Source organism: Dromiciops gliroides, chromosome 5 (assembly GCF_019393635.1).
Source record: "Dromiciops gliroides isolate mDroGli1 chromosome 5, mDroGli1.pri, whole genome shotgun sequence".
NCBI classification, from domain to species: domain Eukaryota; kingdom Metazoa; phylum Chordata; class Mammalia; order Microbiotheria; family Microbiotheriidae; genus Dromiciops; species Dromiciops gliroides.
Window position 1 is genome coordinate 40,476,441 of NC_057865.1, and position 288,358 is coordinate 40,764,798.

The 288,358-nt window shown below is 39.6% G+C and overlaps 5 protein-coding genes across 7 annotated transcripts; 2 read left to right on the forward strand and 3 right to left on the reverse strand.

Moving 5' to 3' along the window:
- Positions 1–9,745: 9,745 nt before the first annotated feature.
- On the reverse strand, positions 9,746–103,873 carry ACAD11 (acyl-CoA dehydrogenase family member 11). The gene is made up of 20 exons (XM_043966461.1): positions 103,625–103,873; positions 90,004–90,103; positions 86,503–86,628; positions 84,813–84,974; positions 78,395–78,559; positions 75,738–75,879; positions 75,214–75,335; positions 71,431–71,537; positions 71,097–71,223; positions 63,981–64,058; positions 61,660–61,798; positions 57,423–57,530; positions 55,016–55,114; positions 23,829–23,895; positions 23,137–23,222; positions 21,351–21,422; positions 18,884–19,038; positions 12,611–12,727; positions 11,719–11,828; positions 9,746–11,240 (listed from the first exon to the last, which is right to left on the reverse strand). The coding sequence occupies exons 1-20, from the start codon at positions 103,771–103,773 to the stop codon at positions 11,126–11,128; spliced, it is 2,346 nt and encodes a 781-aa protein (XP_043822396.1). The 5' UTR covers positions 103,774–103,873; the 3' UTR covers positions 9,746–11,125.
- ACKR4 (atypical chemokine receptor 4) lies at positions 40,180–43,434 on the forward strand. Its single transcript, XM_043966462.1, has 2 exons — positions 40,180–40,211; positions 41,775–43,434. Exon 2 carries the CDS (start codon positions 41,778–41,780, stop codon positions 42,834–42,836), a length of 1,059 nt encoding a protein of 352 aa, XP_043822397.1. The 5' UTR covers positions 40,180–40,211; positions 41,775–41,777; the 3' UTR covers positions 42,837–43,434.
- Positions 103,874–104,426: 553 nt separating the features above from the next.
- On the forward strand, positions 104,427–118,237 carry UBA5 (ubiquitin like modifier activating enzyme 5). The gene is made up of 12 exons (XM_043968222.1): positions 104,427–104,796; positions 107,154–107,199; positions 107,304–107,393; positions 108,165–108,274; positions 108,803–108,889; positions 111,269–111,353; positions 112,498–112,602; positions 112,789–112,916; positions 115,109–115,244; positions 115,579–115,657; positions 116,724–116,830; positions 117,494–118,237. The coding sequence occupies exons 1-12, from the start codon at positions 104,606–104,608 to the stop codon at positions 117,578–117,580; spliced, it is 1,251 nt and encodes a 416-aa protein (XP_043824157.1). The 5' UTR covers positions 104,427–104,605; the 3' UTR covers positions 117,581–118,237.
- Positions 118,238–123,334: 5,097 nt separating this feature from the next.
- On the reverse strand, positions 123,335–123,776 carry LOC122728690 (60S ribosomal protein L34-like). Its single transcript, XM_043967492.1, has one exon. It carries the CDS (start codon positions 123,680–123,682, stop codon positions 123,335–123,337), a length of 348 nt encoding a protein of 115 aa, XP_043823427.1. The 5' UTR covers positions 123,683–123,776.
- Positions 123,777–127,187: 3,411 nt separating this feature from the next.
- Positions 127,188–173,985, reverse strand: NPHP3 (nephrocystin 3). 3 transcript variants are annotated; one of them, XM_043969247.1, is made up of 27 exons: positions 173,568–173,985; positions 169,026–169,151; positions 167,833–167,983; positions 166,037–166,189; positions 163,761–163,894; positions 161,973–162,133; positions 157,773–157,929; positions 155,563–155,637; positions 154,040–154,219; positions 151,787–151,890; positions 150,672–150,786; positions 150,210–150,353; positions 149,160–149,257; positions 147,819–147,921; positions 147,305–147,387; positions 146,506–146,644; positions 145,301–145,465; positions 143,796–143,890; positions 142,783–142,905; positions 140,396–140,585; positions 139,792–140,033; positions 138,789–138,864; positions 137,600–137,727; positions 133,305–133,545; positions 130,712–130,837; positions 128,752–128,867; positions 127,188–127,851 (listed from the first exon to the last, which is right to left on the reverse strand). In XM_043969247.1, exons 1-27 carry the CDS (start codon positions 173,967–173,969, stop codon positions 127,671–127,673), a joined length of 4,008 nt encoding a protein of 1,335 aa, XP_043825182.1. In that variant the 5' UTR covers positions 173,970–173,985; the 3' UTR covers positions 127,188–127,670. The 3 variants fall into 3 exon arrangements, with proteins under 3 accessions (XP_043825182.1, XP_043825183.1, XP_043825181.1); XM_043969248.1 differs by having other exon boundaries at positions 139,792–140,015; positions 146,506–146,647; XM_043969246.1 differs by having other exon boundaries at positions 146,506–146,647.
- Between the last annotated feature and the right edge of the window lie 114,373 nt (positions 173,986–288,358).

Below are 288,358 nucleotides of genomic sequence, written 5' to 3' on the forward strand. Positions count from 1 at the left end.
GTCAGTCAGTGTCAGAGCTCTTAACAAAGCCTGGCAGGTCTCTTGGCATTGTGCTGCAGGTGTCAGTTGTGAACAACTGTATGTAATGCTTCCCAGAAAGCATAGGATTTTTCTTCTTTTCTTTCTTTCTTTCTTTCTTTCTTTCTTTCTTTCTTTCTTTCTTTCTTTCTTTCTTTCTTTCTTTCTTTCTTTCTTTCTTTCTTTCTTTCTTTCTTTCTTTCTTTCTTTCTTCTTTTCTTTCTTCCTTCCTTCCTTCCTTCCTTCCTTCCTTCCTTCCTTCCTTCCTTCCTTCCTTCCTTCCTTCCTTCCTTCCTTCCTTTCTCTTTCTCTCTCTCTCTCTCTCTCTCTCTCTCTCTCTCTCTTTATTTCTTTCTTTCTTTTTTTTCCAGGGCAATAAGGGTTAAGTGACTTACCCAAGGGTCACACAGCTAGTAAGTGTCAAGTGTCTGAGGCCTGATTTGAACTCAGGTCCTCCTGAATCCAGGGCCGGTGCTTTATCCACTGCACCACCTACCTGCCCCTCAGCATAGGATTTTTCAAGGAGCAAATCCTATGCCTGACTCCCATTGTGAATGGGAATAAAGTGCACTCTAATTATTAGCAAGATAGTCAGGTGGCACAGTGGATAAAGCACCATCCCTGGACTCAGGAAGACCTGAGTTCAAATCCAGCCTCAGACACTTGACACTAGCCTGTGACCCTGAGCAAGTCACTTAACCCTCAGTGCCCTGCCCCCCCAAAAAAAATAGTCTAAGGGAGAAGTGTTTGATGAGCAAAGGAGAGAAGGCACATCACCTTACATTGCACCCCACAGAAGGGTGTTTGCCAGGGGCAAACACCCTGCCCTTCATGTATATAACTTGCTCTCAGTTAATTGTCAATCTTTCCTTTCTATGTCCTATCTGGTAATGATTCAAGCTATTACCTTTTTGAGTTTTTTGCATTGCAAAGAACACTTTTTGTACTTTCTGGCAGAATGAGCCAGGCCACAGTATCCCTGTCATAGTCCTAGGGTACCCCTGACGAGATGGGATGTCTCTTTCTCTAATGCTATCAGCTTGAGCCTCCATTCCATGCATGTTCCTGCCACTGTTAACCATCAGTGACTGGTAACTCAGTTCTATTTAACCCACTGACATCAATTAGCTTTTATAAATGGATATTTACTTCAGAAACATAGCATGAACAGAAGTGCAAACATTTGCCCCTAACACCACAGGAGTACTTTACCCCCTATACTACCTTCATTCCTGGGGAGAGTGGGCTCAGACTTAACACTGACATAACATTGGTTCCACCAAGTTCAGCATCACTACTGGGTCAGCTCTTGTCTCAGAAATACCTGGGCTGAGTCCCGTTGGGCCCGGTGCTGAAGATCTCTCTTTGATCCTCAGAGCTGGACCAGCTGGGTGCAAGTCCTGGCACGGATTTCCCTCCTGGAGCTCAGGGGCCTCACCCTCCTGACCTCTATAAGCTCTCCTCCACCTCGCCATCATCTCCATCACCCAAAATGAAAGAATAAATGCCAAGGCAGAGAGCCACGGCCCACATTCCCAGGCCAAACACTAGTCTCTCCGATGGGCCTCAGCATCGTCTTGCTGGGACGCTGCCAGACTGCAAAGAAGGCAAACCCACAGAAGGGGACAAAGTTCACTGGTGCCTTTTGAACAGGGCTCCAGTTCTGCTGCATGACGGTCACCCATCACATGATTAGTGGACTGGAACCAGTTACACACACAATGTCTGAGCTCAAAAGTCCACCTTAGAATTGCACGACTGTTATACTCTCCCCGTACTCTCAGCTTCATGCCAGCTCAGGGCAAGAGTGTACCAGTGCCCCAGTGCCGCAATTTTTTTTTTTTTTTTAGTGAGGCAGTTGGGGTTAAGTGACTTGCCCAGGGTCACACAGCTAGTAAGTGTTAAGTGTCTGAGGCCAGATTTGAACCCAGGTACTCCTGACTCCAGGGCCGGTGCTCTATCCACTGCGCCACCTAGCTGCCCCCCAGTGCCGCAATTTAATAGGACCAGTAGACTTTCATGATTCATAGGAATAATTCCCTGTGACCAAATTTCAAGCTCTATCAGACCAGACTCATACCAGGAGAGGAAGCCTTCTTCATCATTCCACTTAGTTCCCTACCTAGACATGGAACATAGCCCCTGTGAAGGTGGTATGTGCTGGGGACCACTGGGGGTAAAAATGAATAGCCCTTAAGAAGTTTAAAATCTCATAGGAAGGATAAGAGATATAGAGGCAGCTAGCTAAGTGGCCCGATGGAGATCAAACTGAATGTAAAGAAATGTAAAGGAAGACCAGAGTTTAAATTCTGCCTCAGGCACTAGCTTTATGATCCCAGACAAGTTTTGCCTAACCTCTGTCTGCCTCAGTTTCCTTATCTGTGAAATGGGGATGGTACCAACTGCCCAGTATTGTTGTTAGGCAAAAAATGAGATGGTATTTGTAAAGCCCTTTGTAAACCTTAAAGTGTGATGTAAATGCTAGTTCTAATAATAATGCTTATTATTATTTGTGCATATTCTGCTTTGTAGCCTTATAATTTTTGCTGTAAGAGAGGGGTCTAGGGGCAGATGGGTGTCTATTTATCTTGGGGCTGCATGATAATTAAGCATTAATAGAAAGCAGTTGAAAAAATGATTGGTCCCACACTCACAGAGATCTTATCTTTGCTTTTCTTCCCTTGCCCCCTACATCCAATTAGTTACTAGGTCCAGTCCTTTCCACCTCTCTAGTATCTCACATCTATTCTCTCCATCTTTGCATCCCCTTCCCTAGTTCAGACTCCTCCTCAGACTAATGGGAATAGATATAAAGAAAAAAAATGTTTCTGCTCAGGGTCTCCCTCCTGCCAACCACATGGAGTCCCAGCTCCTTGGTCTGTCATTAATTCCTTGGCACACTCCTGGTAGAAAAATTCTTTCCCAGGGAAATTTTTTCTCCACCCTGATTCTTTTGTTTTGTTTTGGGTTTTTTGAGGGGCAATGAGGGTTAAGTGACTTGCCCAAGGTCACACAGCTAGCAAGTGTCAAGTGTCTGAGGCTAGATTTGAACTCAAGTCCTCTTGAATCCAAGGCCAGTGCTTTATCCACTGCGCCACCTAGCTGCCCCCTCCACCCTGATTCTTTACAGAAATTAATTAAAGATTCCCTCTATACTTCCAGTAGAGTTTACATTTTATTTAATATCTCAAGAATGATTACTAAGGAATTGAGGCAGTAGGGGTGGAATCGAACATATAATAGATTATGAGTAAACACAAGAGAGAAACACCAGTAAAGCCCTGCATATTTTTAGAACTGTTACCTGGGTCCTGGGAACAGAGAAGGTACCAGTCTTTACAAATGTAAGGGGTGTTTTGTAGAGGTGCTATTTGACCCATGTAGGTTATGGGTCTGTCTAGAGGTGGTTTATAAAGAGACAAGAATAAACATTCCCTCTCCCCCGCCCCCAATCCATTCTCCAAGGGAGACTTTAATTTCTGTCTGGAAGAGGAAGCAGGAAGTTGGGGTCAGGGGCTGGTCACTCTGCTTTCCCCAGAGAGTACCAGGGTAGAATTATATGTATCTGCTCTCTTAAATATTAGTGGTCTGGGAGAAATAGTTTTTAGGTTCACTCTAAGCACATGATCACTGTTCCTTAATAGTGAAGGTAGGGGGGCAGCTAGGTGGCACAATGGATTAAAGCACCAGCCCTGGATTCAGGAGGACCTGAGTTCAAATCTGGCCTCAGACACTTGACACTTACTAGCTGTATGACCCTGGGCAAGTCACTTAACCCCCATTGCCCTGCAAAAAAAATTGTGAAGGTAGGGCCCCAAGTTCTGTATTTAAGGCTTGCTTAATCCCTTTCCACCAGATTCCAGTTCCACAATGAATACACATGGTAAATAAATTCATTTATCCTAGTCAAGCAAAGGAGAATTCAGAGAAAGTATATATAGAAGAATATACACTAGATGATATATAGAGTAAATGATCTCTTCTACTGGGAGTGAGATCACTCAGTTCAATCAAGAGAACCCCACATCTTACCGAAGGGGAAATCCCCCGAGATCTCTAGTGTAGCAACCTGTGGCTGACAGGATAGAGACTGCCGGCTTTTCTCATGTCAGCTTCTTCCCAGAGTCTTTCTCCCATAACGAACCTGAAGAGAGGTTGGAATCAAGCATTTTCTCTCTCAAAGTCAGGAGCCAGAGGAGCCTGAAAAAGAGGCCAGAGCTCTCCTCCTCATTCTCACACAGGTGCAGAGCAACAAGTAATCACTCTCCACCAATGAGGCAGCCCCTCCCCACCTCACGGCCCACCTATTGCTCTAGCCTGTGGGCCAGCCTGTCTCCTCTATCTCCACTCCAATCTATTCTTTTTTTTTTTTTTTTTTTTTTTTTTGGTGAGGCAATCGGGTTAAGTGACTTGCCCAGGGTCACACAGCTAGTACTTGTTAAGTGTCTGAGGCCGGATTTGAACTCCGGTCCTCCTGAATCCAGGACCCACACGTGCTCTATCCACTGCACCACCTAGCTGCCCTAATCTATTCTTTATTTAGCCACCAAGTGACATTCCTAAAGCACAAGTCTGACCACCCTCCCCCAACTCAATAAACTCCAAGATCAAATACAAACTCCTGTTTGGCAATGACATGTCCCCTCCCCGCTTACCTTTCCAGCCTTTTCCCACCTTCCTCCACTCCAGCTTCTCCTGATTTCAGTGACCCTGGTCTTCTTGCTGCTTCATGAATAGAACACTCCATCCATCAACTCTGGGCATTTTCTCTGGTTGGGCCCAAGCCTGGAGCGCTCTCTCTCCTCATCTCTGCCTCCTGACTTCCCGGGCTGCCTCTAAGTCTTAGCTAAAATCCCACCTTCTCCAGGAAGCCTTTCCCAACCTCTTTTGATTCTAGTGCCTTCCCTTTGTTAATTATTTCCTCTTTATAGCTTGTATATAACTCGTCTGTATACGTTGATTTGCTTCTTGTCTCCCTCATTCAATTGTGAGCTCCTGGAGGCCAATGACTGGCTTTTGCCCTAATTTTGTATCCCTGGTGCTTAGCACAGTTCCTGGCACATAGTAGGTGCTTATGCTTTTTGACTGCCCGACTCCCTAGGAAAACATACTCAGTTCCAATAATGATGAACTCTATGTTAATCAGTGATACGGACTCCTTGTCTGATCTGTCCAGCAAAGACTCGCACTGGCAGTTAAGATTTCTTTGGGGTTTTCTGAATTAGAAACGGGAACAATTAGGGGCAGCTAGGTGGCGCAGTGGATTAAGCACCGGCCTTGGATTCAGGAGTACTTGAGTTCAAATTCGACCTCAGACACTTGACACTTACTAGCTGTGTGACCCTGGGCAAGTCACTCAACCCTCACTAAAAATAAATAAATAAATAAATAGAAACGGGAACAATTAGGCGAGTCTCTGTAGCGGGTGTAACACAAAACTGGATATTTGCATGGGACTGCTTGCACCACTCAATCATAGTAGGTAATCTCAGCAGGAGGGACAAGGATAGAGACAGGACCTGGGACACGGCTGGCCTAGCGAAGTTCCAGATGAGGAAATTCCCTCCACCATGACAGGAGTCAGTCTGTCCCTAAACACATACGGAGGACTTCCTGTGTGACAGACACTGGGCTGCACACTAGGGACAGAGAGAAAGGAAAAACCAGGAACAAAACATCTCTGTTCTCAAGGAGCTTCTAGTCTTACAGGGAGACAAGTGCCCCAAAGTTGTGTACGGGATGTATACAGAGTAGATGGGGGGTCATCTCAGAGGGAAGGGTGGGGGGACTGGGAAAGGCCTCAAGCAGAAGGTGCGATTTGAGCCAAGAGGTGGAGGGGAGGAGCGAGAGCCTTTCAGGCATGGTCAGGAGATGGAGAGTCTTGGGCAGGACTGGCAAGGTGACCATTTGGAAGGGGCCAGATAGTGGAGGCTTTAACAGCAGAATTTTACATTTGGTCCTAGAGGTAACAGGGAGCCACTGACATTTGTAGAAGAAGGAGATGACAGGGCCACATCAGTTCTTTAGGGAAATCTCTTCAGCTGTTAAGAAGGGGAGGGATGGGGCAGCTAGGTGGCGCAGTGGATAGAGAACCAGCCCTGGAGTCAGGAGTACCTGAGTTCAAATCTGACCTCAGACACTTAACACTTACTAGCTGTGTGACCCTGGGCAAGTCACTTAACCCCAATTGCCTCACTAAAAAAAAAGAAAAAAAAAAAGAAGAGGAGGGATGGGCAGCTAGGTGGCGCAGTGGATAGAGCACTGGCCCTGCATTCAGAGGGACCTGAGTTCAAATCCGACCTCAGACACTTGACACTTACTAGCTGTGTGACCCTGGGCAAGTCACTTAACCCCAATTGCCTCACCAAAAAAGAAAAAAAAAAAGAAATAGAAAAAAGGAAAAAAAAAAGAAGAGGAGGGATTAGGTCAGGGAAGAAACTCGGGGCAGGGAAAATCACCAGATTATTTTAGGAACTCTTTTGATGTCCTTTCTAGGTTCTTTAGGATAAATAGCCACCCTTCTTTTTGTTGAAAAAAAAAATGATAGGAACACCAACAACATATTCCTTTCTCAGCTCTATAAAACATGATAAAGGAACATGCAGGCTTTATGCATCTAGAATTAACTGTGGGGTATAGAGAATTTAAGATCTCACTATGTCTTTTGATTTTTAAAAAATTTAAATAATTTTTTGTCCTTTGTTTTCACATTGCCTAAATCATCCCCTATAACCCACCTTGCCATCTTCCCAGAGAACCATCCTTTATTAGAAAGATTTTTTCTCACAAAGAAAAAAAGAGGAAGAAAAAAATCGGCTAAACTGATCATTAAAAATAACTAACAATACACATATACAGTGTTCAACACCTTGGACCTCCCCTACATCCTCTTGTGAAAGAGTGGAGGAATCTCCTCATGTCTCTTCTTTGAAGATAAGCTTGTTCTTTGCACTTTTGTAAGATTAAAAAAAAGTGTGGTAGTTGTCCTTTCCATTTGCAGTTGTAGACATATAGTATGTTTTCTTGGCTCTACTTACTTCACTTTGGATCAATTCATGTAAGTCTTTTCATGTTTCTCTGTATTCATCATGTTTATTGTTTCTTACAACGCAACATTCTATAGTGTTTGTGTGCTACAATTCAATTAGCCAATCCTCAGTCAGTGGGCATTTTCTTTGTTTGAGTTTCCTGCTACAATAAAAGGTGTTGCTATGAATACCTTTGTGTATATGAGGCCTTTCTTCTCCTTAATGACCTTCTTGGGGTATATGCTTAGCAACTGAATCTCTGGGTTGTGCAGGGGCACATGCCTGGGCATTTTAGTCATTTGATTTGCATAACTCCAGATTGCTTTCCAAAATGGTTGTACTAATCTATAGTTCCAAAAACAGTGTATTAGCAGGTCAATCTTTGCACAACCCCTCCAATACTGTCTTTTCCCGTCTTTCAGTCATTTTTGCCAATTTGCAGGCTAGCCTTCCTTTTAATCTTTGGTCATTGATCCCCTTATAGTGAGGCTATACCCCAATACTTAAGGCTCTACAACTTCATCAGCACAGGTATTCTCCCAGTGATGGAGATCACAGATCCATTGACTTAGGTGACAGACTCTATGAATTATGTCCCTCCAAAAGTCTTCATCTGGTGACAAGTCTTTGGGTGATAAGTCTCAGTAAATTTAGCAGTGCTGACCACAGGTGACAGATGTTGATGGCTTACATTAAGAACCTTTGCATCTTTAAAGGACTGGCCAGGACTTGCACTCTCCTGGCTTTGCCTTCAAGAACCCCAGGTCACCTTCCTGGCACAGTGAGGCACATACACTACGTGTAAGGGGACAACAGTGAGGCTACAACATATCAGAAAAAGACACAATTTCTCCAGTTTTTCACAACTTAGCAGTCGAGTATTGTACTATTTTATCTTAGTGAAAAAGAGAGATAACCAGCATGCACACACAACAGGAACTAAAGGCTGGAAAGAGGCTGAAATGAAAGTTATAAAAAGGATCCTAATGATCTTTTCTTTCTGTCCTGTATTAAGTGGGGACTATTTCCCAGAAACGGTTCCCTTTGGAAAATCCTAACAATGACCAGAAGTGGTCTTGTTCCTGTTCAGGTGTCCTGACTTCCCCCTGAACCAAGACACTCATTTGGCCCTCTTCTTAACTCAACTCAGTTAGAGACGATCTTCCAGTCTCTTGCCTTTTGGCATGTGTGAAGTAAGGAAAATAACTAGTTGACAGAATTATGAGATACTTTTAATAAATACTTGCCAAATTGAAGAAAGTTGAGGATGCTGTCTCCTGCTTTGGAACAAAAACATTTTCTCAGACAGTGTTTTTGAGGGCAGTTTGCTCCAACATTTCTCACTCGTCAATGTTTTATTTAGAGTCACTTCCTGACCTGTTTGGAAGCAGGGATGGAGGATCCTCAGCCTTCATTCTGTTTACTTACAAACCTAGAGTTAACTACTCCTTAATCTATTTGAAGAGATCCTTCTCACTATTACACGCATTCCCTCCTCAATTATCTATACACATAAGAGACCAGGAGAAGATGGAACTAGACAACTTTAAACCTTTTAACACAAGTGCTAACAAGGAACAACTCTGCCTTGAGTTTCCTTATTCTGCCTTGCATAATCAGGCTAATAAAACAAAAAAAAGAATGAAAAAGCATTTAAAAACAATTTGTTATGTGCAAAATGACCTGGATAAGAGGGCCTTTGCCTAATCAAATTTCACTTTTAAATTAAATTTAAATGTCAACAGACATTTTCTTAATTTGTCTGCAATGTTCTTCTATTTATAGTGTTCATACTTAATTACCTAACACCTGTTTGGAAGACATGGCAAAATATACACACACTTTATGAATAGAACTTCTGAGAAATGCTATTTAATGAGAAAGCTGCTTTTGTAGGCATCTTCTAAAGGGTTTATGGTTCACAGTGGTGTCCTCTCCTGTTACTCAGGTTCCTTGCCTGAGAAACAGAAGCCAAGGGGACAGCTACCATCGTGTTGGGTTTGGGCTGTGTGACACCTGGCAGAGAGACAGCTGGTCTATCACCCCTTCCACCAATACCAAGGCAACATGGTACAAACTGATCCTTTTCCTTCTCCACCCCTTTCTGTCATTTTTGTCACTCTACAAGCCTACCTTCAATGTTCACTTGAGCCCAATTTCACTGGGATAAAGATGTTGAGGGAGGGAAGAGACCACATTGCAGGATTTGCCCCACTTGTCTCTCATTCAGAGCGGCGCCTCCATATACTCTACTTTTTGTTCTGAAAATACATTGATCTAAGAAGACACCAACACCTAAATCAGCTAGCGGTATTTCCCTGTGGCAAAGAGGAAAAGGCAAAAACAAAACAAAACAAAACAAAAAACCACCTTAGGCTGAACAGACAGATGTAAGCTTTAGGCATGATTCTTCACAAGTAATTCTAGCTTCCCTCATTCCTCCAGAGCACAATCGGGCTGCGGAGTTTGAGTTACGGCATTGGGTCCACTTTCAACATTTGTTTTTATAAGATTTTGAGTTCCAGATTTTTCTCCCTCCCTCCCTCCCTTCCCTCTCCCCTCCCCAAGACATATGGGTTATATATGTATAATTACATTAAACATATTTCTGCATTAGTCATGTACTTTAATGGCCCAAGAATCATCTCACTACCTTCACTTGCCCTGGGAAGAAATTAAGATGCAAGCTGACTTAAAAACCTTGTTAGAATCGAAAAATACTTTATTTGGCATTTTGATATAATTCACAGTAACTCATTCCAGCAACAGACAAAGACCTGATTTCTCAACAACAATGTTGGCCTATGGAAGAGGTGTGTGGCTAAGGCATGCAAGAGAATAATCATAAAAGCTCCAAGCATCTCAGTGCATCACTGAAAGGTTCCCATCTGACAAGGCTCTGTTTCACCGTGGCCCAGTAAGTCAGGTCTGGTGTGGAGGTGCAGCAAAAGGACAAGACTCTATCATGGTCTGACAATCCATCTACCAATCCGATAAAGTTGCTCTGGATCGTTTTCTTGCAACATCTGGCGTTTGAGTGACAGATCTGAAATACTTTTTGGAATCTAGATGCACTAGAAGTTTATTACAATTTGTAACCACAGTTAATTCTATGTAGTTTATGGCAAACCATAATGATGCTGTATGATTGTAATGTACAACCTATATCAGATTGTGTGCTGGCTTTGGGATAGGGGAGGGAAGGGAGGATGGGAGAAAAATTTGGAACTCAAAAAAAAAATCTTTATATGTAACTGGGAAAAAATTTTTAAAAATAAAATAAATTTTTTTTAAAAAGAAAGCAAAAAAAAGCATGATGTTGTGAAGGCTTTCCCTTGTGTTACTACAAACAGTCAAATACATATTTAAAGAGGACTTCTGACCTTCCCTGGGTGCCATGGGCCCATGGGGCACAGTCTGGGGAATCTCTGGAGACCTTCTCTGAATCTTAGTTTTAAATGCATAAAATTAAACATAGAAGATCACAAAGTTAATCAATCACAGTGAAATATGATTATCAAAATATAAAACAACAACAACAACAACGGCAAATAAGTTTACAAACACCAGGTTCAGAATCTCTGCTTTAAATCTTTCTTCAAAAAAACAAAAACCCCAAACAGTGCTTGGGGCCTCAGAGCTAATATTACAGCTTTCTGTACCCCTCTCATTATGCTTTTGCTTCTTTGCCATCAATTTACTCAAATTAGAAGTTTAAAAAGCCAAAGTCCAATCAAAGATCCTACTACCAGTCTGGGTGACTGATGGTTAATGAATTAGCTATTTGGAATACATCTTCAGTGGGAATACATCTTCAGTTAACCAGATAGATATTAGAATTAATATCGGTGGTAGGCAAGGTAATAGTTAATGATTTGGAAACAATGAAAAATTTTGATCTAGATATTTCCTATGCTTTGATTCATTATGGGGCTATCAAAGAATCTTTCAATTTCCTGCAAAAACATGAAATTCAACAGGAAGGGACAATTATCCATCATGATTCTTGTACTGCTCAAACAGGTGTGGCTGTCTCCCGGCCCCCTTAAACACTCAGTGACCCCCTAAGCTGCCCAGCCCTAGATCCTAGCAGTCAGCTTTCGGGCTTGTTCTTGCAACTCCATTTTTGCAACTGCTGAGAGATGCACTTCATCGGGCCCATCTGCTATACGTAAGGTTCGAATCATGGCATACCTGGAGAAGAGAGAATTGAGGGAAAGTTTACTCAAAGGTAAACTGACTTCAGCATCAGCCTCAGGGAAGGGCAACAGTGGTACTGAGTTGAGCAAGCCTGCCATGAGGGAGCTTAGCAAGGCCACCAGTTAAAAAGGAAGGGAAATAAGTTCTGTGGGAGCCAGGGCCCAGGCAGGAACAACCCACAAACTTGCTGAGGCAGCTTTCTGTCTATTCAGCCTTGAGAGGAGGCCTTCCAGAGATCCATGGGCCCAATGCCCAACATCTGCCTCCGCACGAAGCCCAGGGAGGAGGGGACGGTGCCACATATGCCTCAGCTATGTCCATAGGCCAGGGTGGGGGAAAAGGCTTTCTGGCTTCTAGAAAGTTCCATTCCTAAGCAGATTTCTGTGATTCACATTGCTTACAGGCTGTGCTCATCAAACGAAGTTGCCCCAGGCAGCACGTACAAGCCCCGATGGCAATGATTTCTACTCACATATTGGCTAAAGGAAAATCCTGAGAGACTCCAGCTCCCCCACAAACTTGAATTGCCTGGTCAACAATTTTGCAGACAGCCCGTGGGGCGGCCACCTTGATCATGGCAATCTGTAAACACAAGAAGCAAAAGCAGAAAGATAAAGCACTTGGGAGAATTTGATATGATCTACGTAGATGTGTGAAATGGGACTGGAGGATTCTCCTACAGGGTTCTCTCAGGAAACAGTATTTTGACTCAGACAGCTATAAAGATGTCCCTGTGACCCAGTACGTAGGCACCATTTGTTATTTTGGTCAGATCTGCGGTTTCCTTTTTGTAGGGAGCCCAGTAAAGAGAAGTTCCTCACTGACCATCACTGGCAAGTAGTTGATGTTCTTAGAAGAGTTATATCAAGAAGCTGTGTGACTTGTCCAAGGTCACACAACTAGAAAATGCCCTCTATCTATCTATCTCATTAGGAAAAGGAAAGGGTCACATCAGAGACAAACACAAGTTGGCTGCTGAAAACAAACTCCCAGAAAACAGCACTTGTGCAAACAGTTCCTCCAAATCATTTCATTAGATGGAAATATGAAAATGAGTCACTTGAAGCTTTGAAGTCAAACCCACATGCAGGCCATCAGACATCCTAATTATGCTCGTTGCCATCTGGAATTCTTAGGCTACTAATAGCTAACATTTGCATGGCACTTGTTCATGCTCAGTGCTTTACAATGATTATCTCATTGGATCTTCACAACCACCCTGGGAGGTAGGTGCTATCATAACCTCCACTTTGCAGATAAGAAAGCTGAGGAAGACTAGGTGACTTGCCCAGGGCCCCACAACCAGCAAGTGTCTGAGGATGTGCTACCTAGCCTGAAGGCACAGAGTCCCCAATTCAGTTTACCTCCTTCCTGGCCTGGGCACTGCCCACAGTGTCAATGCTGTGGGCCGCTTTCAGGGTCAGCAGGCGCACCTCCTCGATAGCAATGCGACTTTCGGCTATCCAGTGGGCCACCACCTCCTGCAGGAGAAGAAAAGGGTAAGCAGAGCATCAGTTTTTATCACATGAATTGAATCCTTTTTTTTGGGGGGGGCAATGAGGGTTAAGTGACTTTCCCAGGGTCACACAGCTAGTAAATGTCAAGTGTCTGAGGCCACATTTGAACTCGAGTCCTCCTGAATCCAGGGTCCGTGCTTTAACCACTGTGCCACCTAGCTGCCCCCTACATGAACCGACTCCTAACACAGCCTTGCAGCCTGCCTCAAATCAAGCCGACAGAACATAAAAAAGCTTTAAGCCAGAAAATCACTAGCAAGAGGTTGGAAATCTTCCACAAGGCTGAGCCTGTTAAAAAAGAGTAGCCGACATGATGCTACGGCTGTGAGCCTGACAGATACCACAAGATGCTGGATGTTGCATTTTCAATTTTAACTCAAGTTGCACATGATTGTAGACTGAACGCTGAAAGGGTGGAGACCTGAGAAGGCTGTCACATTCAAACTCTTTATGTTACAGATGAGAAAGCTGTACCTGGAAAGATTAAGTGATTGGCTGAAAGTCCCACCAGGACTTGAACCCAGGGCCTCTTCAAGCAAATCCAGGGCTTCTCTTTGAAAGTCCATCCCCATCATCTTCGGGGTCTGAGAAGGCATTGCTCACTGCATCCCTGTTTAAATCAGTGTCCTTTGTGGACGCTTGTGCGGATAGAATGACCACAGACCCCAATCCTCCTAGAGTGATGTCTGGTCCTGGAGTCGTGCTAACCCTGGGCCCTAAAGCAAAGCTTCTTCAACTGTGGGTCTTTTACCCATGAAAAATTTGGCAACAGTCAAAGGTCATGTATACCTATTTTATATACTCATATACCCGGGGTTGTATAAAAATTTCTCAGGTGAAAAGGGGTAGTGAGTGGAAAAAGTTTAAGAAGCCATGGCCTAAAGAAGAGAGGCAAGATAGGTGGGATTTCACTGGAACTCACTACACATTCCCTTACAGAATTTCTCTTATAGAATTTTTCTTACAGAGTTTCCTAAGCAGAAAACATTCAGATGTGCCACTGCGACAGTCGGTCTTGGACCAGTTAAGCTGTGTGAGATCCTCTTCAGAATGCAGCCCTGAGGAGCACCCGTGAGCAAAGGAAGGTTCCGTTTTCAGCAGAAATCAAAGGCTTGGCTTCATGGGAAGACGTTTCTTGTTGGATCCCTCTCAATGCCCAATGCTGATTAAGAGGATGATGTGTAAATGTAACCAGGTGAGCGGCTCATAATCACAGGGCCTTGGTTTTCTTCACTAGGAACAAAATGTTCAAATGTGATGTTGGCTCTGCTGCTCAATCTGACACTTGACAGAGAAATGAACAATCCCCAGCAAACCTACAGTCACATCTTTCTGCTGTGAAATTGTATGATAACCATTTCCCCTTCCCCTCCCCCAGAATCAGAATGAATTTAATGCTAGGAAGAGGAGCCAGATTTATAATTTCATAAGGAAAGTTGTTTCTCTGGAGGAAAAAAAAATCCCATAGAAACCACTACCTATGTTCTCTCCTCCCCACTAAAATGTATGTTAGCTTCGGGAAAAAGAGTCATCGTATTCCAAATATCTTCTTTGGGGATGAATACGGCCCTCGGAGAGTCCTCCCTAGTTACTTGCTGCGGATTGACTAGTACGGACCTCTGATCTCAAGTCGTTTTGCATTCCCCTCCTGATTGGGAGCTAGGTACCATTGCCAGACATCTAGAGGGAGGCTCCAGCGCTCTCAGGGAGATGGAATGTTACTGTTTACCACATGCTCATGGCTTCTCTCCTGGGGCTCTGGCAGATTTTTCTGGTTGGTGCCAGATGTAAGGAATTTCCAGTGAGGGGAGGGAGGCAGATTTTTGGAAAGTACATTAGCTCAGAAACAAGTGGGAATATTGTTTAACAACCTGTCACCCCAGGTAGCCCTAAAGCATCCCTGGTGCCACTAGATATGTTCATGCCATAGAGATGCCGGCCTGCCCCTCCATCCCTGTTGTGCCCCTCTGCCATCCTGTACCAAATGCTAACAGATACACTTCAAGGGCACAGGAGGGCATGGGGTCAGACAGCCAATGAACATCTTATTAGGCATCTACTATGTGCCAGGCACTAGGCTAACTTTTGGGGATACAAAAAGGACAAAAGACAATCCCTGCGGCCAAATGAGGGAAACATGTGAATGAATGACTGTGTTGTCTAGATAATTTGCAGACAGTCTGCAGAGGGAGGGCACTAGCATGAACAGGGACTCGAAAGGCTTCCTGTAGAAAGTGGGGATCCGGATAGGATTTGAAGGAAGCCGGGAAGTGGAGACCATTCCGGGCACGGGGGCCATCCATGAAAATGCACAGATTGGAAAACAGAGTCTCTTCCCGGCGTGAGGGAGAGCTTGTGCCGAGGCAAGGAGTCAGGACGGGGAGGCCAGTCTGGGCCACGATGCAGAGGGCATCCGAAGGGGCGACATGAAGTACAGACGCCAGCCGCAGCCACACAAAAGACCTTTCTAGGCCCAGTCTTATCCTAGAGGCGACAGGAAGCCACCCAAGGTCCTCTGGGCTTTAGGCATTGAATCTGGCAGAGTGAGGAGGCCCAGAAGGAGACGGGATTGTTTCGGGAAGGGGCGAAGAAAGCCTGACCCAGGTGGTTGTGGTGTGAGGGCCTTCTGAGCCGTGCCCTGGAGCTGAGAGCTGCTTGGTGTGGCCAGAGGGCAGTGCCGAGAAAGGGGGAAAGGGAGGATGTTATCAGTGCTATTCAAAACACATGAGCTCCACCGGGCAGGTGGGGAGGGGGCTGCCGGGGGCTTCCAAACAGAGCAACACGATCAGAAGGTGCCTGAGAAATGTTTGCCTGGGTTAGGGCAAATGGGGGAGGATGGGGCGGGGGCCAAAGACCAGAAGGGAGGCGACTGCAATAGTCCAGGCAGGTGGGAAGGGGGGCTTGTACTTGAGTGAGAGCAAGGGAAGAGAGAAGAAGGAGCTAAGAGCCAACTGGATGGGATACATTCCTGGCTATGAGGGAGGAGTCCAAGATGATGCCAAGACTGTGAACATGGAGCAGCAGCGGAGTGACATCCTACCCAACAGATCGGAGATGCCGATGCTGTGAGGAAGAAGCAGCTCGGGAGAAAGATCAGCAGGGCTCCCCCAGGTGGGCCTGTCCTGTAGGGAAGCTGGAGACACGGTTCTGGAGCTCAGAAAAAGGTCTGGACTAGAGAGAGGGATTTGTGAGTCATCCCCCGAGTGACTGAGAGGAAAGTGACCCCTGCTCAATCATTCTCTGGAACTCAGCCGCGATGCGTCAAAGGCGTGGTCATTTATTTTCATTCTCACGAGAACGGACACGTGCAAATAAGTGCCACGGCCAGCCCGTGTGACGGCCTCAGTACTCAGTGAAATGGGAGTCCTGGCCTCGTGCTGTGAGCAGAGTGGGAGAGAGTGGCTGGTAGTGAAGAGAAGAGGTCAGCAACAGCTCCTGCGGGGGATGAGATGGGGCAGGGCAGGGCCGCTGAGCCGCAGCGCCGCTCGGCCCACCACGTACCATCCATCTGTAGTGGAGGAAATCACTTCAGCTCTGTTACTTTTCCAAGCTGGGTCGAGGAGCCCTGGCACAGCAGGGAGAAACCAAGGCACAATATTGACCCAGGGAGGGTGGGAGCAGCAGGACCAGAAGTCCCAGGACAGCAGCTAGGGAAACATGCAAGTGTCAGGCTCAGGGGCTTTCAGATGCAGCTGGAGCAAAGGACAGTGAGAGTGAAGGAAACGAATCAAAAAGGGACTGAAGACCACATTGGGGAGGGGGAACAGACCTTCGATTTCAGGGACTAGGGCATGGCCCCTCCCGGGACTGACACCTTCTCTGCACCTTGGAGTCTCAGACATCTGCTGTCTGCAGCAACGAGAGGTTAAGTGACTTTCTCAGAGTCACACAATCAGGTAGTGTCAGAGGTGGGACATGAACTCAAGTCTTCCTAGCTCTCTGACCAGCTCTCAGGCCAGGAGCCTGATGTACACATACGTGTACACACCTTTACTGACATATACTTAAATATCTCATTGAACAAGTAAGGAAACTGAGCCTCAGAGAGGTTCATGACTGGCTCAGTTAAGTGTTAGGATTAGAATTCACATCTTCCTTGAGAAGGAAACACAGCTAAGAAGGACACCTTTAAAAGTAACATGATGACTTTATTATATTCTTTGAAAAGCCAAGTTGTACACAATAAAGATTCACATTTTCACACAATCCCCTTTTCTGTTCTATTTTCCATATGGAAATGTTCTCTCTCTCTCTCTCTCTCTCTTTCTCTCTTTGGTGTTTGTTAAGTCCAGAAAAAAAAGTTACAACTGTGAAAATGGCTCCCTTGATTTGCTTGAGTGCCCCAATTATCCAGGTAATCAGAACAACTTAGGACTGGCTACATTGGCTAACTTACCAACCATCCTTTGCAGGGGCCAAAGTCAACCTAGCTGGAGAATGAGTCACTCTGAAGCCAATGAAGCTCCTACGAGCACTGAAGCAGATCCTGAACTATTGGTGATGGTGGTTTATGGACCTTCCAGGGACATCCCTATCCGACCTGACTGCAAGTTATAAGGCTATGAACTTTTTATTGTCTCCAGCTCTCCCCATCTCTGGTCATGAGACTCTCAGGATTATCCTGTTTTTGAGAAATCTCCTTATCAAGACATCTCCTCATCAAGCCTTAGACTGTGAACTGCTTCTCAACAAGGATGCTTCCTGATTTGTGTGTCAAAGGCCACCTCTTGGACCCTGGAATTCCTCAGTCCCCCTCCTCTTGAGAATGGAACCCACTGGGGCAGCTAGGTGGAGCAGTGGATAAAGCACCGGCCCTGAATTCAGGAGGACCTGAGTTCAAATTCAGCCTCAGGCACTTACTAGCTGTGTGACCCTGGGCAAGTCACTTAAACCCCATTGCCCCGCAAAACGAAAACAAAAACAAAAAAAAGAGAGAATGGAACCCACTGACTAAGCCCACCTCTCCCTCCAAAATTCCTTAACTGTCTTTGTTTAAAATGTATATAAACCCACACAATCTACTACCTGGTGTCCTATTCAGCATAGGCTGGATAGTACCCATTTTCTTCCCTGCTTAATAAAAATCTTTCTTTAATTTTACAAGCATTGTCTTTCTCTGGTTTTCCTTCCCTTTTGGGAAGAAGGGGATTTAAATCTCAAGAACTGGCCTTTGCATTCTCTGGAGAACTGGCTTGTTCGGTTCTCAGTTCTTCCCCTTTGGGGAATGAGAAATCTAAATTCCTTTTTTTTTTTTTTAGTGAGGCAATTGGGGTTAAGTGACTTGACTAGGGTCACACAGCTAGTAAGTGTTAAGCATCTGAGGCCAGATTCGAACTTAGGCACTCCCGACTCCAGGGCCGGTGCTCTATCCACTGCGCCACCTAGCTGTCCCTCTAAATTCCATTTAAGAGAGGTTTGCCTCAGTTTACAAAATAAAACAAAACTGAATGTAATCTCCTTGAGGGCAGGAACTGGGGTATTTTTGTCTCTGTATATTCAGAATTTAGTCCAGTGCCTTATACACAGTATGTGCTTAATAATTGCTTCCTGGTTATTGAGAGAGAGAGAGAGTGAGCGAGGGAGAACCCTGGGTCTTTTGAATTTTAAGTGCCATCCCTCAAGGAAGCCTGGCACACCCAAGTCCCAATCCCCTCTCTAAGCTCCCCAGCTCTCTGAAGCTGTTTCTTCATCTGTGAAATGGGGAAAATAATATCTGCATAGGATTTTCATGAAGCTCAAATGAGATAATGCATGCAAAACCTTCTGTAAACCTGAAAAAAAGCAATTTTTTACTCTGTCAGAGAGACAGAAAGTCTGAGGTAAGAATTCTCTCTCCCACTTTAGCCATGCTTTGGCATGGTGACCTTACACTTCATCGGACGTACAGTTATATTCCTATACTTACTACTCAGGAATACTGAATCCATCTATGTTTTCAGAGAATTAGGATGTAGCACAACCCAAGTCACTTAACCTTCCCCAAAGTTCTGACACCTGTAAGTATACACAAACTTATTTTACTTCAGTGAAAAAAAATCCTGTTTCTAAGAGGAATTAGTGGCATGAATGCTCAGTGGAAAGAGAACCAAAATGAAGTGCATCTATTTAAAACATGCTTACGTGTGTGTATAATTTCTTCTGAAAGGCCACTCTCTGGGCTGCTCGCTCACACATGATCTGTAAAGCCTTTTCAGCCATACCAATCGATCGCATACAGTGGTGAATGCGGCCAGCTCCAAGTCGTCCTTGGGCAATCTCAAAGCCCCTTCCTTCCCCTGTGTAAAATCAAGGGAGAAGCAGAGAAAAAGGCAGGCCATGATACACAAAACACCTCAATGAATCAATAATCCATGCAGGTGTCCCTCCCTCAATCAGCACAAACCACAACCCATTCCTGCCTCTGGTGTGTTTCTCTAGTGCACTGCCTCCCATGTTATTTGTCCTTCATTCTCAAAGAGGACCACGGCATGGAAGGTGATGCCATGCCCTGCACTGAACTGAATTTAAGTGAGGGAGTCCTGTGCAGAGTCACCAGCCTTACTCTCTTCCAGAACTCTTTGGGTCCAGTGGCAAAATATACATCAGGACGACTGGCGATGGCCCCAATGCAGCGGGAGACCTTGGCCTTTTAAGCTAAGGCCTTTTCCAGGTCTCAGTTTGCCTGAGGCAATGCCCACTCAGTGATTAAAGCTAGGGAAGAAGTGAGGCAAAGAAATTACCTAGTCAAAAAAAAAATAGACAAAAGGGGTGTGGAGGGGGGAGAAAACTTTCAGGGTTTCTGGCCAAAAGAGAGCCAATTGCTATTTAGGCCCACCCTGAGCCATCGAAACGTCAAAACAAAGGCAAAATGAGGCCTGGGCTGGGACCCAGGGCTGTCACAGGAAATGGGTGGGGGTCCTTAGGTATCCCTCTTTAGAGAATTCTACTTCTCCCACACAATCCAATTAGAATAAAACAGTCTTTTATTTGGGTGCTTAGAGAAAGTGACCAAGAGGGAAGTCAAAGCCTTTACCTGGAGGGGAGGAGACCAGAAGAAAGGCCAAAGCTTTTATAGAGAGGAGACGGGTCGACCACCTGACAGTGAGAAGCTCCTTTTCAGAGTGGCATGGGAAAGGCCTGGATGAGGGGTGGTGGTCCTGACCGCTGAGTCATCGCTGTCCCCTGCCACCGCTCAGGCAGTAGTCAGTCACACCTAATGGGCTTATTATCCCCTTTATTTCTTAGGTGTGTCCATCCTTTAGTTTAGCTTCTCAAGGAGAAAACCTTTGAGTTAGGCCAGGCCTCTGTCATTGGCCAATCAATGAGGGCCAGAGTTAGTTAGGTTTATAACTCCTCCATGAAGCATCTGCCCATCACAGCGGCAGGCTCCCTCAAGGTCTTCTAAGTCAGAACACGGGTGGTCTACCTCAGGAGAAAATGGGGCAGATAGAAGTTAGGTGACTTGCCCAGAGACACAGCATTTTTGTTGTGCAAGTCACCTAACTTCTATCTGCCTCCATTTTCTCATCTGTGAAATGGAGAGAATAATAACAGCACCTACTTCCCAAAGTAGTTGTGAGGATCAAAGGAGATAATGTTTTTAAAGCATGATTTGAACTCAGGACTTTCTGACTCCAGGCCTAGCACTCTGTTTTTTTTGTTTTGTTTTGTTTTTTAGTGGGCAATGGGGGTTAAGTGACTTGCCCAGGGTCACACAGCTAGTAAGCGTCAAGTGTCTGAGGCCAGATTTGAACTCAGGTACTCCTGAATCCAGGGCCCGTGCTTTATCCACTACGTCACCTAGCTGCCCCAGGCCCAGCACTCTGTCTGCTGTACCTCTGCATTCCCCATCAGGTCCATGCTTCTGGACTTCTCTGAGCCCTCTAACCAGCTCTGCCTTCCCTCAAGCTTTTCAGCTTCTTTTCGGGTGGTGTCTTCCTCTATTAGATTGGAAGCTCCTTGGGGGTAGGGACTGTCTTTGTTTTTATTTGCATTTGTATCCCTTCCTGGCACATGGTAGGTACATGATAAATGTCTACTGAAAAATTGTACCACCAGCTGCCCAGGTGAAAATGCAAATGCCAGGGATGGTCAGTGCTGCTTACAATTCCACCTCACATATAAGAAGCAAATCAAGAATGTAATGGAGTTGTTCAGGAACAAGTAGGGGGCAGCTAGGTGGCATAATGGATAAAGCACCAGCCCTGGATTCAGGAGGACCTGAGTTCAAATCCGACCTCAGACACTTGACACTTACCAGCTGTGTGACCCTGGGCAAGTCAGTTAACCCTCACTGCCCTGCCCCCCCCCCCAAAAAAAAGAATAAGTAGGAAGTTTTAAATTTCAGTGAGACCATTATTTTAGGAGAAACAAGGCATCTTTATGATTTTGTTTTATTTTCAAGTTTGCCCTATACATTTATGTATTTAAGTAGAGTACAAATAGATATTCAGCACTTTACTAATATTTTATCATTCCATTTTCCTACTGATCTCTCTGAACTGACAATTTCCCTAATAACGAGTCAGAGTTTTAATAATCATTTCCTGAGAAGTTATTCTCTAAAATGGACACTATTCTTAGGAAATATTTTCTGAGTATATCTTACCTAGTATTAAATTGGAAACGGGCACTCGTACTTTGTTAAAATGTATCTCAAAATGTCCTCCATGGAAATTATCTACAAAAGAGAAAGTATACTTAAAATTTTAAAACTTGTAAGAACAGTCGCTTCATATTACTCACTCAGTAGCTTATTGAATTAAATTGAAGAACAGGGAAAGAATTCACAGGATTTGTTTAAATCAAGGGATTAAAATAATCCTCCATTGTACCAAGCTAATTCTAAACTTGTCCGAATTTAATATGCTAACTTTTCCACAAAGAGTGGAAGAACTTAAGGGAGAATTTCAGGTGGCTAAGCTTCAGAAAAATGTCTGGAATTGCTTCAAAAAATTGCTGGCTAATGCACCTCATGCTCTTGTGGTGACTTGCAACAGCTAACCTGATGACCAGAGCAGGCCTTTGCTGCTCTTCCTGGGCAGTGATACTGGTGGGTTTTTATCATTGCATTGATAAAGGGAGGTTCTGTTGATGCTGTTTGGTAGCCAGGGGCATCATGCCGCAGAAGCTATGGGCCACACTTTCAGGTTCTGGAACCCTGGGTCCTGAGATCTTAACGACTATTACACAAAAATATATCTTATGCAAATGTACATGTTACATGTTATGGTAGTTCTAGTTCAGCAACTAACACGTGGTCTCTGGGAAAATCAGTCTCTTATCTTAACACAGTTCTACTCTGTGATGTGCTGGTAGGTGTCTCACAACCAGCTCTCCAGGAAAAAAACAAGTATGGGCCATACACTTTTAATTTTAATCTGTGATACTAACATTTTGGTCACTTTCTTAAGTCTAGATAACCCCCAAAACAATAAATCAAGCCCAGATTTGTAGCATTTACCAAATGTCCAGGTATAACTACTCACTCTAAAATTTAACAATCAGCTTGTGTGAGCTGGTTTGAGCTGGTTCCAGCACATCCCTTTTTCTAAGTGATAAGTTTACTTATTAATGACAACGTCCAAGATTTTGGAACACTGCAAGGCAATGTTCCACTTAGTATGTAGCTGACCCTCCCTTCTGAGTAAGTTCATCAGCCATAACATTATACTGAATAGCTGGGTTAGTAACAAATTCTTGGAAGGCAATCCACCAGCAAGTGCCAAATGGAATGCCCACAATTCTACCAGCATGGACAAGCCTGGCTGGAGGAGGTAGTTATAAAAACTAGATCACTTGTTCATCAAGAATGTATCAGATGCCTACGAGGTGTCACGCAATGGGTGGACCCTGCTAACCCCTGGAAACGACGGTCTACACTCCTTGCTGCCCTGCAGTCTAGCTCCTGTCATCCCCACTCTACCGAAACCAGTGACCTCTCAGTGGCCAGATCACATGGCCTTTCTCCAGTCTTCCTCCTCCAGATGTTTCTGGAATAGAAGTCACTGTTGACCATGCTCTACTGAAGACTCTCCTCTGGCTTCCATGACACTCCCCATCATTCCCTTCTTTGTCTCCTCCAGCCCCCTAAGTAGGGGTATAGCTATCAGAACTCAGAGCGCTCAAGATTTCCTTTTCTCTTAAAACCCTGCCTGACAAAGATTTTCTGCCCCTCCCAGAAGAAAATGCTCTACCCATAACACATTCTATTCTGTGCCAGATCCTTATTTATGCATATCATGTAGTTCCCTCAATCACATTTTAAGGTCTTGAAGGGCAGGGGCTGTATTTTTTTCAGCTTGGTATTATACACAGGACTCTATATACAGAAGATATTTAATAAATATTTTACAAATTAAATTAATCTGTTTGAGTAGATATTTCTCACTTACCTAAATACCCAAAGACTGACAGTGGCCTTACCAATTCCACTCCTGGTGTGTTGATTGGAACTAGTATCATGCTGTGTCGCTTGTGTCTATTCCAGTAAAAAAGAAGTGATGTCAGGATGACTTGCAATAATAGCTCTTTTTAATTTTTATACCATGAAAGCAATAATGTCTGAAATGGTAAAAATGCAAATAGCCCCAAGAGACAGGCTTTGATTCTAAATAATTCAGAAGGCTAATCACATGATGACTTCAAAGATACATAGAAATTACTACTTTGTAAAAAATTAAATTGATTTTTATCAAGGTTTTTTTGTACCTAGTGGATAATTTTAAAAGACGCCCAGGAGAAGTCAACATTCCAAGAGGGCTGCATTTGATTGAAAAAGAAATGACAACTGAAATGACAGAAGGTTAAATGGTACATTCCATAATCTTTATCTACATACCTCTGAAGATTAGGAGAAATTTTATAAATGCAGGAAATTCCACAGTGAAGCACACACAGAAAGAACACTTTCCAAAATCTTTTCCAAATACATACTTTGGCAAAATGATTGTGAATGATGATTGAATCAAATCTACTTTCACAACATACTTTAAATTCTAGTCTGCTTTCTGGAAATTAGGTTTCATTTCTATGAAACCATCTTTGGCTTCTAAACAGGTTGTAAAATCAAAACTTATTTTATTACCTGGGTGCAGAAGAACTTTTACTTCGACCCAAGACAATCGCAATCTTACATTGTGGATTCCCAGCTCCTAAAAGAGAAAAGAAAATGAGCAGGAAGCTTCCTAAAAGATCATTTGACTTTAAAACTCCTAATTTTGTTTTCCCCTCTAAGTTACTCATGTATTTGTTCTTGGCAAAACAATAGAAGCAGCAAATCTTTGACTGATGGAAAATGTGCTTAAGCACAACCTTGTCATTCCAAGAAAAAAAGGCAGGATTCCATCAGCATGAGAAACTGTAGGAAATGCCACAAGGGAAAGAAATAAGGATCCATCTGCTGTCCTTAGGACCAGAGAAGTGTCTCCACCCAAATCAGCCCCAGATGGACATACTCATGCTAGGCTTGTGAAATTCTGGTATCACCTGCTTAGAATTTATATGTTCTGCCAAAATGAAGTACTGTGTTACCGAACAATTAGACGACATGTGATACCCACTACCAATAGGAGACCAAGAAGGGCCTAGGGGTAAGGGCAGAGATGTTTCTAGGACTTTGTTCCCTAAAGTGAAGAGCCAAGCTATGGGTAGGCCTCTTTACTGGGCCTCATTCCGCAGAACACCTTGCTCCATATCAACTCTCCTGCGCTATGAGGCAGTTGGAGTGGGCCCAACCTGGGGCTATTCAAACTCCTAAGAGCCTAGGGTATGTTAAGTCACATTAAGGTCTTATTTGTGTGTTTATTAAAGTATAATGGCTTACAAATTTTTTTCCCCAAATGAAGATTCACTCTTCCACTTCTTTCCCCTCACTTAGAAAGCAAGAACAAAACTCCTGTTATAGGCATGTATAGTTAAGTGAAACAGCATTTTGGACATTGACGATAGATAGATAGATAGATAGATAGATAGATAGATAGATAGATAGATAGATAGATAGATAGATAGATAGATAGATAGATGGATAGATAGATAGATAGATAGAAAGATAGATAGATAGATAGATAGATAGATAGATAGATAGATAGATAGATAGATAGATAGATAGATAGATAGATGGATGGATGGAAGGATGGATAATAGAGAGTTCTACATTTTGGTCCATCACCTCTCAAAGTGGGTTGTGTATTTCATCATGAACTGTTTGGAATCATGATTGGTCATTGTGTAGAATGGATTTCCTAAGTCTTTCAAAGTTATTCGTCTTTATAATATTGTTTATTATTGTATAAACTGTTCTCTTGGTCTTGCTGACTTCAGTCTGCATCAGTTGCTACAAGTCTTCCCAGATTTCCTTCTCATGTTTCTCTTTATCATTTCTTACAGCATTCTATCACATCCATACCACGACTCAGTAAGCTATTCCCTACCTCATGGGCACTCCCTCAATTTCCAACTCTTGGCCACTATAAACAGAGCTGCTATAAATATTTTTGTCCATATGAGTCCTTTTCCTCTTTCTTTAATCTCCCTGGGGTATAGACCAAGTAGTGCATATGACTAGGCTAAAGGGTATGCAGTTTAATTGCTTTTTGGGCAGAGTTCCAAATTACTTTTCAGAATGGCTAGATGAATGCACAATTCTAAAAATAGTATATTAATATACCTGTTTTCTCAAAGCTCCTCCAAAATGACATTTTCCCTTTTTGTCAACTTTGCCAATCTGATAGATACAAGGTGGAGCCTCAGGGTTGTTTTATTCACATTTCTCTAATTATGAATCAGTTAGAACATTTTTTTTCATGTGGCTATTAATAGCCTGGATTTTCTCCTCTGAAAACTGCCTGTTCATATCTTTTGACCACTTATCATTTGGGCAATGGCTCCCTATTCATACACATTTAACCGAGTTCCCTTAACAGAGAAACTTGTTGCAAGTGTTTTCTCTCAATTTACCTGCTTCTCCTCTAATTTTAGCTCTATTGGTTTTGTTTGTGCAAAAACTTTTTAAGTAATCAAAATTACTCATTTTACTTTCCGTGTCTGGCCATGAAGGTGCTTAATAAATCCTCCTGCTTTCCCTTCTTCCCTTCTCCATAGATTTGCCTAGTAATTTTTTCCTTGCTCCTCTAATTTGCTTATAAATGCCACCCTTTATGTTTAAATCTTATTAAATCTTGATTTAGGAGCTTATTTTGGTAGGGCATGTTAATTTGGCTCTAGTTCCTGCCAGACTACTTTACAATTTTCTTAGAATTTTTGTCCAAAGCTGAGTCCTTGCCCTAATGGTGGGATTTTTAGGTTGATTAAACATGAGGTTACTGTGCTCATTTGTTTCTTTATGTTGTGTAAGGTGATTCACTGACCAACTTCTCTATTTCTTAAGTAGTACCAATTTTATTTGTTTATAACTGCTTTGTAGTATAGTATAAGATCTGATAGGTCCCTTTCTTCCCCAATTTCTTCATTAGTTCTCTGGAGATTCTTGGACTTTTATTTGTTTCAAATGATTAAAAATATTTTTATAGCTCTACAAACTAATCTTTTGGTAGTTAGATTCATATGACACTGAAAAAGTAAATCACTTTAGATAGTACTGTCTTTATATTAAATTGGCTTGGCCTATCCATGTGCAATTATATATTTCTCCATTTATTTGGATCTATCTTTGTGTAAAATACTTTGTAGTTGTATTCATATCGTTCCCATGTGTGTCTTGGCAGGAAGATTCCCATGTATTTTGTATTTTCTGCAGTTATTTTAAGGGGAATTTCTCCAGCTCTTTAAGTACAATCACCTTTTTAAAAATTAATTTTATAGACTTCATATTTTTGTTTTCCCCAGCTAGAAATCTCCAGCAGCAACTAAGAGCCCTAATAAACACATACTCTATGTCTTTCCTTTTTGATCAATAGCTCTATAGTCATCTAGTTCCCGAGGGGAAAAAGCATGCTATAGATATTAAATCTGCCAAAGATATTTTATCAGTTGAATTTGCAACAATGATGCCTGCCCAAGTTTCAAAACAGGTCTGTACAAGATCCTACAGCAATTAAAATTCTTTAATTTTTTTGTAAAGTGTGGTTTTAAGTAATTAAAATAATCCAAAGACTTGATAAGATTTGCCAGGAATTGTTCCCTGAAACAACAGCAGCATTATAGAAGATAAGAACCCCTCATTAAGAAACAAGCTAGTCTCATTGCCAGCAGTTAGGAGGGCAACTAGGTGGCTAGCGTGTCAGGCATAGGGTCAGGAAGACTTGTCTTCCTGGCCTCAGACACTAACTAGTTGTGTGACCCTGGGCAAGTCACTTAACCTTGTTTGTCTCAGTTTCCTCATCTGTAAAGTGAGCTGTAGAAGAAAATGGAAAACTGCTCCAGTATCTTGGCCAAGAAAACCCCAAGTAGGGTCATGAAGAGTCAGACGCAACTGAAATGACTGACCCCCACCACCTCCCTGGCGGAGAATTTCCGGAATCAGTTTCCACTCTTGCTGTTAGCATCTATCTAATGGTGCTTTTTGGGCACATCTGCTGATGACAGTGCCTTTCAGCTAGTACGGGGAAAGGGTGGAGGGGGCCTGTGTATCATCAGTTTTGTGAACTCTGATGGGGAATTTCCTCCAGTTAGGGAGCTCAGTACCTTCTATGTGTCTCAGTTTTAGGGTTGCCTGGAGCCTAGCTTCTCAGATGAGAGGTCGTGACCCCATATGGGGTCTTGAAAAATCTGGCTACAAAGGTTCTGTATACCTATTTTATATACCTATATACCAGGGGTCACATAAAAACTTATTGGTCAAAAAGGGATCACGAGTAGAAAAGGTTTAAGAAGTCCTAGCCGCAAGCTCTGACAGGTTAGTTGACTTGCTCAAACATAGCATGTGGCAAAGGTAGGATTTGAACCAAGGTATGAATTCGTAGTTTTCTATCATCAGTGTTTCTCACCCAGCTTAATGTTGCGGAAAGAATGCTGAATTTGGCATTGTAGTACGTGGGTTAAAATGCTAGCCCTGCCACTGGATAGCCAGTCCCTTAAGTTCTGCAAAGTGATCATCTCTAAGGTGAGTCCAATTCTGAAATTCTACAACACTGAACATCACTGGCAGAAGTGGTCTAGGCTCAGGTGATAAGAGGACTGCTATACCATGGTCCAAAGAGGGATAACTCAGTATAATGACAAGACAGGAAGGGTTGTATTTCTTTCTTTCTTTCTTTTTTTTAAGTAATAAAGGTTTTTTTTATACTTTGGGTTTCCAATTTTTATCCCTCCTTTCCTCCCTCCCCCTTCAAGAAGGGTAGTATTTCAAGGAATGTCTTGGAAGAATTATTTGGAGAAAAGCTATTAAAGAAGATTGGTGGTAGTGGTGAACTTAGCCATGGAACCTGTCCAGGAAAAAGTAAACAGCAGCAAGAGGAGAGAAGCAGGGTCAAAATAAGCATTCATTCTCCAGGTTGTATAGGAAATGAGAAGAAGTCACAGAGAAAAGGCTGACAGAGCTAGGGAGAAGGAGATTTGGCCAGAGCCAGTGACAAAGGAAAGCAGAGGTAAAAGACACATGGGAAAAAGGAGCAAGCATTTATTAAGCACCTACTGTAGTGTTTTATAAATATTATTTCAGCTGATCAGAGGAAGAAAGGTTATAGGGGCCTGCTGGTTTCCACTTTAATCACCAGAATGCTACTTCCCTTAATTCATTCATCTGACTCATTAAGCCCTTGTGTATGTCTATCAGTGAAGGGGAAGCCAGGAGTTCTGCTTTTGTGGAGGACACATTCCATCCAAGGAGAAGACAGGCACACGGGACCTTGGCAATAATATTCTAAAATTCAGAGTGGAATCTACCAATTTTAAAAGTGCAAACCATTCCAATGGCCCCATGGATCCTACAGAAGCCTCTGCTTCTGTGGGTAGGTTCAATGAATACTGAGATGAGAAAGCAGTGAGGAGGCTCTCTGCTGACAGGGGCTGGAGAAGGCCCCCACAATGGACTTCCTAGTCCACCTTTTCTGACTGCCCCTCTAAAGATGGAGGATCCAAGTGTTGCACAAAGTCAGCCATATATTTTGTCTTCTACATGGTTACATATGACTCTATGGGACCTGCGTTTTCTTCCAACTTGGAATTCAATCATTCAAAAAAAAAATGATTCTAAGGGTGTGGGTTCCCATCCATTAACATAGTTTACGACTTCTGCATATTTTTGGATGGAATTGATGATTTTCCATGGCCAAAAAATTTACCATTGGACAGCCTCTGAAAACTCAGCCAAACTTGGAAGACAAAGGCCAGAATTTGCCACAAAGTTTGCATCTGAAGCCAAAAATGGGCTGGAAGGACCTTCCAGATTGTATGCTTTTTTTTTTCTTTTGTGAGGCAATTTAATTGGGGTTCAGTGACTTGCCAAGGGTCACACAGCTAGTAAGTGTCAAGTGTCTGAGGCCAGATTTGAACTCAGGTCCTCCTGAATCCAGGTCTAGTACTCTATCCACTGCATCACCTAGCTGCCCCTAGATTGTATGCTTTACTGGCATAACCTTTAAGAACCGTGGCAACCTCCATCTGATGAGAGAGAATGGAGAAGGACTTTGGTGGAGTCACTGGGCAAAGTACTTATAAACAAATTACAGTGAAGGACTTGGGAAGCCCAGGGGTGTGACAGATGGAAGATTCTCTGCCTGTCTTAAGCTTGCATAGGAACAAGGAAATCCCTCAAATGGACATAAAACAGTTGTGGCTGCATAGTTTCTCTCTAAAACTATGGTGATTAGGGTTTCCAGAAAACAAATTCCTATTGATTTAATTTCTGTGTCTTAGAAGATTTATGGAAGGAGGTGAAGGGAAAGGTCTTTTCACTGACTAGACAAGAAAACCAAAAAGACAAAATATTTTATTGAGCATTATAAATCAAATCATATAACTATACATAGCTGCTGAAAATGTGCGTACAACTTGTTTTCTTTCCCTGATGTGAAATTTTCCATTTTTGTGGAAACGCAGCTTCTTCTGCCACACTTCTGGGTTTCTGCAACAAAACTCTCTTAACTACAGTCCATTAAAAAATATGAGTCAAATAGGAAGCTATTGGCAAGAAGTCTGTTCTCAATTAAAAGAGTTCCATTAACTTTAGCAATAAAAAGACAATAGAATAAAAGTGATGTCCTTACTAGTACTTCAGAAATTTCTCCATAGCTAGACATTTGTACTAGAAAATAAAGGTCTGTGATTTTGGCTGAATGTATAGCCATGTTCCCTTGAACCAATGAAAGATATGCACTTTAAAACTTCTGGACTTCCATCTATTAAATAAAAAAAACCAAAATAACCATTATCATTCATTTATTAAAATTGTTATTGTCCCATTTAGAGATAAAAGCAAATTGTGATAGTTGAGATTCAATCCAGTGTAATGGGGGGGACTGGCCAAGGAGAGCCTAGTCCTTAGAACATGCATCATATGCTCTGCCTGGCACTAACCCTGTGGTGCTTGGGTGAATCCCTTCTGGGCATGTGTGATGGAAGGGCCCTTCTCCCTACTTCAGAGGATGCACAAGATCACTGGATTGTTTCCTGGTGGCTTACTAAGCTGTGATTGGTTTTTTTTTTTTTGCAGGGCTATGGGGGTTAAGTGACTTTTTTGCATGGCTATGGGGGTTAAGTGACTTGCCCAGGGTCACACAGCTAGTAAGTGTCAAGTGTCTGAGGCCAGATTTGAACTCAGGTCCTCCTGAATCCAGGGCCAGTGCTTTATCCACTGTGCCACCTAGCTGCCCCCCTGTGATTTTTTAAAAGCCTTTTAATTGGCTGCTGAGACTAAATTAAGTATCCATATAAAATGTTCAAGAAAAGAAAAAAATCTCTTGTTCTCTTTCCTGGCATTTTTGTGTGACAAGGAAGAATGGCTTTAAACCTTGGGGTGGGGGAGAGGAACAGCAGCATCAACTTTGCCTGCCTTACCACCCCCATCTAATGTTCTGTCCATGAACAAATGATGCCTTTGATCTGGTTGTTTCTCCTTTTCCTAGCCTCAGGTGTTTTGGGTATTTTGAAGTAGGAGCACCAGGAGATTGGTGAGACCAGATAGATGAAAGCTATCCAAGGTCCTAATGACAACCACAATCCTGGAATCTGGGGTAGGAGGAATAGAGTCCAGTGAGAGCCGCAACAGTGACCTGCTAAGCCTTCTCAGTAAATATCCATTTATAAAAGCTAATTGATATTAATTGGTTAAGTTACTGGGGAGTTATTAAGTGCTTAAATGATATTGGGAAACACCCGAGGGGTTCATAAATGATATTAGGGTTAGCCCTAGGAAGAAGCACCAGCTGGTCCTAATGCAAACTGGGAGAGAGCCCAGAGCCTGTTGTACACTAGGAATAACACGATGGCTAATCAGCAAGGGGAAATGGCTAGAGTCATGGTGGGTATGAGTTGGATGCTCATCTGCCAGTTCTGGGCCAAGGAAGTTTTCAACACTGAAGTACCTGATTTTGTAACTGAACCTTCCTTGATGACTAGAAACTACAGAGAAGTCTATCTTTTACTACTTATCTCTACTAACACCAAGTGGCTTTGATTTCTCGTCTAGCTTTTTCTTCCACCAAAGCCCTACTCCTATGCTTCATCATGGTGTGGATGTAATTCTGGTTTCCCAGAAGCTGCCAGCAGATTCCAAGCTGTGGCAAGTCCTAGCAGGGAAGGATCACAGGTCCATTATCTGAGGATCAGCGGAGCTAAATCTGCAAAGGCTCATGATCAATCTGGCCTAAGGATTGGTTTTTGGCAACAGCAACTTTCAAAGATCAGGTCTTGGCTAGAGGAAAGTTTTGCTCTCTGTCAGTGCCCATGGAATATAAGTTAGAGCTCTCTGAAGGAGCCTACCTTTTAGACTGGATAATTCTTCAATTCAAGTTTCTTTTCTGGTTTGGTCTTAAGAACTAACTTCATTTAGTGTAAAAAACAAGCCTGGATGTGGAAAGACACTGTCCATATGAAGAACATGTTTTCGTCCTTGACATTTACCTACTTCTGAAGAGATTATTATTAAGAGATGTAAGGTTTGGGAAGCCATTCCTATGGAGAGTACTTCTCTCCTACAGAGCAATCTGGCAATGCAGAACGCAGTCCTCTGGTTTCATCAGAGAGGGAGACAGAGGATGGATGCTTTGGACGGACATGGATTTTCTCCAGAATTCCCTTCCCTTTCCTGGTCTGACAGCCCATGTTTTTCAAATATTCAAGGCATGGTGCAAGATGTCATCTTTTTTTCCACATGACATTTTCTGTAGACTTTCGTGACTAGCTTTCTCTTTTGGGGGTAAATAACAGTTGGGCCCATTGATTAACTTTGAAAATGTGCTCCCAGGGAACTCTGGAAAGTAAATACGTTTTCAACAAATTTAAGAAATAAGCAATACTATATAATTCAATCTTGCCTTACACAATCTAGCAAAATAACACTATATAGGCTAAAGTCTAATCTTTTCAACTTTATTCTCTTCCCTTTTGGTTCAGTTAAGGTAAGGAAGGTGAGCGTGGATCTCAAATGGAAAAATCAGCACGTGATCAGATTTTTTTCTTGCTTTTTCAGAAAATGGAAAACCCCTTCACAAATATTTCATCTCTTCATTTAGCCACAGACAAAATTTGGCAGATAACAGCCATTGATACAACCCCTATAAAATATAGTCTCTGCTCCTCTGTGTCCTGTACATCACTTTAGTCAAGAACACAGGATACAAATGCAGATTAAATAAATTCAGGGAAAATCTGGGTGGGAGGCCAGGAGATATTCTCCTGCTCTCACTGAACCAGATGGAATAGATAATAGAATTGTTGTTGTCTTTAATCCAAACACTGCACAATTTCAAGGATGTTGACGTGATAGAGCTGAATCAGCCTGAAAAATGTTTCTCTGGCATTTGGCTTGTGTGCATTCCTTATCTCCTCCACCGCCACACTGAGGGGCACTGATAAGCTGGAGCCTACTGGGAGGAGGGCAGCTAGGATGGCCAAGGAATTGGGACTGTCTAGGCTGGACAAGACTCAGGGGGCACGGTCTCTGTCTGCAAACAGGAAGACTTAGACTTGTCATGCCCAGCCCTAAATGACAGGACTAGAGGCAACAGACATGACAAAGAGGCGAATTTAGGTTTGACAGTAGGAAAAAATTCTTAACAATTAGGTGTGTTCAAGGGTGGAATGGCATTCACTGGGACGCTGTGGGTTCCCCTTCACTGTTATTCAAGCATATGCCAGGCAGAATGACTTGCTAGGTTTCTTGCAATGAGGATTCTTGTTCTGGTGTGGGTTGGACTACATGGACTCCATGCTTTATTCTGAATCTGAGATTGTGCTTATCAAGTAAAATCATCCTCAAAGAGAAAAGAGGGCAAAAACAGTTGGTAGATGGGATACAGATACAATCTGAGAGTCGTGTGAAGCACAGAATATGTATTCAAATTCCCTAGAGTTTTCCTGTCACTGGATTTCTAATGTAGGAAAAATTTGTTATAAAACTATTTAGTTTTCACCTGAAAAAGGAGCAATGGGGAAAAAATAATAAAGTACATCCATTTGGGGCATCAAGGTGGCACAGTAGATAGAGTACTGGACCTGAAGTTGGAAGGACTGGAGTTCAAATGTGACCTCAGACACTTATTAGCTGTGTGACCCTGGGCAAGCCACTTAACCCCAACTGCCTTAAACATCCAGAGCCATCTTCAGTCATCTTGATGTATCTGGTGTATATACTGCCATTGGACCCAGATGGCTCTGGAGGAAGAGAGTGAGGTTAGTGACCTTGCACAGCCCTCCCTCACTTAAATTCAATTCACTGCAAATCATGACATCACCATGATGTCATGGCCGTCTTCAAGAATGAAGGACAAACAACTATATCTATTTAATTTAAATGTTTTCTTAAGAAAACATCATTTGGGTATCTTTTAAAAATAAAACTTCCAACTTGTAAAAATGGAGTATCATAGACTCTTTTTTTTTTTCTTTAGTAAGGCAATTGGGGTTAAGTGACTTGCCCAGGGTCACATAGCTAGTAAGTGTTAAATGTCTGAGGCCGGATTTGAACTCAGGTTCTCCTGAATACAGGGCCAGTGCTCTATCCACTGCACCACCTAGCTGCCCCTATCATAGATTCTTAAGAGTTTAAAGGTCTCTCCAAAGGCCACTTAGCACAGATGTCTGCCCTTAAGCAGGATCACATCTATATTATACCAAAGATATATCAATGTGTGTCCTAGTCTTAAGATTCTTAAAGAGATTCAGAAAATATAGCCAAGATACCTTTCTTAATAGCTCATTCTAATGATTCATAGCTCATCAAGAACATTTCAATTAAATTTTTATTACTACAATTTTAGCTCATTTTCTCTAGGATTGTTCATTCTCATAATAATGTTTCTCATACTAGAAAGGAAATAATTAAGGTATGAATGAATGAATGAATGAATATTTATTAAGTACTTCCTATGTGGAAATTGAATAAAAAGCTGGCCTGGGAGCCGACTTATACCTGAACTCAAGAAGACCTGAGTTCAAATCTCATCTCCTGGCTGTATCCCTTAATCTCTCAGTGCTCTCAGCTACTCTCCAAGCCTTTGGGTTTCAGAGAAGGTTCTGATTTGCATTGGTAGAGAGAGTTTCCTATCAAGGAATTCCCTATAACAATGAAAACAGGTCTAGTCCCCATACCTATTACTCGCTCTGTGCCAAGCACTGGGTTAAGCTCTGGGGACACAAATATAAAAGGAAAGATGGTCCCTGCCCTCTAGGGACTTCCATTCTAATAAGGAAGGCTCCACATAGATAAGGAAGGTGAACAGTGGCCAGAGAAGGGTATTTTGGCTTGGAAAATTACAGGGATAATGAGTGGACCCATAGGGGAGGAGACTGGTCCACCTTTGCCAGAAATAGAGTTGATCTGATGATGAACTAGAACTAGAAAGGGTATGTGGATGGGGCGGGGGTGGGGGGGGTGGGGTGGGGTGTCGATGACAGGGAGTGGTGAGAAATCCAGGAGAAGCCTGCCTGGAGCCCAGTCCAGGATGTAATGAGCAATGAAGACAAGCACCTGTCAGGACTGGGGGGAAGGGGGGGGACCCTGGAGTCAACTCTGAAATTAACTCATCCGTTCATGTAAGCTTCCTCCCATGAAGGGTAGTTGGGGGGAATAGGCAGGACTGCCCTTAGGAAACGGATTCTTTCTGCTAAGTGGCTCTAAGCAACAATGCTCCCCCTATGAGGCTGTACTGCTGTAAACTAGAGAAAACCACTATCTCATTCACATTGTGACAAAAGATTTCCATTGGAATTTAAGGGGGAAAAAACATCTCCAAAATTCTGAGAAGTTATCTTTCCACCAAAATGCATTTTATAGGTGGGGGAAATTCTCTGGTAAGGGTGGAGCGTTTGATTTATTCAACCTCATTATCACCAGATAAGACAACTATTTTCCTACACACCTAAGTGAAAGGCAGTGTGGTATATCAGGCTGGCCTAGGATGCCAACCCTGTGGCCTTTATCCTGTCTGTCTGAGGCAACTCTAAGACTATCCATTGTGAATGGTGCTGACCTGCATTAGTGGAGGAGTAAGCTCCCCACCTGAGAAAGAGAAGACTCAGCCTTTGGAGATATTCCAGCCCAGATAAGAAACATCTGGGAGAAGTCAGATCTTAAGCCTAGAATCTTTGTCTCTCGGGATCCTTACCCAGGGCTCCTTTCCTTATGCCATGTGATCTGTTCAAAGTTTAATGGGTGCATGTAGCCAGAGGTCAAGAGTGCAAAAGAGGTGATAGGGAGGTGAATTCATTCTAAGTAATGTGCTTACCAGCTATCACTGAAGGAAGAGAGCACTGTGGAGAGGGTGCCCTCTTGCCTCATCACCACCACCGCTGGCCAATTGCTACCAATGGGCGAATAAGGCCAGGGGCAGAGGGGCAGCACCCACACCATACCCCCACTAGCCTATGGGTGCTGCTTCTGGCCCAGTTCTCAAAACTGTCATCTGGGGAGGCAGCTCCTGCAGAGAAGGGGCAGCCATCCTGACCAATGACTAGCACTTGTGGGACAGGCTAGCCCCCCTGCCTGAAGCAGCCAGGCACCACAAGGGAGAAACAGGAGAGGAGAGACATGCTGCTGCATATGCTCCCAGACAGGTCAAACCATCATCGCCACCTTTACTACCATTTCCCCTGTCTCTGATGGAAATAACATCCCAGTGTCAAATGGATTAGCAGCAGAAACAGATAGAATTTTATCAATGGAAATGATGGGAAAGAAGATGCAGGACCATCTGCTTTGCAGCGGAACCCTGAGGCCCATGAGACCTTTCCCTCTGGCTTGTACCTGAAATCTTCCATAGGGATTGTATCTCCCACTAGAGAGTGAGCTCCTTGAGGGCAGGGACTGTCTTACTTTTCTATTTGTACCTCTACTTTTTCTATTGCTTTAGCACAGTGCTTTATACATTTATTGAATGTTGGACACTTCAGGTAACATAATAATGAATAAGAGAATCAAGTCAAGTCAACTAGCACTTATTGAGTACCTACTAGGTGCTAGAGGCAACTAGGTGGCTTAATGGATAGAGTGCTGGGCCTGGAGTCAGGAAAACCTGGGTTCAAATCCAGCTTCTGACACAATCCGTATACCGCACCCCCCCCCCAAGTGACTTAATCCCTGTTTCCCTGTTTCACTTAATCCACAGGAAAAGGAAATGACAAACAACTAAAGCATCTTTGTCAAGAAAAGCCCACGGAAATAGGGGGAAAATCCCCAATGGCCCATGGGAGCATGAAAAGCCAGACATGGTATAGGGTACCATGGCTTTAGCTGCATGGCCAGGTCTCACAAGGGAAAATCTGACCTCCCTTTCACCCGTTATATATAAGTGTATATGAGCATCTTTTAGGCACACTACCACATTGTTAGCCAGTCCCTGACAGTCTTGAGACACTTTCTTATCAATAGTTTCCCAGGGAAGAATAGGTGGAGTGTGGGATCCAAGACATGAAGGATGGAATATCCAAGTAAAGAAGAACCCTACCAGCTGCCCTTACAGTACACTCTGTGTATCCTAGCCAAGCATGAGAAAGTCATACAACCTTTTGACCAATCAACCCCCTGCACGTGCCCCTATACCTCTGATTTGCACTTGCACCACTAAGAAGGCTTTCTGCCAGGTATACTCATATGTATAAATATCAGGGAAGGTTGGGGAGGAGCAAGACAGGAATTCACATACTGTGCATTGGCTGTACTGGACACTGACCCCCCCCCCCCCCCCCCCCCGTAAGTAAGTCTCCTTTAAAGAAATTCTATCTCTTTAACCCTGGAGCTACCAGTGGTTTTCCTCAGTACCAAGTTGTTATCTCAGGGTTACGGGGGAAGTATACATCTGAGCCCCTGCTTGTACCCAACAACTGGCATGGTGGGCAGGATACCATACCCAACACGTGGCTAAACTGAACAACAACTAGGAGCCAGGTACTGTGCTAAGTGCTGGAAATACTAAGAAAGGCAAAAACCACTCTCTGCTCTCAAGGAACTCATGCTCTAACTGGGGAGACAACATGCAAACAAGTGAGTACAAACACAATAATCAACAGGTACCCAACTAGTCTGAACAAGGAATTCTACAAAGCAGTTGTGTTCTTCAAATTCACTGTTTGAAATTATAATTGTACATAAAATATAATTTCTAAGCCAATGGAAACATGCGGTTAAAATTTGTGAAAATTATATATATATATATATATATATATATATATATTTTTTTTTTTTTTTTGCAGGGCAATGAGGGTTAAGTTACTTGCCCAGCGTCACACAGCTAGTAAGTGTCAAGTGTCTGAGGGTGGATTTGAACTCAGGTCCTCCTGAATCCAGGGCCAGTGCTTTATCCACTGTACTACCTAGCTGCCCTGAAAAAAAACTTTTTAATCTATTTACTGAACATCAATGGATAAGGAAAATGAATTTTTGATTCATGTTTATTATAAACAATAGAGTAGTTATAGAAAGCAAAATTTAAAAAAAATTTAAAATACTGAGTATCATATCTACACTGAAGATATAATGAAAATGTCATTGTTATTCCTAGAAATATTTTAGCAGCGGAACCATCTTTTATTTTTTAAAAATCTGCATGAGTATCCTGGTCAGTACAGAGAGCCTCATCTACCTTTCCCTGAATGTCAATGGTCATGTTCTCTCACAATGATCCAAGTACAGCTGCATGAAATGGAGCATCAGCTAAAACCAGTAAGGCCTGCAATAATACTATTCTGGCAATATTTTTCAACAACTGAAAAAAATCTGAAAACCAGGCGTTAGTGCCCCATGCTTTCTTACTTGACTGCCAAAGCAATGGAAGCAATCAATGGCAGCAGCCTCTCAAAGCATGAGGATTTTGAAACTGACAACCAAGCATTGTTTTTCATTAGAAACCACTTCGCGTGATCAACTGGTAAGCACTGGGCCATCTTGAGATACTTTAAACCCAGGCTGAGTGTTTTCTTTCTTAGAAATCTAAGTTCCAGAAGCCATATGCTGATTTCCAGAATAAGCCCATTTCATCCACATTAAAGATGTGTTCACCAGCATCTCTACCTTCTTCAGTTGTTTTCTTCAAAACGTCAGGATATTCAGCTGCCACGTTCTCATTTGCACTATCTGCCTCTCCAGTCATTTTCATATTATATCAATTTTTAAAGCAAATGACCCATTCATTCTCCCTGCCCCAAGTCCCTCTCCATACTAGTCCATGGTACACATGGTGGCCAAAGTGATTTTCCCTAAGTGTAGGTCAGACCAGGTCACTACTTTACTAAGTAAACTTCAGTGGCTCTGTACTTACCCTAGTGTTCAAACTCTTTTGCTTAGCTTTTTTTTTTTTTTTGGGCGGGGCAACAAGGGTTAAGTGACTTGCCCAGGGTCACACAGCTAGTGTCAAGTGTCTGAAGCCACATTTGAACTCAGGCCCTCCAGAATCCAGGGCCAGTGCTCTATCCACTGTACCACCTAGCTGCCTGCCCCCTTTTGCTTAGCTTTTGTTTTGTTTTTTGTTTTTTGTTTTTTGTTTTGCAGGGCAATGGGGGTTAAGTGACTTGCCCAGGGTCACACAGCTAGTAAGTGTCAAGTGTCTGAGGCCGGATTTGAGCTCAGGTCCTCCTGAATCCAGGGCTGGTGCTTTATCCACTGCGCCACCTAGCTGCCCCTTTTGCTTAGCTTTTAAAACTCTACACCACCTTTTATTTTTAGGTTCCTAAGACATTACTTCCTCTCCCATACTCTGGGATCCAGCCAAACTAGCCTTCCCTCTGCCATGCAACACATTCAGTGCCCTGCACTAGCTATACCTATCCTGCTATGCTTAGAATTCACTCCCTCCTCCCTCTCACTTTTCTTTCTTTAAGAGATAGCTCATACACCACCTCTTTAGGGGTCAACAAACTATGGTCTTCAAACACATTTTTTCAAATAAAGTTTTATTCTTTTTAAACCTTAAAAATCATTCTTTGCTCCCCAGCTACAAAAACAGGATTTGCCTGGAATCAGTTTGCCAACCTGTTCTTTATGAAACCCTTTTTGATCCCTTCCCAAGTGCTGGTATCCTCCCTTCTAAGCTCCCTTGTATTTATCTCCTCTGTATTTAATTGTATTATTTTTTTAATATTTATTCTGAATATACTTTTGTTTGCACATGTCTCCTACAGAAAGCCTTGTTTCAGTTCTTTGAACTGGTATCCCCAGTGCCTAGCACTGTGCCTGGGAAATGGTAGGTATTTTATAAATGCTCCCTGACTTGTGCAGCCAGAAAGAGGCAAAGAGTCTGAAGGATACGAATACATATGCAATGCAAACCCAAAATACTAAATGCTACTGTATAAGATTGAACATTAGATACAAAATAGCCTTTCTGAGAGTTTACTCTCAATTGCAATGATTTCCTTTTATCAGGCATCAGACAACTAACCGCAGATGTAAAGACAGACATTTCCTTGTAAAAGAGAAAAATACCATTGGATGTTACAAGGGTATGTAATTTCATCTGCACCGATACCCTTGAGTGAATTTCTATTTTGGTCTTTCAGTTACATCTGCAGCTACTTTCTTGTATTTTTGGCAACAAGGAGCATATTTGCAAGCAAAAAAAAAAAGTTTGTATTCTTTTCAAATGAGATGGTATTATTTCAAATTCATTTCCCAGAAAACGTAGGCACTTGGGATATATATTAGCATGTAACATTAAAACAAAAAGTGCTGCAAATTCTTCTGACGGTAGTTTACGGGAAGATAATTAGGAAAAAAAATCAAATGTAAATGAAAGCTCTCTTGGCTAGGAAACCTAGAGGCGTGGCATCAAACAGAACAAAAGTGGAATGAATTAGACTTCGATGACATTAGACTTCATTCCCTCTGGACAAGCCCCTGCTCTGCAGCTCTCTGGAACAGGTCAGTTATGTCTTACTCATTCTGAATCAGGAGATGCACTTTTAAAGCCTACAGATATTTTTTATTTACATATTTAAAGGGAATGACTTTGCCGAGGGATTTAAAGGGACACAGTCAAAACAGTGTCATTTGTAAAAACAATTCTTTCTTTAACTTTAAAGTTTCAAAAAGATCAGTGGCATCATAAAAATATCATTCTTCTTGTTTTACAGTTAAGTAGTATGACATAGAAAGAATTCTCAAAATATACAATTCTCTTTTATTTTATTAGCAAGGCAAAAGACACGCCACTTTTAAATTACTTTATTCTACAGTTGTAGAATTTTTTAAAGCAACATATACCACCGAATATCCTTCTCTTTATACTTTGATGCTTTTAGGAATACTGATAACTGCAACTTGAAACTTTTTGAAGATTGTGTTCCCTGTGTGATGTATCTGTGTTTCTTTTGACTTCTTTGAACTGAAGCAATTAATATTCATTTTTTATGCTGTGTTGCTAAATGATGCACTAGGAAAATATTAATAACCATACAAGTAATTTTTTCAATAAATTGAAAGGTAAAATAGTTAAATTCATTAATACCTGGGTATTGCATAATGAAAATATTTATATAGCACCTCTTTCTAAGAGCTCTATTGTACCCCCACTTTCTCTATTTAAAATAGGACCAATGAAAGACTTTCTTTTGAAAGAAAAAGGTCAGATATCTGTGCCCCTTATTTTAGAATTATGCTTTCATCGTTGATTACATAGAGTTATTACCTGAAAATCTCCAAGGAAAAAATACATGGGACAATTTGATCATTTTTTTTTAAAGTCAAAACTTTGAAAGCTACTCTGATTTTTGTCAAGGACAGCATAGGTGCTAATGGCCAAACATGTTTATAATAGCTTGTCATTGGGAGAGAAGTATTCAGCCAAATACTGTGTCTAATGGGTGCTAATACCTCTTGATCAGTCACCAAAACATGAGACAGATGTAATTCTGCAAAAATGATTCGTGTGCTTTTTTTAGTCTGGCTGGTGAGAGGTGAATTTAACTAAACTTTTAGCTCATTTTCCACAGTTACTCTGACTTCGTCTGTCAAAACTACTAACTTAGTGGTGGTAGATTTTATAATAGTTTTTGGATGTTTCTTAATTTGTGTGGGTGAATGGAGTCAACCACGGCTGGCTCAATTTTCAAAAAGTGCTTACTTTTCTTAAATAAAATTCTCTCATACTTTTGCTTAATGTTTGAACAGTAAGAAAAATCAACAACATATTTATTCCATCTCCCCACTGCAAATTAAGACATTTTTTCCAATCCCTGTGATAGTCATGCATCCAGCATGAGTTTGACTTAAGTTAATTAAGGCTACCAAAAAAAGTAATTTCATTCCAAGGAACGTTACATAGTCAAGTTCTGGCAAATCATAGACAGCATCTGTGCACTGATTATTGACTGTGAAATGAACAAAAGTCTATTTTCTCACAAGGAATGAAAGTTATGTGAAATAAAAACAGACTTTCTTTTGTATAGACTAGTAATATACCCCACTATTATATCTGTCTTCTAGATTATGGCCATGGATCTGGAACACAATCAGCCCACAGATTACTATTATGAGGAAAATGAAGTAAACGGCACTCAGGATTATAGTCAGTATGAAATACTCTGTGTCAAAGAGGAGGTCAGAAATTTTGCCAAGGTGTTCCTGCCTGCTTTTTACGCAGTGGCTTTTATTGCTGGAATTGCAGGAAATTCCACAGTGGTGGCTATCTACGCCTACTACAAGAAACAGAAAACCAAGACTGATGTGTATATCATGAATCTGGCAGTGGCCGATTTGCTTTTGCTCCTCACCTTGCCGTTCTGGGCAGTGAACGCAGTGCAAGGATGGGTACTAGGGATACCAATGTGCAAACTAACTTCAGCCTTATTCACCATAAACTTTGTCTCCGGAATGCAGTTTCTGGCCTGCATCAGCATAGACAGATACTCTGCGATAACTAAACTCCCAGGTCATCAAAGAGTTGGAAGACCTTGTTGGATTATTTGTGTCAGTGTCTGGCTCACAGCAATTCTGCTGAGCGTACCTCAACTCGTTTTTAATACGGTGAACGACCACCAGAGATGCCTCCCTATATTCTCACACCACCTAGGAACAACAATGAAGGCATCGATTCACATCATGGAAATTTGCCTAGGGTTTGTCTTCCCCTTTCTCATAATGGCAGTTTGCTATTCTATGACTGCCAGGACACTCCTCAAGATGCCCAACGTGAAGAAATCTCGGCCCCTCCAGGTTCTCCTGGCCGTAGTGGTGGTTTTCATTGTCACTCAGCTGCCGTACAACATAGTCAAGTTCTGGCAAGCCATCGACATCATCTATTCGCTGATTATTGACTGTGAAATGAGCAAGCGCATGGATGTGGCCATACAAATCACAAAAAGCTTGGCCCTTTTTCACAGCTGTCTCAACCCAATCCTATATGCTTTTATGGGCTCCTCTTTTAAAATGCACATTACCAAAATGGTGAAGCAATATGGCTACTGGAGGAGACAGAGACAAAATCCGGAAGACATTCCCTTTGATTCTGAAGGCCATACAGAGCCAACAAGTACTTTTAGTATCTAGCAGACAGACCGATTTCTTTGTTCACTGGGGTGCATGATGCTGCTTCAATGTGTATGGGAGAACACATCTGTATTTATCAGAAACTCAAATTTCAGTATGGGACACTAAGGCATATATCTAGATAAGACAGTTTTATATCTTGCTGTAAAAAGTAGCATAAACTTATAAGCCAAGCTCCCCCTTGTGATCTCAAAAAATCCAGCAGTGCACTAAATGATTTAAAACAATAATAACTACCAGAGGAGGAAAGGAAGAAATCCCTACAGAAAAACCAGCAAAGACCTAGGAAATGAACAAGCAAAGAAAACTCCTAAGGCAATAAAAGACAGTATAGGGTAAGAGAATGTTAAGCGAAATCTCTGAAGGTAGAGAATAATTCTGTAATAACTAGAATCACAGAAAGGGGGTATAACATACATCAAAAACCCTAACAATTGCTAGAAGGGCTAGTAAAAGAATAAAGGGAAGAGATCAAGAGGGAAATTAGAGCTCTCAATGAAAAACTCAAATGTGAATGGGTGGCTTGGAACAGAAGTTGGGCAACCTTAGCCAAGCAGGAGACACATAGAAAAAGAACAGAGGAGATAGAGGTTTTGTTTTGTTTTTTTTTGGCGGGGCAATGGGGGTAAAGTGACTTGCCCAGGGTCACACAGCTAGTAAGTGTCAAGTATCTGAGACCGGATTTGAACTCAGGTACTCCTGAATTCAGGGCCGGTGCTTTATCCACTGCGTCACCTAGCCGCCCCCGGAGATAGAGTTTTAAAAAATCAGAGATGTAATATGGTTATTGCAGCAATGCCTAAAGAAAGCAATGATGGAAAAACATATGAGATTTCTTCAGTCAAAACCAAAAATTCTACATGTGTACTCCAGAAAAGACAAAAGAGCACTGATTATAAAATAAAGAGAAAAACTACAATACTTACATCTAGACACTGAATCAAAAAGGTGAATTTACTCATTACAAAAAACAACCAACCAAAAAAAAAGCCCTTAAGAAAATGAAAATGAGAAAACACTAATTTATCCAGCAGCAAAAATCAAGACTAGCAGGTAGCACAATTAAAGGTAAAACCCCAAGGTTGTCCCAAGCGGACACTGGGAAGGGTGTGAACACTGAGGGGAACCTAGCCAGAGGACCCAAGGTAAGGCGAGCACAGAGCTGGGAAGCCTCCCAGCTCCCATGGCCTCAGACAGCTCTAGTCGGGAAGACACAGGGTAGTCAATCATGGCCTGACCCACAGGACCAGAAGGCTTCAGAAGTACAGTGAGGAAACCAGTCAGGGTGGTTAAGTACCCAAGGAGCATGGACTCCAAAGAGCCAGAAAAAGAGGCATGCCTCCTATTTAGAGGATGTGTCCACTTTATACTAGGCACTGGAAATTTATAGGTACAGAAATTACCTCCTCCTGACAGCCTGAAAACACTCAGCATTCTGTACAAACAGGATGCAGGTGAACCTGGGACCTGTTGCACTTCACATATGAGTGTGAGAGAGGGCCAATGACAATGCAAATCAGTAGGCAGGGAGTCTACCATCCAGTCCAAGTGTACAGGAGCAGTTAGACTCTAGCCATGACAAAAAGTCCTAATTTAGGAAGGAAAGCTTGAAATACAAATAAACAAAAACATTTATGACCAAAAAAAAAAAAAAGTATCTAGGGGCATTCACTGTAACAAACCTAGAGGAAGAGTCTAAGTCTATAGTGACTATAGGCAGAACCTCAGATAGAGATATAATTGCCCACAAAATCAATTAAAATTTCTGGAAGGGGGGCAGCTAGGTGTTGCAGTGGATAGAGCACCGGCCCTGGAGTCAGGAGAACCTGAGTTCAAATCCGGCCTCAGACACTTAACACTTACTAGCTGTGTGACCCTGGGCAAGTCACTTAACCCCAACTGCCTCACTAAAAAAAAAAAAAATTCTGGAAGGGATGAAATGAGATATAAGCAGAATGTTATAAATTAAATTAGAACTCTAAAGAATTGGAAGAAGAATGAACAGTTTAGTACAGGAGATATGAATTCTTATATAAGTAATATGCCCATTGCAAATGAGGATAGACCAAACATAAATAAATGACTCTAGGAAACAACAAGAAATATTAATACAAAGTGAAAAGAATTAAAAAAGAGGAAAATATTAGGTATCTCCTAATTAAAAACAACTCACCTAGAAAACAGATCACAGAGAGTTAATCTAAGAATAATCAGACTAAAAACCATGACAAAAAATCTGAATCTTTTGTTCTGAGAATTGATAAGTGAAAACTTCTCAGATCCATTAGAACCAGTCACCTCTTGAAAGAAACCCCAAAACGAAAACTCCCAGGAACATTATGGACCAAATCCCGAGCCTGTAGGTTAAAAGTAAAAAAAAAAAAAAAAAATACTGTGTACAGCCAGAAACAAAAAAAATTCAAATACCAAGGAACCACGATAAGGATCATCCAAGATTTGGCAGCTACCAAAGTAAAGGACAGAAAAGCTAAGAAGATGATATTCCAAAAGGCAAAAGATAAAGACTTAAAAGAACAATTTATCTGGCAAAACTGAATCTAATCCTAAGTGTAAAAAGGGATTTTTATTTTATTTTAATTTTTTTTTTGTAAAAAAGGATTTTTAATGAATTAGAGGACTTCCAAGCATTCCTGAAGAAAAGACAAAATCTGAAGCAAATCTTTGAAAACATAGAAGTTAAGAGAAACTAGGGAAGGCAAATATTTGGGGCAATCGGAAAGGAATATACAGTTAAGAAATGTTTGCATCATAGAGAGAGGAGAAAACAAATATTGACTTAGAATCCTAATGCCTTAAAAAAAATAAAGAGAGCTAAATAAGACAGAGGACCTAGCTGTAATTTTGTTCTGTTCTGATGACTTCAAATGAAGAAAAGGGAAGCACATGGGAAAGGAATATATTAAAGAAGGCAAGGGGGAGAAAAGAGGGCATATAAGACTGTACTTTCATGAAGGAAGGGGAGGGGGAAGCATCGTCACATGAACCTCACTTTCAGTTGAATGGACAAAGGGTGATTGAAAATACACACATGCCCACCTCTGTCTGGTATAGAAACATCAAACCCAACAAGAACAAAAAATAAGAACAGAGAGGCTAGAGTAGAGGAGGGATGCAAGAGGAAGGGTAGAATAAGAGAGGTAAGAAGAGTTATAATCAAAACATGCTACAATTTTAAAAGTTCGATTGGGAAGTGAGGATTAAAGGAAAGAGAAAGGGCAGAAATCTACTAGTGGGGTCTGGGCACAGAGAAGACAAGGGGGCAGTGGAGTGACATATTTACTAGTACTTAGGACACTTTTTTCTCACTACTTTCTTCTTCATAAAGAGGGAGATGGAATAAGGAGAAGAAAACAGGAGATCAAAGAATACAGAGAAATATATGATTAGTAATCATTACAAAAACATGGGTAGGATCAACTTGCCTACAAAACAGGAAAGGAATGCAGAATAGATTAGAAAGCAGAATTCAACAGTATGCTATTTATAAGAAACATGCCTGAAATATAAAGATTCACACAGTATTAAAATTAGGGGCTATGGTATAATTTATTATGTTTCAGTAGAACTCAAAAAAGAGGAGACCGCAATCATTATCTTAGGCAGGGCAACAGTGAAAAGAGCTGTGGTTAAAGGGGTAAAAAGGAAATTACATTTTACTCAGAGACACCATCAACTATGGATAAGTATCCAGTCTTAAGTATGTAGAAATACTGAGTAACAGTATGAAACTGCTAGAGGAAAAGCTAATTGATTTATAGGAAGAAAGAGACAGTAAAAATAGAATAATTGGGGACCTCGATGTACCTATTTCAGATTTAGACAAAGCTCATAAGTAAGTTAAAGACCTAATGTGAACTTAGAAAAATGAGATATTACACACATCTGGTTTACTTAAAGGAAAAGGAATATATATATATATATATATACACACACACACACATACACACACACACACACACCCCCAGCAAAACCAAATTAAGTCATATGTAACTACCTAAGGAACCCTGCTCCAAATAGATTTAGAAATGATTTGTTATTAAGCATTTAATCAAACTAATAATTTCTACATTATATAAACTGTTCATAAGTACAGAAAGAAGGTATCTTACCAATTTCTTTCTATGAGGCAAATGTGGTCCTGATATCCACCAGGAAGAGATTAAGCAGAGAAAGATAATATAGACAAATATAATTAATAAAATTTTTGTAAATCTATGAACTTTATTAATAAACTAGTTAATAAAGAGGCTATAGTAATATCTCCACAAAATTATTCATTATGATTAGGTTGAAGTTTTACCAAGAATGCAAGGATAGTTAAAATTAGTTAGGAAAGCTGAAATTATAATAACAGAAATTATAAAATCACATGCTGATCACAACACTGGAAACATAAAAGGCCTTTCACAAAATGCAGTATTATTTTATATTAAAAAACACTCAGAAGAATGGAACTAAAAGGACCTTTCCTTAATGTTATCAAAGGTACCTATCTAAAATCCAGAGCTAGTTTGTCCCGTAGAAACGTGAGAAGCTTTCCCAATAAAATAAAGGCTAACAAAGGAATGCCCAATGTTTCCAGGATAATTTGATAAAGTCCTAAAAATGCTTTAAGACAGGACACTGAAAGAATAAGTGCAGGCAAAGAAACAAAGAAACAAAAACATCTGAAGTACCTGATATGATGGTTTTCTGGTAGGGGAGGGGTTAGATGATGAGCAATAAGCATTTACACAGATCGTACCAACGATGTGCCAGGCTTTGTGCTAAGCATTTGTTTTTTCAGAAAGTATCTAATTTGATCCTTGCAACAATCCTAGGAAGGAGATGCTATTATTATCCCTCTTTTACAGTTGAGGAAATTGAGGCAAACAGAGGTTAAGTTGGTCCAGAGTTACACAGGAAATGTCTGAGGCTGGATTTGAACTCAGGTCTTTTTTTTTCCCCAAGGGGCAATGAGGGTTAAGTGACTTGCCCAGGGTCACACAGCTAGTAAATGTCAAGTGTCTGAGGCCGGATTTGAACTCAGGTACTCCTGAATCCAGGGCCGGTGCTTTATCCACTACGCCACCTAGCTGCCCCCTGAACTCAGGTCTCTTTGACTTCAACCCCAATACTCTATCCACCCTAGAGAATTACTGAAAAAAATTTACCAGGACAATACCTTCAATAAAATAGTAAAAAAAAAAAAATCCAGAAAAACCATTGTACACACACACACACACACACATATATATATACATATGTAAACTCATATATATATACACACATGTATATGGTTAGTACAGCTATACTTAGTACATATAATTATACTATATAGTATAGTTATACTTAATATATACTTAGTTACACTAACTATATATATTTGTATATGTTTTTTCAGGTACACTAACCATTTTTAATTTTTAAAACTAAAGCAAATTAGCTTGGTTTTGATGTTATTGAAAATGCACTTTAGGAAAGAACTGTAGCAAACTGACTTAGGGGAACATTTTCTGCCCTGTTCACACAAGGAATCAATTTATTGGTTCAGCGATATAATCTTCCAGAGTTCCAATTGTTCTATACTTTCATAAACAAAGAACTGAGGAGAAAGTAGCTTCAACTGGACCGACAATAAGCTTAATTTTGCTATCTCTGAGTTTCTCTAGATCATTTAGGGAAAATCCAAAAATGACCGTAAGCTTCACATGTAATGTCCAAATGTCTGAATATATACACACACATTACAAATTATAGATTTAGTATTATAACAACCAAATTACCTAAGGGGTAGTATATATTATGACATAAAATGATAATAAAATTCATTTGGAGTAAAAATAACTATGCATTAAGTACCTGAGAACTCCTAAGACACATACAGTAGACATAGAAGCACAACCACAAAACAATTATTACAAAAATGAATGAAGAACTAAGTGCTAACAGGTATAATCAACAATCATGGTTTGGCTGTAGATAACACCTACATGCATATGTACATGTATACGTACACATAAATTCACATATATGTATATACACATATACAAATATATATTCCAAATTACAGATTTAGTGTTATAGCAATCAAATTACCATAAGGAAACTCTATGGAATGACAAAAAAATGATTTAAAAAAATTCATTTGGAGTAATAAAAGGTTAAGACTATCAAAGGACATAATGAAAAAATAGCACAGAGGAACTTGGTGCTACTTGATATTATTATACTAAACAGTATTAATTATCAAAACTATTTGGTACTGGATAAATATAGAAAAATAGGTTGATGGATCTTATTCAGAATGACTACAAAATACATAAAATATCTAGGAGTCAATGTACACCTAATGCAATGTAATAACCATTGTGGAAATTTATTTTGATTTGGGGACCCTACCTTTGGGCTGAGATTAGAAAGCCTTAGGCCCTCAGGGTCTCTTCTGTGTGGGAGGGGCTGGTGCCCCTCCCCCTCTGCTTCAGCTCAGCCCAAAAGCCCAGTGGGCTGTACAAGAAGCCAGGTCAGACAGCTGGGGGGAACAAAAGCCCCCAGCTCCCTCCCACCTGAGCGGAGCTATCCAAAAGATCCCCCGAGAGCCTGTGCTGAGGCACATGAAGCTGGAGCACACCGCCCCCCACCACCAGCCGCAGCTCTGGCTGGAGGATTAGCTTGGTCTGTGGGGGCGCAGGAAGCCCCAAGGTTTGAGTGGAGAGAAGAAAAGGTATATATAGACCTGGGAGTTAGACTGGGGTGGGGGGGGGGGCTAAAGAGATTAGAGAGGTTCGGGAGGAGAGGAGGCGGATAAGAGGTCAAGCAGCAGCGGCTCATGAGATTAGAAAGGTTGGAGCTCAGCAGAGTAGAGACAGGGCTACAAGGACGCAGGAGAAGATGAGAAGGACTAGGAGCAGGGAAAAGAGAGGCCGAAGGGCAGACTGACGGAGCAGACAGACAGAAGGTTGGTGAGAGAGAAACACAGGAGTTCAGCAGTGGCAGTGAGAGGAAAGTTAGAAGCAGGGGGATTTACAAAGTGAAAGGGGCTCGAAGTTAGAATAAAGGACCTGAGTGCCCTAAGGCCTCTTGTGGCTAAAGCCCTTATTGGATTAAAAAGTTCAAAGCCCAGCAGGTGGGAAAAAGACACAGTGGAAAGAGACACACTGCAATGCAGTCAGGTTGTACATCTTATTTCCCTGTATTCTTAATTTTAAATAGTATCTCATAAATAAACTCTGCTTTGATTATTTGGTTAAGAGCCTTCTTAATATTTTGTTTATCAATTTTGGGTGTGGTGGAACTTTATAAACGGCCCACATTCAATTAACGAAGCGAGATAGCCAGTTAGTCAACAGTCTCCAGATTAATCCTCCAGTCAGATTAGCCCCCAAATTAGGCTAGTCAGTAAAAATATTTTTACATTTGAATGGCAACTGTGGCAGGATTTACGGCCCAATTATAATTTCTCTAAATTTATCATTTTTCATATAATCATAATTTTTCATAAGTCCAAAATTAGAAATTTTCCCAGATTAGATATAATTATTAGTAATTATTTTTTTAACACAATGTAATGTAATAACATAAAATGCCTACAATATTATGTAACAATATAAAAAATGACAAAATATATAAAATATCTAGGAATCAATACACCAAACCAATGTACTCTATAGATACAACTTCAATGCTTTTTTTTTTAGTGAGGCAATTGGGGTTAAGTGACTTGCCCAGGGTCACACAGCTAGTAAGTGTTAAGTGTCTGAGGCCGGATTTGAACTCAGGTACTCCTGACTCCAGGGCCAGTGCTCTATCCACTGCGCCACCTAGCTGCCCCCTTCAATGCTTTTTAAAAGAAATTAAAAATAGCTTAATGAAGTTAAAATAACTGGAGGGATATTTTGTGTTCATGGCTGAACTATGTCAGTATAATAAAAATAAAATTTAAAAAACCTAAATTAATTTATAGATTAGTGCTATATCTATCAAACTACCAGGGGATTACTTCATGATGCTAGACAAAATAATAAGATACATTTGTAGGAGCAAAACATCTATTCTGTCAACAGGAAATGCTGTAAAAGGTAGGAATAAAGAGGGAATAGCACTTCCAGACTTCAAATTACATTATAAGGTGGTAGGGAGAGGGGGGAAATATAATCATCAAAATTATTTGGTACTGGTCATTGACAAATGTCCCATCTTCACAATATTCATATCAGCACTTTTTGGAATAATAAAGACTAGAAACAAATCAGATGCACACTGATTGGGGAACAGCTAAACAAGTTGTGGTGATGAACACAGTTCTTATGTTAAAAGGAATGAAAATTATGAAGACTGCAACATAAATATATAAAATGAAGTAAGCAGAACCAGGAGAACAACATACACAATGACTATAACAATGAAAATGAATAAAATCCAGTAAACTAATTGAAATAATGCTAGGAAACTATGAGCACCAAGACTGGCCCAAAGAAAGACCTATGAGAAGGAGCATCCCTTCCTTTTTTTTTTTTTTAATAGTGAGGCAATTGGGGTTAAGTGACTTGCCCAGGGTCACACAGCTAGTAAGTGTTAAGTGTCTCAGGCCAGATTTGAACTCAGGTACTCCTGACTCCAGGGCTGGTGCTCTATCCACTGCGCCACCTAGCTGCCCCACATCCCTTCCTTTTTGCCAAGCTAGGGGACCATGGGTATAGAACACTCCTGATAATATCAGCATTTTCCTGTGTGTTAGTTTTGCTGACTATTTTTTTTTCAATCTTTTATTTTTATTCTAGGGAAGAGGAAAGGATAATATTGGAAGGAGCATTTTTTGTTGTTGTTGTTGAGGCAGTTGGGGTTAAGTGACTTGCCCAGGGTCACACAGCTAGTAAGTGTTAAGTGTCTGAGGCCAGATTTGAACTCAGGTCCTCCTGAATCCAGGGCTGGTGCTCTATCCACTGCACCATCTAGCTGCCCCGAAAAGATAATATTGGGAAATGAAGTGATATAAAAAACAAAAGATGACAACAAAAATTCATTTAAAAATTAGACTAAAGAAGTAAGATTAGAAATAGACCAAAGAAGTAAGATAGAAATAAAATGTGCGAAGAAATCTAGTGTTTAATAAACCTCCCCCCAAAAAACTGTTTAGGAAGGGTCTCTTTAATAACTGTTGAGAAAACTGGAAAGATTAAATCAATATCTTATAGCTTGAATCACAATAAATCCCAAGTGGAAAAATAATCTAAATATAAAACTCACACCACTGAAAAACGGATTCAAGCAGTTAAGTTATAATTTTCTCAATTATAAAAAGAGGGGAAATCTGTAACACAAGAGAAAGAAGAGAACACAAAAGACAAAAGAGTCTATTTCAATTATATAGAATTAAAGGGCTTTTTTTTCCTTTTTGCACAAATAAGATCAATATAAAAAGAATGAAAAGATATGGGTTAGGAAAGATATTTGTGTTAAATATATCTAAAAATAGCCTAATATCAAAATTTATAGAGCACTGATACAAATATGTAAGATTAAAAGCTATTTTTTCAAAAGACAAGTGGTCAAAAATACATTTTCAAAAGAACTACAAGCTATGCATAACTGTATAAAAAATGTTTAAACTAACTAATAAGCAGGGAAATGTCAATTAAAATATCTGTGAGGAATTCATTACCTCATACCCACCAAGCTAGCAAAGAGGCTAAATAACGGTATGAGAGGCTGTGGGAAGGGAGGCATATTCATTGACTGCCAGTGGAACTGTGAATTGGTTTAACCAATCGGGAAAACAATTTCGATTCATCCAAAAAAAATTTAATGTATTTTTCACTCCCTCTGACATAATAGGAAAATAGCTATTCCACTACTGGGGCTATCACCCAAGCAGGTCATTAATCACAAGACAAGACCTATCATACTTAGAAAAAATATTTACAGGAAGAGTATTTTTTTTTTTTTTTAGTGAGGCAATTGGGGTTAAGTGACTTGCCCAGGGTCACACAGCTAGTAAGTGTTAAGTGTCTGAGGCCAGATTTGAACTCAGGTACTCCTGACTCCAAGGCCAGTGCTCTATCCACTGCGCCATCTAGCTGCCCCAGGAAGAGTATTTTTGATAACAAAAAGCCAGAAACAAAATTTGTGTCCAATGGACTGGAAAATGAGTGAACAAATTAACGTGATAAAATCTAAGAATGTAATAGAATATTCACTGAGGAATGATGATTATGAAGAATTTGAAAAAAAGACTGAAAATTTTATGAAGCAATATGAAGTGAAGAAGGCAAGCCCAAAATGACAATATTTATGATAACTATAACAATGTAAATAAAAACGAGGATAAACAACAGAATTCTGGTCAAGCACAGTGGTCAATGTTAGTACTATACCATCCAGGTTAAAGGGCATATCCTTCCTTTCTGTCAACAATAAACTAACTGTTCTGGGGGATTGTTGAGAGGTTGTTGGTAGTGCCACAGGAAAATAGATAAGGAGCTGAAAGGGACTTAAGAAATCCTCCTGTCCCACCACTCATTTTTTTTTTGTTGTTGTTGGGCCATGAGGGTTAAGTGACTTGCCCAAGGTCACACAGCTAGTAGTGTCAAGTGTCTGAGGCTGGATTTGAACTCAGGTCCTCCTGAATCCAGGGCCAGTGCTCTATCCACTGTGCCACCTACCTGCCCCACCCCCACCACTCATTTTAAAAATGAGGGAGTTGAGGCCCAGAGAGGGTCAGAGACTTGCCCAAGGTTACACAGTTTACTGAGTAGACAGTCAGAATTTGAATGCCAGTGCTGTGACTCTATATTCCTTGTGCTTTTGACTGCATCAGAGTCTCAAAAATTGTGTCAACACTTTATTTTTTAAAAAATACAAAATGGTATAAAAGATTTCATATCATTAAAAAATAATATAAAATACACTGGCAACATTAACAAGGCCTCAGGCTATAATGGGACATAATATCAAGATATATTTATAAAAATAAACAGATACATTTATAAGATACTTTTAGCTTTTCTGGAATTTAACATATCTTTTTTTTTTTAAAGTGAGGCAATTGGGGTTAAGTGACTTGCCCAGGGTCACACAGCTAGTAAGTGTTAAGTGTCTGAGGCCGGATTTGAACTCAGGTACTCCTGACTTCAGGGCTGGTGCTCTATCCACTGCGCCACCTAGCTGCCCCTTAACATATCTTTTTTAAAATTAGGTGAAAATATACTTAAATAATAATAATCTTAAATGGCTCTGGGACCAAAATGTCTACCAATTTATAAGTTTTTTTTAAAAATATAATCTCAGCAAAGATAATGCCTAACCAAAAAAAGTACAAATATGTTATTCAGGCTTTAAAACCCTTATTTTGTCAGCTTTCAGAACGCACTTTTTCCTCCTGGTACAGCCTTCTGATGATCCTTTAGCTCTCTTAGTAAATGTTAAATTTATCATTACAAACAGGAGAATGTTCCCAGATTCTAATGAACACAATTTTTGTTTTTATCACTTCCTAGAAGGCTCATTAGTTTAGCCAAGATCAGTATTAACTGCTGACTACAATTTCTTATCATTGCCTAATGTTTCTTACCTCACATACAGACTAGCCTTTTAAAGGAAGAAACACATGTACAAAAATAAATCATTTTAATCAGGTCCGTTTACACACTGTACGTCATCTTGAAAAACCACACCCAGTGATTCATATAAATCATGTGAGCAACAACTTTCATGTAGTACAAATATTCCAGAAATACAAAGATATGGTAACCATTCTACATTCTGAATAAAACTAAACTATTGTGAGTATGGATTGGTTCTCTGACTACAAGCATTAACCATGTGATTTGAAAACTGGGTTTTTCTAATGGGAAAATGAATATCATGTAATTAAGATATTTCTTGTTAAATTTCAACTCATACTTAAAAATTATAAGAGGAAAAAAACCCTTAAGAATTGTCCACAAATAATTTGTTTTGAAAATTATGAAAAAACTTCAAAAGTAGAGTTAAAGTAACAAATTCTTCTGTTTTTTATGTTTTTTACATTGAATTTCATTTTTTTCAACAAAGATCTGCCTTATTTCCCTCTCAATCCTCCCTACTCCCCAAACTGAAAAAGTAAGAAAAATAGAACTGTTGAAAGCCTTCCAATCCTGATGTCCAACAGTTCTGTCAGAGCTGCAATTGGGTGTACTCACCGCTGCTCCACCATTTCTTGCCATTAATGACATAATTATCACCATCTCGTTCAATAGTACATTCAATATTAGTAGCATCACTAGAGGCGACATCAGGCTCTATAAGGAACCAAAAGAAAAACATAAATAAGCATATAAAACTATCACATCGGGGAGAAAAGGGAAAGTTCAATATTCCAGTCCCCTGTAACTGAACAGTCCTAAGTTTTATTTTAAGTGTCTTCATTAATTAAGTGACTTGGCCAGAAGCTTTTTAACTTGTCAAAACAGGACAAAAAACCTTGCTATCTATCATCTTTCACTGAAGAGATGGAAGCAATATGGACCCAGAGTCCCTTAGGAACTATAAGTCATTTCCTTTTCATTCCCTTCATCTGTAATACTGAATCCTTTCACACTTATCCTTTCCTGTAAAATTTGCCCAAACTCAATGCCTTTAGGGTGTCTTCTCTGACTGACTCTCAGCTGTAGACTACCTGCCCTAACTCAGTATCACCTCAGTACTTGTGATATATACAATCAGCTTGGATTACATTAGCCAACCTTATCTGTAAGGGTTATTCAATTACATTATAAGAAGATGGTATAAATGTTAGTGAATTAAGTGGAAAACTGGTTTTTCTAAGAAAAAAGGCTTATGTAATTTATATATAAGATGAAAATCTGAACTTTGTAAAAATGATAAAAATAATTTATATATCTAAAACTGTACAACTATATGCAAACATGTGAAACTATATGTGAAACATAAGTGAAATTATATGTAAAACATATAGCCAAAATAGATTTGAAATTTAATTCTAAATTCAAATATGAAACTATAAAAGTGTTTTTGGAGAGCTTTTAAAAATTATTTCCTTCTATGCATAAATGAGGTCAAATGTTCTTAGATAAAATATTTCATTAGGCATTTTTTAAACATACCATTATAATTTAGACCATCTGGTCTAATTTAGCATTGACCAAAATTCCATTTTATTGGCTCATGAAAAAGCTAAACATTTTGAGAACTGTATTATGAACTTAACATCAAGATGATTAATTCACCCAAGAGAAAACAGCGTGAAACGTCCATAAAGAACAATGTGAGTAATGGAAACCAGTCACAATTTTTTTCAATTCAATTCAGTTCAATGAAAAAATATCTACTATGTGCAAGGGGGCTACAAATAAGAAAAAGAAAGAAACAAGAAAGCAAATGTCATCCCTTAGTTTTCCTACTACAGAGAATCACTCCTTGCACCACTGACTTAGGAATCCACTAGGAAATACAATTTTATGAGAGAATCAGTTCACTGAAGGAGAGTCTTTAAAAGAACAAAATGTACCTATTAATTCCCTGTTAACTAGATGGGCAAAGTGTGTAAGGAAGCCTTGGATTCATACATTTTCCATCTATGCCATATATTATCTTTCTAGTCATCCATAACAATGTCCTCAACACTTTTCTAGAGGGTAGAATTCATGAGCTGCAGAAAGGCCAGTCAGTCAGCAAACATTCAGGAAAGACCAAGTTTACGCAAGGCACCATGTGCTACGTGCTGAGGACACCGCGAACAGCCAAAGCCAGTCTACTATCAGAAAGCAAATCACCTGATGGGGGAGACAACAAGCCAACAACTATGTGCAAGCAAGCACTTTATGGGATCAGGAAAGGAATCCTGTAGAAGGTGAGATTTTAGCTGGGACCTGAAAGAAGGCAGGAAGCTGAGACGAGGAGAGCATTCCAGTAACTGGGGGCAGTCATTGAAAATTCCTGGAGTTAGGAAATGGAGGATCTTGTGCAAGGAACAGCAAGGACACCAGCAGCACTGGGTCTTAGAGTACATGGGGAGTGTTCACTGGAAAGGTGGAAAGGGACCAAGGTATGAAAGACTCTGAATGCCAACAGAGGGTTTTATATTTGAGTTTGGCATTTACTGAGTATGGGGGTGACATGATCAGACCTGTGTTTTTAGGATAATAGCGTTGACAGTTGAGTAGAGGATGGATCAGAGCAGGAGAAAAGTGAGGCAGGGATATGATGAAGCAAGAGGCTGCTGCAATAGTCCATGAGGGCCTTTACCATGGGTTGGCAGAATCAGAGGAGAAAAGAGGGCATGTCTGAGAGGTATCATGAAGGCACACTGACAGTCTTTGGCGAGAGACTGGGCATGGGGGAGAAGTGAGACTGAGGAGTCAATGGTGACACCGAAGTTGCGAGCCGACGTGATTGGGAAGGTGGTGGTACCCTTAACAGTTGTAACAGGGAAGTCAGGAAGAGGGGGACGTTTTGAGGGAAAGGCAACAAATTGAGTTTTGGACATGGTGAGTTCAAGATTTCTATAGAACATCCCATTGGAGATGTCTAGCAAGCAGCTGGAGAGAAGAGACTGGAGGTCAGAGAGGCGAGGAATGGACGGGTTACCTGTCATGCAGAAGCAAGATTTAATTCTTCCTTGAAGAAGAGGTTCAAGCCACTGCTTCTTCTGCTCCTCATTTCCATATAAATGAAGTACCTCCATATTCCCTGTATCTGTGAATTGATAAGTATATTTTTGCACCAGAATTTTACCCAGTTTGAAGTTGGTAGCTTTATATAATTATTTAAAACCACATTAATTCACAAATAATGATCTTAGACCAAAAGGTAACAATAGTTTGAGCTTACAAGACGATCGTGCTGATTGGAATCCTAATGCTTACACACACACACACACGTATCTTTATCCTTGTTAATATAAGTCAGTCTTAGACAGTTTAGAGCTCGGCGCTCATGAAGCCCAAGCCACAAGGACTGTCTCTGCTGCAGGTGGCTACACGCTCATGGAGGAAAACAAGTCCCCTGGGCAAAGATTGTACCCTTCTATCTAAATCACCCTACTGTGAATACATTCTTTGGGTCAGGCAGAAGCCCAGAAAAGAGGGTACGAGCCTAGTATCACTATGGAAAAAAGAACTTGGAGCACACCGAGGCACACGCAGATCCTCCGCCCCAACAAATGCCACTGTTTAAATGTGCCTTCTATCTTGGGGCCTTGGTTTATGCTCTTTCCTACACCTGGAATGCCTGCCCTGCCCTCTCAGCACACCACTCTCTAACCTACCCACTGACTCCCCCGGAAACACACTTGTACACACACAGACACTCGCAGTCATTCACACATGGACTCACACACACAGACACACACACACACTCACACACACTCTCTCTCACACACACACACTGACACACAAACCACTCTCTATCCTACCCACTGACTCCCCCAGAAACACACTTGTACACACACAGACACTCGAAGTCATTCACACATGGACTCAGACACACACACACTGACACACACACTCTCTCTCTCTCACACACACACTGACACACAAACCACTCTCTATCTGTTCATACCTATCAAAACCATACCTACAAGGCCCAGTTCAAGGGCCGCCTCATCCCGTGGAGCCTTCCCCAGTCGCCCCAAGCAGAAGGGATTTCTCCTTCAAATGCGCTCCTGTGGCACTTACCATGGGCGCCATGCACAGGGCACCCACTTTATGTCTTTTTAAAACTGATTCCCTTCTGCTGCATCTGGGCCAGGATTTTGCCTCTCTCTCAACCTTAGAGGGCAGTTGCCTTCAGGAGGCCCGTGCGAGGGATTCCTTCATGAAGCAAAAAGGCTGGTATAGACAGCCTACTCTAAAACACCATATGATTCTATTAGGCACTCAATAAAGATATTTTTTAATTAATGAAGTCTCATCTTTATATAAAAATCTACTTCATTAACTAATTCATGTTACAAAACAAAATGTTATAAGGCTTTGTTATGATCCTCAATGATGTAATGTTTCAAAAACACTAATTCTTTACTCCTGATTCAGATTTGGGCCTAAGGATTTGGGGTGTAATTTCTTACTAACAAGACCATAAAGACTGTTACCAAATGACTTAAATCATTTAGATAAGCATCCATTCTTTCATTATTTTTTTTTTGGGGGGGGGGTCGGGGCAATGAGGGTTAAGTGACTTGCCCAGGGTCACATGGCCACTAAGTGTCAAGTGTTTGAGGCCGGATTTGAACTCAGGTCTTCCTGAAGCATCCATTCTTTCAATGCATGAATGTTACAATTCAATCAGTGACACCATTAATCAGATCAAAGCTAAGGGCATTACTTAAGGATATTAATACGTACAGAATTTCTATCACGTTCAAACATTTGTCTAAAATATTGCTTTGCTAAAGGGGAACACACAATCTAGGACAAATGATAAAGCTGCTTAGACTAGGTTTTCTATTAAAGATACTCCGCTATGGTTCAAAAGTGCAGGATTAGATGAGGTGAAGCAAAAATGCCCTCATTCGTGGATTAGGGTATTTAAGGCAGAATAATAAAAACAATAAGGAGGAGATAGAAGGAATACAGAAGGCGAGACAAGGCAGCTCTACAAGCCTCCAGGCTATAGGGCCTCAGACTAACAAGGCTGGCCTTGATCAGGTCACTTTACTTATTCTAGGCCCATCTCCTCCAACATGAAAGAGGAGGCTTGCACCTGGCTCAGTTCCAAGGTCTCTTCCAGGTGTAAGAGTCTGTGATCTAGAGAAAATTGTCCACACTGTCAACAACCAGTAAAGACAGGAAATAATAATTCATGCTTTGCACAGCGTAGGCCCTTAATGCTTACTGCATGAATGTAAAGGTGAAGAACAATTTTTCAAAGACATGTGATCTCTATTACTACTTTTGAAACGTTTAGGAACTATTTAGGCATTCAGAGTTTGAGTTAATTACCCTTAAACATTTTTTAAAAATCTCTCCAAACACTCAATAATGGAGTACATTCACTTCTGTATCTCACTTGTAAATACTTCAAGCACTTTGGTCTAAAAATACACTGTGCCAAAGCTGAAGGCCAAGGGAACTTTTAGATAAAGAAAACATCTCACTTCCTCCTGAGGATATCTGGTGTTGTTAATCTACTGGGGAAGTTTTCAGCTGCTTTCAAAAGCTGCTGACTATACTTAAGTGCCGTCTAGTACACCCCCTGGACTAATTTTGGAACATTGTTGTTGAGTCGCTTTAGACCGGTCTGACTGTCCATGACCCCATTTAGAGTTTTCTGGGCAGAGATACCGGAGTGGTTTGCCATTTCCTTCTCCACCTCATTTTAGAGATGAGGAAACCAAGGCAAAGAGGGTTAAGTGGCTTGCCTGGGGTCATACAGCTAGTAAGTATCTGAAGTCAAATTTGAACTCAGGAAGATGAGTCTTCCTGATTCCACCCAAACCCAGTGCTCCATCTGCTGTGCCACCTTGCTGGCTTTCAGAACACCAGGAATTTGTTATTTAGAAAAACTGTCATAAAAAAGGAAAAAAAATCAGAAATTAGAACTGAGAGGGGCCTTAAGAGATTATCTGACTCTCATTTTGTACATTAGGAAACGGATGTCCCAAAAGCTTTCATACCGTGTCTGAGGTCACACCCCTTTTATGGCAGAACCACATGAGGATTCAGGTCTCTTGTATGAGTCAGTGCCTTTTCGCCTCTATTTTGCTACTTGGCTAAGTCTATAGAAATCAGCTTTAATCTCAGAAACTCTAGAGATAGGCCTTATTTAAAGCAGTTATGACCAATTACCAGCACTCTCACTTTGCAACAACTCCATTAAATGGGTAGGAATATGGTATGTGTCAGTTAAACATCGCTGACAGCTGCCCAGGACATGTCTACATGTAGCACACTCCCATAGCTTGAGTCCCAGCAAGCTCAAATCCACGCTGGAGCTATTTTGTCAAGCCTGGATCACACTTGCTCCGATAAACGTAGCACCCCTAGTACAGCTATCATTGGCTCCAACACATCAGCGGTTCCCAGAGAGCCCGATACGGGAGCCAAACACAGATCTTGTGACCTAGTATGGGCACAAAGGGCCCTAGTGACCCCCTGACATTTATATGAAGAGCACCATCTTCAGGTTGCCACAAAATCACATATGCATAGTAGACTGAAGCAGGACAAGAGAGCCCTCCATCGAGGTCCCTGCAAATTCACCTCATTAGCACATCCCATGGGGCCTCCATTCATGCTGGAACATGAACAACGAAGTGTGGTCTGGGAACCCCGAGGAGTCTCCATGGTCAAAACTATTTTCATAATAATCCTGAGGTGTTTTACTTCCTAATACTGGAAAGTAGTAGTAGAAACACCCACCTAGAAGCTCTTTAAGGGCATCCTTGGTAATTTTAAGAGTAAAAGGGGATCCTGAGACTGAAGTTTGAGAATCAATCACTGCTGTAAAGGAGCACTTGCGCAATGACAGGAACTCTTTGGACTTCCCACCTTACCACAGACATACCTGCCCAACCCTTCAACCACAACCCAGTGTTCTTCACAGACTCTTGGTGGTTACTCCCCTTCACCTCCACATTCTGGGTGGGTATGACAGTTTTTAGCTACAGAATGATAAAATAGGAATTGGCTGTCTTTATCATTACCGAAGACCAGTCACTAGATGACTACAATCACAGGCAGGTTTGGGAGTTCATTTATGGCCCTAAAAAGGGAAAATTCTCACGTTCCCAAGACTCTGAAAAATGATCTCTCACTTAAAGCATCATTTTAAAACAGTGCTGAGAAAATTAGGTAACGCTACAGGTATGAAATAATTGTCTAACCTGGTGCTTGGCAGTTGAAAACATCTGGAGCAAAAAAACATTTTCCTGTTTCTTCAGCAATCAGTGCGTAATCCACCTGGCTGAGGCCGCTGACAGCTGGCAGAAAGAGGTTCCAGAGCCCCTCGGCTTTGGCCCTTTCCTGTCAAAGCGGTGAACAGACAAGGAGATTACAAATCTGCCCTGACCCTGCATTTTCCATCTCCATACCCCAAGAAATGTCATGTGGGAAAGATCTTTTATTGATGCAACTTTAAAAATCTTCTGGGTACTAATGAATGTATTCATTATGGCCTGCAGTATTCCCAGGCGACTGCTCGGACTTTCTGCAAAATGGAGGCTGTTTGTCAACTTCTAGAGGAATCTTCTCTTGTCATCTCGTCTGCTGAGCTCATGAGCTCCTCTCTAATTGCTCTGGATGTAGTTTTAAAAACTTAATTTGCTGATTTTAGCACTTCCTATTGAATCATAATTAAAAAAAAAAAACAAACAGACCTTACACATCAGTGCACAATTATGCAAAGCACTGTGAATTATTCGGCCCCAATTCTTATTTTGTTGAAAATACAAAGGAGGAAATTCAAGTTATGACAGTTTGCAACAACCCACAAACGGCCATACTTCCACCTGATGTGCTTTATTCATAATTTCGGTACACCTGGCAAAGCAAGGGCTGCTGCTGATGTTATTACTATGTTGTTATGTTTTTTTTTCAGGAGCTACTAAGACTGTTTATCACACACTAAAAACTGGTCACTGTATACCTGGATCTGTGTATCAGAGAATTCATTTTTTAGTCTTCTTTTCAAGAAACTAATTGTAGATCTTACTAACATACATGTGTGTAAATATGTATACACACATACATGGTGATATGCAAGTATGTGGATGCATGTGCATGTGTGTGTGTACATATTGTTCATTCTTTTCAGTAGCATCAGACTCTTGCTGACCCCAATTGGACCCCAAAGATACTGGAAGGGTTTGCCATTTCCTTCTCAAGGTCATTTTACAGATGAGGAAACTGAGGCAAACAGGGTGAAGTGATTTACCCATGGTCACACAGCTAGGAAATATCTGAAGACAAATTTGAACTCAGGTCTTCCTGACTCCAAGCCCAGGGCTCTATTCACTCTGCCATCTAGCTGCCCTATGTATGCATACACACATATATAATTCATTTTATATACGCACACATCCTCTTTCCCTCCCCCATATATATGTGGAGTGAGATTTTAGTGGAGAATATAAAATAGGAAGGTCTGTTTGACTTATTGAAATTCATTTGATTTTCAGGTAATGTATCAACTCTTTCTTTTTCCTTTGTTTAGTTACTCAGCAGAGCTGTGATCACTGGATAATTTGTTTCACAATCAGGTTGAGAGCTGTATTGCTTATGTTTGTGCCAGCACTTGCTTCCAAGTATGGTGCCCATGTTTAACTTCAAATTCTATGGGTTGTTCTTCTTAAAAGACTGTTAAGAAATTCTCTCTGACCTTCTAGATTTCATCAAGCAACAAAAATGTGCTATATCTGGGTTTTCACTGTATGGGCATTTACATTTACATTTGCAGTTGGTTTATGAAATTTTCGATGTAACAGAAACTTTGCTCATTTGTCAAATCAAAATGAAGAAAACCCAGAGGAACTCTGAAGGCTACAGTTGTCCAGCGACAATTTTGTCTTCTCTGCTCTGCCCTGTGACTATAGCTGGATCCTCTATCTCCTGGTACCTTCTCCATCTAGCTCAATGATTCTCTACAATGGTTTTCCCTTTCTTACTGAAATCAATCAACATCTGAAATCAATGTCTTTTTGCTAATGTGGAAGTCTCCCTTCCATGAAAGACTGAATCTGATGCCTCAGTGTGACATGGTCATTGGGCTAGGCCCTCGATGGCTATGCCAGCAGAGTATAAAGTCTTCAGGTGCAACCAAGCAGGAAGACTTTGGGGAAGACCCAGGGATGCATCAGAGGCAACTTAGGAAGAAGGTCTACTAAGATGCAGAAAAGCTGTTCATCTGCAGCAGAGGATAATATTTACAGTGAGGAAATAACTGATTCTTCAAGTATTCATTTTTGTGTTATGTGTATATATTTTACACACACACACACACACACACACACACACACACACATATATACATACATATACACACATATGTAATGAGAAAGCTTGTCTAAATGCAAATGTATTTAAAGTTATATTTGGTTAAGATCACCATCACTATTATTTTTATATTTATAAAGTTAAAAAATTGTAATAATTTTTTAATTAAAAATTTTATAATCTTTATAAAGTTAAAATTTTTTATTTTTAATACCTTAAGTTTTTCTACCATTACAGGCGTTTTCCACTTGTCCAGTGAATTTTCATTGTGAATATAGAACTCTATCACCTCCTTAAAATAAAAATAAGTAGTTAATTCACTAAAATATTGAACAACATCATCATTAGTGGTATATTACTACTTATACAATGCACAAACTATATCAAATTTCCAAAGTATACAGTTTTAGATCAAGAATACAGATGTATATCAATTTAATAACATTTCCCTTAATCAACCAGTATTTAATAAGTGCCTGCTGTGTGAGAGGTACTATGCTATACACTGGAGATATAAAAACAGGGAATGAACCAATCCCTATTTGCAGTTCCCTGACATTCTAACAGAGAGACAGTAAGTGTATCCAGAATAAACAGGAAGTCGTTTAAGACAAGGCAGTCTGTGGGGGCATCAGGAAAGGCTGCGTGTTATAGGTAGTGTTGAGCTGAGTCTTGAATGCAGAGGAATTATGTGAGGCCGGGGTGAGGAGGGCACACATTAGGCGTGGTGAATGGTCAGTCTTCTGCATGGAGGTGGGGTATTTACTGTTTTTTAAGATTATGTTCATCAAAAGCAGACAGAGGATCTTCTAAAGTCTCAAACCAAAATCAGAGACCAAGTGCTCATTTTGTCGTAACAATCTTAGTGAGGAGCAAAAATGGAACATTTCACATTTACATTTTAAGACAGAACCTATTCTATTTAGTTCTTACTCTGTTGTTATCTTAATTGCTTTTTTTTATGCAGGAAGAAGCTATCTCAATCTCAAACACTTAACTTCCGTCTCCTGTTCCAAGAAAGGTTTGAGACCCGGAACCTTGAGTCAGCCTAGAGGTTTGTTGGCGGGGAGATCTATTTCCAGCATGAAATGGATGTGGAGGGGGTTGGAAGAATGCAGGAAGATACAATGGAAAAACTAAAAGCTTGCCTTTTAGCTTCTCTTGAGTTTGGTATCCATAATGGGGCTCCTTATTTGATTTAAAGACATGATATGGAACATCATTTGGTGAACCCCACGTGCTTTGTGACCAGTATCTTCGAGTGGTCCCTTGGTCAGAGGTGTGGTGGGGTGCTGTGAAAAGATAACCGGCAACTGAGCCAAGAAGTGCCACCCACTCTGTGGGTTGTAAGGAGAAATGGCTTCTGGTTTCTTTCAGGGTAGCCTCTGTTAGAACAAAGCCAATACCAGCTTTCCCTTGAATTTCCACTGAGGTCTGGGAGAGAAGAGTTCTCTTTCCTCTTTCCTTCTGCTCCCTTCTATTTCACTCCTCCTTCCCCCCCTCCCCCCGAAAAAATTAGTGCCTGTGGGCACATAGCAGCAGGAACATGTGCTTCCTTGGTGTGAGAAATGGGTAGTTGTTTCCTCTCAATGTGGCTATAACAGTCAGTCATACTCCCCCTGTACCAACCAGGGTGCCAGACGGGTAAAATCCATAGGTGCCAGGTGTGCCAACCAGGCCAAGCAGTGTGCCAAGAGATTGGAGTCTATAAGCACCAGGTGTGTCAAGCAATGTGCCAGGAGATGCCAAGCAGTGTGCCAGGCAGGGGTGGTCCCCAAGAATTTAAAGGGTTCATTAAAGATAAGGAATGCCATCTCTAGTGATACAGAAAAGGAAGAAAGTATACCTCCCCAAAATTCCCAAAGACAGCCCTTTGGGAGACAAATTAGAAATGTGGGATAAACTTGAGAAGTATAGAGGAAAATGCAAGAAGAGAATGATAAAATATTGTTGCCTAATAAGGGCTGGGGTTCCCCTCAAAGGAGGTTCAGTCCTTTTGCCTAAATTTGGGTCTAATGAAAATCAGGTATGCCAAGCCTTAAATGTATGTGATCCTTGCTTGGGAAGGGAAACAGAGTTCCCAATAATAGAAATGAAAAGCATGTTTCTCAGATATTTCTGGCCTCTCTGCCTCTGTTTCTTTACTCTGACAGAAGGGACTTCTGGCCCAGACTCCTCGAGTTTCCAGCTCACCAATTTAAGCCTGGAGACTGGGTTTTGATAAGTGCCTGGAAGAGCAACAAGTTGTAATGTAATGAGAGGAAGGGCCGTTCCTGGTGTTACTTTTTACTGACACTGCAATGAGGACTGAGGAGCAAAACTGGACTCACTACTCTCAAAGGGACACCTTTTCCAGAAGAAAAACCAGAGCCAAAACATGAGCAGTGGACTGTTAATAAGGAATCTGATCGACTGAGGGTGAAGTTTGAAAAGACTTTAATGTACAATATACCAAGCCTGGTACAAAAAGGGGGAAGGGAGGTAACATTTTGGGGTAGTGGGAGCTGCTCAGGCAAACAAGTAGTGGAGGAGCAAAAAGGATTTGGTATATGGGCATCTGAAGGAAGAACTGATCCCGTAGGAAGAATAGGAATATCCTTTGAAAATCTCATGGATCCTACATCCCCCTATCCTTTTAAGACTCCAGAAATAACCTCTCCAAGTCCAGAAGGGAAATTAGGAAACCCTGAAACTCCTGAGTTACAGGCCAGTGAAGTTAAGGATGTGAGACAGACAGTGGAGACAGAGACTGGGTTTGGAGATTCAAATGCTCAGATGAAATGAGTCAGTGCTTTGGGAAGACCAGCTGCCCATACTCTAAGTCCAGATTAGCCTGGAGGGGTTCTGGGGTCTCCTTCAATTATACCAGAACGGGTTGGCAAAGGGTGAGAGTTGCAGGGATTTGGAGCTACTCTTCCCTGTGATAAAAAGGACAGCAGAAAAGATCATACCCGCTTTTGTTGTAGTCCCAGGAAACCATCGCGCCTGTCTCTCCAGATGGGTGAGAGAAGGTTTTCTGGTCTTGGGTAATATGAGTTGTGTCCAAACATGGGAAGTAACCGAGAACAACTCAGTAGATTTTTCATCCCTGATCCTCCCCTGAGCCGACCTATGGTGGTATTGTGGTGGAAGATCAACCTTACCCCCTAACTGGGCTGGGACTCATGGGTTGGTGCAGCTGGCCACCCCCTTTACCATAGCATTTGAGCATTTCTCCAAATCTGAGTCTAAATCAAGAAAGAAAGGGTCATCTGATGCTCTAATCTGCCTAGATAGCATAGGATTCACAGATTTAGACCAAAAGGCAGAGGAGATATTCAATAAATGTAATGAGAGGAGCCAAATAGTCAAAAATAAAGAGGAGGGATTGTGAGAAATGGGTAGTTGTCTCCTCTCAATGTGGATATAACAGTCAGTCATACTTCTCCTGACCTGTTTGTAGGACAAAGGTCTCAGATCCCCTCCTCCCCCTCAGGTTAGCAAGGTTGCATGGTTCAAGGAGCCCTGGTCTCAATAAGGTCCGCTCCAGAGTTGTGTCCATATAAGGAAGTATAAGGTCCACTCCTGAGTCATGCCCATACAAGGAAGAGGGGTGGGAATGCTGCGTTCTGATTAGCTACTTTTCCCACGTAGATTGTAACCCCACCAGTGATGAAAAAGGGGAAGGTCCATTCGAGTTAGGAACTAGGGTATAAAACAGGGCCTGCGAGCCCTCTTTCTGGGCACCCACTAGCTGCACACTAGGGTGCCTCCTTCTCATGAGAAGAAAATAAAGCCTTTGTCACTTCACTGCTGAGTTCCTGCAAATTATTGAGAAGAGGATGGATTTTTCCCTCACACTTGGCAAGTCTGAGACTCGGCCTCAAGGTCCTGGCTTTTAACAGTGATCCTGAGAAAGAGCTATGGTTCACCTTGGGAGTTTGAGTGGTTGGGTGTTCCTCCAGTTGGCAGCTAAGGCCCAAGAGAAGGTGAGCCAAGTAAGAAGTAACTTCTCAGAGGGGAAATGCTACCACCAGGCAGATTATGCAGCCAGAGTGCTAAAGCTGAAGACATAAACAGCTAGCCAGAGGGTTTGGACATACACAGCAAGCTGCTCAGTCATGCTGATAGGAGGCAAAAATACGGTATCTGTCCAGCAATCCTACAAAATGATTCGTGTTTTAAATGCTTGTTAACATGCAATTATGAGTCTTTTGTATATTTTAAAGAATTTTTGTGATGGAGGAAATAGTCATCTTACATAAGACAGTTACTCCTTTGTATTGTTGTTGTTCAGTCATTTCAGTTGCAGGGGGATGCGGGGGTGGGGCAGCAAAGACACTGGAGTGGTTTGTCATTTTCTTCTCCAGCTCATTTTACAGATGAGGAAACTGAGGCAAACAGGGTTGAGTGACTTGCCCAGGGTCACACAGTTAGTAAGTGTCTGAGCCAGATTTGAACTGGGAAGGTAAGTCTTCCTGACTCTAGGCCCAGTGCTCTATACACTGTGCCACCTCACTACCTTGCTTCTTTGGACAGTGAATATCTTTCTAGAAGAGAGCCTGTTAATTGCTTTTGGGGAGGCTTCCTCAGTTTTGTTTAAGGGGTTTTTTTGCCAGAACTCTGGGGTAAAGGCACTGAGCTAGAGAGTGGATGGGGAAAAGCCTGATTTCCTTCCTCTCTTTTAGGAGTCAGGCTCCCTCCAGACCAATCTGCGCTCTACCTAACTCCAGAGTGGTGGTGGGAGAAGACGCTCCACTCCACAGTCAGTAGTGAGGGAGTTAAAGCAGATAACACAAATCTACGTGTAAATGGAAATGTAAAGAGCTGTTTTCAAAGTCAAGCATAAGTGATCTGGAGATTTGAGGTCTGTCTACTGGTTCAAATGATCTTATACATGTTTTCTCTTGATGATGATGAAACATTGATTATATATCTTCTCTGACTGCTTTGCTAATTTTTGGTTCTTCCAGAAGGTTCTATCCTCATTATTTTTTCCTATTTTATCTTCTCTTGGGACAGCTAAAATCCCTTACAGCTTCAACTGGTACGTCTAGGTAGATTAATCTTAAATATACATCTTTAAGACTTGACCTTTTTCCCAAGCTCTAGGACATTTCCAGTGGCATACTGGATATTTTGACCTACTTGTCTTGATGTATCATATATAAAACCAACTTATCACTTTCCCATCCAAGTTAGCTACTCCTCTTGACTCTACTTCCTTTAATGGTACATGACTATGACCCTCCCATTCATTCAAGCTCAAAATTTGGGAATCATCTTTCACATGACCTCTTTCTAACCCTAGATCAAATTAGCTTCCAAACCCTTTACCACAAATTTTGCTTTAGGGTTCAAATTGGGCACTGACAGATCTGTCTATACACACACATGTGTATGTCTATATTGACTATGACATTCATATCATGTCAAAAGATGAAATTTTCAATTTTTGCTTTGTGATTTCAGTGGAACGATCTTTAGAGAGAGGATTTACTAATGAAAATAATATCAGCGGTTTTTATTTTGGAAAATGTAGATAACTGGTCCCACTACTCAACATCTCAATTCTGCCTTGCCATCAAAGATATAGTCAAAGAGTAAGAAAAATGTATTTATTACAAAATATCTTTCTTTACAGACATAACAGGCTTAAAGCAGTGTTCATTTCTGAAAAACAATAATAGTAAAAAGTCTAAAATAGGAAATCTTAAATAGAGCTAACTTCCTGACAGAAAAAAAGCAAGCTACAGTTGTACTCTGGTCTAAACTGCCTGGTTAAAAGTTACAAGTTTAGACATGTGTGAATTCTTTCAGATCATGAAAGAAAGAGTTGACAAGATTCCCTAAATACCTTTTAGCCAAAGTGATTAATCTTTTCTGGAGGTAAACACAATATACTGTTAATAATATAAACCTTATAAGAATGGTGACAGTTGTAGTATTTTATTATTGACACTAATGAAGTACTAGGAAATAAATGTTAGGCACTTTCTACTAAATAAAGGACAATTCTGTCAGTTCAATTATAAAATTGAGGACCAAAAGCTCTAAGGTAAATATAGCAATGAAAAAAAAATGGTAGCACATATCATCAAGGTTAATTGGTATTACAATCTTAATTCAATTAGAACTTATTTAAACACCCATGAGGTGTGCCAGGCAAACTGCTAGGTGCTGGACTCTCTGCCTGTGAGGAATTTACCTTTTATTGGAAGGAAATGATGCACACACAAATAAGGCAGTTTCAGGGAAGAGGAGAGCACTTACTCCCTTCTATCATTCTAGGGTTCCAATAGTGGCAAATTTAAGTCCAAACATACTCATTTCTGTACCCCTCCAGAAGAGACCCCTAACAAACCCCAAACCACTCAGTCGTTGGAATGTTTCAAATGAAAAAGAGGCAATTGTTTTAATTCTCTACTTTCACTTTATTAGTTTGAATCTATACCCTTAAGATGAACAACATTTTAAGATTTTGGAAGGACTGGTAGAAATGATCTGCCTACTCATTTTGTGGATTTGAAAAATGAGGCCCAGAAGGTTAAAGCCTATCTAAAATTCCATAGTTAGTTGGTGAAAGACTGGTCTTGGAAGCCAGATGTCTTGATTCCACTCCAATGTTCTTCACTCTCTCTATTCCTCAATGAGGTTCTTGAAACTTGTAAAGGCTAAAATTCTAGCTAAACTCTCTAAAATATCTAATGAGTGGTCGTCAATAAATTATAAGCTTTAGCAAGAGTTAGACTTTTAAGCATTTATTAAGGAGAATAAGAATTTGGTAAAGAGAGAAAGGCCTACATTCATCTATCTATTAAAGGGAGAGCGCATTTCTAGCTCCCTTCTCCACCGGAGTCCTCAGCAAAGAGCGAATCAGAGCACCAGGCTCCCCCTTCTTCCTCCCACAAGCAAACATCACTTCCTGATGCCAAAGAAAAGACCTTCACCTCATGGTGGAGCTTTTCTACAGTAAGTCTCCAGCAGGTGGCGTCATTCCAATCGTTACATAGCGTTAATATCCAGACAGGCCCCTGAACAAAGAAACAGGCCACCTAGCTTCCAGACACCTACTGCAGCAAAATTCTAGAGTTCATATCAGAGCAAATAATGATCAGAAAAGTCCAATGAGAAACAAAAGTGACGTCTTCCACCCGCACAAAATGCAGTGTCTGGGCAGCAGGAAAGCAGATCCCAGCAGAGACACACACCTAGGTAGCCTCTCTCTGACACTGAGCACAGAAGGGCTTGAGACCAGTGAAGGCTGGGAGCATGGCCACAGCTCTTTAATATTCTTTTGGCAAAATGTATATTCCATTTCATTAAAAAAAAGTATTTGGGACACAATTACCTTCTCTGCTGGCAGTATGTATTCCTGCATAAAACGCTTCACCCTCAGCAGAACTTCTTGGCCTGTCCTAGTCTGGAGGAACAATCTTCCTGTAGGATCAGGCTGTGAGACTGTAGCACTCAGAGTTCTTTACCAAAGGTAAAACAGGTCAGTTAGTGTAAAATTCCAAATGATCCCCATGAAACATTACTGAATACCCCATTATGACTGGTGGGGTGCTTGGCTACGGTAAAGAAATCGTCCCTGCCCACCAAACATTTAAAAATTGGGGCATAAATGGTACACATTCATTAAAAGCTATAATCTGCTTTCTACAGTTTTATATTTTTCTTACCTCTTTGTGAGTTGCAGTCCAATCTCTGCTAGGGGTTTGACAACATCAGCAAACAGAACACTTGTTTCAGATGCAGAATTTCCCTGAAGATATCTGGCATATACTCCCTTAAATGCAAAACAACATAAGCACTCAGCTTTGTCAACAGGTATTCATTCACCTCAAACTCCAGTCTCACATCTCTGCAGACCACCCAGCTCTGATGTGGTTCTATCACATCACTGACCTAGACTAACCACACTCAAAGGACACTAACTTTTCAACCAGCAGGCCAATTCCACTAACTTATGGCAACGGCCTTAGCTGTCTAAACCAGAGCGCCATGTTCCTATCACCTACACAAAACACTTTCTTAGCAGAGAGGACAAACTGTACATTTTAAATGGACGTTAGATAGCTATCAAAGGAACCGTACTTGCCAATTTCAGTGACTGGAGAAATCATTTAGGAAACCAAATAAACATCAAAGCTGTGGAGCCAAAGAAAAGGTCATTGTGCAACCTCTAAAAATGTTTGCTCTGGGTTAAGTTCTAAGCTGACTGAATCACCCTTTCCTGTTCTAACAATTATACATGAAAATGGAGTCTCCCCATTCCAACTGATCCAAGGGATCCCTTCTCCTAACAGGGCTAAATGGATACTATTAGTTTATCCTCGATTCTCCTTGTTCTTCCTCCAATTTGACAGACAAAAAATGTCAATTATTTAATTTGTGTTATAAATGATATTGCTATAGATTTTCCATCTTTTCTAATTCCATGATGGTAATATGGGTGAAATTAGTTTTTAAAAAACCTAAATACAGTTAATATACAAATTTTAATCATTCATCTTTGATGTTTTTATTTTGATCTAGCTTTTCTTTTTTAAACCAAGTGGGGTGAGTCACTGAAACTCCTTAATGAAATGAAAAACTGTTTCACGTTAAAATTCTATTTGCTGCCCCCTTGTAGAAATGGAAAGATTGAGAAAGATTTTCTAAGATCTGTTTTGAGGAACTCACTATTCAAGGCATTCAATCTCTGTAAAGTAATAGGATAAGAGGACACGTAATGGAGATTATTGGTAGAAGAGGCAGTTTGATGGAGAATGCACGAACTTATAAAAGTAGGAAAAAACGCCTACTTCTCTCCAACCTTTTTTGACTTCTTTTTGGTTCCTGACCTGCTTCTTGCCCTCCTGATTCCTTTTGTCCCATACCTGGATCTCTGTCGTAATGACATGTCACCAGAAATCCAATATCTTATTTTTGAGTTACAGAATCTTTGACTTAGAAAAGATGTTAGATGTTTTCTAAATGAGCCATTTACTATACAGTCCATCCTGATGTCTCCTCTATTAATTACTTAGCTAGTAATAATAATAATGATACCTGAAATTTGCATATGATTAAAAAGTTTACATAGGACTTTACACACACTATCTCATCTATACCTCCCAACAATCTTGCTATTATTGTTCCTGTTTTTAGGTGACAATACTGAGGCTCGCTGGAGCCATTTTTCCATTGCATTCCATTTGTAAGTGCCTTCTATGCACCAGGCACTGTGGGGGTACAAAGACCAAGGTGGAAAAGTCACTGTTGTCAAGGAGCCTTCCATCATGGGGAAACAACATGTACACACATACACACGTACAGATAAGCATATGCAAAATGAACAGTGCGCTCCCTGTAGTAGCTGCTGTTTTAGATGAGCCTGGGAAGACACCAGGGCTCACAGAAGTGAGCAGCTTGCCCAGGGGCACAGAACTTCCACATCTGGCAGTGGTGTTTGAATGTAGATCTCCCTGACTCGAAGCCTACCCCTCTACAAGTGTTTTTAGCCTCTCCTTGAAGACCGCCAGTGACAGAGAACTCATAACCTTACGAGGTGGCTCATTTTATCTTTGGACAGCTTTCTTTGTTGAGACATTTTTCTTTTCCTTGAGCCAAAATTTGCCTCCCTTTTCTTTCCCATGTTAGCCTTAGTTCTGGGCTCTGGGCAAAACAGAATAGCCTGATTTGCCTTTACAAAGGAAAACCAACACTGTCTTCCCCAGTGTTGCAAGTTTGAGCTTATCTATGCCAAAGCTCCCCAATTATTTCAAGCTTCTTCCATATGGCCTAATTTCACCTCCCCTCATTTTCCTGGATGCCCTATGCAGTCACCCATATTCCCTACAATTTGGACAACAGACTGGTCACAATCTGCTAGATGTGAATTGAGGAGGAAAGAGAACTGTTGGGACCAGAACCTCTGACTCCTTTATTCTGCACACAATTCTTTCATATTCAAAGTCTCTATTATCATTTCTAGCGGCCACACCACATGGCTAACTCATACTGAATCTGGAGTACACTAAAACCACAGAGTCTTTTTCATATTAGCTGGTATACAGTCATCTCTCTCCCATTCTACATGGGGATAGTTGATTTTTTAAAACCCAAGTGTAAGACTTAACATTTACTCTAATTAGAGTTCACCCGATTATGTTGGCTTAGTCAGACTGTTCGGATCTTCCTAAATTCTGATTCTGTCAGCCAACACATTATCTTGCTAGCTTTATATAACCTGAACATTGGGTAAGCGGGCCATCTATGTAAAAAGTATAAATGCGAAAATCTGGTGTGCTTAATTGCTAAGATAAAATGTAAACACTTTCAAATCAAAAGGTAAGCTGGCAATGACCACAATAATAGAGAATTTTTCCTACTGGGGTCACAGTGTGGGTTATTCTTGCCGATCCACCAGCACCTATAGCTGGAGCCCTGTAAGAAAGGGCCAAGCAAGAGTTTAACCCTTTTCCATTTAGGACACAAAACCAACTGAAGTCTAATTAAGAATCTGCTTTGTAACAGGTACCGTGAGATGAAAGGTGACAGTCTTTGCCCTTATTTTGGAGCTTACTCTCTTAATAGAGAAGCAGGGAAAGCCCAGACATTTACTGAGCACCTACTACATGTAAGGCAGATGCTGTGGAGTCTTAGATCCTTTCTCTTTTCCTGTTCTCCTTTACACGCGAGCCACTGAACATCTCTCACCGTTCCAGGCCACGTCACTTTTTTTTTTTTTTTGGCCTTCTTGTTCTTATTCTGATGCTTCAGTGGCCATGTGTGGAGATCATAGGGTTTGAGCTAGAAGGAACTTTGAAGACCATCTAATCCAGCCCTTCCCTGTAATCATTTTTCTTCTTTTTCTACCATGTAACAGGTCTGCGGGTTCTCTACTCCTGGACATCTCTTTCAAGTCAATAAAAAATATTTATTCATCAACAACAGTAGGTAAAGCATTCAACAAAGAAAAACAAACTCCAACACAGCAGAATCACCCATCTAAGGAGAAAAGAGCCTATAGAATATTGAAATCTACTCATATGTTGCTGTTTGCTCCATATATAGATATATATATCTATATATATGTCAATGGGTTAAATGAATATACTTATACACATACTGTCTTTAATGCTAGTAACAGTGCTTTCTTCATTCTTCAATAAGACAAATCATAACAATAGCTAGAATTAACTTAGTGTTTTAAGGTTTGCGAATCATTTTTTCAAATGGTATCTCATTTGATCCTCACAACCACCCTGGGAGGTGGGTGCTATGAGGAAATGGAGGCAGACAAAGATTTAGTGCCTTGCCCAGGGTTATACTGCTACTAAATGTCTGAGGCCACATTTGAATTCAGGTCTTCCTAACTCCAGGTCCAGTACTCTATCCATGGCACCAGTTACATCCATAAAATCGGAATTTTAAAAACTGTGAAATATTAATATCTGTGTTCTAACCTAAATAATTACCTGCATTATTCCCGCTAATTTGAAATATGAAAGAGCAAGAAAGAAGTTCCAGTTGGGAAGTGTAGTGCTAATTCCTCTGCAGTGGCAATAAATTAAAGCCAGTTCTTCCGCTGATGGTATCCCTATAAAAACAATACATTATTTTTATCTAGAAAGTTACAGTAAGCATAAAATACTATCACATACGTACCTTTGTTTTAAACTAAATAAATCAAATCATTTAACAATAGTTTTTCTAAGCTCTGGTTCTTTAAATGCACTAGATCAAAATGTGCAATTATTAAAATGGAATTAAAAAAAACTTTTGAAAATTAGTTCTTTATTCATCTTCTTAAGCTAAAATTTAGACCTCTTACTATAAGTTCAGTGAAATCTATGAATAAAAACTTTGCAAATTAGTCATAGTTCTAAGACTTTAAGAAAATTATTTAAAAGTCTAAATCTGGTTTATTATTGAGACATTAGTTATGGAAAATGAAACAAATCTTAAATTAAGTCATCTGTGCAAAGCTTCAGTTTCATACCTGCACTATGTTGCAAGTTATTGATTTGATTTAACACTGGTAAGTTCCTAGGCCAAAAGAAGAAGGAGCAAAGATATGCTAAGTCTGATAAAGGGTGGCCGATGGTTGAAAGCTCCCAGTCCAGAACTGCTATTACACGAGCCTTTAATGAAAAACCCAAAACAAAACAAGAGTTTTAATAAGTTAGAACTTCAAAATAGCTTTTTAAAAAGTTAACTAAATTGAATCAATTATGTCCACACCCATCGTTGCTTTGCTAAAAAAAAAAAAAAAGCAAAAAAACCAGTTGTTTTGATAATTGCAATTATGCATTGCCATCTCTCAAATAATATAGGATGGACTACCCTACCCTAGTTTGTAGATTATCCAAACCTGTTTAAATATTTCTTCAGATATAAAAAGGTTTAGTGAAATGAGAAAAAACATTATTGACTAAAAATATGATTATGTATTAATTGTGCATTTTAATGCTGGGCCTGGAATCATGAAGACCTGAGTTCAAATGAGACCTCAGATACTTCCTAGCTGTGTGATTCTGGCCAAGTCACTCAACCTCTGTCTGCCTTGATTGCCTCATCTATAAAAGAGGGATAATAACAGCACCTAGCTTGAAGGGTTGTTGTGAGGATCAAATGAGATAATAATTGTAAAGTGCTTGGCACAGTACCTGGTACACAGTAGGTGCTATAGAAATGTTAGCTATTATTATTATAATCCACTAGTTATATTTAAATCATTAAAATATTGATACATACAGAAGAGCATGACTTTTGTGTAAATTATCCAAATCTCTATCAACTTGGAACTTATGAGATGGCCATGAGGTCAAAAGATCTGATAATAACAGCTAACACACAGAAACGTGATTGTTTACACTTGATATACATTTTTATTTGATCCTTACAACTACCCAGTGAAAACAGGTAGTTTTACAGAAAAAAACGAGTCTCAAAGTTCTGATTTGCCTAAGATCAAAGAATAAATGGCAAAGTCTACATCTGAATGGAGCTTCTCTGACTCCCCAATTAGTACTCTTTCCACTTTTCTATAGCTGCTCTAAGGTGCCAGATGGGGATAGGGCAGTCAAAGTGGGAGATAGCAAAGATAAAATCCCTGTTTTCATGAAGTTTACAATTAAATTATCTATAAAAACATATGTGGAAACACACACACACACACATACACACACAAACACACACACACACAGAGTCAATTCTTGAATTTGGGATCCATTTATCCTGTTTCTGAAATACATTCTCTTTGTCTTTCTCTTGCCCTCCTCTAATTCTCATGTTCTGATCATTTCATTTTTAAACACATAATAACTGACACTAAGACCACCAGACAAAGAGCAGACCAAAGATGAGAGAAGATAGCAGACAGTATATTTAGTTATTCTTAGGTCCCTAAAAAGGACCAAAAAACTCTTGAAATTTGTGCAAAATGAAGTTTAAGATGCTGAATAAAATTATGTTAGGAGGCCCTGTGGCTATACTCCTGTAACAAATACCAATGAAGAACATCCCTTTCTTGGGATTCCTATAGCACTAATCTCTGCTACTCATTCTAGCCATCATATGCTGCCACATAGGGCTTTATGGTATTCAACAGAAATGTTTTCTTCTTCCCAACTAGATTTTAAGCTTTCTGGAGGCAAATATTCCATTTTTCTATCACTCAAAATGTCTTTTGAAATGCTAAATACAAAATAGATGGCTGAAAAAATACTAGCAAACTTTATTTCTGCCATCTTTGTTTCACTGCCATGGATAAGTAAGGATATGTTTAGGGATAGGGGTGGGGTGGAGAGAAACATGCTTATGTCAATAACCATACTCAATATAATGAATAATAACTGGTAGTCTATAGGGCTTAAGACAATATATAGCATTAATGAAGTCTCACCTTTTTTTCACACTTAAACTAAACATCACTCGTTCCTTGAGTTCATCCTCTTAAAGCATCCTCCCCAATTCCATCACCATCCTGATCAACATGTGCATAAAGCCATTTTGTTGCCCTTCTTCATTCTGTCCTTCCTTTCTTCCATCTATTCTTCATTCCATCCATTCATCCATCCATCTATCCATCCATCCATCCATTCATCCATCCTTCCTTTCTTCCAATCAGGGTTAAGTGACTTGGTCAGAGTCACAAAGCTAATAAGTATTTGAGGTCAGATTTGAACTCAGATCATCTTTTTTGGGGGGGGCAGGGCAATGAGGATTAAGTGACTTGCCCAGGGTCACACAGCTAGTTAACTGCTAAGTGTTTGAGGCTGGATTTGAATTCAGGCCCTCCTGAATCCAGGGTCAGTGCTTTATCCACTATGCCACCTAGCTGACCCCAAACTCAGATCATCTTGACTCCGGGACTGATGCTCCTTCCACTGTACCACTTAGCTGCCTTCCTTTTATACATTTCTAATTATGTCACAGACATCACTCGGTACCAGGTTTTGACCCTACATAGAAGAATACACCAATGCCACGACATTTTTGCTCCCTTGCAATAATAAATATTCTGATTGGTGGTGATTCTGGAAGCCTCAGCGAAATGAGAGGAGAAGTTCTGACATTTCGGGTGGAGAGAACAGCTATTTCAGATTTTGCCCAGCGCTAACCTCAGCTCCCAGTTTAATTTACATTTTGGAATACCTCTTTTGGATGGAAAATCAAGTTATCTAATTTAAAATCGCCATGAATCAAACTTTTCTCCTGGTCCTTTTCGGGCAAGTTTTCCATTAACCAGGCAGAGAGTTGGTTCATGGCAGGAATGGTCTGATGAGCAGCAGCTTGATATTGCCTTGTCCATGTTGACACCTGCAGATGGAGATGTTGCCTTTAGAATTTAAAAGTAAATTAAAAACAGATATTCTAATACGTAAATAAATTTGAATTATATTACATTTTATTTCGCTATTAAAATGTTGCAGCATTTATATGGCCAGGTAACACCAGACACCCTCTTAGGCCTTAGCACTGTATTAGGTCTTCATGTGATTGGTGCTAAATATACGCTGACTCATTGACTGAAGGCAAATAGGAGCCATGAAATAATTAATTCCTAGAAACACTTCATAAGTATTATTTGTCTTTGTAGGATGCTTGTGAGATATATATCATACATGATCAGGTTTTTTTACATTTCAAAAACAAATTTTACTCTTATCTTTTGAAAATATTTTTCTAAGACAGTCTTACAGACTAACTACCACGTCACCTAAGATGTAAGATAGTGGACAATGACATAACTTCAAGATGACTAAGTTTTCAGAAAGTTTATAATTAAATAAACCCAACACAAAAGTTTATTTTTTAAGCCATTCACTAAAACATCAACAGGATAACTTCTGAGTTAACAATGTTCAATTACTGTATAAATGTGCTGTCAGATTAATAATTAACTTTTTTTTTCAGGGCAATGAGGGTTAAATGACTTGCCCAGAGTCACACAGCTAGTAAGTGTCAAGTGTCTGAGGCCAAATTAATAATTAACTTTTATTTAATTTTTATTTATTTATTTTTTTAGTGAGGCAATTGGGGTTAAGTGACTTGCCCAGGGTCACACAGCTAGTAAGTATTAAGTGTCTGAGGCCGAATTTGAACCCAGGTACTCCTGACTCCAGGGCTGGTGCTCTATCCACTGCGCCACCTAGCTGCCCCAGTAATTAACTTTTAAAGAACACTGACAGCAATGACCATTTAGTGAAAATGTAAAATAAGGAAAGAATGACCAAGTATGTAAATTATTTTACTATTTTAGCTACAAGACAGTCACTGTCTTTGGTTCTAAACTTTTAAATTTCTTCACTTAAAAAATTTGGATATTGAAAAACAATTTCATTAATTAAAAATAAATGTTTGTTTTACTGATTGGTTATTGCTACAATGATACAAGAAAGGAAGGAAAATTACTGCTAGCAAGTATTCAGACTTTGCAGATCTGAATTCTCATTATCTCAACCTTTGTACTTTCTGAATGGTCTCCCTGTATATAATCTTCTTCCTTCTCAAATTTATCCTATCAATCTTGCCCAGTGACACTTTTAAAAAAAATTTTTTTTATTTAGAATTTTCCCCAAGTTACATGAAAAAAACCACATTTTTTTACATTGATTTTTAAAAATTTTGTGTTCCAAATTTTCTTCCTCCCTCTCTTTAACCCTCCCTATGCAATGAAGCAATTCAGTATAAGCCATACATGTGCAGTCATGCAAAACATCTTCACATTAGTCAGGTTGTAAAAGAAAATAGATAAAATAACTTTAGAAAGAGGAACTAACAAATAAAATTATACTTCAATCTGTATTCATATACCATCAGTTCTTTCTCTGTTGATGGTTTGCATTTTTCATATATCCTTCTTTTTTTTTTTTTTTTTTAGTGAGGCAATTGGGTTTAAGTGACTTGCCCAGGGTCACACAGCTAGTAAGTGTTAAGTGTCTGAGGCCGGATTTGAACTCAGGTACTCCTGACTCTGGGGCCAGTGCTCTATCCATTTCATATATCCTTCTAATAGCATCCTGTTCATCATTTCTTTCACAGTTACTATTGCTAACTGTATTACCTTCCATTCTATTCCCTCCCCATGACATTTACTCTATTTTCTATCTTCTTTCACCCTATCCCTCCTTGAAAGTGCTTTGCTTTTTACTGTCCCTGCCCCCAGTCTGCCCTCCCTTCCTTTGCCTCCCCCCACCCCCATCCCCTTTCCCTCCCACTTTCCCTCAGGGAAAAATATGTTACTATACATACTTGAGTGTGTATATTATTCCCTCTTTGAACCAATTCTGATGATAGTAAGGCTTACTCCCCTGCTCCTTCCCCATCTTCCCCTCCACTCCATAAGCTTTTTCTTGTTTCTTTTATGTGAACTATTTTACCACCTTCCATCTCTCCCTTTCCCTTTCTTCCAGTGAATTCCTCTTACCCCTTAACTTTATTTTAAAGATGTCATTATGGGTCAGCTAGGTGGCACAGTGGACAAAGCACTAGCCCTATACCCAGGAGGCCCTGAGCCCAAATCCGGTCCCAGACATAAGTCACCCCCACCCTGCCTGCCCCACAAAAAACAAGGATAAACAAAAAATAAATGCTTTACAGATATCATCTCTTCATATTCAATTCACACCTGTGCCAAGTATATTCCTTTCAGCTGCCCTAATACTGAGAAAGTTCTTATGAGTTGGAAGTATTATTTTCCCATGTAGGAATGTAAATAGTTTAACCTTTTAATATCCCTCATGATTTCTTTTTCCTGTTTAACTTTTTATGCTTCTCTAGGGTCTTGTATTTGAAAGTCAAATTTTCTATTCAGTTCAGGTCTTTTCATCATGAATGCCTGAAAGTCCTCGTTTTCATTGGAATCCCATTTTTCCCCCTGAAAGATTATACTCAGTTTTGCTGGGTAGGTGATTTTTGGTTGTAATCCCAGTTCCTTTGCCCTCCGGAATATCATATTCCATGCCCTCCAATCCTTTAAAGTAAAAACTGCTAAATCTTGTGTTATCCTGACTGCAGCTCCACAGTATTTGAATTCTTTTTTTCTAGCTGCTTGCAATATTTTTTCCTTGACCTGGGATCTCAGGAATTTGGCTATAATATTTCTGGAAGTTTTCTTTTGGGGCTCTCTTTCTGGAGGTGATCAGTAGATTCTTTCAATTTCTATTTTACCTTCTGCTTCTAGAATATCAGGGAAATTTTCCATGACAATTTCTTAGAAGATGATGTGTAAGCCCTTTTTTTTTTTTTTTTTTAGTGAGGCAGTTGGGATTAAGTGACTTGCCCAGGGTCATACAGCTAGTAAGTGTTAAGTGTCTGAGGCCGGATTTGAACTCAGGTACTCCTGACTCCAGGGCCGGTGTTCTATCCACTGCGCCACCTAGCTGCCCTAAGCCCTTATTTTGATCATGGTTTTCAGGTAGTCCAATGATTTTCAAATTGTCTCTCCTAGATCTATTTTCCAGGTCAGCTGTTTTTCCAAGGAGATATATCATATTGCCCTCTATTTTTTTTTTATTAATTTGGATTTGCTTTATTGTGTCTTGATTTCTCATAAAGTCATTAGCTTTTATTTGCTCTATCCTAATTCTTAAGCAATGATTTTCTTCAGAGAGTTTATGTACCTCCTTTTCCATTTGGCTAATTTGGCCAATTTGGCTTTTCAAGCTGTTGACATTGTTAAGGGCTAAAATTCTAGCTAGTCTGTCTAAAATATCTAATAAGTGGTCACCAATAAATTATAAGCTTTAGCAAGAGTTAGGCTTTTAAGCATTTATTAAGGAGAATAAGAATTTGGTAAAGAGAGAGAGAAAGGCCTAGATTCCTATCTATTAAAGGGAGAGCACATTTCTAGCTCCCTTCTCCGCTAGAGTCCCTAGGAAAGAGAGTGAGACCGAGCGCCAGTTTCTTCCTTCTTCCTCCCACTAGCCCGCATCACTTCCTGATGCCAAAAAAAAGGACTCCTGGTCTTGCCCTCAAAGACCTTCGCTTCATGGGCGGAACTCTTCTACAGTAAGTCTCCAGTAGGTGGCGTCATTCCAATTGTTACAACATTTTTTTTCATGACCTTCCTGCATCACTCTCATTTCTCTTTCCATTTTTTTCCCTACCTCTCTGACTTTTCCCTCTAACTCTCTCACTTTATCTTCAAAGTCATTTTTGAGCACTTCCATGGCCTGAGACCAATTTATATTTTTCTTGGAAGCTTTGGATGGTGGAGCTTTGACTTTGTTATTATCTTCATCTGAGGGTATATTTTGATCAAGCTTTTGATGGTCATCTGCTTTCTCTGCCTGCTAACTTGACCACCTATTTCTTGGCCTTTAACTCCTTAACATGTAGCGCTGCTTCCAGCATACACTGATCCAAGCCACAGTAGGTCCCAGGGGGTATGATTAGGCTCGTTATCAGCCTGACTGGCCTGTAAGTAACCATGGACTGCTTTCTCTTTAAACCGGAAGCAGAAGTCTGATTGAAATGTGATTCTCTATGGTCAAAAGCTTGGTGTGCCTGTGCCCCTCCCCCACGGGGCTGCTGCTACTCTGCTCTAGCAGAGACTGCAGCTATTTCCCCCCAGCCAACCACTGCACCCCCTCACTGGTCCATGACCACAGTTTCAGAAGGAACTTCTGAAGATTCCGAGGCTCTGGAGGCACGGCCTGCCTGGGGCTGGCTCGGCACCAGGTGCTGAGCTCCTCTTACCTGAACAGCAGATGATCTCAGTCGCCTAATTAAGCCATCCATGGCTGGAAAATAGTCTCACTCTGTTCTTTTGTGGGTTATGCTGCTCCAGGAGTTGTCTTATGGCATTATTTTTGGAGGTATGTGGACGGATTTGTTGGGAGCACAGGTCATAGCCTTTCCTCCTCCATCTTGGCTCGCCCCCCTCCCTGCCCGTGACACTTCTTAAAATACAACTTAAATCATGCAATATCCCTGCTCTTGTAATGATCAAAAATTTCTCCTTATATCACTTGATCACATCAACACTCCATTCTACGGCTTAGCTTTTAATCTCCTCTATAAATCGGTGCCATTTTAGCTATAAGACCCTACCTCTCATTCCTTCTTAGTTTCTGCTCTCTTTAAGCCACACTAACAGGCTTCCACATCTCTGCTCATGCCCTTCCTCTCACCTTCCTCTCCATCCCTCTAAATTCCATCTATCCTAAAAGAATCAGCTCCACTTTCACTTTCTCCATGAAACTATCTTCTGTATGTTAGCTTATACTGATCTTTCCATTCCCAGATCATTTCTGGGACAGTCTACAAAATTTAACACGCAATTATATACTCTCTTGTCTGATTTTCTAGTCATTCCATGTATGTTCACAGGATCAGAGTATTAAGATCTCAAAGAAGCCTCAAACTTCAGTTAATCTAATCACCTCAATGGCCTAGAGACTGGGACATTATTTACTCAAGGACAAAAAACTAGGAAGTAGCAGGTTTACTTACCTATCCATGTGAATAGTAATCACCCTCAAAAGGGAAGAGGGGGCTAGAGCATTGATTTTAAAAAAAGGATAGGGGGCAGCTAGGTGGCGCAATGGAAAGAGCACCAGCCCTGGAGTCAGGAGTACCTGAGTTCAAATCCGGTCTCAGACACTTAACACTTACTAGCTGTGTGACCCTGGGAAAGTCACTTAACCCCAATTGCCTCACTAAAATGAAAATTTACAAAAAAGGATAGAGTTCAGTTGTGTTCCCCTAGCACTGTAATCAGAGGTCATTCACTGAGTATACACATACTTCCTGCATACAATTCTTACCAAAAATGCCAGCCAAAACATCTCTGTTGAGTAACAGCCTAAGAAGGACAGCCTAGAAGTGGTGGGGGGTGGGTGGGGGGCAGGCAGCAGTATTCTGACTTGCTCACTTGGACCAGTAAGTCATGGGGTATGAAAGAAGGTACGTCTAGTCCTGGCAGGAATGACCAGGAATGCAGTGTCCTCCAGGAGAAGCCAAGCCTCAGTTAGTGCCAGAAGACGGAAGGAGAAAGAGAGGGAAAGGACCAAAAAGATGTTTATTAATTACAGAGGAGGAGCACCAGAGGGTACAATGAAAGGGTGGGCAGATCTGAAGGACACTGGAGGGGTATAGCTGAGCTGGGTAGGAATAAGGGATTGGATAGCAGCATTCATGAAGGGCAAGGTCTGTTCTTAAGCAATTGAAAGGTTCAGTATCACTGGAATGTAAGTATCCATGGAAGTAAGAAAGGAATGCTGGGAGGAGCTCCACTGGGGAAGTCGATGATTAGGATGTCCAAGGACTTCTCCCTGCCAAATCTCATTTACAATACCACTTCCAACCTGACTTTGGCTATGAGGAGTCAGTTGCAGGAATTTTTTGGAATTATAGCCTGATTTGAAATTATAAAATGATCTCTTTATGCTGAAGGGGGGGCATCTTTTTAAGGTTTAACCTTAGAACTCATAATATAATTTTTTTTTCAAAAACCCTCTTACCTGGGTTCATATTTTTAGAATAACAATATGCATTATTTACAAATACATCAAATATTTTGATCTGTGGTATAACTAAGAAAATGACAAGAAGAGGTGTCTATTACCTGTCTCTTGCAGTACTCTTCTCCTTTACCATATACTTCCAGACCCAAGGTCTGTATATTCAGCGAATGCAACCGGGCCAGGGTTTCTACTGCAGCCACATATAAGGCAGACCGTTCTGCTGGGCTAATTTCCGAAAGACTGAAATCACGAAAGATCCGACCCTACAAAATCAATACATCAGAGAGATTTTTAAAAAATTTTACAGCTCACTGTTACCATGTTATTTCACTAATGATCACCATCATTCCTCAACATTTGGAAGAATGTTACAAACAAGGTTTGTAATCAAACCTTGGATTCTTTTCAAAATTTATTCTGGAAATATTCATTTCAAATATTGGGCTTAAAAAGAAGATTCTGTTGTTATTCAGAAAGAAAATGATAACAAGGGGGAAGACAAGTTAGGACAGATAAAAATCCCCAAATGCAATCTTCATTGCTTTAACACTATCTCAACACTTTTATTTTACCGCTCATAAAATTTTGGTTCCTGATTTGGAAATTAATTAAAAACCAACAATATCAACAACAACAAAAAAACTTCCAAGAAACCCACTATCATCTGAGTAAATTCTCCCTTCCCACCCCCATTGTCATCTCATAGATGTGTACTGACATCTAGAGGATAAAGAAAGACTTAGGCAATTTGCTCTAACAACTGACTTTGGACCCAGTATTTTTTAGCTAAGATTAAAGAGAAAATTAGAAATAAAAGTTGGTTGCATGACAGATAAAAGTTTAAAACTATGGAAAAAATAACCTTTATTCAATAGGTAATGAATCAAAGGAAAATAAGCCATTTTTAACTGGAAAAAATAGTCAACTGTAAATAACCATATGAAAAAATGATCCACAATCACCAATAAGAGGAATGCAAGTTAAAACAACTCTGAGATTTCATCTTCTACCTCCCAGACTGGCAAAATAAGAAACTGCTAAATGTTGAGGCTGTGGGAAGACAGGCACACTCATGCACTGTTGATGGAGCTGTGCAATGGTCTGAACATTCTGTATAAACATTTGGAATTATACCAGAAAAACCACTCAACTGTGACTTGACAGAGAGATGCCCTTTGCCCTATGGATGGCTGAGATAGAAAAGCTGCACTTTTTTTTAGGGAAGCAAAGGACTGGAAACAAAGTGGATATTTATGGCTTGAGGATTGGCTGAACAAATCATGGCATGTTAATATAGTAGAATATTGTTGCACCACAAGAAACAACAAATATAAAGAATTCAGAGAAACCTGGGAAGACTTGTCTCAAATGATCCAAAGTAAAGCAAATAGAACCATGAGAACAATTTACATATTGGCCGCAAGAAAGTGAATGAAAAATACCATGAAAATAGCTCAGAATTCTAATTACTGTAGTGATCAATCATAACTTCAAGGGTGAAGAGAGGCAGTGGATGAAAGATGTGGAAAGGCAGATGTAGTTGGACCTGACCCGCAGGTTTTGTTTTGCTTCCATGTACTTCTTTGTGACAAGGAAGAATTCAATTGGGGAGTCAGTAGGAAGTGATGTGGATATTAAAAAACAATAAAGTATTTTTGAAAAAAGAAAAATAAGCACTTGAATTACTTAACATTTTAGGAAATATTTTCCCACTTAGCAGCTAAAATAAATCCATTCATTTGATCCTCATCATAAATAGCAACAATACAATAACCTTATGCATTCATTTACCTGTACATGCTCCATCACATAAAATTCGGTTCCAATCACAGAGACATCGCTGCAGTATAGTAGAGGCTTAGGGACTGGAAATCCATTAGTAAACAAGGCTTTCTGCACATTGAATTCTCTATCAATCTAAACAGAATAACAGATTATTCAACTTTCAAAATCCCAGTTCTCCTGATGTGTAGTTCAGCATTCTTTTCATAACAGAAGCATATATAACAATGTTTAAATACCCTAGCCTCTGAAATATGAGGCAGAAAGGTACAGTGTGGGGTGGGGGATTGGGGTGGGGAGGGAGAGACAGGGAAAGACAAAGAGAGACAAAGAGTATGAGAGCACTGGATCTGGGGTCAGAGAACTTGGGTTCAAGTTTTGACTATCTGTGTGACCTTAGGCAAGTCTCTTTCACCACCCTGGGAACCTGTTTCCTCCCTTATAAAATAAAAGCTAGCATTAGCTTACCATGAAATCCCTCTCCAGTCTAAATCCAAGATCCTAATAATTTATTTTTATGTATCTATTTATTCATTTATTTATTTAATTCATTCATTCATTTATTTTGGTGAGGCAATTGGGTCTTACCCAGCGTCACACAGCTAATAAGTGTTAAGTGCCTGAGGTGGGATTTGAACTCAGGTCCTCCTGACTTCAGGGCTGGTGCTCTATCCACTTGTGCCACCTAGCTGCCCCAGATCCTAATAATTTTAAGTGTATTTTTATTTTTAATTTGTCTGCTACAAGAGAAAATGTTTATAGGACTAGATTAGTAAGATTACTTATGACAATAAAAATCATTTTCCAAGAATATTACAGTACTTAATTTTCCTTTGAAAAGTACTATTAGTTCCCAAATTACTAAAACTCCTATAAATTATGAAACTGGTTCTTAATTAGATGTACAAGTAGAACCCTATTTTAATAAATACCACATAATGTCTAAGCCAATTTAAATCAATTGCAGAGACGGGGGTGGAGGGATGTGGGGGTGGTGGTATTGGTAGAGGGGGTAAGGAAGCTGTCTAATCCTGTGATGTCAGTGCAGGGAACTCCTGAGGCACATACTCCCTCCGCCAATAGAGATCAACAACTCTTTATGTAATTTATCATCTCAGTGCCTGGGGCTGTCTCGAAGTCCTTTGCAGGCTCTAAATCCAACTTTCCTATGTTGTGTTCTGTCTGTCCTCCCAGCACTTCTGAGTCAACAAGCACGGAACCTGCTGCTCCTCCTGCCTTCAACTTCCTGTGACTACTACTTCTAGTTAGTCATTAATCAATGAGCAGTTATTAACTGGTACTAACACTAGTGCACGTTGGCCGCCATTTTATAGTTGACAAAGTTCTGTCCTCGCCAGTCCCATGCAACAGGAGCAGTATTATTGTCTCCAGTGCCTTAGGCCACATAGCTAGAGCTGGGAACTGAGCTGGCTCCGATTCTGATTTCAGTGCTTATTATTTCCAGGGTTTATATCACCAGTTCTTCTTTCACCCAGAGTGGAAATACTGGTTTCACCTCTGACTCCCCCCACATCTATCCTGTCACTAAGTACTCCCCATTCTGCTTCTGAAACACTTATGAAATCCGTCCCTTCTCTTCCTCTGCCATGGCCACCAGCACCCTCATTCACAAACTGTTGTCTTCTGTTGCCTGTTAGTTTACTAAATGGTATCTCTGCCTCAGCTGTCCAAATTATACACTACTGCTAGAATGATTTGGCAAGAGCACAGCTCAAAAAAGCTCCCCCCCAAAAAATCCCCAAAGCTTCAAAGGCTCCTTATTATTTGTTAAATAAAATCTGATCTTCTAAACCTGGCATTCGAAGTCATTTGTGATTTGGCTGCCATCCCTCTTCCCAGCCTTACCTCCTACCTGTCCTTGTGCACACACCCCATACATACCACAGCTAAACTCAGCCACTCTATAGTCTTCCACCTTCTTGTATTCATGCACACTCTTCTTCCTCTCCAGCTCTGACTAACTTAGCATTCTTTGACAGTGCCACTCAACTTCCACTCTCTAAAAAATGTGCCCAAAGATTTTCCTGATTCTCATGGATGGAAGAAATGTCTTTCTCCTCCGACCTCCCATAGCATTTTGTACTTTTTTAAAAAAATTGGGGCAGCTAGGTGGCGCAGTGGATAAAGCACTGGCCTTGGATTCAGGAGGACCTGAGTTCAAATCCGGCCTCAGACACTTGACACTTACTAGCTGTGTGACCCTGGGCAAGTCACTTAACCCCCATTGCCCTACCAAAAAAAAGCATATAATAAAAAAAATGATACTTTCATACCACAGTTACTTACATACATGCTTCATTTTCTCTACTAGACTAGAGACTAAGTGAGAGCAGAGAATTCTCCATTTTGGTGCTCCCAACAATGGACACAGTAAGAACACGATCATTATGTTTTGAGTAAGTGAATGGCTAAATAGATCCTTGACAAGTCTGTCAATTTAATAGTCAATGTCTTTAATGTACATGTTGTCATTTAGTAAACTCTTTAAATATCATTCCGGCATTTGAATGTCTCTATGCTTTTCAAGGCGCTTTCACATTCCTTGTCCCATTTTCTCCTCTTTTGAAAACCTCATGTATCACTTTTGCAAAGTAATTTTTTTAACCATTAAAATTAGGTATAAGTCCAACACCTGAAGAACTACTACAGAAGTCTTTGTCAACAGCTAGGTAGCACAGTGGATAAAGCACTGGCCCTGGATTCAGGAGGACCTGAGTTCAAATCTGGCCTCAGACACTTGACACTTACTAGCTGTGTGACCCTGAGCAAGTCACTTAACCCTCTTTGCCCCGCAAAACAAAGAAAACAAAACAAACATAAGAAATCTTTGTCAAAGCTTATGTGACATTGCTAATAAATTAGATGAAAATCCTATTCAACAGCTTCTTTTAATTTTTTTTCTTCCATAAGTACAACATAAAGTCCCATCTGTTTTACTCCTTCAACTTCAATGGAGGTAAATCTGTCACGTAAAGGATGTGCAATTCCCTCTGTCAGTAGAGATCAGGACCTCTCCCTGCATCTGCATCCTCAGCCCCTCTTTAGCACATACTATTTCAACTCTTCCACAAAGAATCTGCATGGAATGGAGGCCTTTTCCCAGGTGGTTCTGTTTTGTTTGTTTCTTTACATTTTGTGGGGCTCTTCGCATCCCGATGTCATTTTACACACGACTTGAACAAATGACCAGAAGTCAAACCTACATAAATTGACTAGAACTAAGAACAAAGCTGTTGAATGAGTGTTCTCCCAGACAAAATTACACAGGGTTAGCCCATGGTTTGTGACTAGGGGTTTAAAGATGACTCTATTTTTGAGGTTCTACCTCTGAATTATATTTTTAGTAGAAGAGAGAAGCATACTTTCAACAAACCCGAGAAATTAAATACATTTTATTGGCTTTCTTAAAGAAAAAAAAAGCTTTAAATTGTATTTCATGAGTTTAAGATGTTCTATTCTTCAACAAATTTAACATCCTATCCGTCATACCTTGTGTGCTTTAGGAAGGAGAAAGCCAGGTGGTTTTTTCCTGAGTACATAAGCTCGATGTCCCTTCTGAAGGTAAAAGGTTGGATTGGACTGTCCTGATCTAGATGAGAGAAATAATCAGTTACAAAGATAGAAACGCAGAATTATAGAATTTTAAGAGTAGGCCTTAGATCCCTTTTTTTTATTATATGCTTTCAAAAACAGTATAGAGCAAACCTACAGTAGGGAGGCTTAAAAAGCCAAAGGTATGTCTTGACAGCCTTCCTTCTCCTCCTGGCCCTGCTCCTGACTTTCTAGATCTCAGAACCACACCCCTACGTGCCAGGTCCCTTCATTCTCCCATCCTCTGGATACACACCTTTGCAGCTCCCTTGAGTATTGACCTCCTCTTCTTCCTCTCTCTGCCCCCCACCCCACCCCATTAGACTTTCTCAGATTGTAAAGAACTCAGTAATACAAAGTCTCATCTTCTTGAGAACAGCGACAATCTTTTTTTCTTTCTTTCTTTCCTTCTTCTTCTTCTTCTTCTTCTTCTTCTTCTTCTTCTTCTTCTTCTTCTTCTTCTTCTTCTTCTTCTTCTTGTGAGGCAATTGGGGTTAAGTGACTTGCCCAGGGTCACACAGCTAGTAAGTGTTAAGTGCCTGAGGCTGGATTTGAACTCAGGTCTTACTGACTCCAGGGCCAGTGCTCTATCCACTTCGCCACCTAGCTGCCCCAAGAATAGTGACAATCTTGCATTTGTATCCCAGGAACCAGAACATACATAGTGAATACTTAATAAATGCTTGTTCATTCGTTCGTTCGTTCATTCATTTGTTCCTTCCTTCCTTCTAGATGCTCCAGTGACTTCTTGTTAGGGTAAAATACAACCCTCCCATTTGGCATTTTAAGCTCTTCATAATTGGGCTCCTGCCTATCTTTTGTAAAAAAATTATTATTAATAACTATATCTAATTTGGAAAAATTATAATAATTGGATTTACATGAAAATTATTATTATTATTTGAAAAATGATAAGTTTAGAAAAATTATAATTGGGCCGTAAGTCCTGTCGCGGTCACCATTCAAGTGAGAGAATATTTTTAATGACTAGCTGGGCCTAATTTTGGGCTAAATCTGACTGGAGGACTAATTTGAGGACTTTTGACTATTTGGCTATCTGACTGCTATTAATTTAATATGGGCCATTTATAAAGTTCCACCACACTGCTCCCAAAGTGATAAGCAAAATATTAAGAAGCCTCTTAACTAAATAATCAAAGCAGAGTTTACTTATGAGATACTATTTAAAATTAAGAATACAGGGAAATAAAATGTACAACCTGACTGCTTTGTGGCCCTTCTCTTTCCACTGTGGCTCTTTGGAACTTCTTGAATACAATAAGGACCTTAGCCGCCACTTGCCTTAGGGCACTCAGGTACTTTATTCTAACTGGAGCCCCTTTCACTTTGTAAATCCCTCTGCTTCTAACTTTCCTCTCACTGCCACTGCTGAACTCTTGTGTTTCTCTCTCACCAACCTTCCGTCTGTCTGCTCCGTCAGTCTGCCCTTCGGCCTCTTTTTTCCCTGCTCCTAGTCCTTCTTGTCTTCTGAGTCCTTGTAGCCCCCTCTCTCATCTGCTGCGCTCCAACCTTTCTAATCTCGTCAGCTGCCGCTTGACCTCTTCTCCACCTCATCTTGTCCATCCAAACCCCTTCAATCTTGTCTATCTAGTCCACCCTTGTCCTCCTCCATGAGACTAACCCCCAGGTCTATATATACCTTTTCTTCTCTCCACTCAAATCTTGGGGCTTCTTGTGCGCATACACCAAGCTAATCCTCCAGCCAGGGCTGCAGCTGGTGGGGGGGGGGGGGCTTTGCTTGAGCCTCACGTGCCCCAGCACAGGCCCCAGCACAGGTCACACCAGAGCCCAGCATCTCTCAGATACTTCCGCTCAGGGCGGAGGGAGCTGGGGGCTTCTTCCCCCCTGCTGTCTGACCCAGCGTCTTGTACAGCCCACGGGGCTTTCTGGCTCAGCTGAAGCAGAGGGGGAGGGGTACCAGCTCCTCCCACACAGAAGAGACCCTGAGGGCCTAAGGCTTTCCAATCTCAGCCCAAAGGTAGGGTCCCTAAATCAAAATAAATTTCTACACTTTCCAGGCTAATCAGTCCTCCTAACACAGTCTACATTTAAGCCAAACTGGACTAATTGCTAGACCCTACAAATGACAATCTATCAATTGGGATTCCCATTCCTGAATGCCTCTCATCCCTCTTTACCTCCATAGACTCTCAAGCCTTCAAAACTCAGCTGAGGGGGCAGCTAGGTGGTGCAGTGCGATAAAGCACCTGCCCTGGATTCAGGAGGACCTGAGTTCAAATTTGACCTCAGACACTTGACATATACCAGCTGTGTGACCCTGGGCAAGTCACTTAACCCTTATTTCCACCCCCCCAACCCCCCAAAAAAGACTCAGCTGAGATGACATTTGTTCCATGAAGCCTACCTTGATCCCTCTAGGTGCTACTGGCCTCTACTCTTACCCAGAAATTACTTTGTATTTAGTATACATTTTTGTATTTAGTTTATATACATGTATTCTTGGTGTTCATTGATTTCCCCCTAGTTTGGGAAGGCAGGTACTGACAGTTAGGGGAGATAAAGAAAGGCTCCATGCAGAAGGTAGTGCTTGGGCTATGCCTTGAAGAAAGAGAAGAATTCTAGGAAGCAGAAGTGAGGAGGGAATGCATGGTGGTCACAGGAGATAGCGAGGACAAAGGCATGGAGCTGGGAGATGGAATTTAGGAGTGTTTATTGGCTTACTGGATGGGGGCTGAGGGGCAGCTGTGCGGAATGTAAGGAAGGCCAACTTGTTAGGTCACAGGGTGCAAAAAGAGGAATAATATCCAATGAGGATGCAAAGCTCGGTTGAGGTCAGGTAGCATGAATGGCTTTAAAAGCTAAACTAAAGCATTTATATTTGATCCCAGAAGTGACACACAGCTGTATGAGTTTAGTGAATAGGTGAGTCAAGCAGTCAGAGCAGTGCTTAAGGAAAATAATTTTGGCAGTGGTGTGTGGAATAAACTGGAGTGACAAGAGACTTGAGATAGGGAGATCAAGTATATGACTTATAATCATTTAGGAAAGGGTCTGAACTAAGACGGTAGTTTTGTGAGCAGAGAGAAGGGTTTAGATGTGAAGGATGCAATGAAGGTAAAAAGAGGAAAATTTGGTAACTGATTAGATAGATGGGATAAAGGAGAATGATGAGTTCAGGATAGTTTGTTTTTGGTAAAGAGCACTGGACTAGAAAGTCAGCCCAATCTGGGTTCTAGACAAAGACCCATGCCCTAGAGAACATGGCCCTTCTGGACTGGGGCACTGCCTCCCCAATCCCCCTCCACCCCCAACTATCAACCTCCCCACCCTTACTAGTGAGTGTCTTATATAAGCCAGGTCCAATCATGTTTTACTTGACTACTTAGCTATCTTCTCCTCAGACCCACTTCTTCTGCTCTGGAACCATACTAAAATCAGTAATGCCATTGCAATTAGAAAAGATGTGTCAATTTGCTCCCTCATGGCTTTGCTTACCATGCCTGTAACTTTTTTAATGGAAAAAAAACCCTCAGCAACAACCAAAGCTAGGTTATTTTTCAATTTACAAATATTTCTTTTCTCTCTCCCATCTCCCAATTAAAAAAAGAAAACCCAAAACCTATAAAGGTTCATTTGCTAATGAGTGTTGCATAATTAATCTGTTCCACTGACTGACCTCTTTATTTTTTAATCAATACCAAACTGTTTTGATGATTACTTCATTATAATATCATTTGAGATCTGGTATTGCAAGGGCCCCTTCTTTCCCACTTTTTCCCCGCTATTTCTCTTAAAATTCTTGCCCATGGTTCCTTCTGATGAATTCTATTTTTTTAATTCTCTGGTAATTTTATAGGTTTGGCACTGAATAAGCAAATCAGTTTAGATAGTATTGTTATTTTTAGTATATTAGCCCACTTTATTCATGAGCAATTAATAATACTGCAAATATTTAGGTCTGGATATATTTCTAAAAAAGTTTTGTTATATTAATATAGTTCCTGTGTGTCTTGGTAAGTAGACTCCCAAGTGTTTTACATATTCTATAATTATACTACTAATAATAACAGTAATAATTATTATTTTGGTAAAGGATTTGGGGGCAATAAGGAGTCACTAAAAATTCTTGATAGAGAAGAGTTATGGTTATAGCAGACCATTGGGAACATTAGTCAGGCAAGTGGGCCTGGAAGATGGATTGAAAATGTAGTTGACTATATTCATTCCTGTGGTACTACAAGGGGCAGCTAGGTGGTGCAGTGGGTAGACCACTGGCCCTTAAGTTGGGAGGACTTGAGTTCAAATCTCATTTCAGACACTTACTGTGGGACCCTGGGCAAGTCATTTAACCCCAATTGCCTTAAACATTCAGGGCCATCTCTAATTGTCCTGATGTGTATCTCGACACTGGACCCACATGGCTGTGGAGGAGGGAGTGAGGTTGGTGACCTTGCACAGCCCTCCCTCACTTAAATCCAATTCAGTACAAGTCATGACATCAGCCCAATGTCATGGTCCTCTTTGAAAATGAAGGACAAACAACAACTACCACCATCTTAATAAAGATCATTTTGATGCTATAACATTTATATACTACTTTTAGGGATTGTAAAGGGTTTTGCATATGTTACCTCATTTGATCCATATCACAACTCTGTGAGGTAGGAGTTGTTATTATTCTCAGTTTATGTATAATAAAACAAATCCTTTACATTGTGATGTTTAAAATCTATATTGTGTTGTCTAAAAATTATAATGTGTGGTTGCCTTAAATTAGAAGCTTTAGCACAAGTCTTTGGGCATTAAGCATTTATTAAAACATACCAGGTATTCACGTGGAGTTCAGAAAGTTAAGAAAAGGCCTATCTAGCCTAGAGTTCCAGCCTGATCTGGTTCTTCCTCAAGTCCTCCTGCCACAAGCCTGCTTCAACAAGTTTTTTTATAGGTCCAGAGCATAGGAGGTCCTTACACACTGCTTCAAGCTGATTGGTTAGTGTCACCCAAATCCATTGGTTCACTGGACTTAAAGGTGGTCTTGAGTTAAGTTCAAAGTCTTTAGCTTCTGAGAACAATGCTTTCTTAAGGGCTAGCCAGGTGTGGTTACAATCTAATTAACTTGAAGTAGGCTAATCAGCAGTCACTCTCACTTAATTCAATCAGTTTAGATTAATCTCCAGGTGGGCCTTTGAGTATCTGCTAAATCCCATTATTTTATCACAACGTTCTTCCTCATTTTTCTCCTTACTGCCAATTATCTTCCTTTCCGCATACATATGGTCAGTGACCTCTCTTCACTAGGTCCCTATTGCTCATTGAATCAAGTTCAGAATAATTGGCCTGGCATTCAAGGCCCTCCACAATCCAGAAAGCAGATTCCCTTTCTAGTCTTATCTTATACTATGACCTTCCACTCTTCCTTCTAGATGAATCTCTCTTCCTGACACACATTGCTTCTATGCCTTTGCTTATGCTGTTTATTAGCTATGGAATTTTCGCTCATTCACACTTCCTGAATGCCTTTCCATTTTTTTAGACTAAGTCCAATCATACCAAATACCACTGTCCATTTTACCTTCTATGTTCTGCTCTATCTCTTATTTGATCATGAATTTCTTCTTTGTTCCTCCAATTTCTTTATGTCACCCTTTATGTCTAAGTCATGCAGCCATTTGGAAATGATCTTAGTATATGGGGTGAGATAATGGTCTATAACTAGTTTCCAGATTACTTTCCAGTTTTCCAAGTTTTGTTCAAATGAAAGGCTACTAGGCTTTTTCTTTCTGTATGTTGTGTACCTAATCTGTTCTTTGATCTTGTCATCACCCACAAATGCACACTTCCATGTTCATGAACTTTGACGTATCTTTATTTAGTCAGGATCTGTTATCTCACCTCTCCATCTACCTTGCAAACCCAAAGCCTAATTGTAAAATTTATTTTTAAAAAATTATTTAACATTCATTTTTTTTCAAAAAAGTATTTATTTTAAACATTCATTTTTTAAAATGTAGAGTTTCAAATTCTATCCTTATCTTCTACCCCTCCACCACTCCACTGAGAAGGCAAGCACTATGCTATCAATTATACATGTAAAATCACACAAAATATATTTCTATATTTAGCCACATTGCAAAAACAAAGCAAGAAAAATACAGAAAGTGTGAAAGTCAGACACCACTTCAGGGTTTATCAGTTCTCTCTGTGGAGGTAGATAGCATTTTTTCATCATGAATCCTTTGGAATTGTCTTTATTAATCAGAGTAACCACGTTTCACAGTTGATCATCATGACAATATTGCTGTTACTGTGAACAATGATCTCCTGGTACTTCTCACTTCACTTTACGTCAGTTCATATAGGTCTTTCCATGTTTTGTTCTTTTTATTTTATTGAAACCTCACCACTCATCATTTCCCATAGCACAACAGTACTTCATCACAATCACATGCCACAACTCCTTTGGTTATTCCCCAATCGATGAGCATCCCCTCAATATCCAGTCCTTTGCAGAACTGCTATAAATATTTTTGCATATTTAGGTCCTTTCATTTTTTTTCTTTGATCTCTTTGAGGTACGTTGATGGTTCAAAGGGTTTACACAGTTTTATAGCCGTTTGGATATAGTTCCAAATTGTTCTCCAGAATAGTTGGGCCAGTTTACAACTGTACCAATGGTACATTAATGTGTCTGTTTTCCCCTCCCCTCCAGTCATTTCTGACAGGTGTGAAGCTGTACTTCAGAGCTGTTTTAATTTTCATTTCTCTAATCAATCGTGACTTAGAACATTTTTTATGACTATAAGCAGCTTAGATTTCTTCTTCTGAAACTGCCTATTAATATCCTTTGAGTCTCAGTCTTATATCAACTGAGAAATGGCTCTTTTTAAAATAAATTTGACTTAGTTCTCTATATATTTGAAAAATGAAGCATTTATTAGAGAAATCTACTATAAAATTTTTGATATTACTCCATTGTCTATGGTACTATTTATCAAATTCTAGTTTATAGTTTTCCTGATTATCTCTTTTAATTAGATCTAATTGTGCTTTTGCTTTGTCTGAGATCATGCTTGCTACCCCTGTCTTTTTTTACTTTAGCTGAAGCATATTAAATTCTGCTCCAGCCCTTTATTTTAACTGCATATTTCTATTTCAAGTAAGTCTCTTGTAAACAACATATTGTTGAGTTCTCATTTCTAATCCATTCTACAAACCGTTTCTGTTTTATGGGTGACCTCATCCCATTCACATTCACAGGCAAGATTACTGTGTTTTTCCTTCCATCCTTTCCTCTGTTTAGACTTTTCTCTTTTTACTGTCCCTTCTGACCAGTGGCTCTTTTGTTCTGCCCTCCCTTTAATCATCCTCTGCCTTTCTTTTATCCCCTTCTCCTATTTCTCGATTGAGTAAAAGATTTTTATAACCAACTAAATTTGTACATGTATCTTTTCCTCTTTGAACCAATTTTGATGAGACTGAGGTTGAAGCATGGCCTACTCTCTCCCCCATTTTTTCCTCCACTATAAAAGCTCTTTCCCGTGCACCTCTTTTATGTGAAAAAAAGTTCCCCATTCTACCTTTTCCTTCCCCCTTCTCTCAGTACATACCTCTTTCTTAGGACTTCATTTTTAAAGATCATTTCAATATAATCAATGCACCCCTATGCTCTCTGTCTGTGTAAACTCCTAACTGCCTAAAAATGATAACATTCTTAGGTGTTCCATGCATCATCTTCTCAAAGAGGAATAAAGGCAGTTTAATTTTATCGAGTCAATTTCGATTACTCTTTCATGTTTACCCTTTTATGCTTCTCTTGAGTCTTCTGTTTGAATATGAAATTTTCTCTTCAGTTCTGGACTTTTCAACCGGAAAACCTGAAAGTCCTCTGTTTCATTAAATATCCATTTTACCTCCTGAAGGATTATATTCAGTTTTACTGGATAGGTGATTCTTGGTTGTAATTCTAACTCCTTTATTTTCTGGCATATCATATTCCAAGCCCTCTGCTCCTTTAATTTGAAAGTTGCTAAATCTTGTGTGATCCTGACTGTGGCTCTACAATGTTTGAATTCTTTCTTTCTGCTTGCTTGCAATATTTTGTCCTGGACCTGGGAGCTCTGGAACTTGTCTATAATATTCCTGGGGTTTTAATTTTGGGATCTCTTTCAGGAAGTAACCAGTGGATTCTTTGTATTTTCACTTTACTCCTGAGTTAAATTAGATATTAGCAATTTTCCTTTATGATTTCTTGAAATACTATATCCAGGGGGCAGCTAGGTGGCACAGTGGATAAAGCACTGGCCCTGGATTCAGGAGGACCTGAGTTCAAACCTCGGCCTCAAGACACTTTACACTTACTAGCTGTGTGACCCTGGGCAAGTCACTTAACCCTCATTGCCCCACCAAAAAAAAAAAAAAAGAAAGAAAGAAAGAAAGAAAGAAAGAAAGAAAGAAAGAAAGAAATACTATATCCAGGCAGGTAGTTCAGTGATTCTTAAATGATCTCTTCTTGGCCTCTTTGTCATGTCATCTGTTTTAGCTTTGATACCTTACATTTTCTTCTATTTTTTCATTTTTTGGATTGATCAATAATCAATACTTAATAAACATTTATTAAAGGCATATTATGTACAAGGCACTTTGTTGAATGTTGGGGATAGAAGGAAAGAAAAAAGACAGTCCCTGCACTCTCAAAGTTTACAATCTAATGAGGGAAGACAACACACACAAAAGCTGAAAAGCACGAGGGGCAAGAATAGAAAGGAAGGAGGTTAGCTAGTAAAGCGGGCCATGATGAAGGTAGGTAGGAAATGACAGAGGGGCTGCCCTAGCTGCTCTTCTTAACTGGAGGATCTGGAAGGGACTCTCTGATGTCTTCCCTCTACCTTCTTACTGGGTAAGACCCAAGGAGTACTGGGTATGAAGAGGTATGAGTTTCAGATTAAAAAACACATCAAACTATTTCTTGTCTCATGAAGTCATTAACTTATGTTTCATCCCTTCTAACTTTTTTGTTTGTTTGTTTTATTTTTTGGTGAGGCAATTGGGGTTAAGTGACTTGCCTGGAGTCACACAGCTAGTAAGTGTCAAGGGTCTGAGGCCGAATTTGAACTCAGGTCCTCCTGAATCCAGGGCCAGTGCTCTATCCACTGTGCCACCTAGCTTCCCCCTAACTTTTGATAAGTCTATTATTTCGGTATGGTTTTTTATATCTTGTCCTAAGCTCTTAATTCTCCTTCCAAATCTTTCCTTCAATTGTCATTCCTTTTACATTTCTTTCCTCTAGAGCTCTCATTCCATTTATAATTTTAACTCAAAAATAGTTCTCCTCAGTGGAGCTTCAGTAGAAAGCTGATGGCCTCCGTCAGTTGGTAAAAAAGGCTTTGGTGTTGTCATTGTTTATCCTTCCTTCCCAAATAGGACCATGACATTGGGGTGATGTCATGATTTGCACTGAATTGGATTTAAGTGAAGAGGGCTGTGCAAGATTACCAACCTCAATCTCCCCTCCAGAGCCATCTGAGTCCAGTAGCAAGATGCACATCAGGACAATTGGAGACGGCCCTGGATTTTAAGGCAATTGGGGTTAAGTGACTTGACCAAATCACATAGTAAGTGTCTGAGGTGAGATTTGAACTCAGGCCCTCCCAATTTAAGGGCCAGTGCTCTATCCACTGCACCATCTAGCTGCCCCTAGCAAGGTTCTGCACGTTCAGAGTGATAGAGCCACAGGGCTAGCCCCCATCTAAAGCTCTTGCTCATATTATTCACCTGTGGGAGTTCATGATCCTCTCTTCCACAGTTCCTGACTAGTTATCTAAATGCGCAATTCATGATTGTGGACTGGAAAACTGATCCACTGTTGTTTCTTCTTGGATTTTCCAATCACTACTTGGTCTGCTACCTTCTAGATCTTTTTTGGAGTAGTCATGGGAGAGCTGGTCTGCACTGTTTCCTCCTATACTGCCATGTGAGTACCCAGAGAGCATTTCCTTGAAATGTTCCAAACCAAAATACTCCTTCCTGGCCACTGCTCCTCTGGAAGTGCTTCAAATAAGCATTCCTCAGGGACAGACTCTCTTCTCTCAGTTGTTTGGATCTCCAGAGTTCAGCATATAGAAAATCTTGAATAGTTTTCATTCATTCACTCCTTCCTTTGTTCATTTATTCTAGTCTAGGTTCTGCCACTTTCTCATTGAGTAACTTTAGGAAAGTCACCTAACCTCTTTGGTTCCTCAGTTCTAACTGTAAAATTAAGTGGTTGAACAAGAATTATTCATTTTATACATTCAAATTAGGTAGAAAGAATTTGGCAACTCATTGAATCAGGAGTAAGATGGGAGAATCAAATATGACTAGCAATGATAGTGGAATAAAAAAAAGATCTGGGAGTTTTGGAAGACTGCAAACTTAATTTGCAATCAGGCAATAGTGAAGTCTGGTTGAAAGAATTGGGGAAGCTTACTTAACATGAAGCATGAAAATACAAGGGGGTGACTTGATATCTGTCTTCAAGTATTTGAAGGACTTTGGTTTGGGTTTGTTCTGTTTATCCCCAGAAGAGAGAACTAAGAGGACAGGAGGAAATTGGGAGAATTTCTTATAAAAAACTTTGTAACAATTAGAGCAATCTAAGGCAGTACTTGAGGTCTTTAAGTAGAAGCAGCATGACAGGTATGGAAGATGAAGGCAAGGATGGTTGGATACACCCCTTACAAATAGATTGTTTAGTTACTCTCATGTCTGAGACTTGGTAGAGTCCTTTTATACCTGATTCTACCCCACTTGGCTACAAGCTTCTGCCAAGTTTGTGATCATGGAGTTCCTTTGCCTTCTTTTCCTGCGTGAAGGCAATGAAACTGATTTATCTATCTAAAGTGGTTTCTGTCCTTCTGATGCTCTTGAATATACAGAGGGAGATGAGATTCCTGATTGATAGAGATAATTCGAAGCATGACACTGTGTACTTGTATATTACTAGAGCTGGTTCCAGATTTGGGGGGAAGATACATGTGGACAGAAGAAACTCCAGAAAGTAAAGAAAGAAACTCCATGGCAGGGATGCATGGGAAGTATAAAAAGGGAGCCTGCTATATCTCTGAACTTGTTTGAGATTCTAGAATTGGGGTTCTTTTTTGTTCTTTTGTTTTTGTTTTTGCAGTGCAATGAGGATTAAGTGACTTGCCCAGGGTCACACAGCTAGTAAGTGTCAAGTGTCTGAGGCTGGATTTGAACTCAGGTCCTCCTGAATCCAGGGCCAGTGCTTTATCCACTGTGCCACCTAGCTGCCCCTCCTAAAACTGGGGTTCTTAATCCTCTTTGTGTCATAGATCACTTTGGCTGCCTGGTGAAACCTATGAACCCCTTCTTGAAATAATACTTTTAAATGTATAAAATAAAATACGAAGGATTACACAGGAAACCAGGTAGATTGAAATAAAGATGTAATTTTTCCCCATCCAAGTCTAAAGAACCCCTGAAATCTATTCATGGACTCCTGGAGAGGGCCCAAGGACCTCCCTCACATTAAGAACCCCTCTTTCAGAGACCATCAGGATGGACTTCATCAGGGTGAGATTGTTCTTTCTTGTCTAGTTTGACCTGAACTCTTATTTCCCTCCCAGTTTAAGAGCTTAGTCACTCTTTTGTGTCCTCTGCTATATTCTTATCTATGTAACTTCTCCAATTTCTGTTTACTATTTTCTTAGGTAAACGGGTTAACTAGTGATTTGATATTTGTGCTGTTCTTTTGTGTGAAAATGTAAGCTAAGAGGGGCAGCTAGGTGGCCCAGTGGATAAAGCACCGGCCCTGCATTCAGGAGTACCTGAGTTCAAATCCAGCCTCAGACACTTGACACTTACTAGCTGTGTGACCCTGGGCAAGTCACTTAACCCCCATTGTCCCGAAAAAAAGAAAAAAAAAGAAGAAAATGTAAGCTAAGGGCTACCTTCCCTCTTAGAAGTGACCAGCAAAGCAGCTTTACTGCTCAACTCAGACTTGTACTCAGAGCAAAGATATCTGGGAGATGAAAGATAGATATCATTCTAGTTTGGATAGCCTTCCTGGAAATTGAAGAATAGACTGGCTGGGCTCAGATGCCCTGGACTTTGCTTGTCCCTCCCACTATTTAGTGAGTATGCTGAAGGTGCAGGAATAACTCTTGCCTCTCCTCTACTCTATAAAGGTGGGGAAGACTTCAGATTATATTTATCCATGCCGCCTAGCTACTGTGTATAGAGGTGACCTACATACATATGTGTGTGTGTGTCTACAATCAAAATGTTTAAAGTGGGCCCCTCCTCCCTAATGTCCCAAACACAGGCTACACTTCTGCTATGCCTAGGGATTCCTATTTCACATGTATAAACTTGTTTTTGTTATCAGTGGTAGTGGGAAGAATTAGCACTATTATGCAATTTGCATAGAGCCCACATGAATTCATTACCCAAAACATGATTGGAATTAAACATCAGAACTTAAAGATGACCTCTGCCCTCATTAATGTAATTTGGACTATGTGGCTTAGATGCCCGGGTTATATACAGATTTCAGAAAATGACTGCACAATTTTCTTGCACAAAACTTTGAAAAGGACCTACTTATTTCCCAGAAAGATTTTAGTTTGAACTATTTGGCATGCACTTGCATGATAACAGGTTCCTTAGAGATCACACAGTCCAGTTCCCAAATCCTGCAGTTTAGGAAACGGAGGCTCAGGTTACATACATAGTCTGTAAATAACAGAACAGAGACTTGAGTCCGGGTCTTATTCTTCCCACTAACACAGCTGCCTGCTCAGTAGTTTGAGCTACTACTCCACTCTTCTCCATCTTTTAGCTCAACCTACTAGGGTATACACAACTGAGGGAATATGTAAAAGAAGCCTGTCAACAGCGTATATTTGGTATGTAACCATATTATCCTGTTTTGGTATTCCAAGAGCAGTAGCATTAGTGGAAAAAAAAAATCTGTGGATTGGAAATTGCCCAATTGTTGAAATAACCCCAAACTCTGAATTGATTCCCAATAAATGAAATTACAAAAATTCTACCGTATCCCTCAGGAAGCATATCCCTCTCTTCCTAACTGCGTCCCTAAGGCTGCAATTACAACATTTTATCTGTGTGAATGGGGATTCTCAGACCTGTTCTCAATCAAAGCAAGAAAAAGGCTGAAATGCCAGGATTTCCTTCAAAAACGATGTCCAGAATAAAGCAGAACGCAGCCTATGTTCTGACAAGCATTTAACAGCTGTCCGCTACTCAAGTTACGTAGTAAAATCTGACCTATTTCGTTTCCTTTTGAGGAACGGAGCGGGTGTGGGGAGGCTGACCGACAGCCCAGAGACATAGGGACTAACGAGGGGCTCTCGGAGCACCGGCTCGCTCAGAACTTTTCACGCGGCCGAACCTCGGTTTCCCCCCTGCTGGGGGCGGGGGCTGTGCAGGGTCTCAGCACTACGTCCCGGGTCGGGTCTTAGGGGGCGCAGCGGGGATCACAGGCGAAGGGAAGCTCCATCCAGCCGCGCCCCGTTACCTGTACTGGGCGATCCTCAGCGCCGCTGTGGGCTGGGCTCCGAAGCCGGCCAAGTGCCGGCTCAGGTAGTCCTCCAGCGACCTCTGGTCCAGCGTGTGCTGGGGCAGGACTTCGCCTGTGTCGGGCTCTCCGAACGCTTCGGGCGCCATGTCCAGCTGCCGATGCCGCTGCCGCCACCGCCGACGCTGGGACGCCACGAAACCGAGAACCAAAATCGCCTGCCCAAAGCTATCTGGACCGACCTCTGTTCGGGGCGGGGCGGGGGGAGAGGGAGGGCGGAGCCGGGGGCGTGGGAGGCCGAGGGCGGGGCCCAGGCCGGGTCATCCTATCCTCGCTGTGTGGGACTTGGCGCAGCCCCCAGGGGCGGGGCTGGGCGGGATTCGGGGACGGCCCTCCGATCACTTCCGCCCAGTACGCTGCCCTTGGGGGCGGGGCTCGTTCTCTCGTCCGCGATTGGCTCACATTGTGGTTGCCTAGCAACGGCGGCGCCACCGCTTTCGGTCTGTCTCTGGTGGCTTAAGAAGAGCTTCCACTTTCCTCTGGCCCCAGAGGACGAGGTTCGTTCTTCTAAAGGAAGGGCAGCTGCTGGAGTGAAGCGAAAGAAGCCACACCATCCCTCCTTTCAAACAATTCATTGGAAACCGGAAAGCCAATTGGTCCCTCGCAAAAGGACCCTCCGGGAACGTAGGTGCTGAGAATAGACGGTTCCGGCCCTGGCTGCCTATCGCGCCCGGGGAGGGAGAGGCGTGGGGCCAGGAAGGAAGCGTGGCCGAGGGAATGCGATGGCTGTAGCACACCGGAAGCGGCCCCGGGGAACTGAGGCGACGTGTCTGTCTGGCGCGGAGTGGGCGCTCCCTGGCTCGACTTTGGTGTCCGCCGGCAGGTCCTGGCTCGCGGAGCAGCAGCGTGGGGCGGCGGCGGCGGCGGGGGAAGCGGAGGCCCGGGCGAGGGGCGGCAGAGGCCCAGGACCAGGCCCAGGCCATGGCTTCCTCCTCGGCTGAGACGGCGGAGCGGCTGCGGCGGCGGATCCAGGAGCTGGAGCAGGAGCTGGCGCTGGAGCGGAGCCGGCGAACCCCGGGGGGCTGCGCCGGGGGAGATGTGGGAGGGGGCGGAGGAGGCCGGGCTCGCATCGACAAGATGAGCCCCGAGGTGGTGGATTCCAACCCCTACAGGTGAGTCCGGGCCGGCCCCGGGTCACCCAGCTGGCCAGCGGCGGAGCCGGGACCCGAACCCGCCGGTGCCGGGCTCTTCCCCGGCCTTAGGCGCCCGCGGAGGCAGAGCCGCAGGGCTGGTCGGGCCGCGTGTTTCCCCCTTTTCAAACCCCAAACGCGCGACGTCCATAAGGCCAGCCAGGGTCAAGGGTCCCCTTCCCCCAAACTTCCCCCCGCCCAGGCCAGGATCCAGCTCAGGAAGCGCTTCCCAGATCTGAGACGAAGTCGGTGTCCTCACAGATGGAGAGTTGGCGGGGCATCTTGAGCCCCGAGTACGCCTGTAACATTCATCCGTTAGAATGTTGTGTCAGCTTCTTTCCCTCCCTCCAGCCCCTTCTGTGCACTTGGAGAAGGCAGGCAACATTGTATCCCTTATACACACGGAGTCACGGAGAACGTTCCCGTATTTGGCTCTTCCTTTTTAATTTAACTGGAATCAACTCTGCCACGAAAGGCCTTCCCCTCCTCCCCGGTCCCTGCCCCTTGCATTGCTCCCCTCCTCTTTTGGCTTCTTGTCTGCTTGCCATTCATTGCCCAGGGAAGTTTATCTGCAAGTACTGTTTCTTCTCTGAGCCCAGTCTCAGACTGTCCCTGAGAAGGCTTGGTCTTTTCTAAAATGGACTAACGTAGTTTAGAGAAAAGCCAGAGCAGTGCCTCCACGCTAGGCAGAACAGAAAAGACAAGGGTTTACCTCCTCCCAACAACAGTAGTTGTTGACAGTGGGTTTTGGTGTGGAATGCTGTTTTTAGGGCCTTTGATAGGAAGTAAAAGGAGTAATGGCTTCTTGTGACTTTGGATAGTGGAAACCACACCGGGTGCTCGTCTTACCTCTTATCCCCAGTGGGACCTTGGACAAGTCCTGCATCTCTCCTGCTGTAAAACGAAGAGTTGCACTTGATCAACAACCAATTTATTAATGGCCTACTATTTGTACTATCCTCAGGGACTAAAAGATAAAAAAATAAGACTGAGAGCCACTGCCTTCCAGGAGTATTCAAGGTAGCTTTTGAGATTAGAGCCCAATATCATGCTTCTTCAATAAATAATTTAATGATTAGCATTCAAATGAATCTTTAGTTTTTTGAAGACTGAACCTCCCCCCTTAAATGACAACTTTTTAATTTGTTTCCGTTTACTGTAATCTTGTGTTCCTCTCTGTATATATATAAAAAATAACCCTTTAATTTTAGCAACGCTTTTGTCACTAAAAAGTTCAGAACACAAATCTGACTGCTTCTTACAATTTTTGTTTTACTTCTAAATCAGGAAGACCTGGTTGTTCAAGTCCCATATAGGTTGACTTCTTAGTACCTTAAGGACAGAAAGAAAAGCCTAGTTCAAATCTTGCCTCTGACTCTTCTGTGATGCTGGCAAATTAGTAAATCTGTATTCTCCTCAGGCTACTCTCCAGGACTTCTCTTTGAAATTAGACCTTTGTAGTATGTGTTAGTGTACAATTCCAGCCCTGTGCTATGCAATTCAGGGGTACAGAAAAGCTATGAGATGTAGGACCTGCTCTCAAAAACTTAAGAAGACCATATTTTACATTGAGGGCTAACCTACATCCTCTGGACCAAAATGGCTTTGTGAATTGCAAATGGGAAGATGGGAGAGAGCTGGAGGTGCAGACTGTACAGAAAAAGGAGGACATTGTGACCTGACTAACTGTGATTTGTAATTTTGGTCATCTTACTAAGTGTTAAAAACTTTGATAAAAAAATTAAACATAGAAGAAGAGTAATGAAATGAAATTCACTTTTGTACCTAAAGATTCAGAACTTGTAACTTCCTCTTGCCCTAAAGAGGGCAAAAGGCAGATATAAAAATCTGCTTGATCTCATTAGTGGGGGGTGGCGGGTGGGGGGGGGGGGTTATATTCCATCTTCTAGTGGAGATCATAGGATTATCCTGGCTTTAAATCCTTAGGGTTAGAGGTGAAATGAACTTCAAGAGACCTAGAGGTCCAACCCTCTAGTTTGAACAATGAGGAAATTGAGTCTCAGAGTAGGTAGCATGACTTGCCCAAGATCACAAAGTTAGTAAAGCTCAAAATTGAACCAAGGTCTCCTGACTCCACACCCAACACTTTCCCCATGACATACATCCTGTTTAGTGTTTTTTGTTGTTGTTTTTAAATGTTTTCTGGGCACCAGAGTAGTACTCAAGACTGTTCATCTGTAGTCTTTACTTTCCCAGTTAAGACTAGCCTGCAGACTTGTTAGTTTTCTGTGTCTAGCACCTAGTACTATGCAAAAAAACCTAAAATGTTTAAAACGTTTTTGATAATTTTTAAAACCTTTTTTCTTTTTCTTTTTAAGTCGTCTGATGGCATTGAAACGAATGGGAATTGTAAAGGATTATGAGGTATGGTATTTATTTGACATTTTTGAGGATTTCAACTCCAAAATAATTTTTGGCAACTTTTATGAAGTTTATCAATTAGAGTATTTTTACTGTGCTTTCCACAGAAAATCCGAACCTTTGCTGTAGCAATCGTTGGTGTCGGTGGAGTTGGTAGTGTAACTGCTGAAATGCTAACAAGATGTGGCATTGGTAAGGTAAAAGACACTTTTCTGTCTATCATTTGATGAACCATTTACTCCTGGAGGAACACAGGTACTGGCCGTATTATGTTATTTACACGTAACATACACATGCATACGTGTACCCCCTGTACTTGAAATAAGTTGAAGCTATTGAAATAAACATATTCAAGTTCTAGTCTAATGTTAGATTGTGGTATGAAGTGAGCCTTTGTTTTCAGATGCTCTGCCAGTACAGTGTAAAAATTGAGCAGGTCCAGTGAAGCTATCTGCTTCTCTGTGTTAGTATAGTGAAATACTCATCATCACAAGATTGGCCACCAAGGATTACTATTTTTGACCAGTGTCCTCTAAATAAAGTAGAGCTCTTTGTTAGAACTTGGTCGTTATGTTCTTACTTCCTGAGAGGACTAAGTGGTACACATAATAGAAAAGGCCTCCAGTATAAAACTGATTGCACTTGTGACAAAGTCCTGCTGAAAATTCTTATGGACTTGCAATGAATTTTGAACCAATTTTCTTTGTGTTTCTTGATTTGTCTTTTTAGTGCCATTATTTGGGGTTGAAACGTTTGTTTTGTTTTTACCTACAATATCTGTTTGTTTGTTTGTATCTACAATATCTTACACAAAATGGGCCAATAAATGCTTTTTGAGTGAGAACTGATAGTCATTTCTGTTGTTTACATCTCATGAAACTTAGTGGTTTTTTTAACCTTATGAATTGCTTTAGTATTTGAATTACCAGTGAGGTGTTATTCATAAAAATATTATTTATTATCTCTAGTTGTTACTATTTGATTACGACAAAGTGGAACTGGCCAACATGAACAGACTTTTCTTCCAGCCCCATCAAGCAGGATTAAGCAAAGTTCAAGCAGCAGAGCATACTTTACGGTCAGTGGAATAGAGATTAAATATCCATTATTAAGTGACTCCTTACAGTGTCTTGCATAAAAAGTTCACCTGCTGTCTAGGTGGAGCTCTAGTATTTTATTTGAGTCAGACTGTAGTTTGACTCATATTCAGCAGGTGTTGCTGCTTCTTAACAAGTTCAGTAGATACCCAGGATGTCCTTGCAGAGTTTCATTGAATTAGCAGCATTGTTTAATAAACTTTTCTGCAGACTGAAAGGGAGGCCTCACTCCTGCCATATGAGTTGATCCTAGTTTTGAAGTTTGTCTTTTTAAAAAAAACCTTTACAAGCTCTATTTTTCACTTTAACCACTATCTGAGGTGAGAGAGAAAAGGAAAATAGCAAGAATGATTCTTTTTTTAAGATGACTCTAAGTAAACAATTACAATTCTGAATTAGTACAAAATGTTCTGAAGTTCTTCTGACTCTTGTTCTTTTTCTTTTAATTGTTATTTTGTTCTCTGCCCCTACCAGTTTTATTGTAATTATTTCCCTTTTGTCTCCTTAAGGAATATTAATCCTGATGTTCACTTTGAAGTATATAATTATAATATCACCACAGTGGACAACTTTCAACATTTCATGGATAGAATAAGGTAAAATATGCTTATTTAGAAATGTTCTATTGATGCTTCCCCCTTAATTTAGTTTTGTGCTTGCTCTCAAAATACCTTCTTTTGAGTTATTTATAGTCAGATAGGATCTCAATAAATAATATGCGTTTTTTAAAAAAGCTTGCATAATTTTTGGCCTGTCTTACAAAGATCCTTAAAAGAAAGATCCAATTCATGTATCGCCTGTTTAAGTTCTTGTTTGTAGTTACATTCAGAAATTATTTTTTAAAGCTATAACATGGAACATTATAATATGCTATGACAAGAGTCTACTAAGTGTATTTAGTTTTAATTATAGTATTTTCTGGTGCTTAAAGATTCGCCATAGTCTGGGTTATATTCTCATTTGACAAGTGTGTTTGTGTGTATCTGTTTATGTTGCGGGATAATGCTAAAAAACTCTTTTCCATTTTGAGAGAAAGAAGGACACAGGAAAGTGGGTTTGTTGTAATCCTCGTTCTGTCTCTTACCAGGACTATTGGGATAGTGGTCCCTTATCCTCTCTGAAACTGACTTTTCTCATATGTAGAATGCAGAAAGTAATTCCTGCTTCTCTCACAACGTTTTGTGAGGTTCAAATGAAAGCATGTATGTAAAAATGCTTTTCAGCTAGAAAGTGCTGTGCAGTGAAAAGTATTGAGTAATTTCAGTCAGTTAACAATTAGCAGTAAGTGCTTGCTATGTGTCAGCACTAGAGTATGTAGAGAGAAAAACAATCTTTGTCCTCAAGGGGCAGTCTATAATTAAAGAGATTGGGACCTACTATGTCCCTAGTCAGTAACTAGATACCTACAAGATACAAAGGAGAGGAGGGGACTAGGAATTAGGGGCCCTGGGAAGGTAGGCCTAAAGCTGATCTTTGAAGGAAGCCAGAGAAACTGAGGTAGAGATGAGGAGGTGGAACATTTCAGGCAATGGGGCAGCCACTGCAAAGACCTGGATGTGTGGGAGATGAAGTATTGTTGTGTTAGGGGAATTGCAAGTCAGCCATTGTAGCTGGATTGTAGAGTGTGGGGAGGGGAGCCAGGTCTAAATATTGGTAAGGTTGGGAGGGGCTGGGTTAGGAAGACCTTTCAGTGCCAAACAGGAGTTTATATTTGATCCTGAGGGAATAGGGAGCCACTGTGACTGGAGGGTTGGTGGTGGCTAGGCCTGTGCCTTAGAAAAATCACTTGGGCACCTGAGAGGAGCATGAGTTGGAGCAGAGGGAGAGACCTGAGACAGACCAGTGAGAAGCTTCTTCAGGAATTGAGCCTTGAGGTGAAGAGGCATGAACAAGGGTTGTGGTGTAGGAGTGGAGGAGGTGTTAGGAAGGCAGAAACAGGATTTAGCCATCGATTGGGCATGGTGGGTGAATGTTGGCACCGAGCTTGTAAACCTGGGTGTTGCCCTTGACAGGGATATTGGAGTTTAGAAGGGAGGCAGTGTTTGGGGAAATAGGCAATGAGTTCTGTTTGGGGTATGTTGATTTTGAGATGGCTCGGTGACCTCCAGTCTGAGATGTTTAAGAAGAAATTGGAAATTCATGACTAGCTCAGGCTGGATATAGAGATCTTTAGAGATGATAATTGAACCCATAGAAGCAGATGAGATCACTGGGTGACATAATGTAGAGCACTGGGTCAAAGCTACATGGAGATGTTTCCCTTAGAAAACCACAAATGATAATTATCTATGTTGTATTTTATTGATTTTTAAAAATATATTTCTGATACAGTTTATTCTGGTTTGGGCCTACTTAGGAGTATTGTGGGCTACTACACAATATATGGTTGGTATAGAGTGAAAGGAGAAGGGCCCCAGCACAGAGCCTTGGTTAGCTGGTGTGGCACGGAAGAGGAAACAGCAGAGGAGCCTGAGAGGAATGGTTGGATGGATAGGAGAACAGGAGAGAGAGAGAGGACAGGAAGAGAAGGTGATCTCTAGGGTCAGATGCTGCAGAAAGGTCGAGAAGGGTAAGGATGGAGAAAAAACCATTTGGAAATGTATAGCTAAATTTACATAGAAGAAGACAAGGTAAGAACATGTTAAAAGACTTAATATTGGGGGCAGCTATGGTGCAGTAGATAAAGCACCAGCCCTGGATTCAGGAGGACCTGAGTTCAAATTTGGCCTCAGACACTTGACACTTACAGTCTGTGTCCCTCATTGCCCTGGCGCGCCCCCCCCCCCCCCCCCCCCCCCCCGCCAAAAAGACTTAATATTTTATTACCTTCAACTTAATGAAATATGAATAATTGTCTCTGCTGAAGAAATTGCAAATTTTATGAACAAATGCCCTCTATGTATATGGTGTCTATCAGAATGTTGCATTCTATATCCAGTTCAAAATATTTTTTCTTATTTTTTTCTTTTGATTAGTAATGGTGGCTTGGAAAGTGGGAAACCTGTTGACCTAGTTCTGAGCTGTGTGGACAACTTTGAAGCTCGAATGGCAATTAATACAGTGAGTACTTTATTTTGTCTATGTAAGATATGATAATGCATGTATTAGATTTAATATGTCTTAATTCTCATCTGAGCAATAAATGATTTTTATGAGCCCTAAATCTGAAGTGTTCTAAAATTTTTATCTCTAAACTGATTTATTAGATTATTTTTGAAATTTTTTTCAAATACTCACATCTATGGATATTTTTGTAGCTTTTGGCTATATATAGCACATTCAGCAATAGTACTTTATAGCTCAAGCAAAAATATCCAATGCAGTCGAAGACTCCTTGTTTCTGAGAAGGGTGTGTGTATGTGTACGTGTCCATGCATGCATGTGTGCAATTGTGCATCCACACACATACTTCTCAGATGTATTATTTTTTTTTTTTTCAGTGTATGGAATAAAACAAGGATTTCCATATAACATAGTACACTACAAAAAGATGGTTACACATTCAAGGGCAAATCTACTGCAAATCAACTGCAAATCTGCAAAACTTTAAAATATATTTCAGTTGTATTATTTTTAAAAGATATTTTGATAGAGCTGTTTTACAGTAGTACTTATTTGTATTTGAATTTTCTTGACATATTAAAATGTGTAAAATGCTATGAAGATGGTGTTTCTTTTCTTTTTTTTTTAGTGAGGCAATTGGGGTTAAGTGACTTGCCCAGGGTCACACAGCTAGTAAATGTTAAGTGGCTGAGGCCAGATTTGAACTCAGGAACTCCTGACTCCAGGGCCGGTGCTCTATCCACTGCGCCACCTAGCTGCCCCTGATGGTGTTTCTTAATATCATGTAAACATTTCTGTTGAATTAGTAGAGTATTTTTTTCCTTATCAAAGTACATTATCATTTTCTTAATTGCTGTTAGGATTCTTTTGGAAAGGATTTTTACATGTACTGATAATTTCAGAAGTGTTGATAATTCAGTAAACCAGATTTTGCTCTATACTAATATTTTTAATAGAGAGGAAAAACCAAATCTAGTAATCAATCCAAATCATAATTTTTTTGCTTCTATTATGATACAAATTGAATTAATTTTAAATATGTATATCTATGGCATGTGTATATAGATCCTCATTTTTCATGAAACAACATATGTGGTAAATTCTAGCCTTTTATTCACAGCTGTGACTTCATTCTACTTAGGCTTGTAATGAACTTGGGCAAACATGGATGGAATCTGGGGTTAGTGAAAATGCGGTCTCAGGGCACATACAACTTATCATTCCTGGGGAATCTGCTTGTTTTGCGGTATGTACTACTGTTGTTTGGTGTCCATTTTTTGGTTCCAGAATTTTTAAAATGTAAAATTTAAACTGGAGAGAGATGGGAGTGAAATTATAACCCTAAGTTTATGTTTTTCTCTTTGGGCATCTCTTTTACTTTTTTTATTCCTTTAAAATAAACTTAACTTTTTTGTTTTCCTTTTCCTTAAAGTGTGCTCCTCCACTGGTAGTTGCTGCAAATATCGATGAAAAGACACTGAAAAGAGAAGGAGTTTGTGCGGCTAGTCTTCCCACTACTATGGGAGTGGTAGCTGGAATTCTTGTACAAAATGTGTTAAAGTGAGTGCTAGAAAAAAAATGTCTTAATTGTCCTGTGTATATATAGTATAAAAGTAGTATCTATGAAAAGTTGAACTGGATGGGAAAATCATCTGGAGACTGGTTTTCTTAAGTCTATAGTTTGGAGTACCTTTTGGACATTGGGGTCTTTATGGACCACTGATTTACTTTTTTTTTTGCGGGGCAATGAGGGTTAAGTGACTTACCCAGGGTCACACAGCTCTCATTTACTTGTCAAGTGTCTGAGGGCACATTTGAAGTCAGGTCCTCCTGAATCCAGGACCAGTGCTTTATCCACTGTGCCACCTAGCTGCCCCCTGATTTACTTCTTTAAGTGTGACTAGGTATCCCAATTTTCCTTAAATAAGAATTATTTTTAAAATAAACTATTAATTATGGTAAGGCCTTTACTTTTTCTTTTTTTTTCTTCTTTTTTTTCTTTTAGTGAGGCAGTTGGGGTTAAGTGACTTGCCCTGGGTCACACAGCTAGTGTTAGGTGTCTGAGGCCAGATCTGAACTCAGGTACTCCTGACTCCAGGGCCAGTGCTCTATCCACTGTGCCACCTAGCTGCCCCAAGGCCTTTACTTTTTGACAGCAAAACTTAGCCAAGGACCAAGAAATAAGCCATCAGGGTTTCTGAGCAGTAATTGGTCACAGAGTTCATAAGGCACATGTGCTTTACTTGTGATCAGATTTTTCAGGCCCTGCTCAGAGCTCCTTTGTTCTTTATTTTACACATAATTCTATTAGTAGTGGATTTCAGGACTCCTAAGCCCACAATAAATTAGAAGTACCAATTTTTGGAAGAATTGCAGCAACCGGTGTGCTGCTAGTAATAACAGACTAAAGGAAGCAAGCCAGAAAAAATAGAAACATGCCATACACTGTGATCCAGAACAGCACCTGAGGCTTTGAGGCTAGGAGCACATAGCCCTTTATGCCTCAGTAAAAATATGGAATAGCTGGTGCACATAACATGACCCTGAATGATCACAAAAAGCAGAAAAAATGTTTAGTTGCCTCTGGCTAAGAGGTATCAGAAAAGATGCTTAAAGTAGTAACCATCCAGAGCCCTTTGGAAAATTTAAGCAGTGTATTTTCCTGAAGGGACTTGCATGTTTAAAGGGCCCTGAAGCCGCTGGTAGTTTGGCATTAGAAAGTCTTTGTCTACTTAGGCTCTGAAAGGTTTCATTGCATACCTTTGGGACTTACTCTTTACTCTGCTAAAGAGTCCCTGCCTTCTTCTGCTGTTTCCTAGTATTAGATGAACCTCATAGCTTAATGACACGCCAAGTTCTTTCTTTAGGCATTAAGCATTGAGTTGTCAACTTATTTTAACATTCTAGGTCAGGCCAGAAAGGGGACTGTTTCATTGTTGAAGTTTCCTTCCAAGTTCCCTCCTGTTGCTTTTAAAAAAGAATTGTGTCCGGCTCCAGCTTAAGGAGACACTTCACTTCACAGGGCATTGCTGTTGGCCCTCTTCCTGGGACCTTAAATTTCTATTAAGATAGATCCAAAATATGCCCCATTCTGGGCTATGCTGTTTTTGTGCTGTGCCTGCTCACTGCAGTCGGGGGCCATTCAATGTTTTGTGGCTTTCCCCCACCCTGTTAGTTTTCTTCTTTACCTAAGTCCTTTTACATTTTATATATATTAAAAAACTACTTTGGCTATGACAGCATGAACTATTAGATGGGACTCTCCAGTACCCCAAACTATGGTCCTCTAGGGCTGAGAGGATGTGCCATTGTGCCAGTTTTCATTGGTAAGGGAAATTTTTCATGACTAAATTTTTCCACCATTGAAGTCACAGATCTGTTTATGGTGTAAAAATAATGCCTTGAGTATAATTTAAACAATTTGCTATTTCATCATGCTAATACACTAAGGTGAATTATTTCCTGTATGAAAACTTTAATAATCTGCTTTAATTAATATACAAGAATAATTTGTAACTTTGCCAGTCTATTATGTCTGAATGAATGCTTGAAAAGTTAATGTTTTCAAACTCATAGTTATAAATTTTGTTGTTAGAGACCTCTTATCCTCCCTGGGACTCGAGATTTAGGTTCCTATGAACTCAGCCTAGTCAGAATGTGTATATGTGTATGCATGCTTAGCCTTTTTTCAACCCAGCTGTATTTTTTTTTCAAATTTCTAATTTTTCTAATTTTCTAATTTCAAAAATTAGGTTTCTGTTAAATTTTGGGACTGTGAGTTTTTACCTGGGTTATAATGCAATGCAAGATTTCTTTCCTACTATGTCCATGAAGCCAAATCCTCAGTGTGATGACAGAAACTGCAGGAAACAACAGGAAGAATACAAGGTAAGCTTTTGTTCCTTAGGATTATTAGAGGGGCATTTATTCATAGGAATGGAATGAATGCTTTAAACTTATGATAAACCAAGGGCTTATTTAGGTTTGGAATCCCGGGAGGAAAGAAGAGTTTGCCATTGAGTGAAAGCAATTTTTAAAAAATCAAATGAAGTTAATCACATTCATGTCACATTTTTGTTAAAATTGTTTTAGTGGCTTTTAAACCTTTTTTGTAAAGAAGCCTGTGTAAGCTGATCAGTTTCTGTGACAGAATTTAAAACTCTTTAGTTCTAGAGTTCATGTTTGATGATCTCAGAAATATATTGATATTTAATTTCTGCAGAAAAAAGTTGCAGCTCTACCCAAACAAGAGGTTGTTGAACATCAAGAGGAAGAAATCCTGCATGAGGACAATGATTGGGGTAGGTGTTCAATTAGGAACTGAACAGCAGCAGCAACCCTAACACCATCCATAATAAGGATCTTTATTTATTTATTTAAACCTACTTGTGATGAGGAACTCACTATCACTTCTGAGTGACCATTCCATTTTTATTGATTTTTTTGGTGAGGCAATTGGGGTTAAGTGACTTGCCCAGGGTCACACAGTTAGTAAGTGTTAAGCGTTTGAGGCTGGATTTGAACTCAGATCCTCCTGAATCCAGGGCCGGTGCTCTATCCATTTCACCACCTAGCTGCCCCAACAAGGATCTTCATTGCAAAAATGTCTAAGTCGCAGGGTTAGATGAAGACAAACCAAAGTCTTCAAGCCAAGGAAAACAGGTTCATTGAGAGAGGGATCCTGTCTTACAATAAAGCCAGTTTCAGGTCTAGGACCCAAAGACCCAAGCCTCAGGATCTAAGGGTATTTATACACAATAAGCTCCTCCCACAATTTTAACACAATCCAAGTGGTCCATGTATAATGAGTATGAAGTAGAGAGAAAGAAACAAATCAGTTTTTCATCATTCAGTTGGCTAGGCCATTGGATTCATTTTGCCACCATAAATGATGACAATCTGATGGCATTCCACTGAGTTGATTGCCAATGTCTGACTTTCTGACTGTGCACCATACTAATATTCCAACCTTTCTCTTACTCTGAGTGGTCCCTTTCAGCTCAGAAATTACTCTTTTTGGCATTTTACCTTTAAGCTGATTGGTAGACACCTAACCACAATTGGAATTGAGTTGATGGATATCAGTTATGTGGTTTCCAGACCAGTTTACAATATAGCATTTGTATTAACTCTACCAGTATCTGTCTTATTCCATGATTATTTGCTTAAGCTACTGAAGAATACATAAACATGTTAAATCACAGTTTGTAGTCTATAAACTGATTATTTAATTAAATCAGTTATATCTAAGGGGTGGGGAAAATCTCACTCACACCTCGCATAAACCTTTTAGGATTGTAGGAGTGCTAAACTAATCCCTACTTTTCCAAGCTACTTAGAAATCTAGAATTAAATTTAATTCTCCAGGTATCGAGTTAGTATCTGAGATTTCAGAAGAGGAGCTAAAAGATGCTTCTGGTCCTGTTCCTGACTTGCCTAAAGGAATTACAGTGGCATACACAGTTCCAAAAAAGGTACTTCTAAAAAATGAGCATGATTTAGGAAATAAAGTCACAACAACAAACATCATGTGGAAATGTTTTGCATGTATAGTTTTTCTTGTCATCTCAGTGGGTGGGGGAGGGAGTAAAGGGAGGGAGAGAATTTGAAACTGAACATTTAAAAAAAGAAATAAATATTTTTTAAAAATCTGCAAGCATGTGAAACTTTTATCTGTCAAAAGACATGTTTTTGCTTTCTAATAATCTTTCACACTAAAAAAAAAAATCTCCTTAACACTTTTTTGGCTATATTCATTGAGAGGTAGGAGTTGTTAATACTGGTTTAAATAGCTTTGTTCTATATGTAGTATATTTTACATTTTATCGATTTTGAGAAATGATTTTGTATGTTTCCTTTATATCAAGTATTATCTAATAAATTAAAATAAGTGATTGTTTTTGTTTACTACTGATGTTTTAACTGGTGAACCATTTAAGATTTCTGAATTTTGTAATTCAGAAGATTGATGGGACAGTAATGGAATTTGGGGTTTTTTTTGGTAACTCCTTTAAAAGTCAGGTATTTTTTTAGTCAGTGGGGTTTAAATAATTTGAGGTGAGAACTGATGGTCATGTATTCCTGAAAGCAAGAAATGTGTGATGTTTTCATTAAGTTTTTTTTTCATCTGGTAACAGGCAGAAGATCCTTTGCCTGGGGGTGAGTCAGTGGAAGATTCTGGGGAAAGTTTGGAAGAACTTATGGCCAAGATGAAGAACATGTAGCCAGGAGCCATCTTGTTTCATCTTTTCCCTTCTGGAGAAACTGAAGAAATAAACTTTCAAAGAGTCGAGAATTCCTGCACTGTTAGTAAAGCGTAAGGTGGTGTCATTTGATATGTGGTCTTTATTGGTACTGTGTCTTACTCTTGGAAATTAAGAGTACCTTGATTTGATTTCTTTTATTCACCTGAAGAGTCCTCAGACTATGAAGAAGAAACTGTAAGAGGCTGTGATATGTCCTCAGGTCTAGCCACTGAGATAGAAGGCTTTAGGCTCCAAATAAGAAGGTCAGTGCAAATAAGTGTCACCCTCTATAATAGAAGCTGTGGAACCAGATTAGTTGTGCCCAGAAACCCTTTGACTCCATTGGGATTTGGAGGCCAATTACGGTTCAGATTAAGGAGTTGTCTTTGCTGTACCTTGATAGCATACATGCTACAATACTGAAATTGAAAATACATTTTGTAAACTTTAAAAATATTAGTATATGATGTTGAAGTAAAGGTAGTGATCAGTGAAATCAATGTTTAAAGTTACGTCTGATGGGACACGAATATTTGGTCACTAAGAAGGTAAACCATACAAGCTGATGCTTTATCATATCCTGGATGTACTCTTTCAAGATGATTGGTTATTCTGATTAAATTTACATTTACCAGCCTTCTGAATATTTTTCAACTTAGTTTAATATCTTACTTTTATCTAGGTATCTAGATAGTTTAATGTTTCACTTTTATCTAGGTATCTAAGATTATGTAGATACTAGGAAAAAGAAGCCCTTGATAATCACTGCGTGGCCCCTAATGTTAAATTAGCTTTTTATTTGGGCATTGTGACTTAATTATCTTAGATTCCAATCTTTCCTGGATGAGTTGAAAATTGACGTTTCAGACTTACACAGCTTAGAGAAAAAAGCCCTTTTGTTGGGATCAGACTGAGAGGGATGCTCAACTGGAAATAGCTTCCTGTTTTTCCCCATTACAACAGTCCTATTCACAAATGTCTCTTTTTAATGGTGTAGCATACATAGATGAAACAGACCAGTAACGGCCTGGTTGAAAGAAATGTGTTTTGTTTTTTAAACAAATGACATAGTTATAAGTTATTCATGTACTTTTGCTGTATTGTTTCCTTTGCAATCACGTTTTAAAAATATAGTTTTCCTTCTAATGCTCTAATGAAAGTAATATTTTCCACTTTTTTTTGCTTTGAAGACCATAGCCGTCTTTGAACTCTAGTGAAAGAAGATGCTGATAATTTACTAAGTAAGGACTTTATATGAATAAAGTAGAAAAAGCTTAAACACCTCAGTAAAATTTGCAAAAAAGATAAACCTCATGTAATGTGACTGTCTTCTGATTTTCCAAGGCTGTATTGGTGATTATCATCATTTAATAGTGAAGGGAGGAAAACTGGGACACTGTAGCTTTGTTTTCTGGGGTACTTCAATTCTGTACCTCAGCTTATTGCAGTCTCCTGTAGTTCATAGGAATTTTGTGAGAATCAACCTCTGTGAAATGTTTATTTCCTTGGAAATGACTACATTGCCATCGTAAGGTTTTACTTACTTGTTTTTAAAAGAGGAACTCTGATCTGATACATGTGTTCTGACAGTGGAAAAATAATTAACAATGTTGAATATACACTTTCTTAATGCTTTTTGTGTGGCATTGTGATTTCATTCCTGGAAGGATTTCTCAGTATGGAAGCTTCCTTCCACCAATGAAGATGGGCATCTGATCTGTAAATCAGTCTTAGCTGTGTGTGAGAACTGAGAGGATAAGATTTGTTCCCTGTCACACTGCTGATAATGTGTCTAAAGCAGGCTTTGAACCCAGGTCTTCCTTACTTCACCATACTGCCTCTCAGTTGTTTATTGCATAAAGTTTCTGCAAATTAAGAAAAAGAGTTAATGCATCATTACAGTTTATTCAAAGATTGGTTAGACATAACAACTGAGGAACCATACTGTCTCTTTTTTAAAAAGAATCTTAAGCATTGAAACTGACTTTCCCCATCATCATTTTCCAGTATGTTGTAAATGTGCCTTTTTTTAATTTAAAAGCTCACAATCAACAAATACAGATAATATGGAATATAATTTGCAATAATCATAAAATCAAAACTATTTGAATATTAAATACTAAACCTTGTGTCTCTTGAATATCAATCTTAATCACTGATCCGCTAAATTGTAGGAAATAAAGTTGAAGCACTTCCATAATTTGTGCCCCTTCCTAGCTTTTTTCATATGTATGAAATAATGGGCTTCATGTATATGTATCCATATACAATTCAGATAATATATGCACACATACATATTTAGAAAACATATATGTTTAATGTACACGTGCACAACAAATGCTAGGTTATAATAGGTTATCCATGACATGGAGGGCCGGTGCTCTAAATTTCAATTCAGTTGTATCTTTTTTAGCTCATTCTATCCTAATGAGAAACCATGATCTTTAGTTTGAAATAAAGTAGAAGGTAGCCAGTTCTGCCGCTGAGTATCCCTCTCACTCAGGCTGCCCTTCTTTGTATTGGCAAAAGACAGAGCAATCAATATTAGATTTGAGATGAAATAATGTTAAAATGGGAGGTTTGGAAAAAAAAATTTATTCATTTTGAACTTACATACAAAAAGACAGAAACATTTCTATGTTCATAGTAAAACAGAAAAAGGATTCAGTAAGAAACCACGAGTCTCCATTTCACACTGTTGACTTTTTTTTGGAAAAACTGTAATAAATGCTACAGATAGTTTTCAAAACTACCCTGCTTTTCTGTGCTTCCTTCAGAGGCTGGATTTGAACTCAGGTCTCCCTGAATCCAGGGCCCATGCTTTATCTAGTGTGCCACCTAGCTGCACCATTCCGTGTTTTTCTTTTTTTTTTTTTCCCTTTTTGCGGGGCAATGGGGGTTAAGTGACTTGCCCAGGGTCACACAGCTAGTAAGTGTCAAGTGTCTGAGGCTGGATTTGAACTCAGGTCCTCCTGAATCCAGGGCCAGTGCTCTATCCACTGTGTCACCTAGCTGCCCCCATTCCATGTTTTTCTAAAACCATTATAGTGCAGTAGTATTCCATCAGAATCATATACCACAGTTTAGCCATCCCCCAATTGATGGACATCTTCTCAATTTCCAGCTTTTTGTACAAAGAGAGCTGCTATAAATATTTTAAGACACATAAGTTATTTTTCTTTTTTCCTTACCACCTTGGGAAACAGAGTAGTGGTATTGCTGGGTCATAGGGGATGCACGGTTTTATAACTCTGGCCATGATTCCAGATTGCTTTCAAAAATTGTTGAATCAATTCACAGTTCTACCAACAGTGTATTAGTGTCCCAGTTTTTCCATGTCCCTTCCAACATTTATCATTTTTCCCTTCTGTCATTTTAGTCAATCTGATAGTTGTGAGATTATACCTCAGAGTTGTTTTAATGTGCATTTCTCTAATCAATAATGATTCAGAGCATTTTTTCATATGACTATGTATAGCTTTGATTACATCTTTAGGTTTTTCCAGGTATATCACATTGTCGGCACTAGGGGGTAATTTTATTACCTCATTGCCCATTCGGAGTCCTTCAATTTCTTTGTCTTCTCTTATTGTTATTGCTAGCATTTATAATACAATATTTTTTATAATAAATATTTTTATTTATAATTTTGAATTCTAAATTTTATCCCTCTTCTCCTTTCCCTCAACTGTCCCTGAGGTGGTAAGCAATCAGATGTGGGCTATAAATGTGCAATTATGTAAAACATGACCATATTAGTCATTTTGTCTAAGAAAACTTGAATAAAAGAAAAAAATGAAAGTCTGTGTTCAATCAATTAGTTCTTTCTTTGGAGGTAGATAGTATGCTTTATCATTAGTCCGGGATCATTTTATTGCTAAAAATAGTTGTCATTCATAATTCTTCAAACAATATTGTCACTGTGCACAATGTTCTCATGGTTCTACTCATTTCACTATACATCAGTTCATACAAGTCTTTCCAGGCCTTTCTAAAATCATCCTGCTTTTTATTTCTTATAGCACAATAATATTCCATCACTATCATATACCAGAACTTGTTTAGCCATTCCCCAATTGATGGGCATTCCTTTGATTTCCAATTCTTAGCCAACACAAAAAGAGCTGCTATAAATGTTTTTGTACAAACGGGTATTCTTCCCTCCTCTTTTTGGGGATGTTTTTGGGATATAACCCTAGCAGCGGTATTGATGGACCAAAGGGTACGCACAATTCTATAGCCCTTTGGGCATAGTTCCAAATCGCTCTCCAGAATGGTTGGATCTTTTCACAACTCCACAACAGTGGGTTAGCATCCCAGTTTTCCCATATCCCCTCCAACATCCAATGTTTCCCTTTTTTGTTATATTTGCCATTCAGAGTTGTTTTAATTTGCATTTCTCTGATCATTAGTGATCTAGAACATTTTTTCATATGATTATAGATAGCTTTGATTTCTTTGTCTGAAAACTTCCTGTTCATATCCTTTGACCATTTATCAATTGAGGAATGATTTGCATTTGACTCAGTTCTCTATATAATGAGAAATGAGGCCTTTATCAGAGAGATACTTGTTTCAAAAATTCTTTCTCAGTTTTCTGCTTCCTTTGTATTCTTGGTTATATTGCTTTTGTTTGTACTAAACCTTTTTAATTTTATATAATAAAAATGATCTATTAAAAAATTTTTTTTGCACTCTATTCTTTGGTCCTAAATTCTTCCTTTGTTCATAAAGCTGACAGATAAATGATTCCATGCTCTCTTATCTAATATTGGATAACGGTGGTAATGAACATTCTTGTCTGACTCCTGATCATATTGGGAAGGCTTCTAGCTTATCCCCATTACAAATAATGCTTGTTGATGCTTTTTTAGGTAGATATTTCTTACCATTTTAAGGAAAAATCCATTTATACCCATGCTTTCAAACATTTTTAATAAGGAATAAGTGTTGTATATTGTCAAAAGTTTTTCTGCATCTATTGATATGATTTTTACCTTTGTTATTGATATAATCAATTATGTTAATAGTTTTCCTTATGTTAAACCATCCCAGCATTCCTGGTATAAATCCCATTTGGTAACGATGTATTGTCTTTATGATATATTGTGTTCTCCTAGCTAGTATTTTTTTTTTTTTGCGGGGCAATGGGGGTTAAATGACTTGCCCAGGGTCACACAGCTAGTAAGTGTCAAGTGTCTGAGGCCGGATTTGAATTCAGGTCCTCCTGAATCCAGGGCCAGTGCTTTATCCACTGTGCCACCTAGCTGCCCCACCTCTGGCTAGTATTTTATTAAGGATTTTTTTGCTCCATATTCATTAGTGAAATTGGTTTATAATTTTTTTCTCTGTTTTTTGCTCTTCCTGGTTTAGGTATCAGGACCATATTTGTCTCATAAAAGGAGTTTGGCAGGACTCTTTCATTGCCTTTAATTCCAATTAATTTATTTAATATTTGAATTGTTTGATCTTTTAATGTTTGGTAGAATTCACTTGTAAATCCATCTGGCGCTGATACTTTTTTCTTGTTTGTTTATTTTTGGCGGGGCAATGGGGGTTAAGTGACTTGCCCAGGGTCACACAGCTAGTAAGTGTCAAGTGTCTGAGGTCAGATTTGAACTCAGGTACTCCTGACTCCAGGGCCAGTGCTTTATCCACTGCGCCACCTAGCCGCGCCCCCCCTTTTTTTTTTACATTTTAATTTTCTTTATTATTCAAAAAACCATATCCTTTTTATTTACTTTTTTGACTCTGTGCCTTCAACACCTTCACAACAATTTTCTGTTCCTCAATCAGGAAAGCACACTTGATCTTGTCACAGACACATTTAGCACACATGGAGCCACCATAAGCCCTGCTGACATGCTTTTTGGTCTTTGATAGCCTCATAAGAACTTTAGGTCTCACTGCACGAACACCTCGAAGTCTTCCTAGGCACACACCACAGGCTGATTTTGGTGCTTTTCCAAGTTTCTTAGGATAAAGGTAAACAATTCTGTTACCTGGGGTTCGTGACACCTGAGTTTTGTTGGAAGCTGTGTTGTAGGACAACCTACGGCGATATGTCAGATGCTGAACCATGTTTAATTTCTGTCGAGTCCGTTCCCCCCTTTTTCTTAAGAAGCTTATTTATAGCCTGTTTAATATTTTTCTAAAATAGGTTTATACTATTTATTTCCTTTTCTGTTAATATAGGCAGTTTATTTTTTTGAGTGTTTTTTTCCCCATTTCACTTAAATTTATTGGCATATAATTGAGCTAACTCCTTATAATTGCTTTGATTTCATCTCCATTAGTGCTATAGTCACTCTTTTCATTTTTGATATTAATGATTTGGTTTCTTCTCTCTTTTTGATCACATTAACCAATGATTTATTGTTTTTTTCTTAAAACCAACTCCTAGTTTTATTTATTAATTCAGTGGTTCTCTTACTTCATGTTTTCCTTCAATTTCAGAAAGCTATGTGTGGGGCAGCTAGGTGGCGCAGTGGATAAAGCACCGGCCCTGGATTCAGGAGTACCTGAGTTCAAATCCGGCCTCAGACACTTGACACTTACTAGCTGTGTGACCCTGGGCAAGTCACTTAACCCTCATTGCCCTGAAAAAAAAAAAAAAGCAGAAAGCTATGTGTTTTATAGGTACTACAAGATTTAGGCCAACACTAAAAGAATTTGAGTTACAGTTCTCTAGAAAAGCCTCAGAACTTTAGGGTTCTTTTTTTTTTTTAAATTGATACCACCTGTTTTGACAAAAATCAGTCACTTCCCAAAAAATTCCTCCCTGTTATCCCACATATTACACCACTACAGTACCTTCCTCTGGAAAACAGGTGAGCAACTTGTTCCATCATTTCCCTGAGATTGTTGGGCACTGTTTCTATCTAGCATTTTGCTGTTAACAAACAGTGCTGCTATGTATATTTTGGTACCGATGACTCCTTTTATAAACATACCTGTGGGGTTCCTGATTGGAGCAGAGGGATATAAAACTACTTTGATATTTTTCCCACCATTGCACCTTGGTCCTTCATGATCTCAAGGTCCCTGATCATTCCGGTTGACCTGGATGCTCTTTTACTTACTGATATCCTTCCTAAAATGTGGTACCTAGAACTGAATATGAAATTTCACGTGTGGTTTGATCAGCAGACAGTACAGTGTTAAGACTTCTCTTGTCCCTCCCACACATCAGCTACTCCTTTGATGGTATCAACTTTTCATGTTGTGCAGATGACTTCTATTGACCCACAGGACATGAAGGCCCGCAACTTGTTCAGAGAAATCACCATTCGGTCAAGCTTCCTCTATTTTGGACTGGTGGAATTTGAGTTTTTAGAATTTGAAAGCACTTGTCCTTGTTAAATTGTATTCTTAATAATGTCAACACAATGGATGTTTTTGTATTCTGTCATCAACATGCCGTCTGTGGCCTTGGAGGTTGTTTAGTCACATCTGACTCTTCGGGACCCCTTTTGGGGTTTTCTTGGCAAAGATACTGGAGTGATTTGCCATTTCCTTCTCCGGCTCATTTGATGGAGGAGGAAACTGAGGCAGATAAGGCTAAATGACTTCTCGCCCAGGGTCGCACAGTATCTAAGGCTGGATTCGTACTCAGGTCTTCCTGACTCCAGACCTAGGGCTCTATCCACTGTGACACCTAGCTGCCACCATCACCATTACCACAAAGAAAAAGGATGTTTTCTAACAGCGGAATCATTTTTTTCTTTAAAAAGGTCTACAGAACATCTGGACTTATAGACAGTCACAACAGAAGGATTACAAATATTCTAGAAACTCTTTTAATGGGAGGTTCAGAAAAAAGATGTTTACCCTGAATTACCTCTCATGTGGCATCTTGCTTCTGAACCTCCCATTAAAAGGGCTTCTAGAATATTTGAAGAACCTGCTTTGTTCCTTTTGGGTTATGGGTAATGATAAATATGTCAATAGAAGCTTGACTGACAGCTCATTTAGCTCCTCAAATAGAACTAGTTCTCAAGCATTTACAATTTCACCATTTTAATTAAATAATTTTGCTTACTACAAAAACTCTAATAAAAACAATTCTCTTTTCAAAATAAACTGCTGCATAATGGAGCCAGCACTCACTGCAGTATACCTAGATGAGTCAAGACCCCCTAAGGAACATTTATAAAGCACTTCCCATTTGCCTGGCACTGTACTAAGTGCTAAAAGGACAAACACCAGAATGCAACAGTCTGCCCTCAAGGAGCTTCTGTTCAAAGGAGACGTGTACAAAAAGTCGTTTGGGGTGGGGAGGAGCGGCCAGGTGCAGGAAACAGGAAAGGCCTTGTTATTGCAGAGCGTGTTTAAGGAAATGAGGGATTTTGTAAAAGGCAGAAGTGGGGAAGCAGAACCCTGTGCACAGGTAGGAAGGCTGCACTGTTGTGTGACACAGAGCAAGGCCAGCATGGCTGGACTCCAGCATGTGTAACAAAGGATCATCTATAACAATGCCAGAAAGAAAGGCTAGTGGCAGACTGAAGAGCTCTACCAGTGCTAAGCAGAAATTTTTGTTTTTAATTCTAGAGGTGATAGGGAGCCACCGATTTTTTTTTTTTTAGTGAGGCAATTGGGGTTAAGTGACTTGCCCAGGGTCACACAGCTAGTAAGTGTTAAGTGTCTGAGGCCAGATTTGAACTCAGGTACTCCTGACTCCAGGGCCGGTGCTCTATCCTCTGCACCACCTAGCTGCCGAGACCGAATTTTACTGAGCATGTGTGATAGCATCAGAACCTTGCTTCAGGATAGCAGCAAGGCAGATAAATAATTTGGCATTCTAGTAAAAACCAGGAGATGAGGAAGACAGTTTTCGATTTTTATTTTAAAAGTGGAATATAGTTATGTCATCTTCACCTTTGCAATTAAGGCATGTTACACATTAAAAAGAACAGACATAAGATAAAACAAAAACTTTACATGACAATACAAAATGCCATTCGAGGTGGGAGGTAGCAATCTCCTTTATATGGTGTGGTCACCTTCATTTTCAGTACAAGAAATGGCAGAGAAGTGTTTCAAATATAAATGATGAATGGACTGAGTTTCCGTAAGGGAGAAAATGTCAAAGTTACATTTTGACAAGTCAAAACTTTGTTCAGAGAGGTTTGGGATGATGAGGTTTAATACCTTTTATTACCTCAAATACCAAAGTATTATGATGAACAATAGAGAAATGTAGGAGTCATTTATGAAGTTGATTTTTTTTAAAAAGGTGATTATATATTAACATGGTTTTCTTAAGAAAAATGACAGTGGGGGCAGCTAGGTGGCGCAGTGGATAAAGCACCGGCCCTGGATTCAGGAAGACCTGAGTTCAAATGTGACCTCAGACACTTAACATTTACTAGCTGTGTAACCCCGGGCAAGTCACTTAACCCTCATTGCCCTACTGCTACCCCCCTCCCCCCGCCCAAAAAAAAAAGAAAAGAAAAGAAAAATGACGGCAGAAGAAGTCACGATAATATAGCAGCCAATGTTTAACACCAATAGTTTACGTTCATATAGTCAAATCAAGATAAATTATCTCTTTAATCCTCAAAATCTCTACGAGGTAGGTAGGGAGGTAGGGCTGCTGCTTAAAGGAACAAATCTTTGAAAAAGAGAGGATGCTGTCAATTCTAGAAGAGCAAAGACGATGAGAATCCTTGAATTCCTGACATGAAAAGTGACTGACCTCATGGCAAGAGATGAGAGAGCATCTTGTTCTACGTATCTTGGAAACTGTCATACCCCAGAAGTGAATTTAGAGGAAAACCATAAAAATATTTTTAAACCTGGCACAAGGTATCCACATTTAACTCCATCTCTCCTGACCCTTTTTCATCCCCAGAGTCACTCTGTCCCATACAAATACCACAAAACACTAGATCAGCACGAGGCAGCCAGAGACAAATAAGTTAAAAAAGAAAAGCAAAAAACCACCTTGTTTTAGCCTGAAATAATACTGTCCCAAGCCTTGAATAAATCATTGTAAAGTGCATTGATGTTGGCTTTAGTCTGGGTAGTCTGTGCCTTTCATTAGCACATGTTCCTAAGGAGGACGCTGCTACCTTTGTCCGTGGAGAAGGAAGACATTGGGGGAAAGGGTTGTTTTTAGACTAAATGTGTCTCCGCTTGAAGAGTGCCTCGACAGCGCATTTCCCCCGACGAGAGACGTCTCTGCTTCCTTTATCTCCATAGCTCTTTTGTAGAGCTCAGCAGCCTTCTCAAAATCTCCTCCTTCATAGCTTAAAGAAAAGGAGCAGAAGTTTAAAAAGCGGTGATTCTAGTACCACGACCATTCGCAGAGTTCACAGGAGACAATGCACCTGGGAACAAGACGCCATTTGATGCGGAGCTTCTGATCAAGTGAATTTAATCACTCAGAAGGATAAAAGAAAACAAGCCTCCAATCCAGTCCTGAAGCCTCCACTCTCCTGCCTCCGGGGCCCTTCCCTGGGGTTAGGCTGGCTAGTCCAGCAGCACAAATGGAAGAAATACACGGAGGATGGGCAACCAGGTTTTTAACAAACGAGTTTTACTGCTGCCTTTTGTGTTCACGTCAGTCACTTCAGGATCAGTTCCCCACTCCTCCATCCCTGACAAAGAAAGTAAAGCTGTTCTAAAAATGAGAGATCTGTTGTTGGACACATGTAATACACCATTCTCAAAAACAAGCAGATGTTTCACTCAAGGCATTTAGCCTGATGCATGCACATCAAAGGGCCTGTGTTCTCTATCCTAAGACCAGTTACAATTTTAGGGTGGAAAATAATAAATACCAGTGACTTGATTTCCATTACTATCAATGTGTGGAGTTACATCACCTAGGGAAGCAGGAATAATTCTTTTCCCCAACCACCCACCAATGTACTTGTCAATACATTTTCTATCTTCATTTGTAATGTGTAAAAAAAAAATTGTTTTGTTTTGGCGAGGCAATTGGGGTTAAGTGACTTGCCCAGGGTCACACAGCTAGTAAGTGTTAAGTGTCTGAGGCTGAATTCGAACTCAGGTCCTCCTGAATCCAGGGCCAGTGCTTTATCCACTGTGCTACCTAGCTGCCCCGCAAAAAAAAAAAAAAAATTAAAAACATCTTTTTTTCCACAAGAGTCCAACTACATGAGGGAAAAGAATAACAATCTTACCTCAGCACAGCCAGATTTTTTAGTGTTTCACCCACTCGTGGGTGCATCCGACCCAAACTGTCTTCATAAATCTTTAATGCTCGTTCATACAGTGGCAAGGCTTCAATAGGCTTTTTCTTAAAGTAAAGAAATAATCATATTGCTTGCTAATATATGATAAATATACTGAATTGCTAAAATTAATATTCACACATCAAGACAAGTTGAGTTATTTTCATATGCACAAAGAATACCTTTATTAAGCGAATAAAGAAATAGTTTATTAATCAGGAATATTATAAGGCTACTGGATGAGAAATCCTGGGTTCCAATCCTTAATTCAGTTACTGATCTGACCTTAAATCAAACATTTAAATTTTCAAAAATGAATTTGCCCTGTCTGCAAAATGAGGATAATTCCTGCCCCTTCCCTTAATTTTTCTTCCTTACTTCAATTATCTTTGATTTCATCATTAACACAGAGGGCAAAAGCTCTATGACTTGACAGAGAGTCTTTGAGAGTGGCTATGGGCAGGAAAATTCAAACAGGTCAGGGCTGTGCTGAGATGATGAGCCTCTATGCACTCTGACCAAGGCTGGTCCTTCAATGATGGATTTTCAACCCAGCACTGGCTCAGTTCTCCAAGTCTTCCCAACTTTACAGGAGGTGCTAACACCTTGTGCTCTGCTGGCATTTCCTTCAAGAACCCACTGGGAATCAGCATTAGATAAAGGCTTTAGGGCAGCATTCTCTCACGACTTCTTAGGAATATGGAGATGGATATAGGACAATATCGCAGGCATTAAACTCATCCATTCTACAGTTACTTAGTTTAACTAATCTGGGGGGGGTCAGTCGACTCTATATTCTCACAAAACTTGATAATTATTTTTTAAAGTGTGTAAATGAAAGGTTGAGCAACTAGGTAGCACAACGGATAGAGCTTCAGGTCTGGAGTCAGGAAAACTTGAGTTCAAATCTGGCCTCAGACCCTTCCAACCTGTGTGACCGTGGGCAAGTCACTTAACCTGTTTGCCTCAGTTTCCTCATCTGTCAAAGGGCTGGAGAAGGAATTGGCAAAGCATTCCAGTATCACTTAAAGAAAACCCAAGGGGGGATCACAGAGAGTTGGACACTGCTGAAATGACTCAACAACAAGCAGAAGGTAGCATTAGTGTATTACAGTGAAGAGAAAAGAGGACTAGACTTGAAGTCAGAAGTTCTGGGTTTGGCTCCAGTATCTTTCTGGATCCAGGCTCTCATGTGCCTTTAATGACTCTGAGCCTCAGTTTCCTGGTGTGTAAAATGAGAATGCTATTACTTGTACAAGTGCCTGCTCTCTCAGGATTATTGTAGGAATCAAATGAAATAAAGCGTGTGAGGCTTTTTAAGCAAGAAAGTGTTACGTAAGTTACTACTACTATAATTATTTTGAAAGGCCATTAAACTAAAAGGTTTCTTACTGCTATTTTTTCAAATTCGGGGAAGGTACACTTTATTGTGAGGGGCTGGGGAGGCAATCAGAGTTAATTGACTTGCCCAGGGTCACACAGCTAGAAAGTGTCTGAGGCCCAATTTGAACTTAGGTCCTCCTGACTCTAGGGCCATGCTTGATCCACTGAACCATGTGGCTGCTCCTCTTAATGCTATTCCAAAGGACATATCAAGAAACTGTAGTTCTCTTCAAATTATTTAGACTTTAAAGTGACTCTGCTTAAGTAAAATTTCTTTTAAATGTACTCTATCAGATTGGAAAGGCTTAAGGTAAACAGCTCACAGCTGCCATATTTAAGGATCAAATGAGCTGAGTTTGAAGAGACTTGCCAAAAGGAGATTGTTGACCAGATGATGAGGTTTTTTTGGCTTTAGCAGCTCATGGGTCGCATCAGAGGAGAGCACATACACTGAGGGCAGCATGGATCTTTTGACATACACTACAAAAGAGGGGATCTATAGAAGCTAAAAAGTCATGGAGCTTACCATTTGGCTATAAAGAACCGCGAGGTTCACCAAGGCAGTAGCGACGCTAGGATGTTTTGGACCAAAAGATTTCTGACGTATTTCTACAGCCAATTCATACAACGGCACGGCCTTGTCAAGTTTCCCCTATAAAATAAGAAATATCAAGGAAGTAAATTACATTATGTAATGAAAAATCTGCTTTTTTTAAAAAGGAAGGACATTATAGGGGAAAAAAACAGCACACCATTAGTTCCTGGCTCACTGCCCAAGGTTAATTATGCACATTTAATAAATTTACTAATTTCCCTCAACCACTTTTTTTTTTTTTTTGCTTTTTTGATGAAGCAATTGGAGTTAAGTGACTTGCCCACGGTCACATAGCTAGTAAATGTCAAGTGTCTGAGGCCACATTTGAACTCCTGAATCCAAGGCCAGCATTCTATCTACTGCGCCACCTAGCTGCCCCAACCACTTTCAACATTTCATTCATTTCTTAGTTCAACAAACATTTATTAAACACCTATACCATGTGTAAACCAACATACTGCATGTATGCTAAAGAGATAAAGATAAAATCCAAAATGGTTCCTGTCTTAAGAACTTGCATCCTACTGCCTATCCCCTATTCCAGGGATAAATGAGACTGGGTGAGGGGGATGAGAGATGATTTTTAAAAAAAAATTAATTCTAGGCTTACAACACCTCACATGCTTGGCATATAGTAGAGTGGTATGATACCAAGGTCATTTGACAATTCCAAGGATTTGCTGGCATGTTCTTGAATATGCTGGTGCTTAGTGCAAATATAAGTTGGGAAACTGGACAGTGTTAAGTCCTACATAAAAGGAAACGCTGTAAATACTCATTATAATGTAGTTATGGATAAGCGTGTTGTCTCAAGCTGAAAGAATATAGGATATTGGCCTGAGTTAACTATACTGGATGTGCAAACATGATTCATTCTCAACTTTCCTTAATTGAATAGATATCACTTAGAGAAATGCCTAACTGTGAAGAACTCAACTATTTATTTTACTTAATTCTTTACTAGTAGAATTCATTCTGGTTTCTTTCTTGTTTATATATTTGAGTGTCAAAGTGTTTCTCACAAGTTGGAAGAGTACGCCACCTGACAAAGAAATCCCTTTTGGCATTCATTTGATATATTTAAATATAAGCCCTACAAAAGAAGGGTAGTTTCAGCCAACTGTTATTTAAATGGCAAATCAAGATCATGTGTATGATTCTGACAAAAGAACAAAATTAACTTTCATTCAGATAAGTGACAGGTGAAAACTATATCCACGAAATGAAATTGAGTTGAGAGTGGTCACGGGAATGAAATATGTGAATTTTCCACTAAAATCCCTCTCTCTCCTTCCTCCTCCATCTCAGCATCAGCTTGGTGCAGGGTAGGTTCCATGCCCTCATCTTTCAGTCATGGGCTATGATAGCAGCTGCAGGATGTGCTACCTGGGGTTCTGTGTTCTAGCACCGCGTATGTACCGAAAATGCTCAAGCAATAGAAGGGGCCTCTTAGACCCTACCTTTATGGGCCTGTAGCAACTGGGCATTTTACAATGTGTGTATTGGGGGCAGCTAGGTGGCGCAGTGGATAAAGCACTGGCCCTGGATTCAGGAGGACCTGAGTTCAAATCTGACCTCAGACACTCGACACTTACTAGCTCTGTGACCTTGGGCAAGTCACTTAACACTCACTGCCCTGCAAAAAACAACAACAACAACAAAAATATATGATGTGTGTGGCTGGCCCTGCTCCGATGCCTGCTTTGGATGCAGAGTCACCCGGTTTTTTCTCATTTTATGTCACTAGGAGGCAGGTCCTCCCCCAAGCCACAAAGGCCTCAAGTACAAGTGCAGGGACAGATTAGGTGTTGTCGGAGGATGGGCTCATCAGCGGACTGGCTGCCCTCTGATCTACTATAACTCTCAGAGAACATCAAGTAAGTCACAGACAGGTGGTGGGAAATCTATAGTCACGTCATTCCATACTGATCTGGATTACAGCTAAAGAAGAGTCACTTCAGAATTGTAATTATATAATTTAGATATATTATATCGTATAATATTCTATTCTATTCAATATAATTTAAAAGTGGGGCCATGGCCTAAAATCACCATGCTGGCAAAAATGCTGACATTTATAACACACTTTGTAAAAACTTCTGTTGTAAATTGTGAATCGTTAGGGGCCTCTTACATCTCATCTAATTAAAGACGGGGCCTCCTACATCCGTCTAAATCTTCATCTTACAAATGAGGAAACTGAAGCCCAGAAAGAATAAGTGTTTTGCCCAAGGTTGCACAGATGGTCAATGGCAAAGCTGGATTCCCAGGCCAATGGGCTTTCCCCTAAGTCTGCTGCCCTTACCTATGTCATAATTTTATGAGGGCTCAAATCACAAATGCACTTTCGTTTATCCCTCTACTTGACAGAATTGAAAGTCATTGTGATGTAACAGCCCAAAGAAAAGTTATTTATCAAAGAGAAGCAAAATCATTTATGTGAAAGTACTGGGGTTTTAAATGGAATATCCTGAAACACAAAACGTAAGCAGACAAAGCAAGCATGACTAAAACGAACACAGACCACTTTCTTGTACAGGATTGCAAGATGCTTCCCTGTGTAGGCCAGGGAAGGGTGGTCAGGGGCCAACGCTCGCCTCCTAATGTCCAGGGCTCGTTCATAGAGTTCCTCTGCCTCTGCATACTGCTTCTTCTCATTGTAGAGAGCGGCCAGATTGTTCAGAGACTGGGCACAGTCAGGGTGGTCTGGTCCTAAGACTCGCTCCCTCATTTCCAAAGAGCGCTTCAGAAACAGATCAGCAGCCCTGTGAACAGGAACAACCCAAAGTGTCTTTAAGGCAATGAGTGGGGTCTGTAAAATTAAGCACTTCCAAGGCAACACCTATTTGGGCGAAATGAAGTGGATCATTGAGCAAATATCTGTATATTTTAACACAGTAAATAGACAGCTTAGAAAACTTAGACCAACATCCTATCCTGCCCTCCTATAAAAAACAACAACAACAACAAAACCCAAACCCAAAATAATTGTTTTCCTAAAAGCAAATTTGGGGACATTAATTACCCAAACAATGGCCTCAATGTTCCATTTCATAAGCTAATGTGACATATATAAGCTTTGCATAATATTTTATAATGAATGATTTTGAAACAAAAGTTCTTTCAAAATCATGTCCCGGGGCAGCTAGGTGGCGCAGTGGATAGAGCACTGGCCCTGGAGTCAGGAGGACCTGAGTTCAAATCCGGCCTCAGACACTTAACACTTACTAGCTGTATGACCATGGGCAAGTCACTTAACCCCAATTGCCTCAGCAAAAAAAAAAAAAAAAAAATCATGTCCCTCCTTTGGGAGACAGTTAAAAACAATCCAAGTTCAACATTCCCCAAATATCTAATTGCTAATGGATCTTAATACAGTGGCCTAAATGTTTGTAATATTTTTCTGAAATCCGAAGGTTTCAATGAGTTAATTTTTTTCTACAGTACAAATAAAAGTCCCAATACAAACCACCCTCTTGACAAATACACTACAAGGAAGAAAAGACAGCCATACAAATTTGCTTGTTATTAATTACTAATTTTATGTTAATCCCAAGGGATTTTTGTTGGTCATAATTTCAGAGAGTAGAATTTTCCATCTAAATTCATGTTTCATGAATACATTTGACATATTTCCAATAGTTTATTTGATTCACCAGCCAATATCATACTCATTAGGAGAGTGGGAAAGCTGTTATTTGGGCTAACATTTTTCTAAAGAATGTGACTAGCTAAAGGTAGAAGGTGACCACAGCGACTCATTAAAAGCCCTTAAGGCATAGGAAAGACTGGGTCAGTATTGGAAGGAAGAATAAAAGCCTTATGGATGAAATCATAGATGTATCAGGTATTTAAGTATTTTTCTAAGTATACTCATCCTTTCCCCCCTTTCCTTATCCTTCACCACATCCACTGATATCCTTAAAAGGACTGAAGTCTTTATTTTGTTAAGCACTATGTATTCAGACTATTACTGAATACTGAAGGTGTGTGGGGGGAACAAGACATTTGTTATTTAGTTCAGGTGTGTCAACTCTTCAGGACTCAATGGACCGCTTGCTGCACAGCAGGCTCTTCTATCCTCCACTATTTCCCAGTCTGTCCAAGCTCATGTTTGTTGCTTCCATGACACTCTTCATCTCATCCTCCATCATCTCTTCCATTTACCTTCAATCTTTCCCAACATCAGGGTCTTTTCCATGAGTCCTGTCTTATTATGTGGCCAAAGTATTTAAGATTCAGCTTCCAATATTTGACCTTCCAGGGAATAGTCTCAATCAATTTCGTTAAGTATTGACTGATTTGATCTCCTTGCTGTCCAAGGGACTCTCAAAAGTCTCCCATACCACAATTCAAAAGCACTGATTCTGGAGTACTCAGCTTTCCTTATAGTCCAACTCTCATAGCTATACGTTGCTACTGGAAAAACCATATCATTGACTACGTGGACCTTTGTCACCACACTGATATTTCTGCTTTTTAGTATGCTGTCCAGATTTGCCATAACTTTCCTTCCAAGGAAATTTCATGGCTGCAGCCACTGTCTGCAGTGATCTTTGAGCCCAAGAATATAAAATCTGACACTGTTTCCATTTCTTCTCCCTCTATTTGCCAGGAAGTGATGGAACTAGTTGCCAAGATCTTAGTTTTTTTTGATGTTAAGCTTCAAGTCAGCTTTTGCACTTTCCTCTTTCACCCTCATCACGAGGCTTCTTAATTTTTCACTTTCTGCCATCAGAGTGGTATTATCTGCATATTTGAGATTGTTGATAATTCTCCTGGCAACCTTAATTCTGGCTTTTGATTAATCCAAAGGAATGTAGTCAATGAAGCAGAAGTAGATGCTTTTCTGGAACTCATTTGCTTTCTTGGTAATACAGTGCATGTTAGCAATTTGGTCTCTAGTTCTTCTACCTCTTCAAAAACCAGCCACCCCTTCTGGCAATTCTCAGTTCATATAATGCTGAAGCCTAGCTTGTAGAATCTTAAGTATAACCTTGCTGGCATGTGAAATGAGCTCAACTGTTCTATAACTTGAACATTCCTCGACATTGCCCTTCTTTAGGACGGGGATGTAAACTGATCTTTTCTGATCAGTGGCCATATTGGCATATTAAGTACAGCACTTTAACAACATCATCTTTTAGCTGGAATTCCATCAACTCCACTAGCCTGATTGTTAGCAATACTTCCCAAGGGTCACTTGACTTCATTATCTAGGATGTCTGGCTCTAAATCAGTAACCACTCAACCATAGTTATTAGTGATGGTCAAATCTTTCTTGTATAGTTCTTCTGTATATTCTTTTTTTTTTTAAGGGGCAATGGGGGTTAAGTGACTTGCCCAGGGTCACACAGCTAGTAAGTGTTAAGTGTCTGAGGCCAGATTTGAACTCAGGTACTCCTGAATCCAGGGCCGGTGCTTTATCCACTGCGCCACCTAGCCGCCCCCTCTTCTATATATTCTTGCCAACTCTTGTTTTTTTTTTTTCTTTCTTTATTTTTTCCCATTACATGTAAAGATAGTTCTCAACTTTTGTTTATACAAGCTTTCCAATTTTAGATTAGGTTATATATATACACATAATATACAACTTTTGTTTATACAAGCTTTCCAATTTTAGATTAGGTTATATATATACACATAATAACATTAATCCTATTTCTGCATTAGTCATGTTATAAGAGAAAAATCAGAGCAATGATGAAAAACCTCAAAATAGAAAAAACAACAGCACCAAAAACAAAAGAAATAGTATGGTTCAATCAGCATCTATACTCCACAGTTCTTTCTTTCTTTTTTTTTCTTGGATTTGGAGATCCTCTTCTATCATGAGTTCCCTGGAACTCTTCTGTACCATTGCATTGGTGAGAAGAATATAGTCCATCACAGTAGGTCAACACTCAATGTTGATGATACTGTGTACAATGTTCTTCTGGTTCTGCTCATCTCGCTCATCATCAGCCCATGCAAGACCCTCCAGGTTTCTCTGAACTCCTCCTGCTCATCATTTCTTACAGCACAATAGTATTCCATTACATTCACATACCACGACTTGTCCAGCCATTCCCCAATGGATGCTTGCCAACTCTTCTTAATCTCTTTTGCTTCTGTTAAGTTTCTACCATTTTTGTCTTTACTCATGCCAATTTTTACATAAAACATTCCTTTGATGTTTCTAATTTTCTTGAAGAGATCTTTTGTCTTTCCCATTCTATCGTTCTCTTTTATTTTTTTGCATCGCTCATTTAAGAAAACCTTCTTATCCCTCCTTGCAGTTCTCTGGAATTCTGCATTCAGTTGGGTATATCTTTCCTTTTCTCCTTTCCCTTTTGCTTTCCTTCTTTCTTCAGCTATTTGTAAAGCCCTATCAGACAGCCATTCTGCTTTCTTGATCTTCTTTTTCTTCGGGATGTTTTTTGTTGCTGCTTCCTGTACAAATGTGTGCACTTCTGTCCATGGTTCTTCAGGCACTCTGTCTGCCAGATCTAATCCTATAAATCTATTCATTGCCTCCACTTCATATGCATAAAGGATGTTGTGTAGGTCAGACCTATATGGTCTGATGATTTCCTTACTTCAATTTAAGTCTGAATTCTGCAATAAGAAACTCACGATCTGAGACACAGTCAGTTTGAGGTCATGTTTTAACTGACTTTACAGAGCTTCTCCTCCTGTCAAATTATATAAGGAATCCAACACTGAATTAAACAGCCTTCTAGTGGGGATATGAGGAATTCCTTTATGTATTATTACATGCTTACCAGAAGCTAAAGCACAGGTTATCTTTACTGATTTTTCAGTCAATGCATTACTTACTCAAGATTATTTTGTAGATAATACAGAACACCCAGCTCATTGAGGGTTCGAGCATTATCTGGTGTGTCTTTGCCTAATGTAAGTTCTTCTAATTGTAGGGCCCGTCGACGCAGGAGGGCAAATCCATACTAAAGCACAAAGAAAAAATCAATTTGTCATCAGTTTATATTGAAGCAATACATAGTTTATTAATCATGCTTTCTTTTTTCTTCAAAGGCAACTGCCATTATTTAAGTCATGACTAATTTAAAATTATTATTCATTAAAATCATACCATGTCCAAGTTTTTTTTCATCACTCATATGCCAAACTTCATTAAAAATGCTTGTGGGGAAGCAGATGGTGGTGGTTCAGAAAACGATTTGTCGGCATAACTTGTGTTTCATTTTATTTTTAAATGAGCAGAATTGCAATTATAAGGCTGGCTTCCTGACTGCCCTTTCAGGATTTTTACTTTTTTTTTTTTAAGTCTGAACTTAACCAATACCATAAAAGACAGCACAATTTAAAAACAAGCAGAAGTATAAAGCAACTCACTAAGTCATCATTGAACATCCCCACTTCTTAGTTAAAATCAGACATAGATTATTTTAAACCATGACAAATGAGAAGGACTTTGAGGTTTCATGGAGCCTATTTCTTACAACCTTTTAAGGTAAAGACAGTGCAAGTATTATCATTATTATTACTACTATTACTACTACTAGTAGTAGTAGTATTTCCATAAGAGAGAAATGAAAACTGGGGCTCATATGAAAATACTATGGCTAATTAAAAAAAAAACCTAGTTCACAAATTTTTTAAAAATTGTGTTTGTATAGAATAATTTTTTTCTTGCTTCCTTGTAACTTAAAATGCCAAGATCTTGATCAGACTTTTGTTTAAGGGGACCCTGTTTCTATTATCCCTCCTGAATATTCTTCAGAGTCACATTCTAGCTCAAAACCCCAAAGGGTTTCATAGCTCTCCTTTCTTGATCGAGCAACTTGCCCCTCACCAAAAGTAAAGATTCAGATGAGGGACACTGTTAAACTGGAAAGGCCTTAACTAACACTTCAAGAATGCAAAAAATCAAGTCCCTCACTTTGTGAAAGGAAAAAGTCTACGATGCTCTCTATATGAAATTCAGAATTCTAAATCCTTCTTTGAGTTTCAAATACATAACAAAACAAAACCTGTATTTCTTTACCAAATTGCCTTTTCTTCTTGCAACCTTCTGTCGGATTTTAAAGGACTTTTTCCTTAGATGCTCAGCTTGTTCATATCTAAGAAAGCAATGTCAAAGAAAAATAAGCTAAAAGGTAGAAGCATATGTTCAAACATTACTTTGTTAAAAAGGAAATATTTTAAAATACACATATGAAGAAATATTTTTGGTTACCATGTAATGCAGCGCTTTCATCTAATGAAAATTCTTGTGAAATTTAATGCTGCTAAAACCAAAAGTGTCTCATGTCATAAAACTGAAACCTGGCTTGACAATAATGTCTCAGAAAAAACAAAAAGGATTTAATTTATAGACTAGGACTAGCCTCTTAAGGTCTTGGGGATTTAGGTTTTTGTTTTGTGGGGTGGAGGAGAAAAGGGAAGTGTTTTTGTATTCCCAGTTTCTAGAACATAGGGATGCTTAATAAATATTTCCTGAATTAGTCATGCTAGGGATCTTCAATTTTGTCTGATTCAACTCTCCTACATCAGAGATAAGGAGCAGGAGGCACTGACTTGCCTGACTGAATAGTGGTAGAATCAGGGTTAGAACCCAGGTCTCCCATCCCCCAGTCTAGGGCATCGTGATAATCCTATTCATATCACCCAAGTGGGTTATAATCACTAGGTCCAGGTTGACTTGGTCAGTCACCCCTGCGGATACTGTAGCATTTTGAACTGGGTCAGAAATTTGCTCTCCAGTCTATCTTCAGGCAAAATGAAAGCTTTAATTTGCAGCACTAATTAGTTACCTGCTGAACACAGTGTGGTTCTTGTTCAATACGGTCACTCCATGTAAATTCATCCTAAGAAACTCTACTTACTTAAACACACTGTCTACACAAGTTATGAAAATCAAGAAACACACACTGACCACTTAAGTCCTCCTCACCCCTTCTCACTCCCCACCATGAGGTTACTTATTAAAACACAAATTAGCCCAACCTCCACCCCTGACATGACAAGACCACGAACTTCACTCTTACTTGTTTTGTTTCTGATACAAGGTTGCAAGTGCATCAAGTTCCCGGGCAATAAGAGGATGCTCAGAACCGTAAGCATTCTCTAGGATTTCCAGGGCTTGTTTATAAAGCTGCTCAGCATTGCCAAATTTTTTCCACTGCACATAAACACTTGCCAGCTGATGGAGGGACTGGGCCACTCGAGGATGATCTGGATCCAGGGCTGTTTCTCGGATTTCTAAGGACCTCTGCAAGGGAACAATAGCCTACCCCACCCCGTCCCCCCCAAAGAAATAAAATTCAAACTGAGAACTCTTAGGGACTTTCTTTCTTTCTTTCTTTTTATTTTTTTGGTGAGGCAATTGGGGTTAAGTGACTTGCCCAGGGTCACACAACTAGTAAGTGTCAAGTGTCTGAGGCCAGACTTGAACTCAGGTCCTCCTGAATCCAGGGCCGGTGCTCTATCTACTGTGCCACCTAGCTGCCCCTGGGACTTGCTTTCTAATGAACTATTTATTTCACACTAAAGGAGGATCAAGAAAAGCTCGAACAGAGGAAAGGGAAAGGACTCTCCACTTAGTCACAACATGAAAACACCACATTTCTGAGGAATCTCTGAGGCTCTTACCTGACTGAGAAGGCCCAGGTCCTTGAGAAACTGCCCCAGGGTTTCATAGAGATCAGCTAAAGACATCATGCTCTCTTCCCCTTCACAGTTCTTCTCATACTGCTTCAAGGAGTCAAAATATTCAGCGGCCATGGATCCCTTATCTCTCCCAACGAGCTGCCAATAGCTCAGCAACTCAGCAAAGTGTCCCCTGTTTTAACATAATCATTTACTGAGAAGCCACAAACATTCGCACACAGACACACAGTGGCTTGAGAACAAAATTCATACCACGCCAAAGGGCGATTGTGTCTGAGATTTCACTTTTTCCCGTTATTACATGACATACAGAAGCTTTTCCTGTATATCTACCCACTTCACTGTAATTCAGCGGGTGCTTTGTACTCAATGGTAAATGTGGAAGAACTGTTGCTATGAAAACTACCAAGTCCATGCTTTGTTTAAAAATGAAAGCCAAAACAAGTAGATGACAATTAAAAGCATTTCCATGAAGAGCTACAGCCCCTTGACTAGTCAAATGCAGATATGTTTAGAGGAGGATCATGTAATGACACCAACACATTAAGTTGACAGCCAACATCTAGGCAGTCAAGGTCCAGGATCACTCTGTGGTTTTTTGTTTGTTTGTTTGTTTGTTTGCCAGGGCAATGAGGGTTAAGTGACTTGCCCAGGGTCACACAGCTAGCAAGTGTCAAGTGTCTGAGGCCGGATTTGAACTCAGGTCCTCCTGAATCCAGGACCAGTGCTTTATCCACTGCATCACCTAGCTGCCCCCAGGATCACTCATTATGTAACTAATGGGAAAAAGAACAGTGTGGACTAATAAAGCTGAGAAAAATGATGGGCTCTAAATGGGCTCCTAGTCTACATTTTTTATCGCCAAGCTGCAAGACAAAAGAAAACATGTTTCTTCTGCTGATGATAGGGGACTTGCCATTCTCCAATGGAGAATGCATGAAAATACAGGAAGGGAAAAAAAATCCATTAGATTAGTGGCCATAAGGAAGTAAAAAGTTAACCTCAAGAAAGGTCACTAGGGAGGAAAAAAGAATTCAAATCTAAACATTTGGATTTGTAAGGATGGGAACAAAATTCTAATATTCACAGAGTCACAAGTTGTAATGTCAGTATTGTAGTCTATATTAAAAACAAGCATGGCACGAAATACAACAGACATAACACAGACCCTCTCATTGTACTCATCATTAATCAGCCTTGATTTAGAGCATGGTACCTGGTCTCAAAAACTGAAATCTGCAACACAGGAAGGAAGGAAAGGAAGGATATAAACTTTTATTAAATCCTTCCTTTATGCCAGACACTGTATTAAGTGCTTACAAATATTAACTCATTCGATCCTCACCACAGTCCTAGGAGGTAGATGCTGTTATTATCCCCATTTTTCAGCAACAGAGGTTAGAAGACTTACCCAGGGTCACACAGCTAGTAAGTGCCTGGGGCTGGATTTGAACTGAGGTCTTCTTGACTCCCAGTCCAGTGTTCTAGCCACTGTCCCACCTACACACTTCCAGACACAGGATTAGAGCTAGCAAGGACTGTGAAATCTTGTCCTTTCATCTAGTCCAGGGCTTCTTAACCTGGGGTCTGGATATTTGTTTGTTAAAAAAAAAAATTGGAGAACTGTATTTCAATATAATTGGTTTCCTCTGCAAGCCAATATAATTTATTTCATGCATTTAAAAAATTCTTTTGAGAAGAGTTCCAGAGGCTTCATCCAGCTCTGAGGGGCAGTGACTCCCAAAATGTTAAATCCTGTTCTAGTCTGACACCCTCATTTTGTAGAGGAAACGGTGGCCCAGAGAGTGGATGAGACTTGGGTCACATGGACATAAATTTGAGAGCTGGGGTTTTAACTCTATGCACAGAGAACATGGCAATAAGAAGTGGCCTCCCCTGGGGCTGTGCTGAGATGTGGAGGAATATCAACCTCTTCTCATCCTAACCCTATGACATTAGGAACCTATTTTTCTCTCCTCCTTATTCTTCCTTTTGGGAAAACCTGGCCATATTCAAGTTCTCTACAGGCAGTGGACAGAGTGCCAGTCCTGGGGTCAGGAAGACTCATCTTCTTGAGTTCAAATCCAACCTCAGACACTGTCTAGCTGTGTGACCCCGGGCAAGTCACTTAACCTGTTTTGCCTCAGTTTCCTCATATGTCAAATGAGCTGGAAAAGGAAATGGCAAATCTCTCCAGTATCTTTGCCAAGAAAATGGGGTCACAAAGAATCAGACATGACTGAAAATGGCTGAACAACAACAACATTTTCTATAAATCTGAATGATACTGATTTTTAAAATGCCTTGGTTTTTAAAAGTCTATTTTAAATCCAAACTAACCAACCCATTGAGATCTGCTCTCTTCTTACCTTTTATAAAGATTCTGAGACACGAAGAGGTTGAGCAGACATTCGTGCAACTTCTGTTTGTTGCCCTGTTGTTGGAAAAGCCAAGGGAGCTCATCTGCACACCTCCAGGTCACTCGGGCTTTACTAATGAAAAGAGGGGGAAGAGACTTGATGAGACTCAATGAAATAATTACACAATGAATTTGGTGGCCCCCCAATGCAGTGGTGGGGGGAGTAGGACGATGATGAAGTCATGGATTTTTGAGGCATTAAAGGCAGCCGATTACTGTGGTTGCTTTGGTCTTTGACACAGGGGCCATTAGGTTCAGGTTCCTGGTGTTGTCTTGGTTACTAGCCAAGATAGAGTCAGGGCATGATTCTTTTTTTTTTTTTTTTTTTTGCAGGGCAATGAGGGTTAAGTGACTTGTCTAGGGTCACACAGCAAGTAAGTTTCAAGTGTCTGAACCAGATTTGAACTCAGGTCCTCTTGAATCCAGGGCTGGTGTTTTATCCACTGCACCACCTAGCTACCCCCATACTGAGACTTTAAAAAATATGATTGCTTCATTTGTAAAATGAGGGAATTGGCCTACATGGTCTCTGAAATCTCTTCAAGCTTTGGATCTAAGAACGTTTCATTTTTATCCATATGGTAAATTCCTGGCACAGAAATCTTCATTACCAAGCTGTATCAGCAACTCATAAGAAATTTAAAGTCTCTGAAAACTTCCTGGGGCATAGTTAAGTTATGCCCAAGGTCACACAGCCAGGACACATCAGGAGCAGACATGAAGAGAGGTCTTCAGGACTTCAAAGGTGGGCTGTAACTTCTACGGCACACCTCCTCTCCTCAAAAAGAAAACTTATATTTGGAGTCTCATATACTTTTGGCATTTGGGGGGTAAGGAGGGGATTTCAATTTATTTGCCACTAACAAGTTCTTAAAGTAGAAAACCACATGAAGAGAAAATAGTGTTGTTACTCACAGTTCACAAGTGAAAATAGAGAAGGACCAAATTGAAGATCTGAAATACCTTAGTTGCGAGGTGAAGTATTCTATTAACTTTTCTCTATATGTAGAAATAGCTTGACTTTCTTCCATGTATTCTAATCTCACTGTTTCCCAAGCCTAGGAAAACATTAATAAATCTTAGCATTTTATTAAGTGATACATTGCATATATGTTGTCTTCCTTATTAGACTGTAAGCTCCCTGAAGGTAGACACTGTGTTTTGCCCCTTTTTGCACCCCCAGTGCTTAGCACAGTGCCTGGTATATAGTAGGCACTTAATAAATATTTATTGATTACTTTATTATTAGACACATCTATCATGGGGATTTTCTTTGAATGAATTATAATTCCAAATCTATCACTGTATATAGAACTATAGAAAAAAAAGGCATGATGAAGCTGTGGGGGGTTTGTTTTTTAGTGAGTACTATATTTAGTGCAATAGTGACATTTGATAAAATACCTCTATTTCAGCATTTCTTTTTAGGAAAAGAAAGGATTAATCCAAACGTTAATTTATGTATGAAAGATCTCAGATATATGGGAAGTAAGGTGACATAATAGAGAGACAACAGGCAATGTCCCATGCAACTCTTGAGTTAGGAATGAGTTACCAACTACATTAGCGGAGGGAATTTCCACATTGGGAGCTCCCCACCTCAGTGGAATCATAGGCACAGTGCTGGAGATGCATGAAAAATACCAAGTCAAATATGAAACTGAAAATAACAGAGGAAGCAAAGCTGGCAAATGAGACTGAGTAGATTAACAAACAAAAAATAGGAAAACAATTCAAAAACACATTCCTACTCACAGAAATTGAATGATATTAAACTTGGGAATATATTTACTTTTTTATACAAATAAAAGTTGATAAAATAAAACAGGATTTTGATAGCATCGGGTTCCTTTTCAAATTTCTTCAAATGATAATGGTATCTTTTAATTTACTATTTCTAAATTGCAGCCTTCATCACGTCGCCACCCTCTGTTCATCCTCACAGGGCACAATCATTTGATGGCATCTTTGCTGCCTACTGCAAACTTTCTACTCTTTAGCCTGGCATTCAAGGCCCAGTACCTGCCTTTCCTAGCCTTAGGGAGCTCCATGTTGTCCTGCCTGTATAGCTTGATTTCCACTGTTCCCTCTCACTGGAATGATCTGTCCTTTCAGTTGGGCACAGCTAAACCCTACCCACCCAGCGAGGACTGGATCAAAGGCTACCTCCTCTACAAAGCCTTCCCTGTTCTCCCTCCACAGAGATCTGCCAATAGGAAGTAATCTCTCCTCACCTGGAGCACTGGCTGGTGCCTTCTCACCTGTCTTTTGATTACTGCTCCCATCCCTCCCACATGTGATGGCATCACTAGATTCTAAAGGTCATCTCATTCATCTTTGGATCCTCTCCTAGAATGCAGTTCAGTGACATTCACATAGCAGGCTCTCAGCAGACACTTTTGGCTTTAGATGGATCAAAAGTCACAGGTAAAAGGTACTTTGGCAAATATACAAAACAGACCACTTACCTGCAGGTGTTGGAACTTGAGTAAACCACAACCATAAGTCAATAAACACATTTTGTGCAAGCTGTGAATGAGGGATGTCAGCACAGACCAGGACAGGTCAGGGTAGAGTTCCATCAGCTCAGATTCACTCACTCCATTGTGACTGATGCTAACCAGGCAGAGGATCTACAGAGCAAACAGTCTGACATCATGAACCTTACAAATAAGGGAGCAAAATGCTATAAAAATCCTTTCATAAGAATTTCCCTGCTCTCAAGAGCTGGTTATGCGAAAAAAAATCAGTTCCACTAATTTCTCCCAATGTGCCAACAAAGCATCCAAAGATGTCATTAAGCTATAGGAACTTCATTTTACAGAGTTTAACATACACTGAAATAACACAAAAGGCCTCATACCATAATATGCATTATACATGCACAGAGGAATAAAAGGAAGCGCCCCCCCATTCCAAATTTATAAAATGCAATATTTCAAGCTATGATAAATGTGCTTCAAAGGGACTAAAGGTATCTTAACAAGAACTTTCCTAAAAAGTGAGCATTTCAAAAGCATACTACTGATAGGCTTCTAAGTCTAGAATACAATTATTCAGAGGTAAGCTAGTTTGACAGCCCTCTTCCATTCAGACAAGAGTTCATTTAAATCATGCCATCTGCATATTTCAGTTAAGCACATCTAGAATTATCTGCATACACGTGGGCAGATTCCACAATTATCTATAAGAGGTCATGAGCCTGCTCACAGCCTGCTAAGCTGCCAAGAAACATCCATGACAAGTGTAAAATCAGGGGAAAGGATGCCTTGCCCCAAATCGTTCACCCACAGGCAGGAATTGGTGGGGAGCAGCTCCTATCTGACTCATCATATACAGCTAGTACCTTCCAGCTCTGATCAGTAGAATCAAATAGATTATCTTGGGGTGTCAGTCCAGCTGGGTGCATGGGGATTTTCCTGGGCAACGCAGACATTAGTCAGATGTTTTACCAAACAAATCAGACTGTTATAAGCCCCCACAACAACAGGCACACTGTGATTTGCTGGCATTCTTGGATTTACATGAAACATCTTTAATAACAACTTAAAATTATAGCATTAAGCAAAGACAAAATTTAAGAAATCATTAATTAAAAAGTCATACAAATAAAATGTAAAGAGAACAAAGTATTATTAAAAAACCCAACCCTTTTATGACACTCTGCACTCACCTCCTTCATTAGGTCTTTTTCTCTATCATTTTCCATGGATTCCTGAATAGACCTCAACACCAGCCTATACAAAGACACGGTATCCTGACATTGGAAGCACTGTTGCAAGATTTTATCTATGTTGTCAGCTCCTCCAGCACTGCTGAAATGGGAGAGATCTGAACTGCTTTTCATGTCATCAAAAAACTCATATTGATCCTTGGATAGAAAGCAGATTTTATTCCTTCATATGGCAAAATCTGTTGATAAACTACAGGAATCCAGAAAAAGCCTCACTACCCCAAACTTATCAGAGATAATAGTGGAAGTCACAAACATCCTGGCATGGGGCTATGCAGGGCACTTATGAAAATAAAAAGAACTAGAGGTAGCAATTTATAGATTCAAAGAGATCTGCTTTTGTAACAAAGGAGCGTGGCCCCTTTACCCTTTGTATATGGTGTTTCCCTGTGTGGATTACACCATGGCTAAGCAGGGAACTTTCAAGAACAATCCTCTACTTGGCCAAGAGTTAGTACTAAAAAGTTAGGTAAACATATTTAATAACACCTGACAATTCATCAATTACCCCAAGGTTCAGTCATCCACCCAGGGGATCAGTAACTAACTCCCTAGTACTCTGCAGTTACTGCTACAGCAAAGCAATGGCCAACCAATGTCTTGGAAAGAGTTACCACTCCACCCCCAGCTCTACCCCGCTCCAATGAACAGTGATGGCTTCCCAAATTTGCATGCTGATGAAATGGTTTTCAGCAAACACAAAACATGCAAGAAAGAGTTCTATGGAACCACAGCTTACCGTGTGATCATTTTACTCAAAAGGGTGACATACAAGGCATTGCAGGTTGTGGCAGAACGACAATGTCGCTCTAGTTTCTTTTCCTAGAACAGAGTTTACCAAAAACAAAATAAAACACAAAATCCAACCTGAAATAAAGCAGTCAGAACTGCTGAGGCTTTCACATCACCAGACAAGGGGGCTAGGCTGTGTAATCTTGATCAAGGTGACAATTTCTACATGTTAGAATACATTCAGATTTGGTAAAATTCCTGATTTCATAAATAAAGAAGGCAGATATGAATTTTGGGGAGTGGGATATAACATGCTCCCAGACATATTTAAAGCCGCCATATTTCCAATTATACAAAAACATGAGATACCAAATCTGTCACTTCTGGTTTGGAACAAAATGCATTTAACCATGTGGCGGCTAAAACTCATTTTCACTTGTGATAGTGACCAGTTCCAAGAACATTTTCTTTAAGAAAGCTGATATACAATGAGATATATCTACTAAAATTAAAGTACATACCTGTTCTTTAGTCAACTTAATATCTACACAGTTGCATTCTGCAGTAATGAGAGTTTTTGCATCCACTGAATTTAAAGGATCAAGATGAAGTGTAGGCCACAACCTTATATTTAAAACAAGAGAAGAAAAAATGATATCTTGGTCTAATAACATATTATGTGCTATCATAAATATACCAGCAAAAGACTAAATTCTTTGATGAGAATCAGAATTTCTATTCTACTTTGGAAATATATGAAATATATCTAGTAAGCCTCATATCCCATATGTTAACGTTAATTTGGTTTGTTTCCTCTTAACATAATCATATCATCGCTCTTAAAATATTTTTATAATCACATATTGCTATGAAATAAAACAGTATAAACACAATATTGCTAAGGTACAATATATTTAGAAGGTATTGTTCTATAAAGTAAAGTCATCTTAAACATTTATTGGGCACCTGCTATGAGTAAGGCACCATTCTTAGGGATACAGTGAGAGGTACAAGACATCTCTGGCTCTTAAAGAGCTTGTAGCCTACTATCAGTCATTGCTGCTTGAGATCTACTCTACTGAAGGACATGGAACTCTTATCTCAAGAGCTCACTGTGCGTCTGTATTATGGAAAACCTCTAGCTTGCCATCTTGGCCTGCATGGGCTCTCTCACTCTCCATGAGAGAAAAACGACCATTTCCCTTGCTTTGCTTTGGATAATGTATCCAACAGTGCCACCGAACAAAAATCTCAATTCCCAAATAAGACTATTATCAATAGCTGAAAATATCTATGATAAATTTGGTATTTAAAAAAATCTCAAATGCATCAGATTTAATGTTCACCAATTTTACTCAAACATCAAAAATAAAAAATATTAACTAAGTGCCCACCATTCAATAACCCAGACATTCAAATTGACACTCACCACTGATGGGTGAAAAATTAGCCCTGGCAAGAGAAAAATGAAGTGACGGCAGAGTATGGACTGCAGGTAATATTGTCCTACTTAATGCTGATGCTGGCTGGTAACATTAACTGCATCTTGGTGTTACTTGTGAGTAGAAAACAGAAAGAGGAAAATGTTAAGCCTTTGTGGGAATGATTAGAAAGGATCAAGAGCAGGGGGGCCAAAGGGGACACTATAATGGGCAAGAGGAATAAAGATAGAAGAGAAGTAAAGACTAATCTAATGGATGAAATTGGGAAGGAGAAGGCTCATAATTTTTCTTGGCAGGTTAAGTGAACTTTTTATGGCAGGACAAGTTAAAAAAAAATTGATATGTAACACTGCCACAAAGCACATCCCGAATTTACATATTTATAGCTAGACAATCTGAAAGCATAACTTATTATCATACCTCCATGCCGGAGGGCATGTTTCTACATTCACAGACACAATTACTCTCACATTCACCGGCAGGGGATCTATCAGCCATTTCATGTGCTTTTCAACTTGCTTGAAAATACAAAAACAGAATCCATCCAATCTATTAGTTCAAACTCACTGAGAATCACATTCTCCATAATAACCAAAGCAAAAAAAAAAAGGGGGGGGGGTTATTATTCAGTATGTTGGACCTATTTTTGAATAATTATACAAAAATGTTATTGAATATTTCTTGTTAATGATATAATACCTTCCATGTTAAGAGTATATATTTATTGTATGGTAAAACCACTAGAATTACTATCTAGAGAGCTCCAAATGGTAAGGAAATATAAAGTCTTTCCATTTAAAATATGGTGAGCTTATTTTTATCATATAGCAGAATTCATCTGAAAAAGTTTTTAGACCAGTCTATCAATCTTAAAATTAAAAAAATAGGGATCTAGCTATTCAACAATATCAATGGTTTCACTAAAATGACTGACCTTCCCTTGATGAATAATTGGCACTATATTCTTTAACTATATTAACTATATTCTTTAACCTGTCTGGCTTCCTCCCAGGAGGAAATTATCAAATCAATGGAACAGAAATGTAAAAGACTTCTCTTGTGATTGGCAATGCTTCTGCTTCTTTTCCAGAAAAGACGGTGCAGCCTAGTGGGCAGAGTCCTGGACTCAGAGGTGTGACAGTCATGCCATCTTTGATCCTGTTTCCTTGTTTGCAGAATGGCAGTAATACCTGCACTACCTACTTAAAGGGGTCTCGTGCATCAAGAAATCTGTAAACTGTAGGGCAAGGGGAATTACAGCTGGACGGGGGCTCAGGTTGTGTAGCTGAAGCTCTTCACTTTGTTGAGGAGCAAACAGTTCCAGAGGGTGATTTGTCCAGGCTCATGTAGATAGTAGATGGCAGAGCTGGGATTTGAACCTGGATCCTCGAAGGCCAGTGCCATGAAAACAGGAGCACTTATTATTCCAAGTTTACCAAGGAGACTATGAACATAAAGTTGGAACAGTACCTGGATCTGATCTATAGAATCAATGATGATGATGATGCTGCCTTGATGACGAGCTGAGAGCTTTTCTAGCCATCGTGGAAACTCCTCAAGGAGTTTACCTGGATCCAGCGTTAGCCCAGATACTGACCAGGAATGCTGCATCAGCTGCAAAGACAGACACAGACACAGACACACACACACACACAGACAGACAGACAGACAGACACACACACACACACATTAGCTGCTGCATAATTTGTACAGGCTGTGATGTACAAGCAGAACATATTTCTATCTGCAGAGACCTAAATGGAGATGTGACTAAGACAAACTTCTACAGCCATGATCGTCATTACTTAACAAACTGAAAATTAGTGTGTAATTCTGAAAAGAACTCAATGATTGTCAGGCACTTAGATGCTAACTACAGCCATGACATCGAAATAAGAATTTCACTCAGAAAGAAAAAAGGTTCCGGTTTACCTTTAAAGTCAGCCGTTTAATTATTGAGGCTGACTCTGAGCTGGTGGACATGGGCCTCCCCACAAAGTGATACAGAATTAGTGTGTTTGGAGAATGCTTTTGCTGCAGCTGAATCCTACAGAAAAGACAAAGTGTTTTTTTGAGAAACAGTTTAGAAAACTAGCTGTGTGATTTTCCAACCCCGCCCCCAATCCTCCAAACATCTTAATTCATAATAAGGAAGCTTATCAAATGCCATCAATCTGTCAGCAGTTACATATTCACAGTCTTTTTCATTGTGCTGAAATCTGTCTCCTAAGGGATTATGGAATTTAGGAATTCTTTGGAACAGTAATCATCTCATTATAGTTTTATTTCGACTATAAATTGAAGCAACTATCTGAATGTTTCCAGCCAGGGTTGTTTAAATTAGAATTTAAAGTACAATTAAAGTGAATGATCACCTTTTTAATAACACATTCTTCTAATGAACTAAAGCCATTTCTGTGCTAAGAGATAACCTAAGTATTTCCCAAATGTAAACACAAATTAAATGAAAAGGTTCTGGAAAAAAAGAAACTTTAGCTTTCTCTGTAGTGCAATGCAAATAATAACTAAGACAGACTCCTTTCTTATGACACCTTGTTCAGCTCACATGCCACAATCAATTAAACATGTAGAAAAATTATTGGTTTAAGTTAAAACTCCAAGGAAAAGACTGATGGCACCAAATATCATTTTAATAACTCAATATTAAGTCTGTTTCTTAATTTTGCCATCATTAATTTTGTCCCAATTTTCAATGAAATGTAAATTAAAACTAGAAGGTGATAATTCAGCCTAAAATAACTTAGCCAGCTCCAAGAAAGCGCTTATGTAAGCAAACTACATAAACTGATCATTCCCCTGTTCTCCATTTGCCCAGAATGTAATTATTGTTTGCACTTTGTGACATGTCCTTATAAGTCACCCAACTGTTTCCTCCATAAAGATCTTGACTGCCCAATGATATTACAAGCACTTCAGTGACAAAGCTGTGCACAGAGCAGGAGTTCATTGTAATTCTAGTTAAATAATTAAAACTCAAAAACAAAAGGTAAATTGAAAACAACAATGACAACAACAAAAACTCAGACCATTTAGATAAAAGAAGTGATTTCCCAGAACCTGGTCCTCCAGACACGAGAAGGGGCGGGATAGGTGCTGCTGCTGCCACAAGATCATTTAGGCGCTGGTAATACTATGAACAAATAGAACATAGAAGTGGTGAGGTGTTCCAACACTGCTAATGCCACAAGAAAAGATACAGCTGATGATCAGTTATAGGCTTTGAACAAAGAGAATGGGAATAAACGAAATCAAGAAATAACCTAAAATTCCCAATATTAGACACTAACACCTCACTAGGTTTTCTATCCATAATAGGACTTGCATACATAACAGCTATCAAGTATACTTAGATTCAAAGGAAAGAAACCAAATATAATTGATAAAAGATTAAAAAAAGATTACAGCTGGCTTAGGGCCAACAGTATGTGACTCAAAGTTCCCTGCAGCTCTAGTAAAATGATTAGCTGGCATACTACTCTAAATCAACGCCTAAAGTTCTATTCCTGGAATCTCACACAGAGTGATGCACTTAATTGGACTCTTAAATAATTTTGATAATGATGATGGTTCTAAAAATACAAAAGTCCTGACATTCTTTATCTCGTAAAACCCAGTAACAATCCTAATTAGTTAGGTGGCAAGAACTACTCTTAATTACAGAAAACTGATTTGGTTTAAATTACTTGCCAAAGTTCCCACTAAGTATACTGACACGACCAAGAAAAGACTGAGTTCAGAATTCTATCCACAATGAGGAAATAAAAGTGTTATCAAAAAGCAAATCATGTCATTTCATTGTTAAAAAACCTTACTGAAAGGTCAGCTTGGCATCCAAGGCTTTCAAAACTGGGTTCCCATTTATCTTTCCAATCTAACAAATGTGAACTCATTGTGCACTCCCTGTCCTCTGAACATGCCTTGTTCTTTCTTGTCTTCATATTCTTGCTTAAGCTGTTCCATTTACCTACCATGTCATCACTCCTACTGACTCCTATATAAATCATATCAATTCTTCAGTGTCCTATTGGGTCCAATTTGGGCCTCCACAGTCTTACCTTGCCCTTCCGTGCTAGACTCCATGTGGCATTTATCTATACACTGCTCGAAGCACACCTAAGTATCTGTCTTCTAGTATTACACAAAAGAGAAGAGGACCCTCCCCACGTCCATCACTCCCCAGTGGGTTGGGAGTCTCCAGCCCAAGCTTTCTCCACACCCAGCTCTAGATTTGGGTCTTTTGTAATTCAAGAGTTGTGGTACTTACTCTCCTTGCCTTGCTATTCTAGCACTTTATATTTTTTATGTTCTAGGTGCTTCCTTTGGATGTTTTTAGGTTACAATCTAAATCCTTAGCTTTGACTATCCTGTATCTCAAGTTTTATTTGTATAAACACTTAATAAAAAAGGGATTAATTTGGCTACCGTATAATTGAATAAATGGGCAGCTAGGTGGTGCCACAGTGCACAGAACATGGGATCTAGAGTCAAGATCTGAGTTAGAATCCAGCCTTAGACACTTCCTAGCTGTGTGCCCTTGGATGAGTCACTTAGCCTATCTGCCTGAGTTTTTTTCATCTGTAAAATAAGCAAACATCTACCTCCCAAGGTTGCTATGTAGATCAAATGAGATATGTGTCTGACACATAGTAAGTACTATATACATGTTAAGTATTATTATTATTAATTTATATGTGACTATACATTTATTATATTATGTATAATACAGTAAATATATAATCATATATAAATTAATATATACCTTATATGAACATATAAAATGATATACTATAAATTATACAATACATCATAATATAAAACATAAATATTAGAAATATAATATAATATAGATTAATATATTATATACACACACACACACACATACACTTTTCAAGTTTTCTTAATTTTGTCTAGAAACTAGGGTTGGCCCTCACTATTACTTTGAGCTCTCTGGTAACCCCAACCCTGAATTGGGTTATTGTGCGGGGAATGAGATGAGAGGCCAGGCCAGAAATCCTGATTCCTGGCTTTCTGTCACAAAGTACAAAGGATGTTTCTAACAACTGATTTTTAAGACCTTCTGCTTTCTTGTGCACTATTAATAAATAAAAATGTTTTTCACGTTTACAAGCCTTTCATGTCACTCTAGGGACCTAGCTTAAGCCTATGCTCCTATCTTCCTACTTATAATCAATCCAAAAGATCTGACTTGGGTTCTTTAAAAAAAAATTGTTTTTTTCCAACGAAGTCACTGTCTTTGTCTCTGTCACTCAGCTCCTTACTTTCTCAAATCCCAGATCATATGCAGAATTAGAAGCCTGTTGAAAAGCCTCCATTTGTTCTTGTTCATCATGGATGTCCCACAAAACGTCACCATAATCCTCTTCTACTGGAATGGGAGACTCCTTCTCATTGTCCAAATCTTTCATTTCTTGCTCTGTGTTCTCGAAACCCAATATATCCTAAACAAGAGAACATCCACATAAAAACAGGAAGGGTGAAGACACATTTTCTCATTAAAACCCAAGTTAACATAATTCATGGTCTCAAAGAGTTATAAGATAGCTATAAAGTTTATCTTTTTTTTGGGGGGGGGCTGGGCAATGAGGGTTAAGTGACTTGCCCAGGGTCATACAGCCAGTGTCAAGTGTCTGAGGCCAGATTTGAACTCAGGTCCTCCTGAACCAAGGGCCAATGCTTTATCCACTGCACCACCTAGCTGCCCCCAGCTATAAAGTTTATCATTCTAGCTAGTTAGTGAGAACAATTTTCTGACTATACACTAATGTCTCGTTAATGGAAGAAGGGTAGACTGCCTTTATATTCTGGGTCTGTTGGGTGTGTCTAGAGATCAAGCAAGAGCATTAATGAATTATTATTTCTTGCACCTGATACGTTAACAGATAAAATCTCTGGACACCACTTAATCCCAACTCTAAGGCCTTACAAGCTACCTCACATTAAGAGACTGTTAAAAGCCAGGCATGGTGGTGCACACCGATAATCATGGCTACCACAGAGGCTGAGACTATCAGATCTCTGAAGTGTGGACATTCTGAGCTGCAGTGGGCCATGGTGATTAGGTGTCTGAGGTCAGTTCCACATTAGTATGGTGAGCCTCCTAAAGTGAAGGAACACCAACCATGTAGTCTAAAGAAGGGTGAACTGGCCCAGGTCAGAAATGGAGCAGGTCAAAGGTCCTTTGTCAATCAAAGTGTGATTGAGTCTGTAAGTAGGCTCCGCATTTCTAAGCTGGGTGAGATAGGAAGACCCAGTATTTATTAAAAAAAAAAAAAAGAAGACTGTTATATATAGTCTTTTCCACTTCCTGCATCAGAATTCCAATTCTCACATCTAATTTCTTGCGTATTAAAGCCAAATTTTTGAACACCATATAAGTGAATACAGAAATAACTTACTTTGCCTACATTTCAAAAATCTCTGAGTGAAGTGACCTTAAAGTACAACTTTTAAACTACTATTTCTGTAATACCTTTCAACAGAAGCTATCAAAATGCTTCATAGCTGTTGCAGTATGACACAATTCTATGAGCTAGGTAAGGAATAAAGAGAAATACTTTCCTAGGGTCACTTAGTAAATATAATGGACAAAAACCCAGGAGAATGTACTGTGTTTTCTAATAGGAGAGGTAAATTGTTTTGTCTTAGAAGGTTTAAAAAGCCCCACAAAACAAAGAACCCTCTTGCCTGGTTTTTTTCCTGAACAACCAATGTTTATGGAAAAACATTGCCTAAGAACACTTAATATCAAGTCTTAAATGTTAACACTTGTAATCCCATATACCTGTTTAATAATTTTTTCCACATAATTATAAGTTTTGCACACTCCTTCTGCAGGTTCTCCTTGATGGTCAATAATCTGAAAAAATGAGGCACAAAATGTTTTAGTACTGAATTTCTTAATGAACATGGGACTTACAATCATAAAGTCTTAACTGGAAGGAACCTTAGATATCATCTAATTCAGAACTGGAGTAACTCAAAAGAAACACGAGATGTACAAATTTAGAGCCATCTCCAGTCCTTATGTTCACAGGGACTATTTGTGCCTGACCTGAAGCAGAGCCTTCTGTGCTTGTATTGGTCTGATCGGCCACAGTGAGACACACTGTAACTTGGCCTCAACATAGTGATGTCATTTTGGTTCCTTTTGAGTATGAAGGAAAACCACCACCCATCCAACCCCCTCATGAAAAAGCACAAAAATTTAACTCTATTTTTCAATCTTGGGAATTATAACAGATGTTCTAATTTTTTGCTCCTTTTTTTCCCTAAGAGGAAAAGGGATAGGGATTATACTTGTGATTTTAATGGTAAAGGGAGCTTCCCAGTGAGAAAAGTCCCTCTACTATTGCAGGTTAGCAACCTCTCTTCAACTTACAGTCTTAGAGACTAAAGGAACTGCCTAGAGCACTAGGCATTCAGTAAGGTGTCCAGGGTCACATTGTTAGCATGTATTAAGAGGTAGAACTTGAACTCAGGACTTCCTGGCTCAAAGACTGGCTCTCCATCCATGATAACATGAATCCATAATTCTAGCTTAGTAACATTTAGTGTACAATACTTTGTGAAACCATACATTAAACTTTTTTTGTGTGTTTTGTTTTGTGAGGCAATGAGGCTTAAGTGACTTGCCCAAGGTCACACAGCTAGTCAAGCATCTGAGGCTGGATTTGAACTCCAGGGTCCGTGCTTTATCCACTGCGCCACCTAGCTGCCTCTCATACCTTAAACTTTAAACAAACATCTCGAGACGCATATCCTTCATCCTTCTGAGGATATAGTTAATTTAGTATGTTGTACCTAACTCTAACATATGGACACTGGAATGGTCAATGGAAAAAATTTGATAGTTTTATAGTATAAGTACAATGAAGAATACAATTATTTTATTTTATTAAGGCTCTTATTTATTGGATAAGTAAGCCATAGACAGCTACTAAAAACCTTTAATTAAAGAAAGAAAAATTCTTACATCTGGTTGTTTTTATTTTTCTCTAGCCTGTCAATTTTCTACAGAAATCTTCAATTTTACCCTTAATATCCACTAAATTAAGTTCACTAACTATTCCCTCTCAGTACATGTTGTTTTTTTTTTTCAGGGCAATGAGGGTTAAGGGCCCAGGGTCACAAAGCTAGTAAGTGTCAAGTGTCTGAGGCCAGATTTGAACTCAGGTTCTCCTGAATCCAGGGCCAATGCTTTATCCACTGTGCCATCTAGCTCCCCCTCTCAGTATATGTTAAACCAGGCTTGCAAGCCAAATTAAAATAGACACTCTACTTGTCATGCAGACATTCACGATCAAAGAAGGAACTAGGTGGTGCAGTCTGGGCTTGAAGTCAGGAGGGGCTAAGTGTGAACACTGCCTTAGTCACTTACTAGTTGCCTGCCCCGGGCAAATCATTTAACCTCTTATTTAAACACCTCAGTTTTCTCATCTTCAAAATGGGATTAATACCAGCGCCTATCTCACCAGTGTTCTTCTGAGGATCAAATGAGGTGTTTTGCAAACCATAAAGCACCTTAAAGCATCATCGTCACCATCATCACTGCCACCACCCCCATCAACCATCATTATCCTCATCGTCAATATTGGGATGGAGCCAGAAAGAAGTAATATGACCACGATCAGTTGTTTATTCTTCTTCTATGTTTTTGGAAAAGCAGCCCACAACACTGAACAAGACCATTCCTCTCTCCCTTACTTCTGTGTCTGCGCAGGTGGGGAGCAGCCCTCAACCTGCCCTGGATGCCAAGGCTCCGTGGGAGGAAAACAAGTTGGTAATTTGGCCAACACCATTACCTAGTGCTACCGCTTCCACCTCTCTGTCATACAATACTGCTCTTGCCTGTGCTCTAGAACCCAACCCAGGTGGCTAAATAATGACAAGTCACAGGCATGGGCCCAGGTCACTTTCTGGGCTGTCCGAGTCTTCTTCCTCTAGCCATTACTCACCTCTTCATACTCGAATCAAGTTTTCTTTCAAATTTACCTTGGCCTTGTTAGCCTTGTTCAAGTAGGAAACTTGTTCAATCAAGCGCTGGACAGAGTCGGAGCTGACTTGACCATCCTCCAAGCGGTGATAGATCAATCTCGGCTTTCCTTCAGAGTTCTTCAAAAATGCCTCTTCGCAGTCCTCCAACAAGCAGCTAGATTGGAAAACAGCATTTCTTGTGCTACATTACACTGTTGTAGCAAACAGTTCAAACAATCACCTTAAGTTTCAATAATGGACTGGATTATAAAGACTATTCCTAAGAGTCCCTGATGGAAAAAAAGCATTTCTCTAATTATTCTCTGTTGGTCACGAAGAAAAATTTTCTTTTTCTTTCTTTCTTTCTTTTTTTTTTTTGGGGGGGGCAGGGCAATGAAGGTTAAGTGACTTGCCCAAGGTCACACAGCTAGTAAGTGTCAAGTGTCAAGAGGCTGGATTTGAACTCAGGTCCTTCTGAATCCAGGGCTGGTGCTTTATCCACTGTGCCACCTAGCTGCCCCAGAAAAATTTTCTTAACTAAGCCATGATAATTTACATATTGGGGGCCACTTTAAACTCTATTATCACACAGTTGGACTCCAATTTTTTCTTTATATCTATGGAGCTTAGAGAATATTTTGGGCTAAATAGTAACTTAGATTTTTAACATAATGGAGCAAAATTGTGGTATAGATGTAAAATTTAACCACGCCATAAATTTACATATAGTTTTCAAGTGAAAAACTTGTTCCTGTTCCTTTCCAATATTTCCTCAAGCTGTCATTCTCTCTCCTTTCTTACTGGTAGCCTCCTGCAGTAGCTATCACAGCTATATTGCCCACACTGGAATGCTCTGCCTCTGACCTCTGGCTCTTACAATTCCTGGCTTCCTTTTATGACTCGGCTCAAGCAGCACATCTGCCGGGAGGCTCTTCCTGGTCCTCCCAGCTGCCAATGCCCTCCCCTCTGTGGGGGCCTTCTCTCTATTGAGTATTTTCCCCATATATCCCGATTTATTGTGATTACATGTAATTTCTATGTGTTGCTCTTTACCAGAATGAAGTAGCTTCAGGGCAAAAGCTGTTTCTGTCTTTCTTTAATCCCTAGAGAAGTCAACTTGTGTCTGGCATGAAGTAAATGCTTAATAACTGTTTGTTCACTCATCTGTTCACCAAAACAGACAACATCTATTAGTGCCTCTGTTTCTCACTTTTTAAGGCACAGAAGTTGGGCTTCCAGTCTGACCTCTGTAAGAAAACAAGTCTTTCCAAGGTCATTAAGGAATTCTGTTCATTCCCAAACCCCAGTCTTTTGTTGATCTTTTTTTTTGGGGGGGGCAGCTTTCGACAGTGTTGATGACACTGCTGACCACCACCTCCTCTCCCCAACCTGCCTGCTAACTCTAACTCCTCAGTTTCCTTTCCTGGTTCACCATCCACATCCTGACCATGGACTTTCCCAAAGCTCTGTCCTGGCTTCTTTAATCTCACCCTTTAATGGTCACATTTACACTCACAGGATGAATTCTTCTCTCTATGCAGTTGATGCCCATAATTCCAGGCTTATCTGTCTCTTGAACTTTAGTCTTTCACATTCAAGTGCTTCCTGGACAGGTCTGCCTGCTAGATGTCCTAATGACATCTCAAACTCAGCACGTGCTAAACTGAACTAGACAACCCCTTCCCCCATTTCCCCAAACTTCCCCATGTAAGGGGGAACAGCATTATTCCAGGTACCAGGTTGTCTCCCTCCACCAACCTCTTTATAGTAAGTTGCCAATGTCCATTCTGTTCTACCCAAGCATCTCCCACATCCATCCCTTCCTTGCCATTCACATGGTCCCTGCCCTAGTTTCAGCCCTCATCAACTCTTGTCTGATGACCACAACAGCCTCCTAACTCTTCTGCCCCACTCCAGTCCACTCCTCAAAACAGCTGACGAAATCATCTGCCTAAGTTGTAGGTCTGCCCTCCCTAGCTCAGCAAGCTTCCATGATTCCTTAATGAGTCACTGGGAGTCCTTTCGCATGTGGCTCCAACCCACCTACTCTTCTTGACGTGCTTTATGTTCCAGCTGAAATTAGACTACTTGATATTCCTCAAATGTAATCCTCCATGCCTTGACACAGCTCCTTTCATTAGACTGTAAGTTCCTTGAGGGTAGGGACTGTCTTTTGCCTTTCTTTGTATCCTTAGCACTTAGAAGAGTGCTGGCACATAGTAGGTACTTAATAAATGCTTACTGACTAACCTGCATTCGCAGTGTAGGCAATGCCTCCTTTCCAGTACAGCTCCTTGTCATCTCAGCCTTTCAGAATGCTGATCTTCCATCAAAGATCAGCCCATATGCTTCCTGCTCTGAGGCTTCTCCTAAGCCTTATACTCATCTGTGCCCCTGCTGAAGCCCCTTGAAGGTAGTGATGGCTTCATTTTGGTCTCTGCATGCTCAGGTTTTAGCACAGTACCCGACATGGAGTAAGTATTTAATAAAATCTGTTCAGTTGAAAATCTAACTGTTGGGGGCAGCTAGGTGGCACAGTGGATAAAGCACTGGCCCTGGAGTCAGGAGGACCTGAGTTCAAATCTGGACCCAGACACTTGACACTTACTAGCTGTGTGACCCTGGGTAAGTCACTTAACCTTCACTGCCCCACCAAAAAAAAAAAAAAAAAACCACAACGAAAAAGAAAATCTAACTGTTGCCGTCATTATGGATGTCACTTCCTGATTTTCTTCTTCTGGACTTTTTCACTTGCCTTTCATTTAATCATCTTTATCCTGACTAGAGAACTGAAATAGAATTGATAGCTGAATTTGAATTTTTCAAAATAACTTATTATATTGAAAAAAGAGAACCAGAAAAAAACCACACCCCGATATGAATCCAAATACCAGGAGTAGAGAAATAAATTATTCACTATGGCACTATCTCCCCCAACAACACATGTAAGGAACCAACAAGCTACAAATAATACCACATATTGATGTAATGGGTTTTACTGAAATTATTAAAGAAAGGGAAATCCCAGAATCTCAGCCTTAGAAGGGACCTTAAAAGCCCTGTCTCCAGCCCACATGAGAAGTTAAATGCCCTCAAAAACATAAGTAATAAGTGGTTAACCACACACTGCCTGAAGGCCTCTGCTGAGGATAAACACACGACTGTCCAAGGCTGTTCCTATTAGATATTCTTTTTTTTTTCTTCTTTTGTGGGGCAATGAGGGTTAAGTGACTTGCCCAGGGTCACACAGATAGTGTCAAGTGTCTGAGGCCGAATTTGGACTCCTGAATCCAGGGCCGGTGCTTTATCCACTGTACCACCTAGCTGCCCCCCTATTAGATATTCTTGATCATTTTATTTTTCTTTGGTGTCATGGATCCCTTTGGCATGGCCTCTTCTCAGAATGTTTTGAAAAGCACAGGATAACCAAGGAAATGAACGGTATTCAAAGACGAAGAAAGCAAGTTCTCAGGCTGCAGGTTAAGAATGCCTGCCTAAAGCGGAGCTAAACCTAGCTTTTTAAAAGTCTACAAAGAGAAATCTACATTCTCTTATTTCTTCTTGAACATATTTTCTTCCAAAAGTAAGGGTCCCTTCTTGAATGGTGTCTTCAAACAGAGGCTGGACAACCACACTGGGTTAGGTTATCTTAGGAATTCTATCTGCACTATGAGCTGGACAAGATGATCATCAAAAGCCCTCCCAACTCTTACATTCTGTTATTCTCATTCCTAAATATATGTGGTCTGCTTTCAAACAAACAAACAAACAAACAAAAAACCCCTTAGTCTATAAAAATCAACTGATAAAGAAGATTAAAAAGGGTCAAAAATAAATTTTCGTTTTAAAAGTTTGAGGGATCTTTTAAATAATGAGCTCCCCTGGCATATCTGAAATGCGTTTCAATTTCCATGTAGCTATTTAGGAGCCAATCACAGAAGGTGATTTATACTTTCATTCTTACCCAAGAAATGAATATTGGACTTTAAATAGTCCTTAGCCAATACAGATAATGAATTATCTCAGTAAGACAAATGGGTAAACACATTTTGGTGATGTGTTCCAATTGAATAAAGAGCCATTAGGACACTTTTTAAACAGCATAAATTAGGAACATAAAAAATTAAATTAGAATGCATATTTTAAGTTCATTATAAGCAATCTGTTTACTATATACAAGTGCAATCTAATAATAAACTGGAGATTCATTATACTTACCTTGGTAAAGTTAAATGAATAAACAAAATAACTAATGAACTCTTCTCAATTTCCCATTTTCTTACATTGAAGTAATGATTTCCATTCTCTATTGGAAAATAAATTGCATGGAAGAAGTATCCTATTGTCTCACACATTCTTTGGAGTTTGGGTGAATAGTCCTAATAGCAAAAACAAGAAGTATGAAAGCATGATTTATTAAAGGTCAGCTAACGTTCAAGCCAGCTCCATACTATTTAAAGGCGATATGGTATTGTGGAAAAGGCAAAGGATTTAGAGAGCTAAAACCCGGGGCTCCAATCCAGCTCTGCCACTAATTACTTGTGTGATCCTGGGTGATTACTTCCCCTCCCTGGGCCTCAGTGTTCTCATCTGTAAAATGAGGCAGTTGTGGGGCAGCTAGGTGGCATAGTGGATAAAGCACTGGACTTGGATTCAGGAGGACCTGAGTTCAAATCCAGCCTCAGACACTTGACACTTAACTAGCTGTGTGAACCTGGGCAAGTCACTTAACCCTCACTGCCCTGCAAAAACAAACAAAAAAATGAGGCAGTTGGATGATCTCTCTAAAGTCCCTTCCAACTCTACAGCCTATCCTTCTACAAAATGAATATTCTACTCATGAGTCATGGGGGACATCCATCTGTCCATCGCAAAGGAAATAAAATAACAAAATTTGCTATATTAACTTACTCTCAAGAATGATGGCAATTCCAAATGTAAAAGATAAGTCACATCAGTTCACCATACTTAATAACATTCTTCAGCTAAGGAAGTAATATGTAATATCATGGCAGAACCAAGGACAAAATGGTATATTTATCTGCCTTGGGTGCTGGATTTCATTATGAAAAAACACAGGGAACAGGGTTCTAATAATAATGTCGGGAAGTAGACACTTGCCACTTGCAAGTAGATAAGGGTTCCTAACCTTGTTCTGTGTCATGAAATTCTTTGGCAGTTTGGTGAAACCAATGGAAGCCTTCCCAGAAGAATATTCTTAAATGCATAAAAGAAAATACCAAGGATAACAAAAGGAAACAAATTATATTGAAATAAAGATGTATTTTTTCCATCCAAGTTCACAGATGAACTGAAATCTATCCATATGTCCCCTGGGGGTCCATGGACTCCAGGTTAAGAATCCTTGGTCTAATACTATAAGTTGTAGAGGGGTCCTATGGGTAGAAGTTTATCACTGGGAACTCCCTATCCAGATAAAAGGGGATGAAGGAGTAGGAATTGGGTTTCCCTCTGCTTGGAGAAGCTTCTAGGTTAGAGAATTTGAAGGCCTCAGAGAATCTTCTCAGAACAATATCCAGTCCTTTTCCAGCCTTGCAAAAAGTGGCAGAAGCTGATTCAGTCCTACTAGGGGAGGACAGAACAAAAGCTAGGGAAGGAACTGAGATTTGTGGGGGGGAGTAGATGGGGGTTAGTGTGAGGATCTGAAAGGAATGAATGAATGAATGAAAAAGCATTTATTAAACACTTACTATGTACAAACACTGTACTAAGCACTGGGGACCCAAACAGAAAAGCAGAGATGATCCCTGTTCTTAAAGACCTCAAATTCTCATGCACGAAACACAATACACAGGAGGTTTTGGCCACAAGTCAGGGTACTAAACTCCAGTTGTGGCCACTCTTGTCTCCCCAGAAGTTACTTGGGCCCTATAGAAGTAGTACAGAAGATAATCTATCATCTGGATTAGAAGAGGTGGGGCCAGCTCTCTAAAAGGGGGTGTGCAGATTTTACTTCAGTGAGCCCACATTTTATAAGACACTCACCCTCAAGAAAATGTCCATTTCAGGCTGTGTTTCATCCGTGTTGATGAGGTAACATCTGACTGTGTTACTCCACAAAGAATGTGAGAACAATGGAGTAACTTGTAATAAACTAGCTACAGCAGCATCCCAGTCATCTGCAACCAAACACAATGTAATTATTTCATAGAATGACTGCCAGGCAATCTTTTAGATGGTGTTCAACAAGAGACTAGTATACAAAAACTCATATTGTGACTGTATTTTAAAGTTTGCAAAGCATTTTTCACAGAGTACCTCATTTTAGCCTCGAAATAACCCTCTGAGGTTGGAACTGTGAATATGATGACCTTCATTTTAGAGAAGGAAGCTGATGCCCAGAGAGGCTTGGTCACTTACCCAGAAGCGCCCAGCTGGCGACTATTTGTGGCAAAATTCAAACCCAGCTCTTCCTAACTTCAAGGCCAGCATTCTGTCCACTAATCCACACTGCCCTCCAACTTTGAAAAATATTCAATAGATTGTTTGGATATTTATTAATATAGAAATGATCTTTTAGAGTATGAAATTACACTAGGAGTCACCAATTGCCCATTCAAATTGCAACCTAGGACTATTCCCCTGGGGTAATGAAAGCCACTGGTGGTCCGCCCAAAGATGTCAATTCCTACTGAGATTTCTCTTTCAAGGAAACTTCAACCAATTGTTAGTTGAAAGGTATGGTAGGCCATTTTTTTCAAAATCACCTTGGTCAAGCCAGGCTCTTCCTCTGGCATGTGGGTTTACCTAATTGTTGATGATTGAACTGCAGCGGCCTCAGACACTCACTAGCTGTGTAGCCCTGGACAAGTCGATTCACCCTGTCTGCTTCAGTGTCCTCATCTATAATAAGAGCTGCACAAGGAAATGGCAAACCACTCCAGTATCTCTGCCAAGAGAACTACAAATGGGGCACGACGAGTCTGAAACAACCGAAAACGACCGAGCAACAATGAACTACACTGTTTTCTAGATAGAAGTTGAAAAAAATGGACATGTAATTCTCTGACATTTGGCTAAAAGATCATTAAGACAACGATCCAAGGCAATTCCAAAAGACTTATGATGGGAAACCCCAGATAAAGAACTTTGGAGTCTGAATGCAGATCAAAGTACACTATTTTCAGTTTATTTGTTGTTGTTATTTTTTCTTTCTTGTGGTTTTTCCCTTTTGTTCATATTCTCCTTTTATAACATGACTAATATGGAAATATGTATAACATGACTGTGTATGTATGTACATGTGTATACATATAAATACATACACACATACATACATACACACATAAATAAACAAACAAACAAATAAATAAATAACCTTGCCATCTTGGGGATGGGAGGAGGGAAGGAAAGGAGGGAGAAAAATTGGGAACTCAAAATCTTACAAAAATGAATGTTGAAAACAATCCTTTTGTGTAATTGGAAAATAAAATAACATAACTACCAATTTTTTAAAAAAAGAAATGATAAATGATAAAAGATCATTACATTTTTATTATGCCCTTTTAAAAAAAAATCAGTCATTTTTGGACATGCCCTCCACTAATTCTTCAATTTCCTTACAACAAAGAAAAATAAGTAAGCAAAACCAAGAGACGCAGAGTCCATATCATAGTCCCCCGTGGCTCTTTTTCCAAAAGAAGATTGGTATGCTCCTTTACTTTGGTAAGGATGTAATGCTTGTTTCCACAGATAATTTTTTTCTAAAAATGCTACTGACATTTAGATAAAAGCCACAGGCACTATGTGTCCATTTGACAAAGAGTTTTTCTTACAATCCTACCATACTCAACTTAAGAGAAAGCTCATTTCAAAGGTCCAACAAGTCACTTATCAAGGCTGGTCTCAGAAATTGGGCCGCCCTGAATGGCCACCCACCTCATGCTTCTAGCTCCCATAAATGCAGGGACAGAGGCTAAAAAGGGCATGGACAAATCCTTTGATGGCATATTCTTGATGTTCTATTGCACTGTTAATGAATTCAGGACTAGAAACATGGTCCTTACATATCTTAGAAAAGACACCCATTGAAGCGTGCTGCCCCAGGGGTTTATAACTGATCAGACTCCTGTGTGATTCCTAGGTAAGCCAGGCAGGATCATTCCATTCCATGGCCACACCCTGCACCCCTAACCCTGGTCAGCCATACTGCAAAGACATGTTACTAAATAGGACCACCCTGTGGACAGGGAAACAGAGACCCATGATCACTCTGGGGAAAAAAATCAAGCTTATACTCACAGCATAAAGGTGTATCTTACCTCTGTTAACATTTGCAAATGGTCCTTCCACATCTATAGAACTATGGGCAAACTCAGGTCCCCTGTGAGATTGTTGAAGTTGCATCATACTGCCTATGGAAGGCTCACTCCCCAAAGCACCACCACGCCAGTAGTCACATCGAGTTCCAGTAGCTTCAAAAACAACAACTTTTATTGCTAATAAGAGCCAAGTTATAGAATCTTATTTAATAAGCCTGCTCAAAATCTTACAATTCTATTTTCTTTATCATATTCCTGATGACTTACCATGTTCACTTAAAAAATTCCCATTATTGTACAGAGCTGTAAGGAGGACCATTACAATTGGATACCAAAACTATGTTAACTAGACCCATCTAAATGAAAGCCAATTAGTATTTGAATACTTGGGTGAATAGGTAGAAAAGACCTAATCATATAAGCATCTGTATACATTAAATAAATAAGAAGACTGTAGTTACTGCATGTCTCAGTATAGAAGTAAACTAGGGGTAAAGAATTTTTGCTGGCTTTTATAATACTGAGGAGCACTATATTTCTCTCTTCCACATTTATACCTGTACAAATCTATATCAAAAGCTTCTAAATATGCTCAAATCCATTATATAAACCAGAAGCTTTTGCAAAGATAAAGGAAGCACTCCAAAAGTGATCCAGACACTTTATGAATTTCAAAAACTGCAATGCATTTTGGGTTTTTCATAATATTCTTTAATATTTAAATCTTTAATATATACAGTATCACTTTATTTATACTGGATCATCAGAAGGAAATGTGATACGTGATTTTTCTAAATAACTGAAGTCATCCCTTTAAATGTCCAAATTCATACCACTGCAACCATTTTGGAAAGAAATATTTCCATAATATTTCGATATACTTCTCTGTCTTCTTAAGCAGAGGAAACTATATATAACTTAATTTTTATCAATGACTCAGGTTCATCATTATGAACATCAACTGCTATGCCAGGCTGGGACAAAGATATCCTATGTGTACGGCTCTGTAATGTTAACTAAATATGCACACACTACTATGCAGGTTACAATCTTGCCTCTGTTTTGTTTTGTTTCTTTTTAAGTAGATTTTTTTTTTGTCTCCTCTTGTTACTGTCTGTATAAATGCTCTTTGCAATCATGCCCCAGTGGTTTTATGGTTCAGTAGGCTGATAAGAACTGTATCTAAAGTAAGAATTAATGGACTGTGAATAAGGGCCTGATGGGCTCTTTTAGGAGTAAATTACAGAAGCTTTAGGTTATGGACATTATCATATATTTTTGCTGCTCAGACACAAAACAAACAATTTATTTCAAGGTTCTGGTTATGTTCTAGGTCAGTGCTGTCAAACATAAACAGAATGGGATCCCTGTGTCCACATACTGACTCAGAAAACCACAAATTAACATTATCTATGTTGTACTGTATTTATATTTGCTTTGTTAAACATTACCCAATTACACTGTAATCTGGCACCAGCTCCAGGATGTGAGTTTGATATCTCTGTTCTGGATACTTAAGGTTGCAATTAAAAGGAATGTTTCTGTTGCATTATATTGTGAAGATCTAGATCATGGTTTTTTTGTTTTTTTGTTTTTGCTTTTTTGGCGGGGCAGTGAGAGTTAAATGACTTGCCCAGGGTCCCAGCTAGTAAATGTCAAGTGTCTTGGGACTGGATTTGAACTCAAGTCCTCCTGAATCCAGGGCTGGTGTTTTATCCATCTAGCTGTCCCCCTAGATTATGATTTTTAAATGTCATCTCTGCACTAATAATATAAATAGTGTTCAAACATCTTACCCGTGACATCTGTGCAATTGTCATCTGAATCAGACTCTTCAGGATCAAAGACCTGGATGCCCTGAGCCTGCAGTCTCTGTAGTTTGGTTTCCAGCTCCCGTTTGGCTCTTAATAAGTCCTGAATTTCATTTTCCTTAGTTTCCCTAAAAATCTTTAAAAAGAAAAAAATAATTTAAATACATTTTTCATAACTAGAATGTTGACTGCCCATCTAAGAATAGTTTATACAAATATTTTCTATATGAAACCATTATTAATTTGACCTTAAAATCTTCCCTTTTGCAAACTGAATAACCCCAGATCTTTCAGCTTTTCCTGGATGATCTTATTTAAAAGGCTCACTATAATCTCTAAGATTAAATAGAAAATCCTGCTTGGCATTCAATGCCCCTCAACCTGGCCCCATCAACCCTTGCCAATCTTCTTATACTTTCCTCTCTCCCAATACTCTGAGATCCAGTGAGTCTGGTCTCCCTGCTGTTCCTCATAGAAGACACGCTCTCTCCACTGTAGGTATTTTCAGTGGCTGTTCTCCTTGTCTGCACATTCTCCCTTCTTACTTCATTGGTTTCCTTCCAATCCCAGCTAAAATTTCCTTTCCTAATCTCCTTAATGCCAGTGCCTTCCTTCTGTTGCTTCTTTCCAATTTATCCTGCACATAACTCATTTAGACATAGTTGCTTCCATCTTGTCTCCCCCATTAGATTGTAAGTGTTTTGAGGGCAGGATGATCTTTTGCCTTTCTTTGTATCCTTAGCACTGTGCTTGGCACATAACAGGTGCTTTAAAATGTTTACTCACTGACTAAAACTCATCAATTATCTCCTTGATTTCTCAATGTTACTTGAGAATACGGGGGTAGAAGGTTGGGCTAGATGACTTCAGGAGAGGCAGGTTTTCCACTCCCCCAGCCCGTGTTCTGATCTATAAAATCGGCCTAGATGACTTCAAAGATGTCTTTTAACTCTGAGATTCTATGAACTCAGAAACAGATTGGGATTTTGGTTCCCACAGAAGTGGTTTATTTTCTCACTACTGTTTTCTTACTATTTCCTCATCTGCAAAACATGGGAGTAGAGAAAGTTATCTCTAAAGCCCCTTCCATTTCAGACGTGAGCTGATGCTACTGGGCTGGTTTTCACAATGTATTTAACTGCTGTATATAAAGGAAACAATCAGAGGCATTTATTTACCTTGAATTGTCTTTTAACTTTATCTCTATCCTGTTCAAATGTTGCTGCTCTCTCCATAGCTTGATATTTAGCTTCTAAAGCACTTTCCTTTTCTCGAAGTATCTTCTGATAAGTTTTCTGAAGTGCCTAAAAAAACCCCAATGATCTTGTAAATCTTTCTGTCAGGCAGCATCATTATTCAATTCCACATTGCTTTAAGTAACAAAATAAGAGGAAACAATTGTTTTAACCACAAATATAAAAAGACAGCTCTCCAAACTGAAGATGTCTTATCTGGATTGCCCCAAGGAGAGCTTTTGATCTTTAGGCAAACTGTTCCTTTTTTTTTTTTTAAGAGTAATAGGTCAATCTTTTAGTTTCCCCATGTCTCATTTACCTCAAATGTAAATGCAAACAAAAACACCCATTTCATTGGCTGAGCTTGAAAAATGTTATCATGGGACTTTCATAAGATACTTATAAAAGAGAAAGGAAGTAAAAGGAAGTAAGCTACTTTAGGCAACAATCAGGGTTGATAGCAGCAGAGTGAACCAGTCTATATAGACTCAGCAGCACTCTGACCAGCCCAATACGGGCATTATTTCTGCCCCACCCAGCTCACCGAATCAAGTCTCCTTTTGGCCTACTCACTTATTCTGGGCTGAAGCTGTATCTGTGAAGCTAGAATTTGAAAATCCCAAGTACACTGCATACATGTGACCACTAGACAGTGCGATAGGTGGGCAAACCACTGCTGATTAATATGTCCCCCTAACTTACTGCTGAAAAAGAACCAACAATTCCTGGGTAAGTTCAAAAATAAAATACAGAAGCACTCCTATATCAAGGCTACTTTTCCATCTTTGGAACAGTCAGTGATTTGCTCCTCCTGAGCATGGAGTAAAATATGAGCAAAGGTATTAAGGTGGAACAGTGTGTGTGTGTGTGTGTGTGTGTGTGTGTGTATGTGTGTGTGAAATATGTGTTGGGGATGACAGGTGCACACATGGAAGAAGGCCCTGTGAGATAACACTGATTTCAGGGGCAGCTAGGGGGTGCAGTGGTTAGAGCACTGGCCCTGGATTCAGGAGGACCTGAGTTCAAATTCAACCTCAGACACTTAACACTTACTAGCTGTGTGACCCTGGGCAAGTCACTTAACCCCAATTGCCTTGCCAAAACAAAACAACAACAAAAAAAAGAGAGAGAAAATTGATTTCAGACAGGGTGGTCCCAGATCAAGGAAGACCCTGAAGGAATGTGAAATTTATTTAGTATGTCACACAGGCATACTCACAGTTTTAGGTGATTTTGCCCATTCTGCACCCAGCCAAGAAGTAAAAGAAAAAAAGAAAAGGTCTCTCAAGTGGTAAAAACTGATTATCACAATATCCATCCAAGTGTATGTGCTTTACTTACTGGGAAGTCTCCAGACCCATACTCAGAGTATTTTGTCTTAGGCCACACATCAGTCTAAAAGGCACCTGTGTTCCAGATGCTTAGATTATTAAGGCAAAGTCCTTTGGAATTGATTTTATGTAGATGTAAAAGGGTTAAATTAAAAAAAAAGTTTTAGTACTCAGAGGTAAACCTCTAGAAATCTAGAAAACAGGGTTATCTAGAACTCATTGCCTGCTGGCTCTAGATAGCCAAGGTTTTGTGGTACTGCTTTAGGTACTAAAATCCCAGGACCTAGGATCACAGATCTAGAACTTAAAGGGACTTCAGAGGTGAGTTAGTACAACCCGGTCATTTTATAGTTGAGGAAACTTGCAGATATTAAATGTTAGAAATGGGATTTGAACCCAGGTCTTTTAGCTCCAGAGCCAATGTTTCTTCTACTGTACTATTCCATTATTACCTGTGTAACCTTAGACCCATCATTTTATCTCACTGGGCCTCGGTTTCTTCGTTTCTAAAGTGGTAGTGTATCTGGCCTAGATGAGACCTCTATTATTTCTATTTATGTACATATATTTATATGTGTGTGTTTTATGTTATATAGTGTATATATATTACTGTTATGGCATATATTACATATTTTATTTTATATGTATATATAAAATACACACAGAATGTCCTAAAAGTCTTAGTGCAATTTTAAGCTATTAAAGTTTAAACCTGCACTATGACTTTTGGGACACCCTGTGTTTTGTAATTTCTTATGTATGTAACAGGTTGTTTCCCCTGCTAGCACGTTAAACTCTCTTAGAGTAAGAACTGTTTCAATTTTGTCTCTGTATCGACAGCACTTAGCACAATTCCTGGAACACGGTAAGCATTAAATGCTTGTTGACTGGTTAGAGCATCTTGATAAAAAAATCTTTGGGAGACCAAACACAGGTACATACAGGTATGGGTATGCACATATACAATAGATTGAGACTGATAGTGTCCTTAAACAGATAATTCTCTAAGGGTTTTTTTGTTTGTTTGTTTGTTTTTGGTTTTTTTATGCCTGGATTGAACGCTATGGAATGCTCAAAGCACTAGATTTGGATTCAGACAATCTGGGAATTTTGATCCTGGCTCTGTGTGACCTTGGGGATGTCACTTCACTCTGTGGGGCTCAGTTTTCTCATTTGTAAAATAAGAGAGTTGGCTTATCATTCCAAGAATTCTTTTAGCTCTAAAACCTATTATGGTGAAGAAAACCAGGTATTCCAAAAGGTTGAAAGGCCAAGCAAGAATTGGGAATGTTTCTTCTGGAAATGAGATTTAGGAAGGACAGGATAGCTGTGCTCAAGTATTCACATAAAAAAAGGATCAGGGGGGCAGCTAGGTGGCATAGTGGATAGAGCACCGGCCCTGGAGTCAGGAGGACCTGAGTTCAAATCTGGCCTCAGACACTTAACACTTACTAGCTGTGTGACCCTGGGCAAGTCACTTAACCCCAATTGCCTCACCAAAAAAAAACAAAAACAAAAACAAAAAGGGATCAGGACTGTTTTGTATGGCCTGAGGGGCAAAATTAAGAGCAATGGATACACAGTACAAAGAGACAAACTGAGGCTTGATGTTAGGAAAAACTTTCTAACAGTCAATTGTCCAGAAGCTGAAGGGGCTGCCTCTGGAGGTCTTTAAGCAGACTGGGCAACCATTAGTCAGGTATGTTGAAATAGAAAGTCCTTTCAGGCATTGATTGGGCTAGATGGCTGTTGAGGACCTTTTCAAGCCTCAAACTGTGGTTCTGTGATCTCTCCAGGATCTTATGACTATATGAAGACATATCTAGAAACCACTATCCTTATTTCAGATCTCTTGTTGGTCAATGCCTCAAGGGGACGTGAGGCTACTAGAGCTTCTACCAATGTCTTATTCTGGTGACCCACTGGGGCAAGGGGTGAACCAAGGGGATGGACAAGTACACATGGAAAAGACATGGAGGTGGCCTCACCAAAGGCCATCCCAGTAGGGTACAACTTCTGGCCAGTCTTACTAAGTGATAATGTTTTTAAGTACAGGTGGCCTTAGGATGGGTCTAGTTTATCACCATGCTAGCTAGACACAGAGGGATGAATTTTCTGGGTACTCAGTCTGTAAATGAAAAAATGTTCAGAAAACCCCTGGTACCTCATTCTATAGCAAATGAAATAAACTGTACAGTTTACCATGCAAAGGCACATAAGAAATAAAAGTAAGTAATTCCAATGGCAGTTAAGTGGCATGGTAGATAGAGCTCTGGGCCTGGAGTCAGAAGACATCTTCCTGAGTTCAAATCTGGTCTCATAGTAGTTGTGTGACTGTGGACTAGTCACTTAACTTTGTTTCCCTCGGTTTCCTCATATGTAACATTAGCGGGAGAAAGTAATGGCAAGTCACTCTAGTGTTTTTGCCAAGAAAACTCCCAATGGGGGCACAACTAAATAACAATTTCAATAAGGTTACAGAGCTTGAATTTTTTCCTACCAAATATTTCCAGGCACAATATCTCAGATTGGGAACCCCTGATAGAATAGGTTACAGAGGGGTTGTACCTCGGCATTGGATGAGAGTTATCTTTAAAGTCCTTTGAGCACTTCATAAGTGTCCTGAAGGAATGAAAGCAGATATCAAAGATGACTTGGAGGATTAGTTGAGACAATGGAGAAAAAGATCAACTGACAGTGACTGGCTCATTCTGAGGACCTGGGTTCAAATTTTGTGTCTACCACTTATTACCCGTGTGATCTTGGCCAACTTCAGCTGCCCGGGCCTCCATTCCCTCATCTTTAAAATGACTAGATGGATTCCAACTCTAGACATAGGATGCTACGATCCTCTCTGAGACTAGTTTCCTCCTCAGTAAAGTGAGTGCACTGAGCTGGACGGACTTCCAGATCCCTCCAAGCTCTAGAGTTCTGATACTCTCTGGGCCTCAGTTTCCCTATTTGACCTTGGAGTTCCCTCCCAGCTCTAGATCTATGGTCCTCTCTGGGTCTCAGCTTTCTCACTTGGCCCCAGAAGGCCTGGGCCTCGGTTTCCCCATCTGGCCTCCGAGGCCCCTGCCGTCCTCCTCATTTACCCCCCGGCGCCCCCGCGGTCCTCTCTGGTCCTCGGTCTCGGCCCGGCGCGCGCGGTCACCTGCAGCTCGGCCCGCAGCCGCTTGTTCTCCGTGTCCAGCTTGGCCTCCCGGCGGCCCATGGCCAGGAGCTCCTGGTTCTTGCTGACCCGGAAGATCTCGTACTCCTTCTTGAGTCGCTCGCACTCGGCCGCCGCGTACTCCAGCTCGGGCACCGACGAGCCCGTGGACTTGAAGCTGGCCCCGAGCAGCCCGCCCGCGCCGCGCGCCCCGGCCCCGGCCCCGGCCCCCGCAGCCCCGGCCCCGGCGCTTGTGGCCCCGGCCCGGCGAAACGAGCCACGCAGCAGGCGGGCCTTGGGCTTCACCTCCACGGGGATCTCGCACGCTTCGCCCCCGCCGCCCCCGTACGTGTCCTCGATCACCTCCCCGCCTGCGGGGCTCACCAGGGACGAGGCGGTTCCCATGGCGCCCCGGCGCGCGGCCGGCCGAGGGCGCGCCCCAGACCACGGCCCCACCCCCTCGTGCTCCCACCCTCTCGCGTTCCCCCACCAGGGCCGGCCTCGTGGGCGTGGACTGGAGGCTCGGGGCGGGCTCGCGGCTCGCTCCATTCCGCCCTGGGTGTCTGTCGGCGGCCCAGGGCTTGCCTCCATCCCTCCCTCCTCCATCCCTCCCTCCTCCATCCCTCCCTCCTCCATCCCTCCCTCCTCCATTCCTCCATCTCCTCCTCCATCCCTGCTTCTCTGTTCCTCCATGTCTCCATCCTCCTCCACGTCTCCTCTCTTCCTTTCTCAATTCTATCTCCTCTTCTTTCCCTGCCTTCTCCATCCCTTCTTTCTTCATGTCTCCTCTTCTCCATCTCTACTCCATCTCTCCCTCTCCATTCCCCTCTCCTCCATTCCTCCTCCTCTGTGTCTCCTCCATCCCTCCCTCCTCCATTTCTCCTTCATCTCTCCTCCTCTCTTCCTTCCTCCTCTTTCACATCTCCTCCTTCATCTTTTCTCTTTCCCTCCCTCCTCCACATCTCCTCTTCCTCCATCCATCTTCCCTCATCTCCTCCATATCCTTTTCTCCATGTCTCCTCCTTCTGCCTCCCACCTTTCTCCCTCCTCCTCTAGGCACTCAGAAGGTGCCTCCCAGATAGGGCTGGGCAGGGCTGCTGGGTCCCAGACCCCAGAGATGAGGGTCTTCCTTCCCATGGCTCTTGCCCAGAGCAGAGCTCTAAGCCCACATCACCCAGTCCTGCTAAATTGGGAACAAACAGGAGAAGTGTCCAAAACCAGCAGGTGAGAAAGCAGACACGTTATTGGATGGATTTTCAAAAAAAAAAAATTCAGTATATGATGTGATATGGGTGTCTCTATCTGTATATATGCATATACACATTGCCTCAAAAGTTTTAGTGCAGTTTTAAGCATTAAAGCTTAAATGTACATAAACACACATTTAATGTATATGTATATATGTTGCTGTTCAGTGATGCCCAACTCTTTATGACCCCTTTGTGGGGTTTTCTTGGCAGAGATATTAGAGTGGTTTGCCATTTCCTTTTCTAGCTAGATTTGAACTCAGGAAGATGAGTCTTCCTGACTCCAGGACTGGCATCTACCTGCCTGAAAGGAGTTATCATTTTATTCACTTGGCATGGAGGACTCATTTAAGGTTTTTCAGCTGGGCAATAATGTGTTCAGAGCTAGGCATTAGGAAGATTGCTTTGGCAGTACTGTGAAAGAAAGATGGATTGGTGAGATGGAGAAGTGGGATGTTAGAGATAATGTAGGATATGTTGTTCAGTCCTTTCCGGTCGTTCCTGACTCTTTGTGACCCCATTTAGGGTTTTCTTGGCAGAGATACTGGATGGGTTTGCCATTTCCTTTTCCGGCTCATTTGACAGATGTCAAAATCAAGGCAAACAAGGTGAAGTGACTTGCTCAGGGTCACCCAGCTACCAAGGGTTTGAGGGCAGATTTGAATTTAGGTCCTCCTGACTCTAAGATTACTTTGTAGATAGAAAAGCAATAAAACCTTTTTCTGTAAATATAGTTGAGAAATTAAAAACTAATGGAGGATTTAATTATGTCCTTCTTCCACTCAAAAATAGACCATGACTCCCTATTGCTTATTGGAACAAATCCAAACTCCTTAATTCAGAGCCCTTTGTTAAGTGCACCCTCTCCTAACCTTTCACAATTCTATCATCATCTCTTACTCCCTAACAGGCTTCATTCATTCTGACCAATTTGATCCCATTACTTCTCTTCCCACAATAATGAGTTTATTCCCACCTCCATGATGACTAATGTTGTTCTACCTTCCTTGAAATGTAATTTCCCTTATCTCCATCAATCCAAATCCTAATTTTCCTTCAAGACCCAGCTCAGAACTCCCTATTCCAAGAAACATTTCCTGACTTATACTACGATGTTCTTTCTCTTACTTGAAATTTAATCACTTGTCATGCACTTACTTCCACATTTAATGAATGTGCATTCCATCAAACCTACCTTATTTCATATGTAATTTATTGCTTAGATGTCCCCTCAAGACACTTAAAATGTGGTTGTTATCCCTACCCTTTTAACTATTTATATTTCATAGATGACAAACATGTATACTTATTCTTTCAGCTCTTGAGATAACTTTTTATGTTCCATTTACTGGTAGAAATAAAAGCAAAAGATTTGGTTATCAAATTGGATCCATCAGTCATTTTAAGACTTTCAGAGAACAGTTTTTCTTTTCCTTACCTTCTGACTAACTCAGTGCCAGAACTTGGAGGCTGTCCAAATGAAAATGTAAAATACCTTTGCCAAGTTGTGATATAAGAACACAGATGCTAGAGTTAGAGGTCATCCAGTGTTTGAACCTGCCCTGTGCCATCCTGTCAAGCGATCATCCAGTCTTCATTTGATCCCCATCCCAGGACAGAACAGAAAGCCCACTCTGTAGTTAGAGTTCACCTTCTCCTTTTTGAAAATAGGGCAACAGTTGCCTGCTCCATCCCTCAGCATTTCTCAATGCTTTCTCAAAGGTCATAAACAGTTAAATAATAATATCTTCAAAGTCTTTCTGTACTCTGGGATATCATTTGTCCAGGCCAAGTAGCTTGAATTCATTTTAGACTAGCTAGGTGTTTTCTTACTATCTCTTCACTTATCTTGGGTTTCAACTCCTCATAATAATTTTTGTCCTATCTATCTTTTTTAGTCAGGATGACTCTCTTAGAAGAAAAATAGAAATTGAGATATTCTTTCTCTCTGTTATCTGATTCCCTTAGGTCATCTACCTTAAGCATTAAGCCTTTCTCTTCCTTGTTCTCCGTATTCAAAACATGACCTAAAAAGCTCTTTCAATTAAATATCTTGGTGGAATATATTGTATTGTCATTCAAAGATGACATATTTTGTATAAAGTTTCATTAGTTATGAGCCACCAGCAGGGAAGCTGAGTTGGATTCCTAAGTAAAATTCCCATAATCAAATGATAATAGATAACATTTTATAGAGCTTTAAATGTTCCAAAGCACTTTATGGACTTCCCTGATACACACACACACACAACTATATATGTACACACATATACATATATGTATATATTTTTGTGTACACATATACATGTGTATGTACACATACACACACATACATGTGTGTATGTGTGTATATATGTGTGCATATCTATCATCCATCTGTCTCCCTGTCTGTTTGTCTGTCTATCTATCTAAATAATTTGATCCTCACAACAACCTTGTGAGGTAGGTGCTTTTATTATCTTCACTCACCAATGAGGGAACTGAGGCTGAGAAAGGATAAACAGCTTGCTCTACTAAGTGTCTGACGCAGGATTTGATCTTGAGTCTTCCTGGTTCCAAGTCTAGTGTTCTACCCACTATGACACCTAATCGACTCATTCTTTTGTTCAGAAAGCCACATCACAAAAGTAACAATATAGGGTTATATCAGATATCACCTGTGTCAGTGATTTTGCTTTAACAGAGTTCATAATCTGAAAGTTTAGTGATATATGGTATACTTTCCAATGTATTTTGCATAAAGATTGTATACAAGGCTAGGGACTAGACCTGTACTTTCACTGATAGAGGGAACTCCGAGAAGAGGAAAATCTGTCCACTAATGCAGGTAGCACCTTATTTTCAATTTATAATTTTAAAGTGTTAGAGTACCGAAAGGTTAATTAATTTGCTCAGGATCACAGGCAGTAAATGTCAGAGGTGGGACGTATGGTACAGAGCACACATAATCGAAGGTCTGCATTTGAAAAGAGATGATGCAGAAATTAAAAGAAAATTAAGACTGAAGGTATGAAAAAAATCAAATCGGTAAAATTGGTTAATTCCACGTTTAATGAATATGTCATTTCTTGGCTACACTTTGATCTATCCAAACTGGCCAAAGTCTCATGGAATAATGTTTACTAGATCATATTGTTGTCTTCTTACACATAAGAGGGGCATCAAGGTAGGATGGCATGAGTGCTGGATGGGCACCAGAAGATCTTTGTTCACATTTGTCTTGAGTATATTTAGTAAAGGTAGACCGAGGTACAGACTCCAAGTAAGATCAGTTTATTAACAGTGATGCATATAATTATTAACAAGCAGATCACAGGGGCAACCTCAGTAAAGCCAGTGACCCCAAGAGAAGGAGGGGACCCTATTTACTGACACACAACAAAGAAGGGGATCTTGGGAGGCATGGAGAAAAGGTGATAGGTTGTAGGGTTGGGACAGGAACATTATGACTGGCTATACTGTGGAAGGGGGCAGCTAGGTGGTGTAGTAGATAGAGCACCAGTCTAGGAGTCAGTCCTCAAATCTGACCTCAGACACTTAGTAGCTGTATGATCAGGTCTTCATCTGTAAAATGACCCAGATAACGAAATGCATACCATTCCAGTATCTTTGCCAAGAAAACCCCAAATGGGGTCATGATGAGTTGGACATAACTGAACAACAATTAGAACTAACATCACAAAACTGTTTTGAGGATCAAAAAGGATAACGTACATATGATATTTTACAAGCCTTAAAATACTTTACGTTGTTGTTTAGTCATTTCAATTGCGTCAGACTCTTTAGGTTTTCTTGATGAGGAAACTGAGTCAAAGAGGGTTAAGTGACTTGCCCAGGGTCACATGGCTAGGAAGTATCTGAGGTCACATTTGAACTCTGGTCTTCCTGACTCCAGGACCAGTGCTCTATCCACAGCGCCACCTAGTTTCCCCAGAACTATACTTTACTAATATCTATTTGACAGCTGAATGAAATATAGACTGGACACAAGTTTGTGCCAATGAGAGACTTGGAGACCAGCTAGCAGCCCATTACAATAGTCTAGACTTGAGGTACTAAAGTCGTATGCCAGGAGAGTGTAATGTCAGCAGAGAGAAGGGAAAGAATATGAGAGATGATGACTCATCACTGTGGCCTTTGGGGTATGATGAATTTCCTGGATACTTCTGGTGATGTGGTGGCCTAGCACTGAAAGGGCTTTTTGCTTTGGTTTGATGCTGAAATTGTGGGTGGCTCTGTGGTCTTCCCTTGATCTGTGACAGTAATGGAGGGATGGGTGTGGAGACCTGGCTGCTTTTTCTCTTGTGTTTCCTTTCCTGAGCATGTGAATAGACATCAGCATTGAGGTGGAAGTGACCAGTCTAAGAGAAGCTTTTGCATTGGAGAGGATGGCTGTTGTCAAAAGGCTTGGCACAAAGCTGGCCATTTTGTCAGCAGATGTACTGGGTACTTTTTGGCCGGGGGCGGGGGAGGGGAGTGAGGTTAAATAAAAGCCTAATCAGAAGTCTCAGAAACCATATTCTGATGATGCTCAAGTATCAACCTCCCTGAAGATTATAACTAGGTTTAAGTTGTGGATCCTGTTTTAAGTTTGTTTGTTTGCTTTGTGGGGTATGTGTGCATGTGTGTGTGTGAATGTTCTGTCTTTAGCATTCTTTTTTTGTGTTGGAAATATATACTCGTCCCATACGTGATTCATATTGTACATTAAGCAATTTTTAAATGTCCTTTTCTGAAAAACCATAAGTATTAGCCTTAGCCTAAACTTGAAATAGTTTTTCCCAGGGATACAGTGGTGGGGGGTAAAGAGGTCATAGAGTGAGGGAAAAAGGAACCTCTGTTACCTCTTAGTATAGAAGGTCCCTAGGAATGGATCCGGGGGGACCACATGCCTGGGTCCAAAGCAGAGGGGTCCTTTAGTAGAAAGAGGAGTGGAGATAGTACCCCTGCACCAGTGGGCTCAAGAGCTGATTTTCCACTGTTAGATGATGATCCCATGATCCCTGAAGTTCCTTCCAGCTCCCAATGTCATGACAGTAAAGATGCAGCATGGTACATGGGAGCAGCTGAGCATCCTGAGGGAGAGACAAGTCAAGTCAAACCCTTATTACCACCCTGCTCACCAAATCTCCTTAACCCCTGTTGGAGGAGGCCTAAGACTCTGAAACCCAAAGCTCTTGAATGGCAATGCTCCCCCCACCCCTCCCCACAACAAAACCCTCTTATAGGCTGGCCCCCTCAGCCATCATTGAGGGGAGTAAACTTTGGGGAGGATGGACCTTTCATGATTGCCACCATCAACACTCACTGCCAGTGATGAGGCAAGGAAGCACAAGAGCCCAGGAATAGCAGTGCCCCACAAATCACTGACCCTGCCTGCAGCCCAGTCCCCACAGGTATCATCCAGGGGAGCAGCCCTTATAGAGAAGGGGCCAGTCTTTCTCCCCAATTGCTAATCATTTGTCATGATACAGAAGGCAAGCCAACCTAACTGAAGTTGCATGGCCCCTTGAGGGAGAGAGAGAAGGTGGCATATGTCAAACTATGTCAACCCCTTCGACCACCACCTCCCTCAGAAGAGAAGATCCGGGACCTTGAACCCAAGAGCTCTGGGAATAGTAGTGACTCCTAGACCATCAGCCCTGCTTCCAGCCCAGCCCCTACAGCCATGATTCATGGAAAAAATCCAAAACCTTGTGGTGATACAATCTGCCACCTGACTCTTTAGGTGCTGCTGTCCCCACCTCCTCATTGCCATAGCTCAGGATTAGTTCATTAGAAAGTTCTCACCACCAAAATCCTTGGCATTGTCAAATGGGTTAGTATCAGAGATGGAAGTGGTTTCACCATCAGGAATAATATCAACGATACTTTACTATCTGCTTTGCTCTTGACCAGTAAGGACCAGGGTTTTTTTCCATCTAGAACCTTCTGTATGTGTACTGTCCCCCTACTAAAATATGAGATCCTCGAGAGCAGATACTGCCTTACTTTTCCATTTGGGTCCTCTGAATTTAGCACAATGTATTGCACATAGCAAGTGGAATGCTTTTTAATTGATTCATTCATTGTGCTATGGAAAAAGTATTAGCTTGGGATAGATAAGAACCTGCAACTAATTTATTAACAATAGTCAGTGGCTGTTCAGTTGTGTCCAACTCTTCATGACCCCTCAGATTGGGAGTGATTTGCCATTTTCTTCTCCATTGTGGACTCATTTTAAAGATAAGGAACTGAGGCAAATAGGGGCTAAGCGACTTGTTCAGGGTCACACAGCTAGTTTCTGAGTCCTGATCTGAATTCAGATCTTCTCAATTCCTGACCCAGTGCTTTATCCACTGCACCACCTAGCTGGTGTCAACAATAGTCTAACCTCCCTTAATTCCATTTCGTTGACCTAAACTTTCTACCACTAGGGGTCAGCATGATTTAGCAAAGAAGATCAGGATCCAGTAGGACTAAGAAGTAGTTTGTAAAAGAAATACACTGTCCTTCACCTATGGAATTGATATTACCTAGCCACTGTTAATGGGGTATACACATATAGATATATGTATCATACATATTTATGTATCTATATTCTGAGTTGTTTTTCAGTAACAAAGATGATGCATCCATATTCCCACTTGGTTCCCGTCAATACTAGTGGCTGGCTAGAGTCAAGGGGCTATATATTAGAGTAGAATTAACTGGTCCATGTGGGGAGCACAGTTTTGACACTGGCCCCATTAACCCAAATGTTTTCAATGAACCAAACAGAGGGTAAAATAATTTTTGATGGGAAGTTGGAGTTTCTAGAATGTTTCCATAGCTAAATTGGTTCTCTATTCTCTTAGATGACTAAATCTTTAAAAAGCTGATATTGGCTCAATGAAAGGATTAGTGCATTAGTTTTTTAGGGGGTATATTGTCTCATTACTGCAGTTACTCCTTTAAGTGGTGGAAGTCACAACCTATTTTTTTATTGTTATTGACGAAGTCATCTCATAAACTCTCCAGAAAGGATCTACCCAGTGCTCTGAAAACCTTAGCACAGTGTCAGACAAATAGTAGGTGCTTAATAAATGCTTGTTGACTGACTTCCACTGTCTTTTAACATTCTGTTTGTTCTCTTACTGTGTTCATTGGTTTTCCCTACTTCTCCCTACATGCCCCTTCTCCTTTTTTGAAGTCTCTTGGAAGACATCTTTTATACAATAATGTAAAGGACAAAAGCCCCCAAAAGACCTTACCCAGACAATTTCCACTGAGTGTTGCAGCACCACATAATGCTTTCCCCCTTCATAAGCTGTGTAGCAGCCAAGCTGGACTAGTAGCTGTTTCCTCCAGTTCTAGACTCTCTCTCTCACTTCTCTGTATTTGCAAAAGCCATCATCATCTTTGCCTGGAATGCACTCTCTTCTATCCTCACTTCTCAGATTCCTCACCTTCTTACAATGCTCGGCTCTGGTTTCACCTCTTTCATAAAGTCTTGCATTCACCTCGCCTCCGAACCCAGCTGTTAGTGTTTTTCTTCTCTTCAATTAACTTAGTTGTATGTTCACTGAACTCCTCGGTACTTGGGCCACTTCATCCTTGAACATTCCTCTACCATGCTGCCCCTCTTCTCCTGGTGGTTGTGTTCCTTCTGGAATTATCCATTTGGAGGTTTGGCCCATGATGATCATGTCCTATTTTCTTCCATGTTGTGCTTCTGACTCTGGAATTTATCTCCATACCTCCACACACGTACATTCTCTCTCTCTCCCCAACCCCCTTCCAGCTCCCTTTTATATGTTGTCTTCTCCCATTAGAATGTAAGCTTCTTGAAATCAGAGACTATTTTATTTGTATCTTTGAATCCCTGAGTACCAGTGTAATCCCTTGTGTATTGAAAACTCTTTGAAAATGTTTGTAAAATTGAATGGAATTTGACAACTTACACATTGGGGAATGGATATGGCTTATAAAATTCTGCCAGCTCTTTATGGATTTATATGTTAATTTATTAATTAATTAATTTATTTTTGGTGAGGCAGGTGAGGTTAAGTGACTTGCCCAGGGTTACACAGCTAGTGTCAAGTGTCTGAGGCTGGATTTAAACTCAGGTCCTCCTGAATCCAGGGCCAGTGCTTTATCCACTATGCCACCTAGCTGCCCCTTTGTGTTAAATTTTTAACAAAAATATTTATCCCAAATATTTTTCCATACTCTGTTCCTTTTCTTTTTATTCTAGATGGACTGCTTTTTGTTGTACAAAAAAAAATCTTACTTTCATGTTATCAAATCCATCAGTATTTTCTATTGTATTTTTTTATGTATTTGTCAAACAGAAAAATGTTCCTTCTTTCCACAATTAAGGTAATAATTTAATTCTGCTTTCCTCTATTTTTATATTTAGCTCATTAAATCATTTGAAATTAATTGTGTTAAATAGCATATCATACAAGATGTCCCATTTTCCACCATATTGCTATCTAATTTTCTCAACAGTTTTTCTAGAATGATGAATTCCTTTCCCAGTGTTTTGTGATTGTGGATTTGCCAAACATATCTCTTATATGCCTCTGCTTCTAATTCTGAATTATCCACATCTTATTCCATTGAAAATCTATTTTTCTATTTTTCTTCAGTCCATTTCCAGATAATTTACCTATCTTTCCTAGGTTACTGACACCTACCTATCTCTGAGAGTCTCTGACTTTCATCAAAATTAATTTCTGTTGAAGTTCCACATGAAGTCTTTTCTGCACCTCCTATGCACTAGTGCTGAAGGAAGTTACATTGTATTTCTTTTATCTATATTATAGTTTTTATGATATGTGTACAGTAAACAATGAATGAACGTTACCTCCAATAGAATGCTTCCTTCAAGATACACATTTGTATCCCTGTTCCCTAGGACTGCCTGGCACATAGTAGGTGTTTAATAAATGCCTGTTGATGGATTGATTTGATATAAATTATAGCCTTAGAGTGGGATTTGAGCTCAAGCAGTAAGTGTGTGTGTGTGTGTGTGTGTGTTTTCGGGGCAATGAGAGTTAAGTGACTTGCCCAGGGTCACACAGCTACAAAGTCTTAGATGTGGGATTTGAACTCAGGTTTTCCTAACTCCAAAACTAGTATTGAATATACTGTAACCATGCAGTGGCAAGTGTCTGAGGTAGAATTTGAACTCAGGTCCTCCTGAATCCAGGGATGGTGCTTCAAGCAGTGCATTTTTTTTTTGCTTCATACTTATCTTTAATATTCTTGCTTGTCCTTTCATTTTTTTATAAAGCAGGCCATTAGTATTTTGGTTGATATTATATTAAATCTATAAATTAAATTTGATACTATTGACCTATTTATTATATTGTTTTGGTTCAGCCAATTAGGTAGCTTTTTAATTACTTAATTCTTTTTTATTAAATTAAATTAAAATTATTTTATAGTTATTTTCATATATGTCTTAGGTTTGCATGCATAAGTTAATGCCCAAACATTTGAAACATTTTGTCATTGTTTCCATTTCATCAATTTCTTCTGTTTTTTGTCAGAGAGGAAAATGATGGCTTTTTGTGGTTTGGTCATATCTTGATATTTTGCTAAAGCTATTATTATAATAAATATATTTTGCTGAGTATCTTGTTTTCTAAATAAGCCATTAAATCATCTGCAAATATAGGACTTTTGACCTTGTCTTTGACTGTACTTATGCCATTCATTTCTCTTTTTTTTCACTTACAGCTAACATTTCTAAAACTATGTTGTTCACTCACGGTAAGAGCTGACCTCTGTTTTTAATAGGGATCTTGCTGATGTGCCTCCATCAAGTGGAGAATTAAAAACTCCATCAAGAACTATAATTAAATAGAATCCCTAAACATAATTGTATTTAATTTTAGACCTCGATTAAAAGAATTTTAACCTTCAATAGTATGGAAGACTCCTTTTACTGAATCAAATCACAACCTATCTATGACTTAGAATGTCCCAGAGTGTTTCCTGATTTTATACATAGAGGTTATGTGGCTTATCCATGGTCACACAGGTACAAAGTCTTAGATGTGGGATTTGAACTCAGGTTTTCCTAACTCCAAAACTAGTACTGAATATACTGTAACTCACAATCTTTTCTTTTTTTAAAATAAATCTTCTTGATTTTTTTTTTGTTTTAACTATTCAAATTTCTCCTAGCATCCCATTCCTTTCCCCCTCCCAGGGAGCCATCCCATATAACAAGGATTTTTTTTTTTGGTGGGGCAGTGAGGGTTAAGTGACTTGCCAAAGGTCACACAGCTAGTAAGTGTCAAGTGTCTGAGCCGAATTTGAACTCAGGTCCTGTTGAATCCAGGGCCGGTGCTTTATCCATAGAAAATTTTTAAAGGATAAGAAGAAGAGAAAACAAATCAGCAAAACTGATCAGTACATTGTAAAAGTCAGAACATATGTCCAATATTTCACACCTATAAATTTTTCAGCTCTGCAAAGAAGAGGGGTGAGGTAGGTGTTTTCTCATATTTCTTCTTTGGGGTGACCTTTGTTCTGTGTAATTCTGTAGTGTTCATCATCTGTTGTTTTGTTGTGATTGTTCTTTCCATTGATATTGTTGTCATCTTCATGTTTATTATTTTCTTGGCTTTGCTGACTTCACTTTGTGTTAGTTCCTTTAAGTCCTTTCATTCTTCTCTGTATTCATCATAGTCATCATTCCTTAGAGTCTTGTATTATTCCATTATATTCACATCCTACAATTTATTTAGACCTTCTCCAATTAATGAACATTTACTTTGTCTCCAGTTCTTTGCTACCACAAGAAGTGGTGCTAGAAATATTTTGGTGTATGTGCAGACCGCCCCCCCTTTTATTGGTTTCTCCTTTTATTCTGATGATTTGTTGTTTTGGACTTGTTTTTGGTATATGGATTTATTCATCTTCCAGTCTTTTTAACTGCAGATCCAACTCAGTAATTTTCTTTTTTACTTTCATCTTAATATAAACTTAGAGGAATGTAAATTTGCCTCTGAGTACTGCTTTGGCTGCCTCCTATACATTTTGATACTTTGTACATTGTAATTATTTTTAATATAATTTGTTATTTCTATAATTCTATAACCCAAGAATTATTCAACAAATCATTTTAATTTCCACATAGATATATCTTTTGACAATATTGCTATTGTTTATTCTGGTTTTATTGTACCATAATTTGTAAATACAGAGTTTTACATTTTTGCCTCTTCTAAATATACTTATAATTCCATTATGCCTTAGAATTTTTGTACTTCAAACATACTTTTAAAAGTATATATTTTCAGGGGCTGCTAGGTGGCACAGTGGATAAAACACTGGCTCTGGATTCAGGAGGACCTGAGTTCAAATCCAGCCTCAGACACTTGAGACTTACTAGCTGTGTGACCCTGGGCAAGTCACTTAACCCTTTCTGCCCCACAAAAAGAAAAAAAAAGTACATATTTTCTATTTTTCTTATTCTATCTTCTCCACATATCTGACAAATTTAGTTTCTTTACTTCTTCAAGTTTATAACTTATTTTTGTTTGAATAATCATATCATAATTCTATTAGTACAGTACTAAATGTCACACAATTATTGGTTTATTTGTTTTGATTTATTATATTGGTTTATTTCTTATAACAGTAAACTTTTTCTTTACAAAATTTAGTTATTATGCAGTTGTTAATGAATATATTTAATATATCTTCTGTTTATAGTTCTCTTGTAAAATTCAGTGCTTCATAGGAGCAGCTAGGTGATGCATTGAATGAGCACTGGTCCCGGAGTCAGGAGAATTCGAGTTCAAATCTGGCCTCAAACACTTGACACTTACTGGCTGTGTGATCCTGGGCAAGTTACTTAACCCCAATTGCCTAAAAAACATCCAGGGCCATTTCCAGTCGTCCTGATATATATTTTGCCACAGGACCCAGATAGCTCTAGAGAGGAGAGTGAGGCTGGAGACTTCACAGCCCTCCCTCACTTAAATTCAATTCACTGCAAGTCATGACATCATCTCCTGATGTCATAGTGCTCTTTGAGAATAAAGGACAAACAACAATAATGTTTTACAATTTGTATTGATCTGTATCTGCTATCTTCACTAAAATTCCACATTTTTTAAAGCTAAGATGAACCATAGTAATTTTTCTTCCATCTTATCAACTTAAATCTATAGGTTTATTTCAACATTATGTGGGTTTATAATAGGTAGCATGTTTTTTAACCCATTCAAGTTATTTTATTTTTAAAAGGGAATTAAATCTATTTATACTGAAGGATATAATAGTTAAATCTTATATTATAATTATCATTTTCCCAGAAAGGAACAATAAACATTCACTAATATTAATCATTTCCTAACTTTAACAGACATCTCTACACCCCCCCCACACTCATATAACATTAAACAGATCCTTTAATTTGTACTATTTGCCATCATTTTTGTGGAAAGTAGACTTCCTCACTCTTCTACTCCCTATTTAAGATGACATTGTTGCTTTGAGATTGTTCTGTCTCCTATTCATTCTTACTAATTAGTCCCATTTTTTCTGAGTTAATGTGCTATAGTGGAAAATGTGCAGAAATTAATTCAGGAGAACTACCAATTCAAATTCCTCCTCTGGTAGTTACTAGTTATATGATGATAAGCAAGCCTGTTAAATTCTCTGAGCCTCAGTTTCCTCATCTGTAAAATGGGGATAATAATACCTGTAGTATTTATCTCATATGTTGTTATGAGGATAAAATAAGCTAACTTATATCAAGCATTTTTCAAACCTTAAAAATGTATGCATCAATTATTATTATTATTAGTTTTTTTGAAATGTCCTAAATTAACTTATTCCTTTCATCCCTTTGTCTTACCCCCTTCCTCCTTCAAATCCATTTGTGTCATTAAGTTGCTAAAATATATTTTTTCCATCATCCTTTTTCAGGAAGCCTGCTATTCCTTAAATTTTATCTTCTAATTATGTCATTTAGATCCATTACTTTTATCTATATAACTTTCAAATTTGTTCCCAATTGAATGTTTTTTATTTTATTTATATGCTTGCTCTGTTGTTTTTAGTATTTTCCCTCCAGTAAAATGATTCTATTTTTTTCATTGAATTCATTGTTTTGTTTATGTTTTTCCTCAGATATTTCTAATTTTTTGAAATTTATCATCTTGCCTTGAGATACCTCAGTCACATACAATTCCTCTTTTATTTCATTGAGAAAATCATGTCTTTTGTTTCTCGTGCTACTTTTGGTGTTGTTTTTTATTCTATATTTCTATTGGCATTTTTGCCTTTGTTTCTTTTAATATACTATCTTTTTCATTGCAGTAGAACTTTTGTTTACTTGTTTTGAGTGTTTTTATTAAAGATAAATTTCTCTCGGTGGATTTTTAGGGGTTTTACTTCTTTTGGTTGTTTCTATTGCTGTTTTTGAAAGGAATATTAAGAAGCTCTCCTGTCATTTTCTAGAAACTCCCCTTCTGGTATGGAATCTCTCCATTGTTGGCTGGATTGGTCTTCAGACAGCAGAAATAATATCTGTCTCTGGAGCCATTCTCTAACCCTTGAGAAAACCTGCCAAGAGCATGTGTTCTATTGGCAGAACATTTGAGAACTCATTGTCACCTTCCTAATGTAGTGAGGCATCAGAGTAGGGCTTTTGTGAAGGTCAAATTATATTTTCTGTAACATATGTATTAATTACACATTATATAACATACAACAAACATATCCTATATGCTACATAAAGCTGTTTGTTCTTTCCTTTTGAATTGATGTTTCTAGTAAGCAAATAGAGAAGAGGAATAGGTGCCAAGATCAGTACATTTGGAAATAGTGGTAGTGGTTTGGGGACTGGTAGTGGGGAATAAGACTTGGAACCAAAGAGCAAGGCAAAACTCTGGGCTTTAAGCTGCATATAAGTCATTTTGTAAGGGTATTGATATAATAGAAATAATAATAACTCACATTTCTAACATGCTTTAAAGTCTACAAAGCCCTTGCCTACAAAGTGGTAGGTTAACTAACTTCCTTGCCTTTTACTCATCTATAAAATAATGATAACAGTGGAAGTTCTCTAGTGCTCAAAAGTGTTAGCAAATTTTATTCGGTGGTGATCCAGAAAAGTGAAGAAGAAAAATAAGCTACACAGAGGGAAGTGCAACAATGCTGGTTACCTGGTGTAGAAGAGTGTATAAAGATAGTTTAAAGATGTAATAAACTTCACATTTCACCAAAAAAAAGAAAAAAAAAGAAAAGTGTTACTGACATGCTATCTCCCTAGTGTGGCTGGTCCAGTGACATTCAACCTGCCCCTGGGCGATTAGAAATTGTTCTACCAGGAAGCCTTGCCCTCCCTTTACTACAGATTTCTCCCTGAGTTGGGGGCTAGGGGCCGCTACTAGAGCTAAACTAGCACAAGTCAGTCTTGGCAATGATAACTGACATTTATAAGAAACTCTAAGGCTTCTAATGTGTTTTTCATGGTCTATTTTATCTGAGCCTCCCTGCCACCCTGCAATGCCAGCTCTACAGGTATCTTTTCTCTGGGTCTAACATCATAGAAGCTAGAAAGTGTTATTGGTGGGATTTGAACCCAGGTCTTCCTGACTCCAGATCACTCAAAAGTCACTTGCTAGTTTCCACAGGCTTATGGAAAACCATCAACTTAAATTATACACGAAGAATTCATGGATTTAGAGCAGGAAGGGGCCTTAGAGTTCATCCAGTCCAAAGCCCTCATTTTATTGGTGAGGAAACCAAGGAACTGACAGGTGAAACATTTTGCCCAAGTTTGCAGAGACTCTGAGTCAGAGTTGCAATTCAAACACAGGCCCTTTCTTTCCAATTCAGGACTTTTTCCAACATACCATTTTGCAAATGATTGATGAATTTTAAAAGAGAACATAAGATTAGCAATTGTAGTATTCAGGGACTCTGCACTTTTACTGAGGCATCTAGGATAGAACAGGCCTGGAGTGAGGAAAATCTAAGTTCAAATTCAGCCTCAGACACTTACTAGCTGTGTAACTCTGGGCAAGTCACTTAACTTCTGTCTGCTTCAGTTTCCTCATCTGTAAAATGGGGATAATAATAGTCTTATCTCACCGAGTTGTTGTGAGGCTCAAATGAATTAATACTTGCCAAACAGTACAATGCTTGGCACATAGTAGGTTCTTAATAAGTACTTGTTTCCCTCCTTCCTTCCTTTTCTTGTCAAGTGGTAATAGATATAAATGAAATAAAATAGAACAGGGATTCAGCAACAAAAGACATTAGAAAAAGAGCTTATTTTTTCTCAATTTGGTTAAATTCCTTTCCACAAATGACTCAGCCATGCTTCTCTATGAAAATGTTGACAGGCTAGACAGATACATTTCATTTATGGAGATGTTGAAGGGTGATTCAATTGACAGCCCAACAACACTTATCCTCTTGAAAACAGACCGAGTGCTGACATATTTGCTTCAATAAACATATATCACTGGGGAAGCTAAATTGGCATCTCTTGATGGACTGCTCCTTTGATGACCAACTAGGAATCAAGAGTCAGACCATGTCAAGAAATTGGTTCATTGGGTCTTTTAGCAAAGGGGCAAAAGATTGTTCCCTTCTCATTCTAGCCTCTCTGTCTTCCTTACATCATCAGGGTATCATTTAATGATTGACTATACAGAGAAAGGAGCCATAAGAAAGAGATAAATTATATAGCATGACAACAGAATAGAAGAGAATAATAGGATCAAATGAAATCCAGGATTCTAGGCTAAACTTTGTTGCAAACCATTGGGCAGAACCATTGATGGTGTGCTTCATCGGTGTTTTTCATCTGTGAATAATGAATACTTGGCTCCCTTTGGTTATGAGAGTCTTTCAGATGTTGATTTTGTATTTTTCTCCATTTATATTAGAATCCTGTGTTAGAGAGTCCATCTTTATGGGTTGAACTCTCACCTGTCTACAAAGACCCTCAAATCAACTTGTTCACTCCTTTCCCTTTTCTTCATGGTCCAGTGCTCTGTTAATGAGATATCTAAAATAGGATTTTCATTTAGTATTCAAATTTAAATATGGTAAAGACAGAACTTCTTGACTTTTCCACATGTCCTACCTCATAGGGTAAGAAAAAGTACTTTGTAGGCCTGATGGCACTGGAAAAGCTGTCATTACTATCCCTGCCAAATTTCTTCTTCTTACTGGGCAATTACATTGTATTCCTGACCCATCAACAGAGTCAAACTACACAAACAAAACAGTTTGGACACATTTTCATGATTCTATACCAAGAAGGAGAGTGTCCAGTGGTGCCAGACCAGGAACCATAGGGTCACAGGACCACAGATTTAGAGTGGGAGGGAACTTCAGGGTTCATCTAGTCAAACCACTCTATTTTACAAATGCAGCAACTGAGATCCAGAGAATTGGAGAGTCTCTCCCAAAATCACACAAATAATAAGACAAAAGGTATGATTGGAACCCAGGACCTCTGACTTTAGCTCCAGCTCTCTTACTACTGTGCTATGTTGTTCTTTAACAGCTGTCACCCCCTCCAATCACCTCTTCTGTCTGTAGGCTAAGAGGCTTGAACTTATTGTCTGCTAGGGTAGTATTAATATTCCCCCAGGAAGAAACTTTAGCTAAGACAGTGAGCTCAATTTAATTAGTTTCTATTCTGTACAAGACATTTTTTTCTATCACTGGAGCTGGTCAAGGAGAAGCCATCTGATCATATATTGATGTTGTGGAGGGATTCCTACATATTGTATGGGATGAAGTAGTTGGGTAGGTTGGACATGAGGACACTGGCTTCTGAGATTCTTTTCAATGAGATTTCTTTTTTTTAATAAACATTTTTATTTAAAGCTTTGAGTTTCAATTTCTATCCCTCCTTCCCTCCCTCTCCTCCTTTCTCCCTGAGGCAGTAAGGAATCAGATACAAATAATAGTTATTTTGAATAAGTAGACTCGAATGAAAGAAAAACAATGAAAGAAAGTAAAAAACAGCATGCATCAGTCTGTGTTCAATCAATATCACTTCTTTCTCTGGAGGTGGAGAGTGTGCCTCATCATTAGTCCTTTGGGATTGTCTTGGATGATTGTATTGCTGAGAATAGTTAAATCATTCACGGTTCTTCCTCAAACAATATTGCTGTCACTGTGCACAATGTTCTCCTGGTTCTGCTCACTTCACTATACATCAATTCATACAAGTTTTTCCAGACCTTTCTGAAACCATCCCGCTTGTCATTTCTTATAGCACAATAATATTCCATCACCATCATATACCACAGCTTGTTTAGCTATTCCCCAATTTATGGGCATTGCTTTGATTTCCAATTCTTTTTTTTGGGGGGGGAGGGGCAATGAGGGTTAAGTGACTTGCCCAGGGTCACACAGCTAGTAAGTGTCAAGTGTCTGAGGCTGGATTTGAATTCAGGTCCTCCTGAATCCAGGGCTGGTGCCTTATCCACTGTGCCACCTTAGCTGCCCCGATTTCCAATTCTTAGCCACTACAAAAGGAGCTGCTCTAAATATTTTTTTGCACAAATAGGTCTTTTTCTATTTTGGGGGGATGTCTTTGGGATATAAACCTAGCAGTGATATTGCTAGATCAAAGGATATGAACAGTTTTATAGCCCTTTGTGCATAGTTTCAAATTGTTCTCCAGAATGGTTGGATCTTTTCACAACTCCACCAACAGTGGATTAGTGCAGTGCAGTTTCACACGTGTGTGTGTGTGTGTGTGTGTGTGTACAGTGCAGTTTCTATGATTACTTTTAACTGGCTGCTGGTCCTGCCAAATCCTGCTACTTTTTATTTGCCCAATGGTAGATTTTACCCCATGCCTTGTTTTTCTTGGGCCAAGAGGGCAGAACTAGGAATAAATAGGTAGAAGTTATTTTTTGACTTAGTAGAAAGAAAAAACTCTGTATTAGTTAGTTCCATCCAAAAGTGAAATGGGCTTCCTTAGTCCATTGGCAACTTCCTTAGGTTACCTTAAAAAGCTTAGTGTGCTGCCTATAACAGAAGTAAAGGCTAGGTGACCACTGCTGGAGATGTTGGAGAGGAGATTCTTGGTCGGACTATGCCACCAGTAAGGTCTCTTTCAACATGCAGATTATCTGAATCTGTGAAGTTCATACCTTTCCCATTCATCTCTATGTTTATAGCCTTCACTGCCTGAAATCCCTTAATCATTGAGCATTTATTAAAGACCTACTGTATGCCAAGCAAATACAAAGCATGAAACAATTCCTGCTGTCAAGGAATTTACATTCAAATGGAGAAGTAAAAAGTTTATGGTTTAGATATTCTTGTGTAAGAAATAACATTTTTTGCGTGTGTGTGAGGCAATTGGGGTTAAATGACCTGCCCAGAGTCACACAGCTAGTAAGGGTGAAGGGTCTGAGACCGGATTTGAACTCAGGTACTCCTGAATCCAGGGCCGGTGCTTTATCCACTGCGCCATCTAGCTGCCCCTGAAATAACATTTATTCAGGATAGTGAACATGGGATTACTATCCAGTACAGTAGTCTCACATTTAACCAGAGATCACTTGTCCAGTAACCTTAACTGTGTAGAACACAGAAAGGTGCCTAAAAACAAGTGAAAAAAGGCCATAGTACCCATAATAAATTTATATTCCATGCACTAAAAATCCCACACCTTTATTTCAGGCACAATGCCGACAAGATTTGCTTCTCTGGTTTCCTGCCCATGAAAAGGTTTCAAAGCCAGCACAAAAACTCCCAGCCCAGCCCCAGCCGACTTGGGGCACATTGGAGCCCTCCCATCCTCTTTCTCCCAAAGGGCCTCCTCTTTGATTGCATCCAGTGCAATATGTCTTCTTCTCTATGACCTTAGGCCATCAGTAAGAAGACTTTAAATTGGGTTCAGTGTACTTTGTTTATGAAGGCAAGGCCATATGTAATGTATTTTAGAAAGATTTCCAATATGGAAAGACTTATGTGGACTGATGAAAAGTGAGATCAGCAGAACACAAAGTCTGGCATGTACATTGACCAAAACTATCTAAAAACTTAAAGACAACAGGGATTTAGAAATACCCAGATAGATTTGGAAGAGGAAACAGGACAAATATATTGTTTATTGGTGTTTAAAATTTTTTTTTTAATTTAAAAAATTTTTTAAAAAAGGATATGTTTTACATTTTCTTTTTAATCAAAAAAGGCAATTCAAATGCAGAAGTTTAAATGGGAGACAATCTATTTTGTTTATTAGATAGCTTGCTGGTCTGAAAATTTCACTTATTTCTTTTTTATATATAATCTTTATATCCAAATATGTATCTTTGTCTTCCCATACTCAGTAAACCATTCCTTGTAACAAAACAAAAATAAATAAAAAAGAGAAAAAGGCAGTTCAGCAAAGCTAGCCAACATATAAGCAGAATTTGACTGCACATGCAGTGTTCCATAGAGATAGTATGCCACTTCTGCAAAGAAGGAAGGTTGGGAGGGGGGAGGGCACATTTTTTCATCTATAATGACCTGCTAATGTTGGCTGTTGTAAGTATAGCATTTATTGTCATTAAGTTAAAAACACCAGCTTAAAAAAGAGAAAGATTTCTATCTAAATAATTTAATTAAAAATTTCTTGGATACTTCAGTGGAGGTAGCATTTGTCTATAAAAATCACTTACTTGGAAAAAATCAGCCCCCAACAGTGCCAACTAAATTGTCTTTTATATATATATATATATATATATATAGAGAGAGAGAGAGAGAGAGAGAGAGAGAGAGAGAGAGAGAGAGAGAGAGAGAGAGTGAGGCAATTGGGGTTAAGTGACTTGCCCAGGGTCACACAGCTAGTAAAGTGTTAAGTGTCTGAGGCTGGATTTGAACTCAGGTACTCCTGACTCCGGGGCTGGTCCTCTATCCACTGCGCCACCTAGCTGCCCCTTATATAAATATTTTAAACCCCAAAGCATCATTTACAATTAGTTAGTTCTTTTTTGGAGGAGGGGCAATGAGGGTTAAGTCAGTTGCCCAGGGTCACACAGCTAGTAAAGTGTTAAGTGTCTGAAGCTAGATTAGAACTCAGGTCCTCCAGGACCGGTCCTTTATCCATTGCACCACCTAGCTGCCCCAGCATCATCAACAATTACAGAACTACAAGACCTTGGAGTTGGAAGGCATCTTGGAGGATATCCCATCATTAGATGGGATCTTTTGTTCAATCCTAATTCTTAGGCAATTATTTTCATCAGAGAGCTTTTGTACCTCCTTTTCCATTTGACTTTTCAAGCTGTTGATGTTTTCCTCATATCTTTCCTGCACTCCCCTCATTTCTCTTTCCATTTTTTCCTCTAGCTTTCTAACTTTATCTTTAGAGTCCTTTTTGAGCACCTCTATGGCCTGAGACCAATTTGTATTTTTCTTGGAAGCTTTAGATATAGGGGCCCTGATGTTGACATCTTCCTCTGAGGGTGCCCTTGGTCTTTCTTGTTATTGAAGAAACTTTCTATGGTCCTTACCTTTCTCTGTCGGCTCATCTTGCCTTTCTTTTACTAGACTCCTTAAATTACTTAGCTCCTTAAAGTGGGGCACTGTTTCCAGGCTGCAGTATCCCAAGCTTAAGAAGTCCCAGGTGGTATGATTTAAGGAGAATCAGGCTCTTCACTCACCCAGCCTGTTCCCTGGTCCTCAGATGACCCCAAACCAATTCGCTAATCAACCAGCTTTGTGTGTTGTGGTTGTTAGCTCTGCGAGCCTGTGCCCCTCCCCCCCCCCCCCAGCCACTGCTACTCAGGCCTACCTCCTGGTTCTCAGCAGGGGTGTAAAATCCAAGTTCTGCCTTAGCACCAGCATAGACCCCTGTAGTCTCCCCCCTGTCCAGGGCTCAGCCCACTCACCAGACTGTGAGCTTAGTTCCAGACAACACTGGCACTTCAGCTGATTCAGAGGCTCTGGGGGTCTGCTTTACTGGTGAGGCCTTAGTGGGACTGGATCTGTGTCAGAGTGACTGTGGGGTTGGGCTCGACTCCTGTATCAGCACAGCAGCTCCCTCCTTCTGACCTTCCAAGCTGTTCTTGGTTAGAAGATGATTTCAGCACATTCTTCTGTGAGTTTTGCTGCTCTGGGCATTTTCCTATGGTGTTATTTGGATGTTTTTTTCCCCATTAGATGGGATCTTGAATCTCTTTACAACATTTCCAACAAGGGGACATTCAATTTCTAATTACCTCCAAGGGGCATAAATTATAACATGAAAACCATGCCTCTCTATAACTTGCTACTAGTGCTTTCCCCTGGAGTCAAGAAGAATAGGCTCTTCCGCATAACAGTCAGTCACATATTATAATACAAGAATCATATCGCTCTTAAGTCTTCCCATCTCTAAGCTACATGGTCTTTGTCTTCAGCTGACTTGCATATTGCACGGATTCTGGTCGCCTCTCCCCATCCTTAACACTGTGATGAAATAATGGGATTTAGCAGATAACTCAAGGACCCACCTGGAGATTAATCTAGACTGATTGAATCAAGTGAGAGTGATTGACTGCTGATTAGCCTACTTCAAGTTAACTGGATTGTAATCACACCTGGCTATCCCTTAAGAACGTATTGTTCTTAGAAGCTAGACTGTGAACTCAACTTGAGAACACCTTCAAAGCCAATGGATTTGGATGATGCCAACCAATCAGCTTGAAGCAGTGTGTAAGGACCGCCTCTGTTCCAGACCTATAAAAAGCTTCCACAATCAACTCACTGGAGAGTTCCTGGTTAAAGCAGGCTCGTGGAGGAGGACTTGAGGAAGAACAGCAGGCTGGAACTCTACGCTAGGTAGGACTTCTTTTTCTTAACTTTCTGAACTCCTTGTAAGTATCTGTATGCTTTAATAAGTGTTTAATGCCTAAAGACTGGTGCTGAAGCTCCTAATTTAAGGTGATCACACAATATAGATTTTAAACATCACAATACCTTGTGGATCCTAGACACTCTCCAGTTAATCAGTGTTTCTCCTAAAATGCAGAACCCAGACACAATACTCCAGATGTATACAGTGGGACAATCACTTCAGTCATTCTGGACACTATGTCTTTTTAAATAGTCTAATATTATACTATCATTTAAAAAATGTACATTTGAGTGTTGACTCATGTTGAGCTTACAGGCTACTAAAATGCCCAGATTTTTTTCAGATGAACTATTCCCTACCACATCTTGTACTTGTAGAATTGATTTTTTTTATCATAGATGTAGAGTTTTACATTTATTCCTATTGAATTTCATTTTATTGGCTCTAGACCAATGTTCTAGCCTATTGGGAGCTTTTGCGTTTCTGACTGTCATCTAATATATTAGCTTTGTTTCTGGGTTTCGTGTCATCTATGAATTTGAAAAGTAGCCTGGGGGGGCCGCTAGGTGGCGCAGTGGATAAAGCACCGGCCCTGGATTCAGGAGTACCTGAGTTCAAATCCGGCCTCAGACACTTGACACTTACTAGCTGTGTGACCCTGGGCAAGTCACTTAACCCCCATTGCCCTGCAAAACAAAACAAAAAAACAAACAAACAAAAAAGAAAAGTAGCCTAGGTGCAGCATTGATGACCAAGCACAGTTCCTGGGACATTGTACTAGAGACCTCTCTTTAAATTGTCAGTGAACCAGTAATGACTGTTCTTTGAAGTCAATAAATGTTTTTGTTGTTGTTGTTGTTGTTTTGGGGGGTGAGGCAATCGGGGTTAAGTGACTTGCCCAGGGTCACATAGCTAGTACATGTCAAGTGTCTGAGATCAAATTTGAACTCAGGTCTTCCTGACTTCAGAACCAGTGCTCTATCCACTGCGCCACCTAGCTGCCCTGTAATGACTGTTCTTTAATTCCAGCCATTCAAATAGTTTCAAACTCACCTAACCATATTATTGGATATCTTTCATTGTTCTGTCTTGTCCACAAGAATAGCATGTAAGATTTTGTCAAGTGCTTTGCTGAAATTGAGATGAACTAAATCTAAATGATACCTTTGCTCTATGAGGCCAATCCATCAAAAAAGGAATGGGGTCAACCTAGAATGGCTTGTTCTTGGTGAAGCCATGTTGGGTCTTTGTGATCAATACTAAATTTTTGTGAGAAAATAATGGGATTTTGGCAGATACTCAAAGGCTCACCTGGAGATTGATCTAAACTGATTGAATTAAGTGAGAGTGACTGATTTTGCTCATTGGCTTACTTCATGATAATTAGATTGTAAGCACACCTGGCTAGCCCTTAAGAAGGTATTGTTCTCAGAAGCTAAGGACTTTGAACTCAACTCGAGACCACCTTCAAGTCCAGTGAACCAATGGATTTGAATGATGCCTACCAATCAGCTTGAAGCAGTGTGTAAGGACCGCCTCTGCTCCAGACATATAAAAAGCTTCCACACTCACTTTGAGAAGAGTTCATGGTTGAAGTAGGCTCATGGTGGAGGACTTGAGGAAGAACCTGACCAAGCTGAAACTCTAGGCTAGATAGGCTGAACTCCATGTGAATACCTGGTATGCTTTAATAAATGCTTAATGCCCAAAGACTGGTGCTAAAGCTTCTAATTTAAGGCAACCACAAATTTAGATTTTAAACACCACATTTTCTGGATGTATACGATAGATCTAGACTGTATTGTATATGCCTTCCAAAAATTTTGCCAAGTCAATACCCTGCTTAAAAAGCTCCAGTTATTCCCTTATTGTCTATGGGGAGAAAATATAAACTCCATGGTTTGGCATTTGAAACCTTTCATAATCCAACCCCAACCTACTTTCCAGGGTTGTTATATGTTACTCCCCTTGATGTATCTGATATTTCAGCCAAACTGCCCTTCTTGCTGGCCCCATTACACAGCAAGAATGCTCCATCTCCATGCCTCTGAACTAGCTTTCCCCCATGTCTGGAATATATTCCCTCCTCAATTGTACCTCTTAGAATCTCTAGCTTCCTTAAAGGCTTGGCTCAGGGGCCCCTTCCTATAGAAAGCCCATCATGATCCCTGCAATTGATAGCCTGCTCCACAGGTTCCTGAAAATCACTTTGCATTTCCTTATCTGATTTTATGTTGCCTCCTCCAATTATGTTCCTTGAGGACAGGGAGTGTTTTATTTTTGTCTCTGGATTCCCAGCATCTACTGTAGTATCTGGCACATTGTAAGCATTTAATACATGCTCATTGAATGAATGAATGAATGAATGAATGAATGAATGAATGAATGGAGGCTCCAGCATATAAAGTCCTTTTACTGAGTTTCATTTTTGGGGGGCAATGATAGGTTCTCTTTGGGTAACTAGGATCTGTCTTTGCCTCAAGTATTGAAACCTTAGGCTTCTAGCCTCTTCTAAAAATAATTTTCTTTCATTTTCTGCAGCTCTGAATTATCCCCAAAGTTTCAGCTTCTCAGAGTAAATTGACTTCTCTTGACATTCCAATTTATTTTAAATTATTTTTCTTCTCCAAAAAATAATTCATTTATACGATTGTGCTCTGCCATGAAGTTCTGATTGTCTCCACTGAAGATGTGTGTATCCTGGGAGCTTTGCTTCTCTTATGTCTCTGTGGATTTCAAATAGTGCAGTATCTATGTGAACCACAGAAGCTGATGAGATGTATTATCTAGGTTTTCTGGCACCGGCCAAGTTTTGTCATATTTCTTTATTGTCTTGTTTTTCTTTTTTTTTTCCTTTTTTTCCTTCCTGAAATAAATCAGTGATCTTGCTCATCTGTGTTGGAGGGCTACTTTGTCAAAGATGAGCAAAGCACTGAGCAGCTGGGTGACACCCTGCCATCTCCCTGGGATATTTATGTTACGGGTTTGAATTTTTGTATCCCACTAGGATGCAGTGATACAAAGTGCTTGTTCCTGCATTAAAATGTCATCATTGCATTCCTTGTTTATTTGGTGGTCTCTGGGCCCATCTGGTGACTTTTTGGATCTCTTTTCATACAAATATCCAGAGGTTCTCTGGGAAGTTTCTAAAGATTTTTTCATTTCTCTTTTCTGTTAGTGTTTCTCTTTTTAAAATGAAGATTTTTTTGGTGCATTGTTTTTTTACCAGTCATTTCTGAATCTACTCTCCCAACCCTGCCCCACACACTTTCTTGTAACAAAGTAATATCAATAATAATAAGCAAGAAAAAGTGGTAGTGTCCATATCTGATGATATTTGAACTTTTTTTTTTTTACTCTTTGGTGATCTCACTCCCTACAGAAAGTAACAGAGGACCATAGATCTAGAGCTATAAGGAACCTCAAAGTCCAGCTAGTCCAACCCCTTGATTTTACAGATGAAAAAACTGAGGCCCAAGTTATAAAGTGAATTGTCTAAGAACACACAGGTAATAAGTATCAGAAGTGGGATTTGAACCCAACTCTTCTACCTCTAGAGCCAGTGCTTTTCTGTTGCATTGATACTTATATTGGGGACAGCTAGGTGGTGCAGTGGAAGAAGCACTGGCCTTGGATTCAGGAGGACCTGAATTCAAATCCAGCTTCAGACACTTGACACTTACTAGCTGTGTGACCTAGGGCAAGTCTCTTAACCCTCAGTGCCCCACATAAAAAAGAAAAAGAAAAGAATACTTATATTAATGAAAACAATAGCTAGCATTTATGTAGTTTTCCCAGTGTTTTATAAACTTTGTTTTATTTTATCCTTACAGTGACTAAGGGATATATATATATATATATATATATATATATATATATATATATATATATATACTACTGTTATCTCCATTTTACAAATGAGGCAGAGAGGCTAAGTGACTTGCCAAGGTTACAAAGCAAGAAAGTGAGTCTGGGTTTGAGCTCAGGTCTTCTGGATTACAAGTTCAATGCTCCATCCACTGTGCCACCTAGCTATACCAGATGACCATGTTTCACTCTATTCTCCAGGACCATTTTTGGTTTTTTAGTTGCTCAGATATTGGCTTCCTTTGATAGATCCTTTTGTTGCTATTGTCCTTCTGATCCCTCCTTATTTCACTCTTCCACCATGAGGAGGGATTTGGGGTACAACAAACTTTTGGCTCAGAATATACCACACCCATTGGCAAGCATCTGCTGAGTGCTATGCCTCATCATGTCTTGGAGGTAACTCTAGAAGACTATACCAGTGGAATGAAAATCCAGACATTTGCTCCCTACTAAATTGGAAAGGCTTCGAGTACAGGCCTGGTGAATGACTGTATGTTTATGGTCCATGGACCAAAGTTGCTAAATTCTAAAAGCCTTGTCACCAGGCTGGTAGCAGAATAATCACTTCTCTTAGCCACAGCAACTCTAGAAGACAGCCTACAGTGTTGTAACATTGGATGTATGTATCGACAGGAACCCTAGGTCCTGGAAGTGTTGAAGTAAGGAGTCATCTAGCATGATTGGGGACACAAAAAAATTCACGTCCCTTAAGGACATTATAGTATTGTTAGGATAATAAGACTTAACCTCCATAAATCAACTGAAGAAAGAATAAAATAATTTACAAACAAGGACCAAATGGTGAAGTATAGATAAAAAGTGCTCTTGGAATTTAAGGAGAGCAGAAATAAAAGCTATAGTAAGATCACAGGATCTCCAACGGAGGGGAATCTCAGAGATTTCCTGGTCTGATGTTCTCATTTTACATGTGTGAAAACTGAAGACTCCATGGTTGAAGTGCTCTTCCACTGTAATAATCATAGTAATAGCAAACATTTAGATAGGGGTTTGTTGTTGTTGGTGGTGGTTTTTTGTTTTTGCTTTTTTGTCATGTGTGTGTGTGTGTGTGTGTGTGTGTGTGTGTGTGTGTTTTATTTTATTTTATTTTATTTGCTGGGCGTTGAGGGTTAAGTGACTTGCCCAGGGTCACACAGCTAGTCCTTGTCAAGTGTCTGAGGCCGGATTTTAACTCGGGTCCTCCTGAATCCAGGGCTGGTGCTTTATCCATTGCATCACCTAACTGCCCCCTTAGATAGGGTTGTTTTTTTTTTTTTTAGTTTGTTTGTTTTGGTGAGGCAATTGGGGTTAAGTGACTTGCCCAGGGTCACACAGCTAGTAAGTGTCAAGTGTCCAAGTCTTGGATTTGAACTCAGGTCCTCCTGAATCCAGGGCTGGTGCTTTATCCACTGTGCCACCTAGCTGCTCCTAGATAGGGTTTTGTTTTGTTTTTTTTTGGTTGGGCAATAAGGGTTAAGTGACTTGCGTAGGGTCACACAGCTAGTAAGTGTCAAGTGTCTGAGGCTGGATTTGAACTCAGGTCCTCCTGACTCCAGGGCCAGTGCTCTATCCACTGCACCACCTGGCTGCCCCTAGATAGGGTTTTAAGATTTTCAAATTGCTTTACAAATTTTAGCTCACAAGCCAAGGCCATACATGTCATATCTGTGTGACCTTGCATGGATCAGGATTCAAATGTAGATTCTTTGACTTGGAATCCAGTTCTAGTGTCACATTGCCTATCTTTGTGGAGGAGGTAAAACTTTGAGCTGGGTCAGAAAGGATGGTAGGTTTTGGTTATGAGAGAGGCATTGCATGGAGGGCTGATGACAGCATTAGTAGACCTAGAGGTAGAAATGAAGACCGTGTATGAGAGGGGTGGTAAACAGGCCAGTTTGACCAGAACACGAGGTCCTTAATGGGGATTAATAAGAAATAATTTTGGATAGCTAGCACACAAAGCTTTGTAAGACTTGATTGGCAGGGCAGCTAGGTGGCACAGTGGATAGAGCACTGGCCCAGGATTCAGGAGGACCTGAGTTCAAATCCGACCTCAGACATTTTACACTTACTAGCTGTGTGACCCTAGGCAAGTCACTTAACCCCAATTGCCTCACCAAAAAAAAAAAAAAAAGAAAAGAAAAAAGACTTGATTGGCTCCCTACTTTATTCAGGTGGGATTCACCTTCTAGAGCCACTTGCATGGCTCCATTAGTGGGAAAGACAATTTTATAATGATGATTTATCGTTACCAATAGCTTTGCTTCATTCCATTCCATCTCGCCTATCCATTTTAATTAAACCTTCTTCCTCATGGTATTTTCCACTGTACAAAGTCCTGATCTGTCATTCAATCAACAAACATTTATGATACCAAATATGTTTAAGATACCATGTTAACATGATGGAGGGAGGGTAGGATGCTGAGATACAAAGAAAGTACAAATAAGAGCTTACAAGGTAAATGGGGAAATGATAAAAAAGCAAAAAAAGTTATATGCTAAAAGAACCTATTTAAAGCAGCTCAGGGGCAAGAGCACTGTCAGGTAAGGACTGTAATCCATTATTATTTGTCAACTCATCTGTGTGTGACTTTTCAGAATTTAAAAGGATGTGACTGAGAAATTCTAAGTCAAATAGCTGTTTGAGGACTGTTGGAAGACAAGGGCTGTTCTCTATTAGGACCTTTCCAATCATATCCGTCAAGAAAGGTGGATTTTTTGTCCTTTTTTACATCATAAGAAATATGTTAGGAAACAAGGACCCATGTGATACAGAAGTGGCTATTTGATTCATACTCGGGTTCATTAGATCAGATCGTTCACCCAGAATGAGAGGAAGGACATGGAAATAGAGATAGCTAGATTGACTGGTGAATATCCATTAGTCCAGCCCCTGGGATTCCCAAGGAACCCTGCTAACTTCTGTGCTCAGCCTTGTGTGCACTCCTTGAGTTCCCCAAACTGGGCTATCACCTTATTGGATTGGCCATTTCTACAACCTTCCCAGGAACCATCAATTTGTAAACGCCTCCAAAACATCACAAACACCTGGAGAACATTTTCATACACATCCTCGCAACAACATTTATCATCTCAAGTGCTACTCCTTGGGAGTTGACCAGATATCTCCTTTTACACCTCCTTTCCCCTCCCAATTCTCAGGAATTTGTTTAAACACCATGTGAAGCAACAATGATTTGTGGGCAAGAGTTGGTAGGAAGTTTATAAAGGAGAGAAGGAGGTGGGCCAGTACTTTCAGTGAAAGCCATGGATAATAGATAGAGTTGAGTGCAGCCCATTCCATGGGAAAAGACCTTAAGGGAAGTCTCCAACATGTCAGGTAGATCCCATGATTTGTGAGACGATATGGACAGGGAATTGCACAGGATGAAATAGCACGAGTTGAAACCTTCAGCATTGAGAGAATTACCCACTTTGCTGAGATCCTAGGTCCAGTGAACCTAGTGAATAGAGTGTGAACATTCATAGATAGAAAACAGATCTTCTCCTCCTTACTTTCCAGCTCCCCCACCTTCCTGCATTGATGAGTAGCTTTTCTTTTCAAGAAGGTTTGGGAACAGTGTAGCATTTTAACACATTTTAACTCCAAGATCATTTAGAAATCTTACAAAAACAACCAGATCTTTTAAGATTACTGCCAAAAGAAACATCCAAAAGTAGGGGTGTTTCAGATTGCTTTCAGTGGAGTTGTACCCAATGTGAATGACTAGGTTTGGATTGGGCTTATCACATGGAGTGGTTTTGAAATGAAAACCTGAAAAAGTATGCTAGCAGTTGCTGTTCCCGAAATTTGAAAACTAGATGGGTTTTAGATTGGTTTCCCAGGGCAGGTTTTATTTTTTGGGGGGGGGGAGGGCAGGGCAATGAGGGTTAAGTGACTTGCTCAGGGTCACACAGCTAGTAAGTGTCAAGTGTCTGAGGCCTGATTTGAACTCAGGTCTTCCTGAATTCAGGGCTGGTGCTTTATCTACTGTGTCACCTAGCTACCCCACCCAGGGAAATTCTAAATGAAAAAGCTAGGTGTTTGGACAGATAGAGCACTGGTCTTGGAACCAGATAGACTCATTCCTGCATTCAAATCCTGCTTTAGACACTTCCTAGCTGTGTATCTCTGGGCAAGTCATTTAATCTTGTTTGCCTCAGCTTCTACATCTGCAAAATGAGCTGGAGAAGGAAATAACAAACCCCTCGAGTGCCAAGAAAACCCTAAATGGGGTCACAGAGTCAGACAGGACTGAAAAATGACTTAACCGTAGTTAATTTAAGTGGCTTCACTTATTTTTTCCCCATTAATGGAAAGCAGAGATAGAAATCTCTTTGTAGCATTGGATACTTAGTGAAAGGATAGCTAGTGTTTTGTACCTAGAATAAATTCAAAAGCCTACTTATCTTATTAACGAAAGGCACCTATGCAAGCTTTTTGGTTCAGTGATGCTTTGTCAATGGAAAGAATAGTGTGAATATCATTCTATAGCAGAAGGGAATAGTTATAGGGGATTGATTCAGTTCCCTTTTTTTTTTTTTTTTTGCGGGGCAATGGGGGTTAAGTGACTTGCCCAGGGTCACACAGCTAGTAAGTGTCAAGTGTCGGAGGCCGGATCCGAACTCAGGTACTCCTGAATTCAGGGCCGGTGCTTTATCCACTGCGCCACCTAGCTGCCCCCGATTCAGTTCCTTACACAGTCCAATGGCTGATTGTAGAGAGAATATCATTGCAGGCTGTTGCAATTGCTTGTGCTGTTCTGTGAAGGGCATTTTTATTAGGATCAATCCTAGCCTTAATCACTGAATGAGTGTTACCTCAGGCAAACTGAGACCTGTTAGAGGCCTTAGTTTAAGAGGGTGAGGTCTCCCACTGCATTGGGGCCATCTCCAGTCATCCTGATGTATATCTCACCGCTGGACCCAGATGGCTCCAGAGGAGAGAGTGAGGCTGGTGACTTTGCACAGCCCTCACAGTCCCATTCACTGCAAGTCATGACACCTGTCATGGTCCTCTTGGAGAACTAAGGACAAGCAACAACATTAGGATCAATTACAGTAGCTTCGGGCCTATCATCAGAATGCTGGCCCTTTCTAGGGAGGAGGGAAGGGAAGGAACATTTATTAAATGCCTATTATGTGCCAGGCACTGTGCTCAAATGCTTTACAAATATCTTATCTGATCCTCAGAACAACCCTGGGAGCTAGGTGTCATTTTTATTCCCATTGTACAGATGAGGAAACTGAGGCAAATGGGAGTTAAGTGACTTTCCCAGGGTCACACAGATAGTAAGTGTCTGAACTTGGATTTGAATTCCAGTTTTCTTGACTCTAGGCCTAATGTTCTATCCACTTCACCACCTACTTTCACAACTAATCGGCACTCAAGGAGCTGGCCCAGTTTGCATTTTTTCAGACTGGAAAACTAATAGGACACAGAAGTTAAATGACTTGCTGAGAGTTATTACACAGCTCTTCTTGGAGCCAGTAGGCAAGCTCAGGTCATCTGATCTATAACAAGTGCTCTTTCTACTATATAATCCAGTGCTTCTAGGACATAGTTCAAGTGCATTTATCTCATTTGATCTTCACAAGACAAATGTGAATTTAAAAGCACCCCTGATTAAAGGACTGTTGCTTTTAGCATAGCGGCTGCTCTTCCTCTTCTATGGAAACCCCTAAACTGCAGAAATAAGTTACACCAGTCTGGATGAAGAGTCACTCTACAAAGTCATCCCCTGACTTGGCTCTATTTCCTTCTTTCTTACCATCTGAAGCCAATATTTATGTAAAAACTAATTTGCATGTAATTTCATAAAATTAAATATTAGCTTCCTTAATAGATTCCTAACTTCTTCTAAACCCTCTTATTAAAAAAGTTTAGCTTTGTTTTCCCAAAGAAATTTTAAAAAATATTTAAACACCCCTGACACAGTCCTTTTAAAACTTAGTCTGGGAGCAGCTAGGTGGTGCAGTAGATAAAGCACCGGTCCTGGATACAGGAGGACCTGAGTTCAAATCTGACCTCAGACACTTGATGCTTATGAGCTGTGTGACCCTGGGCAAGTCACTTAACCCTTATTGCCCTACCAAAAAAAAAAAGAAAGAAAAAAGAAAACTTAGTCTGGCTAATGGTTCCCTAAAATATGTGAGACCTCTTAGAATTTTAGCCCTGTTCAAATATAACAAAAAAAAAAAAAGAAAATATTGGATGTTGGAGGGGATGTGGGAAAGCTGGGATGCGAATCCAATGTTGATAGAATCACTGTGAAAAGATCCAACCATTCTGGAGAGCAATTTGGAACTATGCCTAAAGGGCTATAGAACTGTGAATACCCTTTGATCCAGCAATATCACTACTAGGTTTATATCCCAAAGACTTCCCCCCAAAGAGAAAAAGACCTATTTATACAAAAATATTTTTAGCAGCTCTGTTTGTGGTGGCTAAGAATTGGAAATCAAAGGAATGTCCATCAATTGGGGAATGGCTAAACAAGCTGTGGTATATTATGGTGATGGGATATTATTGTGGTATAAGAAATGACAAGCAGAATGATTTCAGAAAGTCCTGGAAAGATTTGTATGAACTGATGTATAGTGAAATGAGCAGAACCAAGAGAACATACTGTACAGAGAAAGCAATATTGTTTGATAAAGAACTGTGAATGACTTAACTATTCTCAACAATACAATGATCCAAGACAATCCTAAAGGACTGATGATTGAAGCACACTATCCATCTCCAAAGAAAGAACTAATATTGATTAAACACAGACTGAACCATGCTATTTCTCATGTTCTTTCATTTTTTCTTTTATTCAAGTTTTCTTATACAAAATGACTAATATGATAGAGTTTTACATAATCTCACATGTATAACCCATATCTGATTGCTTATTACCTCAGGGAAGGGGGGGAAGGGAGGAAAAGAGGAATAAAAATTGGAACTCAAAACTATAAATTAAAATATTTATTTTTTTAAAAAGAATTTTAGCTCTGTTGAGAGGACTTTTTATTAAAGAGGTTCAGGTCTACTAGTCTGTTAGTGTTTTCCGGATTGATGGTACAGGCCATTTTATTGCATTTGTTGAGAATTCATTCAGTAAAACTGTGCACTTGCAGGTTCTTGTTTTTTTTTTTTCAGGGCAATGAGGGTTAAGTGACTTGCCCAGGGTCACACAGCTAAGTGTCTGAGGCTGGATTTGAACTCAGGTCCCCCTGAATCCATAGCAGGTGCTTTATCTACTGTGACACCTAGTTGCCCCCACAAGTTCTTGTCATATATGTTTTTAGCATTGTAGCTCAACAAATGGCTCTTTCCAAACCATTTGTTCATGAGGCAAATATATATGTTGATATTTAAACACATCTGGGGCAGCTAGGTGGCGCAGTGCATAAAGCACCGGCTCTGGATTCAGGAGGACCTGAGTTCATATCCGGCCTCAGACACTTGACACTTACTAGCTGTGTGACCCTGGGCAAGTCACTTAACCCCCATTGCCCCGCCAAAAAAAAAAATTAAATTAAACACATCTAATGTGTATATATTCATAGAAGAAAATAAGTTTATCAAAGTATAATATCCACCATATTTATTTATCCACCTTATTTATCCACCATTCTTCTTGCCCATTCCATACCCCATAACCCTTCACATTATCCCCTGCTTCCTTCATTTACTTGAGCCTCTGGTGAAAAAGTAGCCTTTAAGAAAATGATATATATGTATACATAGATATACATATATATGTCTTACATATGTGTGTGTGTATATATATATATATGTATATGTATGTCTGTGTTTGTTTGATTTTCCAATATACTTGACCCTTCCCTTATAACAAAGACAAACTACTAAGAAAGACTAGCCACTCTTTCATCTTTTCCCCATCTGGACCCTTTGGTGAACCATTTCAGCTCTGCCCTGTTTTCCTTTCTTGAATCCTTAGTGCCCTTTTATCACTGATAACTCCCACCAAGCCTCAGCCTTTGATCACTCCCACCATTTGCCACCTTTGTCCCTACTGAAGGTGGAGAAAATCATGGATCCATTCTGGATCCACTTCAAATTTATGTTACATAGCCTCAACTGGGCCTTCTCTGCTGCTAGGCAGTCCTACCATACCTCCCTTATCAACTCACTATCCCACACTCCACAGTGTTTCTTCTAAACCTTCTTCTCATCCCTCTTCAAACCTCCCATGGCTCCCTCCCCTCACTCTCTCAGCTGAGAACTGTGCCCCATATTTTACAGGAAAATTGAGATCACTTGTCCTAAGCTCTCTTCTTCTATTTTCTTCCTCATTTCCTGTCACTGAGATGCCTTCTGCCACTCTCTCCTCCTTTACCCTTGTTCCACATTATGAAGTGGCCTTACTCCTTATCAAAGCTAACTCCTCCACTGTAATGATTGGAATGACGCCACCTGCTGGAGACTTACTGTAGGAAAGCTCCGCCTTGAGGAGAAGGTGTCTGAGGGCAAGCCATGCAGCTTTTCTTTGGCATCAGGAAGTGACATTTGCTTGTGGGAGGAAGAAGGGCTGAGGCTGGCTTTCTTGTGCTCTTTCATCTGGACTCTCGTGGAGAGTGGAGCTAAAATGCGCTCTCCCTTTAATAGATAGATGAATCTAGGCCTCTTTCTCTCTCTCTTCACCAAATTCGTATTCTCCTTAATAAATGCTTAAAAGTCTAAACTCTTGCTAAAGCTTCTAATTTATTGGTGACCATTCATTAGAAATTTGAGATAGTATAGCTAGAATTTTAGCCCCTTACACCACCTATTCAAAAAATCCCATTCCATCCTGTCTCAATCAACAAATTGTTCCCTTTATAATCCCCACTCTTTCACTTAATTTTAATGTCTACTGGCTCATTACTGTCTAGAAACATGCCAATATCTCCCCCATCTAGAAAAGAACCCTCACTTGATCATTTCATTCCCACTAACTACCATCCTACCTCTTTTTTTGCCTTTCATAGCTAAACTCCTTGAAAAGGTCTTCTATAATAGGAGGCTCCATTTTCTTTCCTCTTACTTTGTCCTTAACACCTTAATCTTATCATTCCACTGAAACTACTCTCCAAATTACCAGTGATCTCTTAGTTGCTAAATCCAGCGATACTTTCTCAGTTTTTCTTCTCCCTGACCTCTCTGCAGCCCTTGATACTGTTGATCAACTTCTCCTCTATGATACTGTCTTTTCTTTAGGTTTTCAAGACACCAACTCTCTCCTAATCCTCCTCCTCCTGATCTGGCTGTTTCTTCCCTCTCCTTTGCTAGATCTTCTTCTAGATCACACCCTCAGGGTTCTGTTCTGGATTCTTTTCTCTTCTCCATCTACACTGGGTGATCTTATCAGTTCCTATGGCTTTAATTACCATCTCTATGCTGATGATTCTCAAATCTACCTCTTGCCTCAGCCTCTCTGTTGATCTCCAATCCAACATCTCTAACTGCCTTTCAGACACGTCAAACTAGATATCCAGTAGATATCTCAAATTCAACATGTCCAAAATGGGTCCCATTATCTTTCCCTTCTAGCCCTCCCCAACTACCCCACTCACCTATTACTATAGAAGGCAACATTATCCTCTCAGTTCCTCAGGCTTGCAACCTAGGAATTATCCTCAACTCTTCACTTTCTCTCACTCCCGATATCCATTCTGTTGCCAAGACCTGCCATCTTCACCTTTGCAACATCTCTCATATGTGCCTCCTTCTTGGCTCTCACATTGTCAACACTGTAGTTCATGTCCTTATCACCTCCTACCTGGATTATTGCAATAGCCTGCTGCCCCAGGTCTCTCCTCTCTCTAATCCATCCTCCACTCATCCACCAAAGTACTTTTTGTAAAGCACAAGTCCAACCATATCTCTCCATATTTAAGAAACCCTGGTGGATCCCTATAACTTTCAGGATCAAATACAATATCCTCTGTTTGGCATTCAGAGCCCTTTCACCTACCTCCTACAACTCTAGTCTTCTTCTTCCTTACTCTCTGTCACATCCTCTTTTATCCAGTAATACAAGCTTCCTGACTGTTTCATGAACAAGACACTCCATCTATCTGTTATTCTTTTCTTTTCTTTTTCTTTCTTTTTTTTGGTGAGGCAGTTGGGGTTAAGTGACTTTCCCAGGGTCAAACAGCTAGTAAGTGCCAAGTACCTGAGGCTGGATTTGAACTCAGGTCCTCCTGAATAAAGGGCCGGTGCTTTATCCATTGCAGCACCACCTAGCTGCCCCAAGATACTCCATCTATCAACTCCAGGCATCTTCTCTGGTTGTTTCCTATACCTGGGATGCTCTCCTTCTTCAACTCTGCTTACTGGCTTCCCTTAAGTTCCAATTACAGAAATCCATTCTCAACCCCTCTTAATTCTAGTGGCTTCTCTCTGTTAATTATTTCTTATTTATCCTGTATGTAGCTTTCTTTGTATATATTTGTTTGCATGTTATCTTCCCTATTAGACTGTGAGCTCTTTGAAGGCTGGAACTATCTTTTGCCTCTTTTTTTTTTTTTTTGTATCCCTAGTACTTAGCACAGTGCCTGGTACATAGTAGGTACTTAATAAATGTTTATTGATTGTTTGAAAGAAAATAACTTTGAAAATGACCTCATATAACAGTGTCTGCAACATGTGGCTCCTACAGTTTCCCACCTCTTTACTGAGAGGAGGGAGGTATTTGTCATGATCTGTTCTCTTAAACTAAGACTGATCATTGCAATCACTTTCACTCTGCCTTTCTTATTGCTTTCTTTTAAATATTATAGTTACTGTTTATATTGTGCTCTAGATTTTACTTGCTCTACTCTTTTAGCTTGTAGAAATCTTCCTGTGTTTCTCTGATTATCTTATACTTTTTGTTTCTTATGGTATGATAACATTCCATTACATTGATAAAAGTTCAGTCTTTCCTCAATAGGTGGGTCCTCAGGTTTTTTGCTCAGGGTTTCCAGGTTTTTTGCTACCACAAAAAGTGCTACTATAAATATTTTTGTACAAATGGGACTTTAAAAAAATATTTGAACTCCTTAGCATACATGCCTAGTTATGTAATTGCTTGATCAAATTATATGAAGAGTTTAGTGGTAATATTTCTCACACACTTCCAAATTGTTTTCCAGATTGACTGGAAACCATGCTTTTCTTCCCACATCCCTTGTAACATTGTCTATTTCTTTCTTTTATCATCTTGGTGACCCTTTTTATCAAGGTCAACCATTCTATTTCTGCCATTGACCTCATCTCTTTATGCCTTCTTTGGGATCTTGCAGCTTCAGTCACTTCCCAGTCCTCTTCAGCCTGGTATTTAAGACTTTCTGCAATCTTATTGCAAATACCAGCTTTAAATTTGCCCAAGGCCAGTATGACTGTGATCCTCCCTGGTCAAAGATATCACCACAAAATATTAGAAAGCCCTGCAGCAGTAGAGTTGGGAGATAGATCTCAAAACATATGTCCTGGCCACAAGTGCTATCTACCAATCTGTTCTTCCTTGTTTTTTCTCTACTGTGTATTTGTGAAAAAAAATGAGAGAGTAGATTCCAGGATTAAGGAGGGCAATATTATATTGCTATGACAAAAGCACAAACCCCACAACTGTACTATTTTGTTAGGTACCTTTGCCTTGAACTAGTCTGTTTGACTAGTAAAAGTGAACATGTTGATAGAGGCTCATGAACTATGGTTTTTGAGTGAATTTGGACCTACAGAGTGCCTTGAATCTAGTACTTAGGGAGCTCATATCAGTGAATATTATCTCAGATGTTAGTTACCAAAACAGGCAATGTGATGAAAGATGTTGAACATATCTGATGCCACATTTTAAATTGAAGTGTTTAGCTTCATGTGTGGATGGGCTATTCTAAACCTGATATACTTTGTTAATAAAGAGGACCATAGGATCATAAATTTAGAGTCGGAAGGAACCTTAAAGGTCATAGAATCCACCACTACCACACCCATTTTACAGACAAGGAAGCTGAAAGCCCAGAAAACTTAAGTGAATTCCCTGAAGTCACAGGTAATAATGGCAAAGCTGGAGGTTTCAATCCAGCCTCTCTGATTCTGTAGCCAATGTTCTTTCCACTGTACAAGGGCACATTCTAATGAAAAACTTTTTTGGGGTAAGAAATAACTGTCATCTGAAACTTTGCCCCAGACATCTCCATTGCTGTGTGGGTTATGTCAATCATTCCACCTACATGAAGCTCCTTCCTTTGGGCTATGGTTTTCTAGAATGGTAGTTTTGAGTTGGAAGGGACTGACCTAGGGATCATTTAGCTCAAGTGCTTTATTTTATAGGGAGAAAATTAATATTAAAAGAAGCTAGATAACATGTTTAGTGTCACCCAGTGATTGAGCTAGGATTAGAATTCTGCCTTGTTCTCCAATTTGGTGCTTTTTTGGTTTTTTCTTTTTTTGTGTGTGTGAGGCAATTGGGGTTAAGTGACTTGCCTAGGGTCACACAGCAATTTGGTGCTTTAAAAAAGGTATTTTATTATTTTCCGGTTACATATAGAGATAGTTTTCAACATTTGTTTTTATAAGATTTCCAATTTCACATTTTTCTCCCTCCCTCCCCTCCCTTCCCCCCTCACCTAGACAGCAGATAATCTTATTTTATATATATATATAGTCATTAAACATATTTCTGCATTAGTCATGTTATAAGAGAAGAATCAGAGCAAAAAGGAAAAACCTCAAAAAAGAAAAACAACCAAAAGCACCAAAAACAAAAGAAATAGTAGGGTTCAATCTGCATCCATATTCCACAGTTTTTTTTTCCCCCCTGGATTTGGAGAGCCTTTTCCATCATGAGTCCTTTGAGACTTTCTTGTACTGTTGTATTGGTGAGAAGAATCTAGTCTATCATAGTTGATCAACACTTAATGTTGATGATACTGTGTATAATGTTCTTCTGGTTCTGCTCACCTCACTCATCAGTTCATACAAGTCCTTCCAGGCTTCTCTGAACTCCTCCTGCTATTTATTTATTTATTTATTCATTCATTCATTCATTCATTTATATATATATATATATATATATATATATATATATATATATTCATTCATTCATTCATTTATTTATTTATATTTAGCAACAAACATTTATTTTATTTTCCAGTTACATGTAAGGGTAGTTTTCAACATTCATTTTCATAAGATTTAGAGTTCCAAATTTTTCTCCCTCCCTCCCTCCCTTTCCTACCCCCTCCACAAGATTGTAACCAGGTTATATATGTACAATCCACAAGTGTTCTTTTTATCAGTTCTTTCTATGAGGGTGCATAGTAAGCTTCCTCATCAGTTCCTTGGGATTGTCTTGGATCATTGCACTGCTGAGAGTAGTTAAGTCATTCACAATTGCTTATTCAACAATACTGCTGTCACTATGCACAATGTCCTCCCAGCTCTGCTCACTTCACTATACATTGATGTTCATTAGTCTTTCCAGGTTTTTCGGGGATCATCCTGTTTGTCATTTCCTGTAGCACAAGACCATTCCACTACAATCATATAACACAGTTTTTTCCATCATTCCTCAATTGATGGACATTCCCTTGATTCTCAATTCTTAGCTTCCACCAAGAGTTGCTATAAATATTTTTTGTACAATTTTCCCCCTTTTCTCTTTTTCATGATTACTATCGTTACCTGTTTCCCTTCCATCCTATTCCCTTCCCCATGATATTTATTCTATTATCCATCTTCTTTCATCCTGTCACTCTTCAAAAGGGATTTGCTTCTGTCTGTCCCCTCCCCCACTCTACCCTTCCTTCTTTTGCCCCTCTCTCTTTATCCCCTTCTCCTCCTATTTTCCCTGCAGGGTTAAAGAGATTACTCCACCCAATTGAGTGTGTACATTATTCCCTCCTTGAGCCAATTCTAATGAGGTCTTTGAGTCAATTCTGATGAGTGTTAGGCTTATTTACTGCCCAGATTAAATAGATTACTCCACCCAGTTGGGTGTGTCTGTTAGTCCCTCCTTGAGGCAGCTCTGATGAGTTTAAGGTCTTTGAGCCTTTTCTGATGAGTGTAAAATTCATTTACTGCCCTGCTCCTCTCCCATCTCTTCCCCCACTCCATAAGCCTTTTCCTATTTCTTTCATGTAGGATTTCACCTCTGCTCTTCCCCCTCCCCCAGTGAATTCCATTCACCCCTCAATTTAAACCCTAAAGATGTTATCACCTAGCTAAGTGACACAGTGGATAAAGCATCCCCCCTGGACCCAGGGGGAATTCCAGCCCAAACCCGGTCTCAGACACAAGACAGTCACCCATTGTACAACCCCAGGTATATCCCCCAGCTCCAATTTTTTATGGTTCACTAGGATCTTGTATTTGAAAGTCAAATTTGCCATTCAGTTCAGGTCTTTTCATCACAAATATCTGAAAGTCTTCTTTTTCATTAAAGTCCCATTTTTTCTGATGAAAGATTATGCTGAGTTTTGCTGGGTCGGTGATTCTTGGTTTTAATCCCATTTCCTTTGCCCTCTGGAATATCATATTCCATGCCCTCCGGTCCTTTAATGTAGAAGCTGCTAGACCTTGTGGTATCCTAACTGGGGCTCCAAAGTACTTGAATTCTTTCTTTTTGGCAGCTTGCAATATTTTCTCCTTGACCTGAGATATCTGGAATTTGGCTATAATATTCCTAGGAGTTTTCCTTTTGGAATCTCTTTCTGGAGGTGATTGGTGGATTCTTTAAATTTATATTTTAGTTTCTTCTTCTAGAATTTCAGGGCAATTTTCCCTGAGAATATCTTGGAAGATGGTGTCTAAGCTCTTTCCTTGATCATGGTTTTCAGGTAGACCAATAATTTTCAAATTCTCTCTCCTGGACCTATTTTCCAGGTCAGCAGTTTTTCCCAGAAGATATTTCACATTGCCCTCTATTTTTTTATTCATTTGGATTTGCTTTATTGTGTCTTGGTTTCTCATAAAGTCACTGGCTTCCATTGCCTAATTCTTAGGCAATTATATTCATCAGAGAGCTTTTGTACCTCCTTTTCCATTAGGCCAATTTGACTTTTCAAGATGTTGAGTTTTTTCTCATGTCTTTCCTGCACCCCCCTCATTTCTCTTTCCATTTTTTCCTCTACCTCTCTAATTTTATCTTCAAAGTCCTTTTTGAGCACCTCTCTGGCCTGAGACCAATTCATATTTTTCTTGGAAGCTTTAGATATAGGGGCCCTGATGTTGACATCTTCCTCTGAGGGTGCCCCTTGGTCTTCCTTGTTGAAGAAACTTTCTATGGTCCTCACCTTTCTCTGTTGGCTCATCTTGCCTTTCTTTTACTTGACTTTTAGCTCCTTAAAGTGGAGCACTGTTTCCAGGCTGCAGTATCCCAAGATTAAGAAGTCCCAGGTGGTATGATATAAGGAGAATCAGGTTCTTCACTCGTCTGGCCTGTTCCCTGGTCCTTAGATGACCCCAGTCCAACTTGCTAATCAATCAGCTTTGTATGTTGTGGTTGTTAGCTCTGCGAGCCTGTGCCCCTCCCCCACCTGGGCCACTACTACTCAGGCCTACCTCCTGGTTCTCAGCAGGGGTGTAAAATCCAAGTTCTGCCTTAGCACCAGCATAGACCCCTGTAGTCTCCCCCCTGTCCAGGGCTCAGCCCACTCACCAGACTGTGAGCTTAGTTCCAGACAACACTGGCACTTCAGCTGATTCAGAGGCTCTGGGGGTCTGCTTTACTGGTGAGGCCTTCCTGGGACTGGATCTGTGTCAGGGTGACTGTGGGGTTGGGCTCGACTCCTGTATCAGCACAGCAGCTCCCTCCTTCTGACCTTCCAAGCTGTTCTTGGTTAGAAGATGATTTCAGTATATTCTTCTGTGAGTTTTGCTGCTCTGGGCATTTTCCTGTGGTGTTATTTGGATGTTTTTTGGAGTGATCGTGTCATGAATTTGGGAGCTCACTGCCTTTCCTCCACCATCTTGGCTCTGCCCCAGAAGTCTACCTCCTGCTCATTGTTTCTTTTTTTTTCCTTTTTTTTGCAGGGCTATGGGGGTTAAGTGACTTGCCCAGGGTCACCCAGCTAGTAAGTCTCAAGTGTCTGAGGCCGGATTTGAACTCAGGTACTCCTGAATCCAGGGCTGGTGCTTTATCCACTGCACCACCTAGCTGCCCTCTCTCATTGTTTCTTACAGCACAATAGAATTCCATTACATTCATATACCATGACTTGTTCAGCTATTTTCCAGTTACATATAAGGTGTAACGATTGGAATAACGCCACCTGCTGGAGACTTACTGTAGAAGAGTTCTGCCCATGAAGCGAAGGTCTTTGAGGGCAAGACCAGGCATCAGGAAGTGACGCGGACGAGTGGGAGGAGGAAGGAAGAGACTGGCGCTCGGTCTCGCGCTTTTTCCTGAGGACGCTGGTGGAGAGCGGAGCTAGAAATGTGCTCTCCCTTTAATAGATAGGAATCTAGGCCTTTCTCTCTCTCTTTACCAAATTATTATTCTCCTTAATAAATGCTTAAAAGTCTAACTCTTGCTGAAGCTTATAATTTATTGGCGACCACTCATTAGATATTTTAGACAGACTAGCTAGAATTTTAGCCCTTAACAGATGGCTGACCACGAAGAGGAAAGCTAAACCTCAGTCTTCTGATCTTCTGGTTGGGTAAGGCATTTTCTCTACCCTCTCCCTTTAACTGCTAAGTACTGGCGTACTGGCTGTGTTTTCCCTTTAAATTTTTTCAAACTTTTTCAACCTTTTAAACTCCCTAATTACCCTATTTTTGATTTTCGTCTGTTTAACCAGACAAATGGGAGATAAGATCATGTTAATGCTTTGTTTTTCTGGATTTTCTATTTTTCTTTTTATTTTTGTTAAAAGAGCCAGCAACATACTCACACAAGGAAATATCTCCCACTCTCCCAACCATGCTTTTTCAGAGAAACCTGAAGAGATTCCTGCAGCTTTTCCCAGTTCTAACACTAATTGTTGCTCTAATTTTGCATGCCTGGAGGCAATGACCCACCCTCTAGAAGTTTTTAATCCCCTAGCACCTGGAGGCAAAGTGGGGGAAGAGGAATCCAGGCCTGAGTTCAAAATCAAGTCTGATTCAAATTGTGCTGGTCCCTCCCCTCCTCTCCAGACCCCATCCTCTACTCCCCCCATGGCCAAGCCCATTGCTTCCCCTGCCCGGGAAGTCCAAAGATCTAATGCGCATGCTCAACTTTCTCTAACTACATTTGCAGCTTCAGGCTCAGCCCTTCCCCAGCCTGGCTGTGCTTCTGAGACAACCTTAGAAAACCCTTTAAATTCCAGATATGCTCGTTTTGTTCATAATTTTGCTAACCTGCTTTTGTCTTTAATTAGTAATCTTATAAAGCATTTGTATGGTGAAAAGACTGACAGACAATATAGAGGGGTTAAAGAAGAAAAACTTAAGCTGAATAAGAATGACAATCATCACCATAGTTCAAGACTCCACTTCTTTTGCCATGGAAGTATATATATTTTACAGAAATGTAGAAGTAAACAGCAAGGTATTGATATGAGTATTGGGGATTTTAGATATTGGAATCAAAAGTGTTCTGAATTCATTCAGAGTGATAGTATCAGTTCAGAGGTTACATAGGATTTCTATGCTATTACATATACATTTTGAAATTAATGGTATGGGTTTATTTTCATAGAGATTTTCAGGCTTTTGAGATTGTGTCTTATACTTAGTTTGTAAAACAAGGAGAATATTTGTAAAAGCTTTTTATAGTCATGTGATCAAGTTTATATTTTATAATACTCTTATTGATATTAAATTCATGCTCATTTAGATTTCCTTAGTTTGAATTTCACTGTTTTTTATTGTTCCATGTGTATTTTCTTCTATTCATTTATCTAATTTAAAAAAAATTGAGAGATGGTATTGATTTCATAATACAATGTTAATTCTAGGAGTATTGTGCTCCCATATTCTGAGTTGTTTGTTTTTGTTATTTTTTCTCAACTGATTATTTGATCAAACTCTTTAAAGCATTTCCTTGGCAAATTGGTTGCCATGGCAAGTGTAAATTGATTCTAGAAGTATTATTTTTGATAAGCATAGTCCAAAAAAAAAAGGGGAACATTTGTAAAAGTTTTCTTTTTTCAAAAAAAAAGTTTTCTTTGAGATTCTGTTGTGCTTTAACTTGTATTTAAATATGTTCAGATTTTTCAAAAAAGTAATTGTATACTAAGTTAAAAAAGGGGTATTATTTGAAATTGTTGCATAATTATATATTGTGTTCTGAGTCAAGATGTATTCATATTTTTTGCAATGATTTATTATCCTCAATTTTTAAATCCATATGAGACTTGGATTATGGGAACTTATCATTTAAGACACTAATTGCCTTTATTCTGAGTTATCAGATGCCAGTTGGCCAAGATGCCATCCAATCACAAGAGGAATACATGCAAGAGCAGACACTGAACATGAGGGGAGAAATGCATGAAGTCAAGGTATGGCCGAGGGAACAGCTTTTGACTAATGTTGAGGTTGGATTCTCTTGGTTTAATATTTTATTTTATTTTTCCCCACAATATTGTACAGATGGCTGGAAGTATTCATCCCACCCATCTCACTCCTACACCTGGCTTCTATGCTCCCTCCTATATGCCTGATGCCATGGACATCTCAATCCCATGCATCTGATTAAGTTTGACTCAGTTTCCTCCAATATGTTCGGTGGCATGGACATATATTCCATCCACCTATTTTAAGCCTGGCATACTGCATGGACAGTACATATTGCTCAAGTGTGGGAATGCTCATATCCCATCATTTCTCTGTTCTTTTATGGTAACCCCCATAATTATCTCAGGTGTCATGATAAATAACAGTGTTGAATTTGGCCTTGACACCTGTTACCAATTATATTAGATTTTCTAATTTCTCATAATGGCATGAGGATAATTAGGCAGATGATGCAAAAAGTGATGAAACAAAGATAAAAATTATTTTTAAAAATTAATATCGCAGCAATTGTCTTCTCAATTACTCTCCATAAGGGGGGACTATAATAATAATGTAATTTTAAAGAATGGTTCAATTTTTGTTTTATTGTATGTTTCACGTGTTAACAACTAAGATTCTGTATTCCCTTAGACATGTTTTTGAGAACTTTCATTGTTTGATTTGATTATTGACAAAGCTATTTTAAAGTTGTGTTAAGCTCAATTTTGTAGGAAATTTCCTGGCTGATTACCAGCATCCACACATCAACCCCTGAAGAGACTTCCATTCCACGACTACACCTAGAGGACATCTGAGAAAAGACTTTCAGAGACTTTAAATGAACAGTTTTGATTTGTTGTTTTTGTTGTTTTTTTTCTCTTTCTGTTATAATATACACCATCTGTAACATGTATTCTCTGCAGAGGCCCTCCCTTTGCAAGACTAATGTCAAAGCGTCGGTTCATGAGGACAAAAATAAAATCGCTCCTCTGGACAAAACTTTCCTCTCTTCCTTTTCTATATTGTTGTTCACATATTATTAGTTAGCAATAGTTATCATATTGTTTTTACTGTTCTGTCAAGGAAACATTTTGTTTCTTGAGGAACAACAGGGGGGACTGTAACGATTGGAATAACGCCACCTGCTGGAGACTTACTGTAGAAGAGTTCTGCCCATGAAGCGAAGGTCTTTGAGGGCAAGACCAGGCATCAGGAAGTGACGCGGACGAGTGGGAGGAGGAAGGAAGAGACTGGCGCTCGGTCTCGCGCTTTTTCCTGAGGACGCTGGTGGAGAGCGGAGCTAGAAATGTGCTCTCCCTTTAATAGATAGGAATCTAGGCCTTTCTCTCTCTCTTTACCAAATTATTATTCTCCTTAATAAATGCTTAAAAGTCTAACTCTTGCTGAAGCTTATAATTTATTGGTGACCACTCATTAGATATTTTAGACAGACTAGCTAGAATTTTAGCCCTTAACAAAGGATAGTTTTCAACATTTGTTTTCATAGGATTTTTTATTTCCAAATTTTTCTCCCACTCTCCCTTCCCTCCTTCCTCCCCAAGAAGGAAAGCAATCTGATATAGGTTATATATGTGCAATCACATTAAACATATTTCTCCATTAGTCATCTTGTGAAAGAAGAATCAGAGCACAAGGGAAAAACCTCAAAAAAGAAGGAATAAAACAGCCCCAAAGTAGAAAGAGTATGGTTCAATCTGCATCAATAATCCACAGTTCTTTTTTCTGGATGTTGAGAACATTTTCTATTATGAGTTCTTTGAAATTGTTTTGAATTGGTGCATTGCTGAGAATAGCCAAGCCTATCACCATTGTTCATCACACAATGTTGCTGTTACTGTGTACAATGTTCTCCTGGTTCTCCTCCTCTCAGTCAGCATTAGTTCATGTAAGTCCTTCCAGGTTTCTCTGAACTCCTCCTGCTCATCATTTCTTTTTTCTTTTTTTTTCTTTTTTTTGGTGAGGCAATTGGGGTTAAGTGACTTGCCCAGGGTCACACAGCTAGTAAGTGTTAAGTGTCTGAGGCCAGATTTGAACTCAGGTACTCCTGACTCCAGGGCTGGTGCTCTATCCACTGTGCCACCTAGCAGGCCCCCCCCCCTCATCATTTCTTACAGCACAGTACTATTCCATTACATTCATATACCACAACTTGTTTAGCCATTAACCCAACTGATGGGCATTCCCTCGATTTCCAATTCTTTTCCACCACAAAGTGAGCTGCTATAAATATTTTTGTACATTTTGGTCCTTTTCCCTCTTTGATGATCTCTTTGGGATACAGACCTATCAATGGGTCAAAGGGTAAGAACAGTCCTGTAGCCCTTTGGGCATAGTTCCAAATTGCTCTCCAGAATGGTTGGATCAGTTCACAGTTCCACCAACAATGCGTTAGTGTTCCAATTTTCCACAGCTTCTCCAACATTTATTATTTTCCTTTTTGTGTCATATTAGCCAATCTGATAGGTGTGAGGTGGTAACTCAGAGTTGTTTTAATTTGCATTTCTCTAATCAATAGTGATTTAGAGAATTTTTTCATATGGCAATAGCTAGCTTTGATTTCTTCATCAGAAAATTGCCTGTTCATATCCTTTGACAATTTCTCAATTGAGGAATGACTTGGACTCTTATAAATTTGATTTAGTTCCTGATATATTTTAGAAATGAGGCCTTTATCAGAAATGCTGGCTGTAAAAATTGTTTCCCAGCTTTCTGCCTCCCTTCTAAGTTTGGGTACATTGCTTCTGTTTGTACAAAACCTTTTTAATTTAATGTAATCAAAATCTTCCATCTTGCATTTCATAATATTCTCTATCTCTTGTTTGGACATAAATTGTTTTCCTCTCCATAGATCTGAGAGGTAAACTATTCCTTCCTCTCCTAATTTATCTATGGTATCACCCTTTATGTCTAAATCTTGAACCCATTTTGACCTTATTTTTGTATAAGGTGTAAGATGTTGGTCTATGCCTAGTCTTTGCCATACTATCTTCCAGTTTCCCAGCAGTTTTTGTCAAATACTGAGTTCCTATCCCAGAAGCTGGAGTCTTTGGGTTTATCAAACAGTAGATTACTATAGTCATTTACTACTGTGTCTCCTGTGCCTAACCTATTCCATTGATCCACCACTCTTTCTTAGCCAGTACCAAATAGTTTTGTTGATTGCTGCTTTATAGTATAGCTTCAAATTTGGTACAGCTAGTCCTATGGTGAACTCTTGAGAGTTGATTGGGTTGATGGGGAGGGGAACAGGTTGCTCTAGGAGGGATCACACTGTCCAGGTCAGAAATGGAGAGGTCAAGTCTTCTTTGCTGATCAGCAATGGGATCAGGCTTGAGAGTGGCTGCTTCATTTTGTTAAGATAGAGACCCTGTTTTCAAAAACACCAAACCATAAACCATTTCTAATTTTGTACTTGGTAGGGAAAAGCTTCAAATGTTTGTTGGCTAGGAGTTTCACAAGCCCCAAAGCTCTTAATAATCGCAATATCTTTCATTTACCATATAAAGTGTTCTCACACTTGTGATTTTATCTGATCCTTTGAAAGGTTGGTAGAGCAGGAAATCTCATTTAGTGGAAATTGTAAAAAATGAAGCTCAGAGATATTCAATGATAGACAAGTTTCCATTGATATTAAGTGGAGGAGTAGTATTCAAACCCAAATCTTAGGGCATCAAGACCAGAACTCTTGTTACTGCAGTATACTGCTTCGATGGAAGCTTTCTGGTTCTCAAACAAGCATTTGGAGCCATCTAAGATCATTGAAAAAAAACCTACCCACTGAAAGCAGACATGTAGAAATGGGCCAGGCATGTTGCAGAAAACAGGAAGCACAGACATGTTGTAAGAGCAGGTGCAACTAGATAAGGATTGGCAGGGAGTTTCTTGTCCCATTTTTTCCCCCAGCATCAGACTGTGCTGTGCACCTCATCCTACCAGATGTCAGGAGGCAAAATTCTTTGGGTCTTTTATTTTTCTTGATACATTGAAGGGGAGGGGATGGAACCAATCTCTTCAATTTACTTCAAAGGGAAAAAAATCTGCAGCCAAGAAATTTTCTCAGCTTATTTATGAAAAGCGAGTCATCACTTCATTTTAGAATGAGGTAAACAAAGACATAAAATTGTACCATACAGATCTGTCACAGTGGGCTCAGCTTTTAAATCATGCAGAAGGATCAACACTGCAGCTTCAAACCAGTGCTTTGTCATGCCCAACTAAGTAGTTGAAATGCTGGTAAGGAGGGAGAAGAGAATTCTCTTATTATTTACGCTGTTAAACATAATATCAGAACTCTTCTTAATAAAGGCACAGCATGACCAGTGGTGCCATTCAAGTGACCTCCAAAAAGTAAACCCTTTCTTTAAGCCTTTATGAAAAGCTTTCTTATTGCTTGGCTTTATTTCAGGTTAGATGAGCAAATCAGGTGAAGAGGAAATAGTTCAGACACTGATCAGAAGGAGTCTGGAACTGCTGTCAGTTTAGGCACTATCAGGCAGAGTGTGTTTTATTTTTGCTCAAGTGCCTGGTTGCACATGATAGTAGATGAAGCAGTTGCAAACTTTTTGAGGCTCATCTGAAACTTAATTATGAATGCATTGTTAGTAGAATTGTGAACTGATCTAACCATTCTGGAGAGCAATTTGCGACTATGCCCAAATGACTGTAAAACTCTGCATACCCTTTGACCCAGCAATACTACTACTAGATCTATAGCACAAAGAGAGCAAATGAAACAAAAAGAAAAAGGACCTATATGTACAAAAATATTTATAGCAGGTCTTTTTGTGGTGGCAAAGAATTGGAAATTGAGGGGATGCCCATCAACTGGGAAATGTCTGAACAAGTTGAGATATATGATTGTGATGGAATACTATTCTGCTATAAGAAATGAGGAGCAGGATGTTTTCAGGAAAACCTGAAAAGACTTACATGACTAGATAGCACAGTAGATAAAGCTCTGGCCCTGGAGTCAGGAGGACCTGAGTTCAAATCCAGCCTCAGACACTTGACACTTACTAGCTGTGTGACCCTGGGCAAGTCACTTAACCCTCATTGCCCTGGAAAAAAAACAAAACAAAAAACAACTTATGTGACCTGATGCAAACTGAAGTGAGCAGAACCAGGATAACATTGTACACAGTAACAGAAATATTGGATGATGATTACTTGTGAATGACTTAGCTATTCCTAGCAATACAATGATCTAAGACAAAAGGACTCATGATGAAAAATGCCTCCAGAGAAAGAACTGATAGAGTCTGAATGCAGACTGAAGCATACTTTTAAAAAACTTACTTTATTTTTTTGGTTTTGTTCTTTTTTGGAATGTGCTCTCTTTAACAACATGACTAATATGGAAATGTTTTGCATAGTGCACGTATATGAACTGTATCTAATTGTTTACCATCTTAGGGTAGGGGGAGAGAAGGAAGGGAGGAAGAGAATTTGGAACTCAAAATAAAAAAAAGACAAATGTTAAAAATTGTTTTTATAATTAAAAAATTAAAATATTTTAAAATACTAAAACCAAAATATTTAAAAAGAAGTTTAATTCTGAAAAGTAATCAGCATATATAACCTAATTTTGATACTTGGATGGATTCTCACTCTCATTATCATACTTCCTCAACAGATGTAGATCACAAATCCATCCATGACCATCCAAGCTTCATCTTGTCCCTACTTTCCTAGAAAATCCTCTACATGAGGTTCTTTACTGTGTGTCTTTAAGAGGCTTTCTTCTAGCCATAATGCTACATATAGTAAAATATAGTCGATGTGGTAAATGCAGTAGGCATGGTCTAGTAAAACCTTCATCCCCACAAATTATCTCTTTCCCACTTGGAGATGACCAAAATCTTCATCCTTGGAAGTTTTGGCCCTACCACTGGGTCCCCAAGCTCTGATAGGGACGTTATTTGCCTTATTTTGCTGGAACCCAGGCCTCCACACAACTTCCTGCAGTCTCTTCTCCATCCGTTCTCTCCAGGTTTTCTAACTTCTATATGATATCTTCCATTATGATCATGTTAGCTCCTGTAGTGCAAAAACCTTCTTGCTCGCTCATTCTTGTTTCCTTAGCACTTATCAGAGGACCTGTAACAGTTATAAATCCCCGCCCCCCCCAATACATATGTGTAAACGTTATTTTATAATTGCAAATAAATTGGTGGTAAGTATGGTAACCATCAATAGAAGATCCAAATAAAGGTAAATCAAACCCTACTAGTGTTCTTACTCTACCGGCCATTTAAAAAGCCCAAATGGAAATCATTCTGATATTAACCATTTTACCTTCATTTTAAGGCACTTATAGTAATTTCCTTCTTCAGACACAAAGTCATTGTCTGGAACCAGATGCATTTTAATGTGATGCAAGGGTAGGCTACCTGCAGGGATGTGCCAGAGCCAGAGCTGATTGTTAAATTTTCAGCGTGAGCACTTACTCTTCAGAAATTGGCAAACTACAAATCAGGGCATGGTTTATTGTTTTGTTGATTGTCTAGAACTGAGAAAGTAATAGAGATGTTAATAATGCAATTAAACTTGCAAGTGTGTCATGTGTACATTTCCCCCAGCCCCCAGTGAGAAGCCTGTTGTTAAAAGCTTACCTCTATACCCTTGGCTACATTAAATTAGAGGCAGTGCAAGGGGTGTAAGCAACCTGCTTCAACTTATATGCTGCCTTTGTTTAAGTCTTTAGGAAGGTGGGAGGAAGACTTGGTGTCACATTATTACCTAACAAGGCAGCATATTATCTGAGATTTCCACTAGGTGGTGCTATAGTCAAGTCACCACTCCATTGGTTTTGCCAGTATTTCTCTGGCAGGGGTATGCAAAAAGCCTTCACTACCACTGAGCCCTGTTGCCATTGAACTTATTGGGGAAGTAAAAAAAGGCAAGTTGGCTGAAGTATAAATTTAAACTAGAGGATGTTGAACTACCAGTTAGAAAATATTAAATTATGAAATCTATGGTCTGTACACAGCTCAGAGCCCTCACTTCCTATGTCAGAGCTCTCCTTTCATTCTCACTCATCCTACAAATCCAAAGGGCAGAATTGATGAGCAGACAATGGCCACACTAGTTGATTTAACATAGTATCAATGAAAGTAAAAGGTTGCACCATTTCTGGAGATTATGTGGAAGCTTGAGCAGGGTCTCAAGCACCATGAGATGACAAAGAATCTCATTTGCTATGGAACTGTAAGGTCTGATGGCTTAGAAGATGTACAAAAGGTAGTCTCTCAATGCCACACTCTCTCTTCTTTTCTGATGTGAATTTTGCAGTGTTCTTTTCAAATTTAAACTTATTTTTAACACTTGTTTTTAAAAATTTTAAATTCCAAATTCTCTTCATTTCTCTTAACCTTCCCTCACCCACTGAGAAAGCAAGCAATATGATAGCAATTATACATTCAAAGTCATGCAAAATTTATTTCCATATTAGTCACGCTGCAAAAACAAACAAGCAAAATGCAAGAAAAAGTCTAAAAATAAAGTCTAAAAAAGTATGCTTCAGTCTGCCCTCAAAATTCACTAGTTCTCTCTAGAATTAGATGGCCTTTTATCCTGATGGGTCCTTTGAAATTGTCTTGATCAAAGTAGCTAAGTCTTTCAAAGTTGATCATTGCTACAGTATTGCTGTTATTGTGTAGTGTTCTCTTGATTTTGCTCACTTCACTTTTCATCAGTTCACATAAGTCTTCCCAGGTTTTTCTGAAACCATTGGGAAGGATTCTTCTTTTTCTTTTTTAAATTAATAAAGTATTTTATTTTTTTCTGTTACATGTAAAGATAGTTCTCAACTTTTGTTCATACAAGCTTTCCAATTTCAGATTTTTCTCCCTCCCTCCCCCCCCCCCCAGACAGCAGGTAATCTGATATAGGTTATATATATATATATATACACACACACATATATACATATATACATATGTATATATACACACTTACATACATAATAACATTAAACATATTTCTGCATTAGTCATGTTATAAGAGAAAAATCAGAGCAATGACGAAAAACCTCAAAATAGAAAAACATCAGCACCAAAAACAAAAGAAATAGTATGGTTCATTCAGCATCTACAGGAAGGATTATTCTTTAGCTCCACACAAATAGTGTGGAGAATGGGGCTGTTGCCTCATTCCTCCCTCACTCCTGTTTCCATGTGACTCGTAGTAGCTAAAGAACAAATCCAACCCAGGCAAACCCGATTTTGGACTGCCTCTTTTGTTTTTCCTTTGCTGAGAAGTGATCAAGCATTAGCTTCGACAAGGACAAAGTGTCCAGGAGGTGATTTTGTGAGTTTGGAGAACCTAGAGCTCTGTGAGTAAAGTGATTGAGGCAGTAACAGATACAGGAATGGTTTACTGTGGAAGTAGGTGAGCATGAAGTTTGGGTCAGAGGTATGATGGTAAATGTTTAACAAACAACTCTATCTTAAAAAAAAAAAGTATGCCCTGTACACTTTTTTTTTTTTTGGTGAGGCAATTGGGGTTAAGTGATTTGCCCAGTGTCACACAGCTAGTAAGTATCAAGTGTCTGAGGTCAGATTTGAACCCAGGTCCTTCTGACTCCAGGGCTAGTGCTCTATCCACTGCTCCACCTAGCTGCTCCTTGCCCTGTACACTTTTAAGTTTAATCTGTATTATTATTTTTTCCATCACTTTTTTAAACCTAGACAATCAAGAAAAATAATAAGTTCTAATTTGTAGTGTTTGCTCATTTCTGAGGTGTAACAATAGACACTGATAATCTGACAATCAGCTTTACAGAGCCAGTTTGAATTGGCTCCAGCACACTAAAGTAAAATGTAAAATGCCTAATCAGCAATTACACAAACTCCTTTATGTTCTGATGAAGTTTAAGTATCATCCTCCCATGAGATTGTACTAATAGTTATGTTAAGTTACCGAATCCTATCCTATTCAGTCATGCTTGTGGTTTCTCTATGTTTAGCCTTTGGTTTGTGTATAGGAATAAATCACCTGTCCCATACCTGACTGATTCATACTGTACATTGAATCCCTCTTTTACTTCATGATGTAGGGATACTTGAATGTGAGCCATAACCATTGCCTTATATTAAGGAAGACTTATTGAGCTAATGAGCCTGATCCTTCTAGTTAGAGGCAGGGTTTCCAAGCCTAAAGCTAGTTTAAACTGTGTGCCTAGCTTAAGATTGATGTAGTACCCCAGCTCTTGTGGGCTCAGGAGTTAGTTATTCTTCAAGGCTAGATGACCAAGGGAAGATAAAGGAAAACAGGGCAAGTAGACTGGGATCCGTAGCTTCTTTTTATTCAGTTAGATTTTCAAATGTTTCCATTTCTGGCCACTGTTCCTATCTTGCATCATACATTGGTGTTTGACTGTTTTATTCTCCAGACTCTAGCTCAGCTTCAAAAATTGGTCTAACTGCCCACCTACAGACTCATAGCAGCTCTCCTTCCACGGGGTCTGATCACGATAAATGGAGGCACAGGTCAAGGAAACTGGTAATCCAAGAGTCTGGAGTATCATGCATGATGGGCAGAAAGTCTCAGGTTTACTCTCTGTCCGTCTATACCCTCATGGTTGAAAAGAATTCTCTCTCAAGGTCAACCAAAGGGGAGGAAGGAGAGGAAACATATAGGGTGAAGGCTTGCATAACCACCAGCAGCACAGAGGACAGAAAATACTATGTCATCAAATTATCATCAGTAGGGAAATTATAAATCCTAACAGATAATGGTGCCTCAAAAGAGAATTGTATGGTTAGTTAGGCTGAAGCATTGACTAGTGATGAGAGCACACATCTGCAGGACCACCCTTCTAGGCTAGAGTTCCAGCAGAGCTTTGCCACTGTCTTGACATTTGTCTTAGTCACATAAAATAGGGACTATAAGGTTCCTTGCTGGCATTCACCTTGAAAAACCTTAGATATTTTGTCTGGGGTATCCAAAGAGGCAGCAAATGTTCAATTTGAACCGTGTGGGTTCTGAGTTGAGTGAGAACCGAATCTTGCTACAGGGAGCAAGTGGCAGTCCTTGACAAACAAGGGGATGACTTGGGCTCTGCAGTGAATGACTTTGGAACTCTGCACTGAAAGTGACCTTGTTAGATCTGAAAAGGAAGGAAAGATTAGCTGGAGATCAGCAAACGGTTCCATCACCAAAATGACAGCAGATGTCAAGAATTAGAAACAGTTCCTCTGACCTATAGCTAATCACCTAATCATCTGATGATTATTGCTATTCAGACCATACTTTAGATTGCATTCATCAAAAATCAGCGACCTGATCATGCCTGTGACCAAATTTTAATCATTTTCAAAATATAAACAAATGATGAAATCATTACAGCAAATGATGAACAGTGAAGTCTGTGAAAGTGATATTTTCTATGGTGATTAAATTCTTTAGTCTTAAGGATGCTTGAATTGTAATTATGTGAATGAGATGGATGGGGGTGTTCATTTTAGATGGGAAGAAAAACGTGTCAATCAGTACAGCATTTGGTCTATGGTTGTTTTAGTCCTTCATGTTTAAAGATACTATAGATGTATATATGTTGAGGGATAAGTTCCTATCATTCAACCAATACCAATCAATAATTAGCAATTTAATAAACTGTTCTAGTCTCTTGCCTTTCTTCTCCACCTTCCAAATAGCTGTCAAAGTAGTTTTTCTAGAGAACAAGTCTGATTCCCATTCTCCTGATCTAGAATCTTTGTTGTTTTTGAGTCATTTCAGTCATGTTAGACTCCTTGTGACCCCATTTGGGGGTTTCTTGGCAAAGATACTAGAGTAGTTTGCCATTTCCTTCTCCAGATCATTTTATGGATAAGGAAACTGAGGCAAATGGGCTTGCCTAGGTGACACAACTAGGCCAGATTTGAACTCAGGGAGATAAGTCTTCTTGATTCCAAGTCCAGTGCTCTATGCACCATGGCACCACTGGCTGCCCTCAAGAATCTTTAATGCTCCCCTTTGGCTCTAGTATAAAATGCACACTCCTTAGCTTAGCATTTAAATCTTTTCACACTCTGGGGTCCAGCCAATTTTTCTTTCTAGACTAGTTGCACATATCCTACATAACAATTCCAGCTTTATCTCTATTACTTGAGGTTCCTCAAACTTGGCATTCCATCTCCTTTTTCTGTATCTTTGCCCATATTGTGTTCCCCCTCCCATGTCTGGAATGGACTCTTCTTTCCCTGCACCTTTTAGGATCCTTCTCTTCCTTCAAGGCTCATCTCGGCTGCCACCTCCTATGGAAAGTCTTTCCTGATCCCTTAGTTGTTAATGTTTTCTCCCTTCTCAAATTGCTTTGTATTTACTTAAACCTAGGAAAATATATGATTATTACCTCACTGGTACATTGTGAGACCTTCTCAGTCCCTATTAGCAAGCATTCTGTTCATAGTGCTAGAAAAAAAAACTTTATTAAAAGGAGGTAAATTAAATCGAAATCTCAAAATGAGGAGCCATGCAAAATCTCAATGGAGATAAATCTCCATTGAGCTAGAGACTGGACCTGGGATTGCCTTGATATGGTGAGACAGTTTGCAAACTTAAAATGTAGCAAAAAATAAATTAAAATTAAAAATAGAAGAAGAAAATAACATTTAAGTGATGTTTTCACCTTTTGGAACCACACTGACAATAGATCCTTTGGGCTTATCCTATTAATAAGTTATTTTCCCCCTCTCTTTTATTTCTAACCCTACATGATAGTTCTAAAAACTGGTATCAGAATTTTCTGTCATTGACCTAGTTCTTACAATATTTATGTTCTAAAAACAAATCATTCTAAGAACAGCATTCAGAGTAGAGAACAAGATCTTCTTATTTTATCAGTTAGAAAGAAGCATACTTAAATGGCATCACTCACAACACAGGGGTATTCTTGTCTAGTTCATAATCTAACCAAGGATTTCATACTGTTGCATTATAATCTTAGGGAATTCATAAAGAAATTCCTAGTCCAGAAGAGCAGATTGTAACAATATAATACATAATTTTCATTGTTTGAGTTCATGGTCATTTACATTTCAATCATGGTCTTCAATGATCAGTAAGAACACTGAATAGGGAATATGAGAAGGTTGGATGATTGATGGTATCATCCATAAAGTCCCATGGCTACAATCAAGAATGAGAGTTTTGGATCTTCCTGGAAGCATCCATGCTAATGAATTGTGACCTGATTTTCAAAAAAAGTCTCAAATCTCCCCAAATCAAGCCTTTATTTATTTGCCACATGCAATTTTAAGAGCTATTTCTCAATCTCCCTCCTTTTGTATATTAAAAATGCTGACTGTAACTTCTAAAAACCTGAGAGCTTAATTCAAAATTCTGTGTGAACCAACCTTGTTATAAGATTTTTATTTTTGCCTTTGTAAAATTTTGACCTAATTGCTGAGGTTTTATTACAGCTCCAAATACTTAATGTCCTTTTTTAGAAATATAGTCATATAGGTATGCTAACATACTATATGCTATACATTGGTCTAAGAGTACTGTAAAAGAAAAAAGCAGAGTTGTTTGAGAAAATTGCTGAACTGCTCATGCCTTTTGACTCAGAAGTTCCTTTTCAGGGATTATATCCCAAGGAGCTCAAGATGGGAAGAAAGGCCCCATGTATACCAAAGTATCTAGCTCGACACTTTTATGGTCACAAAAAGACTGGGGGATGAATGAACCAATTGCAGTGTATGAATACAATGGAATACTCTATACACTGTACAAAATGAGGAATATGAAGAATTCAGAAAAACTTGGGAAGACATGGCAACTGATGATGAATGAAGTAAGCAGAATCAGGAGAACAGGAATGACAATTAAGCAACACTGAGAGGTAGACAAACTCAGGTTAATTTATGTGAACTTTTTGATTGTGGAGAACAGATGATGAACTTTATCTCCTTATAGAGTTGGAGAGGTTCAGGGTATGTGTGTATGGAGAATGTCACATGTTCTGTCAGATGTGGGCATTCAAAAAAGTTAATTTTATCCCTTTTTCTTTTTCATAAGATTAAGTCTTGGGTCAGGGGACATTTTGGGAAGCGATTGGTAGAAAACTTTAAAAACAAGGACATGAGTCTATGATAATAAAACCCTATTCATTGTCATAATTACTTGGTGAGGTTTGCCAGCATATTCTGCCCACTTCCTTGAAAAAGAGGTAAGAAAATTTAAATGTAAGAAACAGAGTCACAAAGTTGTAACTTAGACAAGATTACACTGTACTAATGTCTACAGAAATTAATAAATCTTTTGGCAAGGATTAAATCTTGTAAATAAAAGTGGTTAGTCCACAATACTGGTGCAGTGGAAAGGGTGCTGGACTGTTTAGAGAAATTTAGGTTTGCCTTCCCTTACAGCTTGTGTGATCCCGAGCAAATCACATATGCTCTTGGACTCTCAATTTCCTTATCTATAAAATGGCAATAGTGATAACACCAACTTCATAGGGCTTTGGGGAAGATCAAGTGAGGTATGGCATATAAAGTAATTAGCAAACCTTAAATTATCTTAAGTATCAGTTATTAATATTATTCATTAATAACCCACTATAAACCTCATCACCTCCCTCAACTTTCCTCTCAGTACATTTTAGATTTTCTTATTTTTCAAGGAAGTGGGTAGAACATACTAGTAAGCCTTATCAAGTAATTATGACAGATAAATAGAGTTTCCTTATAATAGACTCAAGCCTGCATTTTTTACTATAATATCTCTCACATTGCTTGTATACCTTATATTTATTCTCAAATATATATGAGATATATATATATGTCTTTAGTATACATATATACACATACTCTCATACACAGATACACACACACTCTCCATGTGTATATACTCATACACATATACATGATTGAGTAAGAGTGTGTGTGTATATATGTGTGTGTGTGTGTGTGTGTGTGTGCCTCATCCTCTAAACCAAAGCTTCTTAAACTGTGGGTTACGACCGCATATGGAGTCTTGTAACTGAATATGGGGGTCATGAAAAATTTGCAACAGTAAAAGGTTATGTATATCTATATAGCTGGGGTTGTGTAAAAATTTCTCAGGTGAAAAGGGGTTGCGAGTGGAAAAAGGTTAAGAAGCTCCGCTCTGAAATAAGCTGTGAACACATTTGGGGAGAGGTCATAAGATCACTGTAGATCATAAGATCGTGCGTTTTCCGTTGGAGCAGTCCTTAGAACTCATCTAATCTAATTCCTTCATTTTATGTATAAGAAAAGCGAGGTCCAAAGCAGTTAGCATTGGCCAAAGGTCACATGGCTAGCGCTGGATTTGGAGCCTAGATCGTCTACTTCTTTCATGTTTCCCTCAATCTCTAGCACTCTGTGGGCCCAGAGCTTGTGCTCAATGGATTGATTTTTTTGTTTGTTTGTTTTTTTTAGTGAGGCAATTGGGGTTAAGTGACTTGCCCAGGGTCACACAGCTAGTAAGTGTTAAGTGTCTGAGTCCGGATTTGAACTCAGGTACTCCTGACTCCAGGGCCGGTGCTCTATCCACTGCGCCATCTAGCTGCCCCAATGCATTGATTTTTTAAAAGACTCTTCCTGTCATCTTGTGCTGCTTTTGAGCAGTTTCCCCTCCTAAATGGGATTCCCCAGGAAAAAAAATAGCCGCTCATTGGTAATTTAGACCTATTTGTAAGTTCACGTTTTACTCCTAGAAAACAAATACTCTGGAGAGGACAGAAAATAATTAAGGCAAAACTTTTGGAAAATGTACATTACGTAGGCATAAGCAAGTGTTCATTGGGAAAGATGGCCATCTGATATCAGACTCTACCCTGTGCTCATTTATTTCTCTTTTTGGCTACAAAAAGAGAAAAAATTAGGACTAATATTGTTCTTGAACCACACCATGTTATGTTTTCTGTATAGAAGTATGTTCTGTTTTAATCAACCAGGAAATGGAGACTGCTTCCCATACAGCCACAAAATCTTGAAAGTATTAAATATGATATAATATGGAGTATTTCAGTAACTCACTCCCCCAGTTATGGGATCAAAATCTATTTTTTCCTTTGTTCCATCTGAATCTTGTGGCTTAGTCATTACAAAAATCCTTATAGTTATGGAAGCAAGATTAATGTAAGGTTTAACATGATGTTAGACAGCCAGTTCTTGGGCTCTTCAGTTTATCTATCTTCAAGTACATCACTTTATGTTCCATTTATGCTCAAGTTTATGACCTGTCAATTGAAATATTAGTCAGTAGTCAAGGTCAACTATCTTTCTGAAAGAACAATACTCCTTTACAGAGTAATACTTTTCTGGGATATTGGATTTTATATTTCATGTATAAAATTTCATCTAATCCTATATTTACCAAACCAAAACTTATTTGGAAGGCAGTGACCTGAGAGATGATGTGGGGTAGTGGAGAGACCTCTGGACTCAAAGTAGAAAAAGAACTACGTTCAAACACTGCTCCACATATTTACTAGCTATATCCATAGAATTCTCAAACCCCAAATATCCAAAGCAGAACTCATTATCTTTCTTTCTTAAACCTACCTCTATCCCACATTTTCCTATTACTGTCAAGAACACCACCATCTTTAAAGTCACTCAGGTTTTCAACCTTGCTGTAATCCTCAACTCCTCACTCTCACTCTACATATCCAGTCAGTTGCCAAATCTTGTTATTTCTATCGGTACGTCATCTCTGCCATGTGCTCCCTTCTCTCCATACATACAACCACCACCCTAATTCAAGTCCTCATTACCTCTCTTTTGGACTATAACAGTGGTCTCTCATTTATTCTCCTTAAGTCAAATCTCTCCCAAGTCCAATCCATATTTCACAAAAGTGGAATGGGATTTTCCAAAAGTGATTTACCTAAAATGCAAGTTTGACTATGTCACCATCATATTCCATAAACTACAGTGGCTACCTGTTCTCTTTAGGAATATATATGTGTATATATTCCTTTAAAATGTATAAAATATGATTATCCTAGATTATATGTTCCTACTATGTAATATAATACTTTTATTATTCCATATATTTATATATTCTATAGATAACAGGAAGCCACTATATATGCAAACACATATGGAAACCACTGTAGTATACGCAAATGTTTGAATATCTATCTCTCTCATTTAAGACTTAAATAAATAAAAATATTTATAACTGGACCTCTCCTCATCTTTCCAGCTTTCTTACCTACTACTCCTCTCTATGCACACTAAATCTAGTCAAGTGGTGTCAAACATATTGAAATGAGGGGGTCACTGAACCATGTATAAGGATCCTTACAGGTGGTATGTTGATTTAGAAAACCACACACTAACATTATTTCTGTTGTATTGTATTTTTTGTTATTTTGTTAAATATTTCCCAATGACATTTTTGGGTTGGCTGTACTTGGGAGTTTTGCTGGCAGCTGGTCAGCCATGTCACCTCCCATCAAACCATTCTGTTCTATTTAGTTCTCTGCCCACATAGTGCCCCTTCTTTTATCTTTGCAGAGATTATCCCTCATCCCTAGAATCCACTTCTTTTTCCGCCTCTGCCTGTTGGATTTCCTGGCTTCCCTCAAGGCTCAACTTAAACACCATCTTCTTCATCCCTGGCTACTAGTACCCTCTTTCCCAACACTAGCTTGTATTCAATAGAGGCTCTGGACTCCCTCTCCCAGCCACAACTTCAGTGGCAGGTTAGGTCCACAAAGCAAAGGTACTTACTGTACTATCTCCTATCAAAGTTATAGGAGTATGGGGGACTGTGACTCATGTGACTCATGCTTTTACTTAAATCCTGTAGTCCAGTGTAGTCTCTCCAATATCAATTGTGAGGTATCTCTTCAATGTCAACTAATCAGTGATGATCACCCTAGCCATGATTCCAGAAAACTGATGATACATGCTACACACATTCTGATGGAGAGATGATAGATTCAAGACAAAGGATAAGACATACAAGAGATCCCAAAAGTTTTAGCAAAGTTTTAAGTTATTAAAGCAATTAAAGATTAAAATGACACTCAGGCTTTTGGGACACTATATTTTTACACATAACCAAAGTAGGAATTTGTTTTTCTTGACTGTAGTTTTTTAAACAAGGTTTTTTTCCCCTTTTCCAGTAGGAGGGAGGGGTGAGGCAGAAGGAAAAGAAAATAAATGAAAAAAAAATTAAAAAGAAGTTAGAGACAACAATGCTGGTTTCTGCTTTGGTTAAGATTGTTTTTCCCATTTATTTGAAGTTAGAGTATCAGAGGGTGAAGCAAAGATGGCAGAGGAGAGTCTGTGACTCCTGCAAGCTCCCAATAAACCCATCCACTCACCCCCAAATAATGCCATAAAACAAGCCCTGGAGCAGCCTAACTCACAAAGAACAGAATGAGACTATTTTTCAGCCAAAGTTGGCAACTGGGATCACCTGCTGATCAAGCTGATAGAGGAGCTCAGTACCCATCCCAGAACAGACCACACCTCCAGCACCTTGGAGTCTTCATCTCCAGCAGCTTCTTCTGAGGCTCGGCTCACGGACTGGTTAGGGGGTTTGGCAGTTGGTTGGGATGAAGTGACTGCAGTCTCTGCTGGAGTTGGGGTGAAGTGCCCTGGTTCTGAACCAGTGGGCCAAATTGAATGGTGGCAGCCCAGTGGGGGAGGGGCACAGGCATGCCAAGCTCCCGACCATAGAGAATCAGATTTCAATCAGACATCTGCTTTCAGGCTGAAATGAGTAGGCAAAGAAAACAGCGGACAACAGACAGCTTCTTTGGGGGCACCCTTAGAAGAAGATAATAACAAAGTCAAAACTCCAACATCCAAAGTTTCCAAGAAAAATATGAATTGGTCTCAGGCCATGGAAGCACTCAAAAGGGACTTTGAAGAGAAAGTAGGAGAAATAGAAGGAAGATATAGAGAGATGGAGGAAAGAATGAAATGAGAAATGAGAGCGATGCAGGAGAGTCATAAAAAAAAGTCAACAGCTTGAAAATCCAAATGGAAAAGGAGATACAAAAATTCTCTGAAGAAAATAATTACCTAAGAATTAGGATTGAACAAATGGAGGCTAGTGACTTTATGAGAAACCAAGACACAGTAAATCAAATCCAATTGAATAAAAAAATAGAGGGCAATATGAAATATCTCCTTGGAAAAACAGCTGACTTGGAAAATAGATCCAGGAGAGATAATTTGAAAATCATTGGGCTACCTGAAAACAATGAACAAAATAGGAATTTAGACATCATCTTCCAACAAATTATCAGGGAAAATTGCCCTGATATTCTAGAAGAAGAAGTTAAAATAGTGAGAGAATCCACCAATCACCTCCTGAAAGAGATCCCAAAAGGAAAACCTCCAGGAATATTATAGCCAAATTCCAGAGATCCCAGGTCAAGGAGAAAATATTATAAGCAGCTAGAAAAGGAGAATTCAAATACTGTGGAGCCCCAGTCAGGATAGCATAAGATCTAGCAACTTCTACATTAAAGGATTAGAGGGCATGGAATATGATATTCCAGAGGGCAAAGGAACTGGGACTACAGCCAAAAATCACCTACCCAGCAAAACTGAGTATAATCTTTCAGGGGAAAATGGGACTTCAATGAAAAAGAGGACTTTCAGACATTCATGATGAAAAGACCTGAACTGAATAGAAAATTTGACTTTCAAATACAAGACCCTGGAAAAACATAAAAAGGTAAACAGGAAAAATACCTCCTGAGGGATATTAAAAGATCAAACTGTTTACCTTCTTACATGGGAAGATAATACTTCTGAATCATAAGATCTTTCTCCGTATTAGGGCATCTGAAAGGAATATACTTAAACAAGGGCACAGGTGTGAATTGAATATGAAAGTATTACATATATAAAGCCTTTATTTTTTGTTTATCCTTGTGTTTTTGTGGGGCAGGCAGGGTGGGGTGGTCCAAAATAATTTCAAAGAGCTTCATAATAGAAAATGTTCTCAACATCCAGAAAAAAGAACTGTGGTTTATGAATGCAGATTGAACCATACTGTTTCTACTTTGGGGCTGTGGTTTTTTCCTTCTTTTTTGAGGTTTCTCCCTTGTGTTCTGATTCTTCTTTCACAATATGACTAATGCAGAAATATGTTTAATGTGATTGCACATATATAATCTATATTAGATTGTTTTCTGTCTTGGGGAGGAGGGAGGGAAGGAAAGGTGGGAGAAAATTTTGGAACTGAAAATCCTATGAAAACAAATATTGAAAACTATCCTTACATGTAACTGAAAAATAATGAAATATTTGAAGTTAGAAACAATCATCTTAAAGGTTTTCAGGGGACCTTAATATTTCCTGTGTATTTCATCAGAAATAGTTTCCAAATATATCCCATTATGTGGCATAATAGAAGAAATGCTAGACCTAGAGTCAAGGATATCTGGATTCAAATATCAGCTTTAATACTTACTACTTTGTGACAGTAGACAAATAATTGAACTTCTCTTGGCCTCAGTTTACTCATCTGTAAAAGGGGGACGATGATGCTTGCAATAACTACTTCACATAGTTTTGGAGAGGCAAAATTGAGAAAATGTGTGCAAAGGGCTTTGTAAACCTCAGAGTGCTGTATAAATGCCACCAATTATTATTATTAAATTCCTCTCATCTTTGTGTTTGATGGAGCTCACATAGAAGTGATCTTGGGACATGTCACAATTTTGTTATTATTCTCTCATGGTTAGTATGCAATGAACTATGATGCAAATAGATAAAATGTGTTTTTTGTTTGTTTGTTAATTGATTTAAGTATTTGATTGTAGGCTTATATTCTGTTTAACCACTGAACGTCTCTTTGGGACAAATTCAGTAGTAGAAATGATGATAGGCAAATAATTGTATGGGCTCCTTGTTTCCACACAGGTTTTAATATCTAGCAATTGTGAAGCACCTTAAGGTTTGCAAAGTGCTTCACCTCTATTACCTCAGTTGATCAATTTTATATCCAAGTGGTTATGTGATTACAGATAAAACTATTTTTAAATTATGGAATAAAACAAGCATTTCCATAACAGCATAATTTTTTAAAAAATGATTGCACACAAAACTGCAAATCTATTATGTACAACTTGCTATTCCTTTTTAATATATAATAAAGTTATCATGTACATTTTTTCTTTTTTTCCTTTTTTCATCCCCCACCTTCACCCTAGAGATGGCCACCATTAGACACAAATAGGTATGTACACACACACATATACATATATATACATATATGTATATATACACATATATGAAATTCTATAGGGAGAAAATATATAGAGAGAATTCTATACATCTATTTGTCAGTTCTTTCTCTGTGTGCAGATAGCACCTTCCCTCATATGCTCTTTGTAGTTAATTTAGGGATTTTTATAAAAGTCAAAATGACCTATCTGCTCAAAGTTTAAATACAACTACTCTACATCAGAAGGGGGCAAAACCTTGCAATTCAATGCTTTTGTTTCCTGCCCCTTATATCCTTGAATTTGATCAAGTAGGTTGGGAGTAGGTGAGCACTCAATTGATCAGGAGTTCCCTATTCATTGCCCCCTCCAACACACACACACACACACACACACACACACACACACACACACACACACACCACACCCTAAAATACATAATCAAGTGGCCAGAATTATACACATCCAGAGGCTCACTTATAGACTAACAAATGACAAATCCCTACATTCCAAATACAACCCCCCAACTATCCTTGAGAATTTAAACTTTCAGATTCTGTAGAGGCTCATATGCACCTTCTTTATCAGACTTTGACCAGTATAAAGAATGGTTATTTTCAGTCAGTACCCAATAAGCTTCTTAGTAGGCTAAGGGTATTTTCTTTTAAACTCAATTTACCTAATTTGCATTATCTGTGGCAGTGACTGAACTGGGCAAAAGATACCAGGACAAACCCATGTGCTTCTGCTGTAAAATTTTGAGGGAATTATCAACTCCCTGTTCACATAGGGATTTAGTAGGTGCTATTTTTTTTGGTTGCCAACTGCACTGTTATGTTATACATTTCCTTTCAAAGGCTTCATCAATCAATTAGTCTGAACTATTTCAGAATAAGACTGATGATGGTGGTGATGGTGATGCTAACAAAGGTGATGATGATGGTTTTGGTCAAGAACTGTTATTTCGTTGGTATAGGGAACACCTAATGCAGAGACCACCTGTTCTTATGCATATTGGCACCAGCTCTGTAACATATATGATCTTAGGGAGTTTCCTGGAATACTGATGAGATCAAGAGACTTGTCTAGGGCTGCCTAGACAGTTTGGAATGGAAGCAACACTTGAATCCAGCTCTCCCTGACTCTAGGACCAACTCACTATTAATTACACTAGATTGTCTCTCCATTATTATTGAAATATAAAATATATTAAGATATAAGTACTTATGCACATATAAATATTATATGTGTCCTAATACATGATATCTTGATTGATGAATTACATGGAAGTAGAATTTCTTCATCACACAGTCAGCCACAGTAAAAATCATCCTCATAAACTGTGAGTCATTTTAGTCTAGGCTGTATCAGGCTGTCAGGAGAGAAAGGATCTGTTTCAGCTTTGATGGCTGCAGAGCTATTGATCACCCAGGTGATGCTAGGCATCATATAAAGATTCCAGGTTGCTAAGGATTTTTTACGTTTAATTTTCTTTATTAGAGTCAGCTGTTACAACATTGTGACTTATCCAATATATTTATATTTGCATATTTCATCTATAATTAAACTTCCATGACAGATACAGGAGTAGTTGAGGAGAGTAGTGACTGTTCCTGTTTAGCAATACAAGGAAGCTGCTCTCGGGGACTTAATAAGGAGGTAAGACTGGCATTGAGAGACTGTATGGGACCAAATCAAGTCAAATAAAATAAAGTCACTGTCTAAGAGCAACCTATTTGCTGCCCCTAAGTGGAGGCATGAGAGAACATATATTGGGTGATCACCAACTTAATCAATAACACTATCCTTGTCCACTAACCTTTCTGACTAATTTCAAAGGTCACAATACAGGTCAGAGCAGATTTCCTATTCATTTGCTGGAAATGTTCTCATTTCCTTCATAAAAAGATAAAACCAAATAGGAGATAAAAGCAATAACGAGAATCAGGTTTGCTACATCCACATGCACCTTCCATTACTCAGAGAAAAGCTTCCTTTTGGCATAGTTTTCAGAAGTAGACCTAGTATCTGAAACTAATTAATTAGTAACACACACCTGTGTGCCTAGCACAGCTGGAATGTGCTTGGGGAACTGTCCAGCTTGGAGGGAAGAGAAGAAGGTTGGTAACTAAAGATTCTAATTCATCTATATCCTTTTCTTATGCTTTTCTTTTTGCCTTGTCTTTGCCTTAGCCTTTTGCCTTGTCTTTCTCTCCACCCCACCCCCACCTTTGTCACATTCCATCCCATCATTTCCACTCCAGCATCCTATTTCTGCTATTATACGTCTCTCTGTGTATAATGTATGTGCATTTATTTTCTAAATGATTTTTAAAAGCATCATTTTTCTTTATATCTGTTATTTTCATATCTCTATAAAGACAGAAGCTGAAATATTCTTTACTGAAACTACTAAGTTGAGGATCTGTCTAATCTTTGGTTTTCTAAACCATACCTATAGGTGAACAGTCTCTCAAGGTTTCTCAGGAGCAAAATACCAAGTTGAGAGTGCTATTTTATCAGATTGCCTGGGTTGTAATTGCATATAAGCAGTTAGCAATTTAGCTCCTCTTATCTGGAGAACTTTATTTGTTTGACAGTAACAAAATAGTAAAAACATGTTATTTCTTGCCATGCCTAGTTTTTTTAGACTATTCTTTGACCCAGTCCTTTTTGTTTTTGTTATTTGTTATCTATGCCCTTAGTCCTTTCTGGAGTGATGATTGGGTCCTCTAACCTTGTGCTAATAGGAAAGAAAACATTCATTCAACCCCTGTGTTTTCCAGAGAGTGTGCCTGGAAGTCTGTTTGAATTTTCCACAAATAAAGCAGGTAGGGATAATTGCCCAAGACATTTGTCATGTTCTTCATGGCATAGTTTGTGATCACAATTAGTTTCATCATTTTAACCTTCTAAAGGTTTTCTTTCTAGATTGTTGTTTATTCCCATGTGCATAATTCATCACGGGGATTTGTAAAGACCCATTTTTCTTCAACTAGAGCATAAGAAACCTATCTGCTATTGGAAGGGGAAAGCAAGTATCTTCTTTTCAAACCATCACAATGATTTTAGAGAAATCCCACTGTGCAAATTCAATTATATGGAAGAAAATCAAGAAATGTTTGCTCATTTCGAGAATGCCCTGCTTATGCTGATGGCAGGACATACCATTAACTTACAATGGTCATTTACAGTGTCATAATACAAGTATAATAATAAAAACAAGTCCCACTTCTGGCATTCATCTTTGCAAATGTCATTTGTAAGACATCCAAATAACAATAATATAAAATTATATTTTTGTCAAGCTACATTGCATTCAAGTTACATGAATATGAAAATAGCAGATGAAATATAGCACCATTGAGTCCTACAGCTTCTGATGATTGTCATCTATAATTTACAAAGGCATTGTGCTTATGCTCCTTGGTATCAACTTGAGATGATTTAGGCTAGAAGTGGTGCTGGTGAAGTAGTGGTAGAAAGGTCCTGGTATGTCCCTGTTTAATGCAACTAGGAAAAAATTAGTGATGGAGGCAACTCAAACATTATTTTATGTCCCTTTTGAAATTCTCATATATTTTGCATAATTATAAGAGGGGGCTTGGCCCATGAGGGCCCAGTTCTTAGAGTAGATTTAATGTTTATAGGATCATATGATTTAAAGTTTTAGGCTTTGTTTTTGTTGTTTTTGTTGTTGTTGTTAATTGATAGGCTGATGTTTTTTCCCCCAGTAGTATCTATAATCTGGAATGAAATTCTTCTACTCTTCCAATCTTGATTTCGAATGGAACTCGTAGGTCATCTAGTCCACCTCCATGTAAATAAGGAATTCCTTCTATAGATAACCTGGTGATCGTCCAGCTTGAACTCTCCAGAGATGGGGTAGTTTTCCTTAGAAAGTAATGAGTTCCTAATTTTTAAGATTGCTCTGATTGCTAGGAAATTCCTCCCTGTTGAGTCAAAATTGTCCCTCTGTCACTTAGAATTTCATGATCATAGATTTAGAACTGGAAGTGACAAAACCATTCATCTCACCCAATCTCTTTATCTTATAGATAAGAGAACTGAGTCCCAGAAAAACTAAGTGATTTGCTTAGTTACATAGATAATAAGTGGCTTCTTGAGACTCTGTTTTCTTTCCTATGCTCTAAACATGAGTATAGGAAAAAATTGCCTGGTCTTGGATCATATGACTGAGTGATTCATCAAGATCAAATTTTTGCTTCAAGCAGGGACAAGTAGATAATATGTTAGAGGATAACAAAGATTTTCAAGGTGAAGAGAGTGAGAAAGATGCTTGTATTCTAGTAAAATAATCTAAACAAAGGGGAAAGGCCTTTCAGGCTTGCTAAGATCAGTTTATCTTGTGGAATTTACAATTTTCTAACTATAAATTTAGCTGACTAGAATAGTGCCATATGATAGCCATGCTTTTATTTTAAATGTTTTATTGATGCTTTTTAATATGACTGTCATTTCCCAATGCCTTTTCCAGAATTTGTAAAGCAGTCCCTTGTAATAAAGAAAAAGAGTTCAGAAAAATAAGTAGACACACCAAATACTCTGACAGTGTATTTAGCATTCTATACATGTGGTCTACTACATCTCTGCAGAGAAGAGGGAGCATGTTTAATTTTTGGTCTTGTGCAATCAAGATTAAGGTTTACATTAACTTGCATTCTGATGTCTTTTATTTTACTTTATGTTGTATTTATTGTGTATACAGTTTTCTTCATTATTCTTTCTTTATTCTGCATCAGTTCATGAGAGTCTTCTCAGGTCTCTCTAGTTGTATAACATTATTCCCATTTAAAAATCCTAAATTCGTTAAATTGTGGGCAGATGCATAGGGTTTTAGGTTGAAACTATATTCAAAGGAAAACATTAGACTTCAGTTAATTGAGCTTCAAGGATTCTCAGTGTTACCTTGCCTTTAACTCTATTATGAGCAGACAGCTAGAGAAATCAGAGTCCAATACTTTTGGAACTGCTGCTATAGCATTTAGAGCTTTTATGGATACGATGCTGCTTATGGTGTTCCTGTAGTTCTCACTTCTCTTTTACTCTTTCATGCAAATTTGCATGTTGAAAAGAGTATAGAAAAGACTGGCTGACTACCTGAGTGATATTTTTCAGGACTCTAAAATTATTTTAAAGAAATACTTATTTCACCAAATTCTTTTAGAGTCTCTACACATGTAGTTTTTCCTAAAAGTTCCCTTCTTGAACAATGGGCCTCACAATAACAACAGCTGATGTGCTTATAATGCTTAAAGGTTTGAAAAGAGTTTTACCTATGTTATCTCATGTGCTAAATACATGGGAAACACATTGGAAGGGAGACTTGCAGTATTTTGCTTTACCATATCAGAAATTTGAGGGGCAGCTAGGTGTCGCAGTGAATAAAGCACTGGCCCTCAATTCAGGAGGATCTGAGTTCAAATCCAGTCTCAGACACTTAACCCTCATTGTCCCGCAAAAAAAAAAAAAAATTGAGAGAGAGGGTACCGTTATAGACAAAGATCTAGCCTAGAAGCCTATTATGACTCACCTTTGAGACATAGTGATTATATGATTCCCAACAAGTCATTTAATCTCTCAGTACTCTAGTATCTAAAAGTTGGAAGTTGTAGAGAAGATGCCATCCTGCATTGGTAGAAGGAATTCCTTCACCTGGGAGTTCACAATATCATTGAAATCACAAGGCCTATTTTCATCTTTATCAAAAGCTACTGGTGATGTTACATGACTGAAAGTCAAAGAATACTAGTTTCTGAAGAATTAAAAATGACTGCCAGTCAGATAATAATGGAGATGATGAATATGAGTACGGTGCAATGTGTAACTAATAAGAAACCATGAATAACCAGAGGAAAGCATGACTGAAAAAAATTATGGCCAAGGCACATGGCAAGAGTAAAGGATATCCAATGAGCCCTCTATATGCTTTGCTGCTATCCTTGCAGACTCAAGAGTAAACAAAGAAGTCTCTCAGTGTGTTGAGTGGACTTCCTGCAATGGACTTATAAGAGGATATAGAAAACAATTACATGAGATGGGCAGACTTGTATTCTTGCAATCTCTATTACTGGAGGGAGCATCTACATTGATGAGAGCACAGATTCACTAGAGTTTTTGAGGATCTCATTTGATCCTCATAGCAAGTCTGTGAAGTGAGTACTATAGCTATTTTTTGGTTCAGTTTGTTTCCAGTCATGTCCAACTTTTTGTGATCCCTTTTTGGGGGTTTTCTTGGCAAAGAGACTGGAGTGGTTTGCCATTTCCTTCTCCAGCTCATTTTACAGATGAGGAAACTGATGCAAACAGGGTAAAGTGACTTGCCCAGGGTAACACAGCTAGTAAAGTGTCTGAGGTCAGATTTGAATTCAGGTCTTCCTGATGCCAAGCCCAGCAGTCTACCCACTGTGCCATCTAGCTGCGCCTACAGCTATTATTACCCTCCATTTCAAAGATGAGAAAACTGAGACTTAGAGATGTTAATTAATTTAACTAAAAATGTCAGGTTGGATTTGGACTGAGGTCTGTCTTGATTTCAAGTACAGTACCCTTTCTATTATGCCATACTACCTCTTCTTTTCATATATTGACACACAGAAACCATATTGGCCAAACTCACATTACCCAGGTAGTTCTCAATTCCAAATGATTGGAAACTTGGAAGAGGAAGACATGAAATCATAGCTTTAACAAATGGGCTGGCCTGCTTTTCCTTTATATAGCTTTAAGAATAATGGATTTACACTATTATTTCTAGGATTTGTGGTTTCATTAATGTGGTATCCCTTTCCACAATTCAAAAAAACCTCCTTTGTGACTTATTATAAAGCCTTTGAGAATTACTGTGTTCTCCTGGAAATGAGCCTCCCTGAACTTAGCTAAGATGTGGTCCATAAATGGTAGACATATACCATCCTCAAAGCTTTACATGTTTGGTAAATGATGCCAGAGCTTCGACTCCAATGATGTTTAAGACCCCAGGACCTCTTCCATGCCACTATGAGATATTGGAAGGTGTTCCAATATGGGAATGTCTAGACTTAGTCCATATTAGGGGATGGATGAGATTCATCTTTAGAAGTAGCCTTGGACAAGTTTTTTTTTTTTAATTAAAAAAAATTTTTTTTATTTTTTGGTGGGGCAATGAGGGTTAAGTGACTTGCCCAGGGTCACACAGCTAGCCAGTGTCAAGGGTCTGAGGCCAGATTTGAACTCAGGTCCTCCTGAATCCAGGGCTGGTGCTTTATCCACTGTGCCATCTAGCTGCCCCCCTTGGACAAGTTTCAATGGAAAGACAAAAGATAATAGAGCTAATGTCAGATTAGTAAATAGGAGAATGTAAAAATTCCATGCTGGCAAAAATGCCGGAATTCTAGGTTGAATTTCCAGGGATGGTGAGTCAATTTACCCCTTTATTACCTGTCTCTAGAGGGGGAAACATTCAGATATCTACATAAGTTGAATGTTCTCTAAGGATAATTTGATTCTAGGAAGGTGTCCTTCCCTCGTTTGCAAAAAGACTTTGTTTCCTAGCCCTTTCTCCTCATTCTTACAAACATACCAGACTGCAGGTTCTTTTTTTTGGTGGGGTAATGAGGGTTAAGTGACTTGCCTAGGGTCACACAGCTAGTAAGTGTCAAGTGTCTGAGGCCAGATTTGAACTCAGGTCCTCCTGAATCCAGGGCCAGTGCTTTATCCACTACATGACCTAGAGACTGCGGATTCTTTACAAAGTTTATAAAAGCTTAATACATGAAATTATTTAAAAGCAGGGATTCTTGACTTTTTTGTATTGTGGACCCCTTTGGCAGTCTTATGAAGCCTATGCACCTCCCCCCTCTCCCGAATGATATTTTGAAGTGTAAAAAATAAAATACATCACATTAAAATGGAAACAAATTATATTGAAATATAATTATGAATTTTTAAAAAAGAATTTTCAGACCCAAGTTTAAGAACCCATGATATAAGGGATTAAGGATGGACTACTCTAAAGATGTATTATTAGATTTTTTTCTAAATGAGGATAACCAGAGTGTGTGTAGGACCATAATATTGTATAGATTCTTGTATAAATTTACACATACAATAAAATAATTTCAAAGCTATTTTTAATTTGAGTGATCCAGAAAACTCTAATAGAGGGCTTAAACTTGTCTATCAGGGTGGACAACCTTGGGCAAATTAAATCCCTTCAGATGATTATATGCAAAATATTGTGCTGTTAAAGTAGGCCATATCCATTGCCATCAATACTGGTTCCTCAATAGCTTTCCTCTGACTGCTAAAAAGATTTATAGCCTGCTTTTTAAAAAAGATAATGACCCCATATCCAATTTAAATCTCTAGCTTGAGAGAACATATCCCTGTCTTAACAGTTTTTTTTTTCTAGTTCTGTCTTCCCTAGAAAACAATTACAGTAAAGCATCATAATGTGCTTTGCTTTCCTATGGATTTAATTATACAACAGATCAAATTATGTCCTTCTTTTACATCAGTATGTGCATACATTGTTACTGTAATGCTTAAAGCCTGTAACCTAGATGTTATTGAGCTTGGATAGACTCCAAAAGGGATTATGAAGAGACAGATGTAACTGAAACAACTAAATAAGAAATTTGGAGCTATCCATGGTACTGAACCAGTCCAGTGCTGATGCTGCTAAATTGCATCTAAGGTACCGAACCAGCCCACTTCAGGAATATAAACACCTTCACTGCTCAACCCAAACCTACCTCCAATACCATATCTTTTGATAATTTGCCCATCTGGATCTTGATACAAACACATCATGGTTTATAAAACCCAAAGAGCCTTCTTACTTCTTTCTGGTTATCTTGACATTGCTATCACTTTGCAATTTCACCAAAATACTGAAGACTTTTCCTTAGTGTATTGATACTGAAGCTTGGAATTCCAATGTGTCCTCACAGGACATCTATTTTATTTCTACAGTGTTTGGTGTTTAATACTTACCTACCTAGGCTTGTGAATTTAGTGTGCCTTGCTTCTGATAAAGACTTATTGCATGGGTCTAAGGGAAGCATGCCTTATGTGCTGTGTGACCACTTAAATTCACTTCAATAAGTGAATTGCTAAGCATCTGCTACATATAAGGCATTGTGTTAGGCACTAGAGATACAAGGAAGAAAAAGCATCTAGTCTCTGTCTTCAAAATTCTTACATTCTACTCTCTGTGTGTGTTTGTGTGTGTGTGTGTATTTTATTATATGTGTGTGTGTGAGGAATAACATGTGCACAGAAATCAGATATAAGGTTTCTTTTTGAAGGTATTCTGGTCTGTTTATCCTTATTAGGGAATGGGGGAGATTCAGCACCTGCTCCTGGGGTAGTTAAGTTGTTTAGTCTAAAATATAAGCTTACTTTCAAACTGGTCTTCTTGTATGTAGACCTTTGCCTGAATCCACAGGTTATGAAGGTTATTTTTCAATAGTAGGAGTAAACGAGGTGAAAAATACTTTGGTTATACTGGGGCCCAAGGGGTTAATAAAGGGCCATGGAGCCAAGTTGAGGGCAGAAGAAAGCCACAGGGCAAAAAACCCATGGAGGGGTCTAACAACTACAAGTTGGATGAGCTTCAGCTAATAGCCTGAAGGAGATGGCCTACTTTAACAGCACAATATTTTGCATATCATCATTAACAAATTGCCAAGTTCAAATGGGCAATGATCTAGGTTAGAGTTTGAATATCAGACCATTTTTTTTGAACCAAAAGATCAGATAGGAGGAAGGATAAGAGGGAAGGACACTACTGAGATAGAAGGAAAGCCAAGAGAGACAATAGGACACACATCACCACAGATCAAGAACAGATGGGTAAGTCAGCCTGCCAACTGGGGATTTCTAGACCTGATAATAAGCCTGTGGGTACAGTCATTATTTGGAGACCATCCCAGTCTTGCTCTTCTGGTTCTTAGTGTCTTTCGGGTCTGGCTGGTGGTGGTGGTGATGGCACATGTTCATGTCTGACAACTGCCCTAATCCCAGAGTTCTTTTGTATCAACTTCTAGGTTTCGTGCTCAAATTCTATCAAACTATACAAATTATGTCACTCAGTTAAGCTCAATTATTGTTTGTTCTTTGTTCTCAAAGAGGACCATGACATTGGGGTGATGTCATGACTTGCAGTGAATTGGATTTAAGGGAGGGAGGGCTGTGCAAAGTCACCAACCTCACTCCTTCCTCCAGAGCCATCTGGGTCCAGTGGCAAGATAGATATCAGGATGACTGGAGATGGCCCTGGATGTTTAAGGCAATTGGGATTCAGTGACTTGCATCAAGGGTGAGAGTTAACTCATGGATGGTCCATATCATTTATCTGTAGCCTCAAAGTTTCAAGAGATTGGGGAGGACCCTCAGCATTAGACTGTGAGCTCCTTGAGAACAGAGATGGCCTTTTGGTTTTTAAGGTTTGATTGGTTTTGTTTGTTTGTTTGTTTTGCCTTTTTTTGTATCGCCAGTACTTAGCACAGTGCCTGGCACTTATTAGTAAGGCACTTCCTATATGCCATCTTACTAACTGACTGATTCAGCATATTGGGTGGACTACATGAGGAAGATTCACTGGAGGACTTGGACAAAATGCAAACAAAATGCAAAAGCATGGAGGGTTGTTGGTCACAAATTCTATGGTGCCATGCAGTGTGGCTTTGCTCCTACTTCTTGGACATTTCAGATCGGGACTGTGACTTATAAAAGCTTGAGAGGCATAGCTTCTGGGTAATGAATCATTTTATTAATTGTGTTAGCGAGTAATTAATAAAAGGAGTCAGTGGCACTCTCGAATGTCAAAGAACACTCATTGAACCCACTCAACACTTATATGCCCTTGGAAGAATGGTGTTCCTCAGGGTGGCAATCAACTCTGATTGGTTAATAATTAATGAGAAGAATGAATACAATAATGAGAGGTGGATGTATTCTAATGAAGGTGTCCAGGATAAGACTGATCACTCTTGCTCCTAGATTTCTCCCAGATCACTCCCAGCCTTGAGCAATCTAGATAAAGTATCTAACCCCTCCCACCTACCCATGCTTGAGTAGAACACAATGGACTTCCCTACTTGGGTGGGGTCTGAACAACATTGAGGAGAAAGTTAATCCAATCTCATTATCATCAATGTCTTTCAGATGCTGGCTTGATCTAGTAGTGAATAAGGAAATAGGAAGGAAAAAAAAATCCTGGATCTCCTCAATAATTGATTATTTAATAATAATTTCTTTCAGGATTTTATTTTTTTTTAAGCCAAAATTTTATCATGGAGCTTTTCTTACCTGATGCTTTAGGACTTTAGACTGTTTGTAACACCTTATATATATCATTAAGATATGTGCAAAGTGGGACAACTTTGTAGCAGTTCAAAGCCTCTTTTTTACATAGAGAACTAAGCCAATTATGCTTTAGTAATTTTGTCATTTGTAAATTCAGAGTAAGTGCTTGGTCTAGTGTAATACCATCTCAAGGCACTTGGCAAACTAAATAAGAGTTAGAGCAGGCAAGAAGAAAAGAGTTTTACATTGGGGAAGAAAACCACTTCAGTAGTTTAAAATATTATTTTCTTCTGAGACTCTTCAATAAAAACAACTTAGGTTTATATCAATTAACCCAGTTCCCAGAGAAGATGCAATTCTATGCTAATGGATTTTTTCCTTGATAGTTCAAATCTTGGCTTGGTCCCAAAAACATTTTCTAGTTTTATATGACTCCCTGATTGAGCTCTGAAGAGAAAAGCCTATCAGAGTAGGCTTTTAATCTTCTATATTGTTTTTAGAGATCCTGTGGTAAGGTGTCTAGAGGCTTTCAGCAACTGGTAATCTAGTCTCAAATGATATTGTTTCCAGCTAGTAGGCCTCAGACTGTTGTACGTGTATTTAGTACATGGTACAAGAGATAATTATTAAGCTCAGCATTATTTCCAATTCAAATTTGGATGGAAGATGCGGTGATATAGCTTTCCATGTAAGGGCAAGACAGAAGACAGTTAAATCATTTGTTTATAAAAACATTTGAAGGAGAGATTTTAGCATCTGCATATACATTTGATACCTGATTCTTCTCCACTTAGGACTTTTGGTTCTAGTATTCTCAATGTGGTTCTAGGGCTGCCTTTCTAAAGCAGACAGAAATTCAGTGTGTCACTGTATTATCCAACAAGGAACTACAATATCTGAGTTGCCCACTAGGTGGTGTTCAATTGAAATGCCAGACCAGCATTGTCAGCTTCTTTCTGTGGCACATATGTGGAATAACTTTCCCAAAAGGCTGTAGTATCCCAGTTGGTCATCAGATATATTCATTCTGAAAAGACCTGGGCTATACTGCCCAGATCGTATGCATATGCATATGTGTATGTGTATGTGTATGTGTATGTGTATGTGTATGTGTATGTGTATGTGTATGTGTATGTGTATGTGTATGTGTATGTGTATGTGTATGTGTATGTATACACACATATTCATAATACAACACATATTTGTATGTACCTACACATGCATTTTGTACAGTATGTATTTGTGTTATGTACACATTCGTATATGTAGTACCTTAGGAAGATATTTTTCTTCTAGGGAAATATAAATGTGATATAGGACAGTTAAAGAGTACATGACTTTGTTATTTCTGAATACTGACTTGTTGTGTGATCTTGGGTAGGTAATTTCATCTCTTTGGTCTCAGTTTCCTCATCTGTAAGATGAAAAAGGAGGGTGAAATAAATGATCACTAAAATCCTTTCATGGTCCATGATTCTATTTTGTTGCTTAGTGGGTCCATTTCTTGCCATGTCCAGGGGGTTGAGAAAGTTGTTTAAATTTAAGTTCTTGGGGGCAGCTAGGTGATGCAGAGGATAAAGCACCAGCCCTGAATTCAGGAGAACTTGAGTTCAAATCTGACCTCAGACACTTGCCACTTATTAGCTGTGTGACCTTGGGCAAGTCACTTAACCCCCATTGCTCTGCAAACAAACAAACAAAAAATTCAAGTTCTTGAAGTTTATATTAAGTTCTTTATTTAGCATCCAATGGGATGTCCAATGGGACATCTTTTGGGGATGTTATTTCTAGAAGATCTTGTAGGTCTTTATATAACTGATCAACTTAGGCCTCTTCAGCATCAGTGGTTGGAGCATAGACTTGTATTACCATCATGTTGAATAATTTGCCTTGAAATCAAACCCATATCATTCTGTTACTTTTGAGATTATACCCCAGTACTGATTTTCTCACCCTCGGTGGCACAATGGATAGAGTACTGGGCCAGGAGTTGGGAAGTCTCATTTATATAAGTTTAAATCTATCTTCAGACACTTAGCTTTGTGATCCTGGGCAAGTCACTTCACCCTGTTGGCCTCAGTTTCCTCATCTGTAAAATGAGCTGGAGAAGGAAATGGTAAACCACTCCAGTGTCTTTGCCAAGAAAACCCTAAATGGGGTCATGGAAAGTCAGATGCAAGTGAAAAATGACTGAACGACAATTTGCATAGTTTGGTGTGATGGGGATTAAGGAAGATGTAAATGCAACATCCAGGATCCCCACTATAAAGTGGGTTATCTATGTCTAAGGCATCCTGGTGGTGAACATCCATTCAAAACCATGTGTTCCACATCAAAGTGTTTCTTTTACCAGCCTACCAGAGGACACATAAATTCCAAGCAAAAGACATCTAATTAAATAGTTTAGCAGTTTAAGTGACATGTGTACAGGGTTATTTTCTCCCATAGTTTGCAATGGCAGCAATGGAGAGTTGGTTATATACAGGGTTATATGGCTAGGGCAACTCATGTCCAAGAGTAAAGTATGTGTGTATCTCTATATGTCTCTCTCCCTCTTTGTCTCTTGACATTGCTTTGATTCCTACCATACAAATGACATCTCATCCTAGTTATTTCTATTTTGTGGATTTTTCTATGGTGAATGTTTCAGTCCTGATGCAGAAGCCCTCTAGCTCCTAGCACATTCCAAGAGGCATCTTGACACAGTCCAGCTGTAGAGTTAAGCTGACTTAGCCTATGAATATCAGTATTTATAAAGTGAAATGCAAATGATTTATATATTATTCACTATTTTGGATAAATCACACTATTATTTCTCCACCTCAGTATTCTTACTTAAAGGGCAGGTGACTACTTTCAGAAAATGACTAAGGGGCTGTCTACAAAATTCTGGCTCTGAAATCTCTTTGTCGCTCTCTGAAGGAGCTCTATTGGATAATGTTCTAATCAATTGTTGCAGGGGCAGGGGGCATTGCTGCTATTTGTTTCTCTCTGGGCTTCTTCTCTGGGCGTTGTATTCACTTGGATTTTTTCAGAATATTTCATTCTCTGCCTAATTTTTAACTTCTATTTGTCTCCTAATCTTTCTGACTAAGCATAGTTATAGAGGCAGGTTAAGAAGGCATAGCCTGTAAATTGGAGTTGGGGAGAAACTGTTTGAGAAAGGACAGTTAGAGAGGCCTCTGAGAAGAAATGCAGGCCATTTGTTAAATGGTGTCTTTGTCCTTTTCCTCCAAATCAGGAATCCTTATCTAAGGAATGGATTTCCTGGGATGATCCTCATTCCTGGCATTGTTGGAGAAGATGCAGTGGAAGGTTGTCATCAGGGTGAGTACAAGTTGGAGCAGCTTGTTTTTTTTTTTTTTTTTAAATCTGCCCTGAGGAATTCCCTTTCTGAGAGCCCAGATTTTCACTTAGGCAGATTGCCAGTAGTTATCACACTTAATGTTGGGCTCATCTTGCCAGCATGCTGATAGAATGCTACTCTCCAACAGATAGCCTTTGAAAACCTATAGAGGAGTAGTCTTTAAGGAGGCCATATAACTAGAGAGCCTTTGGCATAGTGATCTGCCCTGAACACTGAGGATTCTATGCAGCTCTTTATCCATAATTTACATGAAATGGCCACTCATTATCCTTACATTTGTATGTAGGACTCATATGCTACATAGAAGGATTAATTCGGTTCTTTGCTTACTCAGGGGCTACATACAGATGATGAAAAAACATTGCACATGGCCCTCAGAAATGCTGACTTGTGCTTGGATCATTCTGTTGTATCCAGAGTTCACCCAGGACAGGAGGTTATTGGTTATTTTTTACCACCAATATTAGATGTCTTGCTGGGCCAAGGAGCCTTATATACAGTCTCATGAAGCAAAGGTATTTACTGATGGAAATGTGCTTCCCTGAACCTAAAATAAACAAAGGCTAAAATTTTAAGTACTATCTCCTTCTCAAACTGGGCCACTGAGAAGGCCTCTAATGTTAAAAAAAGCAAGGGGTATAAAAGAAATATTTCCTTACAGAGGGCTTGTTCAATTGCAGGTGAACAGTGGCAGAATCTAGAAATAATTTGATGACCCTTTCCACATGGACCATTTGAATGACAAGAAATTTCATTCATTCTGTCTTTCATTCTTCCACTCAGAAAACACTTAAGTACTGTTCTAGGCAGTAGGAAGAGACAGAAGAATAAATAAGAAATGGTCCCTGTCCTCATGGACGTTATAATCTAGTATATTTGAATATCTTACCCTCAGTTCAGATATCTAAATTTTATATTTGAAATTACTCTTCTGATTCAGCTATGTTGACTGCTATTCTGTAGAGTCAGTCATGTTTTATTAGCTACATTATAAGTCCCTTGAGGTCAAAGACTATGTCAGGGGCTCTTTACCTTTTTTGGGTCATGGGCCCCTTTGGCCCAATCTGGTGAAGCCCCTAGGATTCTTTCTCAGAATGTTTTTAAGTAATTGAAAGAAATTCTAAATTTCAGTTAGATGTTAGTGAAAATGAAGATACCACTTTTTTTCCCCAGTCCAAGTTCGCAGATCCTCCTTGATAGAGTCTGTGTATCCTATGCGGTTCTTCAGCTGTATGTTTTACATGAAATGGCCCTGGACTATGCTATTTTAATATTTGTGGGCTCAGTGCCAAGCACAGTGCTTATAACATAACAAATGGTTGATAAATTTTGTTGAATCGAGGAATAGTGTGTTACGTTAGACACTTCATGGCATTTTGGTTACCTTGTCTTAGATGCAGAAAACAGTTTTGTGTTTGAAAAAATGTTCTTTGCTCCCATTGTTTCAAAATAACCTGAATTCACTGATAGTTTCAATTTGTTACTCTGCATCCTGAATGGATGCTCTAGAATTTTGGTTGGTCATTCCATTGATCAGAATTCTTAAGTCTTTCAAAGTTGTTTGTCTTTAAAATGTCATTGTTAATATAGAAATTATTCTCCTGGTTTTGCTTACCATCCAAATCTCCCCAGACTTTTCTGAAAATTGCTTTTTTTTTTGTCATGTCTTACAGCACAATAGTATTCTATTCCATTCATGTTTCATATTTTGTTTGGCTGTTTTTCAATGGGTAGGTTACCCTTGTAGTTCTTAGTTCTTTGTCATTATAAAAACAAAAACAGCAACAATTGCTCTGCTATAATTATTGTTGCAAATGGGTCCTTTTCCTTCTTTATTTGATCTCTTTGGGGTATAGACCTGGAAATGTATCACTGGGTCAAAGGGTATGCACAGCTAAGTGATTTGGGGGGGGGCATAGTTTCAAATTGCTATCAGAATGGTGTGCTCATCCACAGTTCCACCAGTAAAAAGTGTGCTAAAGTGTCTATTTTTCCACAGTCTCTCTAACATCTGTCATTTTCTTTTTTTGTAAACCATGCCAATTTGGTGAATGTGAGGTGACACCTCAGAGTTGCCTTAATTTGAATTTCTCTATTAATAATTTGGAATCTTTTTTTTCATATGGCTATTGATACCTTGGATTCCTTCCTTTGAAAACTGCCTGTTCATATAATTTGGCATTTATCAATTAGGGAATGGCTTTATTCTTATACATTTTAATTAATTCCATGCATATCTTGGAAATGAACCCTTTCTCAGAGAAATTTACTGTAAAAATTTTCCTCAGTTAAACTTCTTCCCTTCTAATTGTAGCTGCATTTATTTTGTTTGCACAAAAACTTTTAAATCAAAAATTCTTTTTCTACCCATAGATCTGAAAAGAAATTTCTTCCTTGACATTGGACTTTGTTTATGATGTGACCTTTTATTTCAAAACCACATATGAATTTGGGGGCTTATCTTGGCATAGGATGAGAAATGTTTATCTTAACCTAATTTCTGCCAGACTGCTTTCTAGTTTTCCCAGCAGTTTTTTCTTCAGATAACATTCTCTGAAAACAATCCCTTTGGTTTTTTTCTTTTTTCTTTTTTTTTTTGTAAGGCAATTTGGGGTTAAGTGACTTGCCCAGGGTCTCACACAGCTAGTAAGTATGTAAAGTGTCTGAGGCCGGATTTGAACTCAGGTCCTCCTGAATCCAGGGCCAGTGCTCTATCCACTGTGCCACCGAGCTGCCCCAATCCCTTTGGTTTTTAAGACTTTTTTTTTTTTTTGGTGGCATGGAAAGTACCTCTTTTGTTAGAAAGTTCTTATGTTTATTTTCTGAGGTATGCTATAGGTCTACTCTTCTTTCATTAGCTGAGTGATCAACTGCAGTCATTTCAAACATAGCACCAATTGAAGTTGAGAAAGGCAGTTTTCTGCCACCATGTATTTAATGAATGTTTGTCGATTGATTTAAGTTCTTTCTATGTGCCAGACACTGAGGTAGGGATAGGTACTGGACTTGGGATTTTCTTGATAATAGGAAAGCTCTTTTTATCAATTCAGGCATGATACCTCTTCAGCTAGGACACTGTGAGGTTAGGTGAGCTTCCCAGGGCTTTAAATGCCAAACAGAGGAGTTTGTATGTGATGCTGTAGGCAATAGGGATCCACTGAAAGTGTTTGAGAAAGAGAGTGACCTGGTGAGAACTCTGCTTAGGGAACACCATTCTGACTGCCATAGGAAGGATGGGTTGGAGTGCAGAGAGACCTGAAGCATGGAGACCAATTAGGAAGATACTGCAATCTTCTAGATAAGTGGTGCTGATGTCCGAAATCAGGGTGGTAGCCATTAGAGAGGAAAGGAGATGAGTCCCAGAATGTTGTGGAAATGGAATGAATGGGCAGGATTTGACAACTGATTGGCTATGGAGAAGTAGGGGAGGGACAGTGATGGGCGGAAGATTATTCTGGAACTGCAAACCCAGTGACCTAGAGGTTAGCATTGCCCTCAACAGAAATAAAGAAGTTTCAAAGAGGGATGGGTTTGGGAAGGTAGGACAGAAAATGAGTTCTCTTTTGGATTTGTTGAGTTTGAGATGCCTGTTGTGGCACTCACTATGAGACATCTAGTCCACAGATACTCCAGATAATTGGCAGTTACGGAGACAAAGGGAAAGGCAGCAATCTACACTAGACTGTCTTAATTGTGCAATTTGGCTTTGTGCATGGATTTAATTAATCATATATTTGTCAAAACTGCCTTTCTCTCCTGAAGATTCATATTTATTTAACCTCTCTGAGGCTCAGTTTCCTCATCTGTATTAAGAAGATAGCAATCCCTATAATAGCTACCTTCCAGGGTTGTTGTGAGGACAGACCTCTTCTAAACCTTAAAAGGCTATAGCAATCTGAGTTGCTGCTGCTGTCACTGGGTTGACATTATGGTATGTGCCTGCCAAGAGATACCTTTAGTGGTATTTCTCAGTTTTGGCAGTTGTCACTTTGTACAATAGACAGGGTGACTTCCGGAAGCGCATGAACATGTTACTGCAGATGTGACACAATTCTAATTGATACCATCTAGTTTTATCTGCAGCTTTTTCTGCTGGGATGCATCTTTGCAGCCAGCCAGTATCTCCCAAATGAGTGGAGGAGCTAGCAGAGAGCTTTGGAAGCTAAAGATAGCTGTGAAAGGGTCAACAAGGCTGAGGATGCCGTGACATTACGAGAAGCCTGAGTATGAAGTGGGAAACTGGTGGCAGCATCAGCAGGCTCATGGCAAATGGATGGCCAGACTGTCACTCTGACTTTATCTTCCTCTTGAGTAGCCTTCCAGGAGACCTTGTTATTTTAGTAGCTCGGATTCTAGGAATCCATTGTTGGTTTACAGCAAGCATTCCTAAGGCCATGGCCCCTGGGTGTCTCCAGTGGTGGAGAGGATCAAGAATCTATCAAAATGTCACTCTCCATTTGGATTATGGGTTTGCACCCTTCGTGTAAGTGCTAAGTTGTGGTAAGTTTCTCCCCTGGGAACAGCAAGAGTCTACCCCAAATGGGATATATTTCAAGCCATCTCTGCATAAGTGCTGCTAAGGGATGGAGGCCAACCTGGGCAATAGTTGAGCCTTCTGTGACTAGGGAGGTGAAGATTGAATTTATGTCTTTTCAAAAAAAATCTTAAGGCTTCTTATATAAGTATTGAGGCTTTCTGCACTATTAAGTAAGGGATTCAGGGATAATAGCATTATCATTTACTTTGGAATAGATCTATGATTTCACTGGCCTTGGGATCTCTGAGTGAGGACACTTTTCCTACCAATGTAGATAAGTGACTGCTCTACAACCTACCAGTCTTGCCTGGGATACTGAGATGTTAAATGACTTGCCCACAGTTATACAGTCAGTGTGTATTAGAGACAGGATTTGAACTCAGATTTTCCTGACTCTGAGACCAACTCTCAATCCATAATGTTCAAGCTGCCTCATAAAAATTAAGAGAACACATATTAAGAATAATAACAATAGCTCACGTAACAACTGTAGTTGTTGATTTGACTCACATACATACATATATCAATAGAAATATTACATCTAAATCACTTTGAAAACCTTAAAGTGCTGTACAAATGCTCACTATTATTGTAATCAATCCAATTTATGCATCACATTATCATGGGGAAACAGCTGTTCTGTGTTCTAGCTTCTCAATAGAATGAAAGCTTTTTGAAGCCAGGGGAGGTTTTTCGTTTCGTCTTTCTATCCTTGGCTTCTAAAATAGTGCTCTGCAGGCAATAGATGCTCCCTAATGCTTATTGAACAAAACACAGTGCTTTAGGGCTTACAGAGTGTTTGCCCCACAAAATCCTTGCCAGGTAGGGAAGAGGAATGTTGCAGTCTGCATTCCTAACTTATAATTTCTGCTAGCACCTTTAATTATATTTTGCATCTCTCTAATTTATGTGTCTCTCACCTGACTAAATCATTTTCTCTTCCTAAGTTTTTAACATCTCATTTGAAAATACCTAGAAACCATTTGTTCCTTGGGAGTTGAGAGATGTAGGTTTTTTGTTTTAAATGAAGTTATTTATCTTCTGTTCTTTCTTTAATGCAGTTGATATCTGTCTTGATCCATGTGAATTCCCTCCAGCAAGCCTTCCGCATACGAAATCTGTGTTTGGCCATGTGCAGATGTTTGAATTTAAATTGGACAGTATTTTTTAAATGTGCTTAACTCCTACAAGGTAAAGGTAGAGAATTCCATCATTAATGAAAGGACTGTTGGGAAATAATACAACATAGTTCATGTTCTTATCTCAGGCTTGTGGCTTTTTCAGGGCTTCTGGCTATTTGGTGATATTTTTATTCTTGTTCCTTTTTCCATACTAAATAAGAGTGATTGTTTACAGCATGACCCGTTAAAAATAAGACACATTTAATAGGCTGTGGCTAACGTTTACAACCTCGTTTAAAGGAAAGGGTGTTGGATTTGAACTCATAGGGCCTGGATTAAAATTTCACTTCTGTTACTGGCTTTGTGATTTGGGGCAAATCATTTCATTTCTCTGAACCTCGGTTTCCTCATCTCTAAAACAAAAGAGAGGTACTAGGTGATTACTGTTCCTTCCTGCTCAAAGTTCGATGAACAGAGTTCACTGGAAATGTATCCATCTCAAGGAAGAGATCTTAAATGGGTGTCTGTGACTTTTTAAAAAAAATGATAACAACTATTTCAATTGAATTGATTTCCTTTGTAATCCTATGCATTTTGTTTTATGCATTTAATAATAGAATTTACATAGCATTTTAAGGTTTGCAAAGTGCTTTACACATATGACTTCATTTGATCCTGATGATAACCATATGAGGTAGATGGTGTTATGATCCCCATTTTACAGATAGGGAAACTGAGACTGAAAATGTTTAAGTGACTTGCCCAGGGTCACACAGCTATTAAGTGTCAATTATCTGAGGTCAGATTTGAACTCAGGTCCTCCTGAATCCAGAGCCAGTGCTTCATCCACTGTGCCACTAGCTGCCCCCAGCAGTAAATATTTGAGGCAGGATTTGAACTAGGTCCACTATGCCATTATTCTTAGAAGAAGTACAACATAGTCTTATATTAGGGTCCAGGACACCAAAAAGGTTACCCTTGGTCTAAAGTGTATTACCTAGATAAAAAATCCCTTTTTTCTGGACTGTTATATGGTTGAAACCTTTTTTACTTTGCTGCTCCTTCTGAAGGAAGGATTAAACATTCCATCCTATTTAAACTAGATGAACTACAGTAAGCAAATAAGAACAAAATTTGATGAAACATTTGAGAAAACATTTTTGGGGGGGTTGTTCATTCCACTTCCACAGTTTCAAAGGTTAGCATCCTTTCTTTTTATGTTTTCTCCCAGGAAAGAACTTTAAGCTAGGCATCGTCTTGAAGTCCAAATAATCACTTAATTTTCATTATCTATATTAAGTGATCCAGGAGTTTCGGAATTCTCCTAACTCCCTTTTCATATTTGTTCTCATTTTGGCAACCTCTCTTCAGCTGGATCTTAATTTTTTACTGTGTAGTCTCTTCTTCCCCAAATGGATTTTTATTCTTGGAGTCATATAATTCACAGCTAGATGAGAACCCAGAGATCATTTAGTGCAATGCTATTATTTGAAAAAGGAGACACTGAGGCCCAGAGATGACGGACATCTTCAATTTTCACTAGATCTGACAGATCCTACCAAGAATGGTGGTGGACATTTATATGACACCTTAAAGTTTGCAAAGCATTATACCTGTGTTATCTCATTTGAAGTTGAGAAGGCTTTGAGTCCAGGCAGGCAATGTCCTGTGTGTCCATCATCTGCTAAGAGCCAGCCTATTTTACAATCCGTGGCAAGATCATAATTATCATTTGACACCTTCCTATTATTTGGAATGGAGAAAACAATAACTTTCCATTCTCTTACTCCAACCCTACCGGAGCAATAAGTAACTGAAAAGGGGGCAGTCATGAGCTGTGTGAGTTGTTTGATGAGACAGCTTTTTGTTGCTAACTGGTTTGGATCTCCTGAGTTCCAAACTAACTTAATACCTTAAATATGAGAAACATCCCCCCTAATCCTCAGGTGTGACATAGAACTTGGAATGCAGAAGGTGTGGTTTTTGCCTCCTAAAACAGGGCAAGGAGAATGCTACAGAGGGGGAATTTTCAATATTTTCCATGCCATGCATATAAAGCCTCTGGACCCGTTCTTTGAGTAATTAAAAAATTCATAATTGATTAAAAGGCTAAATTTCAGTGAAAATTGAATGAAAATCAAGATGTCAATTTTTCCCCCATCCAAGTTCATGTAGGTGAGTTCAGCCTGACATAATATCCTATGACATTATTTTTTGAAAGACAAAAGAGTTGCTGTCTGGGAGCAGGAAGTAAGCTCATTGATGACCTCAGAGTCCATCTTGTCCAATGCCCTCATTTTACAAAAAGGGAAACTGAGGTCTAGAGAGGTCAAATGTCTTGCCCACTGTCATGCAGTAAGTGGTTAAACCAGGATTTGAATCCAGACTCAGTGATCTTTCCATTAGAGCCTGCTATTTGCTGGTCTAGAACCAGTCTAAGTTTGGAGAACTCAGCACCAGAAGGCTCACTATTAGATGATGACATTTTTTTGACAAGACTATAATAGCTGATTTTTTTATATTGCATTTCAAAGATTGTGAAACACTTTGCTTGCATCATCTCATTCAGCCTTTCCAGCAACCCTGTGAGGCAGACATGGCAGATGTTTTATACATTACTACATTTTGAAGCTAAGGAAACAGCCTCAGAAAGTTGAATGACTCTATTGACTTGCCTGTGGTGCCTCAGCTGGTATAAGAAGCAGGATTCAAACCCAAGTTTTCTGGATGCTCTTTCCACTATACCACACTGCCTCTCATTTTGTCCAGACGATTTATTAGAAATGATGAATACAGAGAAAATAATAAATGTAGCACTAATATAGCCTAAACATAATTCACTAGACAACACACATCAAATATAAGTTGTTCTTTCCAATATCTTCGGGAACAAAAGAGTTACAAAGTATTTTGGAGCACGAAAAAAGTATAGGGTGGTTGCCATATGCATCAGGGAAGCAAGAACCTGGAGCTGTGAAACTGTCATCCTCTTAAAGAAATGTATCAATGTGATGCCATTGGTGCCAACCAGGGTCCTCTTCTAATGTTTTGTCATGTTGTACAGATGAATAAGCTCTAGCACATTCTACCAAGTAGGAAGGACTTCCTATGGGCTCAGTGAACCACTGTGAGGCTGTCCCTCAGCCTATCTAAGTTCAGAGATATTCATCACCAGGTCTATTGAAGGGTGATAAGACTCAGGACCACAGCACCTTTGGAATTGTTATAATTATACAATGACATTGCATTTTAATGAACAACAGATTTGAAAGACTTAAGAATTCCAGTCAATGCAGTCACCAATCATACCTCCAGATGATTGATGATGACCTATGCTTCCCATCTCCTGGCAGATGGTGGGGGACTATGGGTGCAGAATGAGACATACGTTTTCAGGTATTAACCAGTGTGGCTGACGTCTGATTTTCTGGACTGTGCCAAAATTAGAAAGGAGGGGGGTTTGTTTTTCTTTTGAGAGGGGAGAATCACAGGGGGGAATTTTAGAGGTAAAAGGAGAAAAGGAGATCAATGAAACATTTAAAAATACTTAGAAGAAAGCAGAAGGAAGTTCAGAAGGAGATACTGGCAAGCAGAAAAGTGTGGGTACTACCATGCCAAATTTAATATAGACTGGAAAAAAACAAGTGCTTTGTAACAGAAATGCATGGTCTCAGAAACAGCTCTCTTTTTCTCTTCTTTCTATGTGGAAATGTTCAACCTTCTGGTGCTGAGTTCTCCAAACGTAGGCTGGTTCTAGACCAGCAAATAGCAGGCTATAATGGAAAGATCACTGAGTCTGGATTCAAATGCTGGTATAACTACTTACTGCAGGACCCTGGGCAAGTCATGGACAAGATGGACTCTGAGATCATCTATGAATTCACTTCCTCCTCCCAGGCAGCAACTCTTATGTCCTTCAAAAAATAATGTGATAGGATATTATGCCAAGCTGAACTCCCTTACATGAACTCGGATGGGGAAAAATGACATCTTAATGTTTGCCAAATTCATAATATTTTTTTTTGAAAATAACAAGTATTATGGTTATGTGTATGCAGTGTTTGTTTCCTGTACTGCTAGATTGGGAACTTCTTGAGGGCAAAGACTCTTCTTATTTTTTGTATCCCCTTGAGCTCACTGAGTGCCCTGCGCTGGGAGCCTCCTTAACACCAGAAGGAATGGAATTTAAGGATCCTCTAATGGCCTAAATGTTTACTGATTTTGACCTGCAAGAGGAGTTAGTCTCATAAAAGTGATTGTAGAGGCCATTAATTTGACAGTGGAGGACAGAATGTCCCCTCAACCAACAAGTTTTTTTTAATCACCCACCCTGTGCCAAATTTTATGCTAGGCCTTGGGGATACAAAGAATTGGGGATACCAAATAATTTAGAATTGACATCTGTGGAAGTTTCAAAGGAACCTGGGATCACCTGTATGTGGACTCATGGGGGGATGGGCTTGATACCAGAGGGATTCCAGGTTTCTCTCTCTGGCTCTATCCACATCCCAGAGTAACTCCAAGGAACTCACAAACAAAAAGCTTAGGGATGACTTATGTCTGGGGTCCCCTCAGGTGCCAGTAATAAGGGCTCTTCTAGAAAGCTACTCAACAGACTATGGGTATAGATAGAGCAGAACTGTTTATTATCTCCAACTTAGAAACTGCATAAGAAGCAGAGGCATGCGTGAACAAACCCCAGGAAATTCAAAACATCTTAAATGGCCCATTATACTCCCCCTGAAAGTAAGAACAACCTTTGGGGAGTAATTTTGCAGTTAACTTAGCCCTGCATCATCTGAGTAACTCACAAAGTGTAGGTCTCCTGGCCAGCTGGGCCATGGTTTTCTGTGATCTGTCAGCTACAGAATGACCCCATCTTTTCTTCAAAGAAGCATGCTGTTAAAGAAATTTTCCTTCCTTGGCAGCAGGCACCCAACTCAGAAACTCTCAAACTAACAAGGTTATCAATAACCAGAAACATCAGTTCCTCAGTTTGTTGGTTGCTGATCTATGTTTAAAGAAGGACAGAAAAGGGCAAAAGTCACCATTACTACTTGGGGTTGGGGCTGCAGCTGGGGTGGATAGAAGGGATGCCTTTCTTCCCCTTGCTGGAAGTCCAAGAGAGAGCAAGCATATGCAGGAGAAACAGTGAACAGGCATTTACTAAATTGTTATTATATTTAAGGCACTCTGTTAAAAGCTAAGGATTTTTTTAAAAAGTCAAAAACAGTCCCTGCTCTCAAGTTCATATTATAATGGAAGAGGCAACATGAAAATAACTAGGTATATATAGGATACATGCAGATTAGATGGAAGATAACCTCAGATGGGAAGGCACTAGCAGCTGAGGAGACTGGGTAGGTCCAAAAATCAGGATATAATGATTTTTTTTCCTTAGCTTGTATTATAGTCAACCAAGTGGCATTTATTAATCACTTACTGTATGCCAGGCACTATGCTAAGCACTGAGATACAAAGAAAGGCAAAAACTGGTCCCTGACCTCAAAGAACTCACAGTCTAAAAGAGGAGACAACATACAAACAGCTATGTACAAACAACAGCAACTATTTATCTATCTAATGTAAAACAAAACATATGTATAAACTACATATATATGTACAAACAAAAAGTATATGTATACAAACGATATAGATGTACAAACAAGATATATGTATATGTATGTATATGTATATATACATGTATACAAATATACATACACACATCAATGAAAAACGGGGGTTGGTTATTATCCTTTGTTCTTAAGGAGGACCAAAATGACATCACTATGTTGGGGTCATGGCACAGTGTGTCTGACTGTGACTTATCAGACCAATACAAGCTCAGAAGGCTCTACCGCACTTTGGGCACAAATAGTCCACATGAACATTTGGAGTGCAGATGTTTCTAAGTTTGTGCATCTTGTGTTTCTTTTGACCTACTTGCAATTCTGCTTCAATAATAGAGCACAGTGCCTTCTTTGATGTGGGCACACCATGCTGAGCAATCTTGTGTCAGTGTCTCCCATGTCATGCAATCAATTTCAAAGTTCTTCAGAGAGAACCTGAGATTGTCCTTGTATTGCTTCTTCTGACCTCCATGTGAGTGCTTGCCTTTTGTGAGTTCTCCATAAAATAATCTTTTAGGCAAACACCTATTTGGCATTTTAAAAATGTGGCCAGTCCATTTGACTTGCATTCTTTGTAGCAGTTCATCTTGAGAAAGGACATCAATGTCTGGTATTTTATCTTGCCAGGTGATCTTCAGAATCTTCCTAAGAAAATTCACATGGGATTGATTCAGTTTCCTGGCATGGCTTTGGTAGACTTTCCAGGTTTCACAGGCTTACAACAATGATGTCAGCACAAGAACTCTGTAGACCTTCAGTTTGGTAGGCAGCCTAATACTTCTTCTCTCTTACACTTTCCTCAAAACTGAGCTAGCTGTAGCAATGCTTGCCTCAACCTCATCATCTTTGTGTACATCCTTGGAAAGTATGCTGCCGAGGTAAATGAACTTATCCATAGCATTTAAAATTTCTCCATTTGCTATAACTGATGGTTCCATGTATGGATGGTGTGGTGCTGATTTCTGGAGAACCTCTGTTTTCTTGGAATTAATTATTAGTTCAAAATCAGTACAAACATTGGAAAATGATCTATACTTTTTTGTATCTTGGCCTCAGAGGCTGCATTGAGTGTACAGTCATCTGTGAGAAAAAAGAAGAAAAAATGCACCAATTCTCCCTCCACTTTAGTCTTGGCTTGTAGCCTTTTCTAGTTAAATAATTTATCATCAGTGCAATAGCTGACCTTGATGAAGAGTGGAGGCACTAAGATTAAGGAGGATTAAGCCTTCTTATAGTAGATTTATAGATTAGGGATTTGTGAGAAGATTTGATCTACCACTGAATCTCAATCACCAATCATCTTTGAAACAACTTCCAACCACTGGGGACCAATCGAGAGTAGCTGTGTTGGGCAGCTAGGTGGCACAGTGGATAAAGCACTGGCCTTGGATTCAGGAGGACCTGAGTTCAAATCCAGCCTTAGACACTTGACACTTAACTAGCTGTGTGACCCTGGACAAGTCACTTAACCCTCATTGCCCTGCAAAAATAAATAAAAAAAAAAGAGTAGCTGTGTCATCTCAGCAAGGCCTACATCCAGAATTTCATGGAAGGCATACTAGTCTAGCAAAGTAAATCCCCCGATAATGTTTGTTATACCTTCTATTAGGGAAGAATATATATATATATATATATATATATATATATATATATATATATATATATGCATATGTACATATTTAGTCTGTGACTTAGTCACAATCATCTAAGTTACAGATTTAGATATGTACATATGCATGTATAGACAAGGCAATTGGGGGTTGAGGTAGAAGACACTAGCAGCCCAGGGAAATCAGAAAAGGCTTCATGTCGAATCTGCTGCTTTAGCTGAGCTTTAAGGAAATGTGATTCTAAGAGGCAGAGGTGAAGAGAGAAGGCCTGGTGATAGCCTCTACAAAGGTTTGGAAATAGTGGATGAATTACCACTTGTGTGGAATGACAAGAAGGGCCATTTTTCTGGCCAGAATAGTATATGAAGGGATTGGCCCTTGTCAATACAATGGCCAATCACAATTCCAGAGAATGAATGCTGAAGCATGCTACCCAACTTGTGACAGAGAGGTGAACGAGACACATATTTTTGGGATATGGACAAAACAAGAATTTGTTTTGCTTGACTGCATATTTATTACAAGGATTTTCTATTTTTGTATTCTTTTTTTTTTTTTTTAAAGTGAGGCAATTGGGGTTAAGTGACTTGCCCAGGGTCACACAGCTAGTAATTGTTAAGTGTCCGAGGCCGGATTTGAACTTAGGTCCTCCTGACTCCAGGGCCGGTGTTCTATCCACTGCGCCACCTAGCTGCCCTCTATTTTTGTATTCTTTTCAATGAGGGAAGGTAGGAGGGTGAGAAAATAGATTTTTATTCATTGAAGAAAATAAAATTGAACTTGGAAAAAAGTGCATAAGATGGGTGGAGGGAAGTGTGTAATCAGGTGGGATGGATAGGTTGGAGCCAGTTTTTGAAGGTCTTTAAAGGTCAGATAGTGTTTATATTTGATTCAAGAGATAATGGGGGTGGGGCAGCTAGGTGGCGCAGTGGATAGAGCACTGGCCTTAGATTCAGGAGGACCTGAGTTCAAATCCGGCCTTGGACACTTAACAATTACTAGCTGTGTGACCCTGGGCAAGTCACTTAACCCCAACTGCCTCACCAAAAACCAACCAAACAAACAAACAAAAACCCCAAAAGAGATAATGGGGGCTATAGAAATTTATTGGGAGAGAAGGGCGATGTATGACAGAGACAGAGAACCCTCTTTGGAACTGTCAGTCCAGTCATTTTGACCATCTCTGTAGCTAATGGGGCATCATTGAACCAAAATGATTATATAGCAATTGGGAGCCATTGTTAGGATGGATCAAATCAGATATGGTTATTTTGATCGGACACGTCTCTAGCCCACCACAACACTAGAGTTTAAAGTACATGAAGGCAGAGAAGATGGCATTCCCACTCTCCTTCCCATCTTCCATTCATCAACTCGCAGTACAATGCTCTCTCTGCATAAGGAACCTAACAATGTTTGTGTAGTCAGGGCCCTGTTCTCTAGGATAATAGAGATTTGTTTCAGTGGAACTGGGTGGAAATGAAATGGGGGCCCCAGCTATGGATTTTTTTTTTTAATTCCTGATGATGTGGTTTAAAATGAAAGCTGTCTCTTGATTACATGGAGAAGGCTATTGGAGCCATCGTGTTTTGTTTTTATTTTTCATGACTTAGCCAGGGTCTATTCCCTCCGCCCTTTTTTTCTTACATAAGAACATTCTTCCTTGTTTTCATTTAGGATGAAAAGCAGCCCCTCAGGCTGCTTGCTTTGGATCTCCCCCATGGATTAATAAGCACAAAAGCTATTATTGTTCAGCTTTCATTACTGTTCTCAGCACCTTTCTGTTTGTTTGAAGCTGAAGGGAAGCCAGCAAAGCATACAAACAAATATATTTTCTGTGGGCTCTTGAGGTTTATTATCAACACAAGGACCCACATCTGGGTTCAAAGAAACTCAGCTCTCTTACAAGAAGGAAACTGATAAGAAAAGTTCCAAGTATTTTTTGTTTGTTTTAATCTATAACCTTGAAAGCAGCCTTCTTACAAATGGAAAAATGAAAGTCCTTCCCCCACTCCCCCACCCATCCACACAACTCAGGTCCTAGTCATTTTTCTGGATGTTGTAAAAGGACGTTATAAACACAGTGGAAAGGAAGAACAGGAGAGAAATCCCTAGAAAGAGTTATTAAGTGAGGATCATGGAACAGCAGGAAATAGAGTTACAATTTGGTAGCTGAGAAGTTGAATATCCCTGTCTATGAGAGCTGCTCTGAGCACTGATTTTAAGGAATGCTTTGATTTTTCAGGCTTTGCTTTGCCACCTCCCCAGATTTTCTGCATAAATAGGGCATATATTGTCTTCTCCAAATTGAGAATATTCTTGATCATGAGTTGTGCTTCTCATATACATCTCTAATGTCTGACTCTCAGAGGAGCTGATGGGGTCTCTGGAGGAAATCTGGAGGAGGTAGCTCCATGAACAGGTGTTGTCTTTCTGGTTTTGGTGGGACCTAGGACCACACCTTGATTTTATCGTATGAGAAATTCCCTCGACCAATGCAGATTGGCATTTGCAAAGCAACAAGGCATAGTGTATGGGGCACTTTCTTTGGGGTCAGGAAGAACTGGTTTAAGGTATAGCCTTGATTCATGTTGGCTAAGTGACTCTGGGCAAGCCACTGAACCTCCTAGAGCTTCCAAACCACTATCAAGACTCTATCCAGCAGAGAAAAATGTTGACTTAGTCTTCTCCCTATTCTATCTGAAAAATTTGACTAAATTTCCCTACAGAGGATTACAACAGTCAGGCTGCAGGAAGAAGAATCAGGCTAAACAGACCACATTTTCTACCTCCACGGATTTATCCTCAGTGGGACAATGTTCCCCTGCTCCCTGCACACAAGGTCAGCTTCACAGACCCAACTTTGGAAATGCCTGGTAGCTATGTACAAGTTTAAAAGATTAGCTCTATTCAAGCAATCTCATCATTGAAACCTATCGATCAGTGAAGTCTCTAAAAGCTATGAATGCCTCTGGCTACATTAAATGTGTCTTTGTGGATGGACCTCATTGGCTCACTATTGTAGAGAGATTCAATTTTAGAACAAATAGTAGTAGTAATAATAATAATAATAATAATTTATATAATGCTATGAGGTTTTGTTAAGGGCTTTACATGTGTAAGTCATCTCATATTAACCCTGTGAGGTAGGTGCCATGATTGTCTCCATTTTGCAGGTGAGGAAACTGAAGCTGGCACAGATTAAGTGACTTCCCCAGGGTCATATAGCTAATAAGCATGTGAAGTAAGATTCAAACTTAGGTCTTCCTGATTCCAAAGCTATGCTTTATCCCCTGCAAATCCCAACTAGATTGTAAATATCCCAAGGGCAGGAACTTTATACAGTATGTCTCATAGAGCAGGAGAATATTCTGTATTTGTTGATGACAAGTGAAAGAAAGTACCATTTGACATGGAGTGGAGAGGAGTCAAATTTATAGAACTCCTTACTCTGAGTTGGCTCAGTCTGACAAAAAATAAATTCAGAAATGTGAGAAGTTTAGAGATGCAGAGTAAATTACCAATGTTGTAAATATCTCTAGGTGCCCCTTTCAGGTGAAGACTTCTAGGCCAAAGGGCCTTAGGTCTGACCCAGTACGAGAATTCTTATACCATGTATATGTTGGAGGCTGTTTACCCCATCCTGTATTATCATTATCATTTGTCTCCTATAAAAGCTTATATTCCTTTGAAGATGATGAGATGTAGTTGTAGGCGTAGACAAATATGAGGTTCAGGGAGGGAAGATTTCCATCCTCCATGTCTTAGAGAAATATATTCTTATCCAGTCTGAGCATAAAAAGGGTAAACAGAACACAATTCAATGTGATTTAAAAGATGACACATGCTGATTCTTACAAAATGCACTGGGCCTGACTTTCTAAGCTTCACTTAAGCCAAATTCCCATTAATTAAATTAATTAATTAAATTAATTTATATAGGGCTCTCCTTGTATGCCTTTGGGGGCAGTGTTGTCGTCTTATCTTTCTCTAACTAAATTGATTCCCAGAATTAGATTTGGATGAATTAAACCCCCCACATCTTAACCATATATTGACAGTTATAATGAACTGTGGGTCTTCAAATAGGTTGTGTCTAGCACTAAAACTCAAGTCAGCCAATTTTCCTTGAGCATAGCCTGTAGACAAAGTAATGACTATAGGTATTAAAAGAAGGATAAAGATGCAATCCTAGCCCTTGAGCAGTTGGCAATCTAGTTTTGGAACCAAGACATAAATGTGTCAAAAGCCAAGTGACAATACAGAAAAATAACAATAACCCAGGAAAGTCCTGGCTCCAGTCAGGACATGATGAATTGCCATGTGTGTTGTACAAAACAGTAAATAGTGTAGGAGTTCAGAAGGGAGAAGACATCATAGTGGACTGGTATGGACTAGGGAAAAATTATATAGGAGGAACGATTTGTGCTTGGTCTTGGAGTCTGAAGATCCTTGGAAAAAGAACAACATTCAAAGTAATTAGGCCATTTCCCTCCTTTGTACAGGCAGTTCCCAACTTAGAATAGGTTATATTCCAATAGTCCCCCACTAAGTCAATTGTTTTGGAACCTGGAATGCATTTTCCCATCAAGATGATGCCATAAATGGTTGCAAGGTTGTCTGGCCAGCCTGCTCCTGTGTTTATTACATTTTATAAGATCAGCGTGTGCTCTCTTTTAAATCACATTTATTATGTTCTCCTATCCTTTGACTGCCCAGACTGGACAACAGGCCTGGAGGACAGAGAGTAGCTGGAGAAGCAGTTGGGTTCCCTAGACTATAACAATGCTTCTGTGAGAAAATGCACTCAAGAATGAGACCTGAGATGCCAGGCCTGCATCTTCTCCAAAACTTGCGGCAACAGTAGGGTCTGTCCCCAGCTACTGTGGTCTGGGGCAAAGGTTCTAAAAGAAGGAGAGGTTGGAAAAGTGTAGGGGGGGTGAGACTAGGGCTTCTGGAGGGTAAGGTGCTGTGGGCCCCAGGGCTTTCTATATATTTAACTTTGTGTTTTGCTTTTCTTCTCAAACTGCCTTGCTTCCTTTCTCACTGATATCATTAACCTTACCGATCTAGAACTGGAAGAGGCCTCAGAAATCTCCTCCAATGCTCCAATTTCAGAGAAGAGGAAACTAAGCCTCAATGGATGAATTCCATACCCGGAGGTCATATACCTAGTAACAGAACAGGGATTCTGACTCCAAATGCCTTGTGACCAAGGTTTCTTTTGTACAGAGACTTTTTGAGTTTCTAAAGGTTTTTTTTGTTTGTTTTCTAAGGGTTTTTTTGGGAAAACTTCTGATAAAAGAACATGGGGCTCAGAGAAGGAAGTTTATGGAATTCCTTACTTTGTGAGTTGACTCAGTCTGACAAAAACTAGATTTAAAAATGTGAAAAGTGGATATTGCATAGGGTTAAGAGAGGAAGGAAATTTGTAGAACTCCTTCCTCTATGAATTAAAATAAGAAAAATAGATTCAGAAATGTGGGGAAGAGTAAAGTTACTCCTGTGTCTTCTATTCCCTTTCTTTTTTCCACTTTAACATCATTATTTTGACTGTTCAGGGATCATTATATTCTAGCTCTATAATAGCTAGCCATCATGCAGAGAGAGCCAGGGCAAACACTTGGGGAGCTGGAACCCATCAACAGTGTTTGCAAAATGATAGAAGACCTAGGATCCACTGAGTAAATTCTCTCTGGAGGATTTATAAGGCCCAGTGGGGTGAGGTTTGCACCATGCAAGAGTTAGACTTGTTCAGTTTGGCCCTAGAGAGTAGAGCTAGGAGGGGGACCGTCTCCTTTTCATCTTTGTACCCTTGGCAGTTGGCACAGTTGCTTTGTATGTGTCAATTGCTTTGTTTGTGTTGGGTTTAAATTAACTGTTGAATGGGTGGAAGATAAATTTCATGCTTAATGTAAAAAATCCCAAACAAACCAATCACTCCATAACAATTAGAGGAGGGGGTTTTCACTGTGTGTGTGTGTGTGTGTGTGTGTGTGTATGTGTGAGTGAAGATCCCTTCGACAGCCTCATGAAGACTTTGGACCACTTCAGAATCACATTTTTAAATAACTGAAGGAGATGCTCAGTTTCATAGATTAGCAAAAAATAAGATCAATTTTCCCCCTATCAAAGTTCATAGACCCTGAGGAAAATGTTCATGAACCCTGTGAACTCCAGGTTAAGAAGCCTTGAGTTTAAGCTGTCCAAAAGGGGGGGGGGCTATTTGGGAAAGTAAGAGCATTACCTCTCCCTTTTTTTAGAGGTCTCCAGGTGAAGGCTGAATGAATATTTTCCAACGTTGATGTGTCAGGAATACTTGTTCATATATGAAAAGGATGTGATGGCTACTAAGGTCCCTTCCAAATCTGGGATTCTGTAATTCATAGCAGCATTATGGAGTTTTTCTTTTGTACCTTGACTATTGGCCTGGCCTCATGAATGAATGGATGAAAAGAATTTATTAAACAGTTACTGTGTGCAGAGCATTTGGCTACATGCTAAGGATTCAAAGATGAAAAGCAAGACAGTCCCTTTCCTAAAGGAGCTTACATTTTAAAAAGGATGACAACTCATATAGTCAGCTGGGTTTTCAGTGATTAGAGTGTTAGACTTGGAATAAGGAAGACCTGAGTTTGAATCTGGCCTCAGACACTAAATGGCTGCATGACTCAAGCAAGTATTTTGCCCATTCTCTGCTTCAGTTTCCTTATCTGTAAAATGAAGATAATACTTCATAGAGTTATTGTGAGGACCACATTCAATAACATATATAGAGTGTTTTGCAAACTTCAGCATCATCTTCATTATTGTTAGAGGAGTGGAGGAGTCAGGGAGGAATTGTTTGGTCTGGAAAGTTACAGGATTGGTGAGGGGAACCGTAGGGCAAATGATTGATAGTCATCTCCAGGAATATTGGTTTGATTTGGTTATTATTTTCCAAACTGTGACCTCCAGAGTTTGGATAAGAGCCTTCTGGGTACCAGGACTGTTCTTAAGTGGACAGTGCCCTCAGAGATCTTCTATTCAGGTCAGCATTCCTGAACAAAGTGCATTGAAACACGATTGCTCCTTTCCACTCAGTGGGATGCTGAGAATACAAATATCAGCATGCCATAAATTCAGCCAGAGTTCTCTTAAAGATTTCTATGAAAATTAAAGAAGAGGCTAAACCCTATGTTTTAGGTCTGGTTTTGACCTCCCTTGCCTGATCTTCAGATTTCCTTTTGGAATTGATGCTGCAAACCTCAGCTAATTTTAAACTTCACTTATGGGACTTGTGTCCCCTAAATGCCCTCTTTTCAGAGATACTGGAAAAAATTTTTTCTTTTTTAATATTTTAATTTTGTTAAATATTTTTTAATTACATGTAAAAATTTTAACAACTATTTAAAATAATTTTGAGTTCTAAATTCTCTTCCTCCACTCCTCTTTCTTCCTTGAGAAGGCAAGCACTTTGATATCAATTATATGTGTCAAGTAATGCAAAACATATTTCCATATTAGCCTTGTTGCAAAAGAAAACATAAACAAAATTAAACAATAAAAATAATGCTTTAAAAAGTATTTTTTAATCTGTATTCAGAGTTCATCAACTCTCTCTCTCTCTCTGGAGATGGATAGCATTTTTCATCATGGATACTCTGGAATTGTCTTCGATCATTGTCTCAATCAGAGTAGCTAAGTCTTTCAGAATTGATCATCATTACAACATTGTTATAACTGTGTACAATGTTCTTCTGGTTTTGCTCACTTCACTTTGCATGAGTTCAAATAAGTCTTCTCAGGTTTTTCTGAAGCCATCCTGCTTGTCATTTCTTATGGTGCAATAGCATTCCATCACAATGATATACCACAACTTGTCTAGCCATTCCCCAGTTGATGAACTTGCTCTTGATTTCCAATTCTTTGCCACCACAAAAAGAGCTGCTATAAATATTTTTATACAAATAGGTCGTTTTTTCCTTTTCTTTGATCTTTTTGGTGTAGAGACTTAGCAGTGGTATTGCTGGGTCAAAGGGTATACACAGTTTTATAGTCCTTTGGGCATAGTGCCAAATTGTTCCCCAGGATGGTTGGATCAGTTCACAACTCCACCAACAGTGTTTTTGTGTCCCAATTTCTCCACAACCCTTCCAGCATTTGTCATTTCCTTTTTCTGTCATGTTAGCCAATCTGAAAGGTATGAGGTGGTATCTAAGCGTTGTTTTTATTTGCATTTCTCTAATCAATAATGATTTAGAGCATTTTTATGTGACTATTGCTTTGTGACTACCTCTCCTTTGATTTCTTCTTCTGAAAACTGTCTCTTAATATCCTTTGACCATTTATCAAATGGGGAATGGCTCTTATTTTTATAAATTTGACTCAGTTCCCTATATATTTGAGAAATGAGGCCTTTATCAGAGAAACTTTCCTGTTGATATTGGAACATATTCGAACAGATTCCAGAACTGCTATTCTTAAACCTTGTGATGAGGGTTTACTCTGGAAAGTTCTTAGTCTCTTCTTCAAAAAATAGTGATCTTCAAGAGCTTCTTTCACCCTTTGTAGCTTGTTGCTGAATATTTTTAGTTGTTCCATGTCCTGTTTGTTTTTTTGACTCAAGAAACCTTTCTCTTTTTTTCTTTCAGAGAATCAAATCATTCTTCATTAATATAACATTTGCCTTCCTTGCTCTGAAAGTGCTGAAAGTCTGCTAGAAAACAACTAAATATATCTCTAGAATTGATGGCAGTGTGGAATTTGAGCTATTATCCTTTTTTTCTTTCTTAACAGGTCACTGTAAGTTCCTAGAAGGTAGAACTATTTTATTGGATTTTGCATCCCCTGCACCTATCTCAATGCTTGGCACATAGTAGGAACTTAATAAATATTGCATTTAATTAAATCTAAGGGTTATGCTGAAATCACATAGATGGATTAGATGCACATCATTTTGTAGATGAGATGCTTTCTTGAAAAATCACCCAGAACAATGCATGCCTATATCTCTTCATCCATATTACACCTACTTTTCATTATACAATTGGAAATATTATTTCTTTTTTTCTCATCTCTCCATATTTCAACCTTTCAATATCAGGTCCAAGCTAGAATGGAGTTGAGCTAAGCATAAAGGATGAATGGTGATGTTTATGAGTAACTGGCTGACTCTGAGTGCATTTTAAAATTAGATATGACCAGTTTTTATTACTCACACTAGTGAAGGAGCAGAGACACAGATGATCTCCAAATCATTAATATTTGGATTTGGAATGAACTGAAATGAACAGAAAGAGAGACACATATTTATGACATCATGGAATTTTAAAATGGGAAAGGACCCTTAATTTGACTTTCTTCTTTGGTAGATGAGACAGCTAAGATCCACAGAAGGTGAATGCATTGGCCCCTGTCTGATTTCTATATGGAGCAGCTTCTGTTTCATCTGGCTGCTGTCTTTTCTCCTCTGTAGTTGCCTGAGGCTTTTAGGTGCCGGAAAAAGACAGGAAATACATGATAGAGAAGGCCTCTGGGTCATTTAACTTCAGTGGAGTTGCTTGGATTGATCCTAATGTGAACCTTGGAGTGGGACATTCAAACGGAGAGTCAGAATGCCTTGTACGATAGGGAATAGACATCAGAAATGCTGAGCTTGTGAGAGGTGAGCCAGAGAAGGTGGAGATTGCTCTAGCTTGTGTTCAACAGGGGATGGGGGAGGGGGGCAGCTAGGTGGCGCAGTGGACAAAACACCAGCCCTGGATTCAGGAGTACCTGAGTTCAAATCTGGCCTCAGACACTTAAAACTTTCAAGCTGTGTGACCCTGGGCAAGTCACTTAACCCCAATTGCCTCAAAAAAGGGGGGGCAGCTAGGTGATGCAGTGGATAAAGCACTGCCCTTGGATTCAGGAGGACCTGAGTTCAAATCCAGCCTCAGATACTTGAAACTTACTAGCTGTGTGACCCTGGGCAAGTCACTTAACCCCAATTGCCTCAAAAAAGGGGGGCAGCTAGGTGGTGCAGTGGATAAAGCACTGACCTTGGATTCAGGAGTGACCCTGTGTGACCCTGGGAAAGTCACTTAACCCTCATTGCTACACAGACAAAAAAACAAAACCAAAAAACAACAACAAAAAAAAGGGATGGGTACTCTCCAGAACTGGGCAGCAACCTTGGGAGAAGATGCTCAGGTCAGTGGTCCATAGCTGTCACTCCTCTGGGAAAGCCTGTCATTTCCCTCCCCACTCTCATTTCATTTCATTTCAATGTTTTAATTGAAGATTTCCTCAGTGAATGCATAGGTTGTAAATCCTGTAAAGATTCTGTAGCAATTACCAAGCAGGAATATGGGTTAGTGGTAGGAGAGCCTTCTCTATCTTTTTTTATTCTTTGGGGTCCTTCCCCATTTTGAGGTGTTTTGGGAGTAGATTCTTTTAATCAGTGCCATCTACAGCACGGATTTCTTCTGTCTGTACTTGGTCTGATATAGTCACTTTTCTTTCCTACTTCATCTTCCTAAAAGCTGTTTCCATTATTTCACATAATAAATTGGCTGATGGAGGTGGTAGAGTCCAGATGTGGCAGTTCTGTTGTTGTTGATGAGAATAAATCACTGAGAAAATGCTGGTAGATCAGTTAGCTGCCAGTTGATGAGATTTTTGCTCACAGCAACCCGTGAAACAAACAAAAATATGTAACATTTATCTCTTGTGCAAAGAAATATGGGTGTGTATGATTGATTGGTGGGGGGTGGGTTGGGCGTAGGGGAAAAACAAGCCTTTTGGAAGCACCCTATGTTCATTCATCTCTGATGTGTAGTTTGGCATTACTAACTCCCAAGGAGATTTGGGATGCTTAGTCTTACTTAGAGACCCCAAATATTCTTGATAATATTGCATGGTCAATTTTTATTTGTTTCCTTGGAAACCAGTATTTTAATCCAGATTCTAATTATGACAGGTGTAAGAATAACAACTGTTGGGGTGGCTAGGTGGTGCAGTGGATAGAGCACCAGCCCTGGAGTCAGGAGTACCTGAGTTCAAATCCGGCCTCAGACACTTAACACTTACTAGCTGTGTGACCCTGGGCAAGTCACTTAACCCCACTTGCCTCACTAAAAAAAAATAAATAAATAAAAATAACAACTGTTGCTATGCTCAGGAGGGCTGGAGCACTGTACCTTCTTCCTGTTCATTTAGGGGCCTTTTAAGGTCTGGGCCCATGCATATGGATTAGTTTCAGTCCTGGAGGAGCTTTGACCACCTACACAAGGATTAGGTGATTGTGATTACCAGAGAACTTGTACCTGGAGGGAATTGTTTGCACAGTGCAGAACAGAGGTGATATGTGAGATGCCCATTCAGCAGTCCTACAAACTGCTTATGCCTTGATATTAGGTGATTTTGTTTCATGGTTTCTGGCTTATTACAGCCCTATCCCATAGGCCAGGGGAAAATTACTTAAAGCTTAAGTTTTAGCTTTTTATTATTGCTCAGTCATGTCCTGCTCTTCATGACCCCATTTTGGGGTTTCTTTGCCAAAAAGTACTAAAGTGACTTGCCATTTACTTCTCTAGTTCATTTTACAGATGAGGAAACTGAAGCAAACAGGATTAAATGACTCACGGAATCATACAGATAGTAAGTGTCTAAAGCAGAATTTGAACTCAGGTATTCCTGACTCCAGGCATGACGCTCTGTCTACTGTACCATCTAGGTATTGTTTAGGGTCTTCCAATGAAAGATGGAGACAGAAAGATACCTATTGGATAGTGTAGAACATGCATAAAAGGACTATTTTCTCTGCCCAAAAGAAATGCTTAGTGGATACAAGACCCAAAAGCATATACTCATAGAGCCACTTAAACAAGACCATTATCATGTAACCACTATTATACCCTTTCAGAAAACTGATACTTAAATAGCAAGGCATAAGCAGTTTGTAGGCCTGCTGAATGGGCATCTCACATATCACCTCTGTTCTGCACTGTGCAAACAATTCCCTCTAGGTCCAAGTTCTCTAGGAAGCCAGAACAAGGGGTCATCCTCCGATCAGTGGTCATCTTCTCCCCCAAGAAGCCTAGCAGTGGATATAGAGAGAACAGCTCTTGAAGTTCACCTGGAATCTCCTAAGGACTTGGAATCTCTCAACATTTTGGATTTATAAAGTGGCTTCCAAAGTTGGGCAAGTCTTTTTCAGTATGGGCTATTCAATCACCCATGAGCAGGCAAGGAAACCCAAAGGAAAAGAGGAAGGCAGGGGCCCAGGATCCAGCTCACCCAGCAGATGGCCAGCTCTAGCTGCCACATGGGAGCAGGTGATATTCCACTAGGGTGGAGAAAAGGGCACTGCCTCTTTCATACTCCCTCAAAGCAAGTTCAGTGAGGGAGAACTAACTACTTGCCACATGGAAGAGGTGAAGCAAGAGAGACAGTGAAATCACTCCCATTTGGAAGTACACTGAGTGAGTCACTGTCCTCTGGCTTAATTTAAGTATAATAGTTCATTTAAATGATGGTAACCAAAAATCTTTCTTCCATTTTGTAGCTGGTCTAGCAAATACACATGTATTTGCTTTTATTTATTTATTTTTGTGTGTGGGGCAATGAGGGTTAAGTGTCTTGCCCAGGGTCACACAGCTAGTAAGTGTCAAGTGTCTGAGGCTAGATTTGAACTCTGGTCCTCTTGAACCCAGGACCAGTGCTTTATCCACTGTACCACTTAGCTGCCCCTCATGTATTTGCTTTAAAATAAAATATAGGGGGCAGCTTAGTGGCACAGTGGATAAAGCACCAGCTCTGGATTCAGGAGGACCTGAGTTAAAATCCAGCCTCAAACACTTGACACTTACTAGCTGAGTGACCCTGCGCAAGTCATTTAACCCTCATTGCCCTGCAGAAAAAGGAAAAAAACACCCCACCCCCAACAAACAAATAAACAAATAAATGAAATATAGATTCATAGTTATTTGACACAATTTGATATAACTTCCCCCAAGTTCATCCATCATGGGCTGGGGGACTAAGGGACCTGCATGCTTTGCTGAATCAGCACAAAGTAAAAGCTCCTTCAGAGGTAAGCACGTGCTCCTTTTGGAAGTCTTTTAATCTGACTTGCAGCTGTAGTCTTCTATAAGTATTCTCTCCCCCATTAGAATGTGATCACCGTGAGAGCAAAGACTACCTCTGCTTTTCTCTTTCTATCTCCAGTGCTCATCCCAGTGCTTTTTGCACACAGTAAGCACTTAATACATGTTTTATTCATTCATCCATTCATTTTAACATTTCATAGGCACTCAACATTCCGACTGTCCATTTGTTATCCCTTGCATTTGTTCCATGGCCATCCAACCATTTTGTTCTCCGCAATCAGACATTTCCGTGATGTTTTATTCTCTTCACTGAAGTGCTATTTTGCTGTGTCCTTATCATGGTGTTGTGGCCTTGGGTTTTCAGGCTATGCCAGTGAAGGGTAAACTTCTAACAAGAGAGAAAAGCTTTGCATATAGGCTGGTATCTGTCATCCAAGGACTAGCTTTAGTTTGGAGAGGCTCTTCACTAAACCAGCTGCAGCACAATCATGTTTTGGCCCTGGCTCTCAAAGACATTCCCTTGAGTCATAAGTGAAGGGGTGGACCTATATGAATAAGATGGGCTTCCCAAAAGTATCTTTTGTGTAACTTCTTGCCTTCAATTCATTGTTGGGAATATGCTTCAGTCCACTTACACCTCTCTTGTACTTAATTGTTTGCATTTTGTCTCTCCCATTATAATGTAAGCTCCTTGAGGTCAGGGACTGGGTTTTTGCCTTTCTTTATATTCCTAGCACTTAGCATAGTGCCTGGCATATAGTCAGGCCTTAATAAATGTTCGTTGATTGATGTACCATGTATTGGATCACCTGCAATTCCGAGTCATCCGAGATCATGGTTTTATGTGATTTGAAGCTATGTAGCATCACTGGGAGATACTGACATCAAAAGATTGATTTTCATGAAAGGAAGCAGTTTTGGATCATTGAAAAAAATGGCACAGGCTCCTAACTGCAATCCAGCTTGTTTTCTTCCTCCTTTTTAATGCTGGGCCCAATTCATCGTCCACTTCTAGTTCATGTCTAAAATATGTTTCTTTCTTTCTTTGATTGTTTTTTGTTTTGTGGGGCAATGAGGGGTTAAGTGACTTGCCCAGGGTCACACAGCTAGCAAGTGTCAAGTGTCTGAGGCCGGATTTGAACTCAAGTGCTGCTGAATCCAGGGCTGGTGCTTTATCCACTGCGCCACCTAGCTGCCCCTAAAGTATATGTTTCAATAAACTAACTCAGTGGACTGCTTATCCATCTATATGATAAGCATTCTTCATCTATTTTGTTTTCCTGCATGGATTACTAAGCTAATGTCTTTTGAGGGACTGTAAGTCTTGGTAGAATTTGACTTATTGGGCATTTCTAATGCAATCAGTACCATGCTATCACCAAACAGTAGCATCTGGAGTATTTCACCATTTATAGAGACATAGCCCTTTTTGGATATTGTGTGACACAGCCTCCATGGTGAATCATGCTGATTTACAGAAAAGGTAAATTAGGAAGGATTGTGAGTTGTCATTTGCTGTACAGAAAGACTCACAGTAGGATTCCTTTAACAAGCACTCCTAGTGTTTTTAAAATGTGATTTAATTTTTAATGATGTAGTTTATACACAAGTTTTCAGGAGCAAATCAGATTCTCAAAATAAGGTCTATCTGTATGATACAATAAGCATTTATTAATCACCCACTATTCGTTAGGCACTGCACTAAGTTCTGGGGATACAAATAAGACAAAGAAAGACAGTCCCTGCCCTCAAGGAATTTATAATATAATTGGGGGGGACAGCACATAAAAGGAAGCTGGACAGTAGAATAGAGGGGATCCAGGGTTATCTGCCATGGGGACATAATGTTCCATGGAGTCTAAACCAAGCAAAGGTACTGATGGAAAGTGATGGAAAGTATTGCTCAAGCCCTTCATCTAAATGAAAATCTACCATCTTTGGTTAGAGTCTCTTGATACCTCTCCATCACAATCTCTACTAGATTTCTCTATGTAGAATCCATTATAATAACTAATGTGTAGAGAGAATTTGTACTTTATTTCCTTCTGACTCCAGTTCAAAGTAGGATGGGGTTGGGACCTCACAGGAGCTGTGGTTATTGCATGGTGCTATTGGAAGAAAATTATGTGGGGATGTGAGAAAATATGAAGAATGTGGGAAAGGCTTTAGCCTAAACTTTCTATCCAGAATGGGGACAAGATCATAATGTGAGCAAACAGAGGATGTAGCTCTTTAAATGAAAGGAATAGAAACATGATCTGAAACAGAAGCCAAAATTGGGAGAGAGGAGTTCTGAGAATCATTTGTATCTAGGCTTTGCCCCACCTTTCTAGTATTTTCATACTTGGCCAGCACTCTGTGGCCTAGCAGTACTGACAATCTCCTGATTGCTCTTGGCACATGCAAGCTGGTTGTCCCTCATTGTCTCTAGGATAAATGGGGTCTTAAGGGAAGACTGGTATCTCTGGTGTGAGGGCTGCCAAGTCCATTTTCAGGACTGCTTTCTACCTTTGGGGTTCACCTTCCATCTAACTCTCACCGGTTGCTCCAAAAGGAAGCTGTATCCTGGTTAAATCCTTTCAGCAGAAGGGCTAAACTGGGTTGAGGGTAATCAATGGGCCACAAATCCATCACTGAGTTAGGGGGCCAGTTACCTCAAACATGTGAATACTTCCCTGGTGGAATAGGCAGATATGATCTATTTGTTTCAATAAGCCATGAAGGTGGTATCAGGAACTTCTAAGTGAGGTAACACCTACCAGCCTTTTCTATAGTTTATGGTCTTAGTGAGTTGCCTGAATCACTGAGGGATCAAATGATTTTACCAAGATCATGCAACCAGTGTCAGAGACGAGATCTGAGCCCAGAGCTTTCTGATTTTGAAGCTAGCTTTCTATCCACTGTCACATGGCATCTTCACCCCAAATATTTTGTGGAACCTATAGATGATGAGCAGAAATGAAGTCATAATCATGAGAAAAAGGAAGAAAGAGGCTCAGAACAACTGGCACATGATATTTTTGGTAAACAGGAAAACAAAAGGAGATTGACGTGGTCATTATTTTCCCAATTGTTCAAGTCTTGATCATGGATATGATGGACCAAACAAAGGACTTCTGGAGAAAGAGGCTTATGTACACATTAGCAGCATTCCAGATTCCAATCAATGCCTTCATTTTATAGTTGAGGAAACTGAAGCCCCATAGGTTATCACTTTCTCAAGGTTGCACAGCTATTTAGTGGCAGAGCCAGGACTAAAAGCTAGTCCTTGCTCTTTCCTTTTATATCATTCTCCCAAGGAAAAATTACAAATAAAATTCTGTTGTGCCCTGGGAAATTTCCATTGCTGTTGAGGATGTGCTGTTAGTGAAATATTTCCTTATTTCACTCATCTCAAAAATAATTAGGATCTACCTTGAACTATGATCTACATGTCTAAGCTTTACTTTAACTACAGGGGAAGACAAGTGATGACAGGAAGGTGTGTGTGTGTGTGTGTGTGTAAATGAAAGGGAAATATTGGGAGCTTTTAACAAAGAAGGAAAGACATCATAGTTTAGGAATATGTGGAATGGTATTTATTTCCAATTATTATTATATTATTTCCATGTAAACTTTCTCCTTCTGTATATATCTCATCACTCTGTAGTCCCATCTACACATACACACCCACCCCCACCCCCCCCACACACAGAGAGAAATGAACACACATGAATTTTACTCTTCCAGAATATTTCTTCTCTCTTAGGCCATTTTAGTTATAAGGAACAGCAATGGTGACTGTGTAGATTTATTCAGAAGAATTAAAGAAGCTTGAAGTATGTGGTTTGCCAAAACTGAAGCGTTAGCAGGGGATTACTAGGTTTTATTAGATTTAAGATAGTATCAACATGAATTGACTCACAAATTTGCCAACCCTCCTTTTTTCAAGTAGTAAAATATTTCTGTAAAGGACTACAGATAGGGGAACTATATTAGTAATAATGATAGATGCCTGATACATGTGCAAGGTGTCCACAAAATCTTTCACACTTGCTTTAAAAGTACACTAGGGGGGCAGCTAGGTGGCGCAGTGGATAGAGCACCAGCCCTGGATTTAGGAGGACCTGAGTTCAAATCTGGACTCAGACACTTAACACTTACTAGCTGTGTGACTCTGGGCAAGTCACTTAACCCCAATTGCCTCACCAAAAAAAAAAAGGACACTAGGACCTTTGGGAGACCTCATATTTGTGAGACTCTCCAAAAATGAGGTGTGATTTGAGAAACCCTGCCAGGCCCGCTTACCTAAAATCATGCCTTTTACTAGCCTGCCATGATGCTTCTCTTCCCTCCTATCTAGCATATTTTGAAGCACTATTAAAATTACTCTTCCCCTCCAGTCTTCATTTTAAAATATATACTTTCTTGGGATAAAGGGAGAGCTCTAATAAAGGAGGGAGGATTTTTTTCTAGGCTTCTCCTATTAGCACATCAGTGCAGAGTAGTTAGTTATCTTCTTGGACACTTTGGAAGGTACAAGGTAATAGTCAGAAGGGCAGAAAACCAAATTTAGGACAAAGAAGGTCCATTGGGAGAGATGTTTAAGAAATGAATCTCAAGCAAAATAATGTAGGCCAGGGAAATAATGAAGGCCAGGGAGCCTTCATGATTCAAGTCCCTGGCATATAATTGGTATAGAGTGGTGTAACAAGTCATATGTTTTTGATGTGGATATGTTTTGGTATGGATATGATCGGACTAACAAGCAAATGAAAGGACAGAGAGGGGAATATTTCATCAATAGACATCTGGCTAGTTGCAAAGTCTTGGCCACAGCCACCCTTCCAGCCGTATTGCTGACCATGGTCCTGACACAGCTCATCCTGCAGGCACAGCATACCACTGACCAAAGTGCTGATATTGCCGAAAAGCTTTTGTTTCTGAGAATTGCTGAGTCAAGGGGCTGAACCTTCTTCTCAGGGCAAAGGTGATTCAATCATTTCTACCTATCTACACTAGCCCAAACTTAGAGCTTATAGTTCTGGTTCTATTGTAGGGGAGCAAGATTCTATGTCCCAAGCAACTTTTATGTTTTGCAGTGTCTGGTGATGGAATTTAAAATTTTCTTTCCCTCTCAGCTGAGCATCATCTGCCAATCATGCCATCTGTGCTTTCATAGAAACCATTCATAAAAAATGTCAAGTAGGCCAGTGCCAAGGGCAGAACCCCACAGCACTGAATTTGATTCAACAATTAGATATTATGCCCCTACTGTGTGCAAGCCACTTTGTTAACCATGGGGAATATAAAAACAAAGGTGAAACAGTCCTTCTGAGGAGTAGCTTATGTTCTATTGGAATGTAGAATGGCAACATTGATTGACCATCAAAGACCTGCTTCCAGGTTGACATTAGCCTATTAAACACGTCTACTATTTACATAGCGTTAAAAAAATTAGTTCTAAAACATTATGTATATGAGACTCATAGAATCCAAACAAGCTAACATTAGGTATGATTAACAATTTTTAAGAGTTTTATTGCACTTTCTGTCTTTTATATTAGTTCATTTCCTAGTGACTCCCAACTATCACCCCAGGAAAATCCTTACCAGTAAAAAAAATCAGTCAATCAGTTTAAAAGAATTTATTAAGATTCTACAATGCACCAGACCCTATGCTTGGCACTAGGTATACAAAGACAAAAGTAAAATGATACATGCCCCTGAGGAGATTACATTTTCTCAAGAAAGACAAAGAGTACATACTAATATACAAAATAGATTCAAGATAAATGGGGGGTGGGGTGAAGGAGGAAGAGCACTAGTATTTGGGAAGATTAAGAAAAAAACAGCTATATAGAAACTGACATTTTAGTTGTGTTTTGAAGGAAACTACAGATTCCAAGGGGGTGAAGGTGGGGAGTAGGAGGTGGAGATGAAAAGTCCAAAGGTACAGAGACAGCAGATGGGGAGGTGAGTATCAGGAATTGCAGGATGGCCAGATGGACTGGATTGCATTGTCTGTGGAGGGGAGTAATAACCTAGAGTTAATCAGGTAGTAACCAGAGAGTAAACCTGGTAGCCAGTTTATTGAGGCTTTAAATGCCAGAGCAATTTATATTTGCTTTTAGAGGTAATAGGGATCCAATGGAATTTATTGAGTGGGAGAATGACATGATCAGGACTATACTTTAAGAAAAATAACTTTAGGATATGTATGGAGGATGGATTGGAGTAGAGAGAGACTTGAAACAGGGACCCCAGTTAGAAAACTATTGCATTAAACAGCCAAGAGGTGATAAGAGTCTGAGCTAAGGTGATGATTGTGTGGGTGGAGAAAAGGGAAGAGGAGTGAGAAATGTTGTGGAAGTGGAAATAACAAGTTTTGATCACAGACTGTATATGTAGAGTGAGTGAGAGTGAGGAGTCAAGAATAACACCAAGGTTACAAACTTGGGTGATGGACTGCTTGGTAATGCCCTTAACAGAAAGAGGGAAGTTCAGCAGAGCAGTGAGTTTGGGAGGAAAGATAAAGAGTTCAATTTTGGACATGTTGTGTTTGGGATGCCTATTTAAATATGTATTTAATAAGCAGTTAGTCATACAGGATTGGGGAAGGGAAGAAACTAGTATTGGATTTGGGAATGATCTCCATAGAGATGATAATGTTATAATGTTATAGGGTCACCAAATGAGAGAATATGGAGAAAGAAGCGAAAGAAGCCAGAACAAAGCCCTGGGGTATGCCACAGTTAAAGGGTGCATGATATGGAGGACGATCTAGCAAAAGAAGACAGAAGAAACAGTCAGACATATAGGAGGAGAATCAAGAGAGAGCAGTATCATGAAAACCCAAAGAAGAGAATATCTAAGAAAAGAGAGTGGTCAGCAGTTTTGGATGCTGCAGATATTGAGAAGAATAAGTATTAAGAAAAGGCTGTCAGATTTGGCAATTAAGAGATCATTGGTAACTTTGGACAGAGAAGTTTTAGTTGAATGATAAGGTCAAAAGCTAGACTATAAAGAAGAGAGGAAGTGAGAAGAGAGGAAATGTAGGCATTAACTGTAGTTAGCATTTTGTAGTTTGAGAAAAAGAGGAATAACTAGTGAAATAATATAAAAGATAGGAAGCTCAATAAAAAATATCAGATGACAGCTTGAGGTAGGTCTTTGCTGTTAACCAGCTGCTTAGTCATGTCTAACTCTTTGTGACCCCATGGACCATAGCACCCCCAGGCCCTTCTATCTTCCACTATCTTCTGAAGTGTGTCCAAACTCATGTTAATTGCTCATACTAAGGTTTTCTTTTCTCCTTTTGCCTTCACTCCTTCACAATATCAGGCTCTTTTCTAATGAGTCCCATCTTATCATTATATGTCCAAAGTATATAAGGTTCAACTTCAGTATTTGTCCTTCCAATGAAGTGTCTGAATTACTTTCTTTAAGTATTGACTTATTTGTTCTCCTTGCTGTACAAGGGACTCTCAAAAGTGTCATCCAACACCATAATTCAAAAGTATCAATTCTGAGGCACTCAACTTTGCTTATAGTCCAACTCACACAGGCATACGTTACTACTGAAAAAAACATAGCTTTGACTATTACAGATCTTTGTTAGCAAGGTGATGTCTCTGCTTTTTAGTATGCTTTCCAGATTTGTCATAGCTTTCTTTCCAAGGAACAAGCATGGCTGCAATCACTGTCTGTAGTGATTTTTGAGCCCAAGAACATAAAATCTGACATTGGTTCCATTTTTTCTCACTCTATTTGCCAGGAAGTGATGGAACCAGTTGCCGTGATCTTAGTTTTCTTAATGTTAAGCTTCAATCCAGTTTATCTACTCTTCTCTTTCACTCTCATCAATATGTTTCTTAATCTTCACTTTCTGCCATCAGAGTGGTATAGTCTGCATATTTGAGATTGTTGATATTTCTCTTGGCAACCTTAATTCCAGCTTTTGATTAATTCATCCTGGAATTTTTCATGATGTACTTTGCACATAAGTTAAATAAATAAGATGACAATATACAGCCTTGCCGTACTCTTTTCACAATCTTAAACCAATTGTTCGTTCCATGTTCAATTCTAACTTTTGCTTCTTGACCTGTATACAGGTTCCTTAGGAGACAAGTAACATGATCTGGTACTCCCATCTCTTTGAGTACTTGACACATATTTTTGTCATTCCCCAAGACAAAGGCTTTAGTGTAGTCAATGAAGCAGGAGATGTATTTTTCTGGAACTCCTTTGCTTTCTCAATAATACAACAAAGGTTGGAAATTTGACCTCTATTTACACTGCCTTTTTGAAAACCAGCCTTTATTTATAGTAATTCTCAACCAGATAGTGCTGAAGCCTATCTTGCAGAATCTTAAGCATAACCTTGTTAGAGTATGAAATGAGTGCAGGTATTTAGTAATTTGAGCATTCTTTGGCATTGCCCTTCTTTTGGATTGGGTATATTAAGTATAGCATTTTAGCAGCTTCATTTTTTTGCAGGGCAATGGGGGTTAAGTGACTTGCCCAGGGTCACACAGCTAGTAAGCAACAAGTGTCTGAGGCTGGATTTGAACTCAGGTACTCCTGAATCCA

Excerpts from the sequence above, each read along its gene's own strand:
- ACKR4 (XM_043966462.1), top strand. The coding sequence starts at position 41,778 with ATGGCCATGGATCTGGAACACAATCAGCCCACAGATTACTATTATGAG.
- ACAD11 (XM_043966461.1), bottom strand. The coding sequence starts at position 103,773 with ATGGCGCCCGAAGCGTTCGGAGAGCCCGACACAGGCGAAGTCCTGCCC. Across the intron at positions 84,975-86,502 it reads ATGTGATGGAGCATGTACAG|GGTCGGATCTTTCGTGATTT; the intron begins GTAAATGAATGC and ends TTGATTTTGTAG. Across the intron at positions 71,224-71,430 it reads GGACTGCAACTCACAAAGAG|AACTCTGAGTGCTACAGTCT; the intron begins GTAAGAAAAATA and ends CCTTTGGTAAAG.
- UBA5 (XM_043968222.1), top strand. The coding sequence starts at position 104,606 with ATGGCTTCCTCCTCGGCTGAGACGGCGGAGCGGCTGCGGCGGCGGATC. Across the intron at positions 104,797-107,153 it reads GTGGATTCCAACCCCTACAG|TCGTCTGATGGCATTGAAAC; the intron begins GTGAGTCCGGGC and ends TTTCTTTTTAAG. Across the intron at positions 107,200-107,303 it reads GAATTGTAAAGGATTATGAG|AAAATCCGAACCTTTGCTGT; the intron begins GTATGGTATTTA and ends TGCTTTCCACAG.
- LOC122728690 (XM_043967492.1), bottom strand. The coding sequence starts at position 123,682 with ATGGTTCAGCATCTGACATATCGCCGTAGGTTGTCCTACAACACAGCT.
- NPHP3 (XM_043969246.1), bottom strand. The coding sequence starts at position 173,969 with ATGGGAACCGCCTCGTCCCTGGTGAGCCCCGCAGGCGGGGAGGTGATC. Across the intron at positions 147,388-147,818 it reads TTAAGTTGACTAAAGAACAG|GAAAAGAAACTAGAGCGACA; the intron begins GTATGTACTTTA and ends ACTCTGTTCTAG. Across the intron at positions 140,034-140,395 it reads ACCTGGGCCTTCTCAGTCAG|GCTATTGTTCCCTTGCAGAG; the intron begins GTAAGAGCCTCA and ends GGGGTGGGGTAG.